This window comes from Lissotriton vulgaris, unplaced genomic scaffold (assembly GCF_964263255.1).
Source record: "Lissotriton vulgaris unplaced genomic scaffold, aLisVul1.2 SCAFFOLD_1619, whole genome shotgun sequence".
NCBI classification, from domain to species: Eukaryota; Metazoa; Chordata; class Amphibia; order Caudata; family Salamandridae; genus Lissotriton; species Lissotriton vulgaris.
The window spans coordinates 323,675-571,201 of NW_028242499.1; the positions used below are offsets into that span (position 1 = coordinate 323,675).

The following is a 247,527-nucleotide window of genomic DNA, read 5'->3' on the forward strand; positions in this document are numbered from 1 at the left end:
CACAGTAGCAGCAATGTTTCCATGTACGTTTCACACACAGTAGCAGCAATGTTGCCATGTGCTTTTTATACACAGTAGCAGCAATGTTTCCATGTGCTTTTCATACACAGTAGCAGCAATGTTTCCATGTGCTTTTCATACACAGTAGCAGCTGCAATTTTTCCATAAGCTTTTTATACACTGTAGCAGCAATGTTGCCATGTGCTTTTTATACACAGTAGCAGCAATGTTTGCAAGTGCTTTTTATACACATTAGCAGCAATGTTGCCATGTGCTTTTCATACACAATAGCAGCAATGTTGCCATGTGCTTTTCATACACAGCAGCAGCTGCAATGTTTCCATGTGCTTTTCATACACAGTAGCAGCAATGTTGCCATATGCTTTTTATACACGGTAGCAGCAATGTTTTCATGTGCTTTTCATACACAGTAGCAGCTGCAATGTTTCCATGTGCTTTTTATACACAGTAGCAGCAATGTTTGCAAGTGCTTTTTATACACAATAGCAGCAATGTTTCCATGTGCTTTTCATACACAGTAGCAGCAATGTTTCCATGTGCTTTTCATACACAGTAGCAGCAATGATTGCAAGTGCTTTTCATACACAGCAGCAGCTGCAATGTTTCCATGTGCTTTTCATACACAGTAGCAGCAATGTTTCCATGTGCTTTTCATACACAGTAGAAGCTGCAATGTTTCCATGTGCTTTTTATACACAGTAGCAGCTGCAATGTTTCCATGTGCTTTTCATACACAGTAGCAGCAATGTTTCCATGTGCTTTTTATGCACAGTAGCAGCAATGTTTCCATGTTCTTTTTATACACAGTAGCAGCAATGTTGCCATGTGATTTTTATACGCAGTAGCAGCAATGTTTCCATGTGCTTTTCATACACAGTAGCAGCAATGTTTCCATTTGCTTTTCATACACAGTAGTAGCTGCAATGTTTCCATGTGCTTTTCATACACAGTAGCAGCAATGTTTCCATGTGCTTTTCATACACAGGTCAGCTGCAATGTTTTCATGTGATTTTCATACACAGTAGCAGCAATGTTTCCATGTGCTTTTCATACACAGTAGCAGCTGCAATGTTTCCATGTGCTTTTCATACACAGTAGCAGCAATGTTTCCATGTGCTTTTCATACACAGTAGCAGCTGCAATGTTTTCATGTGCTTTTCATACACAGTAGCAGCAATGTTTCCATGTGCTTTTCATACACAACAGCAGCTGCAATGTTTCCATGTGCTTTTTATACACAGTAGCAGCAATGTTTCCATGTGCTTTTCATACACAGTAGCAGCAATGTTTCCATGTGCTTTTCATACACAGTAGCAGTAATGTTTCCATGTGCTTTTCATACACAGTAGCAGCAATGTTTGCAAGTGCTTTTCCTACAGAGCAGCAGCTGCAATGTTTCCATGTGCTTTTCATACTCAGTAGCTGCAATGTTTCCATGTGCTTTTCATACACAGTAGCAGCTGCAATGTTTCCATGTGCTTTTTATACACAGTAGCAGCTGCAATGTTTCCATGTGCTTTTGGTACACAGTAGCAGCAATGTTTCCATGTGCTTTTTATACACCGTAGCAGCAATGTTTCCATTTGCTTTTCATACACAGTAGTAGCTGCAATGTTTCCATGTGCTTTTCATACACAGTAGCAGCAATGTTTCCATGTACGTTTCACACACAGTAGCAGCAATGTTGCCATGTGCTTTTTATACACAGTAGCAGCAATGTTTCCATGTGCTTTTCATACACAGTAGCAGCAATGTTTCCATGTGCTTTTCATACACAGTAGCAGCTGCAATGTTTTCATAAGCTTTTTATACACTGTAGCAGCAATGTTGCCATGTGCTTTTTATACACAGTAGCAGCAATGTTTGCAAGTGCTTTTTATACACAGTAGCAGCAATGTTGCCATGTGCTTTTCATACACAATAGCAGCAATGTTGCCATGTGCTTTTCATACACAGCAGCAGCTGCAATGTTTCCATGTGCTTTTCATACACAGTAGCAGCAATGTTGCCATATGCTTTTTATACACGGTAGCAGCAATGTTTTCATGTGCTTTTCATACACAGTAGCAGCTGCAATGTTTCCATGTGCTTTTTATACACAGTAGCAGCAATGTTTGCAAGTGCTTTTTATACACAGTAGCAGCAATGTTTCCATGTGCTTTTCATACACAGTAGCAGCAATGTTTCCATGTGCTTTTCATACACTGTAGCAGCAATGTTTCCATGTACGTTTCACACACAGTAGCAGCAATGTTGCCATGTGCTTTTTATACACAGTAGCAGCAATGTTTCCATGTGCTTTTCATACAGAGTAGCAGCAATGTTTCCATGTGCTTTTCATACACAGTAGCAGCTGCAATGTTTCCATAAGCTTTTTATACACTGTAGCAGCAATGTTGCCATGTGCTTTTTATACACAGTAGCAGCAATGTTTGCAAGTGCTTTTTATACACAGTAGCAGCAATGTTGCCATGTGCTTTTCATACACAATAGCAGCAATGTTGCCATGTGCTTTTCATACACAGCAGCAGCTGCAATGTTTCCATGTGCTTTTCATACACAGTAGCAGCAATGTTGCCATATGCTTTTTATACACAGTAGCAGCAATGTTTCCATGTGCTTTTCATACACAGTAGCAGCTGCAATGTTTCCATGTGCTTTTTATACACAGTAGCAGCAATGTTTGCAAGTGCTTTTTATACACAGTAGTAGAAATGTTTCAGTGTGCTTTTCATACACAGTAGCAGCTGCAATGTTTCCATAGGCTTTTCATACACAGTAGCAGCAATGTTTCCATGCGCTTTTCATACACAGTAGCAGCTGCACTGTTTCCATGTGCTTTTCATACACAGTAGCAGCTGCAATATTTTCATGTGCTTTTCATACACAGTAGCAGCAATGTTTCCATGTGCTTTTCATACACAGTAGCAGCTGCAATGTTTCTGTGTGCTTTTCATACACAGTAGCAGCAATGTTTCCATGTGCTTTTCATACACAGTAGCAGCTGCAATGTTTCCATGTGCTTTTCATACACAGTAGCAGCAATGTTTCCATGTGCTTTTCATACACAGTAGCAGCAATGTTTGCAAGTGCTTTTCATACACAGTAGCAGCTGCAATGTTTCCATGTGCTTTTTATACACAGTAGCAGCAATGTTTGCAAGTGCTTTTTATACACAGTAGTAGAAATGTTTCCGTGTGCTTTTCATACACAGTAGCAGCAATGTTTCCATGTTCTTTTTATACACAGTAGCAGCAATGATGCCATGTGATTTTTATACACAGTAGCAGCAATGTTTTCATTTGCTTTTCATACACAGTAGTAGCTGCAATGTTTCCATGTGCTTTTCATACACAGTAGCAGCAATGTTTCCATGTACGTTTCACACACAGTAGCAGCAATGTTGCCATGTGCTTTTTATACACAGTAGCAGCAATGTTTCCATGTGCTTTTCATACACAGTAGCAGCAATGTTTCCATGTGCTTTTCATACACAGTAGCAGCTGCAATGTTTTCATAAGCTTTTTATACACTGTAGCAGCAATGTTGCCATGTGCTTTTTATACACAGTAGCAGCAATGTTTGCAAGTGCTTTTTATACACAGTAGCAGCAATGTTGCCATGTGCTTTTCATACACAATAGCAGCAATGTTGCCATGTGCTTTTCATACACAGCAGCAGCTGCAATGTTTCCATGTGCTTTTCGTACACAGTAGCAGCAATGTTTCCATGTGCTTTTCATACACAGTAGCAGCTGCAATGTTTCCATAAGCTTTTTATACACAGTAGCAGCAATGATGCCATGTGATTTTTATACACAGTAGCAGCAATGTTTTCATGTGCTTTTTATACACAGTAGCAGCAATGTTTCCATTTGCTTTTCATACACAGTAGTAGCTGCAATGTTTCCATGTGCTTTTCATGCACAGTAGCAGCAATGTTTCCATTTGCTTTTCATACACAGTAGTAGCTGCAATGTTTCCATGTGCTTTTCATACACAGTAGCAGCAATGTTTCCATGTGCTTTTCATACACAGGTCAGCTGCAATGTTTTCATGTGATTTTCATACACAGTAGCAGCAATGTTTCCATGTGCTTTTCATACACAGTAGCAGCTGCAATGTTTCCATGTGCTTTTCATACACAGTAGCAGCAATGTTTCCATGTGCTTTTCATACACAGTAGCAGCTGCAATGTTTTCATGTGCTTTTCATACACAGTAGCAGCAATGTTTCCATGTGCTTTTCATACACAACAGCAGCTGCAATGTTTCCATGTGCTTTTTATACACAGTAGCAGCAATGTTTCCATGTGCTTTTCATACACAGTAGCAGCAATGTTTCCATGTGCATTTCATACACAGTAGCAGTAATGTTTCCATGTGCTTTTCATACACAGTAGCAGCAATGTTTGCAAGTGCTTTTCCTACAGAGCAGCAGCTGCAATGTTTCCATGTGCTTTTCATACTCAGTAGCAGCAATGTTTCCATGTGCTTTTCATACACAGTAGCAGCTGCAATGTTTCCATGTGCTTTTTATACACAGTAGCAGCTGCAATGTTTCCATGTGCTTTTGGTACACAGTAGCAGCAATGTTTCCATGTGCTTTTTATACACCGTAGCAGCAATGTTTCCATTTGCTTTTCATACACAGTAGTAGCTGCAATGTTTCCATGTGCTTTTCATACACAGTAGCAGCAATGTTTCCATGTACGTTTCACACACAGTAGCAGCAATGTTGCCATGTGCTTTTTATACACAGTAGCAGCAATGTTTCCATGTGCTTTTCATACACAGTAGCAGCAATGTTTCCATGTGCTTTTCTTACACAGTAGCAGCTGCAATGTTTTCATAAGCTTTTTATACACTGTAGCAGCAATGTTGCCATGTGCTTTTTATACACAGTAGCAGCAATGTTTGCAAGTGCTTTTTATACACAGTAGCAGCAATGTTGCCATGTGCTTTTCATACACAATAGCAGCAATGTTGCCATGTGCTTTTCATACACAGCAGCAGCTGCAATGTTTCCATGTGCTTTTCATACACAGTAGCAGCAATGTTGCCATATGCTTTTTATACACGGTAGCAGCAATGTTTTCATGTGCTTTTCATACACAGTAGCAGCTGCAATGTTTCCATGTGCTTTTTATACACAGTAGCAGCAATGTTTGCAAGTGCTTTTTATACACAGTAGCAGCAATGTTTCCATGTGCTTTTCATACACAGTAGCAGCAATGTTTCCATGTGCTTTTCATACACTGTAGCAGCAATGTTTCCATGTACGTTTCACACACAGTAGCAGCAATGTTGCCATGTGCTTTTTATACACAGTAGCAGCAATGTTTCCATGTGCTTTTCATACAGAGTAGCAGCAATGTTTCCATGTGCTTTTCATACACAGTAGCAGCTGCAATGTTTCCATAAGCTTTTTATACACTGTAGCAGCAATGTTGCCATGTGCTTTTTATACACAGTAGCAGCAATGTTTGCAAGTGCTTTTTATACACAGTAGCAGCAATGTTGCCATGTGCTTTTCATACACAATAGCAGCAATGTTGCCATGTGCTTTTCATACACAGCAGCAGCTGCAATGTTTCCATGTGCTTTTCATACACAGTAGCAGCAATGTTGCCATATGCTTTTTATACACAGTAGCAGCAATGTTTCCATGTGCTTTTCATACACAGTAGCAGCTGCAATGTTTCCATGTGCTTTTTATACACAGTAGCAGCAATGTTTGCAAGTGCTTTTTATACACAGTAGTAGAAATGTTTCAGTGTGCTTTTCATACACAGTAGCAGCTGCAATGTTTCCATAGGCTTTTCATACACAGTAGCAGCAATGTTTCCATGCGCTTTTCATACACAGTAGCAGCTGCACTGTTTCCATGTGCTTTTCATACACAGTAGCAGCTGCAATATTTTCATGTGCTTTTCATACACAGTAGCAGCAATGATTCCATGTGCTTTTCATACACAGTAGCAGCTGCAATGTTTCTGTGTGCTTTTCATACACAGTAGCAGCAATGTTTCCATGTGCTTTTCATACACAGTAGCAGCTGCAATGTTTCCATGTGCTTTTCATACACAGTAGCAGCAATGTTTCCATGTGCTTTTCATACACAGTAGCAGCAATGTTTGCAAGTGCTTTTCATACACAGTAGCAGCTGCAATGTTTCCATGTGCTTTTTATACACAGTAGCAGCAATGTTTGCAAGTGCTTTTTATACACAGTAGTAGAAATGTTTCCGTGTGCTTTTCATACACAGTAGCAGCAATGTTTCCATGTTCTTTTTATACACAGTAGCAGCAATGATGCCATGTGATTTTTATACACAGTAGCAGCAATGTTTTCATTTGCTTTTCATACACAGTAGTAGCTGCAATGTTTCCATGTGCTTTTCATACACAGTAGCAGCAATGTTTCCATGTACGTTTCACACACAGTAGCAGCAATGTTGCCATGTGCTTTTTATACACAGTAGCAGCAATGTTTCCATGTGCTTTTCATACACAGTAGCAGCAATGTTTCCATGTGCTTTTCATACACAGTAGCAGCTGCAATGTTTTCATAAGCTTTTTATACACTGTAGCAGCAATGTTGCCATGTGCTTTTTATACACAGTAGCAGCAATGTTTGCAAGTGCTTTTTATACACAGTAGCAGCAATGTTGCCATGTGCTTTTCATACACAATAGCAGCAATGTTGCCATGTGCTTTTCATACACAGCAGCAGCTGCAATGTTTCCATGTGCTTTTCGTACACAGTAGCAGCAATGTTTCCATGTGCTTTTCATACACAGTAGCAGCTGCAATGTTTCCATAAGCTTTTTATACACAGTAGCAGCAATGATGCCATGTGATTTTTATACACAGTAGCAGCAATGTTTTCATGTGCTTTTTATACACAGTAGCAGCAATGTTTCCATTTGCTTTTCATACACAGTAGTAGCTGCAATGTTTCCATGTGCTTTTCATGCACAGCAGCAGCAATGTTTCCATGTACGTTTCACACACAGTAGCAGCAATGTTGCCATGTGCTTTTTATACACAGTAGCAGCAATGTTTCCATGTGCTTTTCATACACAGTAGCAGCAATGTTTCCATGTGCTTTTCATACACAGTAGCAGCTGCAATGTTTCCATAAGCTTTTTATACACTGTAGCAGCAATGTTGTCATGTGCTTTTTATACACAGTAGCAGCAATATTTGCAAGTGCTTTTTATACACAGTAGCAGCAATGTTGCCATGTGCTTTTCATACACAATAGCAGCAATGTTGCCATGTGCTTTTCATACACAGCAGCAGCTGCAATGTTTCCATGTGCTTTTCATACACAGTAGCAGCAATGTTGCCATATGCTTTTTATACACGGTAGCAGCAATGTTTCCATGTGCTTTTCATACACAGTAGCAGCTGCAATGTTTCCATGTTCTTTTTATACACAGTAGCAGCAATGTTTGCAAGTGCTTTTTATACACAGTAGCAGCAATGTTTCCATGTGCTTTTCATACACAGTAGCAGCAATGTTTCCATGTGCTTTTCATACACTGTAGCAGCAATGTTTTTATGTACGTTTCACACACAGTAGCAGCAATGTTGCGATGTGCTTTTTATACACAGTAGCAGCAATGTTTCCATGTGCTTTTCATACACAGTAGCAGCAATGTTTCCATGTGCTTTTCATACACAGTAGCAGCTGCAATGTTTCCATAAGCTTTTTAAACACTGTAGCAGCAATGTTGCCATGTGCTTTTTATACACAGTAGCAGCAATGTTTGCCAGTGCTTTTTATACACAGTAGCAGCAATGTTGCCATGTGCTTTTCATACACAATAGCAGAAATGTTGCCATGTGCTTTTCATACACAGCAGCAGCTGCAATGTTTCCATGTGCTTTTCATACACAGTAGCAGCAATGTTGCCATATGCTTTTTATACACAGTAGCAAGCAATGTTTCCATGTGCTTTTCATACACAGTAGCAGCTGCAATGTTTCCATGTGCTTTTTATACACAGTAGCAGCAATGTTTGCAAGTGCTTTTTATACACAGTAGCAGCAATGTTTCCATGTGCTTTTCATTCACAGTAGCAGCCAGGTTTCCATGTGCTTTTCATACACTGTAGCAGCAATGTTTCCATGTGCTTTTTATACACAGTAGCAGTAATGTTGCCATGTGCTTTTTAAACACAGTAGCAGCAATGTTTCCATGTGCTTTTCATACACAGCAGCAGCTGCAATGTTTCCATGTGCTTTTCATACACAGTAGCAGCAATGTTTGCAAGTGCTTTTCATACACAGTAGCAGAAATGTTTCCATGTGCTTTTCATACACAGTAGCAGCTGCAATGTTTCCATGTGCTTTTCATACACAGTAGCAGCAATGTTTCCATGTGCTTTTCATACACAGTAGCAGCTGCACTGTTTCCATGTGCTTTTCATACACAGTAGCAGCTGCAATGTTTTCATGTGCTTTTCATACACTGTAGCAGATATGTTTCCATGTGCTTTTCATACACAGTAGCAGCAATGTTTCCATGTGCTTTTCATACACAGTAGCAGCTGCAATGTTTCCGTGTGCTTTTCATACACAGTAGCAGCAATGTTTCCATGTGCTTTTCATACACAGTAGCAGCTGCAATGTTTCCATGTGCTTTTCATACACAGTAGCAGCAATGTTTCCATGTGCTTTTCATACACAGTAGCAGCAATGTTTCCATGTGCTTTTCATACACAGCAGCAGCTGCAATGTTTCCATGTGCTTTTTATACACAGTAGCAGCAATGCTTCCATGTGCTTTTCATACACAGTAGCAGCAATGTTTCCATGTGCTTTTCATACACAGTCGCAGCGATGTTTCCATGTGCTTTTCATACACAGTAGCAGCAATGTTTCCATGTGCTTTTCATACACAGCAGCAGCTGCAATGTTTCCATGTGCTTTTCATATACAGCAGCAGCTGCAATGTTTCCATGTGCTTTTCATACACAGTAGCAGCAATGTTTCCATGTGCTTTTCATACACAGTAGCAGCTGCAATGTTTCCATGTGCTTTCATACACAGTAGCAGCTGCAATGTTTCCATGTGCTTTTTATACACAGTAGCAGCAATGTTTCCATGTTCTTTTTATACACAGTAGCAGCAATGTTGCCATGTGCTTTTTATACACAATAGCAGCAATGTTTCCATGTGCTTTTTATACACAGTAGCAGCAATGTTTCCATTTGATTTTCATACACAGTAGTAGCTGCAATGTTTCCATGTGCTTTTCATACACAGTAGCAGCAATGTCTCAATGTACGTTTCACACACAGTAGCAGCAATGTTGCCATGTGCTTTTTATACACAGTAGCAGCAATGTTTCCATGTGCTTTTCATACACAGCAGCAGCTGCAATGTTTCCATGTGCTTTTCATACACTGTAGCAGCAATGTTTCCATGTTCTTTTTATACACAGTAGCAGCAATGATGCCATGTGATTTTTATACACAGTAGCAGCAATGTTTTCATTTGCTTTTAATACACAGTAGTAGCTGCAATGTTTCCATGTGCTTTTCATACACAGTAGCAGCAATGTTTCCATGTACGTTTCACACACAGTAGCAGCAATGTTGCCATGTGCTTTTTATACACAGTAGCAGCAATGTTTCCATGTGCTTTTCATACACAGTAGCAGCAATGTTTCCATGTGCTTTTCATACACAGTAGCAGCTGCAATGTTTTCATAAGCTTTTTATACACTGTAGCAGCAATGTTGCCATGTGCTTTTTATACACAGTAGCAGCAATGTTTGCAAGTGCTTTTTATACACAGTAGCAGCAATGTTGCCATGTGCTTTTCATACACAATAGCAGCAATGTTGCCATGTGCTTTTCATACACAGCAGCAGCTGCAATGTTTCCATGTGCTTTTCGTACACAGTAGCAGCAATGTTTCCATGTGCTTTTCATACACAGTAGCAGCTGCAATGTTTCCATAAGCTTTTTATACACAGTAGCAGCAATGATGCCATGTGATTTTTATACACAGTAGCAGCAATGTTTTCATGTGCTTTTTATACACAGTAGCAGCAATGTTTCCATTTGCTTTTCATACACAGTAGTAGCTGCAATGTTTCCATGTGCTTTTCATGCACAGCAGCAGCAATGTTTCCATGTACGTTTCACACACAGTAGCAGCAATGTTGCCATGTGCTTTTTATACACAGTAGCAGCAATGTTTCCATGTGCTTTTCATACACAGTAGCAGCAATGTTTCCATGTGCTTTTCATACACAGTAGCAGCTGCAATGTTTCCATAAGCTTTTTATACACTGTAGCAGCAATGTTGTCATGTGCTTTTTATACACAGTAGCAGCAATGTTTGCAAGTGCTTTTTATACACAGTAGCAGCAATGTTGCCATGTGCTTTTCATACACAATAGCAGCAATGTTGCCATGTGCTTTTCATACACAGCAGCAGCTGCAATGTTTCCATGTGCTTTTCATACACAGTAGCAGCAATGTTGCCATATGCTTTTTATACACGGTAGCAGCAATGTTTCCATGTGCTTTTCATACACAGTAGCAGCTGCAATGTTTCCATGTTCTTTTTATACACAGTAGCAGCAATGTTTGCAAGTGCTTTTTATACACAGTAGCAGCAATGTTTCCATGTGCTTTTCATACACAGTAGCAGCAATGTTTCCATGTGCTTTTCATACACTGTAGCAGCAATGTTTTTATGTACGTTTCACACACAGTAGCAGCAATGTTGCGATGTGCTTTTTATACACAGTAGCAGCAATGTTTCCATGTGCTTTTCATACACAGTAGCAGCAATGTTTCCATGTGCTTTTCATACACAGTAGCAGCTGCAATGTTTCCATAAGCTTTTTAAACACTGTAGCAGCAATGTTGCCATGTGCTTTTTATACACAGTAGCAGCAATGTTTGCCAGTGCTTTTTATACACAGTAGCAGCAATGTTGCCATGTGCTTTTCATACACAATAGCAGAAATGTTGCCATGTGCTTTTCATACACAGCAGCAGCTGCAATGTTTCCATGTGCTTTTCATACACAGTAGCAGCAATGTTGCCATATGCTTTTTATACACAGTAGCAAGCAATGTTTCCATGTGCTTTTCATACACAGTAGCAGCTGCAATGTTTCCATGTGCTTTTTATACACAGTAGCAGCAATGTTTGCAAGTGCTTTTTATACACAGTAGCAGCAATGTTTCCATGTGCTTTTCATACACAGTAGCAGCCAGGTTTCCATGTGCTTTTCATACACTGTAGCAGCAATGTTTCCATGTGCTTTTTATACACAGTAGCAGTAATGTTGCCATGTGCTTTTTAAACACAGTAGCAGCAATGTTTCCATGTGCTTTTCATACACAGCAGCAGCTGCAATGTTTCCATGTGCTTTTCATACACAGTAGCAGCAATGTTTGCAAGTGCTTTTCATACACAGTAGCAGAAATGTTTCCATGTGCTTTTCATACACAGTAGCAGCTGCAATGTTTCCATGTGCTTTTCATACACAGTAGCAGCAATGTTTCCATGTGCTTTTCATACACAGTAGCAGCTGCACTGTTTCCATGTGCTTTTCATACACAGTAGCAGCTGCAATGTTTTCATGTGCTTTTCATACACTGTAGCAGATATGTTTCCATGTGCTTTTCATACACAGTAGCAGCAATGTTTCCATGTGCTTTTCATACACAGTAGCAGCTGCAATGTTTCCGTGTGCTTTTCATACACAGTAGCAGCAATGTTTCCATGTGCTTTTCATACACAGTAGCAGCTGCAATGTTTCCATGTGCTTTTCATACACAGTAGCAGCAATGTTTCCATGTGCTTTTCATACACAGTAGCAGCAATGTTTCCATGTGCTTTTCATACACAGCAGCAGCTGCAATGTTTCCATGTGCTTTTTATACACAGTAGCAGCAATGCTTCCATGTGCTTTTCATACACAGTAGCAGCAATGTTTCCATGTGCTTTTCATACACAGTCGCAGCGATGTTTCCATGTGCTTTTCATACACAGTAGCAGCAATGTTTCCATGTGCTTTTCATACACAGCAGCAGCTGCAATGTTTCCATGTGCTTTCATACACAGTAGCAGCTGCAATGTTTCCATGTGCTTTTTATACACAGTAGCAGCAATGTTTCCATGTTCTTTTTATACACAGTAGCAGCAATGTTGCCATGTGCTTTTTATACACAATAGCAGCAATGTTTCCATGTGCTTTTTATACACAGTAGCAGCAATGTTTCCATTTGATTTTCATACACAGTAGTAGCTGCAATGTTTCCATGTGCTTTTCATACACAGTAGCAGCAATGTCTCAATGTACGTTTCACACACAGTAGCAGCAATGTTGCCATGTGCTTTTTATACACAGTAGCAGCAATGTTTCCATGTGCTTTTCATACACAGCAGCAGCTGCAATGTTTCCATGTGCTTTTCATACACTGTAGCAGCAATGTTTCCATGTGCTTTTCATACACAGTAGCAGCTGCAATGTTTCTGTGTGCTTTTCATACACAGTAGCAGCAATGTTTCCATGTGCTTTTCATACACAGTAGCAGCTGCAATGTTTCCATGTGCTTTTCATACACAGTAGTAGCAATGTTTCCATGTGCTTTTCATACACAGTAGCAGCAATGTTTCCATGTGCGTTTCATACACAGCAGCAGCTGCAATGTTTCCATGTGCTTTTTATACACAGTAGCAGCAATGTTTCCATGTGCTTTTCATACACAGTAGCAGCAATGTTTCCATGTGCTTTTCATACACAGTCGCAGCAATGTTTCCATGTGCTTTTCATACACAGTAGCAGCAATTTTTCCATGTGCTTTTCATACACAGCAGCAGCTGCAATGTTTCCATGTGCTTTTCATACACAGCAGCAGCTGCAATGTTTCCATGTGCTTTTCATACACTGTAGCAGCAATGTTTCCATGTGCTTTTCATACACAGTAGCAGCTGCAATGTTTCCATGTGCTTTTTATACACAGTAGCAGCTGCAATGTTTCCATGTGCTTTTCATACACAGTAGCAGCAATGTTTCCATGTGCTTTTTATACACAGTAGCAGTAATGTTGCCATGTGCTTTTTAAACACAGTAGCAGCAATGTTTCCATGTGCTTTTCATACACAGCAGCAGCTGCAATGTTTCCATGTGCTTTTCATACACAGTAGCAGCAATGTTTGCAAGTGCTTTTCATACACAGTAGCAGAAATGTTTCCATGTGCTTTTCATACACAGTAGCAGCTGCAATGTTTCCATGTGCTTTTCATACACAGTAGCAGCAATGTTTCCATGTGCTTTTCATACACAGTAGCAGCTGCACTGTTTCCATGTGCTTTTCATACACAGTAGCAGCTGCAATGTTTTCATGTGCTTTTCATACACTGTAGCAGCAATGTTTCCATGTGCTTTTCATACACAGTAGCAGCAATGTTTCCATGTGCTTTTCATACACAGTAGCAGCTACAATGTTTCCGTGTTCTTTTCATACACAGTAGCAGTAATGTTTCCATGTGCTTTTCATACACAGTAGCAGCTGCAATGTTTCCATGTGCTTTTCATACACAGTAGCAGCAATGTTTCCATGTGCTTTTCATACACAGTAGCAGCAATGTTTCCATGTGCTTTTCATACACAGCAGCAGCTGCAATGTTTCCATGTGCTTTTTATACACAGTAGCAGCAATGCTTCCATCTGCTTTTCATACACAGTAGCAGCAATGTTTCCATGTGCTTTTCATACACAGTCGCAGCGATGTTTCCATGTGCTTTTCATACACAGTAGCAGCAATGTTTCCATGTGCTTTTCATACACAGCAGCAGCTGCAATGTTTCCATGTGCTTTTCATACACCTTTCCAAGTAAGTGTCCCGCGCAGATGGACGCGCTTTCCGTGTTGTAACTTCATTTCAATCCCGTTCGTGCCAGACGCTTGTCTGTGACTAATTTGAGCCTAAACTCTTCCTGTGACAGGTCCCAGCAGATGCAATTAACCGCTCTTTGGCGTGGATGTCACTTCAGCCATTAATACAGACGTCGCAACATGTGAGCTGTTGCCTTCCTTGTCCGTACGCCGCACTGCGGGCACCACACCCCCAACTTAATCTCCGGGTGAAGCACAGAAACTGTGCCCTGTTGAGAGTTACCGACTACACGGCCATTCCTTTGCCACTGTGCAGAATCACGATCCCCAGTCCCTGTCCTGAAGAGAACCTGTAATCAAGCCGGTTCGAAACGCGTCGACACTTCCACCCTGTGGCAAACACCAAGGGTGCCCCTAGGATAGAACTTTACCAATTCTTTTGGATCCTAGTTGAGCAACCCGGTTATAAAACATTGAACCACAGGACTGGTTGACAGGCAGGCTCTTTATTCCATCATCTCCGCCTGTCCCATGGTCCCATAGTCCGATGGACTGGTCACATTTTCGCTTTAAATCCTAAAGTTTTTTCACTGTAGAGTATCACAATTCACATTGTTCACTGATTTTTGTATTGTTTTGGTGTGTCTCGCCTAATTGTGTTGCTTGATTTATGTTTGTAAATGTTGTAAATTTGTAAAAATTGTATATTTGTAGATACTGTTTCCATGAATCCACTGTCATAACAGTTGTTTTGTTTGTGTTCGTGCTCCTGAATCCTTAATAACTTGAGTTAAAAAAAGAAAATAAATTTGCTTTGGGATTCTTGCCCGGTGTTCACGTGGTATATATTCACTACGTGTCAAAAAGTTGTTTTGCTAAATTTTCCTGTCCAGCCACCTAGTTCTGTTTTTTCCTTTCATACACAGCAGCAGCTGCAATGTTTCCATGTGCTTTTCATACACAGTAGCAGCAATGTTTCCATGTGCTTTTCATACACAGTAGCAGCTGCAATGTTTCCATGTGCTTTTCATACACAGTAGCAGCTGCAATGTTTCCATGTGCTTTTCATACACAGTAGCAGCAATGTTTCCATGTGCTTTTTATACACAGTAGCAGCAATGTTTCTATGTTCTTTTTATACACAGTAGCAGCAATGTTGCCATGTGCTTTTTATACACAATAGCAGCAATGTTTCCATGTGCTTTTTATACACAGTAGCAGCAATGTTTCCATTTGATTTTCATACACAGTAGTAGCTGCAATGTTTCCATGTGCTTTTCATACACAGTAGCAGCAATGTCTTCATGTACGTTTCACACACAGTAGCAGCAATGTTGCCATGTGCTTTTATACACAGTAGCAGCAATGTTTCCATGTGCTTTTCATACACAGCAGCAGCTGCAATGTTTCCATGTGCTTTTCATACACTGTAGCAGCAATGTTTCCATGTGCTTTTCATACACAGTAGCAGCTGCAATGTTTCCGTGTGCTTTTCATACACAGTAGCAGCAATGTTTCCATGTGCTTTTCATACACAGTAGCAGCTGCAATGTTTCCATGTGCTTTTCATACACAGTAGCAGCAATGTTTCCATGTGCTTTTCATACACAGTAGCAGCAATGTTTCCATGTGCTTTTCATACACAGCAGCAGCTGCAATGTTTCCATGTGCTTTTTATACACAGTAGCAGCAATGTTTCCATGTGCGTTTCATACACAGTAGCAGCAATGTTTCCATGTGCTTTTCATACACAGTCGCAGCAATGTTTCCATGTGCTTTTCATACACAGTAGCAACAATGTTTCCATGTGCTTTTCATACACAGAAGCAGATGCAATGTTTACATGTGCTTTTCATACACAGCAGCAGCTGCAATGTTTCCATGTGCTTTTCATACACTGTAGCAGCAATGTTTCCATGTGCTTTTCATACACAGTAGCAGCTGCAATGTTTCCATGTGCTTTTTATACACAGTAGCAGCTGCAATGTTTCCATGTGCTTTTCATACACAGTAGCAGCAATGTTTCCATGTGCTTTTCATACACAGTAGCAGCAATGTTTCCATGTTCTTTTTATACACAGTAGCAGCAATGTTGCCATGTGCTTTTTATACACAGTAGCAGCAATGTTTCCATGTGCTTTTTATACACAGTAGCAGCAATGTTTCCATTTGATTTTCATACACAGTAGTAGCTGCAATGTTTCCATGTGCTTTTCATACACAGTAGCAGCAATGTTTCCATGTACGTTTCACACACAGTAGCAGCAATGTTGCCATGTGCTTTTTATACACAGTAGCAGCAATGTTTCCATGTGCTTTTCATACACAGCAGCAGCTGCAATGTTTCCATGTGCTTTTCATACACTGTAGCAGCAATGTTTCCATGTGCTTTTCATACACAGTAGCAGCTGCAATGTTTCCATGAGCTTTTTATACACAGTAGCAGCAATGTTTCCATGTGCTTTTCATACACAGTAGCAGCTGCAATGTTTCCATAAGCTTTTTATACACTGTAGCAGCAATGTTGCCATGTGCTTTTTATACACAGTAGCAGCAATGTTTGCAAGTGCTTTTTATACACAGTAGCAGCAATGTTGCCATGTGCTTTTCAGACACAATAGCAGCAATGTTGCCATGTGTTTTTCATACACAGCAGCAGCTGCAATGTTTCCATGTGCTTTTCATACACAGTAGCAGCAATGTTGCCATATGCTTTTTATACACAGTAGCAGCAATGTTTCCATGTGCTTTTCATACACAGTAGCAGCTGCAATGTTTCCATGTGCTTTTTATACACAGTAGCAGCAATGTTTGCAAGTGCTTTTTATACACAGTAGCAGCAATGTTTCCACGTGATTTTCATACACAGTAGCAGCCAGGTTTCCATGTGCTTTTCATACACTGTAGCAGCAATGTTTCCATGTGCTTTTTATACACAGTAGCAGTAATGTTGCCATGTGCTTTTTAAACACAGTAGCAGCAATGTTTCCATGTGCTTTTTATACACAGCAGCAGCTGCAATGTTTCCATGTGCTTTTCATACACAGTAGCAGCAATGTTTGCAAGTGCTTTTCATACACAGTAGCAGAAATGTTTCCATGTGCTTTTCATACACAGTAGCAGCTGCAATGTTTCCATGTGCTTTTCATACACAGTAGCAGCAATGTTTCCATGTGCTTTTCATACACAGTAGCAGCTGCACTGTTTTCATGTGCTTTTCATACACAGTAGCAGCTGCAATGTTTTCATGTGCTTTTCATACACTGTAGCAGCAATGTTTCCATGTGCTTTTCATACACAGTAGCAGCAATGTTTCCATGTGCTTTTCATACACAGTAGCAGCTGCAATGTTTCCGTGTGCTTTTCATACACAGTAGCAGCAATGTTTCCATGTGCTTTTCATACACAGTAGCAGCTGCAATGTTTCCATGTGCTTTTCATACACAGTAGCAGCAATGTTTCCATGTGCTTTTCATACACAGTAGCAGCAATGTTTCCATGTGCTTTTCATACACAGCAGCAGCTGCAATGTTTCCATGTGCTTTTTATACACAGTAGCAGCAATGCTTCCATGTGCTTTTCATACACAGTAGCAGCAATGTTTCCATGTGCTTTTCATACACAGTCGCAGCGATGTTTCCATGTGCTTTTCATACACAGTAGCAGCATTGTTTCCATGTGCTTTTCATACACAGCAGCAGCTGCAATGTTTCCATGTGCATTTCATACACAGTAGCATCAATGTTTCCATGTGCTTTTTATACACAGTAGCAGCAATGTTTCCATGTGCTTTTTATACACAGTAGCAGCAATGTTTCCATTTGATTTTCATACACAGTAGTAGCTGCAATGTTTCCATGTGCTTTTCATACACAGTAGCAGCAATGTCTCCATGTACGTTTCACACTCAGTAGCAGCAATGTTGCCATGTGCTTTTAATACACAGTAGCAGCAATGTTTCCATGTGCTTTTCATACACAGCAGCAGCTGCAATGTTTCCATGCGCTTTTCATACACTGTAGCAGCAATGTTTCCATGTGCTTTTCATACACAGTAGCAGCTGCAATGTTTCCGTGTGCTTTTCATACACAGTAGCAGCAATGTTTCCATGTGCTTTTCATACACAGTAGCAGCTGCAATGTTTCCATGTGCTTTTCATACGCAGTAGCAGCAATGTTTCCATGTGCTTTTCATACACAGCAGCAGCTGCAATGTTTCCATGTGCTTTTTATACACAGTAGCAGCAATGTTTCCATGTGCTTTTCATACACAGTAGCAGCAATGTTTCCATGTGCTTTTCATACACAGTCGCAGCAATGTTTCCATGTTCTTTTCATACACAGTAGCAGCAATGTTTCCATGTGCTTTTCATACACAGTAGCAGCAATTCTTCCATGTGCTTTTCATACACAGCAGCAGCTGCAATGTTTCCATGTGCTTTTCATACACTGTAGCAGCAATGTTTCCATGTGCTTTTCATACACAGTAGCAGCTGCAATGTTTCCATGTGCTTTTTATACACAGTAGCAGCTGCAATGTTTCCATGTGCTTTTCATACACAGTAGCAGCAATGTTTCCATGTGGTTTTTATACACAGTAGCAGCAATGTTTCCATGTTCTTTTTATACACAGTAGCAGCAATGTTGCCATGTGCTTTTTATACACAGTAGCAGCAATGTTTCCATGTGCTTTTTATACACAGTAGCAGCAATGTTTCCATTTGATTTTCATACACAGTAGTAGCTGCAATGTTTTCATGTGCTTTTCATACACAGTAGCAGCAATGTTTCCATGTACGTTTCACACACAGTAGCAGCAATGTTGCCATGTGCTTTTTATACACAGTAGCAGCAATGTTTCCATGTGCTTTTCATACACAGCAGCAGCTGCAATGTTTCCATGTGCTTTTCATACACTGTAGCAGCAATGTTTCCATGTGCTTTTCATACACAGTAGCAGCTGCAATGTTTCCATGAGCTTTTTATACACAATAGCAGCAATGTTTCCATGTGCGTTTTATACACAATAGCAGCAATGTTTGCAAGTGCCTTTTATACACAGTAGCAGCTGCAATGTTTCCATGAGCTTTTCATACACAGTAGCAGCAATGTTGCCATGGGCTTTTCATGCACAATAGCAGCAATGTTGCCATGTGCTTTTCATACACAGCAGCAGCTGCAATGTTTCCATGTGCTTTTCATACACAGTAGCAGCAATGTTGCCATGTGCTTTTTATACACAGTAGCAGCAATGTTACCAATGTGCTTTTCATACACATTAGCAGCTGCAATGTTTCCATGTGCTTTTTATACACAGTAGCAGCAATGTTTCCATGTGCTTTTCATACACAGCAGCTGCAATGTTTCCATGTGCTTTTCATACACAGTAGCAGCAATGTTTCCATGTGCTTTTCATACACAGTAGCAGCTGCAATGTTTCCATGTGCTTTTCATACACAGTAGCAGCTGTAATGTTTCCATGTGCTTTTCATACACAGTAGCAGCAATGTTTCCATGTGCTTTTTATACACAGTAGCAGCAATGTTTCCATGTTCTTTTTATACACAGTAGCAGCAATGTTGCCATGTGCTTTTTATACACATTAGCAGCAATGTTTCCATGTGCTTTTTATACACAGTAGCAGCAATGTTTCCATTTAATTTTCATACACAGTAGTAGCTGAAATGTTTCCATGTGCTTTTCATACACAGTAGCAGCAATGTCTCCATGTACGTTTCACACACAGTAGCAGCAATGTTGCCATGTGCTTTTTATACACTGTAGCAGCAATGTTTCCATGTGCTTTTCATACACAGTAGCAGCTGCAATGTTTCCGTGTGCTTTTCATACACAGTAGTAAACAAGGGGGGATGCCAATACTGAGCGTATCTTTAAATGGGTGAAGTAACCATCGAAGCAAAGACCATCCGTCAGAGCTGAGATATGCTATTAAATAGCTTTTTATTGTTTATTTTTATAAGAACGTATATTTGTTTCAGTCATATACTATTAAACTTTTTTTGGAGGACATAACAACTGTTTTGGACAAAAAACAGTGAAACATTAAAAATTAGACACACATACCAGCCTCAATCGTATCTCATTCATACCTTCAAGTCATACACACAATACATACACGTGCATACAATTACTGTACCCCCTTGGGTACGAATAAACAAAAGGGTAGAGTAATAGGTCTGCTGCAATTATATACAATTATATACAAACAATTTATACAGTCAATTCCTATATAACAGTTTCAATCAGTATATTTTTCAAAGTCAAATGACAAAATCAGACAATATACAACAATTATGAATCAATAGTCTGACAGGATCGTCACACTACAAAAGAAACCAGGGAGCAGACACAATACGTGAAAGGGCCTACGCGTTTCGAATCCCAAAAGTAGGTAGGGATTCTCCTCAGGGCCGGGTTTCTCACAATGGAGAGTATCCAAAGAATAAATCACCTTTCTGGCATACGAGCCAGTAGTGTCAAGTTTTAATTGAAAGGGCAGGTACCGCCGGGAGGCAGGAGGGTATGGCGGTGGTCACGTCCAGGAGAAGGGATCGCGTCGTCTTTAAATTATTTCAGGACAAGTAGTGGCCTCGGTCAAGAGGCGGAGTGAATCGGAACACAGTCACCGGCGTCTACACTGTCCTTCTCTGTTCCTGCTCCAGCAGAAGTTAATCATTGCAACTAATGTGCTTGACCCTTCTCGCGCCCTATCTGCCACTCTGCCTAAGGTGTCAGTCAGTCAGTCAAAGTACTTTATTTCGATAATTCAATATCATAAAAAGAAGGTGAAAGCATACAATACATTCAAAATACACATTAAAAACAATTACAATTCATGTATTAAAAATATCCCACAGAATTCATAAAATTGCTAAAAAAGACATTTAACATAAATATGACTAACATATTACGTTGCTCTATTAAAAACCCAATATATACAATACTAAAAATTCAATCAATTACAGTGCCTAAGGTGCACTTGAGATGTACAGAAATTAGTCATAACGTGATTTTATCTCAAATGTTGTACTTGCCGGATCGCCATTCGGGTTCACAGCAAGTCTGTCCCGATCAAACACAGCCAATAACACATGGAATACAGCACACATGCTGCCTGCATGCCGATTATGCCGAAATCAGAGCGGCGCAGCCAAACTCTTCCACAGCCCACCCCCTCAGCTTCCTTTATCCAATCAGGAGGCCTAAAAGTAGCGCGAAGGCAAGGGGTGCGCCAATTGTTGCCACCCACTATTCTGCCCCATTTTAAACCAACCATTTTCCCCTTTCTCTGGCCACTTCCTTCAGGCTGACATCACTGTTCTCGCATGTGCTTCGAGGGCGAGCAATAATACCCGCCCCAGCCAGCACATGCACAGGAAGTCTATGACGTGACCTCATCCCTTCCTAAAAAAAAAAAACTGAATTTGTATTCAACACGAAGCAGTGAGCACTTTATTTGAATGAAATGAAGTGCTCACTGCTTCGTGTTAAATACAAATTCATGTTTTTTTTAGGAAGGTCAGTGCTAGCTGTGCTTTGTGACACAAAGCATCAAAATGTATTGTGTGATTCTCAATTGTCTAATGATATAACTGAGTTACTTCAACACGTTTCCTCTGTTTTGTGGTCTACACACCCTAATGTCATTGGTTGCATTTCCTCCGTAGACCTAGTTAGATGAAAGTGAATCCATTGAAAAAGTTGCCATACATTCCACATTATCCTTTAAGTCCAGAATCTATTGTAGGGATTAAACCTATAATTTGCTGATCTTATAAAACAAGGATTTTTAATGCCTACTGTTAGTGTAAGAATTAGAATATTGTTTAGGGTAAGTACCTGCCCATTTCAAGGAAAAATCAGAACCCTTTCCAGGGTGAAACCTCCTAGTCAATAAATTAACCTTAGCTCAGTCCCTTGGTAGCTATGGTGAAGAGCAGAAAGACTTAACTTAGGGAAATATGTAAAGCATTTATGCAGTACTAAAACAGTAATAAAGTCAAAATACCAAACAATAAACATTCCTAACTGAATTAGAAAAATAGAGTACAATTTAATAAACAAAAAAGACACCAAAAGTACAAAAATCAATTATGGGAACAGGAGATATGAATGTTTTAACTTTTAAATAGAAATAACCCCAAAAACACAAAGCTCCAATGTTAGTCAAGGGTTGTGGTAGACTGGGACCTAGATTCAATTTGAGGCTGACCATGATGAGTGCGGATCAGATACACCAACCAGGTACACCTTGGCCAAAGATTTTACCTTCTGAATTAGGACCTGATTGCAATCTTGGCGTTCGCTGTATTACAATTCCATTGTATCCAATAGGACTTGTAATATGGCGGATGGGATAGCCGTCACATTTGTGACAACGCACCCCATCCACCAAGATCATAATCAGGCCCTTAGTCTTTTTAGTCACAATCCACCACAGGAGTGCATTCCATAAACCTTTAGAATAAGATAGCCACATATTGCACAGAAACCCAATTTACCTCTCTCTAAACCACCAATGTTGTCTGCTTCTTTGAATCTACAACTAGAGTACAATATAATTATAGACTACTGCAACCAATGTATTCCCTGTCTCTACAGTTTCCATTCTCAGGCCCGATTTGCCCTTCCTGAGTGTGGACCAGTGGTTGCAACAAACTGAAGCTGGGTGTGTGTAAAACCCATAAACAGAAGCCTACTCTGCAGTCTCTCTGGAGGGGACCCTTACAGGTCCTACTGATAGTTCAAGTTCAAGTTCAGGAATTTATATAGCGCACTACTCACCCAGAGGGTCTCAAGGCGCTTGGGGAGGGGGTTCATTATTTATCGAATAGCCAGGTTTTAAGTTCTTTTCTGAAGGAGATGTGGTTCTGTGTAAGGCGGAGGTGAGTGGGGAGTGAGTTCCAGGTCTTGGCCGCCAAGTAGGAGAAGGATCGACCTCCCATGGTGGATCTTTGGATACGCGGAACTGCGGCGAGGCCTTGATTGGATGATCTTAGTTGGCGGGAGGGTGTGTAGAAGGATAGTCGTGTGTTGAGGCATTCGGGCCCTTGTTTGTAGAGGGCCTTGTGTGCGTGGGTGAGGACACGGAATGTTATTCTCTTGTTGACGGGAAGCCAGTGGAGGTCTTTCAGGTAGCAGGTAATGTGTTCTTGGCGAGGGATGTCCAAAATGAGTCTCGCTGATGCGTTTTGGATGCGTTGGAGTTTTTTCTGTAATTTGTCAGCGTAGAGGGTGTTTCCGTAATCCAGTCGGCTTGTGACCAGTGCGTGGGTGACCGTCTTTCTTCTTTCGGTGGGGATCCAACTGAAGATTTTTTTTTGAGCATGCGTAGGATGTTGAAGCATGAAGATGAGACGGTGTTGCCTTGTCTGGTCATCGAGAGTGAGGAGTCTAGGATGAAGCCAAGGTTACGTGCGTGGTCAGTGGGTATGGGTGCTGAGCCCAGATCCGAAGGCCACCATGAGTCGTCCCAGGCAGAGGGGGTTGATCCTAGGATGAGCACTTCCGTTTTGTCTGAGTTAAGTTTAAGGCGGCTCTCTTTCATCCATACTGCTACTTCTTTCATGCCTTCGTGAAGATTGGTTTTGGCGGTGTTGGGGTCTTTGGTGAGGGAAAGGATCAGTTGGGTGTCGTCAGCGTAGGAGATGATGTTTCGGTTGTGTTGACGCGCGATGGAAGCGAGTGGACTCATGTAAACGTTGAAGAGGGTGGGGCTGAGTGATGATCCTTGTGGAACACCGCAGATGACTTCGGTGGCCTCTGATTTGAAGGGGGGAAGTCGGACTCTCTGAGTTCTCCCAGCTAGGAACGAGATGATCCAGTCCAAGGCTTTTCCTTTTATGCCGATGTTGCTGAGGCGTTGTATGAGTGTGCTGTGACAAACAGTGTCGAAGGCGGCGGAGAGGTCGAGTAGAATGAGGGCCACTGTTTCTCCATTGTCCAGTAGTGTTCGGATGTCGTCTGTTGCTGGGATGAGGGCGGTTTCAGTGCTGTGTTTGGCTCGAAAGCCGGACTGTGAGGGATCGAGGGAGTTGTTGGATTCGAGGAAGGCGGCGAGTTGGCTATTGACGGCTTTCTCAATGACTTTGGCCGGAAATGGGAGGAGGAATATGGGGCGGTAGTTCTTAAGTTCAGCAGGGTCTGCTGTGGGTTTCTTCAGGAGGGCGCTGACTTCGGCATGTTTCCAGCTTTCTGGGAAGGTGGCAGAGATGAAGGAGCAGTTGATGACATCACGGAGATGGGGTGCAATGATGGAGTCTGCTTTGTTGAAAATGTGGTGGGGACATGGGTCGGTTGGCGAGCCAGAGTGGATGTAATTCATGAGGCGGATGGTGTCTTCAGTGGTGACTGGGTTCCAGGCGCTGAGGTTGTTAGAGGGCGGTTTAGGTTCTGAGGGGGGTGGAGAGGATTGTTTGTTGGAACTGTTTTTGAAGCTGTTATGTATGTCGGCAATTTTATTGTAGAAGAAGGAGGATAACGAATCACAGAGGTCTTGGGAGGGAGTGATGTCGTTTGAGGCTGCAGTGGGGTTGGTGAGTTTCTCGAGAGTGCGGCATAGCTTTTTGGATTTCTTAAGGTCAGCGTTGAACCAGGGGGACTTTTTGCTGTCTTGTTTGGTGTGATGGTTTTTCAAGGGTGCTAATTCGTCAGCGCTGTGAGTGATCCATTGTTTGAGTTTGATGGCAGCTTGGTTTGGGTCCGATGAGAGGGCGGGTGGGTTTTGGTTGAGCGATGTGAGGAGTTGGTCGGTGGTGATTTTGTTCCATTTTCTTCGGGGGATAGGTTGTGGGGGGTTGTGGGTCGAGGTGGTTTTGTAGCTGAAGTGAACACAACTGTGGTCCGTCCAGTGGAGATCTGTGGTGCGATCGAAGGAGATGTGTTTGCTGGAGGTGAAGACTGGGTCGAGCGTATGTCCGGCTACATGGGTGGGGGTGTCAACAAGTTGTTTGAGGCCCAGATTGGCCAGGTTGTCAAGAAGGGTGGTGGTGTTACTGTCGTTTTTATTGTCCAGGTGGAAGTTGAGGTCTCCTAATAGAATGTAGTTCTCGGAGGCGAGGGCATGTGGACTGATAAAGTCAGTGATGTCTTCGCTGAATTGTTTACGGGTTCCTAGAGGCTGTAGATGAGGGTGCCTCTGAGTGTGGTTCTAGGGTCGGTGTGGACCTGGAAGTGGAGGTGTTCAGCGGATGTAAGGTTATCGTCGGAGCTGGTCGTGATTTTGATGTTCTTCTTATGGACGATGGCGATGCCTCCTCCTGTTTGGTTGGTGCGGTCTTTTCGGGTAATCTTGTAATTGTCCGGGATGGCTATGGCGATGTCGGGTGATGATGATGCGTTCATCCATGTTTCAGTAAGGAAGGCGACGTCCGGTGATGTAGTGTAGAGTAGATCCCAGAGTTCGGTGGTGTGTCTGTGGACCGAGCGGGTGTTAAGCAGGATGCACTTCAGGTGGTTAGGGTCGGAGCTGTGTTTGGTGTTAGTGGATGTGGTATGGGTCTTGATGCTGGTAAATTTGCAGGAGTGGCAGGCGAAGGGTCCATGGGTTAGTCCTGGGGCAGCTACGCAGCATAGAGGTGTGCGTCTGGGGTTAAGGGCTAGGAGGGTGGCGGCGTCATATGTTGTGCTGGAGGAGTGCGCTTTGCGGGGGCTAGGGGGTCTGGCGCTGGGCGCGGTCCAGGCGCGGACGGGCGTAGACGGGCTTACCTTTGGCGCACCTTCGGCGCGCATGGGGCGCAACCGCTGCGCGTGAAACGCTGCGCATAGGTCCATCTGACATAAGTGGATAGTGGGAGGGGCGGAGCGAGGGAGGATCAAGCTGGGAGGCGGGAGCGGGGTGGGGATGCTGGCTGCAGGCACAACAAACAAAATGGCAGCGATAGTAGCAGTGAAACTGGGCGAGATTGGGGGCACAGAGGTGGAATACGCTATGGGCAGTGATCCCGGTACAATCTGGCAATATAAATGAAAAGCACATGTTACACAATGCGATCGCAGTGAGGTAGTGAAATCTGGCAATTTAAAGAAAACACACAAGTTACACAATGCAAGCGCAGTGAAGCAGGGAAATAAAGTCAAAGCGCTACGATTTCCTGGCACCAAGCAGGCAATGGGGAGAGCGTTACGATACCCAGATTTTAATCTGATTGCAGGCAGGCTGTGTAAGCAGTGCAGGACGAGCAAGGAGCGACCGCTTCTCACGGAGCAGCGAGAGAGATCACAGCGCTATTTCCGGCGGGGCAGGCCTTTAAAGCCCGTGGGAGGGAGGATCAACCTGGGAGGCCGGAGCGGGGTGGGGAGGCTGGCTGCAGGCACAACAAACAAAATGGCAGCGATAGTAGCAGTGAAACTGGGCGAGATTGGGGGCACAGAGGAGGAATACGCTATGGGCAGTGATCTCGGTACAATCTGGCAATATAAATGAAAAGCGCACGTTACACAATGCGATCGCAGTGAGGTAGTGAAATCTGGCAATTTAAAGAAAACACACAAGTTACACAATGCGAGCGCAGTGAAGCAGGGAAATAAAGTCAAAGCACTATGATTTCCTGGCACCAAGCAAGCAATGGGGAGAGCGTTATGATACCCAGATTTCAATCTGATTGCAGGCAGGCTGTGTAAGCAGTGCAGGACGAGCAAGGAGCGACCGCTTCTCACGGAGCAGCGAGAGAGGTCACAGCGCTATTTCCGGCGGGGCAGGCCTTTAAAGTCCGTGGGAGGGAGGATCAAGCTGGGAGGCGGGAGCGGGGTGGGGAGGCTGGCTGCAGGCACAACAAACAAAATGGCAGCGATAGTAGCAGTGAAACTGGGCGAGATTGGGGGCACAGAGGTGGAATACGCTATGGGCAGTGATCTCGGTACAATCTGGCAATATAAATGAAAAGCACACGTTACACAATGCGATCGCAGTGAGGTAGTGAAATCTGTCAATTTAAAGAAAACACACAAGTTACACAATGCGAGCGCAGTGAAGCAGGGAAATAAAGTCAAAGCACTACGATTTCCTGGCACCAAGCAAGCAATGAAGAGAGCGTTACGATACCCAGATTTTAATCTGATTGCAGGAAGGCTGTGTAAGCAGTGCAGGACGAGCAAGGAGCGACCGCTTCTCACGCTTCTCACACCAACATCATTGTGAAATACTGATGGCGCCCGCCTGGATCCATACCAGTCAATACAAGGTTGCTTCTGCTGTGCATCCTTTATTGTGCACACTCCCTGATTCAGGACCTGCTGCTCTGCATCAGCCTGCTCCAGCGCCTCGAGTGAAGAGCCGCTTGTACCTATTTGACTGCAAGATGCAGACACCCCTTCTCATTGTTATCATTTCTGTCCAAGGTGAAAGACTGGCACCCACTACCAGGTACTTCTGTAGGACTGCCCATCAAGCTTTGCTGCTACCCTCCTGCTTTGGATCTCTGTATGGCACCTTCTCAGATTTAAGAGTGGTATTTGTGTGGTAGAGTACTGTACAATGTCCATTTCCCATCCCAGAATCCACTATCTCTTATATATCAGAAAAAAACACCTATAAACACCTGTTGGAAGATTACCTCGCTTCTACTTTGACTTGCACTCATCTGTCTACAGACTTGCAAGGGGCCAGCCAATGATTCCTCTATCACTTAGGAAAGAAGAAACTTGCATAGATGAGTGATGAGTGCCTTTATTTCCTCAACCATATCCTCAGGGAACACTGTGTTCTCCGAAATCCTGATGAAGACCTCCTGGCCCTACCCATCCACCTTGCTTGCTCTGTCCATGGAATGTTTTCTAAAACATGCATGAAAGCAGACTAGACTATGTTCCCACATTACATTTTAGAGCGCCCATTGGAGTCTTCTACATTCATTATGATACAGATGCAGAACATGGTGTGTACTTTGTGTGTGGTAAGCAGGCAACCCGATGGCTTCTTAGAGACTGACAAGGCACCTGTTGCATTGCTTTTGCGGGTCCTGCAATTCACCACATCTCTGTCAGATTTCTGCTTTGAGAGAGGCCGCCACATACTTTTCTGAAACAAATCATGTCTTCTCTGTCCTCTTTCCCATGTTGGCCAGATAATCCCTGAACTCAAGATAACTGCTTGCATAATATTAACTGCCCAAGTATTGGAACAAACAGCAAATGCATCCACTGGTGCATTGGAATTAGTCTGTGATCAATGACAGGCTCAAAGAACTGTTGTGTTACAAAATAGAATGATCTTGGATGTGGTATTAGTGGCAAAGGGAAGTGCTTGTGGCATGGAAGGATCCAAATGTTGTACCTGTATTCCTAATACTTCTGTTAGCATTTATGACCTGATATACAACATTAGAGACAGTGCCTAAGAGTTGCATAAATATTGCTATTTACTGCAGCTGACTCTCCCTAAAAAGCATGCTTATGTGTTACAGTGGGAGAGGGGTTTGGCTTCGGAGTTATTTGATGACACTTGGGGGCAACCTGGCAGAGAGAGGATCCATCGTCGACCTGTGTTCGTTATAAAGAGAATGCCTATAAGATACTGACTCGTTGTTACCTAACGCATGTTCGTTTGGCCAAGATGTCTGGGGGTTTTGATCTATGTTGGAATTGATGCAGTGACAGGGGAACCTTTTTACAAACTTGGTGGGCATGTCCTGTGATTCAGTCTTTCTGGGAAGAGATACAGGTTACAATGCGGGCCATAACCAATGTCCAACTCCCACTTGAACCCCAGAAGTTTTTATTGTGCAATCCAGGTGTGGATCGCAATTTTCCCTCGATGACCCCTCTGGTCTTATGTCTCAACTACTTCTTGCATCACAACTGTCATTTTCTCCTTTTATAACTATGTGGTGGGGTGAAGGTTTGGGCTCTCTTTGATATGGAGAAGTTGACGTCTTTCATCCGGGATACAGTGGCCAAATTTGATGCAACCTGGTGTCCCTTCACCAACTACATTAAGCGATTACGAAAAACAGGAGGTCTCCAGAAGTCGCTGTCGTGAACATTTTGGGCATCTGACATTCATATTATGTCTTCTTCTGACTCAGATGATGGCCCTATTAAAATGTGAACTTTGTGTGAGGGATTGGGGTGGTAATTGCTTTAGCTAATGCGTCCCTTTGTATATGGTTGTACACAATTTGTGCTACCAATTAGGTGTGAGTCTGATTTATTATATCTGCTGACTCTTGTTGTTTATCTGTTTTCATTTGAAAATAAAAAATCAAATTGTTTACAAAAAAGGAGTTGCATACAATTCACTAAACATTCAGCTAAGATTCTGGAGGAGCATGGTCCTGCAATGCTCGTTCGTTTGGGGGTTATTTATACAGTTACACATATGCATCATTAATAGTTTTGCAGAGAAAGGCCCTGCACCCACTTATCTATTAACAGCTGCTGAAGATTGCTCTAGTGATCTACTCTCTTGTGATTTTGATCTTCGAAGACACCATGAAGCAGAATGTGCTACTGAAATCAACAGAATGATTATATAAGTATGCTTTCTTTTTTACCCAGGGGTTCAAAAGGGTGGGATTGTGTACTTATGTTGTCTTTACAGTGATTTATGCTGTACAATAGTAGACATTTGTAAGCATGCCCATGTTATACTTATTTTTTAAATGTATTTTAATTTCTTTCAAATACAACAAACTGTGGCTCATACAGAATGCTAACTGGATATTGTGCAGTAGGCAAACATCATGAATGTCAAGTATTCAGCCTTGTCATATTGGCACTTCTAAGCTGGGACTAGCTCACCAACTGAAATATGTATATTATATGTATCTTTTCAGGGTCTTCTAAGTCCTCCTCATGACAAAGTTCGGCACCTGCTGAAACTCCGACTCTCTTGAGTTTCTGTTTCGGTCATGTGTGTCTTTTTATAAATAAAAGCAAGTAGATTGAAGGAGGAGTTAGCATTGCATTGCTCAGGAGCCAAAGGACTGTCTCACTGAGTGCTTATTTTTGTACTTTTGCTTCAATAAATAAGTTGTAGGCTTCCGGTAGTCGTGAAGAAATTGGTTTTCTTCTCCAGTATGGTAGACTGAAAATTTAATTATGGTTTCATCACTTACATTTTGACAACAGCACCTTGTGATCTACAGGCAGTTAGAAACATAAGGTCTTTAATACATTGCTAATTCAGACCAATTACTTACATGTGTCGCTTCTCTCTGTGAAGTTCCTCCACAATCTAAAGGCTTCATCTTTACCCTAAACAAAACACTTAGCTTCAAGTTTACCTCAGAGTAAAATATTTTAGCGCAAATAATCATAGGATAAATAATTGATATTGATGTATTTATTATTTGATTGAAAGAATACTAAGAAATATATTTTATCCAATTAGCGACTAATAAATGTATTGCTGGTAACGGCCTCTCCTCGAAAGGTGTCCACTTCCTCTAGACTCCGATTAGTACAGTTAAAGCCTCTGCACATATCCTACTTGTCTGGGACGCTACTTGTCCGAATGGACTATCGTACAGAGGGTGGCTGCCCTAGGCACTGTGGGCAAGAGGGCACCTTCTTCCATACTCTTTGGGAGTGGCCGTCTGTCCAATGTGCAATGATACTGGGCGGCTGTGGTGGGTTGCATGGAAGAAGTGTTGGGGCAGAAGATTGACTGCAATATTAAGCTGTCCTTCCTGAACGCCTGGGGCCCAAGAGACCTGAACTCCAAGGAACGTACCTGGGTAACTTTGGGATTGATGGTGGCTAAGCGGAATATTGTGCGACTCTGGAAGGCAGGGGATCCGCCATGACTTGTTGATTGGGGCAAAGACATGGACTGGTGCATGGTCACTGAAAAGACTGTATATGAAACTAAGGGGTGTCCCACGAAGTGGACACAGATATGGGAGAATTGGAATAATTATAGGGTAGGATTATGCTTGCCCCCGCAAACAAGAGGGGCTGCTGCCTCACGGGGTCTAAAATAATGTTTGATGCCTACCCTGTCATATGAGTATGTTGCTATTATCAATGTATGCTTTTTTTTTTCTTGATTGTCTTAACTTAATTTCAATAAAAAGTTTTTAAAAAAGTATTACTTAAGGGATAAATACTTTCCACATTTTCTACTGGAAAATTAAAGATTACCCAAACATGGATAAGCGTTATAAGTTAAGTAATACACCAATGTACTGTAGTAATAATAATAATAATAATAATAAAGGGATTTATAAAGCGCCTGGTGACGCCATCACGGCGTGTCCCCGCGCTACGGAGAGAGAAAGTTACAGATAGCGGGCAAGGATCCAGTGATCAGCCAGGAGGATTAGTTATTATACAGGTGGGTCTTAAGGAGTTTTTTGAACTTCATTTCAGATCCTTCTAGCCTTAAGCTGATCGGGAGTTTGTTCCAGTTGCTGGCTGCCAGCAGTCTGAAAGAGCGTCCACCCATTTTTGCTTTTTTGACATGGGGAATTTTTAGTAGCCCTGCTCCGACTGAGCGTAATGCTCTGGTAGGTTCAAAGATCTGTACAAGGTCAGAGAGATAGGATGGAGCTTTATGCCAAACAATCCTGTGGCAGATTAAGAGTGCTTTATACAGCACTCTCTTTCTAACTGGAAGCCAGTGTAGCGACGCCAGGGCTGGTTTGGATGCTGCTCTTTTGGGGAGTCTCAACACTAACCGAGCAGCAGTATTCTGGAGGACTTGCATTCGTCTTAGGTTTTTTTCCGTGGTGCCTAAGAGCAGCACATTGCCGTAGTCCATGCGGGATGTCACTAGGGCTTGGGCCATGGTTCGTCGGGCCTCCAGTGGGAGTAAATCCAATGTGCGGTTGAGGGTTTTCAGTATCCCAAAACATTTTCCCACTAAGCGATTCACATGGCCCTCATAGGACAGTTTGGGATCAACCCATATTCCCAAGTTCTTTGCCTCCTTGCTGGGATTGGGCGTGGGGCCCAAGCATGTTGGCCACCAGTCCCCTGTCCATCTGGAGTTGCTACCATCAATCACCTCGACCTCCGTCTTAGGGCCATTGAGCTTTAAACAGTGTGAGTTCATCCAGCCTGCTAAGGCCTGCATACAGGCCTTGAAGTTGGATGCAGCTGTGTCGGGGGCTTGGGACAAAGAGATCAGCAGTTGGGTGTCATCAGCGTAAGAAACTAACTCCACTCCAAAAGCTTGCACCACTTCTGCCAAGGGGGCCATATAAAGATTGAACAAGCTAGGGCTCAAAGCCGAGCCCTGAGGCACCCCTTGTTTAAGTGCAATGGCAGAGGATTTAAAGGAGCCCCTTTGGACCTGAAAACTGCGGTCAGTAAGGAACGCTTTAAGCCAGCTTAGCGTGGCCTCGGTGAACCCTGCTTTGTTTAGACACTGTAGCAGGATGGAGTGGGCCACAGTGTCAAACGCTGCACTGAGATCAAGCATTATCAGTGCCATGGTATGTCCGGAGTCCGCCTTTTGCCACAGGGTCTCCGTTGCTCTCAGTAGGGCCGTCTCAGTTGAGAAGCCCGGTCGGAAGCCTGACTGAGAGGGATGTAGGAGGTTGTTATTCTCCAGGTGAGCCATAAGTTGTATATTGGCCACTTTCTCAGCCACTTTGGCCAAGTAGGGCAGTAGTGAAATGGGTCTCAAGTTTTCAAGCACTTCCAAACTAACGTTTGGTTTCTTTTTGATAGGGAGAACTATCGCTTTCTTCCAGTCAGCAGGGAGAGTACCGGAGGCAAAAGAGACTTGAAGTACCTGCCTGATATAAGGTTCTAGCACCGAGATACTTTCGCCCAACACCCGAGGAGGTGCCGGGTCTCTCGGAGAACCCGATTTGATACTCCGACAGATGTTGGTGAGTATCTCTGTAGGGGGTACCACAAAGGTTCTGAGACAGTCCTCTACCCTGCTTGCTCCTACATTTTCCTCAAAGTCTCGCCCACAGATTATATCGCCTGAGAAGGTGGCGTAGATATCTTGGACTTTTCCAGCGAAATAAGTTGCTATTCTGTTGCATTCCTCGACTGAATCTTTTTCTGAAGTGTTACTATTAGCTACTACAGAGATTTCTTTAAAAATTTTAAATAATTCTCGCGAGGAATTATCTGCCTCCTCAATACGACTTTTATAATGTACAGCCTTAGTTCTTCGAAGTGTGATTTTATATTTTCTCTGTGCCTCCTTGTATGTGTTCTTAATTTGAGGGCAAAAATCAACCCGCCATTTGCGCTCTAATTTTTTGCATTCTGATTTGGCTTTCTGCAACTCAGACGTAAACCAAGGGGCAGACTTTATATCTCGGGTTTTAGTCTTTGATGGACACATCGGGGCTGACTCATCAAGTGCGTCTAAAATACGCTTCTCAAGATTGCTATTTGCACTTTCGCAATTATCACCACCTGGTGGACCTCTTAACTCTAGTAGTTGACTAAAAGTGTCTAGTGAGAATTGCTTTCATTTACGTCTTGGATAGCTGTTTTTTTCTCCCCTGTGAATATCAATACTCGGGCAGTGGATTTTGAAAGGGATTAAGAAGTGGTCCGACTAGGGAACACGCGCGGGCTGATTCACCCTCACACCCTTCCAGCTGCTAAAAATAGGGTCTAATAAGTGTCCATATATATGAGTAGGGGCCTTATTTTTTAGTTCTATTTGTAGGGCCAGCAAGTCTTGCTTTAGGTCAGTAGCTTCACTGTATAGTTCATCTTCCAGGTGGATATTAAAATCGCCTAATATCAAAATTCTACGTTTTCTAATGGCTAGGTGAGCTATAGCCTCCACTAGGTTGGGTTTAAATTCCTTCAGATTCCCGGGGGGTCTATATACCAGGATTCCCGATACAGTAAGCTGGGGTCCCAATTTGAGAGTGAAAAGGCCGGCCTCTGAGTTGTCTATTTGTAGGGGCACCAGAGAGCATTCAAGCGGGGCCTTTACGGCAATGGCGATTCCTCCACCCCTCCCGCCCTTCCTGTCTAGTCTGTTAAGAGAGTAGCCTGGCGGGATGGCTTCAATTATATCAGGGTCTGAATGTTCACTGAGCCATGTTTCCGTCAGGAAGAGAACAACATCCATCCTCTCATCCAGGAGGAGGTCCCATATCTGAGTGTTGTGCTTGCTTAAAGATCTACAATTTAGCAAGCCACCAATGACCCTTCCTCTGTCAGCCTCACTAGCTGGTTCTCTTAGAAATTTAAAGGAGCATGTGGGGCAGTTATGAAGAGTTAGTGCTTCCATCGTGTGCCAGCACATTCCCATATTAGCGGGGCACAAATCAAGCAGTTGTTGTCTTTCATAGCGTATGTGGGAAGGTACGGAATGCACAGGGGTCGTGGCCCCAGGCCCCGGTCGGCCGCGGACGGGCGCAGACGGGCTTGACTTAGGCGAGATTTGGCGCGCCATCGTCGCGCCCGCTGCACGCGTCCGCTGCGCGACCGCTTTCCCATGCACATTTATAGAGAGAGGAGTGTCAGTGTCAGTAGTGAATGTTGTTACCATGAAACTGCACACCCATGATGGACTGCCACTAAAGACAGATGTGTTTTAACTGAAGGAGGGGCTGTGTGTGGGGGAGGGGGGGAGGGGGGCTGAATTGCTCTCCGAAAAGGTGCCAACCTGTGGCCAAAAGAAGCATGTATTATGTCCCTAGGAAGCAGAGACAAACAGCATGCTGAAAACAGTGCTGTGTTTTAGTGAAAGAAGACAGAGTGACAATGAACCTCCCTGTAATAAACCATCATTAATCTGTTTTTCAGTCTCTTGCTGCCTGGGAAGAGGTGTCAATGTGAGTGTGTATATTGATGGGGGCTCCATATAAGGCTGAAAGTCCCTCCCTCAATAAGAGAATCACACAGTAGACACTTTTACATGTTCCAAAAGTCCAGGCTGCAACTAGCATGTTAGCAATCATGTATTTGATTGCATTTGAAAAAGGGGTAAATGCACCTAACTGCAATGTTTGAACTGTAAAAATATTATGGGCTGAAAAGTTAATAAAATAATTGAAAGAAAAGATATAATACATTTGTCTTTAATAAAATAGTTTTACACGGGGAAAGCTTAAAAAATGTTTGAAGAATGTTTGAAGAATGTTTGAAGGGGTGCTCAGCAAACTTACCAGGAGAGCTCGGGTGGGGTGTCTTTGCCCTTCTTGCCGCAAACCTTGCCCTCTTCATTTCCGGAATCGCCGCCTGCCTCCTGCTGCACGGCCCGCTCCCACTAACTGCGGGGGAAGCGCCGGCCCCAGCGTGGAGTGCAGGCAAGGGAACTACAAGTCCCAGCCTGCCCAAAGGGACCCACGTGAACGGACTAGAGCGGCTGGAGGCGCATTTAACCACCTTCAACGCTGCAGAGCGGGGGGTGCTCAGCAAACTTACCAGGAGAGCTCGGGTGGGGTGTCTTTGCCCTTCTTGCCGCAAACCTTGCCCTCTTCATTTCCGGAATCGCCGCCTGCCTCCCGCTGCACGGCCCGCTCCCACTAACTGCGGGGGAAGTGCCGGCCCCAGCGTGGAGTGCAGGCAAGGGAACTACAAGTCCCAGCCTGCCCAAAGGGACCCACGTGATCGGACTAGAGCGGCTGGAGGCGCATTTAACCACCGTCAATGCTGCAGAGCGGGGGGTGCTTAGCAAACTTACCAGGAGAGCTCGGGTGGGGTGTCTTTGCCCTTCTTGCCGCAAACCTTGCCCTCTTCATTTCCGGAATCGCCGCCTGCCTCCCGCTGCACGGCCCCGCTCCCACTAACTGCGGGGGAAGCACTGGCCCCAGCGTGGAGTGCAGGCAAGGGAACTACAAGTCCCAGCCTGCCCAAAGGGACCAACGTGATCGGACTAGAGCGACTGGAGGCGCATTTAACCACTGTCAACGCTGCAGAGCGGGGGGTGCTCAGCAAACTTACCAGGAGAGCTCGGGTGGGGTGTCTTTGCCCTTCTTGCCGCAAACCTTGCCCTCTTCATTTCCAGAATCGCCGCCTGCCTGCCGCTGCATGGCCCCGCTCCTACTAACTGCGGGGGAAGCGCCGGCCCCAGCGTGGAGTGCAGGCAAGGGAACTACAAGTCCCAGCCTGCCCAAAGGGACCCACGTGATCGGACTAGAGCGACTGGAGGCGCATTTAACCACCGTCAACGCTCCCTCGCGGGACGCGAGCGGGACGCCGGGCTAAGCCCGGGTAAAGGGCGGGCCCTCTGTGGCCCTCCGTGAACCGAAGGGGACAGGACAGGCCCCTTCCCTTGACCCTACTGCGAGAGGAGGTAGAGTGTATCCACATACTATTTGACTATTTCTGTAGTTCAATTAATCCAACTCTAAACATGCCATGCAAGGGGGGAAAAAGCTTAGCTACGCAGAGGGGCCCAGGTCAAGGGGTAAAAAAGCATCACATGATTAGCACAAGCACATTGCCCACTGTCCTTGAGACAGACAACAATTCTCCTCGCTACTCTCCAATCAGTACGCAACCTCCCCCACAAACTTCACCAAGAGTGCAAAACCTGTCCTTGTGGGATGAACTAAACACTCTATGCAATACTAAGTACGTTACAGTGGAATCACCTTCTCCTGCTAAAGGCATCAGCACTTCAAGTACTAAAGGCAGTATACGGGATTCTCCCATTTTACCTAAGAAAGACAACACCCAAGACTCAGTCCTCCCTCGGCCATTACCCATTAAAAGAAAGTATGATGAGGACAATACCGAAGGGAATGAATCTAAATTCCATAAACTATCTGTAAGCCCTACATCACCTGCCAATAATCTCCCTATCACCATGGAGACTGCAGACAAACTGGATGTTTCAATACTCTACCCCCAGTTGTCTCTATTGATCCAGATTGAGCAACTTGTTAAAACCATCATTTCCCAACTAGTAGAAAAAATTAATTCCATAGGGGAAAGGCTCTCAGGTCTAGAGAATAGAATCACGGCCATTCTGACACCTATCAACAATTCAGTAACATCGAATTGCTCCCAGCCATTTACTACCTTGGAAACAGCCAAGTCAACTCCCAATCACAAAAACGCCCAAGCCATATCACAATCACCTAAAATCCCAGACTCAACCGCTTCCAAAGCCCACTTCAAATCTGCATTATCAAGGTCCTCAGGGGTTAAAACAGCACGCAAACCACCATACATACACCTTCCCCCAGAAGTCGCGCCATATGTGTCCGTCCTCTCAGGAGTACCAGCACTTGCGATGGGAAAAGCCGAAAGACAGCAGGACCTATTGAATAAGGTCATATTCTGGTTGGGGAAAAACAGACCCCTACCACCGGATCAAGATGGCGGAATCCTGAGCGTGAGAAGGGTGGGCTGGCTGGGCTCGCTACCAAAAAACATTCCTGGGGACTTGGTACTGGTTAAATTCAGGAACCGGAACATCGTCCCGTACCTAAGATCCTGCCCGCTCCAAGAAGGAGATGGCCCAATACGCACTTGGAATTTACTTGACTTTTATCCATACACGCCAAATATCCCCCTGTTAAGACCAACAGTAGAGCACCACCACTCGCTGGGAGGGGGGGTCCACGTATCCAGTGGTATTAGTTTCTCCGTTCCCAATAGATTTGAATCATTGTACAATTGTCGCAACTCTTGAGTGCTCCCACCTAAAGGGACAATTTTATGTATTTCTACAGCTGACAGGGATAAACCGCATGAATAACATGTCACACTATGGAACTTTGAGGTTGGGGATATGTCTTTTTAACCTGAAGTTATGTTGTTATTGAATGTATGTATTTATTTTAAGACTGTTTTTATGTACGCTTTTATGATTTTAAAACAAAAATCGAATAAAGCATTTTCATATCGTATCGTTTGAAGACCATTGTACTCATGAGAAAGAGGCAGAGCATGTGTTGGAGCATGAAATGACGATAAGATCTATTGAAATTAGTAGAAGATTTAAAATTGAGGAACGCCCTACATTCTTGTCCTCATCAGCTTCGCTAATTAAGACAATATTCTTTTTTTTCTAATCGTTGGTCCACCATTTGAGATTTTGGACATTTGTTTAGTGGTTTATCAGGATTCTTTTTTACTACAGGTGTGCTTCACTTTCTACTGTTCACACTGGGTCCCTTTGTCAGACTTGCCCTGAGTAGTAATTATTCTTTTATTTATTTTTCTGGACAAGCCACCTTTTATATTGAATTGGATCGCAATATAATAGACGCCTTATAATCCAAGCCAGCTTGCAGCAGAAGCAAAATGTTTAGAAACTTCAAGAAACATCTTTGTTCCAGCTATACTTTGTGTGTGAAGTTTGTTTGAGGGTATGTTCAGACGTGAGTCCCTTGCTCACTTTGCCACTGGATTCAAGCAAGCCGGGCTGAAGACGGCTGGAATGCCAGAAACCGGTCCTCGGAAGCTTGTTTCCGGGCCAGGGAAGACATGGCTTGGCAGTTCGGGGTGGACTGTTCCCATGAGGCACAGGGTCAGACTGATTTGCATATAGCCATGTCTGAACTGGGGTGGCAGAGTGGGCTAAAGAACGGTGATGGATTAATCCCAGATCTTTTGACTGGGTGTGAGTGTTTGATGGATTCAGATGCTCCGTCCATCACCACCCCCTTTTGTACCGCTTTTGGCTGCCATAAGTGTGGCAGGGTATGCTCAGACGTGAGTCCCTTGCTCACTTTGCCACTGGATTCAAGCAAGCCGGGCTGAAAATGGCTGGAATGCCAGAAACCGGTCCTCAGAAGCTTGTTTCCGGTCCAGGGAAGACATGGCTTGGCAGTTCGGGCTGGACTGTTCCCATGAGGCACAGGGTCAGACTGATTTGCATATAGCCATGTCTGAACTGGGGTGGCAGAGTGGGCTAAAGAACTGTGATGGATTAAACCCAGATCTTTTGACTGGGTGTGAGTGTTTGATTGATTCAGATGCTCCGTCCATCACCACCCCCTTTTGTACCGCTTTTGGCTGCCATAAGTGTGGCAGGGTATGCTCAGACGTGAGTCCCTTGTTCACTTTGCCACTGGATTCAAGCAAGCCGGGCTGAATACGACTGGAATGCCAGAAACCGGTCCTCGGAAGCTTGTTTCTGGTCCAGGGAAGACATGGCTTGGCAGTTCGGGCTGGACTGTTCCCATGAGGCACAGGGTCAGACTGATTTGCATATAGCCATGACTGAACTGGAGTGGCAGAGTGGGCTAAAGAACGGTGATGGATTAAACCCAGATCTTTTGAGTGGGTGTGAGTGTTTGATTGATTCAGATGCTCCCTCCATCACCACCCCCTTTTGTACCGCTTTTGGCTGCCATAAGTGTGGCAGGGTATGCTCAGACGTGAGTCCCTTGCTCACTTTGCCACTGGATTCAAGCAAGCCGGGCTGAAGACGGCTGGAATGCCAGAAACCGGTCCTCGGAAGCTTGTTTCCGGGCCAGGGAAGACATGGCTTGGCAGTTCGGGCTGGACTGTTCCCATGAGGCACAGGGTCAGACTGATTTGCATATAACCATTTCTGAACTGGGGTGGCAGAGTGGGCTAAAGAACGGTGATGGATTAAACCCATATCTTTTGACTGGGTGTGAGTGTTTGATTGATTCAGATGCTCCGTCCATCACCACCCCCTTTTGTACCACAAACATGCATACTGACAGAAAGAAGAACAGCAAACTCAGCCAAGTCATTGTTAAAAGCAAGAGTAAAAAATTGTTCAAAAATACTTTAAGATTGCGGAAACGAATGTCCAAATTAACATTAGAATATGATGGTGCAGCAATATACAGTCTAGAGTAAACTAAACAAAATATTCCTTTACATGAAGTCTAACAAACATATTAATTGGGCACAACATAATATATTTATAAAAATTATACCTGAAATATTATATATAAATATTATACGTGAAAAATATATTTGAAAAATATTTTTTGAAGTATTTTACTTTTTTTTTACATGGAAATACATTTTGGAGATATTTTCTAAATGAAAGCTCATCAGTCGTATAATTGTTGATTGGTCTTCATGAGGTTTGTTATAATATGATTAAGTTTTTTTCCTTTCTAGGTACTCCCCTTTTGTGAATTACATAAGTAGATTATTTAGAGATAAGTGTCAAATATTGAATGCATATCTCAATGAATACGCAATATTCAAGTCAGCTTGAATATATTCATGTATTTAATGTGAATTGAATTCTCTGCCATACATAAATGTTTTTGAGCTCCATGAAAATTGATAATTAGCCTTTGCTTGCTGGGCTTATCAATATGCCTGCCAATTTTTTGCAATACTAGAGGGGGATATCATTACACTCATGGTTTCGATCCAGGAAGGAGCTGAACCGCCCGATTCCTGGAGTGAAGCGACAATGGTGGTTTTATTTTTATTTTTATTTTTTTTAAACCTTTATTGTGCAGTGCCAGCAAACAGTTACGGGCCTACAACCACCTGCTGGCCTCGGCTGTGATATAGAGCACAACAGCAAATGTACGGTTACTCGGTAGCACATCATAAAAATATCAAGCATAGCAAGCAGCACTAGAACCAGAGCAACCACCGAGTGTCAGGAGGAATTAAGGTTCATTTTAAATATTATAGAATATAAAGGATCAAATGCTGCACAGTCTAGCTAAGGAGTACCGAGTGGGCGACGCGTGCAACATAGCAATTGAACAGCTAGCATTTTCAGAGTACCGGTGCTAAAGACTATCAATGGGTGAAGCATAAACCATACAGGCTACATACCAGTCATCGCCCATCCCAGGTACATAAAGCAACCCCAACACCTCCCACAGAACCGCAAGAAGCGGAAAACAGCGAGAGGCACCCAACCGACCCAGCATAACGATCCAAAAGAATAAGAGAAAAGAAAAGGAAAGAAAGAGACACATGAGAAAGGAAGAAAAAAAAAGGGCCCATAGTAACTTAGGGAAAACAAAACAAGAACCCCAACCCCCAACCCCCCACCCTGCACCCCTGCAGAGGCTACGGCCTACCCCCCCCTAGCAGCGTGCCTGTCGCCCTCAAAACGAATACCCGAAATTTAGAGAGAAAAACAGAAACAAGAAAGGCCATAGAGAAAAGAACAGATAAACCCAAGAGCCCCCCCCCTCCTCCAACCACCCCACACGTCAAAGAGGCTATGGCCCACCCCTCAACTAACGTGCCCGACACCCCAGAAATATCCCAATGAAAGGGAAAAAGCGGGAAGAAAGACAATAATTCCAAACCCCCGCCCTCCCCCACTCACATCCAGTAGCTCAGGGCAGCCACAAATAGATCAACAAGTCAACAAACAGTAGTGGCATCGCAGTACAGTTCAAAGAAACGTTCTCATCCAATGATTGACCGGGCATCCGTCCCTCAAAGCAAGGAAGAAGAGCTCACCCCTGGCCCATTTTGACCCTGCCATCAATCCGTGGCCACTGATAGTGAGGAATGCAGTACCACTTCGGGCCATCAAAGTGACCAGTCAGACAAAGTAGAACCAACACCATAAGAGACCCCAGCGACAATGGGCCAAGGAAGCAACATTTCCAGCAGTGTAGGCGCAACAGCAGGGGACCTGGCCAATCTCCTATATCGCAACACGCCAAAGGCAACGTAGCGATGCCCAGGAAACAATCCGCCCGCAGTCCAGTTCCAGGCCCCAATGCCCCACGCACGAAGGCAATCGATTCAGAGTCATATACAACACCAGGCCGGGCCCCCCGCGGAGCCAGCGATAGGCACACAGCAGCTTCATCCGGTGGCAGTGGAGAGCCACTACCAACAGCACACTCTTCCAGCTCTTCGAGGCCATCATCCAGCAATGGAGTGAGGATGGCGTCCAATTTCCGTCCGAGGTCCCTGGCTTCCCTTACCCAGGTAAGGTGGAGAGTGCCCAAGGCAACAATGAGGTCCCGAACCGTGGGTTCCATCGCGCTCGGCCGGCATAAACTCCCTCGCATTCAGAGTAGTTTCCTCCCCAACCGGCCCCAGCAGACCCCACCGTCTTAACTGGACAGAGAGCAGTAAGAATGCCACCAAAAAAGGGGGGGGACCAGCTCCACACTAAACTGTTGCGAGCAATCCGCCATTGCCACTATAGCCTGTGGGCACTCGAGAGAAGGCACGGGTGTGGAAAATAAATACAAACTTGGTGAACATTATCGGCGCCATCTTGCCCCTTTTCAAGCCCATTCGTGCGCGTAAGCGGCAGCCATTTTGAACACCATGGCCTCCCTGCCCCTCGCTGATAGCCAGCGCGTCTCTCTCTCTCTCTTAACCTCGCAAGCATCCCCCCCCGCACATTGGCAACCCCCGCTCTCTCATGCCTTGGGTCATAAACCCCCCCCCCCTTCAGCGCAGCTTCAACACAGAATCCCATCCTGTTCCCAGCGCGACACCTCCCCTCACTCCTTTCATGGCCACAGATCCCTTTGATGCAAACCCCCTTTTCCTGTGTCCCCGTTTGTCTTCCTCGTTCCCAGGCCGCCACCTGGCCCTGCGGATACTGTTTATCACCCCGTACAGTAGGAAGCTTCCCCTCCCCATCAAAAGACCCTCGAACCGATCAAAGCCCCCACCCTATGAGATCCGATCAACCCCATGCATTCCGTGAATCGGCGGAATGCCCTGCTGTGCGGCAACCATCACCTGTTGTGACCGGGGTGGGGAATCCAACTGTAAATGTATGTGGGAACGGGCCTGAAGGGGAGATTCCGAGGATGTTCTTTCAACTATCAACGTGTTGCGAGAATATGTTATGTGCAATAAAGGTCGTAAACCCTAGTATAAGAGGCCAGGCCTCAGAGATGTGGTTAGAGCACCTCGTGACGATACTTGCTGTCTGAATTGATGTGTTCTCCTCCGGAGAGAATAAAATCCTCGTTTCCTGCCTTCCAGTCTCCAGCGCCTGCTTCTTCATTGATTAACATTGGTGGGTCATAGAGGCGATACCGCCGGGCAACAAAAAGGGTCTTTGGTTACTGGTTGTCTTTGGAACCCTTTTTAACAATTGGCGTCCCAAACGTGGGGCCCATCAGCGACTCGTGGATCCAGTGGGAGAGGTCCTGACGACAGAGTGAACGACTGCAACGATCGGAAGGTACCCTGTCCGATAGACCCTCGTCTGACAGCCGATCATCCGAACTTCACTGGTTCCGAACAGACCTCTCTCGAGTGATCTGCGGTCCTGACTGGGAACCATCAGGAGTGCCACGAGAAGTACGAAGAGAAGAGGACGATCGGGCGCTGGATTCGGAAGACAGGAAACTGTCCATGCGGTCCGGGTAAGGTCGTGTAAACACGACGAATTGCGAAAGTGATTGATAATTGAAAGTGATTGATAATTGTTGAGAAAATACTAGTATTACTTTTTGTTAATTTATTTGGAGATTCACTGTCTGCAAACGGAGAAACAACAGGCTCTCCCTTTATAAACAGCGAAGGATAGGTACGCACCCTTCGGACCTATCTTTCTCCCCCACTGAACAATTGCCCCCCCCCCCCATTGATTAACTGTTATAGATTGTTTTCTGGAGATTCTCTGTCTGCAAACAGGGAAGAATAGGTCCCCTCTTTGCAGATAGTGAAAGGGTAGGTGACGCGAACCTTTGCGAGCCTACTTATTCTTCCCATTGACCATATTGATTTTTTATTTTTGACCTAACATTGATTGCTCAAGATTGGTTCATGAGGTATTCACTACGTGCAAACAACGTAGAATAGAAATATTCTGTCTAGTCTTTGCACGCAGCGATAAGATAGGTAGTGCTGACTATTATCCCATTGTGATCCGTCATGCCTGTCTTCTCCCCACTGGTTAGTAGCCTGTTTAGCCCGGACCGCTTATTAGAGATGAACCATCCGGCTCCGCTGGAAGGCACCCCTAATAAGGACATGTTCATGAAGCATGGATTAATCGCTATAGCATATAGTGAGCTGTGGCATAAATATACGAAAAAGGATCGAGAAAGTCAGTGGCCACTGAGAGGATCCTTTGATCTTGACAAAATAGAAACGGTAGAAATAGCCCTTCGTAGGAATGAAACAACACCTATTATGCTCGATAGTCTCGGTATGTGGCGCAAAGAAGCCACACGACGAAGGGAAGGCGACGAATTTAGAAAAGGTGAAGGGACACGACGGACAACCCTCCAAACATCTAGTAGGCAAAGGGAAGGGCCAGCGATGGCACAATCCCGAGGAGTAGACATGAAAGGAGAACGGTGTAAAGGGATGTGCCGACAAGTCAACCCCGGGACACAACGACCCGAAGGTAATCCCCCGACACTGCGCACAGGACGAATAGATTTAAAACAGAACCAATGTGCTTTCTGTAAATGCCTCGGGCACTGGAAAGCCCAATGCCCGACTCTGCAAAGCATAGGTAAGAACGGAGGGTTGACAGAAAGGACAGGCCGACAGAAAGGAAAAAGGCGCGAGATAAAAACCAATCAGACTAGTGCAGACAGAACAGACAGGACCACCCCGTTTGATTATGCTCGATGGCACAGATTTCGTCAGACCAATTTTAACGACATGTTAGAGTTCTGGGACTGATTGCTCTCTGTTGCTCCCCCACTCTGAAAAACAAACACAACTGCAGGCCAGTGTAAACAACCCCCCGTTAGAGAAAAGACTCAAGAAAGCCAAGCGTCTATTATATAACTTAGGATTTAATTACGGTAAAACACACAACCAACAGTAAATAGAATAACTAGTAGAACTCTCTCTAAAACAAACTTTACTAATGGGAAAAATACAAAACATATTATGCTCACTCCGGAAGTCCTCGAAATGTAACAGTTCGATGGTCCCGCCCATCCGAAACACATAGCACGTGTGGGGCAGGGCCTGCCAGCAGCCATGGGCCAAAAGAGATCGCTGGCGAGAAGGTACTGGAGGCTCCACAAAGCAGGCAATGAAATGGTCTTCCCATACTACCCTTCCAGGGATGGCGTCCCCCGGGCCGCGAGTAGGGAGGGGGCGGCTGCAAATGACCCCCTCCCTCGTATCTCCTGGTCCGGCCATCACGAATTCCTCCATCGAACGGATGCAGGGTGGGCAGGGAGGGAGAGGCGACGCGGACGAGCCTCTCCCGCCTCCACAGGTAGGAGGCTCCCCTGCCCTGGTCCGGCGCCGATGTCCTCCAGCCGGGCGACGGCCATATACCTACGCTGCACAGGAAATATAATGCCCGACTGGTATATTTCCGCAACACAGGACATACAATGCCCGACTGGTATATTTGCATAGCACAGGACATACAATGTCCGACGGGCATATTTACGGAGCACCGGATGTACAATGGTCCCCCAAGAGTCGGAATCAGGGGTGTAGGGTGGTCATCATGTGCACCCCTGATTCAAAAGGGACGGTGTAGGATGCGCCGGGAGAGGGAGACGGCACGGGTGAGCCTCCCTCACCTCCCCAGATGAAGGCTTCACTGCTGCACCCTGGCGCCCCGAACCAAAATGTCCTGCTCCAGCAGCATGATGCTCTGTCCTTCGCCATCACAAGAAGTTTCTTCCTCTCCTGATGGATACGACAAAGGGTGGCTGCCGCAGGGTCTCGAAATGGCGTCTGGGCCCTCGAAAGGCGGGTCTAGGCCGCTGGAGTAACTTTGTCCGAGATTGCAACTCGGGCACTTGCCCACCTGGGCGCAAGCCCCCACCATCGACAAACGTCCCCTCGACTTTGAAGATTCTACCAAAGTCCCAAGAGCCCTCAGCCCCTTCAGGCTTCCGGTGAGGAACAGCTGCATTGATCTCAAATGAAATAACCACGGCACAGCAACAAGATGGCGGTGCTCTCGTGCCTGCATCAGCTTCCGTCTGAACCACCCAGGAACATTATGGGCTAACGAACTCGAGTAAGTTCCGGCTGAGCATCAACATGACCCGGTAAGAAAGACTCTACCCCCTCCCTCTCTTGATTGACGGTCCACGCCACCAGCCCCTCTGTTAGCACAGTTTCTTTTTTGAACTGCCGAAAAGGACCCTGGCCCAACCGCCAATCGTCGGGGACATTTTTTTGCCCTGATGCTACTTCCGGACTAAACCGGCCTCGCCCAAAATGGCGCCGGTATCAATGGAAACTAACGGATGCCTCGTGGTATTCCGTAGCTAATGAAACTTGATGTACTAAGATATATATATACGAACCATTGTGCACTCGATGAGAAAAGGAGGAGGGTTCACTTGGCGAACATTTGAGAGGGGTTCCGTAAAAATGTTGATTTCAATGAACGATTTATTTTTTTTGATATTTATTGTAACTGGTACATAACGTCGCTTATGATGCAAACACACGGTTTACATCTAGGAAATGTGATTCCGATGAGCTTGACTGTGTTTCCATTTATGAACTGAAATGCCCCTGATTCCCTCGTCACGCAATGAAATGTTTTCAGTTACTTGCAAATAATTACTTAGGCCCTTTTTACATGTTCTTATGCTACAAAATAACCCCCTACTGTATGTGCTTCCATCGACGACATGTCAGGCCAAAATATGATTGCGCTCTCACATTTTACGTACTGAATAATTATACAAATAAAGGTCTTAAAAACTATGGATAGGCATCGCATGCTTTTGTAAATACGGGTTTCGGTGGGAGGGTTTTTCTGTGCGCAACTGTTCTGCTCCTTTTTTTAAGGTTATCTGAGAAATGGTTGTTCGGCCCTGGATTAATGATCGAATCAAAGGTATGATACGTTGCCTCCAAAATATGCGACTGAGCTCAGGAACTTACGTATGAAGAAGGACCTCGACTTCTGAGAATGGGTAAAGTAAAGCGGTGTGATTGATAAAATGCTATAAAGTTATGGTGGTTGAAGGTACTCAGGTACAGGGTTGAACGAAGAACTGATATGCCTTAGAACATCACTGCTTTAGGGAATGATTCAAGGATCCCGATGGCTGGATACATCTACAAAACCGGGTACCTCACGCTAGGCACCTCTGATCTTTTTAGCGTTTTCCCTACACACGATCCTTAATGCCATCCTCGAACCTCCCCATGAACCACCTATCACATTGCCCGCCCCCTTAACTTCGGAGACCAAGACCCTAAGGATTATATCCCGAAGAGATAAGTACGAGTATGCGGTAAGTAAAAGACTTTCGTGCCCGTACATTTGATGTGTTCGAATGTTGTCCCCCCACCTCCCCCTTTCCCTCCTTTTTCCCTCTGCAGGTTACATTAGAATCCCGATTAGAGTATCGTAAGGGATCTGGAGCCACGTCACGCCCGATGCATGAAAACGGACTAACGCTGCAAGGCGACACAAAAAGACGCCCTACTCAATGCACGACCTTTTTTGTACCTGAATCTAATGCTCTTCTGTCCCAAAACTGCATGCTTTCTACATCCTAACACAGACCCGAAACGACTAACGTTGGGTAACGCACTGAATAGCCCAAACAATACACGGTCATTCTCCATGTCCCACGTGTACTGTTTGGCCTATTGTCTCTCTCTCTCTCTCTCTCTCTCTCTCTCTCTCTTTCTCTCTCTCTCTCTCTCTCTCTCTCACTCTTTCACCCCTCCACACTTTCCCTCTTCTTAGCGACTGGCACCTAATTGACGAACCTGGTGCACCTCCTGATTGGCCCCAAATACCACAAGTATTTGCACAAATTTGTCCTAAATAAAATTGTATCGGTACCATGTTACTACCTCTCCTTTTCTACTAAAATACGGATGAAATTTAAATTGACCGAAAGGAAAAGGACAGGTAAGACAACTAAGGTTCTCCAAATTTGACCCACAACCAGGGAACTATTTGTCAGTGGCTTCTATGATAAAATTCGTCTGTGGTAATGCGACCATCCCCATTGCAAATTGTCCCCATACCCCAAACAGTAAGAAATGATCGAGACACCCCCGTCTTCCCAAAATGCCCCCAGTTTGGTATCAGCTGCCCTGAACGAGAGCCTGAAAACGCCCCCTGCTCCAATTCACTGTGTTCCTAATTGTTTTCCATAAGATCCCACCTTCCCCGAGGATAAGTTCACTAATTATCGCAAACCACCCCCCCGAGTTTTTTTAGTAACCAGGTTGCGAGGATTTATATAGAAAGTTAGAAAGATGTATGCAAAGTTAAAATTAGATCGAAAATCGAAAGAACTTGTTGCAGTAAGCCTTGTTGAAAAATAAGATGTTTTGATGTAATGAAGACTTGTTTAGCCTATGTTCACCCCTCAGAAGGATGCCTATCAGACTGTGGTGAATAGCACGTTGTACTTTTTCGTAAAATACAAGGCCCTGAAGACCAGCCTAACTAGGGAAATGGGTCTCTACCAGAAGAACTGACATCTACTATAATAGGCGTATGCAATAAATGAGTACCAGACCTCGTACCTATTACAAATGAACGTAATAATCATCAAAGCGCCAAAGAATTAGCCAACAAAAGGAGGTTGTAAGGAATCCAGCAAACCCATCATCAATTGTTTATACGTTAGCCGCAAAAATCTCAAATGTAGCGAGTGCTTACCCCAGTTGCTTGGTGTTGGGAGAGAAATAGATTTATGTAATTACCTTCTTCTGCAAAATCTCTAAAGACTGTCTTTTCAACACTCATTTAAGGGTATCACTGTCGGAGGAGAAAGAGACCGGATGTGGGAGCACGCGGCCTGACTGCGGATTGTGGAACATCAGCGACGGAGGCCGAGGCGAGACCACAGCAGTAAGGAGTCGCAGGACGGGGCACTGTTTCAGACAAAGCTAAGGAAAGGGCTGACCTGAAGCCCCTGCTCTATGATCAACGTGTGCCAAAAAGTCCCCGCTCTCTGAACATGGTTACGGACCCGCCTGTCGCAAACTCTCCGTCCCCCTGATCTGTTCCCGACTTGGCCTTGCTCCATCCCCTCCTCCTCCGACCTACCATAAGGACTGTTCACACCCGCACCTTTCCACCGGAACTCCCAAGTTCCTCCAAATCCTACTGAGCTACCCAGAGAAGAGTACTCCCTGCGTCAGAAGGGAGGGAGCTCCGACTAAGTAGACCACGAACTATGTTAATCCCAGAACGGTGACCTAGAACTCCACCAAGGGTCGCCCCCGAAGAAAAGATAAACAAAGTCTGTGGTTCTGCCCGCTACCAAGCACCTTGAAGATGATGGAAACGCCAGATAAGAAGATGATGGAGGCAACAGGAAATACCCATCACAGAGACTCAAGACACAAACAGACCCCACCACTCAAAGACAAATTGCACTTTCTTATCACCATCCTTTCTGCCTCCTACTAACTATGCTCTGGGTTGCGGAAGAAAATGCACCTGCTCCAAAACCATAACGCATTTCTCCACATGAACTTTCCTGTTGACAGAACGAATTGTAATCCAGGTGCTTAACAGTAGCAACAGAAGACGACAAAGACACTGAGAACTCTGAGTTTTTTATTTATTATTATTATTTCTCTCTCAACCGCCATTGGACTGACTATGCTCCCGCCGAGTACAAAAAAGGACTTACTTATATGATAACTTACCAGTTCTTATTCCAAATGACTATAAGTATCTATGATCTGTACCCAACGCCCTCGCTACGTACTTCCAGTCTGATATTACATTACGATGACTTTTTCTGCAACCAACTTAACGATGAACCCGCCTACTAAATGATGAGATTTTTTCAATATGATGTTTATAATGTGATGTTTATGTACAGTTCTTTTGCCTAAGTCCCCTCTCCCTTACTTATGATCGCTGCATATAGGTGTAGACAGGAAATAGGCCAGCAAGATGTCTTGGAAATGTTAAAGGGGGGACTGTGGAAAATAAATACAAACTTGGTGAACATTATCGGCACCATCTTGCCCCTTTTCAAGCCCATTCGTGCGCGTAAGCGGCAGCCATTTTGAACACCATGGCCTCCCTGCCCCTCGCTGATAGCCAGCGCGTCTCTCTCTCTCTCTTAACCTCGCAAGCATCCCCCCCCGCACATTGGCAACCCCCGCTCTCTCATGCCTTGGGTCATAAACCCCCCCCCCCCTTCAGCGCAGCTTCAACACAGAATCCCATCCTGTTCCCAGCGCGACACCTCCCCTCACTCCTTTCATGGCCACAGATCCCTTTGATGCAAACCCCCTTTTCCTGTGTCCCCGTTTGTCTTCCTCGTTCCCAGGCCGCCACCTGGCCCTGCGGATACTGTTTATCACCCCGTACAGTAGGAAGCTTCCCCTCCCCATCAAAAGACCCTCGAACCGATCAAAGCCCCCACCCTATGAGATCCGATCAACCCCATGCATTCCGTGAATCGGCGGAATGCCCTGCTGTGCGGCAACCATCACCTGTTGTGACCGGGGTGGGGAATCCAACTGTAAATGTATGTGGGAACGGGCCTGAAGGGGAGATTCCGAGGATGTTCTTTCAACTATCAACGTGTTGCGAGAATATGTTATGTGCAATAAAGGTCGTAAACCCTAGTATAAGAGGCCAGGCCTCAGAGATGTGGTTAGAGCACCTCGTGACGATACTTGCTGTCTGAATTGATGTGTTCTCCTCCGGAGAGAATAAAATCCTCGTTTCCTGCCTTCCAGTCTCCAGCGCCTGCTTCTTCATTGATTAACATTGGTGGGTCATAGAGGCGATACCGCCGGGCAACAAAAAGGGTCTTTGGTTACTGGTTGTCTTTGGAACCCTTTTTAACACGGGCATCAGTCGCACTATGTTGCTGATATTAATGTTACCAGGGACAGACCCGCCAGCAATATCCAAAATCACCGACCTGCAGAGCACTGGGGTCCGCGGAAGCACAGGTATGTCCCCGTACGCTCGGTGCTTTACACCCGGTCCAAAATGGCGGCCACCCGCCCGTCCAGCCAGCCCAAACAAAGCTGCCCCGAGAACAAAGGAGCAGTCTTACTGGCCGGTGGCGTGGAGTCTTTCAGGCGCGCGGCCGCATCCCGGGCATTGCTCGTCAACCTCGGCCGTCTGAGAGGTTCCGATGCTGCCGCCAGTAGTTCCCAGCCTCGGACGACCTGGCCTGCAAAGCCGCGTCCTCGAGTGTCGTTGGCAGCCGTCACCAACCTCCGGCCCCTCGGCCAGCGGGCGGACTCAGTCGCGGTCCAGGCAGAAGGAGCAAAACGGGAGGGTTGCCGGGCACGTCCAAGCTCCGGAGCAACAGCCGGTCAGGCACCACTTCTTCCGACACCTCAGCAGGTGAGTCCCGAGCTTGTGCAAGCGGGGGAAGGCAGGATGAAATCAGGATTAGTGTCGTGGCGAGCGGAGCTCACAAACTAGGCAGCCATCTCGCCTCGCGCTCGGCCACACCCCCAATGGTGGTTTTCTTAAAAAAGAATAACATTTCCACTGATCCCGGGTCATATAGGCCAATTAGCCTGATGAATAGCGATACAAAGGCCTATTCGAAAATATTAGCTAATGGACAGAGCTCGATAATTGGAAAGGTTGTCTCACCCCGCCAACATGGGTTTATCCCAGGCAGGGGGACAGCCGATCACATTAGAAGAGTTATTACTTTGTTTGATGGAACGACAGCCTCACGAGACCCTATGTCTTTAATATTATTAGACGCAGAAAAAGCTTTTGATAGGGTCTCGTGGGGTTTTCTTTGGACAACAATGTATAAACTCAACTTTGGGCAAAAATATATAGGGGGATTGAAAGTGCTATATAAAAACCAGTCATAAAAGTAAGAGTAGCGGGGGAACAAAGTGAAAATATTAACATCAAGCGAGGAACTAGACAGGGCTGCCCCTGTTAACCGTTGCTCTTTGCCTGTTACATTGGCTCTTTCATAAGACACATAGAAAGAAATATGCTCATTTGTCCTATTGTATTGAATGGCTACGAGACTAAAATTTTGGGTTATGCAGATGACCTATCAATCACATCACCTACCCCAGAAACAGCGCTAGTGGAAATAGAAAAAGAGGCAAAAAAATATGGGGTTTGTTCTGGGTACAAATTGAACCAGACTAAAACACAGATAGTTATTGACCAATTTGTCATAATAGAAGATGCTAGAGTAATAGATTTGGCTGTCTACCTGGGTATAACTATAACATCTAATCTGTCTAAGCTAGTGGAGGAAAACCTTACTCCGGTAATCATAAAGGCTAAACAAGATCTAGATAGGTTGGATAATTTACATCTTACAATAATTGGACACTGCAATGTAATTAAGATGATGTTTCTTCCCAAAATGTTATATTTCTTTCGGACTATTCCTTTAATATTTCATAATAACTGGTTTAAGGATATTGAAAGGGTCTGTAATCGATTTATATGGGCAAAAGGTAAAACTCGCAGGTCCATAAAAAAGATGGCACTATCTAAGGAAAAGGGAGGTTTAGCAGCTCCAGATTTTAAAGGATATTATCTAGCAGCATCTCTACAGTATCTTAGAGGACTTCTTGGGGGGAACACTAACGATAGATGGCGGGACGGACTGGTATACCAGACACATATGATTTATTAGTTAGAGACTCCAATAAAGGATTACTTACATTTAAAGAATTTAACTACTACAAAAGAACAAAGTTTAAGGTATTTGCAGCAGCCAAATCGGTATGGTCTATGGTCCGGAAAAAAATCAGGCTGGGACGGATGAGTTTCTATACACCTTTATATAAAAATGAGCTACTCCCTGAAGTGTTCCATGATCACGTTATGAAAAGATGGGATAGTGCTGGGGTTTGTACTATAAGAGATATTATAGATGATACGGGCATAATTTCATTTGAAAGGGCTTGTCAAATATATGTTAGATCGTAGAGACTTTTTTAAATACCTACAGATTAGATCAGTAATACAAAGGAAACTGCCCAGGGGAGATCATTTTAAAAGAGAGGATTTGATGGAATATATATTCAAAATGAGAAGGGTAGCTCAATCTCACAATTATATGGGGCGTTGAGTGAATGCAAAGAAGACGATAGGACTAAAATCCTTGCTAAATGGAGGATGAAGTTAAACTTAGTGGGAAACGAGGGGGAAAAATCGCTGCAGTTTGCTAATTCTATTGTTAAAGTTGCTAATTTACAAGTAAAATGCTATAAAACCTTCCATGAATTATACTACACGCCACATAAAATAGCACAATGGGGGGGGAACTAGTGGAATATTTTGTCCTAGATGTCAAAGCACACAAGCTGATACTATCCATATGTTTTCAGCATGTCCAAAATTAAATCCTTTCAAAAAGGCGATCAAAATATTTTTTAGGGATGAATTAAGGATATCAATTGGCTTAACAAACGAGATTATGATGTTGGGTGTAGGGAGAGATGGGCAGAATATCCCGCATCAAGAATTTATATATATTGCAATGGCCATATCCCGACTTTGTATAGCAACCCTGTGGAAGGATCCTAATCCCCCGTCATTTAACCAATGGCTTATAAGAATGCTATCAATGTTCACATTGGAGAAATTATTGTATGAAAAAAAAGGCTGTAAAGCGATGCAATTAGGTAAACGGATTTGGGCACCGGCAGAGCATTGGAAATCAAGAATAGAGGGGTAATCTATTCTACAATATTAGTTTATAACATTATAACAATTCTTACTTTTTGTTTCTTATTTTCATGAACTTTAGTTCATTTGTTTAAAGACTTATATGACCTGTGAAATTATTATTAGTTTTTTTTTCTCTCGTTCATAATGATGCATATCTGCTAAAAGAAATGTATATTTGGAATGAAATAATTGATTGTAATCATGTGGAACTGTATTCTCTGATGATGAATAATAAAAAAATTAAAATGAAAAAAAACATGCCTGCCAACCAAGACAAAAATAGCAGATGATGCTATTACATTCAACATTAGCCTCATTGTTTAAAACAGGTTTTCAGGTGTGATCCATCTTTGCAACTCTATTTAACCATTTCTTTGGTGATAAGTTTAGTTTAGTTAGCCAACGAGGCGAGTGTGTAATTGTTAGTATTGACATAAGGAAAACTTTATGCATTACTCAATATGTTGCAATATTTTTTTGATATTTACACTGCTTGTAAACATTGCAGGCCCTATTCTGTTAGTCATTGTTACTATTCACATTGAGTGCACTGGGATTGGATTTTGATTTAAAAATATATCTTTAAAATATATCCATTGTTTCCTAGTGTTCTCAAGTGTGTCTTTGTATTATAAAAGAGAGCTTAGATTCCCCTAATTATCCCTGTGATAGCTCACAGAAACGATTATTACCTGAAACACATCTCACTCAGATACTGCTCAATGCATTGCAGAATGGTTGCAGCCCAACTTTCTTTAAGTCTCAGGTCGGCACTGTAGTGTCTTTAGGGACAATGATGACAGACACTGGATAGATATTCACAAGCCTTTATTTCTTGCTTCTCCTTACGTCCCTGTCCCTACTCTATCTGCCCTGGTTCCTGTCACTGGCTCCTCCCGTTCCTGCTCCTCCCTCTTAACTCCACCCCCCAACCACTAGACTACATCATACAATCCTACATCTCCCCCCTTCTTAGCAAAATGAACTTAATTTCCACAGTGTTCGCAATTCTTCAATCCACCACACGGGTTGGCGGACAGCTTGTTCTTCAAGCATCAGTAGTGTCGAATCCGTGGTGGTCCTGACTTTGATCAATCTTTCCGGTGTCTTAACCAAGACATCCTTGACTACGGGAGTGCACTTTTGAGAATTCAACCCATTGCGTGTGGGCTGCTTATTATCCGGTTCCGCAGTTATCATGGTTCTTTCTTGTTGTGTGACTGCTACTGGCTCAGCTCGGCAGTGGCAGTCTGCTTTCCTTGGTGACTCTTGTTCTATTGACGGTTGATCTCCTTCGGGAGTGGACGATGTTCTGGTCATCTTCCGAGCTCCCACCTGTAAGGTTATTTCTCTTTGTCTTGTCAGGTTGGGAGCAGCACTGTTCTTCTGTTCACCGTCAGGCATGCCAGACGTTAATGTACTATCTGAAATGGGTGTCTTGTCTTGATTCTTGGACTCGTTTGCTGCCTCTGTTTGTCTCTCCCCCTCCCACTCGTGTTTGAGACTGTCAAAACCCTTGACCATCCGGTCATGTACCTGTTTCTCTCTCATTCGGTGACAGTCTATCTCTGTCACCACATTTGGTCCTCCTCGCGGGGTGACAGGATAATCCTTTTCCACTTGGTAGATACTGTCCCATCTCTTTGTTTTCCTGCCGTCAGTTCTTTGAGTCAGCCCCGCTGACCCCATCAGGGGTGACGGTATATTACTCATGTCTTGAAATGGCGATGACTGATATGACATGTTGTCCTTTGGTTCTGTTGTGCGTTCGGGTGATTGATGCCATGGACGTGGTCGGGACCATGATTTTGTTGACCCGAATGATCGGACAGACATGTTTTACGACTCAGAGGAGTCGTTTGCCGATTCCCTTTGAGAACGTTCCTTTGAGGGCATCTTGACTGATAAGTTTATTGAGTTGGTAGTCTGGGATGACATGTTTCTGGAGTCGGAGCTATCTATGGAACATTCCTTTGGGTACGTCTCTTTATGTGTCTTCTGTGTTGTTGCGGTGGAGAGATTGTTTGCTAACCACACGTCTACTTCTTTAGTTTGATCCTGGAGCATTTGGTCTTTACCCTTTTCACAGGACATCAATTGTCCCTTCTCCGTTTTCTCATTGTCACAACTGTCTTGAGTGCGCATGCCCCTCCCTTTTCGGTGTCTGAGTGGCTTACCACTCCTCATGTGGTTAGTTTCTTCTTCTCGCTTGTTGGGTGTGCTGACGTCCGTGCCATTGGGGTGATGTGTCTCACTGCTTGATGCTTCCTCGGTCTCTTCTACAGACTCTGGTGCATAGTGGGAGGATGCCCGGGGATGTTCGTGTGCTGATTTCCGGCATTGACGGGATTGGTCCCGTCTTCTGTAGTTTGTCTTTTTTGCCCTCTTGTTGAGCAGTCTGCCATCTTGTCCATGCATGTGATCTGTCCCACTTGACACTTCATCTGCTTCATAACCATTTTCACCATTGGTTGACTGACTCCTTGAGGTTGAGTAACTCCGTGAGGTTGTATCAGTATCATCATCTGTTGACTGACTCCTTGAGGTTGAATAACTCTGTGAGGTTGTATCAGTGCTGCTATCGCAATCTTGATTCATCCTGGTCTTTTGTGATGTTGACTTGGAGTATTCCATGACGCTTTGTCTCTTGTTTCGTCTTGGCTCTGATTCACCCTCCCTCTTTTCAGTTTTGTTTGTTTCCTGGGCCTTGCCCCCAGACATGAGGGATGTCTCTTTCCGGACATCCATGTGTCTTGCATTCGAGTGCACGTCTTTCGATAAGTCTTTTGCTTTTACCCGCACTCCAACCTCGGCCCCTCTGATGATTCTCTTTAGGGACCACTGCCTCCGAAGAATCTTACCCTTTGTGTCTGCATTTGAACAACCTTCGATTATCCGAAGCCGACCGGCTTCTTCATTTGTAAAGGTATTGAAGTAGCAGCTGGGTACCAATCTTTGCAACCGGGCAATGAATTTTGGCAGTGGTTCTCCTGGTTCCTGCCGAGCTGTGGTGAAGGCGATGCGAGCATGATCCACGTCTACCTGTGCATGGAAATGGGTATGTAGTTTCTTTTGGAGTCTCTCATAGGTCTCTGTATCCTTTTCAAGGAATGTTCTGACCAACCGTCGGCCCTCATGACCTATCAGCTGGAGAAGTAGTGTCAGACATTTTCTATCTCTTCGTTCACCGATCGTGTTGAGGAAATCGTCCAATGACTCTAGCCACCGGTTCCATTTGGGGCCCAAACTCTGACTGTCAGTCTGGGTCACTGGGGGCGGTACTTCAAGGCAGGGATTGGGCCGATGAGTTGCTGTAACCACCGCCATGAGGAAGAAAGGTTTCCGTCTGCTACCGTCGCAGGCTTGTTCACTTTGCTTCCCGTCTTATTTACTGACCTTCTTCTGCTGAGTTCTTGTGTCTGGTCGTTTCCTTTGATTCTGGGAATGTTCGCCACACCTGGGTGACTACTGTATTCTGTCCACCCTTAGTATGGCTGTCTCAGTGAGTTAAGCTTAGATTTCCTGACCATGCGTGACTCAGCAAATCCCCACTTTCTTTTGAGCTGCCTGCTAGCTGCAGGTGATTTGGGGCTCTTTCGCGATGATATGCGACGCCATTGACATCTCGTTCTTGTGTGTCTTTTCGGCCTAACACAGGTTATCCAGTGATTTCAATGATGAGAGAATGCTTCCGTGGTATTCTTTACTCATGCTTGTGGATCATTTGCTTGTGCTTGTCGTGTTTATTGACACTTTTGTTCCTTTCGCTTCATGTTTCTAATACTCGTGCTTGTTTACATTCAGTGTGATCTTCGGTTGTTTCTGGTACTGCCTTTGTCTGGGTCTTCGGCTCTCTTCGGTTTGTGCTCTCTGTTGTCTTTATCCGTCCCTTGCATGGGCTTGTGTTCGGTCTCTTACGCCTCTTGCGTTTGCTTATGTTTGTTGGACGTTTCTGGCATTTATTGGTGTTCGTTTTGTTATTCGTCTTGCGTTAGCTTATGCTTGTTCTGTTGCACTCCCTGCATTGGCCAGTGCTTTTTCGTTACCTTTGCCAATGCTTGCTCCTTTACAATTATCAGTGTTTGGTCGTTCACATTTACTAATGCTTGTTGCTTTACGTATACCAATGCTTGTACTCTCGCATTTGCCAATGCTTGTTGTACTATTTCTCTCCTCGTCTTTGTCAATGATTGTCTTCTTAGACTGCTTCTTGCATTTGCATGTGCTTGTTTGTCGTTGTCTTTTCAGCGCTTTATCATTCTTCACTTGCATTCCCCAATACGTGTTTGCATGTGTCAATCCTTGCTTTGTTACAGTCACCAATGCTTGTTTAATTTGCAGTTGCTAATGTTTACTTCATCCCAGGTGCTACTGCTTGTCTTTGTCAATGTTTATTTCCAATCCCTGCTTGCCTGACTTAAAGATGGCCGCCCCATAACAACCAATGAGTCTGTCCTCAAACCTGCCTGACTCCAAGATGGCCGCCGTTGCTATCGGTGTGCAGGGTTTCCTCTCTGCTCACTCAGCACCCAGGACTCACCAGCAGACGTCTTCAGGGGACAGCAGACCACCAGATTCAGCCCTCTTCATTCACTGCCACCGTCAGGTGAGGTTGGGGTGGGCTCCCGCCTTGCTGCGTCCACTGCCGCAATCACGCGGCGACACGGTGCCAAAACTCACGCATCGGGCGTGAGATTTCCGATGCCGGCGACTCTTCAGGCTTCAGTTTCACCGCGCTCAACAGCGCTTACCGCTAGGCTCCTCGGTGGTCACTCGGGACGATAGTCATACACTTCTTAGGGTGCTGGACAGAGTCCGAGTGGGCTCCCGATCTCTGTTCTCTCAGCACACACACGCCGGATTGCACGCACCCGGCGGGCCACGTTTTGGCACGAACTGGTCTCTCTCTGAACGTTCCAGCGCTTGTTGCTGCGCCACTTTCAAGCGTTTCGGCGCTCGTTGCTGTGGCTCCCTCTTCACTCCCTGGCCACCACGGGAGGTATAGGGTCACCTGCTGCTGGCCTCTCTCTCAGGGGGCAGTTCCACACATCGGCGTTTTCCTCTTCTCGGCGCCGCATGGGACAGGGCACTCTTGTGGGGTTCTGTGGGCTAGGTTCATGCCCATCCCACCCTCGTCGCCAGTTGTAGTGTCTTTGGGGACAATGATGACAGACACTGGATAGATATTCACAAGCCTTTATTTCTTGCTTCTCCTTACGTCCCTGTCCCTACTCTATCTGCCCTGGTTCCTGTCACTGGCTCCTCCCGTTCCTGCTCCTCCCTCTTAACTCCACCCCCCAACCACTAGACTACATCATACAATCCTACAGGCACATTGACAACGTCCTTAGTGCCAGGGTAGGGGGGGGGAGTCTGGAAAGTATACCCCAGGCTATGTTCTGGAATGTTGAGCCAGAAAACATATTAGGCTTTTCTTTTTGGGGGGGGGGGGGGGTGCTGCTTAAGGAGCCCCATGCTCAGCCATCCTCAAAACAGGGTGACCATAGCTTTGAAAATTGGAGGTTGGTGATAGGGTTTAAATACTCATTAAGCAATAGAAAGAGCAAATGCATAAAGTGAGCATTTGCACCCCAGAGCATCATCTGGGGCATCTGTCAAGGTTCATCCCTCAACGCCTCCCTGTTCAACACTTACATGACGCACCTTGCCAATATCGTCGAGACACGGCGTCTCAACATCACATCCTACACAGGAGACACCCATCTCATCCTCTCGCTCTCAGAAGACCCCTCCACCACTAGGATAAACTTCCACATTTGCCTGATAAGTGTCGCCGACTGAATGAAAAACAACTGCCTGAAACCCAACATAGACAAGATAGGGGTGCAGATTTTTTAGAACAGCACCTCCCCATGGAACGACACCTGGTGGCCCTCTGAACTCAGACTCACACCAACAGACGACACTCGCAACCTTGGCATCATCTTGAACAGCAAGCTCACCATGAAATGCCAGGTCAACACAGTCTCCTCTGCCTGCTACCATACCATCCACATACTCAAAAAGATCTTCAGATGTTTCCCTGTCAACAGTCAACAGGCTTTATACAGAATCGAACAAAGATGGGTACATCGCCTACAATTAGACACCCAGGGACTTAATGACTCTGTCCCGTGGAATATGCTGGCCAGATAGTTCATCCTTCTGTGGCCTTCTCTGTGTTCAATGGAGACCACAATTACCATTCGAACCCGACCTTCTTATTAGGTCATCCTGAGGGGCAGTCCTTGATAACATTACTTCATTCCAAGATGGCGCTTTTATGGGACACTCCTAGTGTACAGTCACCCTCGGTGTGCCGCCGGTCTCTAGACATTGGGCTATTGATTGGTTTTGTTTAGCCGTTAATATGACCGCGGGCACTCTTGATCCCAACCCATTCCCGGGGCTATCGAGCACTGATCATGAACGTATATGTCGAAGTGGCAAGTTCTATCCATGACTCCCGGTTTAATGGGGATTAGATTGGATCGACTATTTCACTACAGCACAATAGTCCCTTGATCCATACAGACGGCACTGATTCTTTACAAACTCCGTACACAACCGATCTCCTCAATGTTTACCCCGTTTAAACATGGCGCGCCATTACGGCGCCACGTCATGAAGTTGCTCCCTCCCACACGCATCACCGAGCTGGGTTTGGCCACGTCGCTTAGCAACGAAGCCTCAGACACGCCCACAAACAACGGCCTTGCGCTGACCAGGTAAGGTGTTGTACTGTGTTGTGGGACAAACTATCACGACATGCACAAACCCTCGGACCCTCCAGCGAGGCCGTCTGGGTTTCTATCCCGCCACGCAGGGGTACCGGGAGACTGCCCTCAACCGGGTGAGTGGGGCGGTTGGGACCCGCGTGGAGCCTTTGGGTTACTAGCCACCACGGGGCCTCGCGGGGATCACCTTGATCCAATTTGCCACCCTGCCAACGACTATGGAGGTACCACCACCAGGGGGATGTAGTGCGATACATTCCAGGGGCACACTGTGACTAGGTTGGGGCCCGATAGGCACCCGCGGCGTCTCCTCTTGCGCTGCTGCCTGACTCGAGTGGTATGTCTCACGGGCGCCAACGGGTGGTGGGGTGAGACCACAGACGGGCAGCTGGTCTGTTCCTTACCGCCCGGGTTGCCACCTTGCCCACTATTCTTTTCCTCCATTTACAGGTATATTGCCTGAAGCAAAGGTTCCACAAGAACAGTCTGTGGAGACTAATACTAGGGACTGAGGGTAAGACTTCTCTTATAAACACCCTCTTTTCCCTATTTCCTGTTCTTTGGGCACACTTGGCTCCTCACTTGTTGCACTACCAACCAAACCTGACTGACGAATTTGGAGCAGGTTTTTGGTCGAGCATATAATATAGACACAATTGGTTTCTATACACCCATGAATAGATGTTTGGCAATTTGTGTGTGTCTCTCTCTCTTAGTTTTATCACACGACCCAACTGAAGCGATATTCCACGCTCAGACTTAAGGTCGTTATATACAACATTGACCTGCATAGAAAAGCATGTATGTGTCTGTGGAGAATATTGACTGGGTTATTTTCCTTTTAGGTCTGATTTCCACGCAGGACCCCTTCCTGCCATGGTGACTGACCCCTCAGGTTGTATATTGCACAATTCTCAGCCCACATCGGGCTCCCTGTGAGTTTATGAGCACTATTAGGTCCTGAAGAATTGCCTATAGGGCATGAAACATGTTGACCAGATTATAGGTGAGGGTTGAACGAGGCCAATCTACATTGTTTTTGAGCCCCAGTACCCCTCCCTTCACCCATTTTTTAATAAGGCAGTTAGCTACACTAATAAAGTTTTCTTAGTAGACTAACTTACCTTTTTTAATTAATCACCTTTTCACGCTCACTACTTCACCACTTAGGCCCCTCACACGCACCCAACTAACGGCCAGGAACAAAAGAACTCCACAAAAGTGTAGCATTTTGTGCTACCCGTCAGGCATTGCAGCGCCGGCTTGACGTTGGAGCAGGAAGCCGATGATGAGACGAGACAACCATCTGGCAAGATGACAGCTGTCGTCAAGCTAATTAGTTGTGTGAGGCATCCTAAGTTCCGATAAGGGATTATCTTGTTTCCCTTACAAACCTTTATACATTCACTTAAAGAGAGAGAGATCTCTCCTGCCATACGAACATCACTCCTTGGGGAACTTTGTACAACATTTGTTTATAGGTTCTTAGGACACGTACACTGGACCCCCATAAATATTGTCCTTTTTGGGTCCCCCTCTGTTGTATACTTAGTTTCCCTGTCAACACCAGAAAAAAATTACTCAAGCCCTAGTCACAAGCCGGCTGGACTACGGAAATGTGCTCTACTCATAAATCACCACCCAACTCCTGAAGCCACTCCAGATGATACAGAACTCAGTGGCTAGACTCATCCTTGACCTCCCTAGATGGACTCACATCATACCCCACCTCAAAAACCTGTACTGGCTCCCCATCCAGAAAAGATGGCAATTCAAGCTGCTGATACACGCCTATAAGGCCCTACATGACCAAAGACCAGCATACGTCAACCACCCCTTGAACTTCCACGAACCCTCCAGACACCTGCGCTCCACTTCCCTTGCCCTCGCACACACTCCACGCATCCGCTGAAGCTACTGTGGTGGTTATTCCTTCTCCTACTTTGCCTCCAAGCCCAGAAAAACCTACCATTCCACCTCTGAACATCATCCTCTCTCCCGGAATTCAGAAAGAGACTCAAAACCTGGATGTTCAACTGATCCCAGCAAGATACTAGCGCCTGGACACCCTCGCGTGTGATTCACTGCGCTCTACAAATCTGCACTGTGTAAGTGAGCATGCTGTAGTTGTTCTGTACATTTTTGTCAGCTTTAGAAATATTGTTAAAATGGGGCAAATAGTAAATGTGAATGAATAAATTGTGCCTAAATTGGCTTACAATGTAGAGGATTTGGAAGGGACACTCAAGAAATAATTTGATCCAGACCAAACCTGATCCAGACCAGCTGTGTTTGTGGTTTTCACCGCAAAGAAAAAATACAAAATGATGATAAAAATGGTGTTTAGCAGCAAATCTGCAACAATCATTTGCTAAGAGGCCTTTTAAAATCGTGGGCCTACAATATGGTGAATTCATTTTTAAGATTAATATTGCTTCTTCCTTCTTTCTACATTACATGTCTGATCATGTTTCTATCCTGCCCCTTCCAAACAGATTGCCACTCATCATTTTTGACTGAGAATTTACTTAAAGGTTAAACAGAACGTACAATCTAAGGGTGTGGGCAGCTGAGATAGATTGTAAACACTCGTACAGCAGAGCTACTGCTACCAATTTTAGGTCATAATGTCCTAAAAATCGTATTTAATATACGTGATAAAATGCCTCCTAAATCAAACATGGGGTATCCCTTGCCTGTCTGAAGAAAGTCCTCTCCCACTTGGATGCCCAGTTAATAGTCAATAAAGAAAACGGAGTCCTTTTCTTTTTTTAGTAAGACCCTCACCCACTCTAGTATTGACATGCTTCATCATTGGGTCTCATCCTGACCCCTAAAAGCCAGGATCAGCTCAACCATGTTCCAGAGAGCAGTTTTGTTATTTCCGTTGAATGTTGAAACGTGCATGTAAAATTCATATTTAATGTAACTAGTTTAGATTTTGTTTAATTATAGAATGTGTTTTCTTAACTTATAAAATTTATAAAAAATGCGTGCAGTGGTAGTGTACAGTTTGTATTAACCGAACTTGACATTTTTTAAAAAATTGCACGAGAGCAGTGACAGCTAAATAGAATTATTAGCTTTCAGCTTGCTCGGAAGAAGCTTCATTTGACCTTGCAGATAGCAGTAGAAATGTGCTGTGAAATAGAGATGCTCAGAATAACCTCAGAGCCTTAGTGATATCTTGTTAGTTGCTGGTAGAATGCAGTAGCGGCTGGCATGGAATAACGGTGTAGAGACGGAGTGGTAAGGGGGAGAGAAAATATATATATATATATTTTTTAAATACCAGTTACCTTTTCGCCAGCTGCTGCTTCTCCTCCGTCTTGTTCAGCTTCCTTCTTCCTGCAGGCCCGGCAGCAGGAAGCACCCGGCTCCCGGGCCCCCCTGAGCCAAACAAAATGCTGAGATGCAGCGTTGTGATTGGTCTGAGCGCTGTGGTTTGGTGCTCAGACGGAGACAGGGAGACGAACTAGGCTGTGTAATGCAGCCTGCTGGGGAACATGCAAAGTGGCATTGACTGTTCGGTCGGCCCAAGAGGCCTGGCCAAACAGTCATGCGCACTTAGGGAATGTGCAAACCGCTCCTACCACTGTGCCGTCAGCCTTGCCCTAACTAGCCCCGCAGCTACAAAAAATAAAATAATAATAACGACATTATTATAATTTTTATTTTTGCTGTTCTGCTCTGAGAGCAGTAGGGCGATGCTCCTCTGCCTTAGCAGAGGAGTTGCCCCTGATAGAATTCTATTTTAAACAAAAGCTCTATTCACAAACTGATTTAAAGCCTCATTTATTTACTGTAGAAATATAATGCACACATTTCAAAATGCATTGCCACAATATGTTCTAATGTTTCCTGTTTAAATAATAATTTTCTCTTTCAGCAAATGTAATGTGTTTAGTAAGAATAACACGTTAGGAATTGTAGTCACTTTAAATAAGTTTCACACGTGCTGTGAGGAAAAAGCGATTACTAGTGCCTGATGAATTACGTGTGAACAGAAGGAATGAGAATATGTGCCTTTTGAAGAATGTTGGATTTTTTTGGGAGGAGATGAAGAAGCATGCCATACTTTGTGGAACATTTATAGATTTTTAAACACGCTCCTAGTTTAGGAGATAGAAAACTGACTTGAAGACCTGAGATGGAGAGGAGATGCAGTACAGACTTTGATTTAGACGAGAGCAGGGGAGAAGAGAGATTCAGCTGGAGTGGGGCAGGCAGAGCTGCAGAGCAGAACAAAGGCTGTGTGTCCTTTTGACATGTATTAAAACCCCAAGCTTTATGCTTTGACTACCTGGCTTTATCAAGGCTTATTTGCTTTATGATTTATTTTCTCTATATGAGAAACTTTGCAATTAATAATTCTTGATTAACTAGCTTCATGCTAATCTCGCTCTTGCCTTCATTTTTTAACTCTTCATGGGTTCTGACTGACATAATTTGTGCGTTAATGTTCAGAATAGAGATTCTTTCCTTAATGGAATGCTTTGTATGTTTATTATAATATGATCTGGACTCATTATATTTTTCTGTTATCAATCCTGTAACCCGATGGATTTTTCACTAATGAGTAAGGACTCAGAGAAACCTCTATTTTTAATTATAAAAGAAATCCCTTTTAAACTACTCACAAACTCTCATCATTGACTCAATATAAAGTATTTAATAGTTGAAGATGCATGACCTGTGTGCTCTATTATCGTTAGTGCTCCTTCAGAAAATAGCAGCAAAGGTCCATTGACATGAAGGGAAACTATTATGATTTCCAAAGGACAAAGGAATGTAATCTGCGGTGTTTAGTCTTAAATACTCATTTGGTTAAATCCTCATAGACCTTTCCCGCAGTACTATGGCCTGCTCCGCACTCTATTTGTGGCTTTTTTCCTTTCCTTTGATAGGGCACACAGGTCACTTCACGACACTTTTTTCCCAGATACTGCAGATCAAATTTATGGATAGGGCATCCTATGAAAAGCCATTTAACTCAGCTAAATCTAGGCCTAACCAAAAACAGACCAGGTATTTGGAATCCACATATGTTAGCCAAGTATAAGTGGTGGGGAGAAACTAATTTATTTTGAGCCAGAATAGCTGAGGCCTGAAGGAAAATACCTCCCAATGCACATGTGCAATCAGAGGTCCTACAAAACCAGCCTTCTTAACAAGTCAGGAAGTGATAGATTCAGGAACTTTGCTAGAAGTGCTGATAACCCTGATCTTGAAGGAGGAAGCCCGGTATCACAGGTGCCTGTCAAGCATGGATGCTGTTTAAAGGGAGTCTATGCTAGATGACGATGCAGAACAAATGAGGACCAGCTTTGCATTCACTGTGGTGAGCTCCCTTAATTGCTGTACCCTGCAGGGTCAGCTGCTAGTGACCCCTGGAGCCTAGAGTTCTTTCGGCTCACTTTAAACTCATGCTTCATTGTAACCTGTGTGGTCAAGCCTGGTAGCCTTATCTATTGAGTCTGGATTATGGACAAGAGAAGATGTAAATAAATAATATAATTAAATCATAGTCAGCCTCTACATGCACTTGGGGTATTAAGAGCATGCACGGACACTTCACCAGGATGAAGAATCAATTACAAGCGGCTAAATTGCTGCAATGGAACGGAGGTATAGCAAGAAGAACTGGAGAAGAAGGTGGTTCTTCTAGAGAGACTGGAACGCTGAGGGTGGTGGGGCAGCAAGCGGCACAGCCGTCACCAAGATCAAGGTCAAATCACAGTCTGGAATCTAGAAGCAACCCAAGTCCTGATTGCAGTCCCCTTTAACTTAGAAGAGCAGCATCCGCCTTGGTGGGCAGAAGTAAGATGACAACCAGGCATTGCAAAGGCCATGTTGGGAATGTTGATAGGAGAGACAGAAATGACAGAAATTATGTATATGTTCTGTTTCATGTGAGGAACAATTGAGGGTCTTATAATGGTGGCCATTATGAGGTGGTCAAGATATGAGAAGTTAAAGTCTCATATCCAGAAATTGGCATGCGTTTGCACAGCAGAAATTTAAGATTGCGCAACAAAACACCTACTCAAAGCTGCGAGGTGCAGGACATCTTCTACGTCTCAGCTCCTTAATAATAGGTGTCATGTAAATAAATGCTCCCCATTTGTCTGACGTAGGGCTGATTGTGCCCAGGGAGTCCAGTAAATTGAAGCTTTGTCCTATGGCTTAGCATAGGGCCACATTCCTATCAATTTCATACGTGAATTGAAAAGCACACATTCACCCCTGAGGGCTTCTTGGATCTGAATGACAGGTGTTTATTGCTACTCAATCCTAACGTATTTTATCGACCTCGGAAGGATAAACAGCTAAATAGACCTGCCAAGATTCAAACCTGTGGCTCTGAGATCAAACACACGTTTTGGAATTGGACATATGAGTCCACCGACCCACCAGGCCCGACATACAATGTTTTAGAGCAGGCAGGTGTGAAATTGCCTTTGCATTATTGAACATTTACATGCATTTTAAACGTGCGGCCATCTTGTATTACAACGATGTACATTTAGCCTGGCTGTTCCAGTAAGTGTATAAGAAAAAAACAAGGGAACCCTACTCACAAGGAACCAGGGTAGTAACTGTATGTCAAGAAACAGTGGTTCTTGTGGCAAAAAATCATAAAAGAATAATGATAATTATACTGCGCAATGGCATTCGAACTGGATCATACGGATGTCAGACAGAGAGGAAAACGAATACAGTTTAATTGGATATTTACAATTTATAACAATTATTCAAATAGTTTACACATATATACAACAAAATAGTGCTTTGTGTCCCCAGTGTGTATTGAAACCAAAAATAAAAAAGGAGCGAATTTGTGACAACAGTGACATATACCATTTGGTTTCCTTCATACGAGAAACGACTATTTAAAATAGTAGCTTTTTATCCGAACACTTGGTTCAGTGAACAGTGCTGATGTAGTGATTCGTTTCTCTTTTAAGTCGACGGCGTTTCGACCCCTCTGCGGGTGTGGGGTCCCTTCAGGACCTAATAATGTAAGGACATCTGAAAAATTGAAAGGGAGAGTGGCATCAGCTACCTATCAAGGCGAGCGTGCAAATTTCACGTATCAAGAAATGGAGGGCCAAGACGTTACCGGAAAGAAGAGAAAGAGAGAAATACCAGTGTCTTCGTTTCCTAATCAGACGCGACCGATTGCACAATGTTATTTTAAAAGAAAGCACATGTTGCAATAACAACGGATGAAACCAGAAGACATTAAGTGGCAAGTCGTTGACAAGGCCACAGTGCCGGCTAGAGGTGGAGATATGACCCAAATTTTACAGTGACTAGAGTGTCGTTGAATTCAAAAATTCAACTCAATATCACAAGGCCTGAACACTAGGGAAGAGTGGAGGGACTTTGTAACCACACTTCTGTCTTAAATAGCACATCTGCCATGTATAAATAATACAGTAGGAACGACCACTTTTGAGATAACTTATTGGACAGTAACCGCCCTTTATCATGTTGCCAGAGGGCACGTCGAAACGTTAGAAGTATGCTCCTATAATACCAGAGCCATGTCTTCATGGCGTACGCTCACACCATAAAAGAGAGTACACCATCAACATGCCCATATATTGTGATAGTATATGCTGACACTTGTCCTTGTATACCTATGAGCTGGTTAATTGCTAACGTATGGACAGAGATCAGCTAGCACATTGGGATAATTGGAAAAAACTTTACAACAAATGTAATTCCTTGAGAAAATGTTTAATTTCACAGGTGTGAGTGGTCACATGATACAGTTGGTTCTATAGCTCATGGTTCACGTATACGAAACAATGCTTACAGACTAACTATCTAATATCCTTTATTGTGGTTGGTTTTTACTTTATGTATTTTATTTGCTTTGATTCCTGTGGCAGAAAAAGTGTATCCTCCCACTCGGTCACCACAGCCATTATTGAGCCTTCACCTAGGGTTGCACATTCATGGTTAATATACAAGAATTAATGTTCGCTATTATGCCTAACCACGCGATGTCCGTATGTTCTAATCCTTGATACTTGACCTACCACTCCCCCATGGTTGTAAACAATAGCATACACACATTGCTTGCCCTCACCATATACAGTATAAATGTGAAGAATTTATAGTCCCACTTGTTAAAAATCATCTATTGTTATTGCAACATTTGCTTTAATTTAAAATAACATTGTGCATTTCGTCGCGTCTGATTAGGAAATGAAGACACCAGTCTTTTCTCCCTTTCTCTTCTTTCCGGCACCGGGGAGTGATGCCAAACCAGTTCAAACGAGCCGCGTCACTACTTAACTAAGCCTGGTTCTTTGACTCCCTGTCATTGAACCTTACAGGCGCCTGGTAGAACGCACAAGTAATGGCTGCACGCGTTGGACTCTGCTCATTGTAACAGGTAAGGAGACATGCTCTGATCCTTGCAGTCGGGTACATCATATATAATTCAGCTACTGCGTATGGCGTCTTAATTCCCCCGATACCACTGGATATTTAGCTAACTTCCTCCGCTTTCCTTGCCGCTCGATGCTAACTAATTAATCACTAATTTAAGCTTCATTTTACGGCAGACTGTTTCCTTGCAATTGAATAAAGGCCGTTAGTCTCTCTTATTCCTTGTATATTATAGCATTTTGAACTAGAAACGAAGGTCTAGAAAAGGTGACTAAATGCACGGAGTATATATATATAGACAAGGATAGGGTCACTGATGCATTAGCATACATCCTGTGTGTTATTCATTGGTTGTTCATAGCCACTTGTTGTACCTTTCTGCAGATTCTTTATCGTGGGAAACACGGTTATATCCATTGATATTATAGTGCCACCAGCACTCCAAGGAGTAGCACTGTCAACAGGCAGTGAGGGTCCATGAATTCTGAACCCGTTTTATAAAGGTCATGGTTTCGTTACGAATTTGATAGTAGCGAACCGTAACTAGCGAGTGCGGCATGTACGAGTGATTTCGCCATGCTAGACCGATGGATTCACTATGTATTTAGGGATTTCGTTCTGAACCCTCGGGTTCCATTTTGTGTACGGCAGCCATTTTGTGGTTGCCCTCACATAGGCCGATGACTACGGCCGAACGAGTTTTTCGTACACGTACACGTTAACTGACTCCTAGATGACCTGAGTGAACTGACCTCGTTGCTTGAAGCTAGCCTTGCTAAGCCAGTTCCTTGTCTGGTAGTTGATCGAGAGAGAGATCAAAGAACAGGACATTGTTGAGTTTATTGCACATGCACACACCCCTTATCTTGCTCCTCATCTGTTTCTGTTCCTTCTTTTATGGCTTGTTTATGATATGGGTTGTGGTCTTTTATTATGGGTTTGTCCGGCCTGTCCGAGAAAGAATGTCGGGCTTTTCCGTGTAATTGATGGTGGGCTGGACAACTGAAAAGTGGGTTTGTCATCATGCGATACCTTTTGCAATGTTACCTTTGATTGGACAATTCGTAAATAATGGGTGTTTGTCAGGAATGTGATTTTTAGCATAAAAGACGATGTCTCGCAATACGAAAACTGAGCAGTTTCTGACGAACCTACTTGTGTCGTACTTCGTAGATTTCTGTTCCTGGTTGCAGCCAATAAATTTGATCTTTGACGTCACCGAGAAGTATCCTGTGTCTCTGTATTCTAAGACAGGTGAACCCGAAGACTTTGGGCGTGCCCCTGGCGCCTCTGGGTTCTAAAACCCGGTTCTTCAGTTGGCGCCCAACATGGGGTGACTTCAGTGGTACCGGTCCAAGCCTGAAGATCGTGAGGAGCTTCGTGTGGAAATTCTGGAAGACGGCCCTGGAAGACAGCCCCCACTTCATCGACCCCGGCATGTCGAACGTGGACTGAAGGTTTTTGCTGCGAGGCTTCCCGCTTTCCGACGGCTACGAAGGACTGCTGCCCTGACTGTCGCCCTGTCTTGGACCCTTTGTGACGATTTGTAGAGCGAGACGATAGACGGGTCTTCTGGTGACGTGATCGATACTTCAGTTAAGTATAAGTGGGTCGTTCCCAGTCCTTAGTTTTGGGTCTCCTTCGGGATCTTTGATTTGGAACTTGCAAGTGCCAAAGCTGAGGGACTCGTATATTTGAGAGACTATTGTTTTTTGGTAATCTCTTGATGTTTGAAGCTAGATCAGTGAGCGAAGATGCCTGGTCTTAGCAAACTTGGAAAGATATTTTGTTGTAGTTATAACAGGGATTCCCGATTGGAGGATTCGTGTCCGATACCTCCGGTTGGAACTCCGACTTATGAGCTCTATTTTAAACATGGTGTGGGCCCTATTACGTATAATGCATTATGGGTCCGATACACTAGGAAAGACGGTGTTTTAAAATGGCCCCAATATGGTAGCTATGACACAGAGATTTTAGATAATCTAGAAGTTAAACTATTTAAGAAGAAAGCCCGGCCGGCAATGTTTGACTCTTTCCGCCTGTGGCGTAAGGACGCCAAACAGAGAGAAATTAAACAAGCGAAGAGAAATAAAAGAGAGAAGGGTATATCGATAATGCAAGCTGCTAGGCAGTTTAAAGATAATGAAGAAGATTAGGCGAGTGAAGTGTTGCATAGGCAACGTAAAATGGCCATCGATAAATGTTATCCAGATTTGTCACCTCTTCTACAGGGTGCAACGAAGGACCCTGAAAACATTCCTTTGATGTCACATTTGTTAAGTTCGCCGCCACCTTATGTGCAGAGTGCTACAGCACCTCCGCAAACTTTAGTTGCGCAACCTCCAGCTGTTCAGCCTCTTGTTGTTGCACAGCTGCCAGCTCCTCTTCAGCTGGTTCCTCCTCCTTTGGCGCAGCCTTCTCTAGGGCCGCCGACTTTGCTAACAGTTCCGCCTCAAACTCCTACGACTTTTTCTCCTGTACTTGCTACTTCTTCTGCTACTACTCCTACGTTTGTTTTGTCTCAGCCTGCTTTGCCTCCTTTCCTTATGACAGCTTCTCCTTCTGTTCGACAGAGAATGACTGATACTGTTGCTGGTCTTTTGTCTCCTTTATTTGAGTTATTTAGTGTGACCCCTGTATTTAAGCATAAACAATTGCGTAGCCAGTTTCCTGGTCCCGAAGAGCGGGCAGTGTTGGATCATTTGGCTCGTAAATGGGTTACGAATTCTTCGAGATATGATTTAGAGTCGGTTATGGATGTCTTCCGACACTGGGATGCACCAAAGCAGAGGTATGACTCCGATAACATGTGTACTTTCCTCCGTGAGGAATTGAAAGATGGTGAGTTGGGTCAGACCCCATCAGAGTTGATTAAAGTACAGTCCGAGTTTGCGAAAGGAACGAAAGTGGGTTTCGATGTTGAGAAAGCAGTTGCGACGTTGCTTGTGTTTAGGAGTGAGTGTCCTTCTAGGTCATTGTTTGAGCCTGATCCTTCTTTTAGGAGAAGAGCGAGACAGTACCCTATGAGAGAAGTTCCTCCGGTATGGAAAGAGGCAGTTCAGGCCGATGTTAACAATGGTATTGCAGCTGTAGACGCTCATTTTCAGCGTGTTTGGGTACATGTTCCGTGGAAACGAGCTGAAGTTTTTGCCCTTAAGCAGACTTTACCTGACCCCCGCAAGAATCCTGCAGGGTATTATAAGGAGTTATCACAGACACCTGACACGTGTGTCATGAATCTCGCCGACATAGATATGTTGTTTGGTAATGTGGTTCCTCAGCCTTTGTGGGCGAAGATTCGTCACGAGGATCATGTGCAAGAGTTAGGTGATACATGGGTGAATTTTACTGCTAGTGATGGTCTTCAGGGTGGTGGAGCTAAACCTGAAGCTTTAGTTGCAGAACTTTCTGGTAGGATTATTAATTATAAGAAGACTCTGATGCCTGCTATGCGATTGAATTGGGATAAATTGTCTGCATGCAAGCAGAAGAAAGATGAGAGTGTGTCTGATTTCTTCACTAGGTTCGAAGAGACGTTTATAGATCACAGTGGTCAAGACATGAGTATGGAAGGTGGCCAAAGGTTGTTCGTAGATAAGTTTGTTCATAACTTGCTCCCCGAGTTGTGTAATAAGTTTAAGGATTCAGAGAGTTCATGGGCTGTTTCTTCGTCGGCCCAGATATTGGCTACTGCACAATATTACGAGAATAGGGATAAGGATGAGAAAGATAAAGCAGAGAAAAAGACTAAGGATTTAAAGACGAAGGTTCTTCTGCAACAAGCGTATCCGCCTCGTTATCATCAGCACGATTTTCAGGAACCTCAGCAGTTTCAGAGAGGATCTCAGCAGCGTGTTCCTCCAGGCCCTAATCAGTGTGCGTATTATAAAGAAGAAGGGCATTTCAAGAGTAGTTGTCCGGTTTTGTTGCAGCGTACGAATGGCGCGTCTGGTGTGAGAGGTCGAGGTGTTCAGCAAACTCCTAGAGGTATAGGACGTGGTGTGTTCCCTCAGAATGCACGTTCCTTGCCTCCACAGAATACGATGAATTGTTTTGATCAGCAGAATGTTGCGTCTGGTAGATCAACTCAGTACTATGCTGACGACTACTATGGTGAGAGTGAGAATGCTGACGGTAATGATTGCTAGGACAGCCATAGACAAAGAGAGGGAGTCGTGTCAGTTCCAGTAGATCAGAGTGGACCTTATGTTGAAGTGATTACATCGGGTGTGTCAGAGCCTTTTCTGTTGGATACTGGTGCGGCGAAGAGTTCTATCATGCACTCTAAACTCCCTGGCGCACCTTTGTCTGGCTTGACGGATGTTTCGGTAGGTTTTTCTGGCACCCTAGTTCGTTATCTGGTTTCTAGTCCTTTGTCTCTTTCGGTTGGACCTTGGGAATTGGAAGCACCCCTCATTTTAACGACAGGTTGCGGTGAGAATTTGTTTGGGATTGTACTTGTTGAAGAGATTGTATGCGACATCGCATTGTTCTCCTTCGGGAGTACAGCTTACATTGGGTAAGAGAGTGATCTCTCTGATGTATTTGTCTAAAGATCGGCTTCCATTGGAATTGCGTTCTCTCCCTGATACTTTTTGGGCTACTGGTCCTAATGACGTGGGTCTTTTGGAGATTCCACCATACGTTGTGACGCTGAAAGGGAATGCTAGGTTGCCACGTATTCCCCAATACAGGATCTCTAGTGATGGTAAAAGAGCACTTTTAGCGATTATCTATGATCTGATTGAGAAAGGTGTGATTGAGGAAACGAGAGGTAATGTGTGCAATAGTCTGGTTTTGCCTGTCCTGAAATGACGTAAATAATTAATTTACTCTCTTAATTTCTATGCAGGTAAGTACTTAATCAATAGCAACTCAACCGGAATGAAAAAAGACAGAGTCCGTGGTGTTAGAGTTTCTAAGGGTTTTATTCCTCATAAAGGAATGGTCTAGACCAGGATATCATGTTCTGACCACCACAGGGGTGTCAGAAGGGATAGAGCGCTCTCCTTTATTAACAATACATAGCTTATATACTTGATTTATACCATAAGAAGTAATGTAAGAGGCGTAACAGCTGAGAGAAGACAAGATAACAGTATACACGTGTTACTAGTACGTAATCAAGAGGCGTAAACTAGGCGTGAATCAGAGGTGTGTGCTAGAAACGTCACTGATAGGTGACGCAAGTGGGTGGCACCAAGGGGTGGTGCTAACAGAATTGTTGCAGTGTCAGCAGAAATCGGAAGCTTGGATGCGCGCGCAGCTGCATGACGTGTGATTGACGGGGTGAAGGGGACTTGACATTTACACTGACGGAAAGAGACAGAAGTCTGGCATGTCAGATCAACTTGTACTTCTATCATATCTGATATCTGATGTTTAGGAACTATACTATCTGGGCGGAAAGGTCTCTAGGGCAGAAGCTGTTCTATGCTAACTGTGGATGCGTGTATAAGCGCCTAAGTGTCTACATGAGAAGCGTGGGGGCACGGGGCCTTCCATGGAAGCATGGTAACAGAGGCTATGAATTACTTGCATTGAGACAGGTCGGCCCTTTGGCTCTGCAGCTGGGGAGGATGTTTACTGGAGCTAGTAGGCAGGAATGCATTCTCGAGGAGCGGAACAGATAACTCGAAGGTTATAGTCAGTCTTGGCAGAAAGCAGGCTGAGCTGAGCGCGAGGGGCCGCGCTGAAAGTAAGTCAGAGTTTACGGGTACGGAGGTAGCCTGGGCAGAGGCTGTCAGAGTCAGGAAGCCAAAAGAGGCTTGATGGCAGGAATCAGGGCCTACTCTGCCAGAGCAGGAAAACATGAAAAGTGTACTACAAAAAGACGGTGGCATAGCATACTTAGGAACGGACTATATAATCCATTCAGGGTGGATCTGAAAGAGGACATGTTAACGGTGGACGCAAATGTATTTGCGTCTTCATAGCTGGCACAGGAGGGAAGTTACATGCACTTTAAGCTGGTACATGGAGTCGGTGGGGTACGCGCTAGGGAACATAACATGACCAGAAATTTAATTTTCCTCATTCCCTCCTTGTTCCCTACGGACCCTTCATGATATATCGATCCTCATGAATCGATCAGTTTGTTCGTGTAGCATCATTTGTTCTTCTTTCTTTCGTTTACGTTTTGAGAGAAAACTGGAGTGTTCAATACAAGAGGTGGCACACAGTCCACAAATCGCTGGCCCACACTGCAGGCACAGGCAGCAACTGAATACTAGGACTAGGCCAATGCCTAGGAAGGATAGGATCTTCCATCCCCAAGCTGTTAACGTTGTCCAGAACCAACCGGACCAAGTCCAGGTGCCTGGATTCTGATGTATCTGATTTGCAATTTTATGGAGACGGGTGATAGCTTGATATACAGATGGTGCGTTTTGTGGTATGAAAACACAGCAACTTGACCCGATGACCTTACAGGCTCCACCTCTATCTGCCAAGATGACGTCAATAACAAGACGGTTCTGAAGGACAACAACCCGCATGGCGGACTGCTCTTCTGTTAGGTTACCTAAGGCGGAGGCAGTTTCATTCACTACTGCTTCAAGTGTTCTAGTTAATCTGCGTATTAATTTACTATTCTGGACAGGGCCTAAAAAGAAAAAGAATCCTTTATTAAAGTCGGTGCACTGTTCCCATGCCGTTTCTGTGTAGTCGACAAGTGGGATATCTCTTCTGGGTCTATTCTTTACTAGATTGGTATTTCTATGGTAATCAGGAGGAGCTAGAAAAACAGGTGGCAGAAGAAATGCAATGTAACAGGTACCATCCCAATCTGGAGGTAGACGAATGTATGCGGTATGACCACAAACAAAGTAAGAGTGACTGATAGCTTTAAAGGACGATTTTCCATGATCACTGAATTCGACCACAGTAGTGCATTTACTATGACCTAAGTGTACTGAACCTTTCTTTTTGATACATAATTCACCAGTGACTGGCAATACTGACATAACGGGTAGAACGGGTGTGGCTTCGGATTCGACAGTGAGAATCATAAGGCTAATTGTATAATTACCTAATCCATACACTTCATTTTCTAGGTCAGTTCCTATTCTGGTGGGGAGTCCCTCCTTATCTGGGTAACAGACGTCTACTAGGACCAAGTTCAGATTTCCCCAAACCCAACCCCCATCGAAAACAGCAATATCAGGATCTAAGGAGTTAATTATTTTAAACCATGCTCCGCAAGAGCCATTGTGAGTGAACGGGTACGGAAAGAGGGGCAGGGCTCCCTTGTAATTCTGGTAGGGAGGGAGTCGGCCACATATCCAGCAATTTGTAGCATTGTTAGTTTGATGAGAATGATGTAGCATACTAATGAATGTATTGTTGCGCAGCGCAAGTCTGTAGGAAAGCTCGTGTGGAGGTAACTCACTAAAAGTGTGTTCAGCAGAAACATTGTAAGCAGAATGTTCATGCTTGAAAATAGGATAATAGATAGGCAAAACGATACTGACAACAATAATTAGAATACTAAGAATAAACATGATTAATAGTGTTACTATACAGTGACTACGAAGTGATTTGCAGTATGTACGTTTCTTTGCTTCTCTCTCTCTCTCTCTATCTCGATCTAGGGGATACATGTCAGAAACTATTTAACCGATTCACCTAGGGGAGGACTTAAACAATTAAACTGTCTGACTTGCTAGATCGTAATTTCATGCGATAATTTTCTTGAGGAGTTTTTTCTCGTTCAGATTCTGTAAAGTCTTTTTGTTCGACACAGTCTTTGGTGGGGGTGGACGAGTCTCGGTCAGGTTTCAGTCCAGAGAATTTTTTTATATGACTCGTGTGGACCCACCCCTTTCTTCCTTCGATTTTCACGGCCGTCCTTGTTGTAAGAAGTACAGTCTTCGGAGACTTCCAGCGGGGCTCCAGCGGACTTTTTCTGTCAAAGTTGCGGACGAACACAAGGTCACCAGGACGGACGTCGTGTGGCTTTACATCAGTGTTGTCAGGGAAGGCTGCGGCAACCTGTGAACGACATGATTGGAGTGCAGACATCAAGGAGGCAAGGTAATCTGTCAACATGTCACAATCAACATCAGTAATCTTTTTTGGAATGGGCGTCCCCCACATATTCGGTGGTCTTCCAAAGACCACCTCGTACGGGGATAGCCCTGATCTCGAATGGGCGACCATTCTCATGTAGAATAGTGCCACTGGCAGGGCGACTATCCAGTCGACCCCTTTCTCCTGACATATTTTGGCAAGGCGGATCTTTAGTGTCTGGTTATGCCTCTCAACAAGGCCTGCGGCTTCTGGATGTCAGACACAATGGAACTTCCACTGGTATCCCAGTAATAAAGAAACTTCTTTCATTAATGCAGATGAGAATGGCTGACCGTTATCTGAGTACACGACACGAGGCAGGCCGTATCGTGGGAAGAATTCACGAACCAACTGCTTGGCAGTGGTCGGGGCAGTGTAATCTGGGACTGGGTATGCTTCGGTCCAGCGGGACAGAGCACAGACAACTACGAGAACATATTTAAATCCTCGACAACGGTCCATCTGGATATAATCCATCTGGAGGACTTCAAAAGGGTGATCGGGAGGATGAAATCCACCTTGCTCTACAGGGACGCTTTTACCTGGATTGAACTGACAACAGATCATGCAAGTACGCACTTTCTGTTTTGCTGCTGCTCGTAAGTGTTTATTGTTCCAGAGATTTTGTAAACTGTCTAACATTGCTTTCTCTCCTAGATGTGCAGGACTATGTGCTGTATTTATCATGACTTGAACCATAGAGTCAGGGAGAAACCATGTGGATTTTCCCTTCGTCATCCAACCTTGATCTGTCTGGATCCCTCCTAGTTCAATCCATTTCTTTATTTCTTCTGGAGTAGCATGTGTCTGAATGTCGATAACATCTAGTGTGGGATCCCTGACTGTCATACAGTTTGTCGGATCTGTTGTCTTTGTCGTATCATTTGTCTGAGTGTGAGTCAGTGCTGTATGTTTTGCTGTCTGATCTGCCAGGTCGTTACCCTGGGAAACAGAATCTGTGACTTTAGTATGTGCTTTACACTTCATGACGGATATGGCTGAAGGCAGATGTATTGCTTCTAACAGTGCTTGAATGAGAGGACCGTGTTGGATTTTGGCACCATGAGAGGTCAGAAAACCTCGTTCTTGCCACAGCATGCCGAAGTCGTGTACGACTCCGAACGCATAACGGGAATCAGTGTATATGTTGACATTTCTGTTCTTGGCTATAATACAGGCTCGGGTCAGAGCGATGAGCTCTGCCGCTTGAGCAGACAGTGTATCAATACGATGTGTTTCTTTAACTTCAGTTTCAGTGGTCACGGCATACGCGGCCACTAACTCTCCTGTACTTGTTCTCATGCATGAACCGTCCACATAAAGTGTCAGGTCTGGGTTTGTCAATGGAATATCTGTTAAATCTCGTCGGGGCTTTGTTACTGCATTAATGATCTCTATGCAATCATGCGGAGCTGGATCTGTCATAACTGTAGGTAACAGTGTTGCTGGGTTCAGGATACTGCAGCGTCTGATTTCTATGTGTGGCTGGAATAGTGTCAATTCGTAACCTGTCAGTCGTGCTATAGTCAAGTGTTGAGTCTGGGTTCTGTTTAACAGAACCTCTACAGAATGTGGGACTTGTACTGTTAACTGATGACCTAGAACAATTGAATCGCTTTGTCTGATTGCTAACGCTGTTGCTGCTACTGACTTTAAGCACGCAGGGAGTGCCTGGGCTACTGAATCCAATGTACTTGAAAAATAAGCGCAAGGCTTATGTGAACCTGCTTGATCTTGAGTGAGGACAGATAATGCTGTACCGTCACGTTCTGTAACAAAAAGTGTAAACGGTTTGCTGTAACATGGTGTCGCTAAAACTGGTGCTTGGCATAATGCTTTCTTTAATTCCTCAAAGGCTTGTGTGTGTTCCTGAGTCCAAGGGAGGGCAATGGAAGTTGCTACCTCCTGCGTCGTTAACTGGATAAGTGGTTTAGCTAGAAATGCATATTGAGGAATCCATTGTCTGCAGTACGAGGTGAGGCCTATGAAGGCCCGCACTTCCTTTTGTGTCTGGGGTCGTGGCATATTTACAATTAACTGAATGCGATCGGGAGTGAGCTGTCTCCCCACTTTGGACAGCAAGTGACCCAAGTACACAACTTGCTGAACACAGAATTGTAGCTTCGAAGGAGACACCTTGTGTCCCTTGTCGGCCAGGAAATGCAAAACTGTCAATGATGCTTGTTCACATTCGGGCTCACTTCGTGCGGTGATCAGTAGATCATCGACGTATTGCAGTAAAGCGGTATTAACTGGCATTTGAATACAATCTAGTTGTCTTTTCAGTGCTTGACTATAGATGCTGGGGCTTTCTGTAAATCCTTGAGGTGCGCGGGAAAATTTGAAACTTCGTCCATTTAAACTGAATCCGAAGAGATATTGGCTCTCCGGATCAATAGGTACACTGAAGAAAGCGTTCTTGAGATCAATTACAGTAAAGAACGTTGCTTCTGAATCAATAGCAGTTAACAGGGAGGAGATATCGGGGACCACAGGATACTGTGGTACAATGCATTTGTTCAGCTCTCGAAGATCAATCACCAGCCGATATACTGGCGGTGCATTGGGGTCTGTACGTTTAAGAATTGGAATGATGGGTGAATTACAGATATTGGAGTTGGTCTCTACGACCACCCCCTGGGCAATAAGCTCTTCAATGATTTTCAGTAAAGCCACTACAGCATCGGGTGGTAACTTGTATTGTCTGATTCTGGGTAGAACAACTCCTGTCTTGAGTGTAACACGATATGGAGTGATATGCATACAACCTACATCGGCTGGGCCTTTTGCCCATAAGTGATCTGGTACATTTTTCAATCTGACATCAAAATCTCTTAAAACATAATGACCCTTGAAATCCCGTAGAAAGAGTCTGACTCCCTCCGGGGAACAGCATATTATGGCTCCTAGAGCCTTCAGTGTTTTAATTCCTAACAAATTTTCTGGGCATGATTTAGTGAGTAACAAATCTGTAACTCGGGATAATGGACCCACAGCTAATGGTACTGGTTCCGATACTTCATTTACAATAGGCTGTCCTGAAAAACCAAGGGATACATTCTGTGAGCCTGAGAGGGGTGCCCCTGGGACTTCATTATGACTGATCGTAGTGCGACTTGCCCCTGTGTCAATTAAAAACTTTCTGTCTTTTCCCAATACGTGACTGTGTACATAAGGGCCTTCTTGATCTACAGGAATTTCAATAAGAGGCAAATCACTTTCCCTCTCTAGGCTGTTTCATGTATATCGGGGGTAATCTGGATATGCAGATTGGGCATACTGGTACATCTGTTGTGAAACTTGCTGAGTCGCGGCAATGGGCTGTGGCTGCGGTACTGCTACGGTCTGTGCAGTGTGTGATGGAGCATGCATAGGCTGTGTATTCTGCATTGGCTGTACATTTTGTGAGGTCTGTTGCTGAACCTGATCGTGTCTAGGCGGATGCGGTCTTTCTTTAGTTTTACCTGTTGAGATGTTGTGTTTCAGGACTGGGCATTCATGTACATAGTGACCTGGCTGTTTGCAGTAGTTACATGTCCCTTTAACGGGAGCTGTATTGTGATTGGTCTGGGCCCCACCTTTTCTTTGACCGTCGGCTGGGACCGTCTGAGCTACTAACATTTTCATTTTCGTGTCTTTCATACGTTTCTGTTCCTGATCTTGTTCTTCCCTAATTCTGTTCTGGTGATATTGTAACATTTGTAACATCTGGGATGGCGTATTTGCCTGCCAAGTACTTTCAACTTTGTACACTCTATTTTTAACTAATGGTAGGGAATTCTCTACTAATTTTGATACAAAAAGGTGTGGATATGACTCGCTACTAGGTTGTAGGCCACTATTTATAATGAAACATTTCTCGAATCTGGAATAGAAGTCACTAGTATCTTCATCTTGTTTCTGTTTACAGGACGAGATTGCGTCCCAATCTTCCTTTCTAGTTGTCAATAATCTTGGCAAAACCTGTACTATTAATCCGGGTAATGCTTTAGTCCTTTCCCCAAGGCCTAACCCTGGGATTCGTTTACTTTCTTCGTCTTCTATTTCTGCCCATGCTATCTTTGCCTCCCCCACCTCCCAATCTTTTTCCTTTAATTTCTCGTAAATGCCCGTGGGCAACAGTACTTTTAACATTTTCATAATATCATCATACGTGTAATCCCCCATCAGTAACATGTCTTTAAGCTCTCTGTGAAAACCTGCAGGGTCTTTATCATGACACGGGACTAGTTTCTTCATTTCTAACAGTTCTAACTTGGTCAGTGGTGTGTGAACATACACACGCTTCATGACGTGATCCGTGCCCATAACTGGGTGTACTTCTCGTAAGGGGTTCTGACTTTCAATGCCACTCAGGCATTGCATGTGGTACGTTTTTCTTTCTGGAGGCGGGGCGGGAACATATTCAGAGCTTATGAAGGTGTTATATTTACGTCGTTGTTCTAGAATTATTTGTATTAATTTGGTACTGAAACCTCTCCATCTATCCATGAGTAGTGCTTCTAATGTTTCGTGTAAGGGACCTGGATCGGAATGATGGTTTCTGAACTTGATGAGGAGGTGCTGAATCATGTATACACCTGCTATTTTCTGCTCTTCTGGGGAAAGGTTCAAGAATGTCTGCACTAACGTATCATCATTATATATGTCTGGGTTTTCGGCCCATAACACGGCTGACCGGGCTAATTCCTGTTCATCCATAGAATTGAGTACATGGTACCCCATTCGGTCTCGAAGCCTTTTATCAGTTTCCTGGAACTGATGTTCAGAAGAATTCGGATTTGTTAAAGCAGAGAAAAGAACTCTCTTGCTTTCCGGACGAATACCTTTCCTAAGGTAATTTCCCTTACCTACATACGCTATAGTATCTGTAGACCTTCCTGGTGCTTCATGTTCTTCTTCCTCCTCGGAGGAAGCTTTATCATTCTCTTCCCGGTGTGCAGTTAATACTGCCTTTCTAATTTTCTGGGACATACTGGCTATGCAAGCCCCCCTATCATGTTTTCCTTCGGCTATATTTTGACCCCACTTGTTTAGTCCGTCTAATTCACTTTGATCTGTCTCGGGCCTGTCTCGTTCTCTTATTAGACAATTTATGAAAAATCGTAATATCTGTGCTTGGATGTCAACTTTCTGTTTATGCATGGCATCTTTGACACTGTCAGGGTCTTTCCCTGTCTGTATAAACTCATATAGTCTGTCGAGACGTTCCTTCATTCCTACATAGCATAGCAAGCTATCGGTGGCAGATCTTAATCGTAGTGATGCCAATATCATTAGATCGTTTTTTCCGGGGACTGGATCATATCTGCAAACTGACATGTTTTCCTTTAATGCGTCAAGACGCGACAAGTGGGGAGACTGGAAAGGATTCTGCGTGTCCCTTAAATTGAATCTGTGTGTCAATGGCGGGGTCTGAGGACCCGCAGTCGCACCTCCTGAGGCGGATGCTTGGGCATTATCTCTCCGCGGAGTCTGTATCTGAACTTGAATTTGTCGTTTAGTAGGATCAGGTAGGACTGGTTTCGGTAGGTCAGTCTTGAGTGCGGGAAGTGGCGGAGCTGGCGGAACAGGGGAGGTCTGTTGCGGTACCGGCGGGACATGATCTGGGGGCGTAGTGCCACCCCCATCCCTGTCAGTAGGCAGGGCACGAACAGGCAGATTGGTGTAAGCTGGTGCTACATCCTCTAAATATGAATTTAGGAATATGTCTTTAGTAGTTTTATGCATTACTTTAGTTGGAACTAATGGTGTCGGTAAGTTTTTTGGTATTTCTGATAGGGCTTCAGATGTGCCATCTGCTGCAAGATACATACCGTTTACAAGATTATTTCGGGCGCGGTCTATCTGTTCTGTTTTTACTCGGATTCCTTCGATAACTAATTCGTTTTCTTGAGCCTTTTCTGATTCTTTAAGTCTGTCTTCTCTACGGAGTGCTTTCTCAGCACGCTTATGTGATTCCTTACGCCAAAATTCTATGGCGTCTTTCTGAGATTGTCTAGCTTTCTTTTTCCACAATGCTTCTTCTACCTTCATGATGCACTCGGCATCCCATGTTCCGGTGACAGGCCATCTGTGTCTTTCGTCTAGGTGTTTGGTGTAATCGGCCCATAAATCTAGATATAATATGGCATCTATGCCATGCTTGTTGTACATAAAATTGCCGGGAGTGTCCCTAGGGGGAATAGGAATTTCTTCCTCCAGTATCCCTTTCCTAGTTCCTATCTGCTTTAACTTGTTGAAAAACGGCATTTTGCTTACTTATTACTGAATGCTCAATCCTTATTCCTTAATACTCTTGACAGCTAAGTTATACGAGAAACATAATAATACACATTTAAACAGTCACATTCATACCACAACATTAATCACATAAGAACATTGAAGACATAGATGACTACCCCCCTATACTGGATGTACTGCTAAACAGTACAGATACACTGGTGTAACAGTGCAGAAATTCGGAATACTAGATATACTGCTAAACAGTACAGATACACTGCCTAAAAACAGTGCAGACCGGACTTGCGTACCCAAACCCGTCTAGATACGACCCAGCAATGGTACTCACCGGGAAGCACGGAAACAGAAGGCCTCGGAAAACTCGACTGGACTCGACTCGGTACTTCGGAAAACTTCGGAAAACTTCGGAAAACCTCGGTGGGCCTCTTGACACCTCGGACCTTGCTTCTTTCGGCTAGGCTCTGGTCGGGATCCTCCGCACTCCTCACCGCCTCGTCTGGGCACTGATCGCAGTCTTCGTCACCTCCGTGGGTCAGAGGGAGATGCAGGAAATCCTGCCAGTACGCGTATGTTCCATCTAACTGATGGCAGGGGACAGAGCTTGCAATGCGCCAACCGGCGCGTGAGGTGGGGGAGGGGTCCCTATTCGGGCGCCAAAATGACGTAAATAATTAATTTACTCTCTTAATTTCTATGCAGGTAAGTACTTAATCAATAGCAACTCAACCGGAATGAAAAAAGACAGAGTCCGTGGTGTTAGAGTTTCTAAGGGTTTTATTCCTCATAAAGGAATGGTCTAGACCAGGATATCATATTCTGACCACCACAGGGGTGTCAGAAGGGATAGAGCGCTCTCCTTTATTAACAATACATAGCTTATATACTTGATTTATACCATAAGAAGTAATGTAAGAGGCGTAACAGCTGAGAGAAGACAAGATAACAGTATACACGTGTTACTAGTACGTAATCAAGAGGCGTAAACTAGGCGTGAATCAGAGGTGTGTGCTAGAAACGTCACTGATAGGTGACGCAAGTGGGTGGCACCAAGGGGTGGTGCTAACAGAATTGTTGCAGTGTCAGCAGAAATCGGAAGCTTGGATGCGCGCGCAGCTGCATGACGTGTGATTGACGGGGTGCAGGGGACTTGACATTTACACTGACGGAAAGAGACAGAAGTCTGGCATGTCAGATCAACTTGTACTTCTATCATATCTGATATCTGATGTTTAGGAACTATACTATCTGGGCGGAAAGGTCTCTAGGGCAGAAGCTGTTCTATGCTAACTGTGGATGCGTGTATAAGCGCCTAAGTGTCTACATGAGAAGCGTGGGGGCACGGGGCCTTCCATGGAAGCATGGTAACAGAGGCTATGAATTACTTGCATTGAGACAGGTCGGCCCTTTGGCTCTGCAGCTGGGGAGGATGTTTACTGGAGCTAGTAGGCAGGAATGCATTCTCGAGGAGCGGAACAGATAACTCGAAGGTTATAGTCAGTCTTGGCAGAAAGCAGGCTGAGCTGAGCGCGAGGGGCCGCGCTGAAAGTAAGTCAGAGTTCACGGGTACGGAGGTAGCCTGGGCAGAGGCTGTCAGAGTCAGGAAGCCAAAAGAGGCTCGATGGCAGGAATCAGGGCCTACTCTGCCAGAGCAGGAAAACATGAAAAGTGTACTACAAAAAGACGGTGGCATAGCATACTTAGGAACGGACTATATAATCCATTCAGGGTGGATCTGAAAGAGGACATGTTAACGGTGGACGCAAATGTATTTGTGTCTTCATAGCTGGCACAGGAGGGAAGTTACATGCACTTTAAGCTGGTACATGGAGTCGGTGGGGTACGCGCTAGGGAACATAACATGACCAGAAATTTTATTTTCCTCAGAAACGTACTGATTCTTTTCAACCGCCTGTGTATAGGTTTGTGATCGATCTTCGTGAAGTGAACAAGATTGTTGTGCCACAGTTTCCTGTTGTTCCGGATATTACTGCTTTGCTGACTATGATTCCTGCCTCAGCTACTTGGTTTTCTGTGATTGATCTGAAGAATGCTTTCTTCAGCATCCCGATTGCCGAGTAGAGATATTTTTGGCTTCTCTTTAGGAGGCCGAAGTTTCCGGTTTAAGCGTGCTCCTCAAGGCTATTGTGAAAGTCCGTCCATCTATAGTCAGGCTTTGAAAACACAGCTTGATACGAATGTCTTGCCTGATGGTGCTGCTCTTATTCAGTATGTAGACGATTTGTTAGTTGCTGCTGATGATGAGGAGACTTGTAAAGAAGCTACTCTTTCTTTGTTGCGACATTTGTCTGACCTCCATAATAAAGTGTCACCTTCGAAGTTGCAGTATTGTTTTTTTTTTAAAAAACTTTATTTTTGTTGCAGACAATGATAGCATATAACAGTTGCGCCGACAGCTTCAATAAAGTAACGACTTTACGTCAAATAACATACTTCTGTGCACACAGCCCATCAGCCCACAACCCGAAGGCCGGGCGGCGGTAGGTGGTAGCATGTAAACCAGGCCATGAACCTAGCAATGCAACTGCGCGGCAGGGTATTCTGATCTGCTTTTATTTTTCTTTTATACAGGTTACCCCCCAACTCCCCAATGGAACCCCCCCCAAAACTTCGGCATTAATGACTAAGACATGTGTATACAGTATGTTCACCTCATTATGGCACTCCTAGCGGCAGAGAAGACAGCAATCGTTACTTAGATTAGGAATGAAACCTTCAGATACCAAAACACAATTCCTCCCAATTGTATCCTACACGTGCGTGTACGGCCAGGCACTCCCCCAACTCGCTGCCCTCCCTTTCCCTCCCCTCCACCCTCATCCTCAGACCCTGTATCCCCAGGGGTGAACAACTCCGCACTCGTGCCATCCAAATCCTCGGCCGCCTCTCCCACCACTCGCATCATTCTCCACGCAAGCAGGTCGTCCTGTAGCTTTACATCTCTACGCGCGGTTTGCATGAAGGTTTCCTCCGCCAGGGACCATTCCCCCACATCCCTAAGCCACTGCGACATCTCTGAGGCCCTCTTTCCCATCCATGTGATTGCTACCCTCCTCCTTGCCAGTACTAAAAGTAGTTGTAACATTTTGTAGGACAAATTACACTTCTTGGGCCTGGGGACCAACGCTAATAAACAATGAAGGGGGGTCAGCTCCATCCGGAGTTCAGTAACCGTGCGAATGTGCGCCACCACCGACTGCCAGAAGGCGTTAACTAACGGGCAGTCCCACGCCAGATGAAGGAAGGAGGCACCCGGCGCGCCACATCTAGGGCAGTCATCGCGCTTGTCCAGGGCGATACGTCTCAAGGCAACCGGAGTCACATATGTTCGGTGTAGAAAGTTAAAGTGTATCAGTTTGAACCGTGCATTGCACGACACCTTTCGGGTGAGGGTACCTATGCGTTTGCGCTGTGTCGGGTCCAAAACAATCCCCAGGTCAGCCTCCCAGGCCGCCCACGCCGGTGGGACCGGTGGGGTGGAGTCCTGTCGCATGGCTGAGTACAATAGGGTTATCAGCCTCTTGCCCCTACCACAGGAAAGGTTAATATTGAGGGTATGGGACACAGGGGGCACGTCAGGGAATTGCGGCCAAGTATCCCGCGCCATTGCATGGAGGCCCCTGTAGTGTAGGAACTGTCCCTCACCGAGTCCGAACGTTTCCGTCGCCCGTTCGATAGATAGAAACATGTCATCCGGGTAGAGATCCGCTAATAACTCGCACCCACCCGCTCTCCAGTCATGGAATGGCATGTGTACCTCCATGTCCACCACTGGGGCCATGATCCATATCGGCAGCTCTCTGTGAAAGGGGGCCCTCCGTAGGACTTTTTCCACAACACGCTGCCAAATGGCTGCGGTGTGGCGCACTATGTACGGCAGAGCCGCATCTGCACCCCTGCCGCGCAATCGGGCCATCTGTACCGTTCTCTCATCCGCACTCCCCGCCAGGAGCTGTAGTTCCCAGGTGTCCGCGTCTGCGAACCACCTGGCAGCTGGCAACAGCTGAGCTGCATAGTAGTAAAGGTCAAACCTCGGCGCCTCCAACCCCCCTTCCTCCCAGCTCCGGACAATCGTGTGCAAGGCAACTCTACTACGCCTGCCCGCCCAAAGTAAGGACGTAAGAAGTGTATTAAGAGTGCGGAATATCCACGAGGGAAGTGGGCACAGTGAATTCTGCAACACATATAGCACTCTCGGCAGCATCACCATTTTCGCCACCGCTAGACGTCCCATCAGGGAGAGAGGCAATGTGTTCCAGAATGACACCGATTGTTGTAAGGAGCGCACTACCCTATCCACATTGCGGGTCAGTAATTGTATCCCCAGGTAGCGGAAGGCTTCCAGTTCCCACCGCAGTCCCAGGTGTGGCAAGTCCCCTCGCGCGTCCACATTACATCCCGCTAGAGGGAAGATCAGGGACTTCCCTGCATTGATACGCAGGCCCGAGGCTGCACCAAAACGGTCCAGTAGCCGCAGCAAAACCGGTAGCGCTTCCCGCGGAGATGTTAAATAAAACAGAGCATCATCTGCATACAAGGACACCGTGTGTACATTACTCCCCACCTTGATTCCCCATTGAGACATCGTGGTACGGACTTCCACCGCTAATGGCTCAATTGCCAGGGCGAACAGGAGCGGCGAGAGGGGGCATCCCTGACGGGTGCCTCTCTCCAACGCCCAGTCTTCAGAGCGTGCAGCCCCAAGTTTGACTCTAGCTCGAGGCGCCGGTACAATATCTGGATCCACTTGCGAAACACGGGCCCCAATCCCACCTGTTGAAGCACCTCTGACAGGTACCCCCAGCTAACCGTATCAAAGGCCTTGGCCAAGTCTATCGAGACCAGGACCTGGGGATCCTCCCTACCGCGCACCTCATGCATGACATGGGTTAATCGCCGCAGATTCATCGCGGTGTTACGTCCGGGGATAAACCCGCACTGGTCCTGGTGAACCAACTGGGCCATGTACGGTGCCAAGCGAGCGGCTAAGAGTTTGGTCAGGATCTTGACATCCGTGTTAGTCATTGTTATAGGGCCGTATGCCGCGGGGTCGTAACCATCACCACCCGGCTTTAGAAGCATGCAGATCTCTCCCTGGTACATTGTGGGCGGAAGGGCTCCATCCTCCAGCGCCTTAAGGAAGACCTGGAGGAGGAGGGGGCCGAGGACGTCTCCGAACGTGTGGTAAAACTCGGAAGGAAACCCGTCTCCTCCTGGGGATTTCGCCTTCGGTAGGCCGGCCATAGCCACCCGCACTTCATGGAGGGTCAAAGCCCCATCTAATTCATCTGCTTCTTCTCTAGAAAGGGCCGGAAGAGTCACTCCTCGGAGGTAAGGCTGATAGGATGCTTCCGTGACCAGTGGATCCGCCGTATACACCTGCTGCAGGTGGGTTCTGAGAACACGCAGTATACCAGACTCCGAATGCACCATGACCCCATCAGGGCCCCTCAGGGCAACTATCCGAACCGGGGCCGTTTCTTTCTTCAAAATCCAGGCCAATAATCGGCCGGATTTGTCCCCCTCCTTGTGGAGACGCTGTCTAAATTGACCTAGCGTGAATCTGTCGAGGCGCGTAAGTATATCGTGTACTTGTTCCTGGGCTTCCCGCTCCAAGGCCAGTTCTGGTTCCCCAGGATTTGATGAGGCCTGGCGAGTCCGCAGGGTGTCCTCAGCTTCCCGCAGCTCGCGAGTCAGCTGTTGGCGGACCCCATAAGTAAGAGCCATGCATTCACCTCGCACCACTGCTTTCAGTGCGTCCCATTTCGCCGACAGGGGCACGTCGTCCCCTTCCCAGTTCAGGTCGACATAATTAGTGAGTGTTGTCTGCACATGGTCTCTACCCAGTGGGTCCTGCAGTAGGTCCGCAGGCATCCGCCAGGTGCGGGGGCGGCAAGGCTGGTCGACTTCTTGTGTAGCGCACAACACCGGGGAATGGTCAGACAGGAAGCGGGCCAGATGGGTGACCTTTAAGGAATACGACGCATCCATATTTGCAGCGAGGACCCTATCCAGCCTGCTATGGGTGTCGTGTGTAGGAGTGTAACAGGTGTACAGTTTCTGTGACGGGTGACCCTGACGCCACACATCTACTGCCCCCAAGTTCGCCATGACCTCGCGCAGTCTCGCCGTCATGCGAGGTTTCGTCCCTACTCGGGGAGGATGCCTATCTCGGACGGGGTCCAAGATACAGTTAAAATCCCCGAACCACAGGAGAGGGCTGTCCACGTCCGACACTAAGACTTCCTGCCTTTGTGGAGAGAAGGTCACGTCGTCTACATTAGGCGCATATGTATTAAGTAGTGTAAGGTCCCTGCCATTCAACTTCACCCTCAGCAGCAGGTACCTGCCCTCAATGTCCGCCTCCGCATACTGTACCGCGAGGGGGACCCCGGGCACTACCCAGATCAAAACCCCACGCGCATATGTCGAAAAGGAAGAGTGAAAGACCTGACCTCGCCATTTTTTAGCCAGCTTTTGCGCCCCCTCCTCATTCAGATGCGTTTCTTACAAACATGCAATAGAAATGCCATGCCTCCGAAGGAAGGACAGGACCCTATGTCTTTTGGTACATGTGCCTAACCCACTCACGTTCCACGTTAAGAATTTGTATCCCATGTTTCCTGTAAGCGCCTAGCCGGGCCATGCAGTCTGCTGCCAAAATACCGCCTCCTAGGGGCCTGAACAGTGATACACATGATGCCTACACCAACTTTCTTAAACATTTCCCCCCCTACCCCCCCCCCCCAAAACTGCAACATTTGCATAATACTCCCCCCCTCCCCCACCCACGAGCAGGATAACAACAACAACCCAACCTGTCAACCCGCCCTTCCCCTGCTGGTGCCAGGACGTACACAGCCACCCCACACACCCCTCACAACACATCACACACCCACACAACTATGAACTGCATACAGCCCCCCCCCCCGGCTCCCCGCATGACCCAACGCTCACCTTGAGTACGCCCGGCTCCGGTCAACTGTAGTCGACCATGCAGGACCAGATCCAATATTTGCACACCCACCTCCCGATTATCTTCCAGCTCTCACAGTGCAAAACAAAAGGCCCCTGTCTCCACCCCACAATGCAAAGTCTGGTGGTTCCGGGTACAAAGTCAATCCAGTGTTCACCCATATCCCTCTCCACCCCGGGAGTCACAGCAGCCAACCAGAGACAAAGGACATACAGCTCCCATATTACCTCAGGGCGGGCCATTCACATCCGGGGCCCCGGCTCCACCAGTCTCCGGGATCACCAGGTCCGATGGCGCCGTGTCACGTACCGCGGCTGGTATCGTGTCCGGGACCAGGATTTCCGCAGGTTCCAGCGGGTTTTGAGACCCCGACCCGGCCCCCTGCAGCAAGGGTTCCAGGAGCATTCCGCCATCTGCCCCAACCGTGATTCTAGGTTCCTCAGTGTCCTCCGACGTAGGGCGGCGTCTCCGTCTGCCCCGGGGCCTCCGCTGCCGCTGGGGACGGCTCCCCCATGTCTCCTTGGACCCACCACGGGCTCCTGGTGGAACCCCGTCTCCTCTAACTTCCAGCCATTCCCATACCTCCTCTGGGGATTCAGAGAAGTGTGCCTTGCCCTGAGCAAGCACCTTGATTTTGGCGGGATACAGCAACATGTATTGTAATTGCATTGCTCGGAGCTTCTGCTTAACCCCCAGAAAGGATTTCCTCATCTCTTGAACTTGATGGGTATAGTCAGGGTATATTGAAATCCGGTTATTTTCAATGGCCAGGTCCGGTGTTTCCCTTGCCGCTCGCAGGATGCAGTCTCGATCCCGATAGTTCAATATTTTGGCAATCAGAGCTCGCGGAGGGGCCCCCGGCCGCGGTGGAGGAACCAGGGCTCGATGAGCTCTCTCGATGACAAACACTTCTGAGAGACCCTGCGGACACAGCTTCGCTCTAATTCATGTTTCCAGAAAGCGTTCAGGGTCTCCAGCCTCCAGTCGCTCCGGGACCCCTAGGACTCTAATGTTGCTGCGACGCGCCCTCCCTTCTGCGTCCTCAGCTCTCTGCTCCAAGGCACCTGTTGTCGCCGTAAGGTGTGTGACCGTCTTTTTGAGAGAGGCCACCTCCCCCTGTAGCTGCACGATATTGGCCTCCGCATCCGTGACTTTGTCCGCCACCTTACAGAGGTCCGTCCGCAGGAGGTTGACGTCGATGGAGACGGTCTCGATTTGCCTCTCCAGCGCTGAGTGGGAGCCCTGAATTGACTTTAGGAGTTCCGCACGGGAGGGTTCACCGGGGTCCCCCGGTTCTTCATCCTGGCCCGATTGGCGTGTAATCCTTTGGGGCGGCAGCCTTTGTGTGGTGTACTGGGTGATCGTATTGGCTTGTGACGAGCGGGACGTTCTGTCTTTACGCATCATCGGTATATTCCCAATGCGGGGATGGCTGCCTATAGAGCAGCAGCAAGCTCTATTCCGCTTCTACCTAGTCGGTGGAGAGTTCTGTGAGGAGTCGCGCTCGAACACTCACCCTTGCACAGTCATTCGGGCGTCCCTGCTCCACCAATACTCCCGTCGTAGGCAAGTCCCAGGCACCTCAGGCACCGTCAGGAAGCGTCGTGCACCGGCAAGGAGAAACCCGGTAACCACACCTCACCAGCCGGATGGCGCAATCTCGTTGAGGGTCCCCCGGGCACCCAGGCTCGCCAGAGACCCCTGCGGACTCCAGTGGGTGCGGTGCTCTGTCCCTTCGTCCAGCCGGGCCCCACAGGTAGTAGGTCACTCTTCGCTCCGCACCTGGCTTGTATGGCCGGAGTAGCTCGTATGCCCCGACCTCCCGTTCAGCAGCCAGGTAGGGGGGGGCTCAAGGCACTTCTCCCCGTCACCGCAATCAGGAGCCTAATCTCTGCCCCTCAACCAACACTTCTTCCAGAGGCCCAGGGCCTTTCCGAGAGTCAATGGGGGAATCTTGCGCCCCTCCCCCCGTGCTCCAGGAGGCAGGTAGGCCCGGGAGACCAGGGCCGGCCCCGCGCAATCCGTCAGGGGCTTAGTGTCTATGCTTGCGCCGTCTGCGTTGCTCGTCTGCGCTCCTCCGGGCCCCCAGCCCGCTCTCACCGCAAGTCCACGTCAGTTTCCACCGGCTCCCAGGCCTGCAGGCGCCGCCGGTCAATCCCGGTCCCCACGGCCCGAAGGCCGACTTCAATATGGCGGCCCGGTGGGGGAGGGGCACACTCCGGTCCTCGGTGCTCCAGCCGCCCCCCCCGCTCTAGTACAGTAGTCTCTCCCCCGGGCAGGCAGCGGTACAGTTGGGCAAGCGCTCGCCGGGTCTATCTTCCAGGGCGCCCACACGGACCCGGGGCCCCCTTTCTGCCTACCGGTCTCCTCGGTCCGGTGCCGTCCACAACGCCTCAGCTCACGGCGTCATCCCCCGGGTCAGGGTCCAGACCCGGGACGAGCTCCTCGATCCTCCCGCGGTCTCACAGGGGCACCCCAGGATACGGCCGCTCCCGGCCGGCCAGGCCCAGACCACGGACTCGCGTAGGCGTGGTGGCCGTTCCCGGATCACCGGGGCTGCTCCGCGTCCACTCCGCCGCTCCCGCCAGCTGAAATTCGGCAAGGAGGGTCCCCGCTGCCTCAGCTATGCCTCCGGTCGATCAGTGTTGCTCACCAGAGCCTGGGCAGGATCAAATGCAGGATTTTCGGGTCCGCAGGACGGGAGCTGGCAGAGCTCACGTCCTGTCGGCCATGCTGCTTGGCCACACCCCCGAAGTTGCAGTATTGTTGACAAGAAGTGACCTACTTAGGTCATCTCTTATCGAAGGAGGGAAGAAGGTTGACCTCAGAACGAATTCAAGCGATTGTAAAAATGAATGTGCCAACTACACAGAGAGATGTGCGTGCTTTCTTGGGTATTACTACGTACTGTAGACAATGGATTCCAAATTTTTCATTGCTTGCGAAACCGTTGTTAGCACTTACGCTTAAGGATACTCCGAATCCTCTTCCTTGGTCTGACGAATGTCAGAAAAGTTTTTCTGAATTGCGTGATGCATTGTATTCGGCTCCTGTGTTGGGTACTCCCAACTACAGTAAGCCTTTTACACTGTACGTCCATGAGAGAGAGGGATGTGCATTGTCAGTCCTGACTCAGCAGTTCGGCAATAAACAGCGTCCATGTGCGTATTTCTCGTCGACTTTGGATCCGGTAGCTAGAGCGTTGCCGAGTTTTTTGAGAGCTACAGCGGCAGCAGCTGTTTCTATTCGACAGTCTGCTGGTTTGGTAATGGATAATACGTTGATTGTGATGGTTCCAAATGCAGTGGATACTTTATTAAACAGGACGAAAACCCAGCACTCACTTAACTAGTGCTCGATTGCCAGGTTATGAGTTGACACTTTTGGCGAGTCATGTTCATATAAAGCGATGCAACACATTAAATCCAGCTACGTTGTTACCGATTTCTGTAGAGACGGATGTTCAGGAACAGCATGATTGCTTTCTTAGGACAGAGGAAGAAGCGAAGGGTAGAATTGATTTGAAAGACACTCCTCTTGTGAAATCTGATGATACTTTATGGGTAGATGGTTCACACTTTAAGCTTCCGAATGGTGATACGACTGCAGCATATGCGGTTACGACTTTGCATATTTTGGTTGAAGCTGCACGTGTCATACAAAATTCAGCTCAAGCGGCAGAGTTGATTGCACTGACGAGAGCGTGTGTGTTGTCGAAAGGAAAGCAAGTGACTGTGTATACCGATAGCCAGTATGCGTTTGGTGTTGCTCATAGTTTCGGTTGCTTGTGGAAAGAACGTGGATTCTTAACTTCCCATGGTACGAAAATTCAGCATGGTCAGTTGGTTAATGAACTTCTTGAGTCACTTACGTGACCGATGCAAGTTGCGATCGTGAAATGCAGTGCACATAAGAAGGTTACTGATGACGTTGGTCGTGGTAATGCGTTTGCGGATGAAGTTGCGAAAGAGACAGCGAAAGATGTGATGAGTCGAATGTACGTTGCGGGTCCAGCAAGATGGGTTTTGGTTGAAGAATGTGTGAGGATACGATAGAGAGTGTGAAGTCAATTAAGGCTGAAGCTACTGAGAAAGAACTGAGTGCATGGAGAGAGAGAGTATGGGAAAATTGGATTCGACTGGTTGTTGGATTGAGTTGTCAGAACATCAGCGATGGTTGTTACCTGATGCGTATGTGCTTGCAGTGGTTACGATGGCGCATGGAATGGCTCACATTAGTGCGAAAGGGATTTGTAAGTTGTTGGCTCCAGTATGGCAGAATGCTGGAATTCCTAAGTGTGCGGAGAATCTGGTTAAGAGTTGCATGGTTTGTCTGATGTATAATCCTGGCAAGGGAACTCCAACTCCGGCTGTCCATTTTGCGCCTCCAACGTATCCGTTCGAGGTTTTGAAATTGGATTTTATACACATGGAAAGATGTAACAACTTGAAATACGTCCTTGTGGTTGTTTGTGCCTTTTCGAGATTGGTAGAAGCATACCCCCTGAAAGATAATACTGCCTTGTCCACAGCTAAAGCCCTACTCAAGGAATTTTTCCCTAGGTATGGTTTGCCAAGGATGGTGTGGAGTGATAACGGAAGTGAATTTGTGGGTCAAGTCATGAAGAGAGTGTGTGAAGGTTTGGGCATTAAGCAGACATTTCATGCTGCAAATCACCCCCAATCAGCTGGTTTAGTCGAATGCTACAATGGCACTTTGAAACTGAAGATAGCCAAGATTCAGGCGAGCTCTGGTCTCCAATGGCCCGATGCTTTGCCATTGGCACTTTTGTCAACTAGAACTACAGTGCATTCTCGAGTGGGACTTAGTCCATACGAGATCATATTTGGTTGCCCGGCTAACATATGGGGAGTGCCGAGGCCGACAAAGTTTAGCGAGATTGAACATCCTGTGCTGATTGATTATTTGTATGATTTGACGGCTAAATTGCGTGTTTTACACCAACAGGTTCACAATACCCTCCCACAAGCATCTGAAGATCCAGGACACGCCATTGATCCTGGCTCGTGGATTCTGGTGCGAAATTTTCAGCGGACAAATAACGATCAGCCCCGCTGGACTGGCCCCTATCAGGTCCTTTTGGTGACGCGTAACGCAGTGAGAGTTCACGGCAAGAAGAACTGGATCCACGGCGTACATTGTAAGAGGGTTTCTTTGCCTCTGCTGTACGACCAGTGGGTCCAGGAGGGTGTTGGTGATTCAGAGACTGAGACTGTGCCACGTTTCATTCCATTCAGTGATGCACGTTTGGTTGGGACAAGCTCTGAGCGTGAGGACAACGATATTTTGCAAGAAGCTGTGTCCCCTTCTTTGAGCCTAGACACTACTGAGCCTGAGTTGTTGTTTCGTGATCAGACATTGCCTGGTAAAGGCCGCTATAATTTACGACCAAGAGTCGATGGACAAATAAAGTAATTTCCTTTTTGCTTTTGAAACTGCGCTCTCTCATCCGAAAAGCTGCTTTGATCTATTTTTTTTTTTTCGAACCGCCTTCCGGGTTCAGCTGTAGGGTTGCGATATAAAGCCTTAGAGTGTACAGCCGGTAGACACAAGGTCGACGGTTCTGGTTTGTTCTAGGGCGTTCCCTGGACTTACAGACGTACATCTAAGCCGAAAAGAACCAACTGCCGCGAACAGCACGGTTAGAGGATGGAGTTTTTTGAGATTGAGAGAGCTGTTGAAGAAATGAACTTTAAGACGAGACTGTGTAAATTAATGAGCAGCAAATGTTTTTTGATAACGTGTCTTTTAATGCTACTTAGCATGATGATGTTTTTGGTGGGATATGTAATTTTCTCTTTTCAAGTGACATTTGCACAACACCACACAACCTATGTCTTTTCCTACTACTATTTCTTCACATTCTTTTCATCCTTTGCCTGAACATGAATCAATTAGAAGATTGGAATTCCTTTGTTCAACTTCTGCATCAGCATCAGTTAGTAGTGAACACCACTAATTTTTGGGTGGTGGGCTTATGCTTCATACTACGGATAAAGGTATCCCTTATTTGGTTCAGCCATTCAGCTATAATGGATCTGTGTGGGCATATAGGACGATGTTTATTTACGCCCATGAAGTCTATCCCCTGCGTTCCATGAAAGATAATCCGAGCAATAGTGCTCTTGTGAAGGGAATAGTAGTTACGATTAGAGGAATTAATTCCTATGATACTATTCCTGGAGATGAGACACAAGCATATATTGGATGGAACGTGACTGGATATGGTATTAATCTGAGTGAAAAGCAGCGAAGGAAAGGGTCATCTCCGATTTGGATCGTACCCCATTGTGGTCATTTTTGTCTGCAAGGTAATGGCAAGAATCCAAGAGCTCAGTTAGGGAAGAGTGTTTGCACTGAGACATATGTTTTTGCGTCCCAGACTTCCCCATCGTTTTTAGCAGATAAGGGTACGTATTTTGTCTGCTATGATAGAGCATATACATGGTTGCCCCCTGATTTTTCGGGAACATGTTATGTTTTGTTTCTGTTGCCCCCTACGTATTCTGCAGCCGCAGATTATCACAGAATGAGAGTTGCTAGAGGTGTCTTCAGTAAGGAAGATACTGCAGGACAAGAATTGGGAGACTTTCTTAAGGGTTTCCTGATGTTTTGGGGACCTATGGTTAACAGTAGGAACATACGGCAATTGACAAGAGTGGTTGAGTCCACCGTAGTTGAGACTGCCGGTGCCCTTAGTAACTTGACTGCTGAGCTCCAATCGGATCATCGTATGACGTTGCAGAATCGAGTTGCGTTAGATGTCATACTTGCATATAGAGGAGGGGTATGTAAATTGATTCAATCGAGCTGCTTCGTTTTCATTCCAGACAATGCTCCAACAGTATACCAGGCCATTTCCAAGCTACATAAAATCTCTGAGTCTGTACATGTGGACGAAGGAGATTGGTCGTTGATGGGATGGTTTTGGGGATTGTTATCCACTTGGGGATGGAAGATTCTGATGATCATTGGGATGGTTTTAGCGATTCTTTTCCTGTTCTGTCTTTGTGTACAGTGTGCTCCTGCTATATGTGGCCTCTGTGCTACTATGTGTGCACGGAGACCTGTCTCTAGAGAGTTACTAAGTACTAGGATTATGCTCCAGCAACATCTTGATGATCTGATGAATATAGACCTGGATTCAGATTGACGTGAGCTTAGGTTATTGCCTATGTAAGGGCAAAAAGAGGGTCTGAGGTTCTGTGAATCCTGAACCCGTTTTATAAAGGTCATGGTTTCGTTACGAATTTGATAGTAGCGAACCGTAACTAGCGAGTGCGGCATGTACGAGTGATTTCGCCATGCTAGACCGATGGATTCACTATGTATTTAGGGATTTCGTTCTGAACCCTCGGGTTCCATTTTGTGTACGGCAGCCATTTTGTGGTTGCCCTCACATAGGCCGATGACTACGGCTGAACGAGTTTTTGGTACACGTACACGTTAACTGACTCCTAGATGACCTGAGCGAACTGACCTCGTTGCCTGAAGCTAGCCTTGCTAAGCCAGTTCCTTGTCCGGTAGTTGATCGATATAGAGATCAAAGAACAGGACATTGTTGAGTTTATTGCACATGCACACACCCCTTATCTTGCTTCTCATCTGTTTCTGTTCCTTCTTTTATGGCTTGCTTAAGACATGGGTTGTGGTCTTTTATTAAGGGTTTGTCCGGCCTGTCCGAGAAAGAATGCTGGGCTTTCCTGTGTAATTGATGGTGGGCTGGACAACTGAAAAGTGGGTTTGTCGTCATGCAATACCTTTTGCAATGTTACCTTTGATTGGACAATTCGTAAATAATGGGTGTTTGTCAGGAATGTGATTTTTAGCATAAAAGACAATGTCTCGCAATACGAAAATTGAGCAGTTTCTGACGAACCTACTTGTGTCGTACTTCGTAGATTTCTGTTCCTGGTTGCAGCCAATAAATTTGATCTTTGACGTCACCGAGAAGTATCCCGTGTCTCTGTATTCTAAGACAGGTGAACGCGAAGACTTTGGGCATGCCCCTGGCGCCGCTGGGTTCTAAAGCCCGGTTCTTCAGCAGAGGCATCCACCGTGCCTTGTCACTGGTTGCCAGCCCTTCCTTTCCCTTCCTCTCCCGCCTCACACTGAGGTAAGCAACATCAGACACATCCCCCAATAACCAGTGCCGCTATTAGTGCTACCACCTCTCTAAGTATTTCCTTATTTCTTCTCACACATGTACCACCCAGCTGGGTCCAGTGTGAGTATTGTATCTACTTTATTTCCACACCAGTGTTCTTCACTAAATGCACGTGGCTGCGCATATTGCTCCTTAATCGTTCAGGTAACGTCTTGGCCCTCCATTTCTTGATACATGAAATACGCACGCTCGCCTTGATAGGTAGCTGATGCCACTCTCCCTTTCAAATTTTCAGATGTCCTTACATTATTAGGTCCTGAAGAGACCCCACACCCGCAGAGGGGTCGAAACTCTGTCGACTTAAAAGAGAAACGAATCACTACATCAGCACTGTTTAATGAACACAGTGTTTGGATAAATAGCTACTATTTTAAATAGTCGTTTCTCGTATGAAGGAAACCAAATTGTATATGTCACTGTTGTCACAAATTCGCTCTTTTTTGATTTTTGGTTCCAATACACACTGGGGACACAAAGCACTATTTTGTTGTATATATGTGTAAACTATGTGAATAATTGTTATAAATTGTAAATGTCCAATTAAACTGTATTCGTTTTCCTCTCTGTCTGACATCCGTATGGTCCAGTTCGAATGCCATCGCGCAGTATAATTATCATTATTCTTTTAGGATTTTTTGCCACAAGAACCACTGTTTCTTGACATACAGTTCCAGTAAGTATAGCCTCGTTTTGAAGTTGACCTAACTAGCGAACACTCCAGGATTAGTGACGTCAGCGTTCTACTGCCTTTCACTGTAACAAGTCTTCAAGGCCTTCTCATATTCTTTCCCAAGAGGAGCCAGGCATCTGCTCGTTCGCTGCTGTCGAGAGCTTTGCATAACATCACGTGACCTAGACTCTGCTTTCTGCATTATAGAAAATGTATAAAAGATGTGCAATTTTATTTATGTGAATTAAGCATTATATGCTCCAACGGCTCGGACAGCGAAGCGCTGGTCAATTGCTTTGGGCATTCGCACTTAGAATAGTTTTACTGCTTGGTAGATTTTTGCCATTAAATATGTATTAGGCTTCAGCCGGCCTCTCAAAGTGTTATTTTTTCTCCTACACGAGTAATAGAAAAATGTGACACTACGAGTCTCAGATTGCAAAGTGCTACTGTCAAAAAAGCACAGACTGGAGGAAGGTGTCTCATATGTAAGGTAAGCAGATGTAAAAGCAAAATCCAGGAATGGAAAGGGGGTGTGCTGCTGGCTTGGAGCCATCTGACCCCCCTGCACACATGCCATTTTGGTAGCAATGTGCAAATGTGCTTTTTCACCGCAAAACCTAACCTTTGGTATTTTTGAATAGTTTTATTTTTAGCACTGCCTATAAGAAAAAAAATCACTGCAGTAATTACATATCGAACAATTGTGGTAACCACATGGGATGGGACATAATTTTGAACAAATGGAGATTAAAATCCATTACGGGTTTTCAAACGAACACGTCCGTGCACTATGGTAAATGATTGTCACTCAGGACGCTTTTGAACTGGAGGTAACTTTTTTATGTGAGCTTGCTGGCAAGGGCAATGTAGTTAAAAACTTACGTAGTGAAACGAAAAAAAATGCTGAACAGTAAAAAGATATCGAATTTCCCAGGTGACGAATTTCCCAGTGTAACGAGTGAGTGTATGACCCACTCCAGGATTTTTATCTGCCCAATGGGACTTAAGCTAAAAACCCAAGGATTAAAAAAAAAAACTGGAATGGCTGACCCGTTCACGATTCGACCTGGAAACACTTGGGCTCTGACGTATCTCAAGTTGTTACCACAGAGAAAAGATAGGTTTAAGAGTGAAAATCCGAATTCGACACACCATATGTATATTTATTTATCAGTTGGTAAAAGACTGCTAGTGGGCGGAATTGTGAGCGGGACAACAGCGCCGCCTGCTGGAGCAGACCGCAAGGGCAGTGCTTGAGCAAGCTCTCATATCAGGTGCTGAGTAGGCAAGGCCAACTCTATGTTCATAAGTGACTTGCACTCTCGTGGTCGGTTTAGTACGTCGGGTTCCCTGTCGGCATCTCTCAGTCCCTCGCCATGCCGCCCAAGACTAGAAGAAATGGAAGCCGGGCCCAGGGAAGTAGCAATTCGGGACAGGCCAGCTCGGATAAGTTTAGCGTTTCACAAGAGCAGAAACGCGACAAAATAGAGTTTTTCATGCGAGAATTTATTAAGCAAGGTGAGCATGTTCGCCAAAGGCTTGTTGGTTTGTGGGCGTTGCAAAGGCTTGGGGTTAGTTGCAAAACGCTTGGCGGGCCAGTGGATAGCTGTATTTCAAAGAGTGAGGGAAAGACATAAGGGGCTAAGTGCATACCCAACCCCTTTGATGACACCCAACTATCTAGATCAAAATAAATACATCGGGGCATTTTATTTCAGAAATCTCAAATTTTCCAGGCGCAAGTACCTCGTTTAGTCCAGGTTTTTCCTTTGCATTCTGGGACTTGTTATGGGATCAAATGGACTACAAATCCCAGGATGCATAGGAACACCCTATTGGCTGCGCTACTCGCACATGAAACTGGGGAATTTGAGTTTTGTTCAATTTCTCTGTTCTCTTGGATTGGTGAGGTGGAAGTTGCAGCTAGAAAAGAACATAAAATGGTGTCATTTGTAACTTTAAATCGATTGTGAGTCACTTGCCTAAATTGGGAGGAGCTTTGGCCTGTGTTCATGTCTTCTGACCCATTCAGCCAGTTCTGTTTTTTATTTTATTATTTAACACCATGCTGTGTACTGGGACGTGTAGATAAGGTTTTACATTTTTAAATGTAGGGTAAAAACTTGCAAACTGTTGGATAAAAAAATCAAATATCACGAGGGCCACTTGGCTGTCATATGGTGTGAGTAAAAGTTTCAAAGTGTGTGGAGAAGACCCAGTGAGTGAAAATTTTGCATAGTGTGTGGGCGGTCCTGAAGGGGATGCTTTTCTTAAACATGTGGGCAGACTATGGGCTGGCCCCCTCCCTCTGTATCACCACAGCCACTGTTTCTGTCCTTGGATTTTAACCCATGAATCACTGTCTTTTTTTAGGTTTGTTAGTTCAATGGAAGTAAGCCAAGACTGCAATATGTGAAATGTGGTGAGTTATCACCCCAAAGACAGGACTTGAAACAGTGGCTGTGATGAGTGTGGCTCGCAAAGTGTGGGGCAGGCTTGGTGGAGCAGTTGTTGCAAAGATTGTGTGTGCTCCAGACTTGGAGTATCAGTTGAAAAGAGTGAGGGCCAGGCTTATGTGAGCTGAGAGTTGGGGGGGGAGGCTTGGAGAACTGTTGTTGCCTAAAAAAGAGGTGGGCTTACAGCATGTTGTGGAAAAAGTCCTCTGCTTCAAAAAAGAAAAGATGTTCTCCCCCACCTCTTTAGATTTATATATGTATACAAAGTGCCGTGGGCATCAATTAGTCTTAATTAGCGCGTCTCGCAATAAATGTGATTATTGAAACAATATAGAGAAATATTTCTTAGTTCAAAACTACTAACAAACAAAAAGTCTGACAAGGGTTTTGTTGATAGTGTATATTCTCCAAATTCTCTGCAATCATCAGTATAACATTATATACAAAGTGCAAATGACACAGTGCTCTAGTGAGTGTGAAAGTATATAAAACATGGATATAAGACACTGTACACCCCTGGTTCAACAAGCAGTCTTGAATGAGATCCGATAGCGTGTCAATCCATATATATATAACAATCACATTGGATATAGGAACCAAGAGGAAGATATCGATGTTTTGACCAAAGCTGAATGAGCGGGTCTCGTCGGACTAAGTCGTTTGGCTTAGAATGTGCAGGATATGGAGCCTGAAACCCAAAAGACACAGGTGTCAGTACTGGATATTTCCACCCACAAATTACGTAGGCAACAAGTCTCAACGTTAAACACTACTCGCCGTTGAGAGTGTGAACCGCCTAGTGTGCCACTTCATGCAATTGTCAAGAAAACTGGCAACAAGTCTGGTCTGGATAGGACCTAGGGAAGTCAGCCCTGCGAAGGGTTCATCACTGCGATCCTCCTTAAATGTCCCAACTTAAGTGACCCAAAGGTTGTTCAAACCTAACAAACCGGCAACAAAAGAGGGGAACTATGTAAATTTAAAACTAGGAGGTTCCTAGTGTCTACCTCACGCATAGTTGTGGTGGAGCTCAAGGGTGCAAGATTAGTGCTGTAACCCTTTGTAAGCTCAATAAGCTGTGTCTAGTGACAGTCCTGTATGAGTGAATTGATGTGAAAAGGTAGAACAGGTCAGTGGAAGCACGTACAAGCGTATATGCTCATGCCATCAGTGGGGCGCACACCATGTGCCGTTCTCAAGTAACTCACCAACCATACTCAATGATGAGATCAATAGCACCTTGTGATCGCGCTGAAACAAGGGGAAGCGCGTTACTGCCCACAATGAGAAGAGTGAGAGGCTACTCTATATAGTGTGTCTGTTTCTGGTCTCCAAACAACCACTGTTAAAGAGATTACAACTCACATTGACCCACGTGCAGCTGCTGCATGATTGTGCTCCTCTTGGTACACTTGCCAGTATCAATGAAGTAACACGAATCCATTGTAATCTACCCACCTCATTAGATTGTCCTGCCCTTTGTTTTTCAGCCAGTCAAAAAGAACATTTTAGTTCTATCCGTGGTTTCATAGCAGATACTGTGTGTGTCATATTGACATAAAAAAATCCTATTGCTCTCTACAACACCTGACCATCATGCCGAGGGGTGCAATTTGATACAAACGCCACAAAAAAAATGTAAGTAAACTTTCCACTTTTTTAGTTAAAATACTCCAAAGGTGGTCTGTTGCCTTTCTGGAATTGCAACATGTTAACCACCACCAACCGGTCTGTCAGTAGTGCCATACGCTTTCATCCAAAGGAGTTGTTTCATGTGATCGATTTGCTGAGCTTGTGTAGTTTGTGGATAGCCGAAGTATCAAGCTGCTAAGCAATGTGAACTGTTTTTGGGGTCACCGCTGTCCTCCTGGAGGTGCAAAATGTTCTTGGTGTCACTATAGGCAGTAATTATTCCCACCAAAAGGACTAAGTGGGTCTATAATAAGGTTAGTGGCTCACTCAAGAAGTTCTCAGCCGTTGATCAAGGCAGAATTAATGTCCTTTGCTTGTAAGAGGCAAACAGATCTATTCAAAGGGCATCAATCTGCCCATAATGTGTTGTCAATGGCTGCGAATGGCTTCAAAAGAATTGGTGCATCACTGTGAACTGTATCGCACAGTATCAGACATTGGTTTCTGATATCGTGTAGGCACTAGTTTGGTCCCTCTCTGGTCCTGACACAAGACCATGTTGGAGAACAAGAGATCTTTGAGTGGAGGGCATATGTGTGTTGGGTGCACACACTTAACTGTAACTGAGTAACTGAGTGACGGTTGATGCCAAGTTGAGCACCATGTAAATGGCTGTTAGGGTTGTGGTTCTCCTGCAGTCAGCCTCCATTCAGGAAGGATACAATGACCTGTGCTTGAAAGCATAGTGAATCATATCCTTTGCTTGATCTAATTTGCTTGGAACTTTTCCCTTTAAAAAAATGTTTTTCTGTTTGAAGATTTTTACCTCTTTTCCTTTATAGGGTAAGTTTCTTCTGCCATGATGAAACTCTCCCTGTGGTCAGTCACCTCACATCAGGGGCCTTCTTTTTTGGGCTCCCAAGGAGGCAAATCCTGATTGACACCTGAACAGTCCAAGCGGGCCTAAATTTGGACTCCTTGCTCGAACAGCCTGTTTGATTGAGAAGTGGCAGACAAAGGTGTGCTTCTCTTGCTTAGAAGAACTTTAATTTTAAGTAAAATCAGTTCTAACTTGATTTAATATAGTGCTTCATACTACATGCCTGCAATTTCTGAGATTTTAGAAATAATAGAAGTAAAGGTGTTTTGGCTTGCTCAGATTTCTTGTCTTGGCCACTGTAGTTGCCTATACTGCCTTCCATGAACCAGTAGTTGCACACTGGATGAACATCAAGGAGATGCTCTACATTTGTGTTGGAACAATGAACTACTAGGAGCAGCCCTTGGGCAATGCAATACATGGAAGACTAGGAGCTAGAGTTTAATGAGTAACGGAGGCCACCTAAAAGCTATGAGATCCCTTCAGCTGGACTGGATGGCAGGTAAAGCAGATTGGACCAGCATTACCTGTGTCATGGAGCAACAGAGACTTAACTTAATCACTGGTGAGGTTGCACCCCCTTGTCTTCTATACTTCTAATCACCTTACTGGCAGTTCCCAGTCTGAGGCACTTGGGCCACTCCTCTTCAGAACCTTGGTTTAGTAATGGGTCTCATTCGCTGGAGCTGGTTGTCCTTATTATGGGACTAATCAATACCTCTTTCAGGCAATGCAGATATCAGAGAAATACCTGTGAAAGTCCCCATGACTCCAGTTGGAACAGTGAACCCTTGTGATCCAGTGAGTGCCTCTAACCCCTTGGGGGCCACCGCCAGCAAGGAAAAAATAACTGAGCTGGCTGTTTAGAGGTGTGGGTGCCTAACGTTGGGTACCCCAGAGGAACTGGCAAGTTCTGATCGCTTGTACATCCGCCCCTCAATGAAGACAAAAAAGAACGGTGTGGTTTTTAACATATCTCTGAAGCCAAGCTGTGAACTTTGTACAGCGGTTACTGAAGTCCAATAGCTACTTTATTAAATATACTCTTGGCACCCTAGGGAGTGAATTTGGAATTTGCTGGGGTAGGACTTTCACTGTTTTGGTGATTGGGATTTTCAACATTTCAAACTGGAAATTCAGCAGCTGGTCTTCAAACTACTGTGTATAGCATTCAGGAAATCATTGCAAAAGAGTGCAGACATATTGTTGCAAAGGTGGTGCATTTGTGTTACTACTTTTTTTTTTCTTTGTGTCTGGCACCTGTTCCATTGACCAAGACCATTCCAAATTATTAGACAGCTTTGGGACTCTTCAAGTGTCCGAGCATGGCCCCCATGGCATAACATTGGGTATCTGAATGTTGCTCAAATATTCCTGTGTGGGGGTCATTCTATTTTAAGTTCTGTTCACATTTATAGTAAGTACTTTTTCAAGAGCTTGTGGGAAAATTGGTTCACACCCATGTTCACTTTCTATCCTCTGGTAGTTTGACCTCAGCTGTGTGGTGAGTCACTCTAAACGTGTCACACACTGTAAGCTAGTTAAATTGACCTAGGATTTGCATCTTATAGCACCTGCATTTTTTAATATAAGATCAGATGCTTGTGAACTGCTGGGGTAAGGGGCTCATGGATGCTTGTAGGAGAAATGTATGGAGAGTGTGTATCAGCTGTACATGCTGCATGTGTGGGTTATGGGACGAATGGAGTGACTGTATTTTTTTTATTGTGTGGGGAAAGGAATCCATTTTGGATCTTGTGTGTGTGTGTGTGTGTGTGTGTGTGTGTGTGTATACGGTAGAAAGCTGGAGATCAGTGTCTGCTAGACCGATGTAGACTGTAGGACAATTTTTGAGTTCATATGAAGAGAGCTAGGCTTCTTCTAAAGCAAAGAAATGGACAGATGCCCATTAGAGCTATAGGGACCATTCCTCCCACCTTTCTGCCTCATTTGTTCCCATTGAGACATTACCGCCAACAAATTGAAAAGCAGCTGAGGGCGGAGGCCTCCTCTTCTTTTGTTCTTTTGTTTTGGTTCTCTCAATCACTCCACTCTTTCCTGCTGACAGTACAGAATAAAGACGGTGGCTTGACCTGTTTGGTAGAGATGCTCCAATTGTTAGGAACACTCTGAAAGCAGTCCAAGATGTTGATCAGTGGAATACACATGGTTTCCAAAAGGTAGATTATAGTGAGAAACTAAGATCAGTGTGCCAGTATTCTCATGGTCCAATGACCAGACACACTCAGCAGGGTAGGTGGGAATTACTTGAGGGCACAGCTATTATTTCTAATTTCTGGCTTCCTATCTGGTATGGACAACGTGGACAAGACTGGTTCTAGGACAGGTGTTGATTACCTCAAGGAAAGGAGGAAATTCCTGCCGGAGAAAGGGACTAGCTGAACTGGATCCTCTGAGGAGAAACCTGCCTCGTGGAGTAGTCGGCTGTTTACGACATTGCTGTGCAAGGTACTTAGATCTTAATCCTGCCGAAGAAACTGCAACTACCTTGATTGAAGAGGCCAATTTGCTATATAAAAAACCCCTGAAAAAACAGGGCGGCCAGAATGTGTGAAGGAGGACACCGCCTAGAGAAGGGGTGCGCAGCTGTCCAGATATAAGATCAACCAGTGTGTGCCAGAAGCCCCCTAGAAGGTAATTCTGGAGCCTGCCACCAGGAAAGGAGCACAGGATCCAGAGTGGTTTTTCAGAGATGCCTGCTGGGGTCTTACTTTGGTAAAGGCTCTGGCTCAACATGGCAGAGGTTACATGGTCTTGAGTCTTTCTAGGCACCCACGTAAACCAAGGTATGGGTAGTAAAGAGCCTATAACAAAATTGAGCCCGACTCAAGGTTTGCTTAACCGTGGGGGAGAACCCATTATTAATATCACATTTTCTGAGGTCTGGACACATTTGTTCCTCTCTCAGGCGAGGTACAGGTTAAAGTTAAAATGCATTGAATCTACCGAAAGGTTGTGTTTTGTCTGTTTAGATAGAGGCCTTGGGTTAATGTTTCAATCTTGTTAAACCCTTTCTGTCTGGTTTGACAAACCTGAATGCATTGTCAAAGGCAGTAGGCCTTTTATATTGATACTGATTATTGTGACAGTCTGGAGACGTGTGAAGCATTTTTTTTTCATTTATTGCAATCTGCCTAGTTAGGGATTTCATGTTTCCCATGTTGGAGCCTGCAGGCATGCAATTTGTGTCTAGGTTCCTTGCAGATAATGTTGTCAGGCTAGGTTAATCCTTTAAGTTTCCCCCTGTAATAAATGTTTAGAGTAGATCAGTGGTTTCCAAACATTTTAGAACCACAACCCACTTTTAACAACAACACATTTTCCTGACCCACCTACCTTTAATGGATGTGAGGAGCGATTTTTGGATGCAACGAAAGCATGTGTGGTAGTGCGTCGTTTATAGAAAGCACCCTTTCCATTGAAATGGCCACTTACTTTGGAAAGCCATACAGTTTTACTGATATTACATAGCAGATAGCATTCAAACGATAATATGTGGAAATTGTGTTTCTGTGAATATTTGTCACTTGTGAATTTATTTATTTATGTGCTTATATAGCGCAGGACTCGACCTCCTGAGGGGTATCTCCGCGCATATGTTATTCCAGGGTGTCTAAGCCAGAAACATGAGATGCGCAAATTTTAGGGTGTCAAGAACAGGTGTGTCTTTAGAGATTTCCTAAAAGCCTGGAGGTTGGTGTCTTGATTTGCTTTGATCCTATTTAAATCTGTTTGCAACACTTCAGACTTACAAGAAAGTGCTTAATTTGTGCTTTCTTAACCCCTTTACTCCTAAGGCATTATTCCTGCCCTCATTTAATTTCCATTGAAATCAATGGAAAGTCCATGACGAGTTACCCTTGTCATTAGCGGCGAAGAGGTTAACTGATGAATGCATTTACATGAATTTACATGTAGTTGTGTATGACAAAAAAGAAGGCCACCCTGCCTTTTTTTCTTTTATTATCCAGGTATTACAACCAGGTTGTCGCATAATTCGCTTTAAAAACTCCTTTCCCTTTGCTGTCTGACAGAGGAAAGTAAACACCAATTCAGTGTCAAATAAGCAGCAATGTGTCAGAAGACCTAGCCTGACATTTGACCTCTGCTTTCGAAGCAATGGCAAATGTGACAAGATAAACAACAAATTTACAGGCATCTGTAAAGATTGCTTGGACCTTTTCTGACCCACCTAAAATCGTCTTTTGACCTACAGCCTGGGAAATGCTGGAGTAGATGATTTGTACCCTGGTTATCTGCAAGTCCCTTTAGGAAAGGATTCTAATTGTTAATCTGCCACAATCATTTGTACTATCTGCTATTTGTTAGCTGAATATTCTGTGTGTGTCTATATGAAATGCAAAAGAGAGCAGGGAATCCTAGGTGGTTCCCAAGCTTTAGGCAGAGAGCAGTTGGTTTATTTGGAGCACTCTACAACACCATCAACACTTCAAATCTGCTGACCTCAAATGGCCTATTTTTCTAGGAGTTTTTTAGCATAGGATTAGCACCTTGCCATCCATGATGAGCTGCAGTGACAAATCTTGCCATTTTTACAGCAAAGTCTTTAAGCATAGGAGAAGCAAGTGCCATCCAAGCCGAGCTGAAATATGACACAAGCTTTATACCATTTCAGGAATAGTATTACACCTTGGGATTGGTAGAATACCATCCAAGCTGACCTGGAATGAATAAAAGCATTGTTTTGACCTGTACTAGTTACAGCCTTGTGTCTGGCCAAAGTTATAACTCTGTCGAGCTCTAATAAGTGTGAAACACGTGTCCGGGGTTGGTTTTATTTCTTGTGTGTGTGTGTGTGTGTGTGTGTGTGTGTGTGTTTTTATTTTCACTGAAAAAACAAAGGTTAAAGTATCTTTATAGTTAGATGGAATATTCAGCAACAACCTAACATTCTAAACTTGAAAAATCGAAGACATTCACCAGTCATAGCTATTTCAAGTAAATGTAACTCGTGCCGTAAGGTAACTATAACTCCTAACCCTGCCAGTTTTCTCATCAAAAATGTAATTGCAAATGTTGCACTAATACTATCAATGATGGCATAGATGATGTCCTGATTGATGAAATATGTGGGATATTTAGCAGTTTAGGGTGAGGGTGCGAGTTAGTCACCTTAGGGCAAGAGTTATAGTTACTTGAGATAACTATAGCAGGTGAATTTGTGGTTTTAAAGTTTGAAATGTTAGATTGTTACTGAAATATAATCCTAAAGTTACTTTAACCTTTATTTTTTCCAGCGAATTTCTATAAAAAAATATATAAAGTAATATTTTGTTCCCGTTTAGAAAGTCAACCCCCTGCTGCGCATGGCCTTTGTCCAAGTTCTGCTTATCACCCCTCGCAGCCAGGCCATGTGGCACCCACACCCTGCAGGCAGCCAACCCTATGCTACACATGTGGCCACCCTCCCACTGCAGGCTGCCAACCCTATGCTGCACACCACCTTCGGGGTCCCCCTCCCCAAGTCATTAGGCCCAGGGGGACCCCATTTCCCAGGGCTACATTCAATTTAAAAAAGGGGAGGAAGAAGCCAATCCCACTCCACTAGCCTCATTGGGCCCCAGGAACCCCATCCCCTGGAGCCACATTCAATTAAGAATTCCCCTGGGCTGCATATTATTAAAAAGAGTAGGGGGCCATGCATACCCCCTCTTGAGCCTTCAGAGGCTCCGGGGACCCCATTCCCTGGGGTTGCATCTTATTTAAAAGGGGGACCACGTGGCCCCTTTCCCTCTGCCGCCTTGGCCCCTGGGGACTCCATCCATCAATCCTCTGTTTATTATAGGTGGGTTCCCTGGTACTCACCCAGGGCACCCACCAAGCAGCATGTTGGGGGCTGAGGGGGGAGCCCCAGGACCCCTTCAACCCCAGCCAGCTCCCCTCATAATGTGAGAGCCGGTATTGCTCTCACCTGGTGGGACCAACTATTTATGCTTGTTCCCTCTGGTTAGAGCAATATCTGTTCTGTTTTCCTGCTGCAGGAATGTGGGCAGAGAAACCGAACAGAAGTATGCTTCCAGACAGGGAAAACACTTTTAAATCTTCTGCTGGGTGGAAGCAGATTTGCACGTTTGCTCCCGACTGGCTGGAGATTTAAAAATGCTCCCACCAAACAGGAGTAAACATATGGTTCCTTGCTCACGCTCAGGATACAGTAACTGAGCTGACCCGGGAGATGGGGCTCCTGGGACCTTTAAAGGCTCGGGGGGGGGGGGGGGCTGCACACACACCCCTCTTTTTTTTATTTTTTATTAAACAGTTGCTTCAGACACCATTCCACATAATACGGAGACAGGGTACAATTTGGCAACAGTGATCAGAGGCAACAGTACAGTCCATACAAAAAAGACTTGCAGTTTCTGATCCCTATAACACTAGGTCCCCTCTCCCTCCTGGTCCCACCCACTCCAACTCTATATTGTTAAGTCCTGTACTGTGTCCATGGGGCCCAGATCTTTTCCCATTCTTTTGGGCATCCTCTGCTTTGGTAGATGACTTTCTCCACCTGTTGGCACCAGTTTAATTAATTTTTCCAATCCTCAATCCTTGGAATATCAGCAGCCCGCCTGTTAATTTTTGCTACTCCTAATGCAAGCCTGAGCCATGTTCTTGCATTCTTTGGCCAGTTTACCTCTGCTGTCACTACTATGTCCCACCGTGCTTCTACAGGAACCTGGAAACCCACAACAGCGGCCATCACTCGGGCTCTACCAGCTCAGTAGCGCTGAATCTTGGGACAGGCCCAGAGAATGTGAAAGAAGGTAGCCACCTCCCTGGCACACTGGTCTGTGTGACATCGGCCCATGCGGTGTTGAAGTGTTCTTGGGATATATGATCTGTAAAGTAACCGGAGTTGGATCAATCTGAAACTGGCTCGCATGGCAATCTCCCTATGACTTTGTATGACCTCCACCCAGTTGTTGTCCTCCAGTAGCCCTACCGCTGTCTACCATGCCTCTCTCAGGGGGGCCATAGGGTCTGGGTAGTTCATAATCTTTCTATGTGTGGGAGACAGCCTTGTCAATCATTGGGGTGATCAATAATCTGTCCTCTAGTGGGGAGTATTCAAGGGGTAATTACTTTATTTGTTGATTAATAAAAATCATTATAATCAGGAATAAAGCACAATAGGTTATTTTTTGCTGGAAAAACATAGTTTTATACTGAAAAGTTAGCAGCAATAATAGAGATCAGCAATGAAGGGGTGCATTTGTGCTAATGGCTGGAAGACGATTCCAAATTAAAAAATGAAATAATTTTCTTCTTGGCAGGCCTACAAAGTACAGGTAAAAAAAGAGGAATTTTTAAAAACCATTTATCGTAAATCTCAAATTTGTTTCCTATCTGTTGGACTTGGCCCTTTTGGCAGGGTCATCCCTGAACTTTTTGCCTTCCTCCAATATTCTCTCTGACCTGTTTTTGTTGGTTTAATGACTCTGGGCACTTTACCACTGCTGACCAGTGCTAAAGTGCATATGCTCTCTCTATATAAAGTGTAACTGTGATTGATACTCCTGATTGGTTCATTGGATTTACTGTCAGTCCCCAGTAAAGTGCACCAGGAGTGCCAGGGCTTGTAAATGCCAATACTGCTAGTGGGCCTGCAGCGCTGGTTGCGCCACCCACAGAAGCAGCCTTTTAAAATGTGTCTAGGGTCTGCCATTGCAGGACCTGCGTGCAGTCTGGTACTGTCATACTTGATGGGCAAGTGCACACACTTGCCAGCCCCTAAACCTTCCCTTGACTTCATATTGGTCATCCCTATGGTAGGCCCAAGGGCAGGGTGCAATGTAAGTGTAAGGTAGGACATGCCCTGATGCGTGTGGCATGTCCTAATAGTGAATTACAGCCAAATTCGTTTTTCACTATTGTAAGGCTACCTGTTCCCTTTAGGCCAGATGGGCTGCTGGAATTATTACACTCTATAAACCCAGCAGGCTCAGGGAACATGGTAGAGAGTCATGTTTAGCATGCCTGAACTCGGAATAATAAAAGACATCTTTTAGTAAAGTTTATTTTAATATCCTGTGTTTGCAAATGCTTCTTTTAGAAAGTTAGCATTTGCTTGCCTAACCATTTCAGCCCGCCTCTGCTTGGATGTGTATCTGACTGTCTGGGTTGTATGCATGACAGGGCTGGGGGACGACAGGTGGTGAATGCAAGATTACACCTTAGTGGGAGGTAGGAGTGCCCCTGGACTCTTAATCAGGCTGTGCTCTGCCACCACAATGCTGGCTCCGCCCCCTGGGGAGCGACTGATGACTCAGCCGGCACCAGGTCCAGGAATAGCGAAGCACTGTCATCAAGATACTCCTGGCTGCCCCTGTCCACACAATGCTGGCTCCACCTCCTGTGGAGCGTCTGATGTGCCTGCCCCTCACACTGAAGGCAGAAGCCAGAGAACACCAAACAAGGTACTCTGAGACTGAATGAAGCTATGCAAAGGCCCCTCTGACCTGAAAAGACAAAAGAAATGCTGTATAAAAGTAGGAGCCCTGCTCCTTGTAAATCAGAATCCTGTTTCCCAGAAAGAACCTCTGCCCGACTAGAAGGAGAAGAAGACGCTGGAAGGAATAGCCTGCTGCTTGCCTTGCTGAGGAAGGAGAGGAGAAGACTTTTGAAAAGACTTTGCAGACTTGTGCTTTGAAACTTTCTCCAAGGGCTTGATTGAGCTTGCCCCCTGAACTGAACCCCAGGACCAGTGGGTTCTCCTGTGCTTTTGCTCGTCCCCTGCCTGAGGCCGAGTATTTCTTCCCGCCGGAGGTGAAGTCTGCCCCTTCATAGGGCCGTGGTACCCGGGAGCCAGCCTGCCCTCTTGCCCTTGAGATCCTCGCTCCACTCGGAGTCGCTCTCTGCCCCAGGGCTAGGGCCGGCCGCTCCCCTACCCCTGCCTGTCTCACGGAGCGCCTGAGTGCAATTTAAGCCCCTCCCACCGGAATCCCGGGGACGTGAGCTATCTGTAGCCTGGACGGCCGCCCGTGCATTTCCTTTGCACCCGGCCGCCCCGCTTTGCTCTGCCCCCCAGGAGAGGCCGCGCCGCACTGAGAAGGGAGCCCCCTCGCTGTACCGTCGGTACTGAGGGCCCTCGTGCTGCGTGTCACCCCCCGGATAACCTCCCCTTTTCGAAGGGATCCTAAAGTGCTAACCGGACCGAGTCGTGCTGCCGTGCCCAACTCGGCCCACCCCCATCAAGAAAGAAGTCTCAGTGAGTCATCTACTCATCATCGGGCTCGGGGCCCGCAACTTGTTCTTTCCCCGTTAATCTGGAGCTGCTCCTTGCCTTGGAGCCTAAGGAGGAAGTCTGCGCGCCCCCCGGAGTCCCCACGGGTGAGTGAGAGCTGAGCGCTCCTTCCACACTCCCTGTTTGGGACCCCTAGCCCCCCCTGACTTCCGTGCTGTCCACGGAGCCCTCTCGCACCGCCGAGCCGGCTCGCGTCTGACTCTGTCCCCGAGCCGCGGGGAAGAGCCATACACGGCGCAGGCGTGCTCACGCCTGATGCGTGAGCTGCAGTAGGGTCGAGGTCAATTTCCTCGCAGAGAGCGAGGGAGGCACTACGAGGCACGCCGGAGCCCCGGGGTTGTTCCAAAACCCACCGAACTTGGGAAGAGACTTGAGTTAGAGAGAACTGGGACAAGGAGACTCGATTTGGAGATAATTGGAACCAAGAGAACTGTTATTGGCGCATTCAACAAGGAACTCCCTATTTGAACCCTAAACAGAAGAAAAGCTTGCCTATTTACAACCTGTGGGCATACAAAAACGTTATTAGTCTTGTGATAAGTCATACCTGAGTATATATAGATATATATTTTTACATAAAGAGATCGTATTTTTACATATACTTACAGCCTGGTGTCCATTTGTGGAGGGTTTGGTACATATTACTGTGTGTGTTATTACAAATGCTCAACTAACGAACGCCTGAAGAATAGCCTTGGCTGCTCACGCCACGCACCTAGAGGGTGAGCAAGGGTAATTCTAAGGGGTCATCCTTTGCCCTGACTTAGAGGAGAGGGTCCCTGCTTGTCACAAGTGAAAACTTGCGCCAACCAGAGACCCCCAATTCTAACACTATCACTGTAACAATTTAAAACCTTTTGAAACTTCATTTCGAAGTTGTGTACAGAACTTTTAGAAGCAGATTATCATTTCAGCATTAAAATCTTTAACACGTTTATGTCTTAACATTCATTATCAGTCTTGGTTAATAGTTTTTTTTCGGCAATATAAATAAACTTTACAAATTGTGGGATTGAGCGGGGCATATGCCCAGTGAGACAGATAATAATGGAGTGTTGACACGTTCTCACCCCAAGTTCATTAAAAATGGGTCTCAACAGAGTCTTATGCTCTTCTAACAGTTCCGGGCACGTAGTTACTATATGTGTTAAAGATACGTCATGGAAGCCACATAGCCTAGAGGGGCGTGGCTAAGCACGCAATGGCGGAGGACGCACTAGGGTAGAGCTCCGAGCTAAGCTCCCCTTCCCTGAGCCGTTTCTCCGCCACATTTAACCTTAGCCGCCCAAAACTGCTGGCGGACCTTCCCGGAGCTCTTCTCGGCAATCTGGCCGACTTTCGATTCGGGGCTCCGACGGGGCTGACCCCGACCTATCCTGTAGCCCACCCGCGGGATTTGCTGACACCTGACCGGCGGGGCAACTACGGGAGACCGAGGCTTGGGCCCAGCACACAGGCCCCAACTGGCAGGCCACACCACACTGTCTGTGGCCCCCTGGCCGACTGCCGCCACACTGGGAACGACCTCCGGTGGCCCGGCGAACGCCTCACCTCGCTGCAGGACTCAAGCGGAAGGCCCGGACCGAGCGGAGAGCGGGCCCCCAGCCGCCACATTGCGGCCGTCGCGCGACTGCTGCCCTGTGAGTTGAGCGGGCTCACTGGTCTTCCTTACGGCACACCCGGGGCAGGCAAGGCGCGGAGATCGACCCCGGAGAGGCGCCGGTGAAGTGGCGGCCCGACCAGCGGGGGCTCCTCCCCGAGACACTGTGCTGACATCGGAGCCACCCGGTGAGTCCCTCCCGCGCCCACCAGCATAGAGGAGCCCGCGCGGAGCGACAGCCCAGGCCCTGCATTGCGGCCCCCAAGACCCGCAGAGGGGCAGACCGGCCCCCCTGCCTGATCGCCGCACCACTGCCGGAGGCGGACTGACCGCCCCCCCCTGAGACGGAGACGCGCGGCGGTGCACTCCATGCCGGGCCCGCCTGCGGGCCCCCCCCACGGGGATAACAGCTGCCTGAGGGACAGTGAGGCACGTGAGGCTGTGACCCGGACCGGAACTGGTGACCAGACCCGTTCACGACGCCTGGACCCTTTGGACCCACACACCGTGCTGGCCCCCCCCGGCCCCCACTACAACTGGGGCGAAGTGGCAGGGCCGTGACCTGCTAGTGGTCCGGAGGACCCCCAGCACGGCCACAGACCGCCAGGGACGAGCCCGGGCGACGGGGAGAGCGGGACCCCCCCATCCGAGCCGTGGCCCCCACACAAGACCTGTCCAGACCAAAGAGAGGCACTGCGGGGCGGAGGTCGACCTGGAAAGGACACAGGCGACGGCGGTTGCCCCGACGACGGACTGACCCCCCCCCCCCCCCCCCGAGGGACCTCACAGCAGCCGGCGCCACCCGGTGCGCCCACCACGCTGAAGCGGACACCGAGGGGCCGGTAGGAGGCAGCGGCCCCCGAGCCAGGCGCTGAAGGCCTGGAACTCTGACCGGGGGGCAGCGCGCCACCGGAGATAGGATAGCCGCCCCCCCCACACCCTGCATTGTAGACACGCGGAGGGGCGCTCCTGCGGACCCCCCCTTGCATGGAGGTGAGAGCGGCCGGAGAGAAAATGGGGCATGAGTAAGGAAAGGACCAGGCCCCGACCGACCTACCCAGAACTCACGAGCACCTCGGCCAAAACAACAACCGAGCCGGTGAGGCGCAGCCGTGGGACGGCAGGGCGAAACACCCGCTGGAGGACCCCCTCCCCCCCCCCCCCCCCCTAAGGGACAACAACAACGGCCTAACCTGAGGGACCGGCTAGCACTCGCGGAGCCCCAACCCAGGAGCGCAGCACTACAGGGGACACCATCACTGGAGTAGCGCCGGGGGCCGACCCTGCAAGACAGGCGCCACCCGCACATGTCCGGGGGAGTGGGGACCCGCACTGGGACTGGTGGGGCCCCGCCGAAGGGGAAGACGGGCAGACAGATACACAAAATGGCCGCCGAGCAACTGGCGGCGAGGCTCGACAGCGTGCTGGCAGCGGTGGAACGGATGGAGCAGTCCCTCCAGCAAACTAGAACCTCCCTGGAGTCCAAAATTGATGGGGTCGCAGTGGACCTGACCCTCCTGCGTGATGACCACAGGAAATTGTCCGACAGAACCAAGACCCTGGAAGGCGCAGTGAAGGAGATCGAGCCCAAGGTCACTCAGACAGGCAAGTGCAGGACCTCCTGAACAGAGTGGAGTACCTGGAGGACAGGGCTGAGGACGCGGAAGGGAGGGCGAGGCGCAACAACATTAGACTTGTGGGGGTTCCTGAAAAATGGGAAGGGGCCCGCCCGGCCGAACATGTGGAAGACTGGCTGCGGACACTTTTGCCCGAAGGCTCGCTGTCACCGCACTTCGTCGTGGAGCGCGCACATCGGGTGCCAACGAGGCCCTATACCACCGGCGCCAACCCGAAGCCGTTGCTCTTCAGGATACTGAACTATAGGGACAGAGACACGGTGCTGCGAGAGGCACGGCGATTGGGCAAGGTACGCATAGACAACGCGTCGATCATGTTCTTCCCCGACTACACCGTCCAGGTACAGCGCCAGAGGCACGACTTCATGGAAGTGAAGAGGAGACTACGCACTGCGGGCCTCAAGTACTCCCTACTGTTCCCTGCCAAGCTGAGAGTGGTGGCGGGAGACAGCACTTACTTCTTCAGCACACCCGAGGAGGCCAACGAGTGGCTGGACGGGGGCACGGACACGGCACCGAAACACTCTCGCGGAGGCGAGACGAGGACCAGGCCACGAGGACCGCGTCGACGCCGCAGGCACAGGACCCAACAGTCCCAGCGCGCGGAGGAGGGGGCGGGACTCTCCCCCACACTGGACCAGATGCTCCGAGAACAACGCGATGCATTGCAGAAGGTTTCCCAAATAAGCAACTCACCCTCCCATGAGACAGCCCAGGAGGACGGCCGACAGCCGGTACCCAGCGACGACGACGAGGCCATATACGGGATCCCAAACTCACAGATCTCGGTGGAACTGCCCATCGTCACGCCGCAAACCTCAGACCTGATCCACTGATCCTACAGGAGATGTCTGTACTGGCCTTGCCACAACGAGGGAGGGCTGGCAGTGGTCGACTGGACGACGATGCGCACTTGGCGCCCGCCACTGATGGGGCCACCTCCCCCCCCCCCCCCGCCCCCCCCTGCCAGCTGACCGAACTGTGGACTCCTGGAACAGTGAGTAATGCCCTTATGGCACTAGTGGTAAGCAGGGAGGGCACTGAAGGGGTGGTCTTTTAGCACGTATCTGCGCCTGGCCGCACACAGGATGGGTCGCTTGGAACATTGGACCGCAGTGGGTGGCCACTAACGTCCTGTATTGAATGGCTCAGGGAAGCGACCTGCTTCCACTAACTGACCATATACCCGTCTTACCGAACTTGTGCTTAGCACGCACTGCCCCTTAAACAAGTAAGAATGTTCCTCTCCCTTGAGAGTATGGACGGTGGCCCGTTCCGCCACTGCCCTTTTGGCATTTTAGTGAGGATAGCCCGCTGTTGGTTGTTCTTTATTGTTTTTTTTCCCTGTCCTAATATTTTCCCAAACTTTGCTGAGTGTACTGTGGGGGGTGGGAACGGAAGAGCTGGGAGAGCCACTGCTGGGGCCTCTGGTGGTGCCGCCACTATTGGGAAGGTCAGGGAGGACTGTATATTGCTAAAATGTCTGCCATAAAAATATGCACATGGAACATTAGAGGTATGCACACACCCGCGCGCAGGTATCAAATCTACTCCTACTTGAAGAGGCAGAACGTGCAGGTCGCGCTCTTGCAGGAAACACACCTGAGTGGGGCGGAGGTGGCAGCGCTGAGGCGGAGATGGAGGGGACAATTGTATGCCACTGAATACTCCTCGTACGCCCGCGGGGCACTGCTGTGGGTAAATCCGGGAACCCCCTTCGTGATGTCAGAAGTTCACATAGATGCGGAGGGGAGGTATGTCCTGGTGAAGGGTCGCATAGACAGGCAACCAGTGGTCCTGGCGTCCATTTACGCTCCGAACACGGATCAGGGCACCTTCCTGGCGCGTATCTCAGAGAACTTGGCGCCCTGGCACGGCGTCCCATGGATCCTGGGAGGCGACTATAACACGGTACTAGACCCAGTGCTGGACCGCTCGGTCCCGCCAAGGCCAGAGGCGACATCCCAGGGGGCCACGAGGGCACTTACACAGTGGGCGACACAGTGGGGTCTGAAAGATGCATGGCGTGCGCACAATCCGGACACTAGGGTGTACTCATATTTCTCGGGAGCACATGCGTTACATGTTCGCCTCGACAGATACATGGTATCAACGGAAATGTTGCCCCATATCACTGACTCTCAATACCTGGGTAGGACTCATTCGGACCACAACCCCCATACACTACACATGGCTTGGGAACGCCCGTGCCCACCAATCCCCACGTGGCGATTGCAACCTGCATTACTACTAGATGGCCCCTTTAGAGACTCCCTGCAGGCCTGCGTAGCGCAATACTTCGATGACAATTCAGATACAGCATCCTCCCCGAGAGTAGAGTGGGACGCATTCAAGGTGGTACGGGGACATTGCTTGAGCACACAGGGGAGCATACGGTGGAAGCTGGAGGAGGACTTGCGCAGGGTGGAAGCGGACCTACTCGGCGTGGAGCAGGAGGCGGTGGGAGGTGCAGGTGACCGGCTGCAGGCGGCCCGGGCGGCTACTCTGTGCTTGGGGCGCGCTGCGACACGTCAACTTTGCGGCCCATTCGGCGCGAGTGCACCAGCACGGTGACAAGCCCGGTAGGCTTTTGGCCTGGTTAGTCAGGCAGGAGGAACGCACGGAGCCGGTCTCCGTCATCCGCACGACTGAGGGAGAACTAGTGTATACCCAAACCAGGATACACCACGCGTTTGTGGGACACTATCAGGCCCTATACAAATCGCAACTGAGAGTATCCGCGGCCTACATAGCAGAATACCTGGCGGACATCCCGCTGCCCTCCCTTCTAGGTTCGCAGCAAGACGCCCTGGGGGCGCCATTCTCCGCGGAAGAAATACGCGAGGCCATTTTCGCACTGTCCAACGGCAAATCACCTGGCCCGGACGGCCTGCCCGCCGAATTCTTTAAGGCGTGTTCAGACACGCTGGTTCCGGAGTTGCTCAAATTGTACAATACTGCGATGGAAGAATCAGCACTCCCAGACTCGCTTAACGAGGCAAACCTGGTCTCGCTGCTGAAGCCGGGCAGAGATGGCACACTCATGGGGTCCTATAGGCCGTTGGCCATGCTGAATACTGATTATAAAATCTTCACCTCCCTCCTGGCCCGCCGCCTGGCCCTGGAGGCACCAACTCTGGTACATGCCGATCAAAACGGCTTCATGCCGGCGCGGAGCACGTCTCGTAACCTACGCCGCCTCTTCCGGATTCAGGAAGCGGCTCTGACGCATTGGCCTAGATCGGGGTGCCTGGTCTTGGACCTGGAGAAGGCCTTCGATTCAGTAGAATGGCCATACCTGGGAGCAGTGCTGGACAGATTAGAGGTGGGAGATGCATTTGCTGACATGGTCGGACTGCTCTACCAGAGACCCAGTGTCCGAGTGAGGACGGGCGGGCTGCTGTCGGAGAAGATCGGAGTGCGTAGAGGCACCAGACAAGGCTGCCCCCTGTCGCCCCTCCTCTTCTCCTTAGCCATTGAACCACTGGCGGCTCTGCTACGGGACAGAGGAGCGGAATGGGGGATCCCATTGGCTGACGGAACGCACATAGTCTCACTCTACGCAGACGACCTGCTGCTTTATGTGCGGGACCTCACCGCGGTGCCAGCCGAGCTATCGGACATCTTCCAGACCTTCGCAGAGGTCTCGGGCCTCAGGGTCAACTGGGCCAAGTCCGGGGCATACTCGTTTAGCCGCGATCAGGAGGAATGCGATGTGCATCTTGGAGGGGCCAGGCTCGCTTGGTACCCGACCACGTTTAAATACCTAGGACTACACATCTATAGAGACCCACAGGACTTACTGGAGGGCAACCTGGTGCGCGCCTTTTCCTCTCTGCGAGCTCAGATGTCCTTCTGGAAAACCCTGCCGCTGAACGTGCCCAGCCGAATAGCTCTTACTAAAATGATAGCGCTCCCTAGGCTGCTGTATCACTTCGCGAATATCCCCACATATGTCCCCACGCGGATATTCCGCGACCTGGAATTAATGCTTCGCGGCTTGATTTGGAATGCGGGACGACCTCGAGTGGCGCTGGCTAAACTGTACTCCCCGACCGCGGAGGGAGGATTGGCTGTCCCCAACATGGAGCTGTATTACCTGGCCGCACAGCTCCAATGGGTGACGTACTGGCTCAGCGATACACATCTGGACGATACGGCCACTGCGGACTACCAATGGACACACCCCCAGATCTGCGCCCTGTTTCACCCATTGACCAAGGGTCCCCGTCCTATGCCCCTGCATATGGCCGTGGCCCGCAAATGTTTTCTCCGCAGCCTGAAGCTGACGCAAACTACCAGACCATATGCTCCTGCCCTCCCCCTGCTGGGCACCCCCAGGAGGAGCGGGATGGTTACGCCGCGCAATCTGGACCACTGGATCACAGCTGGGGTAGAGACCATGGGCGACCTGTATGCTGACGGGGCCCTGCTCCCGTTTGCGGAATTCTGACACCACGGGACTCCCGGCCGGGCAGTTCCTACTCCATGCGTCGGTACTGCGGGCATACACTGACTCCTGGGGTGACATCCAGGATGAGCCGCCAATGCACCACCTGATCCAATATCTACACGTAATGGGCAGAGGCTCGCACATTACGCATTGGTTAGCACAGGCGCTTCTCATCCACACGCAAAAACCCACACAGCAGATTAGGGCTAAATGGGCGGCGCACCGAGGGAGGGATTGGACGGATAAGGAGTGGAACCTAGTACTAGCTAGCCCTGTGAACGTCCCCCGCAATTCCCGCTTCCGTATCATCCAACTGTACATATTGCACCAGGCATACCTAACGCCAGCTAGAATAAACAGATACTTCGTGATCGACACTGCCGTTTGTCCCAGATGTGACCTGTTGGGCGCAGATATCCTGCACATGCTTTGGCACTGCCCAACCCTGACCGCGTACTGGGGGGAGGGGACCTCACTCCTGAATCACAGCACGGGCCCGGGCCTGCCGGACACGTGGGAGGCGTGCATTCTCGGACTCTATAAAAGAACCAAGCTGAACAAAACACAGGCACGATTCTGGGATCTGGGCCTCATCACGGCCAAACGGCTGCTTACACGACACTGGAAACGGCGGGAACCGCCTACCCCAAAAAACTGGTTCGCATCCTTTACAAACTGGGCCAGGGCGGAAGGCACGGCGCTCCACCGGGAAGAAATAGCGGGCCTGCGGCAGTTCCCGATAGCACAGCTCTGGGATGGCATCCTGGGGTCCCTGCAGGGGGAGGGCACTGTCAGAGGGCTCACGTAGAATAAGTGACACCGGAGGTGGGTTACAGAGGCTAATGCTCTATCGCGGGAACCACCGCATGCGGCGCCCCCCCCCCCGACACAGACCAGAATCAACCAGCGCGTAGACCTCAGACACGACCCGACGCCCACACGGGCGCCCACCAGCAGCCATTGCACAGCAGCGCGCCCCAAGCACAGAGTTGCCGCCATCGCCCCCGCAAGCACACTCCACCCCCCCCCACCCACTTTCACACATATGTTTACATGTTTGCAGTATCGGACCCCTGCTCACAGACGGTGGCCTCCCCGACCCCCCATGTTGAAGTGGGTAGAAGCCGTTGGTGGCACTCCAGACTGCGACTGCAGGCGTAAACGCCGATTGCTACACTGACAGCGAGGCTACTCCACCTGACTGCCACATGCTCCGCTAACAAGGCCGGCGACCGGCGAACCACCACGGCCCACAGGGGCTGTCCCACTCTAAATTCGAGCACGCTTGCGCACACACACCTCTGACCTCCTGTTGCACTGTAATAGCATCGGCAAACAACACACCGATCAGAGGTGGCTCCTACTAACACCGTGCAAGTGGGACAGACTTCAAGTGGTGAAGTCGCGATAGGAACATTGGGACATACCGATATGAACTGTTTTGTTTAGTTTGCCGATTTCATGGCTCAGTTCTAGAAAAAAGTGAAAAATAAGACGTCATTTATGGACTTTTCCTTTCTTGAACTTAAGATAATGTGACTATCTTATCTATGTCCTAGTACACCGGGGACACAAGGGGCGCAATGACACACCCTCTTATGCTGACCTACATCCTTACGATTCACCGTTCATTTGCAGCCGGCCCGCAGGGTTGTAGGCTTTGCTATATGTACTGCACCTTTGAACATTAATAAACGTCTTTAAAAAAAAAAAAAAAAAAAAAATGGAAGCCACATAGCCTACAAATTTTTGTGGACCAGTTTTTTTCCTATTTGGGTAGTCCGTCCTTTGTCGGGTATCTCCCAAAATTCAATAACATTAATTTGTCCCTTAAAAATGGTTTTAAGTGAGTCATCAGGTATGATTGAGGTTCTAATTTAATAAATGAGTTGATAACTGACCTATAGTGAGTCTTTTTTTTTTTTTTTTTTTTTTTTTTTTTTTTTTTTAGCACATCCTAGTCTAGAAGACTCGATAAGAGTAACTGAACGATTTATTGTTTGTTTAAAAACTGATTTGCTCCTAACTTTTCTTCAAAGGATGGACACTTAAAATTGTGTAAACTCTCTCTTAAATAGGCTCTCCAACTCCTAGCATGCTCATACCTCAATATCTCCTGACAGCATTGGTTTACAAGGGTACCCAGTTCTTAGCAAAACAGAGAATATAGTATTTTTAGAAAGGCAGATTGCCGTACTAGAGTTTGCCTTTTCAGACCAAATTCTAATCTGACATTAGCTTGTCCTATATGCTTGGGGATCCCAAAGACTAATTTAAAGACTTTTATTTGTAGTTCATCAAGAATTTTAGCGTCTTTACCATGAAAAATTATTGAGCCGTAAGCCAAAGAGGGAATCCGCTTTGCTTTCATGACCTTCAATAAATGTTCATGGTGTGGACATGACAATTAGTCCCTCAACTTTCTAAAAGCAAAGGCAAGGCTATTGCCTTTGCTTTGAGGTTATTGAAATGCTGTCTAAAGGACATATATTATCGTCGAATGTTACTCCTAGGTATGTATATTATTTGACGGTTTCGATTTGTAACCCGTTGATATTCCATTCTTTCTTATCTTTTATTGTACCACCTATTGTCATTATTTTTGTCTTTTTGGTATTAATTTGCAAACCATTAAGGGAAATATAATGATTAAAAGAATGTGTCATCAGCGTAGTCTAAGTATTTGATGTCTTTGCCTAAAAAGGTAGGTGAGTGGGCAATAACTTCTTTAAAATGTATTGGTATGTCGGCCATAAAAAGATTAAAAGGGTATTGAGCCAGAACACAACCTTGTTTCAGATCAGTCTTAGTTTCTAAATGGCGGGTTGTACTTCTGCTATCTCCGACTTTGATCTGAACCCATGTATCCGTATATAATAATTTAATCAGGTTAAGCAGTTGGTTTGGGATACCCCATTCCAAACGTTTGGCCCAAAGTAGATTTAGGAACCGAATTAAAAGCGGCTTTAAGATCGACATAACAGATATATAACTTTTGCTTCCTATCTTTTGCCCTTTCGCCCAATAAAGTCAGTAAGGTCAAGTTTGTGATAGTTGATTCGCCTCTTCTAAAGCTGCAATTAGATCTTTTTTGTGGCCCATTCTTCCAAGTCCTCAAGCAAGCAGCTCGCAAAGATTTTTGCCTCCAAGTCTGTTAGGACAATTGGCTAATAATTTACAGGATTGTCTTGTGGACCACTTTTGTATATCGGCTGAATTATGCTTCCTTGCCATGACCCAGGGACTGATTCAGATTTAATAATATCATTAAATAAAATCGTTAAAACCTCTGTCCAATGCTCAAGACTTGCTTTAAAAATTAAATTTGGAATTCCATTTGGGCCTGGTGCTCCATTTGATCTAATCCTGCTTATTGCCTTTTTAACTTGCTCTACAGACCAACACTCTTTAACTTCTTGCTCAGCTTGGACAATCTGCTAGACGTTACCATATTATTCGCCTTCTTCTCTGTTTGACTTGTGTTTGTCTTTTGGCAAACAGTATTGATGTCGAGCTGTGGGTCCAAGGGTGCACCGTAAAGCTTATAGGTGAACGATGCCCAGAAAGATTTGGTGATATTAGCACTATTCCCTCTTTTGCTACCATTTTCAAGATTGTTTATTGTGCCACAGAATAGTTTTGGATATTGAGTTTTACATGAGAAATGTATCTTGGACCATATACCCTCATAATAGGATTGTTTGGCTTTCCATATTTCATTTTATACTGTTTTCTGAGCCTTTTTAATTTATGAAGCTCCAACGTTTTAAATACTCCATTCAGCTTTCTGGAGGTCGCCCTTGTGGCTCTATTAAGTTCTCTTTTTAGGCGGAGCAACCAATCGGTGTGCCATCTTGATATTTTTTGTGATCATGATGGAGCATTTTGATGTCATAGAAGGGGGGAAATGATCTAAAAGGGAAACGCACAAACCAGGCCAAATATCAACCATGGACTTCCCTTAATTTTTCTCAATCAGTACTTTGGCGATTGTGAGTTCTAGGAAATCCAGTATTTCCTTTTTGTTTCTTGTGTTCCACACTAGTCTTTTAAGGCAGAAGTCTATTGAAACAATTTTCATGGATCTTGCTTCTGGCAGAGGAGCAAATGATAAAGCCAGGGGGATTGATTGTGGTCGCTTTCTATCCTGGGTATTACTTGATACTTGTAGAGAGAGGATGCCAGCCCCAATGAGATGATAGAATAATCAGTGATGGAGAATTGGCCTGTTTTTTTAATGTGGGTATTTGGCCGTCATCCTTTAGTAACACAAGATAATATTTATTAAGCTGGGAACAGCACATCTGTGTCAGTGCTTTGTTTGTTTTATTAACGCAGTTTCGATTAAGGAGGTGCATATTAAAATCTCCTGATCCCATAGAGCAGTAAATTGAGAAGACTTATCAGAATTTTTTGAGCTTAGGTAAACGTTTTGGAGTATTATGGGTTGTTAAAAACGAGTTTGATACACAAAAGCCATGCAAATTGAAAGTCAATTTCATAATGTTTGACCTTCAAACTCAAACGTAGATAGATAGGCCTCCACTTGTGCGACCAAAGACTTATAGCGGGATCCCTTGAGGTTGGACTGTTAATTGATAACGTCGGAATCAGAGGTGTAGGATATTGACTTTCACTGATTTTCATATTTTGATACCCCATTTCCCAAATTGTGTTTTATTTGCAATTTTTTTTTATTGTCTTTGCAATGCCAAATAATAAGAGTCATCTTTGTTGGAATTGTTATGATCTTGTCTGAAATCAACTGATCAAAGTCTTCCGATGTTAGGTCTTTAAGGTCGGGGATTGCGTTTAACAGTTTCTAAATATTACCGCAATTCAGAATATTGTGTGGACCTCTTGAAGTATACCATTGACAAAATGATAATTTCGTAGCTGTATCTGAGAATTCATTATTCTTTAATTTTTCTTTAATTATATTACCAATGCTCTCAGATGTCAGCTGCGTGTCTTGAATGACCCCATTGCCTAGCCAAGTATCATCCACAATTGTTAGTTCGGAGGATACTGTATGCTTGATGTTGGTTGAGATGATTTCTGAAAAGGCAACATTGTTCACGCTCTACTGTTTACCAACATTTTGCTCCTCAAATCGTTGATCGATTCCTTTTTGAGCCTTATCTTGAACCCTCACTTGTAGATTGGATGTTGCAGTAATTTGCGACCTTATGCAGTCATCGAACACTTCAGAGGGAGGTCGTGTTGGAGCCGGCCCAATTGGGCCGGTCATAGTTTTTCTCCGACGAGATTCCAAGGGTTTGAAAATTGGACAGACTTCTCAGTTGGGAAGTCTGTGATTTGTAGACTTTTAATTTTTTTATTGTGAGATTTCCTTAGTCTTTTTCCGTTTATATTAATGGATAGTGCCTGGTTTGAAATAATTTGTGGGACGTTAACTTCATCTGCCGATGTTAAATCAATGGATTAATTTCCTTCATCAAGACCTGGGAATTCTGTGGCAAGTTTGATGGAGTCTCTTCCTTTAGAGATGGATTTTCCCTTACTGCAACATTCCTTGTTGATGGAGCTACATTATGTTGCGGAGCTTTACTAATATTAGAGCTATTTTTAGTTTTTGTTGATTTTCTTCTTATCGCGTTTTTTGCCTGTATACTCCCAGTTTCATCTGATGGTCCCACAGTTGTGGCTTTAGTATCCAGTTGAGAACCAGGATTATGTTTGTTCAAGACTGTTTCGTTTTATACAATTCTGTCTGACATCGCCTTGACCTCTTGTATCATGGAACTCATAATAGTCTGTAACTCTGAGATTTTAACAATTATTCGTGCACAAGTGCATGTTAACAGTTGATACATTTTGTCTGATTGGGCTTTGGCTACCCGGTTTGATAAGTGAAGCCATTTAGCATCTATCCCAGTTACAAAGAGGGCCAATGTGTTTAATAAATCAACTGGAATGTTCCGTTTATCTGAATGAAAATTGAGAGCGTTGGTGATGTTATCCATCGTGTTAAGTAAACTGCCCAATATTCCGCTTTCCGGGCTTTTTAGTTTATTTTCTAAATCACAGGTTCCATCCCGAAAATTTTCATCATATTTGGCTAGCAATGATAGGTGACCTGAACTAGGTGGATTAATCAAAGAATCACCTTGCCCAAGCTTGCTTTGGCCATTTAAAGAAGGTACATTCTCTACTGTAGCTTTGCGTGGGATAAAGGTTGACTTATTGTCATTGTTAATGATACCAGTTTGCAAAATTATGCTTGGTGGGTCCATATTAAATGAATTTTTACTGCCATTTGGGCTGGAGGATGCCTCTGGTATCATGATATGGCAAACCCTGGTGGTTTCAGACTTCGACAAAGCAAGAGAAGGTATCTGAACCAGGGGGGACATAAAGACCTAGTCGCATGACTTTTGGTCCGGGCCAGACGATATATTGATCACAGATTTGGTCTCGCTGTGACTAGAAGCTTGTGGTATTTGCATAATTGCACCTTTACGCCCTTCAGCTATTGCCGTAGAAGCCGTGGATGCCATAGAAGCATGAATTTGGGCTTTTACCAGAAGCAGACATATAGTTTGTTGGGTTGTTGATGAGATGGTCACAGTAGCTGCTGTAGAACAGATCCCAGTGTTATTGACTGCTAATTGTTAATCACTGCTGGCTTTTTTTGTCTCTGAGCAAGGTAGGACATTATCAAACTTTCACCCTGAATCGGGGCCCGAGCCATGCGAGAACGCTATGTTGATCTCCGATATGATCAGATATTTGATCGCCATTAGCACCTATGGCTGCTGATGCAGTTCCGTAATCCTTATCCTTGTGTACAGATTGTTGCTGCTTGAAAAATCTTGTGAACAGTGGTTGACTGGTCCTGCTACTGGGCCTGTTACGGGCTCCAGAGTATCGAGCGTCTGCAGGAGAAGTTATATCTGAGGAAAGTACTGCTAAATTGGCTAGTTCTCAAGCTTTATCTCCTATAGGATTGCTCAGACTGCTATGCAAAAGATCATCCCCAGTCTCTGGACTCTCCTCATTCTTTCGCCGCCGCTTTAATTGGGGTCGTGGCATTGTCTCACGCAGCCGACCCGATCTCCTTATATGGTGTGGCGTGTCACTGGATACTAGGTACTGGATACTGGGTGCTGAGAAAAGCGGGGAGCAGGGTGCAGGGCACAGTTGGAGAGGAGCGCCACACACCTCTGCTTCCTTCCTTGTCACTAAGTGTTCAGCTGTCACTAGAAGCTGGGGGGAGCAGAACTCAGACTCTCACCGCTCACCACCGCAACCCTCTTTATCTCCGCTCACTTCTACGGTTACTACTTGATGTTAGGTGCTTGGTGGTGGTTGGTGAAAAAAAAAAAACAAGGGGCAGTTGTTTTTAGAGCACTTCTGGTTCCCCTCCTGCTTGGGAGCAGGAGTGGACTCCGGGACAAGCTCTCTCTCCCGTTCACCTCTGCTCTCCTCTCCTCCGTGCTCACCTCTGCTTCCTCTGTGCCAGTACCTGGGGGCGCTCAAAAGATCAGGAGGAGCTCAAACTCTGACTTCACTGTCCGCACGCCACAAACTTCCGCACCGCCTTGCCGCTGCCAGTATACCGCCGCTGCTACCACTGTCTGCAATCCACTGTCTGCAATCCATGGCCACGCCAACTGCTAATGGAAGTGGGGGTCGAACCAAAGTGGCAGGAACATGACCGGCAGCCAGCGGGGGCGGCAGCTGGAGCAAGGGAGAGTAGGAAGGGTCCAGGAGAGCAGGGGCTGGCCGGCGTCTTCCTCATCTTTCAACAGCTACTGCTGCTGCTGCCGTCACATGCTTCCGGTCACTGCAAAACCATGGACTGAATTCCGATCTGAGTGCAGTGATAATCTTTGGGAAGAGTGTTCAGGTATTAGTTCTGCCTCTGGCACATGACAACGCAGGGCATGTGTCCACTGTAGGTAGTGGAACCGCTCATCAGCCATCTGATATTGTGGTTTCGTACCCATTGGCCATGCTTGTACCACCATCTGCGTATGCACGGGAGAAGTTTGTTTCCTGTTATAAAGCGCTCCGCCACCAACCTGGTTGGTGGCATGGTTGGTGGCATGCTTCATCATCTGGCCCACCCGATGACACAATGTGTCCCAGGGGTGCTTCAACGCCTGTGTTACAAGGGAGCAGGTGTGTTGCTGAGTGTGCAGTGTTGGTGACGTGAAAGGCTAAGAACTGTGTAGTGGTCCCATTATCAAAGGTTTTCCTTAAGGTTTGGGCCTCTGGCTGTGATAAAAACAAGGCGTTGGAAGTAGGTGGAGTAGTATTAGGGTACTCCTGCATCCAATTGGTGGTCTACATGTTTCAGCCAGGCCTTATTCTATAAATTGGCTTTCCTCAGGACCTATGTGATATGTGAAGGTGTGATCTATTCTACTAGTCGTGCCACAGGTCAGAAAAATTAGGAGTTCCGCAGCAGCAGCAACAGGTTGAAAGGAGGGTCCTGAGCTCGCACGCAAGCCAGGACCCCTGCCGGAAACTCATGGGGCATTCGCAGCAGGGAAGCCCCTCTTACATATATTGCCCCTCAGCGCGTGCAACACATTTTTCTGACCTGTGACACGGCTAGTAGCACAGATCACACCTTCACATATCGCATAGGTTCTGAGGAAAGCCAATTTATAGAATAAGGCCTGGCTGAAACATGTAGACCGCCCACTGGATGCAGGAGTACCCTAATACTACTCCACCTACATCCAGCACCTTGCTTTTATCACTGCCAGAGACCCAAACATTAAAGAAAACCTTTGGGTAATGGGACCACTGGACAGTTCTTAACCTTTCACCTTTCACATCACCAACACTGCACACTCAGCAACACACCTGCTCCACTGTAACACAGGCGTTTAAGCACACCCGGGACACATTCGGTGTCATCGGGTGGGCCCGATGATGAAGCATGCCATCAACTTGGTTGGTGGGTGAGGGCTTTATAACAGGAAACAAAGTGTTTCTTTCAACATACATCATCAAACGTATACCCTTGTGGCCCCCAGCACGTCCTGTTGGAATATTCTTTCTTGATTAGGTGTATAATAATAGTTCCTGACATCAGGGACTGCCCATCCATCTTCGAAGACCCCACGTTGCAGCTTACGCATTGCTATGCATGGGCTGTCACCCCCCAACAGGTTGCGCTGCTCTGCCTAGATCATCCGGAAGAACACCCCTGGAATCTGATATAGGGTGTTCTGGAGTGCATATAGCCGGTGAGAAAGAGCCATCATCTTGAATGAATGAATGAGAAATTTGTATAGCACAAACTAAGCCCAAGGGCGTCAAGGCATCTTGAACAAGACTGCTCTACCTATAAGGGAGATCAAGAGGCACTGCCAGTAGGCCCCATTCCCTCGCAATCTCTCCAGTTGGGAGTGTATATGCTGAGCCATGAAGTCTTCTACTGACTTAGTGATCCAAATATCTGAAAACTTGAACTGGTTTTGCTGGACCAAGGCCGCACAGGGGTGGGATCTCGATGGCTAAGGGGAAAAGCAAGGACCTATCCCAGTTTAGCTGGTAGCCTGAATAGTTGCCAAAAAGTTGGAATATGTGGAATGTCTGATGGGCTTTTATGTGTAAAGCAGATTGCTGTCTGCGTATTAAGAGATGTGCTCCTCCCATCTGCCTCATACATCAATACCACGAACGAGAGGGTACCTACAAACTCACACCGCAAGTGCTTCGAGTGCCAGTGCAAAGATCATGGGGGAGAGTGGACACCCCTGTCGCGGATCCCTGTGCAGTGAGAATGACCTAGAAATCGTCCCGTTCACACGGACCCTCACCAGTGGGTGACTGTGTAGGAGGCAGACCCAGGCACAGAACTCTGGCCTGAAGCTTAGTCTGGATAGGACCCCAAACAGGTATGGCCATTCATTACTATTAAATGCCATTCGCAAGTCCAGTGACGGCACTGCTGTGGCCTCATCCGGTCAGGTCGCCTCCTTTTGAAATACTATCACAGCCCTGGGGATCTCCGGTCCCTTTATAAGGCTTCCCTTTAATTTACACTTTGTCTCCAGTTAAGAGGTCCCCAGGGCCTAATGAGGCTACGGGTACCAATCCCTTCATTTATGCACTCTGCCCCAGGGTATAGAGGCACCAGTGCCTTTTTAGGCTCGGGGGCCGCATGGCCACTTTCCCTTTTTAATCCATTTCATTCTTGCGGGTTGGGCTTACTGGGCCTAATTAGGCTATGGGAGGGGGCCATGTGGCCCCTCCCTTCTTTTTTTTACTTCTGAGGTTGGTAATGCGCCTACCACATCAAAATAATTGAAGCGTCACCCTTGGCACATCGCGAGGGGAGGGTGGGTGGCCGCGGGAGGGGGGATCCTTCTCTACAAATTTGTGCCAAAAAAAGATTAAAAAAACATTTTTTAATACCAGGCATAGTGGTTCAGCGTATCCTTACCCAGCCCTTATGTCTTTTTTGTGTTTTTCTTTTAGGACTAGGTACCGAGTCTGTGTGCTGAGAGGGTTTCAACCACTTACTGATTCATATAGTGCCAGTCAATCAGATTTCTGCAGGAGATCTGTCAGCTCTACGAATCCTCTGTGGCATGAAATATTCAATATTGTTGACCATCAATAGCTCAAACACTAAACAGATTTACACCAAATCACAAAATGCGCCTTTTTTAGACCAAGATGTAGCTGTCTGAAAAATCCATTCAGTGGTTTTAGATGTAGCTTTATCTAAAGTTCCTATGTTGAAATTATTGGACAAAATGTGTTTTGGGTGCCCTCCATTTCTTGATCCCTGCTTGATGGATCACCCAGAAACGTTCCATGTACAAACTAGCCAAACAATAGCACTTTTCTGGAACGTTTCATGGAGATTTGTCAAATGGCACCAAAGTTATTAACGACACAATAAGGCATTTCCTATGGAAATATGATCCTAACTATAACTACACAGTTTTATGCACCACTGGATGTTCTTTATAGTGTGTAACTGTATGCATGGAAATGATTTATTGAGTTAGTAGCATTACTGAGGTCTGAACTTCGAAGCCACATCGCCTCCTTGAGGGAGCCTTGGACAGCTCTGTGGTCGTAGTTTGCTTAGTTTCAATTTGGAATAGCCATAGTATGGGAAGCCCTGGCTGCCAGAGATAAAGTACCACATTTGAGACCCAGTAACACCTGGGTGCCCTGGCCCCTCTTGAAAGAAGTCCAACACATAAATGGAGCATGCGTGCTAAATACAGGTCATTGAATAGAATCATTGACTTGAGCACCAGTTTTCTACCAAACCACACCCCTGGCTAGGTAAACTCTATTAGGGGTCCAGAGAAGGTCAGCAAGAGGTTAGAAAAGTGAGAGAAAGTGTAGCAAAGAAAAAGTCTGCCCCCATGTCAGACTCTGTTTTGTACTTGCAACTACACTTGAGCACATTGCTACATTGGCAGGTTCATTACACTTACAGGGTCTGTACAGTACTACCAATGAACGTATGACTGACAACAACTGAGAATGTATACAGATCTACTCCATAAACTGATTAAAACTGTAGTGAATGCTCACAAGTGCTTCTTTTTCACTGTGGACCCAACTGCATGTAGAGTTCACTCTAGAGAAGGTGGGTATAAGCATGTACACTTGTGCCTTTTCTCAACCCCCACACCTATGCATATGAACAGGTACACTCATGCTGCAATATGGCATAACCAGTCTAAGCCATGTTTACTCGACATTAACATACTAACTAAATAGATAACACTGCATTTCAGCTTTTTGATTCATCCATGCACTAGCATCTAATGCTCATGTTTGTGATCTCCCTTTCATTTCTCCTGTAAATTCACTCCAGATGCAGTGACAAAACATGAGAGAACTTCTGGTGGCCATGCACTGCATCAAACCAGTAGTACCATGGACCACATGGCGGGCACACTCTTTCACCCAAAGCAACCCCATGGAGTAGTTTGTTACCCTCCCATAAATTAATTTTGTCAGAGGTATGGAGTGGTGTTTGTAAACACATCTAAAACACAATGTCTCTTCTGTGTCATCTTCTGGCTGCATTTGAGTGTTTATTGCTTATTTTGATGGAAAGAGCCTTGGTTTTGGACAGTAAAATGTTTATTTTACGAGCTTAATGTTTTTGTTTACTGTTTTTATCAGGGAAGGAAAGTATTGCGGAAATAAAGCGGGAAGAAGAGGTATTAATCGCATGTGCAGAGAAGATCTGTACCCTGACCATACTACAGAGGCCCATGGCCATAAGGAAGATGAAAGTGGGTGACGTCCTTGGTATGTTTTCTTCAGTTCTTTATGGTTCTTTGCTTGTTGCTTGCACAGGTTGTGTCAAGCATGTATTTCAGGGGTTGCTCATGACTACTTTAGATTGGCAAGCATTTGATGCCCAATAGTGAACCTTGATGGAATAAATATCTCCTGCCTTATAGGCATGAATGCTGAGCCCAGAAAAAAAGGATTTTGCATCACCAGGCAGTTCAATATTTTGCTATCCACTCTTAGCCCCACTCTGCCAATGCGGTCTCATTTGTTGCTTTTTGAGTCCCACTCAAAACCTGTGTTCTATGTGACCTTTCTATTGTCTTGCACCGCTACTTGCCTACTTGTATCGTACCACACTCGCCACCTTATGATCTTTAACAACCACTTTTTTTTGCATTCTTTTTATTGTGCTTGATTTCATGCAGATTTGTCAATAACGACCACTTTAATATCTCTTCTATATTCCGGTCTTAATCCCGGATTAGATTAAGAGATGGTTGCCTTCTGCCCCATGCAATCTGTGGCACATAATGATGGCAGGGGTTATGTTGAATATCGCCAGATTGCAAATGCAACCCATATGGTCAACAGTGTGGCCATGACTCATTGCTTTTATCTACCTATTTATTTTTGTCACTAGTTTTAATTCTACTTACGACTGTCATTTATTTACTTCTGCAATTTCATCTTGGGCAAACACAGAATTATACCCCCTTTACGGCGTCACTAGGGTTAAAAGGTTTTGCTTTGTATTTCCCTGCAACACTTTAACTGGATCAGGAATGGAGCAGTAGAATAAGGGACACCAGGGCTGGAGGGGATGTCCTGCGAATTGAATGCATTGGTGCTTCGGTTAAGAGGTAGGAAGTGTTTTATATATCATTCTGTTCAAGAGGTTTATTTACTTTCCTGGAGCTTATGCTATCTCAAGCCATACAAATCAGTATCTATAATATATACACAATCAAAAAAGTTATTAAAAAACCCCTCAGAGTGGTATTGCATTTTCACAGCAGAATGTAAAAGTCTCCGACTTGAAATTGTCCATGGTTTGCAACACAAACCGTAACTCGTGCCCTGCCATGCAGTGCTGATGACTGACTACCAAGCGTTCCTTGAGGCCTATTTGGTGCTCGGAGTCTGAAACTTCTATCATCATCATGATTGTTTGTTGGGGGGCGTGGCTTAGCAAGCCACGATGGCGGCTGTGTCCTGCTGAGGCTCCGCGATCGGGCTAGCATCCAGCCCAGTACCCGAGATCGCCGGGAGCCTCAGCCCACTGATAAGGCACCTGGGACCCCCCGTGCGCTGGGGCGCCGCTTGGACGACCTCCGGCGGCGGCGGACGAACAACACGGACCGACTTTCGCAAATCCGGAGCCGAGCGCCTCGGTCCAAGATGGCGGGCGCGACCCTGTCCGGCGGGCACTCACGCCGCCGGGAGCTGACCCAGTGATCAGAGGCCCCAAGAGACAGAGCTGACGGACGCCTACGAGGGGCCCCAGAGCAACAACAAGACCGGCCCCCCCGGAGTGCGCGCCGGACGGCGCCTTCCCGCGATCCAACGTCCCGGCGCGCAAGATGGCGGCCGCCGGACCGGGGCTCCACTACATCGGCACTGTGGCCTCACCGAGAGCCTGATCGTCCCCCCGGCATCGGCCGACCCACCAGGCGCGGAAGGTCGACGGACGCGTTGTAGACGTGGTGGTGTGCCATCCAGTGGCCAACAACGCACGAGCGAGGGCGGTGAGTGCCCGTCCCTCCCCCCCTCCCTCAGAGTTCTCGGCGCCTGTGGCCCCCCCCCTACAACCTCGGGGGCTCCGTGAGGCAACGAGGCACACGCCGCTGGCTGACCAGAGGACCCAGAGCGCCTCCACTACCCCGCGCCGATCGCCAGATCTAGGTGCCTGACCCTAAGATGGCGCCCACAGCGTCCTAGACTCCAGGAGCAGCGCGAGCCTCACCACGGGAGCAGGGGTGGCCCCTCCCAAACTCGAGACACTACCAGCGGCCGCCCATTACTCCGGAGCCCCTTTGAACTCCCACCACCTGACCTCTGGCCCTCCCGGCTGCCACTGACACTGCGCCACACACCAGGGGGGGCCCACGGGGCCTTTTTGACACCGGAACCACCGGCCCCGATGGCCTCGGACCGCCTCTGACGCCCTGAACCAGAAGACGCTCCCTGAGACGAGGAGGGGCCGTCCCGGAGCCTGGGGAGACAGGAGTGACCGGCTGCCATTGAACTTGCCCGTGGCCCAGCTGCGTCGGCCTGCTGTGCCCAGAGTGCACGGCGGCCCGGTGGCCCACTTACCGGCACCTATGGGGAAGACAAAAGCCTCGCAGATGACGGCTGTCCCTGAAACGGCCGTCGAAAAGATGCCGCACACAAGGACGTGGACGCAAGCCAATGCGTCGCAAACAGACCCTACGCTAACGGCGAAACTGGACCAGGTGTTGGCGGCGATCGAAATGTCTCGCCTCTCCATGGAAGAAAGATTGGGCGCCCTGACGACGGACATTGGCTTGATCCGCGACGATCATCGTAAGCTGGCGGACAGGGTGAAGGAAGGAGAACGAGCTGTGACCGAGTTGCAACCCGTGGTGAAGATGCAGGAGGAAGACATGAGAGAGGTCCTACGCCGAGTGGAAGCCCTGGAAGAACGCACGGTGGACTTGGAAGGACGTTCGAGAAGATGTAATATCCGCGTTCTGGGCCTGCCGGAAGGGATTGAAAATTCGGATCCTCTGACCTATATGGAATCCTGGACTAGATCGTTCACCCCAGAGAGCGAGCGATCACCGTACTTCTCCATCGAAAGGGCCCACAGAGTCCCAGCCCGGGCACCCAAACCCGGCCTCCCCCCACGACCCATGCTGGCTAAATTCTTGCACTTCCGTGACCGAGATGCGGTGCTCCGTGCGGCCCGGACAGCGGGTCCCCTGCAGGTGGAGGATCAACATGTTATGGTGTTCCCAGACTACGCCCGGGAAGTCCAGCAGCGGCGATCCACCTTTCTGGAAATCAAACGGCGCCTTCGTGCCAACGATCTACAGTACTCCCTGCTGTTCCCAGCCCGCCTAAAAGTGCTACACAACGGGAAAGCCCTTTTCTTCACCACGACGGCGGAAGCACAAGATTGGACTGAATTCCACTGCCCACTGCTTCCTAAGCCCGGACCCCAGAAGACCCGCAACAACGACTCCAGGAGATCTAGACGACGGGGCGTGAGACGTGCCCGATCTGGCCGCCCCAAAAGCCAGGGGTCCTCCCCCACGGGGTCACCCGACCTCACGCAAATCATGCAAGAACGACGGGACGCCCTACGAGCGGTGACCGAACTGCACAAGTCACCCCCAGCATCAGACCTGGAAAGTCAACCACACCTGTTCACTCCAGAGAAAGACCGAGACAGCGATGGAACGATGTCCGGATTTGGCCCAATCTCTTCCCCCTTCCTGGCGGCACCTGCACTGGACGCTACCCTGGCCAGCCAACCTAACACCTCGTCATGAACATTGAACTATTGATTGCCGTATCCTTCCAATGGTTGCCCGCTGTATTGCGCGACGTCTAGGAGCCTAGACTGCTTTGTCTGATTATTGTATGCGCTACCGAGCGATAGACTCTTCTCCTACAAGAGCCCGACCCGCGCACAGGCCCAGCAGCGACACATGCTGCCACCCCCGCATTTACCTGTTGTATTTCTCCCCTAGTGGGACACTAGTTTGGATATGCCACCTCCGGTGATATATCCTCAGTATTGGGACTGTTGCCCACCCAAGGTTTTATCTGTTGTTTTTCCCCTTAGTCCCTCCCCTACGATTGTGGAAGCTTGGCGCGCAGGAACACACATGACACAGACATGCTGGCGACTTTCGGGTATTCTAGGGGGGCCCTCACCCTTACCGCGACACCCCAAGAATGGCAGTCCCACGCTCAGACGTTAACGTCCTCACATTGAACGTGCGGGGCCTACACACACCCAGCAAACGTTACTCCGTTTACGCCTACATTAGACGCATGTCAGCCAATATCGCACTACTACAAGAGACACATATAAACGCTACTGAACTCACTCGCCTACAGTCTAAATGGCGAGGGACCTTCTGTGCCACACAATATTCGGCGTTTGCACGCGGCGCGTTAATCTGGGTCAGGCCGGGCACTCCCTTCCGGGTGCTTCGACGGGTGGTGGACAAAGAAGGCAGATATGCGCTACTAGAGGGAATTCTGGACGGGCAGGGAATACTCCTTGGCAGCATTTACGCCCCTAACGTGGACCAGGATAAATTCTGGGACCACCTCACGGGCGTCCTGGCCCAATTCACTTCGGTCCCATGGGTACTAGGAGGCGACTTTAACTGCACGCTGGACCCCACCCTAGACCGCTCCCATCCCCCTCCCGCACATTCCCCGGCCCCCCGGCAGGCAGAACTCTTTAGGACATGGGTCACACACTGGGCGCTCACTGACGCATGGCGACACCTACACCCACTGGCTCGCATATACTCCTTCCACTCGATCCCACACAACCTCCGGGTCCGCCTAGACCGCTTCCTCTGTTCTACACCAATTCTCCCTAAGATCACATCTACAGAATACCTAGGCCGGATCCTCTCGGACCATGACGCCCACATTATACGCCTAACCTGGCGCCCCCCCCACCCACCGGTCCCCACCTGGCGCCTCCCTAAGGATTGCCTGACCGACCCAGTCTTCAGAGACACACACAAAACCAGCATACAGGACTACTTCACACATAATGCGAACACGGCGTCGTCGGTACTAGTGGAGTGGGACGCGTTTAAGGTGGTGGCCAGGGGAGAATGCATCAAACAGGTGGTTGGGGTACGCCGCACCTTGGAGCGGACACTCCTAACCTCGGAGCAGGCTCTGGCCGCGCTCACTAAGCGACCTGACGACTCGGAGGAACACGCTGTACTCACGGCCGAGGCTAAGACGGAATACCAGGCCGCCTGCGCTGACCTCCGGAAGTACAATTTTAGGGCTTACGCCTCCAGAGTGCATAAGGACAGGGACAAAGCAGGGGCGCTGCTAGCCTGGATGGCTAGACAGGACACCGAAATCAAGCCCATCACGGATATTATCAACCCGGACGGTGTGCTGGTGCGCTCACAGGCCGAGATCCTTCTGGCGTTCCAACGTCATTAAGCACAGGTGTACGAGGCCCCAACCCAGCCCTCCCAGCCCTCCGTAGACAATTTTCTGGACCCCCTGACTTTACCCACAATATCGGACATCGACAAGCGCTCCCTCGACGCCAAGATTGTCCCGTCCGACATCACCCAGGCGATACGGGCCATGTCCCGCAATAAAGCGCCGGGGTTGGACGGCTTCCCACTAGAATACTACTAGTCCTTTTCCCCCCTGTTGGTCCCCCGCCTCTCACGGGTGTTCGGGGCATCTCTTTATCTTGGTAGGCTACCCCAGTCAATGCGAGAATCCGTGATCGTCACCTTCCCCAAACCCCACAGAGATCCACTTCACATGGGGTCGTATCGCCCCATCACGCTCCTGTCGGCCGACTGTAAACTCCTGGGGAAAATCCTTGCGGATCGATACGCGCAGATCATTCGCCCCTTGGTCCACCCCGACCAATGCGGCTTTGTGCCGGGAAGGAACACCTCCCAGAACCTCCGCCGCGTTTTCCATGTTCAGGATCAGGTGCGTGACCGATTTCCTCGCGCCGCCTGTCTCATCATGGACCTGGAGAAGGCGTTCGACACCCTCACCTGGCCCTATCTCTTTTCTGTCCTGCGCCGACTCAATATCGGCCCGACACTCATGGCGTACACGCGCCTCCTATACACCGATCTTACCTCTCGGGTTCGTATCGGGAAACGCATATCACCGGCATTCGGAGTCTGGCGGGGCACAAGGCAGGGGTGCCCCCTGTCGCCTCTCTTATTCGCGCTGGCGGTCGAACCGCTGGCGGTTCGGCTGCGCCTGGAGGGTGCGGAATGGGGTATTCCTCTCGCGGATGACACACATTGCGTGTCCATGTACGCGGATGATCTCCTCATATATGTCCGAGACATCGAAATGGACCTGGCCCCCATAGGGGCGACGCTGGCGGACTTTGCAGATGCCTCGGGTCTCCGAGTGAACTGGGACAAGTCCACAGTCTACCCTCTACACCCGAGCCTACCCCCCCGAGAAGTCGAGCTCGGTCCGCACACGCTCTCTTGGTCCGCGGAGGCTCCCCGGTACCTCGGGGTCCGCTTGTACCATTCTCCAGCAGCCATGTTTGAGGGCAACCACCGCGTAGTACTTGCTAGTCTGCGCCCTACGGTCGCCTTCTGGAATAAACTCCCGCTGGCCCCGATAGGACGGATAGCCCTGGCTAAAATGGTGATGCTCCCCCGACTCCTTTACCATTTCACAAACTTGCCGGTTATACCACCCAGGTCCTTCTTCCGCGATGTCGACTCCCTCCTAGGGACCCTTATCTGGGGCGAGGGTCGTCACAGGGTTGCCTTAAACCCTCCAACTTCCCACAACACAGGGAGGGTTCGGAGCTCCATCCTTCGAGGCATACTTCCTCGCGGCACAGCTCCAATGGCTATCTTACTGGACGGCGGATCGCTACCCTCAGGAGACGGTCATTCCGACCGGCAGAATCGCGACCCCAGAACTCACTCGTCTTCTCCTCCCGGGCACCAAGCCACGGCGCACATACCCCCTTCAAGTGGCGATAGCGCGCCGGTGCATGATGCGGATCCACCGGTTGTCCCCCGGTAGACCTCCGTACTCCCCGCTGCTACCACTGATAGGCAGCCCTAGACAGGACTCCTACTTCACCGCTCCGCTGTTCGCTGAGTGGTCCCTCTGTGGCATCACGGATCTGGAATCGCTCTTCGAGGAAGGCCAGCTAAAATCGCTTGACCGCCTGATCGCTGAATACGGACTCTCCCCAGGCCAATTCCTTAGATATAGACAGCTACTCGATGGATACCGGCCCCACTTTAATCTCAGCATTGGCGAGCCAGACACGCATCCAGTAATACATACAATCCTACATATGGGGGTGGGACGCCATTTAATCACCTGGTTATATAAATCCATCCGGGAACTCTCACTCGCTCCTCTTACGACTCTGCGGGCTACTTGGGAGGAGGACATAGGCCGCGCACTGCACGACTCTGAATGGACGAAAGCACTTGAAGCCCCAAAACGCGTCTCTAGAAACGCCCGCTTCAAGAACATCCAATACTATATCCTACACAGGGCATACCTCACCCCAGCGCGATTGCAGAAGTTCTATCCCTTCACACCATTTCTCTGCCCCAGGTGCTGCTCCCCTGCGGCAGATTTCCGACACATGTTCTGGAGTTGCCCCAACCTTCACCCCTTTTGGCGGGCGGTGCACGACACTCTGACGGGATTAACGGGCCTCACTACCCTAGCCACCTGGGAGTCCAGCGCACTAGGCATCTTTCATGGTCCTAAGCGAGACCCGGTACACAGGCGCTTCGTGTCCCTAGCACTCCTGTTGGCCAACCGATGTATAACCATGCGCTGGCGTTCCCCGGAGGGTCCCTCTGTAGCGGCATGGAAGGGCGCGATTGGTAAATGGGCGGCGGCAGAGGAAGATGCCCTTAGAGAGGAAGAAGCCAGGGGTGCGCGTAAAATTCCCATATCCATGGAATGGGCCATGCTCCTCCACAGCTTCCGGCAGTCCACACATGTAGAAGAACCACCTACTCCTCCCCCCCCCCCCCCCCACCCCTGAGAACCAGTAGCCTCTACCTGGTATCTACCCTCCTGGAACCGTCCCCCGGTACCTCCTACTTCTTGATCAAACTCTCATATTACATGTCACCCACCTCGATGCCCGCATATACGTGGGGTGTTCACCCCCCGGCCCCACTCCTTCCCCCCACCCCCTCCCTCGGAGTGTAGACCGACTGGCTCCGTGAAAATCCCCCCCCCCCCCCCCCCGACGCCCGTCGCCAGTAACCCCCTGCTTGGACCCTGCTAGCGCCCACACGCTTCTCTCCCACAGTTTTGTCCCCCTTGTTCTTAGGTGCCTCCACTGTGTGAACAGTACAGACCTCGATCCTACGCTTTCGAGGCGGGACCCTACATACCTGCAGTTACCCATTGCCCCATTAGGAGTGCAGACTCGCTGCTTCCCGACCTGCGAACAAGTGTGTACGATTTACACTGATTACCCATGGAAATTGTAATTTTGCACCAGTTGTATAAAAACAAGAAAACGTTGCGCGCTTGGCTGTTCGTGGCTGAATGTTGAGGCCACGTCAGTAGATCATTTACACTGTACTTGTATACTTTAATGCAACAATAAAACAAATGTCAACAAAAAAAAAATGATTGTTTGTTAATCCAGCCGTTGGAAGGGTGAATATGGGGCACAGTCTATACATGCGGTGTAAACATTTTTTTTGCTAGTCAACCACATATGGAATTATTTTGAGTTTAAAGGGGTCTCAAAATTCTCCATTATGTAATTGAAATTTAAAATACTGAGGAGAATCCATCTGCTGAATTTCATCCATCATAGAGGTAGTTTGTTGAAAGAAACTCCAGAGGGTAGGTTTTATTCTATATTTGCCACTTCCTCAATATATTGGAGTACCCGCTCCCCAGTATGCTAGTGGAGGTGTTAAATCTATATATATATATATATATATATATATATATATATATATATATATATATATATATATATATATATATATATATATATATATATACTTTCGTGATTCCACACGTTCCTCTCCGTATGAAAAGACACGAGCCACGAGCTCGTGAACAAGGGAGAATTCCCGAAACGCGTTGAGTTTCTCTTTTGTCATTTTGCTAAAATAAACACTTTTGGATGCAATTGGGCTCGTGTCTTTTCATACGGAGAGGAACGTGTGGAATCACGAAAGTATTGCAGGGCTCGCCACCCAGCACGAGCCCACATCGAAAGAGGTCGTGTCAAGGCGGCGTTTTTCAGCGCTAGTGGAAAACCAAATTGACTTAATATATATATATATATATATATATCTCCTACTGGCAGCACCAGTAGGTAGTTATAGTTAGGACCTAGTTTCTATAGGAAATCGGCAACATTCTATTGGGAATAACTTTGGCGCCGGTTGATGAATCTTTGCGACTTTCTCAAAGAAGATGGTCCGCTCTGCTCCGCTCCTTCCCCGGGGGATTTGTCAAGTGGGGGCTGAGAAAAAAGGGGGGTCCCAAAACATGTTTTCCCCATGTTATTTTCCATAGGTCGATTAGACACGGCTACAGCCCGAACTGCTGAACGGAATTACAAGAAATTTGGCAAAATGGTAGTCTGATTCGCAGATCACGCATTTGCTTAAATGGTGTAAATCCCTCCAGTAGTTCCTGAGAAAATCAAAAGAAAAAATATATATATCTAGGAGCGTGCACCGTGCGTGCACCCTGCGGTTTTCGGGTGTGCGCAAGCGGAATTCTGATTTGCTGTTAGACGTCTGTCAACATTCGGTCGAAACCAGGAAGTGTTGGCTGCTATTTTGTTTCTCTGAGGCAGAAGAGAGCCAAAAACAAAAGTGGAGAACGTAAAAAGGGGACAGGGTAGAGACTCCTTGACCCCCTAGGCCTTCACAAGGGGTCCCTGAAGGACCCCGAAGGCCAAAATAATTTTTTTTTTAAATCGCTGGGCACGGTGCGCGTACGTTGGCAAACAAAAGACAGAAAATACAGTTAAATAACAAGTTTGAGTGTTTAGATGTTGGTTGGTTTTAAAAAGAGCCGTTGTGTTCATTGAGTGTTTTTTTCTACCTACAAGTAAGTACCGATGCAGAGTCTAAAGTTCAAGAGGAAGACTCTGTTCCCCTCATCTGTGAAATGTACACCGTCTCCTCTATAAATGCCTTGCATGTTGTAACGCAAGTTGTGGTATATAGAACCAATACCATAGTCTCTGAGGAAATGTTTGCTTGCATCACCTCTAGAAAGGTTGGTTTCACATATTTTGCAAGTTATCTTAGAGGCATTAACCTTCTTCTGCCCCTCTGCATATGTAAAAAACTTCCAAATGAAAGATTCCTTGGTTTTCTTTGGAGGTGGCTGTTCAGGAACAAACTCCACATCTGAATCAGAGGAAGAGTGCTGTGGCTGCTGCTGTTCTGCCATTTTCAGAAGGTGCAACGCACAAACAATTCCTTGTAGATCTTTCTCCCTGGAAAGTGAAACGGCTTGTGAGGGAAGTGGGTGGGGTTTTTGAAGATTTGGAAAAGAAACTACTATGAACCAATCAAAAGTGTTGTTTTCAAGTCACATGACTTTACGCACGCACGGAGTGAAGACGGAGCTCACACGCAGCGTGACCGGGGCGCGCACGAGTCTCGTATGAATGACGTTTTACCCGATTTTTGTAAATGCTTTTAAAGCTAATATACGGTTCTTAAAAGTCAAAAATACTATTTTTATAGTTATGTCACAGATGGTCTTGGGTTATTATGTGCATTACATTTACAGAAATGACTTTTTGGAATGAACACATTCGCGCATGCGTGCAAACACAGTGCGCGCACCTTTAAAAAACACCAAAAAAGGCCAGAATTATTTAAAAAATCTAAAATTAGTAAATAATACATAAATCAAATTTAAATATTGTAAAAATATAGAACATTTCTATAATAACAAATAAATATAATAATTGATACATTTTAAAATTATCATTTAAAAAACCTTTGAAATTCACTTAAAAAACCAGAGGTTTCACACATGTTATAGTTAGGAATTAGCATTTAAAAAACCTTTGAAATTCACTGAAAAAACCATAGGTTTCACACCAGTTACAGTTAGCTGGACATTTTACTCATACAAAACTATTGAAATTTCCCCGTTATAGTTAGTTGTACTCACTATAACTCGCGCGCCCACAATCCACTGCTGATGATGTCACATATTACATCATTCATGACATGGTCAGTGACACCACGGATGACATCACTGATATATATACACATATATATATATATATATATATTAATATATTACCTACTGGCTATCGCCAGTAGGTATATATAGTTAGGATTTTTTCCCTATGGGATTTTTGAAAATTCTATGTCTAATAACTTTGGCGTTTGTGGACGGAATCGGCTGAAATTTTCAGGAAAATGGCACATTTTGTTTCTGAGTAGCCCTTAAAAATTTGGGGGGGGTTTTGTCGAGGGGGGGCCGAGAAAAAAGGGGGGTCCCAAAACACGTTTTTCCCATGTTAATTTCCATAGGGCGGTTGGACTCACTTTTAGCTCGAACGGCTGAATGGATTTGCACGAAACTTGGCAAAATTGTAGGGACTGTTAGCCCGATGTGCCTTTGCTAGGTCTCAATATATGTGCTCCAGTAGTTTTTGAGAAATTAACGTTTAAAACAAGATATATATCTGTAACAGCGCTCCGGGCAGCGATCCGGTCCGCTTACTTTTCGCGAAACGGAACTTTGCGCGCAGAAAGCTGATTGGCTCTCCGGTGTCTGTCAACATTCTAAACAGTCCGGAGCGGCCGCCATCTTATCTCTCGGTAGGATCGAGAGAGAAAAAGAGGTGAAAAACGAAGGGGGAATTTATTGAAAGGGGGCAAGGTATACCCCTCTTGACCCCCTAGGAATGTTGTTGGGGTTATTAAAGGGTCCCGTGGGGAAAATAAATAAAAAATGATTTTTCACGGTAGAAGCGCTTCACGGGCCGCGAACTGGGCCGCAAACTGGTAGCGAAACGGGAATTTGCCATTTTGTGCTTCGTTTTAATTGTTTAGAGACAAAAATTATCGCCGCACATCGGCCACAATGCATGAATATCGCTGAAAAGTCAGCGATATTCATGCATTATCCAGCAAATGCTCTTAGCCATGTTATCCACCTTCCATTGGATAACATGGCTAAAAACTGCTCTGTGCGTGAGCTTTTTTTTTTTTTTTTTTTGCTGCGTGACGTTTGTTAACGTTCGATTCGATGGAAATCAGGAAGTGTTGACCACCATTTTGTCACTGCGAGTAAATATTTTGTTATAAATGAATCCTTATTGATAAACATTGTCTGCGCCATCTTGCGTTTTTGTCCAATGCCACAATTTTGTCGTGCACGGCAGCCATTTTAGATGCCTTGACCAGGGCCACTCTCTGCACGCCGCCGGCCCTCAGCATGGCTCCCCACCCTCGCAAGCATCTCCCCCACGCACTGGTCACATATTACATCATTCATGACATGGTCAGTGACACCACGGATGACATCACTGATATATATACACATATATATATATATATATATATTAATATATTACCTACTGGCTATCGCCAGTAGGTATATATAGTTAGGATTTTTTCCCTATGGGATTTTTGAAAATTCTATGTCTAATAACTTTGGCGTTTGTGGACGGAATCGGCTGAAATTTTCAGGAAAATGGCACATTTTGTTTCTGAGTAGCCCTTAAAAATTTGGGGGGGGTTTTGTCGAGGGGGGGCCGAGAAAAAAGGGGGGTCCCAAAACACGTTTTTCCCATGTTAATTTCCATAGGGCGGTTGGACTCACTTTTAGCTCGAACGGCTGAATGGATTTGCACGAAACTTGGCAAAATTGTAGGGACTGTTAGCCCGATGTGCCTTTGCTAGGTCTCAATATATGTGCTCCAGTAGTTTTTGAGAAATTAACGTTTAAAACAAGATATATATCTGTAACAGCGCTCCGGGCAGCGATCCGGTCCGCTTACTTTTCGCGAAACGGAACTTTGCGCGCAGAAAGCTGATTGGCTCTCCGGTGTCTGTCAACATTCTAAACAGTCCGGAGCGGCCGCCATCTTATCTCTCGGTAGGATCGAGAGAGAAAAAGAGGTGAAAAACGAAGGGGGAATTTATTGAAAGGGGGCAAGGTATACCCCTCTTGACCCCCTAGGAATGTTGTTGGGGTTATTAAAGGGTCCAGTGGGGAAAATAAATAAAAAATGATTTTTCACGGTAGAAGCGCTTCACGGGCCGCGAACTGGGCCGCAAACTGGTAGCGAAACGGGAATTCGCCATTTTGTGCTTCGTTTTAATTGTTTAGAGACAAAAATTATCGCCGCACATCGGCCACAATGCATGAATATCGCTGAAAAGTCAGCGATATTCATGCATTATCCAGCAAATGCTCTTAGCCATGTTATCCACCTTCCATTGGATAACATGGCTAAAAACTGCTCTGTGCGTGAGCTTTTTTTTTTTTTTTTTTTGCTGCGTGACGTTTGTTAACGTTCGATTCGATGGAAATCAGGAAGTGTTGACCACCATTTTGTCACTGCGAGTAAATATTTTGTTATAAATGAATCCTTATTGATAAACATTGTCTGCGCCATCTTGCGTTTTAGTCCAATGCCACAATTTTGTCGTGCACGGCAGCCATTTTAGATGCCTTGACCAGGGCCACTCTCTGCACGCCGCCGGCCCTCAGCATGGCTCCCCACCCTCGCAAGCATCTCCCCCACGCACTGGTCACCCCCGCTCTCTCTCTCATGCATGGGCCATATACTTCCCCCCCATCTGCGCTGCTCTTCTCTGAGAATCACACCCTGTGCCCGCCCGACACCTCCCTTTCACCCTATTCACTACCGCACCCTCGGACACTCCTATTCCTCTGTGTCCGATTGTCCAGGCCGGACCTAGGCTATCACCTAGCCCTGCGGATGTAGTTTATGGCCCCAGCTGTAGAGTATCCAGACATGCCAACCCTCCCGATTCAGGCGTGAGACTACTGATTTCAGTGCTAGTCTTTCGCTTCCCGATTTCTGCAAGGAAAAACCCGGGGGCATATTACCAACAACTAGCGATAATTTTTCTCTCTAACTTGTTTAGAGACAAAAATTATCGCCGCACATCGGCGAATTTTATCGCACATAAACCTTGCTATTAGCAAGGTTTATCGCAAATGCGATAAACAGCCGCAATGCATGAATATCGTTGAAAAGTCAGCGATATTCATGCATGATCCAGCAAATGCTTTTAGCCATGTTATCCACTTCCCATTGGATAACATGGCTAAAACTGCTCAGGGCAGGTGTTAGGTTTTGGAGATATTCGCGCTTAGCGCGAATATCTCCAAAAGTTGGTAATAGGAGATAGCGATGGTTAGGGACTGTTTCCAGTCGCTAAAATCTTGGCACGCCCACTTTGCATGTCGTTAGTGATAAATATCACTGATATGCAAAGCGGGGCCCAAGATGGTCGCTATCTCCTTTTAGCTGTCACTAACTGGTGTTAGCGACAGCTTGGTAATAGGGAGATAATTTTATCTCTTTTTTTTTGGCTTTCAAAGCCAAAAAAGCGGAAATAAACCCCCTTGATAATATGCCCCATGATTTCTCGGGGGTTTCAGCTGACAGGGCTTGGTATTGTGTTACGTGCTAATTCTTCCAGGAAACGTCAGAGGGTCGATGCAGGGGTTCTAGAAGGGGTGATAAACCATTTAAGCCTCATGAACAAGCGCATGGTCTTTTAAAGATTTGTGAAGTACTCGGGGCGGCGGTGTGTGTGTGCCCTCTTTCAGGAGCGGGCGGGGGGGGGCACTGCCAGCAACTTGCCAGGCCAGGCAGTGTTCAACACGTGCATCACCCTTTCTCTGCCTGCTATTGCGCTCCATGCTTCGGAAAGGTAAGAAAAAGAACGTGCATTTGAGTTTGAAATGTCCGATCTTGTAGCAGTACACTTGCAAAGCCCACACATGACAATAACCCGATTCAAGGCCCCATTCACCCGATTTTTTAAACATATATAGCACTCCAACAAAGTTAGATTTTAAAACTTTATTAACTTTTAACTATAATGAACGGAACAAAAACTGTAAAAACATTTAAACATTTTTCACCCAAAAAAGCAACAATGGTCAGAAGCTGTCTTTTGTGCGAATAGTCCCAAGGCAGCACAACGTGCAGAGTTCTGGACGGCACCCAGGTGATGTCGCCTGGGTGCCGCACTGGTTTTGGGATCCTACAATGCTGCTCCGAAAATTGGCGTGGGGCGTCCCGGGTGGTGCGGGGGGAGGCCTCGTCAGTAGCGGTCTGTTGTGCGAATAGTCCCAAGGCAGCAGTACGCGCTGAGATGTTGATGGCACCCAGGTGATGTACAGTAAACTGCCGCACTGGTTTTGGTATCCTACAATGCTGCTCCGAAAATTGGCGTGCGGCGGCCTGGGGGGCGGGGGGGGGCGTGGGGGAGGCGGCGTGAACGGGCTTCCCCAGGTGGCGGCCATCCAGCTGAGTTGCGCCCGCTCTTGCGGCTACAGCGTCTCGCTCACCATGTTGTTGAGTTGCTCCCACTCTTGCAGTGCAGCGATAGGCGGCTGCCACATGACTCTTAAAATGGCGGACGGCTCTTCGGTTTTGGGCCTGGTCCACTGAAATGGCCCTGGGACACCTTGGAACTCGGACGCTTGCCTGCTAGGGCTTGGGCTCCATTCTCGAAAAGCGTCCCCTCAGCCGTGAAGGTTCTACAAAAGTCTTGGGGGCCCCCGACTCCCGCAGGCTTCCGGTGGGGAGCGGCTGCCATGATTGCTCGCGGAATGACCACGACGGAGCCACGAGATGGTGGTGCTCTCATGCTGACGCCAGCTTATGTCTGAATGATCCAGAAACAAGATGGGGCTTTCATTGTTTGGGAAAAAAAAATGTTCTAAACCAATGAAAAGTGTTATTTTTAGGTCATATGACCAAGCCTTCCATCTTTAGGAAACCAAAAGTAAAATGAACCAATGAAAAGTTTTATAAACAAGTCACATGACCTGTTATGCGGCATAGGGCTACAAAAAGCGTAGAAAAACCGTTGGCACGTGAGGCGGCGTCAGTAGCGGACCGATGTGCGAATAGGCCGAAGGCAGCACAACGCGCCGAGATCCGGATGGCACCAAGGTGGTGTCCAGCAAATTGCCGCACTGGTGTGACCATCCTACAATGCTGCGCCGAAAGACGGCGTGTCCAGCTGAGTTGCGGTACAGTGACTCGAACTCGCCGAGATCCGGATGGCACCGAGGTGGTGCCCAGCAAATTGCCGCACTGGTGTGGCCATCCTACAATGCTGCGCCGAAAGACGGCGTGTCCAGCTGAGTTGCGGTCACTCTTGCGGTACAGTGACTCGAACTCGCCGAGATCCGGATGGCACCGAGGTGGTGCCCAGCAAATTGCCGCACTGGTGTGGCCGTCCTACAATGCTGTGCCGAAAGTCGGAGTGGGGTGCCCCGTTGGCTTATGAGGTGATGTCAGTAGTGGACCGATGTGTGAATAGGTCGGAACCAGCACAAGGCGCCAAGATCCGAATGGCAAGTCCTGGATGTTGAGTGCCTCAGTTGAGAGTTCTGAGCAGTGCTTGTAAGACTGTCTGAAGCTTATTTGCACCTGCTGCAGCTTCACTATTGCCCTGGTGTGGCCAAAGGTCGCACATGACATAGGCGGCCGGCTCCCGAGGTCCGGCGGAACTTTTTTCCTTTTCCTTTCTGCTTCTTTTCCTACAATCCGTTTCATCTGAAGACACGACCAGGTCCCTGAATGTGTGCAGGGGGACGCTATTGATTGAATGAAAATGGCGGCTTGACACAAAGCTGACTCAAGCGTTGCTGTTGATGCTATACAGACAAAAATTGGTTTTCAGTTTGTACATTCTTCAGGATTTTTTTTCCCATCCAAGTCTGATTGAGAGTTTGTAGAAAAATGGCTTCAGATTTTCCACACACTACTCTTCAACATTCTTCCTAAATGTAACAATGTGAAACTCACTAGGAGAACGGCTGTTTCTGTTTCCTTTCAAAATGCTGCCAACAATATTTTCTGAATGGAAGACACCATCTTGTAGCATAAAGGGCCGAAAGGGGTTCTGGTCTGGCTGATGGTTGGTGGAGACATTTTGACTATATCTTGGACCTGCCCGGCCTCACCCAAAATGGCGCCGGTATAAATGGGACTCGTAACTCCTTGCCCGCAAATGTATATCTAGAAAATGTTATTGTAAGTGGCCCTGTCGTATTTTAATTACAAAATGTACGTCCACCGATTCCGCAACTGTTAGACACCTTTGTTCTTGCAACCTAATGGCCCGCTCGTTACGTTCCTCTACAGTGTAAATGTCTCCTCATCATATACGATTTCAGTTTGCTCCGTGGCCGGCCCACGTGGTTATAGGCCCGTATTTGTATACTGACATTTTCACAATAAAGGTTTTTAAAACAAAACACGGTAGTAGTATTTACATTGGTAAAGTTTTTACTTTTAGTCACTGTTTTCGAATCAGTAAAAGGCAAGTGAAATAAAGCAGTCCAATTACATGACGGATAAAAGGTATAATATGTAGGAACGCAGTAAAGATAAATGGTCAAGGGCAGTTGTGTTTTTCATTTCTGCAACATAAAGTGATCGATAAGAATCTGATAATCAGGCGTATCGGCGACTAAGACAGCAGGCCGAATCTCTTTTACTCAACGGCTCCGTCATGGAAGGAAGAAACGCCCTTTTTCTCGAAAAAGGAATATATTTTACTTGCAGGACAGTTGTAAATTTTCCGGGAAAGTACATTAGCCTGGAATATTATAACATATGTTTAAAAAAAAATAATGTTCGAAAACAATAAAAAGCGTAATTTTTAGGTCATATGACCAAGCTTTTCATCATTAAAATAACAAAAGTAAAATGAACCAATGAAAAGTTTTATTAACAAGTCACATGACCTGTTATGCTTACGTTACGCGCTGCGCCTCGGATCACTTCCGGGTGCGCTAACGCGGCGTGTCATATAACGCATTACGCGACAACGTAGGTCAAGAATATAGTCAAAATGTCTCCACCAACCAGTGTTCGGAAAACAACCCCTTTCAGCAGTCCAAAAAGTTCTGTTAAATGACAACAGAGGGGACAGGCAACAAGAACCATCAGTCAAAGAGGGGAGGGCAAGTTCTTCTCTTCCGGGTCATGTTGGGGCGCTACCGGAACTGATCGAATTGGTAGTCTACAGTGTTTCTGGATGTTTCAGACTAAAGCTGGCGTCAGCATGAGAGCACTACCATCTCGTAGCTCCGTCGTGGCCATTCCACGAGCAATCCTGGCAGCCGCTCCCCACCAGAAGCCTGCGGGAGTCGGAGGCCCCCAAGACTTTTGTAGAATCTTCACGGCTGAGGGGACGCTTTCGAGAATGGGACCCAAGCCCTATCAGGGAAGCGTCCGAGTTCAAAGGTGTCCCAGGGCCATTTTAGTGGACCAGGCCCAAAACCGAAGAGCCGGCCGCCATTTTGAGAGTCCTGTGGCAGCCGCCTATCGCTGCACCGCAAGAGCAGGAGCAACTCAACTACATGATGAGCGAGACGCTGTAGTCGCAAGAGCGGGCGGTAAACAGCTGAATGGCGGAAGAGGCACAGTGTAGCAAAAGCGGGCGGAATGGCAACTGAAACGGTAAAGGGGCGCCCCACTACAGCGTGTGTTCAGGTCAAACGGATTGTGGGACAAGGTCCAGAATTGAAGAGTCATCAAAAGGCAAAAAGTTCCGCCGGACCCCGGGAGCCGGCCGCCTATGTCGGGGGCGATCTCAGGCTACACCAGTGCTATAAGACTTGGGGAGGGTGTCGGAGCCAAGCGTCTTCTCCGAGTCCATGGCCATCACACCGCCCCCCAGGGGCCTCCGTCAAGCTGTTTAGGAAGGTAACACATCACATTGTTTTCAAATGCAGTCAGGTCCACAAACGACACTCACTTACTTTGAGAATAGTGAAGCTGCAGTAGGTGGAAATAAGCTTCAGACAGTGTTACAAGCACTGCTCAGAACTCTTAACTATGGCACCCAACATCCAGAATTTATGCCATTTGAGAATGGCAGTGACATTGAAGCAACTCAGGGACCAAAACCATTAACGTACTTTCACGTATGAAAATCTTACTTGGGGAGGGGGCAGGAGCGAAGCGCCCCCTCCCAGTCCGCGCCACCACACCGTATGTTGAGAATCTGAAGCCATCGTTCTACAAAGTCAACCAACCTTGGATTGAAAAATCTAGAAAAATGTACAAACTGAAAACCAGTTTTGGTCTGCATAGCATCAGCAGCAACGCTTGCTATCAGAGTGCATGAGTTTCATGCTCGATCGATTGAGCTAGCCGGATCGGGCAATAAAAAGTATAAAATAGTTATGTAAATAGTTATTTAATAAAATGTTTTACCCTGTTTCTTTGCTGGTGTGTTGTCTATATTTTTAATATTTGCATAGGGTTTGTCGTTATTTTGGGCGGGTGGGTGACGGAGTCGAGCTGTCTTGCAGCCCTCATGGTGTGGAGCTCAGTTCATCTCACTATTTTCGTATTTCTCATGAAGGGTTGTTCCTAATATTTCTATTTTAGCGAGGTCAAAAAGAGATCCAATTAGTGGCCTACTGATTTTGCTTGATTACTTTTTATTTTTTTACACGATTTTTCACTATCTGCAAAGACTAAACAGAGTATTGCGACTTTGTGCTTGTTTGTAAATAGAGAATGATCCAAAGAGAACCAATTCTAAAACAGTAAATGCTTGGATAACAATCAATCAAATGGAGAGACAAGCAGGCACGACGGATTACAACGGGGGCAAAGGCCTGCGTTAACTACCGTTCACTATCTGCAAAGAGAGAGTACTACTAAGAGAAAAGAGGGGAGGGGGGGGGCAGCGTTCAAAGCACATCAGCGTGCATAAATACGAAAATGTTTTTATCTATCACGTACTTGACATTTTAAAGCTTTTCATATTTGCTATTAAAAAACCAATGAAATTCACAGAAAAAACCATAGGTTATAGTGGATATATAGTTAGGAATTTGCATTTACAAAACCTTGAAAATTCAATGAAAAAACCATTGGTTTTAGGCCATATATAGTTAGGGATTTGCATTTACAAAACCTTATTTTACTCGCATAAAACCATTGAAATTCCATATATAGTTATAAGCGCTAACTATATATCGCGCACCCGCAATCCACTGCTGATGATGTCACATATTACATCATTCATGACATGGTTAGTGACATCACTGATGACATCACTGATTACAACATCCAGTGACTGTATGTTTCTGTAAAGTTAAAATATGTTTTACATATTGAAGAATGAGTGGATATATAAGTGTCTGGATGAAGGATTTACTAGGTGCATGACTGACTGATTGAGTGAGTGATTAAATGTGTCTCACTGAGTGCATGGGTTAGTGACTAAACTGTTTTAATTTGTGCATCATTATATCTGTTGTTCTACAAACTGCTGCATATGTTGATCAGTAGCTATATGAGTAACTGTATGGGTTATTGATTGGTTGTCCAAGTATTTGTATGGGAAACTGAGTGTGTGTGTATGGGTGGCTGGGAGGTGTGTGACTCTGTACATAGATGTGTGAGTAGTTGATTCACTATATGTATAGATTCAAAAGTGCATGTGCAAACAGCTGTATGGGCGGTTGACTGTGCATGAGTGTATTAGTGAGTGAATGGATATCTCAGTGCTACATGTCAAATTAAGTACATATGTAAAACACAGTACATGTGAGAGTTGACATCTATAAATAACTGTGCATAAGAGCCAGTGAATGTGTGAGTGGCTGTATGGATCATTGTGAACATGTATCAGAGATTGTATAAGAGAGTAAAGTAAATATGTGTTAGTATATGTTTGAATAAGTAAGGTGTGTATAACTGTATAGTTGAGAAAATGGAGGTGTGATTGATTTTTGGCATAACTGACTAGGTGTGTGAGTAACTCCATGGATGAGTGACAGTCTGTGACTGTCTGTTTACACTGATTGTATCTAAGGTTATATTAGAATCTGAAGAGGTTCATGGTATTATCACATGAATGATATCATCAGTGATGTTATCAGTCATGTCAAATGAGATGTTTTCAGTGATGTCATCAGTGATGTCATTTGAGATGTCATCAGTGATGTCACTGACCATGTCATGAATGATGTAATATGTGACATCATCAGCAGTGGATTGCGGGTGCGCGATATATAGTTAGCGCTTATCTATATATGGAATTTCAATGGTTTTATGCGAGTAAAATAAGGTTTTGTAAATGCAAATCCCTAACTATATATGGCCTAAAACCAATGGTTTTTTCATTGAATTTTCAAGGTTTTGTAAATGCAAATTCCTAACTATATATCCACTATAACCTATGGTTTTTTCTGTGAATATATATATATATATATATATATATATATATATATATATATATATATATACTAATGATATCCTTGATTATGTCATTGCTGATGTTATGCAATTTTGTCAGTAATGGTGGTGGTGGTGTTTGAGATATCCTGTACAGTACTATACTTGGCAGATGATAACTGCCGAATTTCAGCTTTCACTTTGGAACCATAAACACACTGTTGCTGTTTATTTTAAGTGAATTTCTGGGCGTTTATTCTTTCTTTAAAAGAATCATTAGCAGCTAGATGCAAGGGTCATGTGCATAGCCACAGACCAGATGCTAGCCCACAAAGCCTGTGTGCCCTAGCAGTTGGATACTAGGCCTGGGAGGTTGTCATGTCCTTCTCCAAACATCTTGTACATCCTAGAAATTGGACGCAGGTCTTGGCCTGTGGGCAGGCCTTGCACTCACCTATCCAAGTTGTTGGATGAAGGACATGGCTTGCACACAGTCCCCCAATCAGCCTCTGCCACACTCGACCTGTTACAGTGTGCTGCCGGATGTTGACCAGGAAAAGCGCTCAATCCCTGGTCAATTGTGCTGCTATGCCCTGGAGACCAATAAGAGAGAGCGCAAGGAAGTCACAAATGCTGTAATAGACTGATTTTGCTTCCTACAGGGCCTTCACCCATCCACTGATCTGATGGCTTAATATCCCTTTTTAAAAAGGTTTTGCCAATTCACAAATTTCCTGAAAGCGTTGTTTATTTAGCTTGCAACCTATATTAGTGTGCTCCATGAAACATTAAAAAAAATTCTATCTTGATTATCCGTTCCTTTCAGCATCCACTGACTGTCAATCTTTCATACTTGTAAAGGAGGACATCATCCACATATAGCGCAATTCTATACACTAACCACCTTCGACCCGATCAATACCCCTTGCCTTTACATCTTGTCTTTTCCACTGATCAGGGGTTCCACCATCAGGGCCAAGAGTAATAGGGAGACGGAGTGGCCTGCCAGGTGCCTCTAGGAAAGGGGCGTTCTGATAACACAAACTCTGGCCCTGGCCTTGGAATACAAGAGATGTAGGTATTCATGAAACCTCGGTCCAAAGTTCATATGTTGTATGACTTGTTGGAAGCATGTCCATAATACAGAATGTTTCGAAATGGAGGTCTCTAGTTGGTAGTGGTACGCCCCCTGTCAAAGTAGGGACCCTTCCTTCTAGTCCGGGTAAGGGGATCACACAGCTAAAATAATCCCTGATCACCCCCTTGTTGGCTTGGCACAAGGAGGCAATGTGTAAAGCATTTGTACATGAACACACAGTAACACAATGAAAACACTATAAATGGACACCACACCAGTTTAGAAAAATAACCAATCTTTATCTAAAACAAACCATACCAAAACGACAAAAATCCAACATTTAGGAATCAAGATATCATTTTTAAAACTATGGCTGTGTCACTTTGAGCACATAGTACCTGGGATGTACAAAATCACAAGGCTAACACAGGCACAGGCAAGGTGAGGCGCGGAACACAAAGTAATGGTATGTTCCTTACAAGCAGGGAAAATGATGCATCGGTTCCTTGCTCCCAGGGGTAGTGATGCGTCTGTTTTTTATTGTGCCGAGAGGTGATGCATTGTTTCTCTGTACATGCGGCCTTGTTCACTTACTGAAGCCCAGTGTCGATGAAGACTTGTCGCACAGGTGCAATGCGTTGAAAATCTAGATGCTCTGGTGTCAATGCAGCAGAACAGACGCTGAGTCAGTTTTCCCAGACTCGAGCAGGTGATGCATCAATTCCTTCAGCCTCACAACAGAGCTTGCATCGGAGTCAGAGCAGGGGTCTCGAACATTGGAGACATGGGTCTTTGGACTCAGCCTGCGATGGTGATTCTGGCCGCAAACAGGCGCTGTGTCAACATTATTCTGGCACAACCCGGCACTGTAAGCTTGCAGCACGAAAAATGGTGCTGAATGGTGATGTATGTATTTTCTGCTCTTATTGCAGGAGAAGCCACCTCCAAGCGCCCAGAACTAGGATTGGCACCACTTGGTAGGTCAGAAATCCCAGCAGGAGTTCAGGGGCTGCAGATTAAGTCTTTGATGGCCCCGAGACCTCTTAACAGGAGGCAATCTAACACAAATCCTTGGAGAATCTTCTCCAGCAGGATACCAAAGCAAAATCCAGTCCGAAGTCTCTCCAAGACAGAAGCAGCAACTGCACACCAACCAAGCCAAGCAAACACAGCAAATGGGCAGTACTCCTCCTGCCAGCTTTCAGACTCTTCCTCCAGGCAGAGTCTCCTCTTGATCCAGAAGTGTTCTAAAAGTCCGGGATTATAAATCCAATACTTGTACAACTTTTGGCCTTTGAAGTAAGCATACTTCAAAGGATAGTCTTTGTTGTGCACATATCCTGCCTTGCCCTGTCTTGACTCCAGGCAAACTACAGGGGTGGGGCTGGGGGGGGGGGGGGGGGGAGGGTCAGGAGACAGCATCGTGAACTGCCAGGCACAGCCCTATTCAGGTGTCAGTGACAACTCCTCCCACACACTTGACCAGGAAGGCCCATCAGCTTGGTGATGAACAATCAGGATATGCAGGGCACAAATTTAGCTCCCTATGTGTGACTGTCTAGAGTGAATGCACAAACAACCCAGCTGTCAGTCTACCAGATGTTGATTCCACAGGCAGGCAGAGGCACCACATGGTAAAGCAAGAAAATACCCACTTTCTAGAAGTGGCATATTCAAACACCCAATTTAAAAACTGCCTTCACTAAAAGATGTATTTTTAAATTCTCAGCTCATGGAAACCAAACTCCAATTCTCTATCTCTAGTCAATTGATTGTTACACTTGTAATATTTCACAAGGCAGCTTCAATGATAACCTATGGGAGAGCTAGTCCGTGCCATAGTAAAAAACAAAATTGGCAGTATTTCACTACCCGGACATGTAAAACACACCGGTGCATGTCCTGCCTTTCACATACACTGAGCCCTGCCCATGGGGCTACCTTACATGTTGTTAAAGGGGAGGTTTGGGCCTGGCAAGTGGGTGCACTTGCCAGGCCGACATGGCACTTTAAAACTGCCCACACAGACACTGCAGTGGCAGGCCTGAGACCTTTTTAAGAGCTACTCATGCAGGTGGTGCAATCAGTGCCGCAGACCCAATAGTAGCATTTTAATTACATGCCCTGGGCACACACAGTGCACTTTACTAGAGTCTTTACCGGTAAATCAAATATGCCAGTCATGGATAACCAAATACAATCATAATTTACACTGGGAGCACTTGCACTCTTTAGCATTGATCAGTAGTGGTAAAGTGCCCAGAGCTCTAAAACCAGCCAAAATGAAATTTAGCACAGAGTCCGAAACAGAAGGTCAGAAGCAAAAGATAGTGGAAAAACACACCAAATATGCCAGGTCTAACCAGAATCAAAAGATTTTTCCAAGTCCAAGAGGGCCAGGGCCAATGGTTCTGATAGTTTGTCTACATTGGCAAGAACGAGATGAAGTCGCCCAATGCAGTGTTTGATTCCTCTATGCAGAAGGAATCGGTTTTGATCACCTCCTATCATTAGGCTACCCCTAACACCCTGACTGCCAGGACTCTGGCCAGCATTGTAGCTTCAGTATTATTCAACGTTATGGGCCTAGAGGAGGCACAGTCAGTGGTGGATTTCCCTGGTTTCGGGATGACATCTATGGTGGTTTCACAGAAATTCTCTGGCCAATCTTTTGACCGGAGTGCCTCCTCATGCATGTCATTCAGTGGACCCACTAGTTTACTCCTTTTTCTTTCAAAGAATTTATTGGGGGAGCAGTTAGTGCCTTTGAACAATAAAAAATATTGAACAACTGTTAGATGGGTGGAACCCCAAATTCATCACGTGGTGGGGTCATGTTGAGACAATCAAGATGATGATAACCCCAATTTTGAATTACCTTAGAAGTATGTGTCCTCTTGTACGATCTGGTGACTTCCTGTGAAAACCTGACCTGTTTCTAACAACATTCCTATGGCAGAGTAAGCACCCCAGAATCTCCATGAAAAAACTCTCTCCCACCACAAGCCTAGGAGGGTTGAATCTTGCTGACATTAGAATCTACCAAACTGCATTCTTACCCAGACAGGATTCTTTATGGTTTTCAGAACCTCTAGACTATATCCCCACTTGGCTAACTGTTGAGAAAGAAATTATGGGTGATCTTCACCCTGTAGCGCTTTCAGCTGTTAAAATCAAACCATCCCTCGAAGCCAAATGCATTTTTAATAATACAAAAAGGACTTTGCTGGGGATTGACAAACTTTTAAAGACCCTAGTGGCCTGGTCTAATCTGACCTCACTCTGGCATAACTCTTAAATCAAATTCCGGGGTGAGCCCACTTTCTAGCAACCATGGCCATCTAAGGACATTTATTTTTGAAACAACTAGGTACCCAACAGTCTCCCCTCTGGTGAATTACAACACCAATATAATCTTTTAGATCTAGACTTTTATGACTTATGCAAGTTCAAGGCAGGTTATCTAAAGTTAAATGCCTCAAAAAGGAATTCTCACTTCTTATGACAATTTCCTTATTCACAAAATCCGATCACCACTCCTCCAACTTTTACTCCCTCTCAAGACCAAAAAACACGTTGAATGAACTCTCGATCACAACATGCAACAATTGTGAGAGCCGTGTGTCAAGAAAAGAAAATGGCAGTTTGGCAAGAAAAGCAAATCGCTCCACAGTAAACCTCAGAATCAAAATACAAAGTAAAGTACCCCACAGAAGTCCTGTAACCTGTAATAAGAAGCTTCCAGGTGAAATATTTGTTATATTATGCATGTCGAAACCAAAGTGCGAAGAAGCAAACCACAAGCACCACCATCACACCTGGCACTCTTAAATTCCACATGTGTAACATGTATATGTACCGTACATATAAAGCAATGAACAGTTGGCGCTGGAGAGTTCGTAGTGTCTAATTAGTGACAATGCGTGGTATTGGTTTGAAAGGCATGCAGAAACCTATCTGTTACAGCAAGAGCAATAACATCGTAAAAGAACACAGGGGCTCATGACAATAACGTGGAAGAATAATAGAGTTTAAAATCGCTTTCAAAAACTGTTGAGAAATCTCATGATTTAGACGCAGAGGGTTGATGAGTGTCCATTAGAAGATTCCCTCTGTCATCTAGGAAGTTCTGTAGATCCCTGTACTCTTTGAAGATGTGATGTTTTCCATCATCAAGGAAATTACATTTTGCAGGACCAACGAAGGAGAACTGGAGATTCGCATCCTTGAGTCTAGGCCAGAGGGCAAAGAACCCTTTCCTAGTTTCCACAGTGGACTTGGAATAGCCTTGCAAAATAAATATTTTGTGACTGGGCCACAAAATATGGTTGCTTTTACACATGTGGGTAAGGATTGGCTCGTTATGCTGATATCTAAGTGGGTGACAGACAATCTGACATGAAACATTCTTATTAAAGGGCTTGAATGATGGGACACAAAGGGCCCTTTCTAGTTCAAAGTCTTTATGGAAATGTAGGCATGTGACCTGAGGTATCCATTTCTCCAAGAAATTTAAGCAAAGCGATCAAGGAGTCCGCTGACCCTTCCGCCACTCCAAAGATAAAGATTCCCCATACGATTTCGGTTCTCCAATTCTTAGTTGTGGTTTGTAGTTGTTGGACATCCTTGTTTGTAAATAAACACCACTGGGTATGGGCTCCCAAGCAGCATAGCCAAGCCACAGCCTTACGTAATACAAAATAGAAAGACGCCAATGCTGCCATTAACTAATCACCACACATTTACCATCTCACAGTTGACTGAAACATAAAGTGAGGGATATAAATCTCTTGAATAAATCTTTAGTTTTATTTCCTTTTTTCTTTCATTTAGATTTTTTGATCATTTTTAAACAAAATTTTCAGTTCAAAAAAACATATGACATACAATATATGTAAAACATTCTATACATTGAAACACTCCCCTTCCAACACTCACACATACACTCACTTGTGAATCAGTCAAACACTCTCATGCACACTCTATATTACACCATTAATATTTACAATTGTTCAAAACCCACAGTTTCACATATAATGCCATAGATTATAATTCACGCCTATTTGTATTTTTCACGAAAAACTCATTTATTAGTTGACGTTCTTATGGCATGGAAATCACAAGGTCTACGCGTTTCGAACTCTTCTCATTATCGAGTTCTCATCAGGACCACACTCTGTGAAATGAAAAAGGGGGGAGACCTAGGTTAGGTGTGTATTCTGAACCATATTAGAAATGACCATGTGGCTCAACAGCCGCCTCTTCGCCTCTTACCTCAAATTTTGTACAACAAGTCAATTTGTAGAAGTCCTCAAGCCCACGGCGCGGGACAACCTAGACAACATTAAAACACAAAGCTCAGCCGAGCTATACAAAAATGCTCTATGCATTATGTGTGTATTTGAACTCACAAAATTTCACTCACCGGTGTGTCTTGGTATTCACACCAACTCCCTGTAATCGAATAATGAGATCTGCGTTAGATCAAATTATTATCTATACTTGGGGTGACCATTGAATGAAAACATCCCTTCAACACCATAGGATAATAAGAAATAAAATAGGTAAGAACGAAGTTAAAAAGCGGGCATCAAGGTTGGTCACCCCAAGTATAGATAATAATTTGATCTAACACAGATCTCATTATTCGATTACAGGGAGCACAAATCGGGGGCAAGAGATAGAAGGGTAGCATGGTGTGATCCAGGGGTAATATTATGCACCTTTCCAAACTTTTAATAGGAGAGTCTCCATAGAGAAAAAATCCCAAGAGATTGAAATCGATGGTGCTCGGAAAGCCTTATGGTGAGGCGCCATCTTAGAGTCAGGCAAAGCAAGAGGAAGTGCAAAGCTGGCATAAAGCATCGTAATGTCTCCTAAAATGTCCCGCTTATACCGTTGGAGATTAGACTCTGTAGCGATTACAGTGGGAGCTGAATCACCATAGGAAAAATGGCATATTTGTTATTTGGATCAGAGCTTGTCCTTAGCTCCTTGGCCGACTTAGATTAGGTCTGTCGTCTATTTAGTTGAGAGGCACGAGGTCGCAGCAGAGAGACTGGTGAATCAGGGGGAGAAATGCCAGTAAACTCCTCGAAACCTAGCAGCAGGCAAGTTCTTAAGGTGCGCTGCTGTTTCCCAAACCAGCTCCTTCTTTTTATGTGCTATAGGGAAGGTTTGCTGACCTCATTAACTGCAGTTAGCAAGTCACAGAAGCGACGAGATCAAGTTGCCATTGATCACGCTCCCCAAGACATGCCCTCTTGATGTCTCATTTAGAATGTGATATATTTTGTGTAGCTTTAAGAAAAAATAAGAAAAGAAAAAGGTTGGTGTTCATACTTCTAACAGGCCAATAATAATAAGCCAACCTACCAAAAGAGTCCTATTTATATAACTAGGAGAGACTGCTCTTTTGTGTGGAGAACAAGGATCAATGATGTAACCAAATGTTCATAACTATAAGATGGATTCAAAAGTTTTCAAAAAAGTGAAATGAGCAACAATCTGATTTGTGGACTCTCTAAAGAATTGAAAAGATCAACAATGCATGATTGTCAAGAGAACATTGCACTTCGGAAATCAGTATTTAACATCACACACACCACATGAAAATGTCAGTTATCATTGAAATTGGTTGTACAATGAACGCAAAAAAAAAACGAATTAACAATAGAATGAACAGATATCACAGCAGGGCCAGCTTTAGCGTGGTTGGCGCCCAGTGCGACAATCATTTTTGGTGGATCGCCCCCCCCCCCATGACCTCCTCCTCGGATTCCCTCATGACCCCGGGCAAAAGTGCCCCCTCATCCCTTCAACATTCCTCTCTCTCATACATTTAATTTGTTTTAAAGCACATGGCTGACATGTTATGACATTTTTTTTTTTAATGAACATTTATTACGCGCACAGCTGCTCTAGCGAAGGAGCCTCCCGGCGCCTGACAAGGGAACAACATAACACAAGCTCAAAAGAGTGGACTGATGAGAAAGATAAATCTAGGGAAACAAAAAAGTCTTGACAGCCCTGCGAAATGAGAGCAAATCAGCAAGGGTACGTATTTCCAATGGGAGGGCATTCCACAGTACTGCAGCACGTACATGAAATGAACGCCCACCAGCCCGGCTACGCTTGAACCGTGGAACTACTGCCAATTCAAGGTCCGATGAGCGTAGTGAGCGGCTTGGAACGTAGGGAGACAGAAGATTCTGAAGAATCTGAGCAGGGGAACCCTTAAAGATCTTGTGGGACATACAAAGCACTTTGAATTGGATCCTCTGCTTAATCGGTAGCCAATGAAGAGAGCGCAAGGTATTGGAGACAGAACAGAACCTGGGTAAGCCTACGACTGCTCTGGTGGCCGCATTTTGCACGCATTGGAAGGCGCGTGAGTTTGACCTGATTTATCCCTACCAAGAGGGAGCTGGCGTAATCAAGCCGAGAAATCACCGTCGCCTGTACTACGAGCTGCCTAGTCAAGGCGTCAAAAAATTTAAGCACAGGTCTCATGCTGCGCAGGATGCCAAAGCAGCAGGCAGCAGTACGTTTAGTGTGGCAGACAAAGCTAAGGGTAGGATCTAACCACACCCCTAGGTTTTTTATCTCCGAAACCGGAGTAGGATTGGGACCTAGCTCTGAGGGCCACCACACATCGCCCCAGAGTTCCGCTCGTTTGCCGAAGACCATAATTTCCGTCTTTTTTGCGTTCAACTGGAGACAGTGGAGGTCATCCAGCTGGCAACCGCTCTGTAGTCCATCCTGGAATCTTGGGGCCTCCAACCCTGAATCCCCGCTGATCGTGACCGCCAGCTGAGTGTCGTCAGCGTATGACACCATGGTCATACCCCACTGCTTGACGACCTCAGCCAGCGGCCTCACGTAAAGATTGAACAACGTGGGACTCAGCGAGGATCCTTGAGGGACCCCAAGGTCCAGCGGATGAGATTTGGACTGATGGGGCGGAACGGCCACGCAGAAAGATCGGTCAGCAAGAAAAAAGCAGAACCACTGAAGAGCGGAGCCGACCACGCCCGCTTCCTCCAGGCGCTGCAGAAGAATCCCGTGCGAGACGGTGTCAAAGTCAGATTTAATAAGACAAGCGCCGCCGTTTGACCCGCATCAAGCACAGCACGCAGATGCTCCACCATGAATAGGAGGGCTGTCTCCGTGCTGTGCCCTGCTCGGAATCCATTCTGCTTGGCATCCAGGATGTTAGTGCGCGTAAGATGGTCTGTGAGGGCAATGTTGACATGCGCCTCCGCGACTTTAGCCGGCCAAGGAAGGAGCGATATCGGGCGATAATTCTCCGGTTTGCTGGTGTCCGAAGACGGCTTCTTCACTGCCTGTTTCCACTTAAGGGGTACCAAACCAGATGTAAGCGAGATGTTAATCAGAGAGCAGACTGGCAAAAGGTTGGAAGATGCCGAGTCTCTAACGGGTCTGCCGGAGACCCCGACTTAACTTGATGGGCCAGTATCTTAAAACTTTCCTGTGTAAGGCAGGGAAAAGAGTCTAGAACATCCTGCCTTGGAGGGCTATAAGACCCTTCACCAGAGGGCATGGCCGTAGGAAAGGCTCTATAGATGGTTGGGACCAAAGATCCATCGTACCAAGGACTAGGATCCCGTAGTCCACAGTTACTCGAGGTCATCGGGATAAGAGAATCAAGGGCTCTGTTAACCCATTCGCAGAAACGGTCGTAACCAGATTCCACATTATCCACCGGGCCCAACGGGTCCTCAGATAGAAGACGATGGAAATCCTCCAGTTTTAATTTATTCCAATGACGTCTGAGGACAACGCGCGTTGTGGACTTAAAAGGAGACTCAAACAATGAACACTGGATCGTCACCAAGAAGTGATCCGTCCAGGCCAAGGGAGAAGGGGAAGAGACCCTTACCTCCGCTAGATTTGAAAAGAAGGGGTCCAGAATGTGTCCACCTACATGGGTGGGATGCGAGACCAATTGGAACAGTTGAAGAGCCTCAAGATCAGCCACTGTACTACTCACAGCAGGCAGAGTCAGAGTGTCAAAATGGAGATTCAGATCCCCTAAAATAGAATAATTGGCACATCCTACAGCCAGCGAGCTAATGGCATCAGGGAGTGCCTCCCTAAATGCCTCATCGCTGCCCGGGGGGCGATATATTAGCAAACCTGAGAAGGTAAAATGGGGGGTGATGGAGATCTTAAACAAGGCACTTTCGCAGCCAGCAATTTTTTGACCTCTCCAATCGCAGGAGTAACAGGATTTGACAGCAAGCGCTATACCCCCTCCTCTAGAGGAGCGATTAAGCGTATAGACCGAATACCAAGACGGGAAGGCCAGATTAAGAATAGCCGTGTCTGTTTCCTGAAGCCAGGTCTCCGTCAGACAAAAAATATCAGGTAGCTCCTTTCCAATGAGGTCAGCTATATCCTGGTGATGTTTTACCAACGACCTCACATTCAGGTTCCAAATGATAAGGTCCTGCAGGGAACGTTTACTGCCAGGAACAGAGACCTCACCAAAACAGCGCAGGAGGGCGGGGGCATCAAGCGACCACCTGCCACAGGCACACTGGTGGGGGCCACTCATCGGACTCACCGAGACATTTCGCATGTTGGCAAACGCCGGCCGATGGACACAAGAGTGTCCCTTGAATAGCCGGGCATCGTATACAGTGCAGATCCACCGGACAGAGTCCTACCCGGTCCAATATGACCGTACGCGGACGGGCGCAGACGGGCAGGACTCTGGCACGACTCAAGCTAAGCGAAGGCGCGCCCGCTGCGCGATACCGCTGCGCTAGGCAGGGAGCATTAAGTAGGCGTCCCACAGTAGCTTCTGCGCACTAGAGCGCTCGCTAATGATGGCGCCCAAACAACTACCCCACTCAAAGATGGCGGCTACAAAGTGAGCCCACCCCGGGAAACGGACCCGCTCAAGCAGCGGTGAGTTCCGATTATAATGCAGGTGAGAGGGCAATTTTAAAAACCAGGAATAATAACAGAAAAGAAAAGCAAATAGTAAACAGGTTGTTTTTAAAAAAAATAGCAATTCAGCAGGATGAGCGCGAAGCGCTAAGCAGCGATGTAATGCTTTGTCAGCATTACGAATAAGAATGTATATCTACCCAAACAAACCGTTTTCAGCAATATTAGGAATAGGTAATGAAAGACTGGTGGGAAAAAAGACAAGCATTTACAATGCAATGGTCTCGGCAATATTTTAGGTAGAGCTATTGGCATTGCTTATTATTATTATTTTTTTTTATCCATAAGTAAATGTTATTGTAATTTCTATTGTCAATAGTTCAAGTGTTTGCATATGTGTTACATATTGTATTAGACCTATTGCATTAGCAGAGAGCGAGTGAGGTAGCGAGATAGAAAGAGGTATTGAAATAGTGAGTGATGTAGTGAGAGAGTGAGGTAGATAGAGAGTGAGGTAGTGATGGAGAGTGATGTTGTGAGGTAGTGAGATAGAGAAAGATTGATGTATTGAAAGAGCGAGTGAAGTAAGTGTTAGTGATGTTGTGAGGTATTAAGATAGAAACAGAGTGATGTAGTGAGGTAGTGAAAGAGAGTGTAAGTGACTTAGTGTATTTGAGAGTGAGGTAGTGAGAGAGTGAATTAGTAATTTAGAAATAGTGAAGTTGTGAGGTAGTGAGAGTGATGTAGTTATTTTTTGAGAGTGTGTGGTGATATAGTGAGGGAGTGAGAGAAATAGATAGAGTGATGTAGTGCTAGAGAGGTAGTGAGAGATGTAGTGCTAGAGAGGTAGTGAGATAGAGAGAGTGAATTTTGAGTAGTGTGTTACAGTGAGATAGTTACTGTTGGAGTGATATTGTGTTGCTGTGAGAAAGAGAGAGTTGAGTAGTGAGTTAGAGAGTTAGTGAGAGAGTTAGTGAGAGAGTGTAGTATAGTGAGGTAGTGAGGTAGTGAGAGATAGTGAGGTAGTGAGAGATAGTGAGGTAGTGAGAGATAGTGAGGTAGTGAGGTAGTGTGAGATAGTGAGGTAGTGAGAGATAGTGAGGTAGTGAGAGATAGTGAGGTAGTGAGAGATAGTGAGGTAGTGAGAGTGTTAGTGAGGTAGTGAGAGATAGTGAGGTAGTGAGAGTGTTAGTGAGGTAGTGAGAGATAGTGAGGTAGTGAGAGATAGTGAGGTAGTGAGAGATAGTGAGGTAGTGAGAGTGTTAGTGAGAGAGTTAGGGAGAGAGAGAGTGGTGTGGGGGAAGAGAGTGGTGTGGGGAAGAGAGAAAGCAACACAGAAAGCAAACACAAAAAGAGAGAATCTAAGCAAAAAAATACAAAATTGCTTACCTGCTGGTCCTTGCACCACGAAGAAAGCCGGACAGCCACAACTGCAAACAGAGCTCACAGGACACGGGCACACCGGGAAAAGAGGTCCATACACGAGGGGATAAACAGCTCACAGGGAAACATAGAAAGCAAACACAAAAAGAGAGAATATAAGCAAAAATTACAAAAAAAAAGCCGGACAGCCACAACTGCAAACAGAGCTCACAGGACACGGGCACACCGGGAAAAGGGGTCCATACACGACGGGATGGTGACGCTAACAAATCGGACGGGACAAACAGCTCACAGGACACCTGGAAACATAGAAAGCAAACACAAAAAGATAGAATATAAGCAAAAATTTCAAAATGGCTTACCTGCCGGTCCTTGCATCATGGAGAAAACGGGAAAGCCACTACTGCAAACGGAGCGCCCAGGATACGGACACACCGGGAAGACAAATAAGACGGGACAACAGCTCACAGGACACATATGACGGGACAAACAGCTCACAGGATACATGGAAACATAAAAAGCAAACACAAAGAGAGAATGTAAGCAAAAATTACAAAATGGCATACCTGCCGGTCCTTCCATCACGGAGAAAGCGGGACAGCCACTACTGCAAACGGAGCGCACAGGACACGGACACACCGGAAAAAGGGGTCCATACACGACAGGATGGTGACGCTGACAAATCGGACGGGACAAACAGCACACAGGACACATCGGACGGGACAAACAGCTCACAGGGAAACATAGAAAGCAAACACAAAAAGAGAAAATGTAAGCAAAAAATACAAAATGGCTTGCCTGCCGGTCCTTGCATCATGGAGAAAGCGGGACGGCCACTACTGCAAACGGAGCTCACAGGACACGGGCTCACCGGGAAAAGGGGTCCATACACTATCTTATGAACCGCGATGACAAAAGGATATCAGTGACAAAAGCAGTAATCCACTCATCTATCCACATAATACAGATCTGATCTGCACAGTACGAGTTCTTAGCAGCAGGTATATTAACCCTTTGCACTGCTTTATAGCAAGTTTAAACCACCACTAGACAAAACTCTGATCTCTCTCTCTAGCAGGAACATTAATCACAAGAATTATCTTGACCTTTTTAATGCCGCCTGAAAACTGGACGCACAAGGAACTATTCCGCAGATGTTTTTAAATCCTAAATTATTGCTAGATACAATGCCTCTACGGCGGTCAGCGCCCAGTGCGGCCGCACCAGTCGCACTGCCTTAAAGCCAGCCATTCATCACAGTCACAGGAAAGTTAGAATAAACAATTATTTAGTAAGATTTACAATGCTGGTGGGTTAGGCTCTTGTAAATCCGAGAGAGAAAATATTGTCGAGCAGTGCCACCAGTTAAGACACGTTTTGGCTTTATTAGTACATGCTAGATTATATATTTGGCTAATTACCCTCAAAAGGACACTAGGAGGGCAGATGCGACAAAATGAAGCAGCGCATAACATGTAATTACTGTTCAAATTTATTGGGAGCCATGAAATCTCACAATTTCCTTCTACTGCATCAGTTCCATAAAAATGTATAGGGCAACTTCCAACCCTCCAGTGACGTCTAATCTAAGTATCATTAGAGCAGCCTTTCTTTCACTCGGGTAGAATTATGTGCACAGAAAGTTGTCTACAGATATCTCCAACACATCAGCCCTGATTAATATTTCACCTATGGCTATCTCCCTTTGGCAATGTTTTGGAAGTGTGGGTGTAATAGTACAGGGGGTGGAGGAAGGGTTCACGTTCTCAGCCACTCTGAGGTTAAGTTGACCTGAGCCCTATCCACTTAGAGCTCAGTGGAGGGTAAGGTTTTTGCAAATACACCAAAGTCCATGTAAAACAGCATAATATTAACTTCATAAATCTAATGCATAAATCCACTCATTAAAAAGAAAATATAAGCTCTTACGAAAGCAATGTTGAAATACTCAAATATCCGTGGCCTCACATAGATCAACACTCTCAGACATGTGGCCATGCTCCCTGGGACATAATGGGGCTGTAAAGGGAACTTGGTGCAACCTGGGGCTCAAACAGTCTCATGTCCAGCAATTACAAGTGGAAGAGGCCGTAAATGACAGCCTCCAAATTAAGTTGCCATGAAGAATCCACATATGGTACTTAAGAGAAGGGGGCCTTACTGACCAAGTTGAATATCCCCAAAACCCATCAGGGAACAAGATTCTAGAGAGACATGGCCTGATTGGGGGTCCCAGTTCTTCCTTTGGACATCAACATTCTAAGAGCACTAGTGTGCAGAACCTCATTTGGCAGTCTACCCAACACAGGCAGCGTCAGCTGGTGAGAATCAGAGACCTATCAACTCCTGATGATGGATCAAGATGAGCTGATACAAACATTATTAGTAGCCATGGGCAAAGATATAACCCGGGGCACCAAAGGAAAATAGATAAATGCGAAAACCCTCTGTGATGAAAATATAGCAACAGGATCCCACTCTGCCCTCGAAGACACAAACCTATGAGCAAATCTTCCCCCAAAATGTTCCTACAGGACATTTAAACTTCCCATTAGAAGATGGGAGGTGTGGGGGGGGGGGTCGGATTTTCACTAATTCTTAAAGATGTTCGAAATCTAGCACAGCACACCAAAGGAGCAGAACCTAGAATGTTAGCAGCTGAAAAGGAGCTCTCATCGATGACCCCCCCGAGGCGCAGGTAACTACTCCATGTTCAACAAGTGACCCAACACACCTATGGCCAAACAAATTGCTCCAGCCAGGAGAACACACAGCCGGCGCCTACTCTAACAGCAGCATTAAGTACCACAGTGGTTCCTTTTTTAGCATCAGGCCCACGAGGCAGTGACGAACCAGGACGGGCAAGGGGGGACATGAGGATAGATCCAGTCACAACCAAGCGTATAACCAGGAGTCCAAGGATATAAGCCCAAAGAACTTGGTTGTTAGCATCTCTTCAGTCAACTTAAGTCCACTAGAACTAAGTGTCCAATAAAATGGAACTTCATTCATGCCAACTTATAAATCAAATGCGCTGGAGGCAAAAATAAGCATATTTAGATTTATGCGAACACTAAGAGTAAGACATTTTTTTGAGAACGTTGTGACAGCCATCCAAAATGGAAGACTCCCTCAAAGGGCTAAAACCCAAAAGCTCATGCATGGCTCCCATCAGCCATAAGACCTTGGACACTTTTGAAACCCTTGTCAAAAAAGACGTACAAGACCTCTTTAAAACCAAGAGGTCCAAACAATCCAACCTGACTATCTAGGAAAGAAGCGTCATACAACGCTTGGCTAACAATCCTGACATTATTTGTACTTAAGCAGATAAAGGTGGCGATTTAGTCATTATGGACACATCTTACTACTATCACAGAATCAAAGAGCATGTGGAGGATCAAACAACATATATGGAAACTGGTTACAACCCGACCAAGGCTTTTCGAGAAGAGCTGAAATGACTGATTAACAATGCAGTAGCTTCAGGCACTATCACTGACACAGATCGCAAATACTTGATACAGGATTTTCCGAAGAGCCCGACATTACACATTACCGATGATTCACAATTATCTGGGGAAGCCACCAATGATATCAATTGTATCCACACTGGGTTCAATACATAAACCAATTGGCAAGTATCTCGACAGACAGCTACAGGGATTTGTACAAAGCATGTTAACATACAACGACACTACAGAATTCCTGGTGAAAATCAGAGACCTTTAATTTGATTGGAACAAAGTTATTTTTATGTACCATCAACGTGGCAGCTTTGTCTACTTCCATTCCCCACGATCTGGGCATTGAAGCCATTGAATTTTTCCCACTACACTCTGACATTAAGCAAGTTTTAAAAATATTTTTTATGGAGTTGTTTCAATTCACCCTATACCATATTTACTTTGTTCAGAACAATGTGTTTTTCTTGCAACTCATGGGAACATCCATGGGAAATTGCGCAGATACCAGCTATGCCAACCTCTTCATGCACAAGTTCGAATTGGACAATGTCTTGAAAAATGAAGCATGGCAGGAATATTCGGTGACTTTTTTAAGTTACATACTCAACATTTTTGTCATGTGGCAAGGGCCAAAAAACGAATTTAACTTCAGCTATTGAAGCTTTGAACCAAGTAAATGATCGCATCATGTTCACTTACATCAATGAATCAAAAATCAATTTCTTGGATGTCATTATCTCCAAAAACCCAAAAGTAGTAATTGAAATAATAAAACAAGAAAAGAAAGGAGTCCAAGGGACATAGAGTACGGAGGTCCTGGTGTGTGTATAAATATCCTTCTGGCATTATCCCTGAGGGGTGAAGCCCGCTCACTCCAACAAAAAACTGGAAATTGAACAACATGTTTACATAAAAAGTTTGTACTGAAGAAGGTGATGTCAATCAACTGTACTCCACCGAAACGCCACGTCAACAACTTGTTTTTATTATTTTGAAAATGATTATATGAAATTGAATGTTTTTTGTATGCCTTGGAGCTTCATTTCAGTGCTAGGACCTTAACATTGCCAATTCTTATATTTAGCATAAAAAACCAAGGTTCTATGTGGTTCCCAATTTGTGATCTAAAGTAAAGAGAATGAACAGTACTAACTCTGGGAAATAGGAAGGATTCCTCTAGGGCGCAAAGAGAACTCAATCCAAAAAGTTTTTGTGTGAATTTTCCTGAGGCATATTTTATGAATTGTTAAGAGTTTTATGTATTTGCAATATCTTTAATATAAGAGGAGATATCATTTTTACAAAACAGGCTTTTTAGTTTTGTATGTATACAATGTGTGGTATGTTAGTAGTAGGCAAAACAGAGTTACAAGGGGGACAATATTTTGTTGCCACTCACTACTATGCTGCCATCAAGGGCCTGCAGGTGGCTCCTATACGGAGTCTCGTTCACTCACCGGATACCAGAGGCCACTCCCTGTGGCCGTGCACTTTTCTTGATGTATTTATTCCCCCAGCGGGCACTGATCAGGGGCTCTGATCTCTTCCCTGTGCATCCCTCTCCAACTCCACCGCCTCCCTCATGTCTGCCTGGCTCTCTGCTTCTCAAGTCCGCACAGGCTGTGGACTTTTTTTAGTCCGGCACTTCCCACGCTGTCCACTGTCTTACGCCAATAACTTCTCCAGAGCAGAAACATTCTTTAAAGGTACTCCACAACTTCTCACAAGTGCCCTGACATAGATGCTATGCTGCTTTCATTAGATTAGGCAGCGGATGGCAGGATTTTAGGCAGATTGATGCCAGCCAGCAGAGCAATACTACAGTGTGGCCATCTTGCTGTAGGCTCTCTAGTGCCCCCACCTCATCTCCAGTGGCGAACATCTTTAGCATGTTACCAGCTTTTATTCTGTTAATATTGATGGTTAGAACTGGTACCTTGGCGTGGGTCTCCCTTCCATTTTTTGCTGTTGCCTCGTGTTTTTTTGCTTGTTATAGATGCTTTGGGCACTGTGCCACTGCAGTCCAGTGCCACAGTGCAAGTGCTCCCTATGGTAAATTGATGTGTTGATTAGTGACTCCATGATTGGCCGGTTTGGTGTACTTGTCAGACAATAGTACAGTGCACTGAGTGTGCCCAGGGCTAGTAAACCAAATGCTGCTGGTGGGTTTGCAGCACTGGTTGTGCCACCCACAGTAGCAGCCTGTCAAAGTGTGTCTCAGGTCCGCCATTGCAGAGCCGGAGTGCAGTCTGGGACTGCCATGTTGACTGGGCAAGTGCACCCACTTGCCAGTCCCTTCACCTTCCCTTTTCTGCTTATAAGTCACCCCTATGGTAGGCCCAAGGGCAGGGTGCATTGTAGGTAAAAGGTAGGACGAGCTCTGATGTATGTGGCATGTCCTAATAATGAATTGCACCCATTTTAGTTTTTGACTACTGCAAGTCTACCTGTTTCCCATTGGCCAAAATGGGCAGTTTGATTATTACATTTTATAATCCTAACTGACTGGGAACTAGGTAGAAATTCAAGTTTAGTATGCCTGAACTCAGAATGTTAAAATACATTGTTTAGTGAAGCTGGTTTTAACATTCTGTGTTTGAAAATACCACTTTTAGAAAGTAGGTATTTTCTTGTCTAACCATCCCCTCCTACCTCTGCTAGGTTGTGTATTCCTTGTCTGGAGTTTGAGTGACAGGAGCTGGGGGATTCCAGAAATCAGGGAGAGTCAGCACAGTGCTAAACGGAGAGATCTACATGCGGATGGGTGGGAGGAGTTGCACCTAGAATAGGGCTGTGCCTTCCCTCCACACTGCTGGCTCCACCTCATGTGATGTCCTTGCCCTGCACTGTGAAAGGAAAGGAGGAGTCATGTAAAAGGACTGACCAGGACTGGTTTGGACTAGGCAAAGGCCTCTCTGCCTTCAGAGAACAAAGAGAAACTTTGTATAAAAATGGGGACCCAGACCCCAGAATTTTAGACCACTTTAGGGAAGCAAGAAGAAACCTTAGCTGAAGAGAGGAACCAGAGAGACTGAGGAGAGACTAATTCTAAGCCGAAGTGCTGCTTGGGGGATTGGCCTGCAGTGGTTGCCTAACTGCCAAAGAGAGGAGACACTTTCATCAACGTGTGAAGTATCTCCAAGGGCTTGAGAAAGAGCTTGCCTCCTGCTGAAGTCTCGGGGACGACAGACTTCACCAACCAGCTCCCCAAGTGTTCTTTGGAAGTGCCTGCTGTTGTGTTGGGCTTTTCTGAGGGACAAGGAGCTGGAAGCGCGGCTCACGAAGAAGCGTGTTACAGCAGCTGTTGTCGTTTCGGCGGAGAAGAGGCTTGACATCGCATCAGACGCCACCGCATCAACGGAGAAGCGTCTCGCCGCCGCTGCAGCTGTCGCATCATCACAGAAGCACCTCGCATCGCCGGAGAAGAGGATTGACGTCACACCAGATGCCGCTGCATCACCGGGAAGCGTGTTGCAGGGCCTGTCGCGGCTCAAAAGAATAGTTGAGTCAGTGCCTTGCCTTCGGGCATGCATGCATCGTGTTGCATCCAAGAGAAGACAGCATTTTTGTTCATTGCACCAGATCTTCATTGCATCATTACGCTGGTGGTGGAATCGCCACGGAAGCACAGTAAGAAACAGATGCATCGCCTCCCCTCGCAGAGAAGAACTGATGCATCCCCCACGCATCAGAAGGGACCCGTCGCATCACCGTTCTTGTGTGTAAGGAACTGACTCATCACCTTCCCCGCAACACTTTCATTGTATAGCGTTACGCATTCTAAGGTACATTGAACTCAGTGTCTCATTGTACATCTTAAGAGAACTAAGCTAACTCTACCATTTTAAGTACAGTATTGTGGATTTTTGTTCTTTGTGGTCTTGTTAAGTCTATGTAAATAATACTTATTTTGAATATACAACTGGTGTGGTGTCCATCTGTAGTGTTGTCACTGGGTTACTGTGTGTGTTCACAAATGCTTTACACACTGCCTCTGAGATAAGAGAACACAAAAAAGAAATCTCTATAAGCACCTGCAGCCATAAATTGGAAGCGTTATTCGGCAAGGTGTGAGCGCAGTGAGAGATAAATCTGCATATGTTGAAGAACAGTTATACAACAATCCAGGGAAAAAGTGGTGCCGCGTGCAATAGTAACCTTTGCAAAAAAGACACTGCCAATGAGTTCCAAGAACGTAAAAAAATGTCTAATAAGAGGAATTAGCTCGTCTGCAACCAAAAGAAACGTTGCCACATCATTCCGTTAACAGCATGAGGAGTAAGGCGTAGTGAATCTCTGTAGCATAGCAGGTGGGAACAGCATTGTAAGGGACGTAGTGTGTAGCAAATTGTGGGTGCAATGGACAGTAAATCAGAAATGTGAATAGTCATACATGCGCCAACCCAGGAACAAGATAACTCGGCGTACAATCACATCACCAATAAAATAGAAACTGTTGAGGAGCACAGTCATAAATACGCCTTGTTATGAAGAAATAGCACATCCGCTGCCATTAAAAATAAAGAAAAGCCAAAAAGAAAAACATTAACAGTATAGTCCGTTTACCATAGGGCAAGCATTACTTAATGAAACCCCGTTTGTGAGGAGAACAAATATTTGCACTGTCTTAAAGCTATAAAATGGCGTCCGCGAGAGAAATGCTGAGGTGTCTGAGCAGCAAAATTGAGGAGAACACACCTGTCCTCAAGATCCTGTCGTAGAAAAACACACCAAAATGACCCAGGCTGATTCCGACATCAGTATCTGCATCCAAAAGCGGGAACTGAATAGATTAGCGGTTCCTTCGTAGAGAGAGGAGTGCCGATTCTGCGGAGACCTCTCAAGTTGCGGCCATCTTGCCGCCGCCACCGCACACGCTCCTATTTGAAGCTTTCTAAGCTTCCATTATTCTTCAAGATCTTGCCATACTTGGTGTATGGACTACCTACCACACATTGCTCCTATAACCATCTTCTGTACCTTCTCCACTCAGGCTTTGTGTCCTTCACTCAACTATTATTCAGCTTTTTGATCTGAATGGAATTGTTTATTACTGTTTTCCCAGTGTGGCATGAGGTTCTAATAATGAGAAAAGTAAAAAAAAAATGGCCTACACTGATTCCACTACTGCTAATTTATTCCTATACTTAATTTCATTCACTTATTGGGATTGGCTTAGTGACCTGCTTTTTGATTTACATATTGATATTCATTCTCTCTATTGGACAAACACTTGACTTTGCTACAAGAACGCTAATTAGACTCCCACCACATCTTTTGACACAAAGTTGGGTAGCTCAGGGCACAAAAACCCCATAAAAAAACGGCCTTTAGATTTGTGACGCTAGTTTTCAAAGTCATGCTTGGCATATCTTCCTTTTTACATGCTTGACATCTTACCTCACAATACTACTTCCAGTTTTGGTTACACCACTATTCTCCAGTGCTGCTTCCAGGTTCCAAACCCTATATATGCTCTCTACCCACCACTGGAACTTGCTGCTTTTAGATATGAATACGTGCAACTCCTGCACCTCAAAGGTCCTCCTCCTGCAATTAAGAGTACCTTATGAAGCTCATTGTTCTAACTGGTAAATATGTCTGAAGCACAACACCACTATGTATCTTCTTACTGTTGTGTTAGCTGCGTATGATGCGAAACTGTCCCATTGTGGTATAACCTAATTGCTTATCTGTAGAGTCCGTATGCAATGGGAAAAGGACCTATCAGTCAAAATATGTGACAAATATCTGGTAATACTGGAAGCCAGATCTGATGACGCACCATCCTAAATATGTGGAATGGATGAGGTTGATGACCTTTCATTATTATGCTTGGGGGCAGTTGCAATGTGGGTGGGCATTGCCTTTTTAGGGGCATGTGAGATTGTATATGAAGGGCTGGGGCTTGTGCCTAGAGCATGTTGTCTGTAATGTGGATCAGGATGTTGCCGGAAACATGCTGCGGTGGTGAAGTTCTGCAAATGTACGTTGAGTGGGGTAGATTGGTGGAAGTGTTGCTCTGGTTCCCTGTGCATGTTACATAGGATGTAATCATTAAACCGGTTGATGTTCAATATTAGTTTCCTGGTCCAGAACTGTGTTGAATACATGTCATAAATATCTTATAATCTTGAATGCTACTGATATGTACAGACTGATATATTACTTTTGTGTGTAAGTAGTATTTAATGGTCTGCAGTAGAACATTAAAATGAGAAATACTGAGAAAAAAACTAAATTGTTTATCCGCCAAATCTACTTATTATGCTACGTCACACTACATGTTGTTTTTTCTGATGTGAATATTAATGTCACTTAAAGAATTCTATTATTTAGAAATCACTGTGAAAGCAGTTAATGGGATGTGGGTGTACAGGCTGGTAATAGAATAGGTAGGTTCAAAAGGTGGAAATATCATGGCAATCAGGTGTGGATGGCACCTCTAACTTCATTATTTGCTGTTCCTGAAAACATTTAATTTATGAAGGATCTTACTACATCACAATTAAAAGAAAAATAATAATAAACTGAAGCAATTCGTGTATTCCCCAATAGCAATTGAAACACACCTCAAAGTAACTTCATCCATAATCAATAACTTTGCACCTAGTGTTGTGTGTTTCGTGCATGGCCCATTGTAGTTTTGCCTACTTTAGCCTAATTGTGAACATTGTGGCAGCATTTTCCTTTGCACACATTACTATATAAGCACCTTTGCTTTTGTGCCACATTGTATTTTCCCACAGAAACTGCGTATATTGTTGTGTTTCGTTCCTTTCCTGGAAGTTAGTCTGAACATCGTAGACCAGGTCAAACTACAATGCCCCTTGTTGTTCTCTAAGGTCAGACACTAGCTCCTAAAAACACAAGAATGCAGCTGCTGTTTATCAGCATACGTGTCTTGTCATCTAACTGAGCACAGGAGTTCAAAACGCACACACTGAGCAAAGGTCCTGAGGCAAAATTACCACGTCAGCTGAGATGTAGAACGTCCATCGATGTATGCTAAGGTATACAGTCCAACACTAATCCTGGAGATCTTTGATATATAATCATTAGTTTCAGTAGAGTTGGTGTTTAGGCTAATCTGTTTTATAACATGACTGGGCTTTTTATGGTATATTGTATGTTAACCATGCAATCAAAATTTTTGCTGTCCATTTGTTTTCTAATTGTGGTGTAAATTCTGCATCTTGGAGCACAATAGTTTAAATATTCTAAACTTCCTTTGTGTCTCTTTATCTTATTGCGGACAAGTGCGAGTGAGAGGGGTAAAGGGTGTGTCCTGTTACGGCAATCCCTGTGTAGTACGAGAGTACCACTGGCACGACTACAGCTCCGTTGGGAGGAGGACTTTGGACGAGCCCTCCATGATAGAGAGTGGCTCATAGCCCCAGAACACCACAAAAAAGTGTCCCGCAATCCAAGATTAAAAAATGTCCAGTTTAATGTCCTGCACCGTGCTTATCTCACACCGGCACGGCTGAAACGCTTTTACCAGACATCCCGCTTTCACTGTCCCCAATGCCGCACTCCGGACGCCCCATTAATCCACATGTATTGGACATGTCCCACGATACAACCCTTTAGGGCAACGGTACACACTACACTACAAACCGTCACAGGTCTGTCAAATTTCCGCACGTGGGAAGCATGCACCCTGGGCATCTTTAAGCACAAGAAGCGAAAGAAGGTAGAAACCAAATTTGCCATGTTGGCCATACTTCTAGCAAAACGAAGTATATCAATGCACCGGTGCTCACCGGGTGGCCCCCCAATTGCAGCATGGTGGGGGGCAGTAAAGAAATGGGGTACGGAGAAGAAAATCTCATCCAGCAGGAGGAGGCTTGCGGCATGCAACGACAACCTATTTCATTAAAATGGGCGATGCTCCTTCATGACTTCAAGCAAGCACACACCACTAGTGAAGAACCGCCGCAAGATACCCAGATGGAACCAGGGCCCAGCGCGCATTGACCCTTCCAAAATTTCCCCTCCTTCACACTAGCTCACCTCCCAGGCCACCCTCCGAGGATCGCACAGTTAGTAATGGTGAAATTCATTGTCCACAGGTAGCGTTAGAACATGGAGCTGCATCAAACCTACCCCCGCCCCATATGCCCCCGATCCATCACTTTCCGAGTTACGAATCCCCAGTTCAGTTCAGAACCTGGATTACCATTTAGCATTACCCTATGCAGGGAACAAAGGACTAGTCATATGGGTATGGGTGACACAGTAACCTTACCAACGGCATCTTCAACTGTATTTCCCGGCATCCCCATTAGAGGCGGAGAGGCACTCCCTGCCCCCCCCCCACTTCCGGCTCACCCCCCCCCCCGTTACTAGACTCTCTGCTATGTAACACAGACATGCTGACCTCAATTGTAATGCCGCAACAGATGAGTCTAAATGTTGTATGACATGTATTATTCTAAAACCCAGTAAAAAGGTTTTGCAAAAATAGCTAGTCTGACTCTGATTTATAGATGCTGAGGTAGTATGGTGAGTCGGTTCCTACATGCTGGAGTTCCATGGTTCCATACCTAGTTCTGTTCCCGAGCAGTAACCCTGCAGCACGAGCAACTCTCCCATCTGTACTGCGAGTCACAAGGGGAAGAGTATGTCGGGTGGATTAATTAGCAATCATTGCCAAGAATAATGTGATAGTTCGTATCATAAAGTCTGTTTTAGCAGCGGACTGGAAAAACTATGTGCGAAAATGTCCACATTACTGTCATGTTGGAATTTGATCTCCTGTCCTCCGAAATCTGCTACAGATGCTATAGAAGTCTTTTTTGATATATTATCTGCACAATACTGGATGGTTCTCATGCTCTGTTGAGGGCTGACACGAACCCTCATTACAATGGCTCCTCTCACCTTACCTTGTACTTTTAATATTTCCACTTTTTCATCTAGCTTTTTGACATATTTTGTCCTCCCAAATTAAAGCTCAAACCCTTCATATATAATCTACTTCAACCTCCAATTTGCTTTTTCTGCACCAATGCACTCACTATACACATCTGAAAATTAATGCAGTACCTCCAAGATTTGTTTAAAGGTAATACATCCCCTTTTGATTTCTTTCAGTTAAGCCTCCAAATTAGTTTAGTTGGGAAATAGCCCTGTTAAAGCTTTAGGATGCACACTGAATCGTCTTTTACCAGGCGCAACCCTCTCCCTTCTTCAGTGTTGGATGGCGCATGTTAATGAAAGTGCTAGATTCCACACTGCTTAACCCCTTCCATGCTGATGACGAACCCCAGCCGTCATGCACTATGGTGCTCGTGTGCTGATGACGGCTGGGGTTCGTCACGGCCAGCCCCTGTTCGTGTTGTTTACAGCACACCAGGGGAATCGCGGCCGCATGGAAGGGGTTGATAGATTTGAACATAAACATACATTCAGATGTCTATTTCATTTGAATGATTGCAGTTTCATCATTTTTGAATTGTAAGTACTGTTAATCTGCAACATTTTATGTACTTGCCAAATTTCAAGCACTAGTTAGACCTCCCTCAGTAAGCTCAATAGTTGCTGGTATAGGGAATCTGATAGAAAATGTGTACAAATTTACATCTTTCTGTATTGTGCTTTTTTGGTGTGTGCGGTAAGTGTCAAAAAGAAAGTCAATGTTTGAAGTCTGTTGTCACAGTTGCCCATTACTGCTACTCTTACTAGCACTGCAGGGAAGATTAAAACCTACAGTGAAGAGCAGACAATGGAAGTCAAGATCTCACTATAATCTGTTGTACTTCTCAATGCTCTCAATCAGCTCCTATCAATTTTCCATGGGGCAGCCATTACATGGGCCATTGAAAGCACTACAGCCTCTCTTCCGGAGGCGCAGCCCATTAAAAACCAGGGATGTTGATGGATGGTCATCTAGGATTCCCTTGCATCGACCAACCGTCTGCATTATTCTCCTATCTATCATGACCCATTTCTCGTTTATTAGTAAAAAAGTAAGTGTCTTGTATTTGCATCTTCACTTCAAGCTGCTACTGATGTTAACTGGTGTCTTTGGTTCTTCGCAGGTACATTTGGAGACGAGGCGGCTGCTGCGGCATGTGCGGTAGGTAACAATTGGAAAGGCATCCTTTGCATGAGTCAAAAGCCTGAGTTTGGTGCTAAGATGCGTCGTTAAAGCTGCATTCTTCTATTGATAGCTCTTGGGATTGGGTGCTTTCTGTTTGTGATAAGTAATTTTTGTCTTTTGTTACCCATACAGCGTTTGCTTAATGTGCTTGGTTTAGTTCATGTCATGTTGAGGCAGACCTCTTGCTTCTTGTCTACTACATTTTCAGTATTCTGTAGGAACTCGCCAGAAAATTTGGTAGATTCATGATAATGTACAATGCTTGAGCATTAATCTGTGTCCAATTTCTTTTTTCCCTTTCTTTATTTCTGGGCTACCTTCCTTCCTCCTTGCATCATTTTGATTGTGTCTGTATTGCCGAATGTTTAATACATTCTCATTGTAGGTACAAGGCACAAATACCTGGTGGCACAGCCCTTGCTCTATAAAACTATTAAAGAAACGAAATATTCTCTGCTGGCTTCTTTATCTGCCATGTGGAACTAATACAAATATATGTAGTAGGACAATTGTCCTTCAGTGCTATTTGATGCTTTGTTAAATTATATTCAAACCGATTATTCGGGCTTCCATCAAGGAGTAATGCACCATTTTTTATTTTCACAAGATGCAGCCTTTTACTCCCAGGCAGATCTTCCAGGGTACCACTTACCAGACCCATGTTCCCTCTACTCCAGATAATCCCAAACTGTGGGTCGTGTAAATCCAAGCAATAAAGATACCTTTACATTTTGAACTCCTCACATTTGCTGTGCTTCAAAGACAGAGGGCAAATGTCGGGCTATGCCTTTTGACAAATTGGTGTTGCTGTTTTTTATCATGGGGCTTGGTGTTTACAAACGCCTCTTACTTTACAGTCAGAGAAAGTAAAGCAAATTATGTGGCATTCTTGCTGGCGTGCGGGGAGTGTGAATGGAACGGCTGTAGTATGCAATGTTTTTATAATACACAAAAAATGTAATCCCTATAAATGAACTGTACACATTCAGCAGTTAGGAAAGCAAAAATGAAGCACTTTTTTTGTAATTCTGAAGTATGATAGAAACAAAGATTTTAACAAGATCAAAACAAACCAAGACATTTAACTTGGTGATGAACAAATGATAATTCTTCACTGAAACCCGTTTTCCACACTACATCAACTATGTGTAGTATAGCTCATTTTTTGATACCGTTCACCTGGCTTTTTAACTCTTGTCCCCCTCCTGAAGCCTCTATAAAGTACATGGGCAGGAAATGGTCCTTACTTCCCCTAACAGATTGGACAACGGCCCTTACTCAAGACCCCCCGAGAAAGGCCTTGAACCCTGCCTCAGCTTCTAGCAACTTTGATCACTGGATCTCCAGCACTTTAGATCAAGTTCTTCCCAAACGCCCTTGTAATCTCATCAGAAGACCTAAAGTTGCACCCTGGTACACTCCTGCTCTGAGGTTATTAAAGCTTGACTGCTGCAAACTAGAGAGAGCGTGGAGGAAGGACCATTCTCAGTCTAGGAAAGACGAATACAGGTCCGCAATGAGGCTCTATAAATCCGAGATTAAAATGGCGCAAACCTCCTTCTATGAAGGTAAAATTAGTGCTGCAGCAAATGCGCCTAGAGAAATCTTTAGGATAGCTAAGTCCCTCATTTCAGCTCCGGCTGAGCGTCCTTCTGTTGAAGGGGCACAAGACCGCTGTAATGAGCTAGCTGCTTTTTTTTCCAAGAAAATCTCGACCATATATTCATCTTTTAGTAATCCTACAGTCAATACCCCCTCTGTCCCTCCTAGGCCAGCTGACTCCTCGGTTCCCTGCAAACTGGACACAATTCCGCTTCTTGATGCCGCCAGCCTGGATAGATTAATCTCCAAAGTTTCTTCTGGCTCCCCCAATGACCCGGCACCCCCCTGGATCCTTGTCAAGGCACTGGACGTGATTCGTCCTGTGATCCTGGAAGCTTTAAACACCTCCATTGTGTCCAGGTCGGTCCCACTCGCTTGGAAGTGTGCCATGGTGAGGGCGCTTCTCAAGAAACCCTCCCTGGACCAGAACAACCTGTCCAACTACCGCCCCATTTCGTAGCTTCCCTGGTTGAGTAAACTGCTGGAGAGGCACACCAACAATATCTTAACAGACTATCTGGAGTCCAACTGTATGTTGCGTGCCTCCCAGACAGGTTTTGGCCCTCAACATGGCACAGAAACTACCATGTTGGCGGTCACAGAGGAAGCAAGAACGACTTTGGATCGGGGAGGAAAGGTGGCCTTTATCCTGTTAGACCTTAGTGCCGCGTTCGACACGGTGAACCATGCCACGCTAGTATACCGACTGGCGGGCATGGGCGTGTCGGGCGCAGCTCTGGACTGGCTCACCCCCTTTTTGAGTGAGCGCTTTTTCCGGGTCTTTGAGGGTGAGGCAGTCTCTCCTAAACATCCTCTCAGGTGTGGGGTCCCTCAGGGCTCCTCCCTGAGCCCGACCCTCTTTAACGCCTACATGGAACCTCTGGACAGGATAGTCCATCCCTTTGGTGTGCGTATAGTCACCTACGCGGATGATACGCAGCTGGTGGTCTCGTTAGACCACGCAGATGGATCATCCAACACCTTAGGCCCCTGTCTAGAGGCTGTTGCCAGTTGGATGCAAGCTTCCTGTCTCAAGCTTAACGGGGAGAAAACAGACATCATTCTCCTTGGAAATCCCTCCCCGTCTGCTCTTGCACCCGTCTGGCCACCATGTCTTGGCGCTCCTCCTGCGCCCAAGTCCCAGATAAAGAGCCTATGGATCTGGCTTGACACTGCCCTTGATTTCTCTGTCCAGGCTACTAAGACTGCTGCTACTTTCTTCGGACTAATGAGGATGCTCCGGCGGGTGCTCCCTTTGCTCCCTTTCCAGGCGAGGAGGATCATGGTCCAGGCCCTCATTCTCTCTCGCCCTCTACCTGGGAGCACCGGCTTCGGTCCTTCAGAGGCTCCAGGTCACACAAAACAGTGCGGCCCGCCTATTGTTCAATCTGTCCCGTCGGCGGTCGGTGAGGAAGGCCCTGAAGGACCTTCATTGGCTCCCAATGGCTGCCAGAGTGCAGTTCAAAGCTCTGTGCATTATGCACAAATCCTTCCACCGTGTAGGCCCAGCGATTCTGCACCCGCTGGTTATGCCTTATGTTCCAACACGCCCCCTTCGGTCTGGTACCCTGCAGCTGGCCACCTCCTCTAAAATTAACAAAGCCCGTTGGGGTGGCCGCTCTTTTTCTCATTCGGCGACCAGACTCTGGAATGCCCTCCCCTTTGCCATCCGGGGTAACAGCAACCTCCTCTCGTTCAGAAAGGCCCTAAAAACGCATTTGTTTGCTAAATCTCTCTGATCTGCCCCGAGCCTGCGCTAAAACCATTTTATCTTCAAGCGCTGCGAGGCCCCAGGGCGGTTATGCGCTATACAAATGCAACTTCATTTCATTTCATCTATAAAACTGTATGCCTGTCCAAATTTAGTGGCCATTCCAGTGGAAAAATTTGCTCTCTGTAAATGACCATGAGCTACTACACAATGCATTAGTTACATAAAAAAATTGCCAGCCTCATGTCCATTAAAGGTCGGTGGAACGCAAAGGTTTTTTGTTCTGAAAATGTGCTGTGGTTCTAAAAAGTTTGGGAACCTCTGCCCAACTTAATCTTATTTCCTGTCCCTTAGACTTCCCACAAGTACAACTGCTGTTGGATTTCAATGTTGTACTAAACTCTAAATGTATTACCATTAGTGCCTGTGGCTATGGCTTTTCTATCTTTATCACTAGTCTCCTCTGTTTTCCCATTGTACCTTCCTTCTCCTCCCCGCTGCTAAGAAGGATACCTGGCTCACTTTAGCGTGATAGCTTTCTATTGATGTCCTTCCATTTAGACGTTTTTATGTCCCACGCTTTGTGTTTTTTTTTCCCTGATGTAGTTGCACTCAGCATCCTACTTTACTGCCTTTCTTTGTTTGATGGCAGAATAGGAAATGAACAGGTTATAAAATCCTTTAGTCATTCAAAGGAAACTTGCAAGAGCGAGGGATGGCATATTTACAAGCGATTAACGTGCAACTCAGTGCTTTATTGTTTTCATTGCCGTATAAATTGAAATCTTACAACCAATAGTATATTGCCTCCATATTCTCATTTTTTTTTTCTAATCGACAGCTATTATTGAACCGGATTTGTGAACGAAGCAAGATGTAAAATCTGGTTATAAACTGCACGGTTTGCAAACTTAACACATAAACCATCCCAAATGCGAACAAAGACACCTGGATCTTAGAAAAAGATCTACTTTAGAGCAAGATGTACCATGAAAGTGCAACTTATTTTGAGAGGTCGGCCGAAGTCTCAACATATCACACATTTCTTTTCTATTTTTTTCATCTCTGGCTTTTGTGTTAAACTGAAAACTTTAAAATGAAAATGCCTCCTGCCTGTCCTCGTCATAAGCCGTCTGTGCTCAGCATTTCACGCTGCCATGGGCCAATGAGGGTGACTGACCTAGATCACTTTTTCTCTTGGCTGAAATTTGTTGTAGGTTTCTAGGTTTCCTATTATCTTACCCTCCTCTCTACTGTGCTCATGGCTAAAGTTGAGGGCAATGGCAGAAGTTTTCTAGTTGTTGGAAGATGCATGGTGTGGGCTGCAGGAAGCAGGAGAGCGATCCGCACTGCTGATCACAAAGCGGACTGCAGGTCTAGTGGCTTGGGTCATGTGATTCTGCTACTTGCCTGTAATATGGCATTATAGGTGAATTGTAATCATTTTCTTATTATCAGGGAGTTTCCAGAAAACATCTATAAACCGAAAATAAATGAGATTATACTGTCTGGGATTTTAGCTTATTCTAGACTGCTGATTAACCAGAAAAAGGGAATGTGTATTTATTTGGCTAAGCCCATGAACAAGGACCAACTAATCTCAGGAGGCAGGAGTGGCAAGCTAGCCATTGTTGTACTTCATATCTTCATTTGTAACTAAAGTTACCTGACCGAAGCATCCTCCCCTTGCCAAAAAAACAAACTGACGATCAGCCTCACAAAAGTGTGGTTTCACTTTGTGCAAGTTGGTTGAGTTTAATCTGGGATTTCTTTTTTTTTTTTTCTTCTTCAAGGTCTGGTGAGACTTAAACCCCCTCACATTCAATTCTACCTCTGGCTTCTAATCACATTGTCAACGGAAAATCCAACTAAAACATTTATGAGGAGTCCTCCAGTCCATCTTCAATTGAATTGATCAGACTTGAATTGTCAGCTCTGAACTTTTAATCTAAATGACCTACTGTAACCTTTCCTACCTTTTACCAAAAACAGTCGGCAGTTGCAACGTGGTTGTATAACCTACAAATAGATGTGGAACTCAGCCAGCGGTATCCACAAGTCGATTAAGGAAGGAGCAGTCTTAGCACCGAGTACTATACTGCTTTGAGCCTCTGGTTGCTAGGACATTGGACCATATCATCTATAAATGTAAAAGAGCTATTTCTTCTACAGGAGCAGCCAAAGAGTTTCACTTCAGTACAGTCAATCTAATGTACTAAAGTGAAACTATTCTGCTGCCCACATTAAAAAACATAAATTTCTAACTTTGTTTGTAGAAGAAGAAACAAGCTTGGTCATGTAAGGATGTTTCTTGAGGCCTCAGGCTGGTTCCTGGGCAGAGTAGTGTACCTGGTTTCAGAGAACCATAAAACGAGGACAGACCTGGAATCCGAGTATAGTAGTAAAGGTAAATGATGTTCTGCCAGAGGTAGGTGCATAGTTTTCCCCCAAACCTATCTCATAGGGATACTCTCTCTGTACGGATAGATCCTAATCGAGAGAGGTTTTCCAGAGGGGGTTTGGTTTTACTCCTCCATTAGTACAAATGGCAGAGCCAGGGGGTGATCCAAGACCGAGTGATAGGGTATGTGCAGGACGTGAGTCAGGACAAGCATCTAACACACTGATCTGTGCTTCCTTGTTTGATATAGAACTGGGCCCACTTAACTCCTTTTGCAGTTATCTGAAATTGATGACTTGGGATTAGTAATTGGTAGCGATATTGAGTGGGTACTTTTAGACCCCCGAAGTGGACTCCCGAAATCCAGAGTAAATTTTAGTTCTGGAATATTTGCAATGTTAGCTTGGGCCAATGTCGATCATTTCAGGAAACATGGGATTGATGTTTTCCCGTTTGAGGAACCAGTTTATTCTGAGATCTCGGTAGTAGTTTTTCTGGGAAAAGAGTGATTAATATTGCCGGATTTGAGGACCAAAGGGTCACTAAACCCAGAGGGGAGGTGGAGGTGGAGGTGGAGGTGGCCCAGTGGAGTTTGGTAGCTGGTTCACTGAATGCTTCCAAAGAAAATATAAAACTCCCTATGCTGCAGAGGTAGCACTTTGGGAAAAGATTTGTCCTGGGACTTAGCAGGTGTAGGAGAACCCATCTCTAAGCGAACTTTCCTAGTGACATATGATCCAAATATAATTTGCCTGCAGGAGACCTGGAGTTGTGTAGATTTTAATTTTGAGAATTTTTGAGCAGCAAAACCTTTAGTAAAATGTCATGCAAGTGGAGACCTATCTATCTTACTCCACTGCAGTATAAATTGGAATTCTCTTGTTTTTATACATCCATCAAATCTTAGTATGGGCATTAAACTCACACTGGGTAATGGGATATAAGGTCAATACTCATCCCTTTTACTGCGTCTGACTCTCTGATTGAATCTATTTTTTCTTTTGTGCATAAAATTTGTATCTCAAGAGTGCACATCGACATTGGTGGGAGATTTTAACGCCAAAAATTCTAACTTTTCTTTCCTGGCCTTTTGTAACGACGAGTTGGAAGATGTATGGACCATCTCTGAAACATTGTTGCTTGGCCATATTAGAGCAGATAGGCGAGGGTTGAGTTTTTGCATTGTATGGGAACTAATGATCTTGATATTTTAAATGGGAGATTTCCGGAGGACTACTCGGCCTCCCTTACTTTTCATCACTGATTACTCTATTGTGGTATCCTATCAGCTCTTTGGAGCATGTACTCCGTTTAAGGTACTGAGGACAAACTTGAGTGATCACAATATTTTATTAGTGGATGTCAACTTGGAACTCTAGACACTGGAGCTCTGGAATCCCAGAGACAATAGTATTGTGTATAATAAAATAAATGGGTGCCCCTTTAGGTCCAATAGAAATCTGAAATTTTTTAGGGAGGCTTGTTAAAAAAGCGAGCTCTGGTCCTATACAGGAAAACCCCATCACCTGGTTTGAGATGAATATGGCCTTATTAGATCATGTAGAAGGAAGAAACACGCATGTGGCATTAACCAACCAGTTGTTGCATCAGGAGCTAAATGCCCTAGTAAGGGATCAATTTAAGCAGTCTTCCTTGACTAGGCAAAGGGAAATCAACAGCTTGAAGTGGGTAAGAAAACAAATAAAGGCATCCAAACGTGGGAATTCAATTGGATTAAACTGAGAGAGCACATTCCCGTGACTCACGTAAATATTGGGCTCTAATAACTGAATGCTGTGATGGTAGAATTAAGGCAAAAGCCATTTTAATAGTGGACCCAATATAGCTCAGTTATGTGCATTAAGCTCTGAGCGGGCTTAATTTAGAGCTAACCACAGTCTCCCCTGGGGAATTCTTATGGCACCCCCTTCCTTTAAGGAAATAGTGAGGTTCATTAAAGGGGCAAGGTGCTCGGGTGCGCTGGGCCCAGACGATCTTCTGATAGCTATAACAAACAAAATAGTTCCGCATAGGCTTATTTCCTTTGTTTGGTATTCTCCTACTGCTATGCACATGGGATTATTCCGTCCTCTTGTAGAGCAAACATTGTGATTACATTATTTAAAAGGGTCCCAAAAACGTCCCCTGTCAGTTTTAGGCAGATCGTGTTACTGAATGCGAGCAGAAAACAGTTTGCCAAGAGCCTTCTTCTCCATCTCCAGGACTAGGAGGACTGGGCTGCTGTTAATGACCTCGTCCCCGCAGAGCAAGCGGGGTTCCTGAAGCATAGCAGCACTTTAGATATTACTGCCCTGCAAACCTTGATCAAAAAATATCCAATAGGAAAGGGAATGGCACTGTACACTTCCTTTATAGACTTCTCCACGTCCTTTGATCGGGTTGACCGGGGTACATTGTGGAGGAAATTGCTGCAATAAGGATTCCTGTGCATTTGCTCAGATTGATCAACTTCCTCAACTTGGACTCAGGTTTTAATGTGAGGCAATCCTGTCGGGTAAAGTGGAGATCCATATTGGGTTGAAGCAAGGGTGCTTATTAGCTCCTTTCCTTTTCTCTCTTTATATTACAGACTTTCCGGAGGGAAAAAGCTCTGTCTTCAGGAATTATGAGAAAGCCACAGACTTATTTGAAATTGGGCATAGTGGCGTAAGCTCTCTACCAAAACAAGTTTTGAAAATTTTAATAAAAAAAATAGTTTACGAAGTCTGCCATAAAAAAGAAACTGTATTGTTTTCATGGCCTTCCAGTAATGATCTAATAGTGGGGACTAGTATTTATAAACAGACTGAACCGTATGGTGTATGGAACCTTTGCCATTGAGTGCGTAGGACTATCCTGTTGATAAGGTTACATTTTCTCCTCTTGCGAATTAAAACAGGGGCATGGGAGTAATTAGCCAGGCAGGACAGACTTTTTCACCTGTGTGGAAACTGGGTGCAGGATCTAAATCCTATTTAATTTGTCTGTCCCCTACTACAGCCATTACGTCATTTTTTAAGACAACTGTTTTTAAAGCACAACATCCCTACAGCAGAGGAGGCCCGGAACTGTCTTTTGGACCTTCCTCCAAACCACTGTGCATTAAAAATTGTATTTTCTTTTAAACAATATATTTTAGAGAAGGACTATTGTGTTTAGCTCTGGTATGTTGAACATGGTCCCCTTTCGGCAACATACATTGTATATTATAAATAGCATTTTAGGTACTTTGAATTGTACAGTTGAAGTTGTTCGAGTATTTATTGGTATAAACCCATTTGCACTGACTTGGTTAGCATTGTATTCTAAAGTTTTTGTGTAATTAGTTTTATATTTGCACACTAGCACTTTATACATCACATACTTTTATTGTATGTGGAGTGTCTAATGCTGTTATGAATTTTGTAATGTACAATGAAATCTGGAACTTTTTGGACCTTGTATGTATTGTATCTTGGTATTAAGCTATGAATGATTTGGTGTATTGGAATTAGTTGTGTATATTTTTATGTGGAACTCTTTGGAGTTCCAAGTCATAAAAAATTGAGTTGGTGCTCCCTGAGGTCAAAATTTAAAAATACATCTTTTAGTGAAGTTGATTTTAAATTGTGTGTTTGAAAATGGCACTTTTAGAAATTGGGCATTTTCTTAGTTTATCATCCTGTGCCTGTGTCTGCCTGTGGAATTCACATCTGGTTTAGACTTACAGGGACATGTTTGTGCATTTACTCTAGACTCACACAAAGAGTTGAGGTGTGCCCTGCATATCCTGAAGGACCATCCTCACCAGGCTGATGGGTGTTCCTGAGCTAGAGTGGTGGGAGGAGTTGTCACTGACACCTGAATAGCTCTGTGCCTGGACTCTCACAACGCTGACTCCACCCCCTGGAGTGTGTCTGGAGCCAAAACTGGGCAAGGCAGAAGTTGTACACTACAAAGACTGTCCTTTGAAGGATACCTACTACAAATGAGAAGAGGGGTATAGGTATTGGGCCGAAAACCCCAGACTTTTAGAACACTTCTAGACTGAGGACCCTGCCAAGAAGAAGAGCTGTCAGGATTTGCACTGCCTCTTTGCTGTGTGTTGCTATGCTGAGTTGGCCTGCAGGTGCTGCTTCTGTCTGTGGGCAGTGAAAGGACTGGAATTTGCTTTCTGTATCATCCTTTCCAAGGTTCTTCAATGGCTTGTGTGTTTGCCTCCTGTTCAAGAAGCCTCTGGGAGACAAAAGACTTCCTGCAACTCTGCTGGTGCTCCTGGACTCTGCCATCTGTGAAATCCTACCCTTGCCTGAGGTGTCTCCCTCCAATCAAAGGGCCTTAGAAATGGATTCTGCAGCTAATCTCTGTAAGACTGGAGCGAAGCAATGAAAAGCCTTTGAAAGCCTTGCTATGCAGACTCTCGGAACTGATGCTGGACAATGCGAAGCCTCACCAAGTCCTGCCGCACAGCTGACCAGTCTTTGGAACCGACGCCGGATGATGCGAAGCCTCATTGTGCAGCCTCCCAGAAGGGACAACGGAAAGCATTGCAAAGTGACTCATCGCCTCCGGTGAGCTACGCATCACCTGTCTGCGGCTGTGGGAATCGATGCATTGCCTGTTTCGGCGCTGCCTTGACCCGCAGTGCCTGTATTTTTTCATGCATCGTTCCTGTGCACCATGTTTCCAATGCCTCGCCCCACAGAAAGGAGTCCATTGTGGAAATAGAGGCAGCGCTTCTCCTCGCTGCTTGGACGCAGCTGCATGCATCCGTTCTGCTGCACCTGTTCTGCTGCACACTGGAGAAGTGTTGCACTTCTCCTGCGTGCAGCAGAACTGACTCATCCGTTCCTATGGATTCAAAAACCAATGCATTGCTATGTTTTTTGACGCTTTCCTTCTTTGTGGCTGTTTTTCGTCATTTATTTTGACACATCAATGGTACTTTGTGATAAAATGAACGAATCCATAGAATTCTATGGACCGATTTGCTGAAACCTTTTAAAAGTGATATTTTGAGTTATGTATGTTGGAATTGTTTTGGTCTTGTTCTGTTTAGATAAAGATTGTTTATTTTTCTAAATTGGTGTGGTGTCTATTTGTTGTGTTTTCACTGTTACTGTGTATGTTCTGTAAAAATACTTTCCACATTTTCTCTGAGATAGGCCTGACTGCTTGCACCAAGCAACAAAGGGGGTGTGCTGGGGTTATCTTATGTGTGTAACTCTCTTACCCTGACAAGAAAGAAGGGTCCCTACTTGGACAGGGTCAAGTCACTGCCAACTAGAAACACCCATGAATATTAGATACACTTTTTCCCCTTGAATTTGCTCTTTGTTTTAGATGTAATTGATTGAGAAGGAGCAACTCCCAGTGCCCCCCCCCCTCTATTTCCTCACTTCAGGGCATTAGTTATATATGAATTCATTGCATCCCCTGTACTTCCTTCACCTACCACTAGGGCTGGAACTGGTGAGATGAGTATGCAAGCAGAAGATGTGATGTTTCCTGGCCCTAAAGTTCCATGATTTCTAGTTGAGCAGACCTTGTGCCAATATATTATATTGTTGAATGATATCTATGATATTTCCTAATCACTATTCTTGAATGTTTTCTAGAATGCTCTTGCTCTTGATGATACGCTAGAGCCGAAAATTGTCCGAAAGAATAGCAAAAAAGGTAAGGTAAGGTTCAGGAAGGAAGAATAATGGTAGAGGTGAAGCAAACATTCATGCTCATGTTTTTTTTGTTTTTTTTTTACTGTTCTTCAGGTAAAGGGAACCCACTTGCTGAAATTCAAGAAACTGAACGGAAAACCCGAGCTACATCGAGTATTGCTAAGAACAAGACTGTCCAAAAGGTAAGGCATTGATGGAATAGTTTTATTGAAGTACTGAGGATTTACATTTTAAAACATTTTTAATTAAAGTTTGCCAACTTATATTACAGTACAGTGAGAAACAGTTTATGTATCACAGAATCCTGTCAGGGCTTTGTGTTGTACATTTCCAATCAATAACATTGCATTAGGGCATTTATGCATCATCACAGTACAGGTGTTCTCATATTTCACATTGGTTCTCTCATATTTCACATCTTTAACTTTCTGGCGCGTTAGATAGTAAGTATGTTGTGAAAGGGCCCCATATGTCCTTTGGTCTGAAGGGCAGTGGCAGCTACTCTGCATACAATTTAAGTTGTTCTTGATAATACTTCACATCTTTTAACCACTGTAGGAATAGACCTCTTCCCCCAGCGTATTGCTACCTTCCTTTTTGCCAACAGAAGTGCAACTGCTGCTAGTTTATGATTTTCCCGGCAGAAGGAGCTTCACACACCCAAGAAGACCTATTCTAGGAGTACTCTCCACAGGTTCCAGAAGCATATCTGTTAGTCGCTGGTACCCAAAAGGAGTGTACTATAACACACCACAATGCCATGTGAATAGAATCTGCTTCATTTGTCCCACATCATGTACATATAGGGTTCTCCCTCAACTCCTATCTGAGCAGCCTTACATGGGTATAATACATTTGTTGCAGGTATTTAAAGTGAATTGTGCTCAGATTGCAGTTTTGTGTGAGCATGCCTGTGAGTGCGCAACAAAAGGTCCAATCATCCGGGCTCAATGGTGGGTCTAGTACATCATTCTATCTCTCCAAGGCCAGCCGCAATATTCCTTAATTTTTCGCAATGGGATGTCGTGTATAGACATGTGTTAATCACATTTGACACTACACTCTCATGCAAGGTCCAGATAGGTCAAGTCTCCTCAACTTGTTTTTGGAAAATGAGGTCCCTGCGAAGATTCCTTCAATTTCTACCTATGGACTGCAGGAAGACTGTAGTTATGCATTGATCACGTCTCAGCTGGTCTATGATAACAGCCTGTATTTGGGTCTCCCAGTCTACCTGATAAGAAAATGACAAACAATCCAGAATGCAGCAGCCAGGCCCATCAGAAATGTGCCACTCTGCCACCACATTTCCCCCCACCTCTGCAGCCTGCACTGGCTGCCTGCCAAAAGGAGGATTGCATTTACGGCACTGGTTCTCGCCTATAGAGCAGCAAAGGACTACCTCAGGAAGAGACTCCAAAAATATCACCAGACGAGGGTCTTGAGGTCAAATCACTGAGAATTCTTAGTTATACCACGCTTTGCAAAAGCTAGGCTTGGCGGACGCTCTTTCTATGTCAGAACTACCTCTCTGGAACTCCATACCTGAGCACATTCGGAAAGCAAAGTCAGACACTGAATTTAGGAAGAATCTGAAGACGTGGCTGTTTGGCCTCCCTTAGCTCTAGATGACCAGCCCTCTCCCTGTCACACGCTGCCAGCGCTAGGTCACCTCCGTCGGAGGTAGCCATGCGCTCTACTACAAGCTTTAATAATAATAATAATAATAATTTTCCTGTGTGTCTCTAATAACTATAGTCTGTAATGTGTTAGAGGTTCTGCAGGGAATTGCGAATACAGTTTTTCATGGCAGACCACAACCTATGATAAGTAAACAAACAAGTGGGCCAACCCCTAGGTCCCTATCAAATCTTCTAATTTCATGAATGTCCTCATTGCATATTGGTCCTCAAATGTCTGCAATCCATATTTTCTTAATAAGGCCAATGCCTAAGTTCATGTGCAACAGATATTTGTGGATGATATGCCAGTGTAAGCTTGCCCGCTCAGGCTCCCAGGGACCTCTACGCTTCTGTGTTTAAATTTATGGTATTTATATATTCTCACTATGTCTCACCTGTCTTCCACATTGGATGATGTTAGGTAGGATGAGCATCATCACTTTCAATTTTTAGGTGTGTGTGTGTGTGTGTATGTATGTGCTTCCTAATGTGGCTGGGACTAGTATGCAACAATCCATCATGCCAGTACTGGATGAAAGTCTACTAACCACATTACTTGATGTGCAAATGGGATCGACGTCCCAACAACATGACCAGGGCCGGGGTCATGTACAATCATTAACGCCTACCAAGTTTAAACCTAAATCCAAATTTTGTCCATTAATGATCAAGGACAATCTGGACCAATTTCATGACCAGGTGTCCTATGAACTGAGAGAACTATTTCTTAAGCACAATGATTTCTCCAAGAAATACAAATATCCAGATTTTGCATATCGCCAATGTGTTAAGAAATTGAAGAACAACACAAAGGTGGTAATAAGACAGTCTGACAAAGGCGGAAATGTTGTATTGTGGCCTCTTCAGATGTACATGGATGAGGCAATGGGCCAATTGAACGACCGCATTTGCTATTGCAGGGCAGACACGAACGAGGTTACTCTGGCCAAAAACCAAATATATTCCAAACTCATGGCATGGAGGAGGGCCGGAGTGATAACGATGGACGAATTTAGGTTCATGAAAAATGACAATCCTATCACTCCGGTCATTTATTTCATCCCTAAGATTCACAAAAACAATCAAGTACCTCCGGGACGCCCAATCATTTCCGCATATAACAGCATTCTGGAAAACACCAGTAAATATGTAGATTTTTTCCTTCAAGACTTTGTAAAATCATTACCATCCTTTGTGTTAGACACGAGTGATTTTCTAAAAAAAAGTGTATGATGTAAAATGGAAGACAAGTTACCTGTTAATAGCTTTGGATGTGTCTGCATTGTACACCAGCATACACCACAGGGACGGTCTGAGATCGGTGCAACATTACCTCAATTCTAGACCTGAGGGATGTAGGGAACACACACGCATGATCATCAACATGATCACTCTATGTCTGGAGAACTATTTCTTTCTATTTGGGAGACAATATTTCCAACAAATAAGAGGAGTAGCGGTGGGGGCCTGCTTCTCTCCCAGTTATGCCTGTTTGCCTATGGGATACTGGGAGGAGCAGGTCCTGTCGGCTAACTTCGCGGACACAATGGCCACCAAGGTCATTCTATGGTTAAGGTACATAGATAACCTTTTCATGATTTGGGACGGTTCCACACAAGAAGCCGAAGAGTTCATTAACAGTCTTAATGACAACTGTATGAATCTCGAATTCACTAGTCAGATCAGTGATACTTCAATATGCTTCCTAGATGTGGAAATCTTTGTGAGTGGAGGGAAACTGGAAACTAAGCTATTCAGAAAAGCAACAGCAGGTAACAGTATCCTCCACTCTGGTAGCCATCACCCTGCCCACCTAATTAGGAGCATACCCTACGGCGAAATGCTCCGCATTAGACGGATTTGCAGCACTAATGCAGGTTGCTTAGCGGCGCAGCTAGAATGTGGTGTGAGATTCAGCCAGAGAGGTTACAGTAAGGCTGTGATAGAGAGGGCCATGAATCGTGCAAATGCACAAGCAAGATTCTCACTATTAGCAATAACATCTAGCGATCTCACAGAATCTACGGGAACTACAACAAGTGTAGTGCAGTCAACTGACCGCAAAGAGGAAAATACAACTCGTTTGATTTTCACCTACAGTAACCAGCACCGTACCATAAGGAACATCATTAAAAGCAACTGGGCACTCATTACGAGCGACCCAGTATTAGGCAATCAGTTTAAGGGGGCTCCCATGATTGCCTATAAGCGAGCAAGAACACTTGGTAACTGTCTGGTATCCAGTAGTTCAGAAACAGGTGTAGAGACTCCATGGTTAGACCAGAGTAAGGGGTTTCTGCGCTGTAAAACTTGCAACCACTGCAAGAATGGAGTTAGTAGGTCTGGACCTCCAAAAGGCCCTCACAATGCAGCGAATATACAACCAAGAAACAGTCACTCCTCATGTGAGTTGCAGGAAGACTGTTTATTCATATATATTCGGCATAGAAACATCATGCAGCAGCAAAACAGACGAGGCAAACCCAATGCATGCTGCTGCTTGATGTTTCTATGCCGAATATATATGAATAAACAGTCTTCCTGCAACTCACATGAGGAGTGACTGTTTCTTGGTTGTATATTCGCTGCATTGTGAGGGCCTTTTGGAGGTCCAGACCTATTGGGTTCCGCCGATCATAGACGGAACAAGGAAAATATATCTATATCTATATCTATATATCCTACTGGCGGTCGCCAGTAGGAAGTTATAGTTAGAATTTTGAGATTTAACATTGAAAAAAATCCTATTTGGAATAACTTTGGCGCCGGTTGATGAATCTGCCTGAAAATTTCCTCAAAATGGCCTCGTCGAGCTCCGGTCCTTCCCTGAAATTTGGGGGGGATTCGTCAAGCGGGGGCCGAGATAAAAGGGGGGTCCCAAAACGTGTTTTCCCCCATGTTAATTTCCATAGGGCGGTCGACCTCACTTTTAGCCCGAACGGCTGAATGGATTTCCACCAAATTTGGCAAAATTGTAGGGAATGGTAGCCCGATGTGCCTTTGCTGTGTCTCAAGATATGTGCTCCAGTGGATTTTGAGTAATTTAGGTTCAAAAAAATATATATATCTATAGGCGCGCCCCGGTACGCGCACCGGGGAGCGCTCCGGGCGCGCCACGCGACTTGCACACGGAAAGCTGATTGGCTCACGGGTGTCTGTGAACATTCAAAACAGTCCGGAGCGGCTGCCATCTTGTGTCTCGATAGGATTGAGACACAAGAGGTGGCAACAATAAAAAGGGGGAAATGAGCAAAAGGCGGCAGGGTACACCCCCCCCCGACCCCTTAGGTTTGATGTGGGGGCAAAAAAAGGGGAGCGTACCATGGAGAAAAAAGAATGATTTTTTTTTTTTTTTAAATAGTATTTTTTTATAAATTGGAGGTAGTTCTGAAAAGAACTTTTTTTTTAGTTTTTGTTGTTTTTTTTATACTTTTTAGAACGATTTTATATTTTTTTGGATTTTTTTCAGGGGAAAAACAAAAACAGGGATTCAAAAACTGCTCAACAGGAGCAAAAAAAATTGAAAATTTAGGGACTGGGAGAGCAGCGGTGTTCCTGTCTCTTTATAGCAATGAGTTCAACGCTCTGCTCCCCATAACAGAGCAGTTAGTCACAGTCCACGCATAGAAATGTAATGCCTGCATAGACCTGCTGCACGTTTGGGACCATTCTTTCACGCGTTGTTCCTGAAGGTGTTGCTCCACCAGTGGAGGTGCTGTCGCCATCTCTTGGTAAATTCCGTGCCAGCTCCCTGACACTCTCCCTGGAATAATTATTTGGGTGTCTTCTTTTGACATGCCTAATTAAATTGGCATTTCCAAAGCTATATTTTTTTGAGGATTGCCTCTGGATAAAATACTGCCACATATTTTGCAGGTTACTTTACTAGCATTAACTTTTTTTTGTCCTTCAGGGATGTCATAAAATTTCCAGCGGAAGTGGTTCTTTTTTTTCTGGAGAGGAGGGTCCTCAGGCAAAAAACCATCTGAATCACTGCTGGATGACTCCCTTGCAGCCATTGCTGTAGATCAGGAAAATTATGAGCAGAAAATACACAGAACACTTCTTGCTCTCTCCAAGTACAAATCAATAGTGAGAGAAATGGGTGGGTTTCTCAAAATGTAGAAAAAAAAAATTCTGAACCAATGAAAAGTGTTATTTTAAAGTCACATGGCTTGATGCGCTTACGCTACGCGCCCTTGGGTACGTCCCAGGGTGCGTAGCGTAAGCACGTTGGGCCGCTTACGTTGCGTGATCGTATACACCCGGGCGCTTACGCGGTGCGTCATAAGACACATCTCGCGGCTACGCGATACGTGTCTTATGACGCAAGGAGTGGCGGCTACGCGATACGTCACAATGTGGTTTTCGTTCGCGGCAATAGCGCTATCCGGACGCTCACCAGTACGCGCCGTAACATTGCGCTTACCGGTGCGTTCACCGGTACGCGCCCCGGGGTCAAAATTTTTTAAAAATTAACATTTATACAATATAAAATTCGTTATAAAATTTTACACTTTTTATACCTATAAATATTTGCTATTAAAAAACCATTGAAATTCACTGAAAAAACCATAGGTTTCACACCAGTTATAGTTACCTGGAAATTTTACTGACATAAAACCATTGAAATTACACGTTATAGTTAGTTGGACTCACTATAACTTGCGCGTGCAATGCACTGCTGATGACGTCACATATTACATCACTCATGACATGGTCAGTGACATCACTCATGACATCACTGAGGTTCACATCAAAGCGGTCTGCAATTGTAGCCGTATGGCAGAGCGCGTTCGTGTGATTTCCCATTGCTGCAGGGCACTTTGGTATACAATATTCGGTCACCGCGGCCCGTCCATGGGGAGAAGCACCATTGCAGGCTGGGAAAGAAGGAATACCCAGTTTGCAAGGCTACGGTCTGAAACATTTCAAGACTTCGAGGCACGGAGCTCTATTGCCAAACAAGACCGCTTTGGTGAACACTGCCTACTAAGGATATAAAGAAGCTCTCAATTCAAAACAGCCATTTGAACTTACTATAAGAAAACGGTAATGCCCACATTGGGGACTCCATCTCCCATAAGGCCTTGAACAATGATAGCGAGGAAACGCCCATGGGGGCTAGGCTTAAATTAAATAAAACCAAGTGAATCATACAATGTGAGCCTCAAATGATGTTTTGTAGCTGCACATGAAGGGGACAAGCACCCCGAAATGCGTTGGCAAATGAAGAAATTAAAGGAACATCAAAGCGATCTGCAATTGTAGCCGCATGGCAGAGCGCGGTTGTGTGATCTATCTCCCGTTGCTGCAGGGCACTTTGGTATTATATATATATATATATATATATATATATATATATATATATATATATATATATATATATATATCCAATAGTATGCAAAGTGTGCTTAGGCACAGAAATAGAAAAGGTACAAATCAGGGGCTTCAAACCCTCCCTGTTCTTAAGGGTGGGTTAGTGTGTTATATGTAATTCTAGTTTGTGTCCCTTCCCAGACTAAGGTGATCATGTGTGATCTAAGAGTTTTAAAAAACTGTTTGGGTAAATTTAATTGGTACGTAGGTAAATAGATACAAAAATGTAGGGAGGACAACCATTTTCAGTAAGGACTCTCTGTCTGCCAGTGATAGGGGTGGTCGTCTCCATCTCACCACCTGGTCTTCAGGCTTCGAGATAGCTGTCCCGTAGTTATGCCTTATCACTACTTCTGGATCCCAATGCAACTATACCTCCAGATATTTAACCAATTTTGTGCTCCACTCCAATGGAAAATCCTGCTGTTATGGTGATGTGATATGAGTAAGGGGGAATATAGTGGATTTTGCCCAATTAATTCTAAAGTCTGAGTAATGATCAGATCCAATGTATTCCCTTAATATTGACGCTAAGTGGATATGTGGATCATGAACATATAGCATCATATTGTCCACTTAGAGCGATATAGCTAATGGGCGTTGTCAGAAACCCAGTGATGCCGGAGTGTGCTGTTGTCTAATTACACACACCAATGGCTCTCAAGTCAGTGCAAATTGAATTGGGGAAAGTGGTCACCCCTGTCTCGTGCCTCTAGGGACATTGAGTAGGTCAGACGTAACTCCATTAATTCTCAGTCGGACTGGGGTCCTTTGTATAATAGTTGTAACCAGCCAAAGCACATTCCAGGGATTCCTATGTGTGGTAGGACTACAAACCTATATGTCCATTCTATAGAGGTCATGTCAGCATCTAGCAATACCATCGCAGCATGCATAGAGGCATCCAATTGGTGGAGCAACGCAAAAATAGTACACCAATTGTGAACTGTCAATCTGGTGAGAATAAAGTCTGCCTGGTCTGGCAATACCATATTAGTTCATAAGGGCTGAAGCCGATTGGCCAATATAGGTTTTTGGCATCTACATTGATTAATGAGAGAGGTCTGTATGAGTCGCAATTCACAGGTGGTTTATCTGGCTTAAGTAGGTTAATAATGAAGGCCTCTCGGAGGGAGGATGATAGCCTCTGTTTTTGGTGTATGCCTCTTCGTAGACATTAAATAAATGTGGAGCCAGTATGTCCGCAAATTCCTTATAAAACTTGCCTCTAAGGACATCCATGTCGTGTGCTTTGCCATTGGGCAATGTACTGATAGCCTTCTACACCTCATCCACTGTTAGAGGCTGCACCAGGTATTCCTGCTGTCCATGCGAGAGCCAAACCAGCTTTATACCCTCTAAGTATTAAGCGGTCTCTGCTGCAGAAGCCGAGCTACGCTGTTTATATGATGTAGTGTAAAAGTTTTTGAATGTATCTAATATGGCAGGAGCGTCATGTACGTATAATCCTTCCGATGTGGTTACATGTTTAATGTGCAACTGCACCCAGGGCTCTATGATTTTGTTCCCCAGTTTTCTACCGGGTCTTCCACCCTCCCCATTAGATCTTGCTACATGTCTCTTGGAAAGATGGCTCACTTCTTGCACTGCTATATCATTGTATGTAGTGAGTTGGTCACATTTTGCAGCTAGAATGTGCGGAGCAGGTGCGGTCTCATATTGGGCTTCCAAGGTCCGGATACCTTGCTCTATTTTCTGCAATTGAGTGTGCAAGGCCCTACCCATAGAACAACAGCCTCCTCCACCATGCCCACATTATTCTCAAAATATTCTAGGATAGCAGCTCAGTCGGTCCCTGAATGCAGTCATGAAGGGTCTCTGGTTGAAATCAACAGGTAAACTGAGTAGGGATATGTTTCGGTACCTCCAACACTAATCTTACTGGTGCATGATCAGACTATGTTCTTCGCATATGGTTTATTGTAGTTGGCCATGTACTTACCTCTCTGGTCTCTAGTCAATAATCCGGTTTAGACACATTCTCATGAACAGAGAAGGTAAATGTACCTTCACTGCCCTCTGGATTCTGCAGTTGCCATAAATCTATCAGTTCTCTATCTTCCATTCCCTCCTGCAGTACTCGAGCTGCTTGTTTGCCCTGCCATTCTCCACTTGCAGATCTTTATTTCATGGGGTTTAGGTATAAATATTCAAATCGTCCCCCAAATGATAGCAATAGCTTGTATCCTGTGTAGTCTATGCCATAATTGATCATAGCAGTCCAGGTCACCTATATTCGGGCCATAGGTGGCTATCAGGGTAACCATAGTGCCATGGAGTCTGCCCTGTAGAAGTACAAAGCATCCCAGATCATCCATTTCAGAGTGAGTAGGGGTAAAATTAACCCCTTTGTTTATAATAAGTACTCCTCCAGTATGTCCAGTAAGGTGTGTTTACTGGAGTAGGGCAATCTGCACATGGTGCCGATCAAGATTTGACCGTACCTGCCTCGTCTTTCTAGGGTTATTTAGCCCCTGCACATTCCAAGTTAAAGTACCACTTGCCCTCTACTAGGAGGCATTACAAATCCAATACAATCTCATTGCTATTTTTTACTGTTATCACAGCGCCATAACATATGTGCATGTGATCAACATCCGCACTGTAATAAAAAAACACAAACCAATCCAAACATCCCTCCCACCCACTTTAGCAACCCAAAACTGCTAAAGACATCAGCGTACCTAGAAAATAATAAGACTTAAATGAAGAATGACAACCTTACAAAAAATTGCTGTCCTCCTCTTACAAATTTATCTGAGGTATACACCTGCTATGAGGATTCTAGACACTCCAACATCCACCAGGTAGTTGGAGTGGACAGGACTGTAGTATATTGGCTGAGTAAAATTGCATTATAGGGGAACAGACGTGAGCTATAATACAATGGCCCTAATACACCCCAGATATAGGTATGGCAGCTTCATCGGATTGGCAAATAAACTCATAGTCCCTATAAAAATAAAGTTTGTCACTTCTGTCAGTCAGTCGCCATATGTTGCCTATCTCACCTTTCAATTATGTCAATGGTGATATTTCAGATCCCTATGCAGTAATACATTCAAGATATCCTTTAAAAGTTAGTCGGCCTTTTCTTCCAGATACAATGCAGCCCTGTCACTGGGCGGGGAGTGGAGAGTTTTTACATATGCTAGGGCTGCTTTAGGGGAGATCAGTAGCTGTTGTGATCCACGGTGATCCATGCATAATCCGACATAATATAACATATCATAGTTCATCCCAAGCTGTTGCAATCTCTTTTTAACTGGGGCAAACTCCCATGCGCCGCTGCAGTGAAATCCGGAAACCACGCCACCTTATTACCTTGATATTGTAGCTGACTTTTCTCACTCTCCATGCTGAGTACCATTTCTAGATCTTGATAATCGAGGAGTCTGGTGATGATGGGGCAAGATGTAGCCCCCAGGGGAGGTCAGGCCATCGGTGATCTGTGGGCGCACTAGACCACCAGCATTGGTAATACATTTTCTGCCCCAAATGAATCTTTTAGCATATCTTCCAGAATGCACTCCATCGGTCCTTTGTTGGTGGATTCCAGAGTCCCCTTAATCCTTAAGTTATTGTGGTGGGACTGCAACTTGAGTTCTTCATTCTTGGCTTCTATCACTGCCTGCACTTTTTCCATGTTAAGGCACTTTGAGGTGACAGATTGTAGTTCATCTTCTGCATTGGAAATAGCATTCCGCAGCTGTTTTGTGTGGTTTGCTTATCCAACTTGGATGCCATATGGTCCATACAGATATTAAGCGAGTCAACTTTTCCATTAACTTATTGGAGACTTTGCTGCATTGCAAGTAGTGTGCTCTCCAGAGTTGTGGCGCTAGAGCCCTGCGGCTCACCATCTGGTCACATGTGGTATCAGACTGAGATTTAGTGAGTCTCCGAGATTCAAAGGGTAAGTGAGACTCAGTCTTATCTGGTTTTTCCATAGTGCATGCAAGCCTACAATCCACAGTCGGCAGACTGATCACAGCCACCCGGGGAATAACTTTTTTTGTGTGCCTTAACCTACTTTATGAGCTACTTCTTAGGTTTGTCTAACAGCACTTAATGTTATTACCCCAAACTCCACTCACCCATCAGTTGGGAGGAGCGATTGTAGCCTCGGATCTGCATTTTCAGGGCAGAGTAAATCCCCGCTGCTTGCCCTCACAGTAGGTGTCATCAAATTCTGAAGCAACATTGACTCTGCCGGTCCATCATCCTTCACAGAGCCTCACAGCCTCCCGATCACATACCCACTCTGAAGACACGCAGCCCCTATATGCACACTTGAAGAGGGCTTGTCACACACTCTCATACCCATGGGCTCTATGATAGACCTCCACATCAGTGTGCTCCCTGTTCATGCATCCGCCTGCTTCCCTTCAGCCGACTCGACTGGCCTAGATTATAGAATCAGGGGTCCTCTAGTCTAGCACACCTGGACCCCTCTGATCAATGTCCACTTCCCATAACTGCAGTGCAGGTCGGATGTATTGGGGGAATAAGCAGCAGTTCCGACGGAAACTTTAGGCCCCAGCCCTCGTGGCAGATGCTGGCTGATCTTCTCTTTGCTGCCATGGCCGCGCCCACAGAGGCCCCCCCCCCCCCCTCACGGCTACTGATAATTTTCAGTGTGCGGCCATAGTATGTCTCTCTGATTAGTATTACATTGTGTTCGGGGGAATCCGGTCGCCATGTCCTTTTGCATGCCTAGCCCACTATTTAGAGGACTGATAGCTATCAATTTGTCGGATTACGTACAGATGAAGATTCCCAGCCGGCAGAGCTACACTAGAGTGCCATCATCTTGCCTTGGGCTCTCTGGCACCCCCTCCCACTTTCTCCCCCCACTCCCAACTACTGAGGTTAATATGAAATTATCCCATTCCAAAATGGTTCCATTCCCCTAAAGTATTAGGAAATCTGCCACAAAACCCATCTCTAGGAGTTAGATTCAACTAAATGTTATTGGCCGATTTGTTGGACTCTGTGGGCTGTTCAGCTTAACAGCTGCTCTTAACTCCGCACGCTATCAATTTACAAGTCTTACTGTGCCCTTACTTCGAGTCATCCAACTCTTCCTCTACCTGTTAATATTTGTAAGCGATCTTCAATTAATAAGTCTCTTCCATCTTGGTGTATAGCGGTTTCATGGATATATATATATATATATATAGATATAGATAGATTACCTACTGGCGGTCGTCAGTAGGTATATATAGTTAGGATTTTTTCCCTATGGGATTTCTGAAAATTCTATGCCTAATAACTTTTGCGTTTGTGGACGGAATTGGCTGAAATTTTCAGGAAAATGGCACATTTTGTTTCTGAGCAGCCCCTGAAAATTTGGTGGGGTTTCGTCAAGGGGGGGCTGAGAAAAAAGGGGGGTCCCAAAACGCGTTTTTTGCATTGAGTTTTCCATAGGGTGGTTGGACTCACTTTTAGCCCGAACGGCTGAATGGATTTTCACGAAACTTGGCAAAAATGTAGGGACTGTTAGCCCGATGTGCCTTTGCTAGGTCTCAATATATGTGCTTCAGTGGATTTTGAGAAATTAACGTTTAAATCAAGATATATATCTGTAACAGCGCTCCGGGCAGCGATCCGGTTAGCGAACCTTTCGCGTATCGGAACTTTGCGATGCGAAGCTGATTGGCCCTCCGGTGTCTGTCAACATTCTAAACAGTCCGGAGCGGCCGCCATCTTGTCTCTCGGTAGGATCGAGAGACAAGAGGAGGCCAAAACAAAGGGGGAAATTACCATAAGGGGGCATAGTAGATCCTCGTTGACCCCCTAGGTTTTATGTGGAGGTTTTAAAAGGGCCTAGGAGGGTCCAAAAAAAAAAATAAAAACATTTTTTTTTGCGTGGTAAGCGCCAAGTTCGCGAACCGGAAAGCGTTCTGGGCAGCGAACTTTATGGATAAAAGAATGAAAGACTTTTCTAATACTGTATGTTAATTATTTGTTGGTTTTGTTGATTATTTTTTAATTTTTTTATTTTTTAAGCGATTTTTTATTGTTGTGATTGTGTTTCAAAATTTAATAACATTTCTAACATTTAACTAGTTTATGAATTACATATAAAAATGATTAAAGACTCAAACAATTTTTTAATATTACATACAATTTTATTTTTCGGATTGTTTTTCGAAATTTAATACAACGTCTAGCATTTCACTGTCTGATATGTGTTCTTGTTCAGTGAACATAAGTTCAAACATTTGACCGTCATCATAATGAAGTAAATGATCCACTGATTCTACACATTGAACTAATTCATGGTCCCGTGATTCATCCATGAAATCTGAGTCCTCATTGTCCGCAATAACTTTTTCTGTGTTGGTCTCCAGAACAATTTCGAAGGAAACATTCTGCTCACCTTCCATTTTATTGCTGTAATTTGCATAAAAAATAAATATATCAGTAGAGATAGGGCACTGTTGGGTTTAAGTTCAGACAGGCACTTGTGAGTTTATAACAGAGAAGTAATCTATGGGCACTGTATGGTTTCAGGCGTGAAGTAGTACTATTAAAAAGTGCCTGTGAAGAAGCCTAAGTAAATTCATAATTATACCACAGAAACCTAAATCAGTCCATAATTATAATAAAGAAGCCTTTCTCAATGTCTAACTCTTACAGAGGGATAGTATATAACTATCTGAAAAAGTTTACCATATTTACTTATAGTGCACAATATACTTCAGTTTTAAAAATAACAACTTACCTTTAGAAACAAGTTGATGTTATTAGTGATATTCTAAATGATATATACAACAACAAGTAGTAGTCAAAATGGCTGTGTTTCCTTCTCTCCCTTTATATATATACAGGTATATAACCAATCAAATGTCAGGTAATAAAAGTAGAAAATGAAAGTAACATTTTCATTGGTTGTCAATTCCAACAATTCAGATGTGTTTTGTGAAGTAATTTACCTCACGGTATTTGGAGAGGTCTACAGGCTAAATGGCTAAATGGAATTTCAATGAAATTTGTGAGAATGGAAGGGATTGTTATGTAGTATGAGCTAATCTATATTTGGTGAGAGTGTCTCTAGTCGTTTTTCTGTAAATTACTTTCCCGCCTTTTTTTAGGACCGCTTTCCGGGAAGCGGCCCGGTTAGCGAACCTTAAGCGTCACGGGAGTCCACCATTTTGTGTTTCGGTCGCATTAAGATACAAGATGGAGGGCAAATAATGTTTAGAATGGGTAGAAGGGGTCATGGTAGACTTATCTTGACCCCCTAGGTTTTCTGAGCGTGGCTGAGGAGGCTTATATGTGCGGAAAAAAAAACTTTTTTTAAAAAAATTCCGCGAGGTTAGCTTTCGGTTAGCGAACCGGGTAGCGCTCCGGGGAGCGAATTTTGTGGAAAATTAGTGAAAAAAGTTAGAGAAAAATAATAATTGTGAGTGATCAGATGTAGGGTAGCTCTGAGAAGAGCTTTTGGGTTTATGGTACATTTAGGTACTTATAAGTAGGTACCAATGCACAGTCTTAAATTCAGAATGAAAATTCTGTTGCCCTCATCTGAGAAGTGAACTCCATCTCCTCTGTAGATATCTTGCATGTAGTAACGCAAGTTATTGTTGTACAGAGAGCCCATTCCATGGTCTCTCATGTAAGCTGAAACAGATTTGTTTACATGCTTCCTCGCTTTCTCAATTTGTGGACAAAATTGGTTGGACCACCTCCATTTCTGTCTTTGGCATATATTGGAATATACCAAGGCAGTTTGAGGAAAAAGTGCCATTAATTGCTCAAAGGTGTCCTTTAAAAGCATTTCCAGACCTACCCCTGTCAAAGTGCCCAAATCATTACCTCCACAGTGCACTATTAACAGGTCAGGTTTTGGCAAATGCATAAAGGTTTTCACCAATGGTATCAATTGGTGACATTTTAATCCTCTTTGGCCCAACCACTTAATTTCCACATCTTGTAAATTGAGGTTAGGTAAATTTCTGTTCTCAGCATACCTTTGAGCCCAGTGGATGTAACTATGTCCAACAATCCAGACCTTAAACATGGTGGGAGAAGGTTGTTCTGCAGTCAGATGAAGTGTGGTAATGAAAGGGCAGTTGAAACAGTAGGAGTTTCTAAAGAAAAAAAACTGTGGATTTACAATGCTAATGATTCATTAGCAGTGATTGGTGCATTTCCATTTCTGAAAACAGAAAGTTAGGGTGCATGGATGTGTTCTTTGAAAGATGTAATTTGAATGGTCAAGGAAGAAACATTTAATGAAAGATTGCACTGGATACGCAGGTGCACTGAGAGTTCAGAGTTCAATTGAAACATTGTTGTGTGAATTTGCAAACATGAGAGGTCTTCCAGGAGGTGGTTGCTATGGAAACAAGGCAGACAGGGCAGAGGGGGGAAGGGTTTTGATTTGAAAAAAGTGAGGGAAGAGGTATGATTGGCTAATATGAGAGATATGTGAAAAGAATATCTGTATTTCTGTGCTTTCAATAGCTGCAGCCTTTGGAGTGCATCCTTTTTCTTCTGCTGAAGACAATTTGGTGTATTTCTTAGACTGTTTTCAAAACTCAAAAAATATTTGCTAAGGTGAGAAAAGATTTATTTAATTTAGATAGAGAATAGTATGATTTAAGGAGAAAATGATGAAGAAAGCTGTGTTTTTAAAATGTGGTTTTGTCTCTAGTGATATACTAATAGAATTAGTTTCATAGAGAAATTGTAATTGCATATTTGGTGTAACATTCTGGCATGCAGTAACACAAGTTATTGTGGTACATGGAGCCCATTTTATGGTCTGTTATGTAAGCTGAAACAGAGATGTTGCTTTTAAAAACGATTTAAGAAATCAATTTCATTTCTGGATATGTACTGCTAGAGCTTCATAGGTTGTTTTGAGCCATATTTATAAGGTATTTGAGTGGCTAAGATGTTATGTTTTCCTTTTAAAATGTAAAGTGTTCCTCATGGGGCAAGTGTCTTGTAAATACGCTCCCACTTGTGCTTGGCAAATTTAGATTTTGATTATGGGAGTTACCTAGCCATGTTAATAGTGTCCCAAAAATGGTGCTAGGGAATTGCAGAAAACACTTTCATGTGTCTCAAGGACATTTTTAGTCATTTCTTCATGAATGCAGGTATACAATTGATTTATATGCTGTGTTTAAAAACGAATTTTGAAATCAATTATATTTCAGGATATGTACTGTTAGAGCTTCATAGGTTGTTTGGGGTCATATTTAGAAGGCATTTTAGTGTCTTTGATGTTATTTTTCCCTTTTTAAATGGAAAGCGTTCCTCATGGGGCCCTGAGCAGTTCTTAGCCATGTTATTTAATAGGAAGTGGATAACATGGCTAAGAGCATTTGCTGGAAAGTGCATGAATATTGCTGACTTTTCTGCGATGTTATTTTTCCCTTTTTAAATGGAAAGTGTTCCTCTTGGGGCAAGTGTCTTGTAAATACGCTCCCACTTGCGCTTGGCAAATTTAGATTTTGATTATGGGAGTTACGTAGCCATGTTAATAGTGTCCCAAAAATGGTACTAGGGCATTCCAGAAAACACTTTCATGTGTCTCAAGGACATTTTTAGTCATTTCTCCATGAATGCAGGTATACAATTGATTTATATGCTGTGTTTAAAAACGAATTTTGAAATCAATTACATTTCAGGATATGTACTGTTAGAGCTTCATAGGTTGTTTGGGGTCATATTTAGAAGGCATTTTAGTGTCTTTGATGTTATTTTTCCCTTTTTAAATGGAAAGCGTTCCTCATGGGGCCCTGAGCAGTTCTTAGCCATGTTATTTAATAGGAAGTGGATAACATGGCTAAGAGCATTTGCTGGAAAGTGCATGAATATCGCTGACTTTTCTGCGATATTCATGCATTGCGGCCGTTTTTTTTCACATTTGCGAGCAGTTCTTAGCCATGTTATCCAATGGGAGGTGGATAACATGGCTAAGAGCATTTGCTGGATAATGCATGAATATCGTTGACTTTTCAGCGATATTCATGCATTGCGGCTGTTTTTAATCGCATTTGTGATAAACAATTACATTTCTTGATATGTACTTTTAGAGCTTCATAGGTTGTTTGGGGCTATATTTAGAAGGCATTTTCGTGTCTTTGATGTTATGTTTACCTTTCTAAATGGAAAGCGTTCCTCTTGGGGCAAGTGTCTTGTAAATACGCTCCCACTTGCGCTTGGCAAATTTAAATTTTGATTATGGGAGTTACCTAGCCATGTTAATAGTGTCTCAAAAATGGTGCTAGGGCATTCCAGAAAACACAATCATGTGTCTCAAGGACATTTTTAGTCATTTCTTCATGAATGCAGGTATACAATTGATTTATATGCTGTGTTTAAAAACGAATTTTGAAATCAATTAAATTTCAGGATATGTACTGTTAGAGCTTCATAGGTTGTTTGGGGTCATATTTAGAAGGCATTTTAGTGTTTTTGATGTTATTTTTCCCTTTTTAAATGGAAAGCGTTCCTCATGAGGCCCAGAGCAGTTCTTAGCCATGTTATTTAATAGGAAGTGGATAACATGGCTAAGAGCATTTGCTGGAAAATGTATGAATATCGCTGATTTTTCTGCGATATTCATGCATTGCGGCCGTTTTTTTTCACATTTGCAAGCACTTCTTAGCCATGTTATCCAATGGGAGGTGGATAACATGGCTAAGAGCATTTGCTTCAAAGGTTGTTTGGGGTTATACACCATTTTTGGGAAATTAGTAACATGCCTATCTAACTCCCATAATCAAAATCTAAATTTGCCAACCGCAGGTGGGAGCATATTTACAATAAATTTGCACCAGGAAGAACGTAAAATAGCATACTAGATACTCAAATGCCTTATAAATATGACCCAAAACATCTTATGAAGCACTAGTAGTGCATATTTCCAGAAATGTATTGGTTTTCATTTAATGATTTACTTCATTGGTAGGCCTTCACATGTTTTTTTATTTTGATATTTTTCAGTGAAAATCTTATCTGCAACCATGTGTTGGCCTCACCTCAAATAAACAAAACAGGTGATGGACTGAATGTGGATCAATGACACACATTTACCCCAGTCTAAAGATCAGGGCCTAAACAAATCTTTAGATAGGCTACATCTTATCGTCATCCTGAATTAATGATTTAAAATATTAGGGAGTGATTTATGAGTGTTGTATGCCTTTTTTGTACCATTGAGTGTCATTTTTGTGATGCAGTGCTGGTGGAAAACATTTGCTATGTTAAATAATTAGTACGGCATTAAGTTTTAGATGACTGTTATTTATTTACTGTTTGGTAATAGTGGTTAATAACATTTTATATTATATTTTTCCACAGATTCAACTGCAGATTCTTTCATAGTTTGGAAAATGCCTTCCAAAAGTCGAATACGAAAGGCTAGAAAACGTCAAAGACAGCAGGATGATGTTTTATTGCAGCAGTCCTCTTCCCCAAATACTTGTCAAAACACCAAGAAAGGTCCGGGTAAGAGCACGAAATCATTCTTAAGAAATATTTGTAGTAAAAAAAGTTTTGCTCAAAAAAATGTTTCAGTTCACAAAAAGAAAAGTAATTTAAATGGAAAGGAGAGACCCATCACAAATGTTACTGGTAGAGGAAGAGATAACTCTGTGCATGATAGTAGAAGGAAACAACAGTTTAGGGACATTCGAAATCGAATGTTCCGTAATAGGATATTAGTTAATTTATTGAAAAGTATTAAAAAGAAAGGCCAACAGAAAGCGGCATTTTATAAGAAGAAGAAAAATGTAGAGAAAATTATTGATCATGCTTTTGAAATTAAGCGAAAGTTGTTTATTTTGGTAATCAATAGAATTAGGAAACTAAGCAAGGTAATTTCTGATTTCAAAACAAAAAGTAGATGGAAGAGAGTAGTAAATCGTACTAACTTTTGTGAAGTTTTTTCCGGAGAATGGATGCATAGTTCAAGTTCTGAGGCATTTTTTAATGAGGAGACTTATTTTCAGGATAATGATTTGGTGCATGCAGTTGACATCAGTGGTCGAGCTTATGAAGTGAAGGATGGTTGTCCAGTTGAAAAAGAACAACTTGTGACAACAGAGACAGAAGAGGCGCTAAGTGATGAGGTTTTAGGAAGACGTCCTAAGGGTCCTGTGTACATTTGGAAGTGTAGTTCTATTTGCAGTGTGCGACAGGTTTCCATCAATTTGCTTTGTGATTTTATACGGACATTTAATAAGAAAAGTTTGAAGCAGAAAATGAAGTTGTTGCAAGATTTAGATCCTTGCAGAGTGAGACAAATGACAGGTTTGCGTGGTCATTCACTGGCTTGTCTTTCCAGGAGAGTATGCCAGAGTGTTTTTCATCATTTCAGGATGCTAGCAGTGCATCATAATAAAGTGAGAAAATTAGTGAGAATGTTGTATTATGCTAAGAGTCCAGCAATTATGCTTAAACAATTATGTGCTGCTCTTTTGCATGGTTCTGAAATAGATGTGAAAAATATTTGTGAAGAAATTGAGTTTTGTTACTTTGGTAGTAAAGATGAGAATGTTCAAATTGACCCTGAAGTAGAGGGTAATGTGGAAGATAATGTACAGGTTTCCAGTACAGATAATTTTCAGAAGGAAATTGCCACGTTTCAGATGAAATCAAGTGAGAGGCCTAATTTCACTTGTGTATGTTGTCGACGCACTTATTATAAGAATCAGACTAAGGTAGTGGATTTATATGCAAAAAGTGAAAGGGAAAATAATAGTGAATGGAAGGATTTTGCCACATACTTGATGGTAGAAAATTATTTTGATTTGGGATCGGATCAACGTGTGTGTACTTATTGTTGTAATAAATTAAACCAAAACCAGATGCCTGCTAGGGCAGTTCAAAATAATCTGGAATTGGTTGAGATTCCTTCTGAATTGAAGGATTTAAATACTTATGAATCTATTTTGATTCAAAGTATCCATCCCTTTCAGGCTATTGTAAGAATGGAGCCAAAGACAGGGAAGTTGCCTCCAGCAGATTTACAGAGAGGATTAAAGGGAAGAGTTGTTTATTTGCCTCTAGATTTGAAGAAAAACATTAACACAATTGGAATAGAAAAAGTGGAAGAGGAACCTCTGGTTATCTTGGTTAATGGGGTTCCGACAAAGAATAAGAAAATATGGCAAGATTTAGTGGATGTTAGGAAAGTCAAAAAGGCAACAGTGTATTTGAAGAAAAATAATAAGTACTATAAGAATGTATATGTTGCAGAAGAGGAAGTAAGTGATGAAGAGGATAGCGATTTGTGTGCTGGCCAAATTGAGAAAGTAGAGGCCTCTAAAAGTGAAGAAATATATGAACATTATAGTGTTCATCCTTTGCATTCCAAGGAAGTCATGGGGAATGCTATTGAGTTGTTTCAAATGAAACAAGCCAAAGGGAGTCCCATTAGTGTTTGGGAGGAAAGTTTGGAAGCTCGGTGTTTCCCACAGCTATTTCCCACAGGTCAAGGAGGAAGATATGATGAGCGACCTCATCAAATTCCTGCGTCTGAATACCGGACTTTACGATTGTATGCAGAAGATCCTAGGTTTCGGCAATGCATTCCCTATTTGTTTCATCTCCTGTTTGAAAGCGATCTGTCTGGACTGTCATATGCAGTGAACCACATCTTAAAAAGTGGTATACAGATGCGAAACATCTCGGCAAGTGACTTTATGCATAAAGTCAATGTCCAAGACAGTATTTTGGATTCTCACTTAATTAATCTCATGGCGTGTCAGCGTGGTACTAATGAGTACTGGTACCGTCGTCATGGTGATTTAAAATGTATGCTGAGGAACTTAGGAACTCCAACATGGTTCCTCACTCTGAGCTGTGCCGAGTATGGCTGGGAAGACTTACTTGAATTTCTACGAGAGGCAAATGGAAATATTGAAAACATTGAATTCAAGACACCTGGAGAACTGTGTTCTTTGGATCCAGTGAATGTATGCAGGTACTTCAATCATAGATTTGAAGCTATGATGTCTTTCATCACAAATAAAAAGAATCCACCTCTTGGAGAGGTGTTGGATTTCTTCTGGAGAAAGGAGTACCAAGCAAGAGGTGCCCCTCATATACATATGTTGTTGTGGATCAAGGATGCACCTAAATTTGGAACAGATCCGGATGACTTAGTGATGAATTTCATAGAACAGTATTCTACGTGTGCTGTTCCAAACGCAACGGAGAAGAAAAGTCTAAGAACAAGTTCTACGTTTCCAAAGCCATCGTTGTGGAAAGTACTGTCGTCGTAAATTCAGAAACAAGAACAAGTTCTACACCAAATGTCGTTTCAACTTTCCACGACCGGTGATTTCTAAAGGAAGAGTGAACAGTTTGATGTCTTCGCTGCAACATAATGTGACGAGGAAATCACCCAAGAATACATACAATTTGAAAAGGAATGAAGAGTCCAAGTACATCAATGACTACAACCCAGTGATTTTGTCCATGTGGAATGCCAACATGGATATACAGTTTGTGGCTGACAACTGTATGGCTGTGGCTCGGTATGTGACATCTTACATCACCAAAAAAGAAAAGACCGAACTGAAGGATATGTGGGAGGACATTTCCCATGAAAAGAGCCTCCGCAAGAAGTTGTACAGTTTCAGTCTGAAGATGTTGTCGCATCGAGAAATCGGAGCTTACGAATGTTCTGATCGATTGTCTTCAGCAAGTCTCTATGCCAAATCCAGGAGTCTCGTTTGGGCGAGTCTTGGTCTTGCTGCAACGCGAAATCGAGTTCTAAAACCTGTCTGGGAAATTGAGTATTTGGCAGAAAAGGAACCAAACAGTACCGACATTTTGAAGACCAACATGTTGGATACATATTATCCAAATCGAAGCAGTCACCTTGAGAATGTTTGTTTATATGAGGTTCTCCAAAATTATATATTCAAGAGGAACATCAAAGAAGATATTGAGGAAGGAGTGTATGCTGTAATTGGAAGTGAAGGATGCCTGGTCAAGCAAAGAAAATGCCAATTAGTAAACCATCGAAAATTGAGTGGTGAATCTCCAGAAAAAAAGGAGTTTTTCTATTTAGCACTTTTGCAACTTTTCAAGCCTTGGCGTGCAGAAGAGGAACTGCTTGGAGATTTCCTCTGTTACGAAGACTCTTTCAATGCAGCCAAGGAGTCCATAGAATGTCCTGCTTTTTCTAAATATCAAGAAATGCTAACTTTGGAAATTGAGCAGGAAGCAACGATTGCAGCCGAGATTGCCAGAGACAGTTCTCAGGACAGTCAGAGTTCTGTTTCATTGAGTCAAGATCCACTTGGAGGACCTATTATCGAAAATGAAGCTGCCACTGCTATGAATGAAGTAGAAAGAGCCATGGCATATGCTCAGGAGGATTCAGTTAACTTAGAAGACTTGGAAAAACAACTCAACGTTGAGCAGAGGAAAATATATGATGAAGTTACCAAGGAAATTGAGCACGGATTAAGTCATGAGAAGAACAAGTGCTCATGTACATCGTTGAAGCCTGTCCGACTGTACGTGAGTGGAGAAGCGGGAACTGGAAAAAGTTTCCTCATTAAAGCAATCTCTTGTTATTTGCAGGAAAGGACTGAGTCATCGCTGTCTTGTGTTGTCACCGCTCCTACTGGACTGGCAGCACATAACATTAAAGGTATTACTTTGCATCGTCTACTGATGCTGCCGGTGGAGCATGACAACAAATTACAATACAACAAGTTATCTGGAGATGCATGCTGTGAAGTTTCAAGAGTCTTGAGGAAAATGAAACTACTTATCATTGACGAAGTAAGCATGGTTTCAAATGTCATGCTTGCCTTTGTGCATTTGAGAATGCAAGAAGTACTTAAAACTGAATATGATGTGTTATTTGGTGGGAAACACATCATTGTTTTCGGAGATCTTCTGCAGCTGACACCAGTAAAAGATCAACCTGTGTTCAAAATACTCACGCATGAAGATACCAGGAAGTGCCTAGGGAGCATTGGCAACGTCAATATATGGTTAAACTTCAATTATGCTGAACTGCATCAAAATATGCGTCAGGCAAAGGATGAAGATTACAAGAATATTCTACAAGATATTAGAATTGGAAAAGTGACCGAGTATGGGAAAGAAGCTTTAAATGCACGATTACTGTCAAATTTATATCCCAAACAAGAGATTGAGCCTGAGAATATTTTTCAGAAAATTACTGAGAAGAAATCTGGGATATGTCTCATGCCAACTCTTGCAGAATGTGCCATCTTCAACAACAAAATGTTGAATTTAGAAAAGCAAGAGATTGTGAAACTTGAAGCTATCGACAAATTAGAGCATATGGGATCAACAATTATTTTGTCAGACAATTTGAAATCAAAATTGGATTCATTAGAGAAGACTATATCTAAGACAGCGGGTTTTGAAAAGACTTTGAATGTGTGTTTAAATTGCCGAATCATTTTGAGAAGGAATTTACATGTAGAAAGAGGTCTGGTAAATGGATCAATGGGTAATGTTGTTGATTTTGAGAAATACAAAAATAGAGATGGAATAGAATTTTTAAGAATTAAATTTGATGGCATTGAGGAAGTACAGCAAATTGGTCGTTGTTCTGCTAGGTTTTTGCTTGTTAAAGACTTATATGTTCGCCGTAAACAGTTTCCTGTTTGCTTGGCATATGCGGTGACAATCCATAAATCGCAAGGTTTAAGTGTAGACTGTGCATTGGTGAATATTGGCAGTTCTGTGTTCAAGGAGGGTATGGCATATGTGGCATTGTCACGAGTTAGAACTTTATCGGGATTGTACTTGATTGACTGTGATGTCACAAACATTTGTGCGGATCTAGATTGTGTTAAGGAATACAATAGGTTAAGAACAGAGTATGCGCCACATTTGCCTCAATATCCTTTGTTTGAGAAACGTGTGGTAGGCCAGAAACGTAGAAATATCAGTAACAGTAGGGAGGTTGTTGCAAAAAGACTAAAAGTCAATGAACCGAAAGTTGTTAGCAGAAAGAAAGTGGATTCTGTTGAAGATATTGTTGGTTTTCAATTTGAAAACAGTTCTGGTGTCAACTGCTATGCAAATGTAGTTGTTAATGTTCTCTTTTCACTAGAGAGTTTAAAAGAACAGATTGTGTTCAATTCAGAACAAAGTTTATGCTGCTTGTTGAATTCTGTGTTAGAGAAATGTAGCACTGATCGAACAAAAGTAGAAAGTGTGTCTGAAGTTCGTTATCTGTTAGATGAATGTTCAGGTCAAACAGACTTCTCTGAAAATAATCAGCAAGATTGTCAGGAGTTTTTAATGTATATGCTTGATGTATTGCAAGATGAGGGTGTAGATGTAGATCACCTGTTTGGGCTTTCTTATCAATGGCAGCATGACTGCGAGAACTGTATGGTATCAAGTACTACTAGTGTAGACTCAGAAAGATTTATATATTTAACTTTGCCAGACAGTAAATCAGTGTCCTTTAATAAGCTAGTAAATGCAGCGGATCACAACATGGAGTGTAGCCAATGTAAATGTGATATGATGTCAACATTATTTATACGTAGATATGGCCAGTATGTCATTTTAATGATCCAACGTTGTAGGCCTGATGGATCAAAATTGTCAACTTTAATAAAAAATTTTGTGGCTTCTCAGCTGTCAATATCAGGGAGGACTTTTGTTACTGTAGCAATTATCTATCACGATGGTCCATCAACAACATCAGGACATTATACAGCTTACTTAAAGTCTGGAAACGGCTGGTCATTCTGTAATGATTCCGTTGTAACGTTCAAAAAAAAATTGCCGTTTGACCTTAAAAATTCTTACCTGGTGTTTTTAAAACCAAAATTTTAAGTAGAGGGAATGTAAGTCTGCAATGCTGTCTAGATTAAAAATCCAACTATATAAACCTGATGCAAGTAAGTCTGCTTCATAGTAAGCAGTATCAGTGTCATAGGAAAAGGAGAACATGAGTGACAAAGAAGAGTAAGTTATTAGTAGTCCAGGATTGTGAAAATAATCTCAAATATTTTATTTTTGAAAGTTGCGAAAATAGAAAATGTCGGGATTTGATTGGAAGCATAACAAGACTTGCGAATCGCGGCAACATGATTTGGCCTAGTGGAAACATGTGATATAATGAGAGAAGTCTTTTTTTCTATGTAACATATTTTACGTATCGATGCTGTTCATAGGAGATCGTTCGACGTCATTGAAAGTAAGTTAATTTTAAGGAGTTTTGAAATCAGATTTCTTAGGTTGTATGGGTTTTTTAAACACAGTCATTTTGATTGTGTTTTTTTTTCCCCGCTGTTACATGATGAATACCTTCAAGTCACTGATTTAAGTGAAATTTGATACATTCTGAGAACAGCAAAAAGAAACCATTTAACATGTATAATTAATGTTATGCTTTTTGTCCTTATGATATACATTTAGAAATGTGAGGTACATATGGGTAAGCTGAGTTCTGTAAATATCAATTTTAATGCTTTCAGTGCTGTACTTCTGGGTAGTGTTTTTTTAAAAAAAAGAAAATAGGCCTCACCTCAAAGAAAGCTCTTGAAAGCACACATCTTATTTGCATCCTAAATCAAGCATTTACAATGTTAGACACAATTTTATGATGGCTTTACATCTTTTTTGCGCTGCTATTGCATCACTATTGTGAGACATTAGCAGTGCAAGAAAAACATCATGTTCCAAAATAGGCCTCAGTTCATCAACATCAAGATACAGTTTCTTTAGAATATATATCTTTAGGATTGTGTAGGGGACGTAGAGAAGCAGAGACTTCTGTAAATGTCAAAGTTGTTGAAAAACTGTTTGTTTTTGAACCTTTTCCCTTGTCTTTTCTAATTTTTAAATACATGTTTTAATATTTTTGGAAATGTTTGTTCTTTGTTTTACAGATTGAAAGTATGAAAAAATATTTAAAAAAGGTAACAAGAATTATAAGGTAAATGTTTTCTACTCTTTTTACCCGCAATGCACTGCTGATGATGTCATTGACAGTATCTCTCATTTACTCTCTATAGCTGTCTTTCTTTTTACATTATTCTCTGTTTACTTCCCTTATACTAACTCTTCTTTTTTTAAAAAAAATATTTTTTTAGTTCGCTTAAAGTTCGCGAACCGGTCAGCGAACTTGAAGCGAACCAAAAGAAATAGAGCTTGCCAGAGTGATAAACATTCTAGCAATTTTGTTTGAAAGGGGAGGTAGTTCTGAAAAGAACTGTTTTTTTTTGTTTTTGTTGTTTTATTTATTTTTTTTTTTTTGAACATTTTTTGATTTTTTTGTATTTTTAGAACTGTTTTATGTTTTTTTTGTGTTTTTTATGGAGGGGAGACAACAAAAAACAGGCATTGAAAACGGCTCAACTGGAGCAAAAAAAAAAATTACTTCTTGGGTGCATTAGGGCATTTATGATTTTCGAACGCCATGTTCATCAGGTTGACGCTCATGTTGCCATACGACAGCATACCACCACAGTATATACAAGTTAACTTCATATGCTGGAAGTTGGGTTGAATGTTTGGCACAGTTTCTTGTGCCTCTCTTCCCGTCAAAGACATTGTGGAGGTAGATCTGGCCACAGGAGTTGTCGTGGGATTGTCTTGAAGATCCCTTAACTCAGCCCGGCTGTAGTTTAAGGGATGCCACCTGCTCATGTGTCGATGCATCGTATAGTTGCCCATACTGTATTTCTTCTCTGTGCCTCTCGACAATCTGTAATCACAGATGAGGCAGGTGGCATATTTAGCATTCACCTTCTTTGATCCAGGAGGGATGGAGAAAAACTGCCAGATGAAACTTGTTTTTCGCTTTGAAACCCGGGGCAACTCTTGGACAAATTGTTGTTCCTCTCTGTCCTCTTCTTCTTCTTCCTCCTCTTCCTCCTCTCTGTTAGTGATAAATTGACTAGGTGGTCCTCTCTTCTTATGAGGAGGTGGAGGTGGTGGTGGGGTTCCACCAGCTGCAGCAAGTACAGAAGCCATTGTTCAATTCTAGCTAAATGGTCTTTCTCTCACCAAGATGAAAGTCAGAGTGAGGAAATAAGGAGGGGTTTACATGATTTGGGGAAAGCAAAAGTTCTGAACCAATGAAAAGTGTTATTTTTAGGTCACATGACCTAGTCATACATCATTTGGAAACCAAAAGTGAAATGAACCAATGAAAAGTTTGATAAACAAGTCACATGACCTGTTCCGCTTACGTTACGCGGCGCGCGCCGCGTCCCAGATCGCTTCCGGTTCGCGGTCCGGAGCACTTCCGGGAGCGCTAACGCGGCGCGTCATTAGACGCATTACGCGATAACGTGATACGTCGCGCTTCCGCGACGCGTCACAGTTCCGCTAACGTAACGTTGACCGGTTCGCGGACTAGATCGCGGCATCAAGATGAGCTAACGGAAAGCTTCCCGGTTCGCGAACTAGAAGCGAAGAAAAAAAATATTAAAAAAAAAATTATCAATAAACATCTAAATATATTTTGGGATTTAAAGAAGAATACATTTTACAGCTACAGATGTTAGCTTTTAAAAAACCAATGAAATTCACAGAAAAAACCATAGGTTATAGACCATATATAGTTAGAAATTTGCATTTAAAAAACCATTGAAATTCAATGAAAAAACCATAGGTTATAGACCATATATAGTTAGGGATTTGCATTTACAAAACCTTATTTTACTCGCATAAAACCATTGAAATTCCATATATAGTTAGTTGCGCTAACTATATATCGCGCACCCGCAATCCACTGCTGATGATGTCACATATTACATCATTCATGACATGGTCAGTGACATCACTGATGACAACTCAAATGACATCCCTGACAACATCACAGATGACATCATTCATGTGTTAATACGATGAACCTCTACAGACTCTGATATAACCTTAGATACACTCAGTGAAAACAGACACTCACAGATTGTCACTCATCCATGGAGTTACTCATACACCTAGACAGTCATGCAAAGAATCAATCACACCTCCAATTCCTCAACTATACAGTTATACACACCTTACTTATTCAAACATATACTAACACATATTTACTCTCTTATACAATCCCTGATACAAGTTCACAATGATCCATACAGCCACTCACACATTCACTGGCTCTTATGCACAGTTATTTATATATGTCAACTCTCACATGTACTGTGTTTTAAATATGTACTTACTTTGACATGTAGCACTGAGATATCCATTCACTCACCAATACACTCATGCACACAGTCAACCGCCCATACAGCTGTTTCCACATGCACTTTTGAACCCATACATCTAGTGTATCAACTGCTCACACATCTATGCACAGAGTCATACACCTCCCAGCCACCCACACACACACTCAGTCTCCCATACAAATACTTGGGCAACCAATCAATAATCCATATAGTTACTCATATAGCTACTGATCAACACATGCAGCAGTTTACAGAACAACAGACATAATGATGCACAAATTAAGACAGTTTAGTCACTAACCCATGCACTCAGTGAGACACATTTAATCACTCACTCATACAGTCAGTCATGCACCTACTAAATCCTTCATCCAGACACTTATACATCCACTCATTCTTCAATATGTAAGACATATTTTAACTTCACAGAAACATACAGTCACTGGATGTTGTCATCAGTGATGTCATCAGTGATGTCACTGACCATGTCATGAATGATGTAATATGTGACATCATCAGCAGTGGATTGCGGGTGCGCGATATATAGTTAGCGCAACTAACTATATATGGAATTTCAATGGTTTTATGCGAGTAAAATAAGGTTTTGTAAATGCAAATCCCTAACTATATATGGTCTATAACCTATGGTTTTTTCATTGAATATAGATATAGATATAGATATATAGATATATATCTATCTCCGATAACCACTCTCTACGCGATATATATCCATGCCCAAGGAAGACGAGAGAGACGGACTCTTGAATTTAACAGCAACCGCTGTAGCTTTATTTATTTTTTCATTCTTTTAAGTGCATTGCTGTGCCCTTCACCAAACTCGTTTCGGCGATCCCGGTCGCCTTGCTCGCTGGTCAGTTAGTGCTCACACCCCCTCTGTTTTAAACTTGGTATAACCACTCCCCGGCCGCCATCCATTTAATAGACATTGTCAACAGACTACAGCAAGCATACATACTTGGAGTACACAGTATGAAAGACAGACTCTCTTATTTGCAACTTGTCTAAACGGAAATCGCATATTATACTGACCTGATTGGAAAAACACATCTTATAAAATATGTATATACATAATAAAATATAAATACATATAAATCAGTGTTTTAAACAAAATGACAATATCAAATAACTTATATAATTGATATTGAAAATACTTTTCTATGCATTCAACTCCATCATGCAAAATCGACATTAACTGTGACAGTGTGTCCTTTCTAGAAGTGCACCGCTCGCTGCTTATTTGCAAATTCATGGTTGGCTACCCTATTGATGTGCAAAAAACATCTAATTGTGCCTGAATTAAGTGCTATGTGCAAAACATTTTGTAAAAACTCCCAGCCGGGAGTTTTAAAATTTTTTTAAGTTTTGTTTAAAAACATAAACTCTTAACCAGGGGGACAGGGGTACTAGGGCAGACTTAATATGATTATCAATCATTTTTCAAACCTGTACAAATACAAACTTATTCTTTGGTGAATCTCCAACATTCCATACTTTGAATATTGCACTACTCCTACAGCCACCTATAAATATAATTGCTCTTAATACTTCCTTCATAGTGTCCTTTCGAACTATTTCATGCAAAAAAACATAGCTTCTCTATAGTTACCATAAAGTGACTCCCACTGGCCCTTTTAGACTTGTGTCAGTGCTGGTTATAAACCCATCCATTTCAACCCAACTCTAAGCCACACTGACTGAGCTGCATCTTGAAATAAATATATCTAAAATCATACTGTAACTAAGAGAAAAAATATCATGAATATCTGAAACCAGTCAATTTTCAAATTCATATATCTACACACCTCAAATCAATCAAATAGGTCCAATATTTTATAAATAGTGGTACAGATCTTCACAAATATTAAGACCACGTGGGCTTTTCGTTTCCAGCTCTACTATATATTTGGTCTCTAGTTAACGTAACTGTTTTTCTCGATCTCCACCCCTCTTACTCATAGGAACGCTGTAAATTACAAAATATTGCAACACATTAAGGTTATTACCATGTTCTGTTTTTACATGCCTAGCCACCGGATATGTAGGGTCAGAGTTGACCGTGGCTGGCAAATGTTGCAATATTCTCGCTTGCACTGGTAATTTCGTGCTGCCGACGTACTGAGCCCACAACCGCATTTCAACACGTACACGGCAAAATCAGTCTTGCACGTGTAGTGTCCCTTGATCTTTATAGGGATATCTGAAAAAGCAGTTGTGTATGACGAGATGTTAGTGCCAAATTTACAGGCTCGGCAGGAGCTGCACTTAAACAACCCATTTCTAGAGGAGGGCCAGTTGCCATTTGCATACATCTCTGGACTGGTTTTCACTAGATCTGACCTCATCGAGTAGGCTTTACGAAATGTAAAGTTGGGTTTGTGTGGATACACTGTATTTAATACCGTGCCAGTCATAACTATCGGCCATTCCTTGCTCAAAATCTTTTTGATGACCTGAGATTGTCTACTGTAAGTAGAAATGAACCTGCATGTTCTCTCCATGCTACCTCTCTGACCTGTAGCCCCTTGGGGTTGTCCCTCTCCATGATCTTCAGTTTGTTTCTTTTGTAGGAGGGTACCTCTGTCAATTTGGTTAGCTTTATGTAATGCCCTATTCAGGTTTTTCTCCTTGTAACCTCTCTAGTAGCCTTTTCTTAGTCTTTTCCTGAGCTTCTGTGCGTGCCATTTCCGTACTGCACGCCCTATTCACCCTGAGAAACTCACCATAAGGTAGGCTAGCTATAGTGTGGTGGGGGTGAAAGCTACTTGCATGGAGCAGAGTATTTCCTGCCGAGGGTTTCTGGAAAAGGCTAGTTTCTATTTTTCCTTCCTTTATACTAACCAGAATATCCAAAAAACCAATGGAGGAAGAGTCAATATGATATGTAAAACTTAGGTTCAGGGTATTGATGTTAATAGGGTCCACAAAATGTATGGCCTCACTTACTGTTCCCTTCCAAACGATAAAAACATTGTCAATGTACCTCCATAGTTGTACTATGTTTTTCACACAGCTCTCCATGCTCCCCTCTGAGGACATGCTCCTCCCACCAGCCCATATGTAAACATGCGTAGCTAGGGGAGAAACATGCCCTCATAGCCACACCCTGTATCTGCCTGTACACCCTACCAGTATATATATATTACTCCACAGCAATTTTCTTCAAAGAAAGTACTCGCGCTCAGGATATGCCACAGTTTATTAAGCAAAGCTGTGGCATATCCTGAGCGCGAGTACTTTCTTTGAAGAAAATTGCTGTGGAGTAATTAACCGCCGAGAGACCTGCTCGGCTTTCTCTCGCCATCTGTCCACGGGCCGCTGACTTCGTGCAAACGGGTCACTTTGGTATATATCTCTATACCTGTATATCTCTATTGCCCAGATGCATCAACCGTTTTAGGAAGTGCAAACGGTGCGATTCGCATAAATCGGCCTTTTGCACTTCCTAAATTGGTTACTGGGATGCATCAAGCATTTTTTGGAATTCGCTTTTTTTGCGAGTTCCAAAAAAATGCGATTGCTGTTAAGGAATCGCACATTTGCGATTCCTTAACAGCAATGCATCATCCCCAAAACATTTGCGATTTCCAAAATTGCAAATGCAAATTACCACAAAGTTGAACTTCGTGGTAATTTGGAAAAATGTTTAAAAACGCATGAAAATGCATTTTTTAAACGTGTACGTTACAGGCACACATGTCCTTAGGACATGTGTGTATGTAACTCACATGTAAAAGTGCATTTCATGGGTGCAGGGGGGGGTCCTTGGGACCCCCCTCTCCACCCTTGAAAGGCTTCGATGCATTCCAAATTGAAATTGCGAATTCGCAATTCCCATTCATTCCTATGGGCATTTCAGCCCATAGGAATGAATGGGAATGTCGGATTCGCTTTTTGGAAATCGCGATTTTATTGGAATTCGGTAAAAAATGCGATTTTTACCGAATCCCAAAAAAATTGCGAAATTAATGATGCATTGCCATTTGCGAATCCTTAATTGCGATTCCTTATTTTTCGCAATTAAGGAATCGCAAATGACAATGTTGATGCATCTAGGGGTATATCTCTAAATCTCTATATCTATCCTCCTCTGCAACACTTTTTTTCAAATTAAACCTTTCTTCTAAATTATTTCAGGATGTGTCCAAGCAAATGAATGTTGGTAGTTAACTTAAGAAAAAGTAACACTCCAGCCAGCATTCGCTCTTTCTCTTTAGGACTGCATACATTGATCCCAAATAACACAGCTACACCTGATGCATAAATCAGTAACTCTACTTGAGACTTTCATTCGGATACCCAAGGATTTTACCTTTCTTTATTTGGTTCTTTGTATGGTGATTTGAGGAACCTGGGCACAGGGTGACGGTATTACAACTGGGCACTGTGACATAGTTAGCACAAATGGAATAAACTAGTTTACAGTTTTTGGTGGGATTACAATTTTAGCAGTCCAGATGAAAGAAGCCTCCTGTAACAAGGAAAACATTTAACTTTTCAATTTTTTTGTTAGTGATAAATGCAGTTTATATAATATAGCTAAACGTGATGTTTGTGGTCCCTCTTAAAAGCGGAGGTTGACATCTAGCAGAAGAAAATTCCTTATCTGTGACACAGTTGGAGAAGGATTGTTTGAGGGTGGAGGTCTTTCTAAATTTGTTTTGGACATGACCCTACTTCCTAAGGATCATTTTGTACTGGAGATCTGAAATTTGAGACCTTGCTGCACTTTCTGGTGGATTGCTTTGTAATTGATGCATGCAGTTTTGTATTTAGACTGATATTCCAGTGGAAGTCTTCCTAGGGATGGATGGACAATTGTGATAACCATAAATTAGCTTTGGGATGTCTTCTGATCTCCAGTGTTTTAGAGAATACGCGTGTTTGACACTGCTCGATGTGGCAGTCTTTCTCCGCCATTGTGACCTGATTGCCTGACATGTTGTGTAAGATAGCCAGCTTTGTTCATGGATTTCCTTATTTTGGACCAATAGGTGACCAGGTTTGGGCAGAATGATGAGACTAATGGGTTACAGTTTAGCAAACCACATTTCCAGCACAGCGAGCTAGGACATAGACATACAGAATATAGCTACTCTGGGTTTGTTTCTCACTTACACAAAAACAGAATATCAAACTGTCCTCCTTGGCCTTTGTCACACTTCAGTGTAGTTCAGACCAATCCTCCGTTAATCTAGATTGGAACAAGGACTTGCCAGCTGAGGCTTAAACCTTTTTTCATTCTGTACAGAAAAACGAATTATTTCAGACTTGTGCCAAGCCACACCTGCAGAAAGAGAACCAATGGTGATCAAGACTGCACAGTGTGCAAGAGGTGCTGTGATGTCTGAGTGTTTCCCAGTCAAACTTCGTGTATCTCTAGGAGGGTAAAATATATATTTCCACATGTAGGAAGTGGCCAGATTGTTCCTTGAAGCCCTGAGGGGGTGTGGAATGTTGCTGTTTCTTTGGGGGGTTGGGAGAGTTGCTGTTTCTGGGCCAAACCCTATTCTATAGACTATTGCTGTTAGGTGTGATGATTGTCCTTTGTCTCTACACTGTATCTTTTCTTCCTCTCTGTAGCCTGAGCCCTGCTTCATAGTTTATCTTTCTACACAATACTTGCAGTTGTTTCTCTTTTAAAGAAATCTCCTTTGTAAGCACATTTGTATGTGGGGGACATAGGGTAGTAGGTGGGCTGTTGGTGTCTTGATGATTGCGTTACTATATGTTGATGGTTTTATAAGTAAACAAGTTTTAACATTTAAAGAATAGGTGCTCGGTGTTTTTTCTGAAAGTTCTAGCTGCTGAATGGATATTATTGCTAAATAACAAGGTGTCTATTCTTGTTTCATTCTCAAGCCTATGTATTCCATTACCTGACACTTGCTTTATAATATCGGTCATGCAGGATCCTTTCCTTTCCATTTCTGATTTCTGCCTTAATCACGGTCTTCCTACCTTTCTCTGCTTCCTTCATTCACCCTTTCTGCCTTATTTTCTCTTTCCATGGGTCACTTTCTTTGGATGAAAAGTAAGGCCCAGGTACTCAAAAGGCGTGATATGTTCCAATGTTACCAGGTAGGGGGCACCAATTAAGCACGGTTTCCAAAATTGTGGAGAGAAAGGAGAGGTCTGTGATGGACCTATAGTTGTCCATCACATTTGAGATTAACAATTTCTTGAAAAGAGGGTTACCATGTCCTGTCTCAAGCAAATCTAGGAGAGGTGCCTGGTTCAGGGAGGATTTTATGATTTGGAGCCTTAGAAGACTGCATTGAATGGAAATGAATGTTTAAGAGATGTGTAGGCTTATGAGAAATTTAGTGGTTTGGTATCTTCGGAGATACCCTTAACCGCCAGCAAATCCTATAGTTCTTGTTTTTAAGTAATCACACTCTAAATACATAGAACTAAACCTTAAACATTTACTAAATCATTTATAGTATTTTGATATTTGCCATTTCATAAATTAAAACTACTGATCATTCAGTAGATGCAAGTGAGTTGTAGGTCCTATAGGTAAAAAAGTTTTACATAAATTGTTAAAGCCCTCATGGTTTGGTACCATATGGTCCATTATTCAATTGTAAGAGCTATTAGATGGAAATGAGTTCCCCTTGGAATATTTATCTTGATAAGTAAACAGTTGTCACATTTGATTCAGTATTATTACATCACTGCATGTTAAATTAAAGCCTTCAATGGTACGGTTTTTATTAAATTAATAACTCCATGTATTTTATCTATTTACAGATGACCTACAATGTGCAATTCTTAAACATTGACCAAATCTAGTAAATTGAGTTTTAAAAGTGAAGTTTTTTGTGTTTCCAATCCGTTTTCCGTATAACTAGCAACCTGAACCCATTACATGGTTCTGCGTTCTAGTGAGGAGAAATGAGTGAGAGATCTTGCTGAGTGAGTCTGCCTGAGAATTGTCCACAACTAGAATATGAAATAAATAGCGGTGCTGAAAGAACAATTTAGTTTCCCTTTCACTGAACTGGCCAAAACACCAGATTTAGTCTTATGCTAGAGCTTTATGTAAGCTTTTATAGTGATATTATCTGCTCAAATAAAAATTGAGGCACCCCTGCCAAATGGGTCAGGTCATGCAGCGTCTTTCTAGTTGGATTTCATTTCTTCAAATGACTATGTAGACCATGGGTTAGACAAGACTCAAAGATTGGTCCTCTGGCAGTTACTGTAACCTCCATGGAGGAGGCAGGACTGGTGCTTCTTGTCAGATAGAATGGCACTATTCACCAGCCTTTTCCTTCTCTCTAGAACTATGTTGATACAGGCCTACAGATCAATAATGAAGGGGACCAGAAATTGAAAGCATGCATGACGCAAACTGGTGGAGAAACTGAACTCATGGCAAAAACAAAATTGCTTTTGACCTAGCGGTTATGATTGTGCTGGCGCTGCCCCTATTCTTTTGCTAGATGAGACCTGCACTTCTGAGACCTGTATTCTAGTGCCAAAACGGAGTTGATATCGAATGAGGCACAGTTATTTTGAAGTTCCCAAGATGGTGTAATTTGGGAGTTCCTTTACTTTCAGTTTGGGTTTAGGTTTACTGCCCTGCTTGTGCTGTGTCTGAATACTTTCGAGTGGACAGCCCATCGATTAAGATTTGTGGTGATGACTGTAGCACCATAAACTGATACCAGTGTCCATTCGCAGTTACCTACAGAAACCTTTGGTACAGTAGAAATAGGCATGTGAACCTGAATATGCAGTGACATTTGTTTTGGTCTACTATTCATTTCACTGACTGCTTTAGCAAACTGTTCATTATTCTTTTGTGACCATTGTGGGGAATCAACAACTAGGACTGTAGAAATCTAGCCTCTGTAAATAGGTTTCTACCAGTGAGAATTTAGATTGGGAAACAATGTGCTTCCTGTCTATCTTTCTGTATATTATTTTCATGCCAGAATGATCTCTATGGATTGCATTTTTACATCAAGAAGCTTCTTGTCGTACAGAGGTATGGTTCTTTTGTTTCACGTTTGCAGGACCTGATAATTCTTCCTGACTCATTTTGTGAATATGGCTAAATGAGGAGCTTCCTTAAACTACACATCTCATTATGTCACGTTATTTCTAAAAATATGCTTCCTGAAAATATGGTACCCTTTGGGTGGAAATTCTCCTTCTAGAATTTCTTTGATGCTAACAAATGAGTGGTCATAGAGGAGCGATCCATTTTCTCATTTCACCAATGTGCTTCTAGCTTTGTTTGAATAGACCTACTTTCTTAGACTCATTTATACAATTTGCTGCTATCCCAGAGAAAAACCAAAAAGGAAAACTGTCATGCTTGTGGTTTCTATACCAGTGGTAAAATGTAGACTTTCTACAACACTTCACTTCAAGAATAGCATTTTTTTTGGCAGAGAAGTAAGCTACTTACCAGTATAGTATTATTAGTAATAGGATTTACTTTGATGAAATTTATCTCGTATTGAAATTTAGAAGCAAATGGCAGAATAAGTGCATACACTGTCATTGGAAGTATAAATGGAATCTCTTGTGTGTAGGGGCAGCAGAACGTCCTACTCAATTACCAGTATATCCATAGCTGACTTGAACAGTTTCAAATGTAGCCCCTTTATACTCTACTCGAGGCATGTCTAGTAGTTGGATTAGAAAGAAGATTGTAGTTAGCTGTGACGCTGCTGCATACAGGATGTAATCAAAAGTGGTCTGACCTATGGTGTGGCACGGGAGAGTATGTCCTTCCCAAGAGTGGATGCAGATTGCATATCCTCATGTGTTGTCCCCAGTATGTAACCTTCACACAGTGCTGCCTTCGTTAATTTTGGCAGCTACAAATTGTACACCCAGCCACCTTCCTCTTGCATTAATGCACCCACCTTCCTTTGTGTGCAGACCTCTTTGTAGTGTTTGCATGCCCTTTATGGTGATAATTGATTTAGGAGACCTATGGTGTTGGGCGTAAAAATAAGAGTCTAAAATTATGGCCTACTCCGACGGTTCAGAGCTGGTCTGTTTCTATGTGAATATCCATTTAGGGTCTAATCTCATATTGGCCCTTCAGATTCCTTTGTACGTACAGAAGAGAGTAGAATAATGAGTTGAGGGTGACACCTGAATTATCTTCTATTGCTCATGCTGGGATCCCTAGGATGCCCTAAATCAGGGGTCTCCAAACCGGTCCTGGAGGGCCGGATCCATGCCAGATTTTTAAAATAACTACATGTATCTCAATGGGGATATCCAAAAAATCTGGCATGGATCCCGCCCTCCAGGACCGGTTTGGAGACGCCTGCCCTAAATGCTGGTCCCATGGAATTATACAGGTTGAATCCACTCACTAAATTAAGTTCAATCGAGGAAACAGTTGGAGAGGAGCAGTGGCGCCGCAGTATCTATAGTAAAGGGGCAGAACCTGTGAGCGTGAAGCCCTAGGAGGGATAGCACAGTGGTACCATCCACATGAAATTCAGTCTTTCCTAATTCTAATCCTATGCTTCCATGTATGAGACACCTGTGGATTACTATGTATCTGTGGGTGCCTGTATGAGCTAACCAGAGTCCCTAGCTCAGTGAATGGTAAATAATTTATATTCCACATGTGGGGGGGCGGAGCTAGCCGGCGTCCATGTAAGACGCGCGAGCGCGGAGCTCCTTGCCGATATCCCGCAAAACTCCTGCAAACGCATCCTGAATCGGCCCTGCCGGCATTAAAACCTGTGGGGGACCCTCGTACGAGCCCTCGGTGAGACGGCGGCCCCTTTGTCCGGCGGAAAACAGACGCGGTGCGACTTGGTGCTGCAGTGCACGGAGCGTCGAAGACCCAGGCCGCGATCCCCAGCCTGACCTAGAGGGCTGCCCGGGTTACGTCGCAGTGCGTGCGGCGTGTATGCCCGAGGCGGTCCCGACCATCCACAGAGACACCTGGTCGGCGGTCACGCTCGCGCCCAGCGCTGAGAAGCAGCGGAAAGGACTGTCCCCTGTCTGGTGGCGACGAGCGGAGGGGGCTGCCAGAGGGTGCACTGAGCCCAGATTGCCTGTGGGGAGGCCCTGAGGAGAATTCCTACGCAGAGGGCGAGATGCACTGTTCGCCGACTCCCAGCGCCTAACACCACGCAGAGGGAGGCCCTCGGAGGAGCGGTGAGTGCCCTGTTCCCAGACACTGAAGCACTTTGACCACCCACTGGGCTAACAGACAACGTGGGGTACTGCCCAAAGACACGTTCTGCGGATCGATTGAATCGGCATTCTGGTGCGGGAGGCTGCCATCTTGGGCAACGGTCCCGCGACGTGCCGCCCTTGACGAGGGAGACCTACAAACCTGCGCCCACCGCTAAGCCGGACCGCAAATCACAGGTGGTGATTTCCACACCTCTGTCCCTGTCGGCTGTATGTCCACTAGAACTGCCATGGGGAAAGGGGACAGGTCGCAACCCAAGCTATCTTTCGACCAGAGGAAGACGAAGGGGGCCGAGGGGGCAACTCAAACTTCCCCTCCACGCCCTACGACGTCCGAGACCTCCCTATGTTCTGAAATACGGGACATGCTGGGGACGATGGAAAAAGGTCTACAAGTCAGCATGACAGAGATTAGCACCAAAATCGACGCGCTGACGTACCGGATGGACCGCATGTCCGAGAGGGTGGACAAACATGCGGAGAGGCTGGACATGGCAGAGAGACGGCTCACAGAGGCGGAAGAGGCTCAAACGGAGTGGGATAAGGACCGCAGACAGTTTAGTCGACTGCTCCAGGTCATCCAGGATAAGACGGAGGATTTGGAGGCACGCTCAAGGCGCTCCAACCTACGCATTACGGGTGTGGCGGAATCCACTAGCACCGGTAAAATGGAGCTGTTTGTGGAGAAACTCCTTCGGACCCTGTTGGGGGAAGATGTCTTCTCCCCTATGTTTATTGTTGAACGGGCCCACCGCACTCTGGGGCCGAAACCACAACCTGGCCTCCCGCCACGACCGATCATAGCAAAGCTGCTTAATTATCGGGACAGAGACTTGGCACTGCGACTAGCCAGAGAAAAGGGGAAACTACAGTTCGAGGGCATGAACATCTCCCTATTCCCGGACTTCACGGCGAGAGTACAGGAGGAGAGGAAGCGCTTTGCCCCCTACAAGAAACAGCTGAAAGACCTGGGGCTCGACTACGCCATGCTGTATCCTGCGAGGCTTCGCATCAACAGGCAAGGTCACTCACACTTTTTTACCGACCCAGCAGAACTTAAGAAATCCTTAAAGGAATGGGAGAAGGACAACCGCAACAATCAGGGAAGTAGGCGAGAGGACCTAGACGCCTCCTCCCACTTGAGTGACCAGGAGTAGCCGGACGCATGAGGGACGCTGCTGAACGGTTGGCGCTGGGCGGCGCAAAGACTTACACACGGTCAGCGTGGACCCACCGAGTCATGTCTTTTGAGTGAGATCTACCTGTTAACTCCCGGATTGGTTGGTTAGCACCGTGGAATGGGTGGGGGGCCGCTCCACTTGCCGGGGGGGGTCGAGGGGTAGGCCCCTCTGCATAAGGGACTGGTATTGTGGACCTGTGAAGACTAGAGCCGGCAGGGCTCACTACTTCTGGGCGGGGGGCGGGACGGGAGCACGCGAGAGGTTACTAGCTCTGGTTTCCCAGCTGTGCCGTTTGCTGGCTAGATCCCTCTGCCCCTGCGCTTTTGGCTTCTGGCTCCCTCGGGAGCTATTTGGGGTTCTGTAAAGTTCATAGTTGAGTATGGGGGGGATGCTGGGTGGTGATGATTCCTGTCTGACCGGGTTGGGGATGGTCGGCTGTGGGTGGGGGGGAGGCAGTTCTTTGATGGTTTGTGTATTATTGCTGTCATGCTGTTTGGGGTTCGGGGTTTGCCGGGTGGGGGGTTTGTTTTTGCCGACTACCGCACTGTGTCTGTCACACTGTCTGCTCTGCGACATTTTACTTTCTGATCTGCTATGTCGACTGCTGACTCACTGAGTGCGGAGAGCTCTCTGGGCTCTTTGCGATTTGCTGTCCTGGAACGTAAGGGGGCTTAACGATTTCCGCAAACTCAGGAAGGTCTTGGCCTATTTGCAACGCCATCACATTGACATTGCTTTATTACAGGAGACACACTTACCGCTTTCCAGCCCTATGTTGCAGGTGAGGGGCCTTGGCCCTGCTTGTGTCGCTGCGGGGTTCACAACGCATGCTAGAGGGGTGCTCATATGGGCTAATCCCAAGTCCCGACTGTCGTTGACCCGGGTGGCAGTGGACCCAGAGGGGAGGTTTGTGGTTGCACGTTGTGTTGGAAAAGATCATGATCTCCTGCTGGTGAATGTGTATGGCCCCAACTACGACTCCCCGGAGTTTTACTCTTCGCTTGCTGACAGCTGCAGGCAGTTTATGGGCTCTAGAATGTTGTGGGGGGGGATTTTAATTTGGTGCTGAACCCGGCCCTTGACAGATCTGCGGGCCCACCTAGGTCCCCTGCAGCCTCCGCGTCCCTCCTTTTGTCGGAATGTGTGAAACTTGATTTACTGGATGTATGGCGGCATAGACACTCGGGGCGGGGTGGGTTCACTCACTACTCGGCCTACCACAACATCCACACACGCATAGATTATTGGTTTGTTTCCCGCGTTTTGTTAGATATGGTTAAGGGTTGCACGGTTCTCCCGCGCACGCTGTCTGATCACTCGCCCTTGCTCCTGTTGCTGGTGGCTCCTCCCAGGAGGATTCCCCCCTTCACGTGGAGGTTCCCCCCGTACTCCCTCTTAGATGAAGTCTTCAGAGGGGAACTCGCCGAAGACATAGAGGCCTATTTCACAACCAATGTGGGCTCAGTGGACAGCGTTCAGGTCCTCTGGGACGCATTTAAGGTTTACATCAGGGGGATGACTATGGCGAAGCACTCAGGGGTGCTTAAAGCTATTAGGCGACGCCTACAGTTGCTCGAGACGCAGCTAGGGGGCCTGGAAGGTCGGGCGGTGGACTCGGGGGACACAGCTGATGCGGTCGCGCTCAAATCCTTGCTGGATGAATTTCAGGAGGAAGCGGACAGGGAAATTAAACATATGGGCAAATACGCGACGGCGCGTGCGTATGGGGAACGGGAGCGGCCTGGTGCACTCCTAGCTAAACTTATGCGCAACAGTAGGCCCCCATTGGTTATCGAGGAGTTGGTGACGGCTACTGGGGCGGTGGTTACGGAGGAGCAAGATATCTTGGCGGAATTTCATGCCTACTACACTGCCCTCTACTCCTCGAGGGACGCACATCTCGAGGAAGAAATCGACGATTATTTGAGCTATCTTCAGATGCCCTTCCTGGCCGACTGGCAGAGGGAGTTTCTTATGGCCCCCATCCAGAAGGAGGAGATAACGGAAGCCCTGGAGGGCATGAAGTCCGGTAGCGCTCCTGGTGCGGATGGTCTCACGGTTTCCTTCTACAAAGCCTTTCAGGCGCAACTGGTCCCATACCTGATGCTCTTGTTCGATGATATTTGCCAGCAGGGCAGCATGTCGAAATCCATGAGAGAGGCGCTCCTTATCACCATCCCTAAACCTGGCAAACCCCTTAATCACTGTGGCTCCTACCGGCCGCTATCGCTGATAAATGTTGACGCGAAACTGTATGCTAAAGTTCTTGCGACTCGTCTGTCGCTGCTGGTCCCGGACCTGGTTGCCCCGGAGCAGTCTGGATTTGTTCCCGCACGCAATCTCACCTATAATATCCGCACGGTCCTAGGCACGATCCAGCATGTCAAACACGAAAACAAAGCTGTGGCCATCTTCTTAGATATGGAGAAGGCCTTCGATTCTGTTGAGTGGTCGTTCATGCTGAGGGTCCTTCGTAAATTTGGCCTCGGGGAGCCGTTTTTGCAAATGTTGGGAGCCCTATACTACAAACCTACTGCGAGACTGAAGATAGGTAACCTAGTCACTGCTCCCATCGAAATTGGGAGGGGCACGCGTCAAGGTTGCCCCCTCTCTCCGTTGCTGTATGCCATGGTAGCGGAGCCTCTCGCCTGCGCTATACGAGAGTATCATCGGTTTGAAGGGATCAACTTTCCGACGTACCAAATCGGTATCTCCACATATGCGGATGACACTCTGCTATATGTCCGGGACCCGGAGATTAACCTCTCTGCGGTGCTGCGGGAGGTGGTGAGGTTCGGGGCTCTTTCGGGCCTCCGCGTCAACTGGACTAAATCAGTAGCTTTGCCCCTGACACCGGTGACGCTCCCTTTTGACTCGGAGTACCCCTTGCAATGGACCACGGACTCTATTCGCTACTTAGGGATACGCATTCATACAGACCCGGAAGTCCTGATCCGCGAGAATTATGGAGTGGCCTACTCCAAACTGATGGATGATGTCGAGGTGTGGTCTAGGCTCCCGCTTTCACTCATGGGCAGGATTGCGCTCATGAAGATGGTGGTGCTCCCCAGGTTCCTTTTTCTATTCGTGAATATACCGGTAGTCCTTTCCAAAGCCTTTTTCCGACAACTTACCCAGACCCTTGTCCGCCTGGCGTGGGGGGGCAAACAACCGCGGTGCAGTGGCAAACGCTCACCCTTCCGTACGAACAGGGAGGCCTTGGGGCTCCAGATCTGGAGCGATACTATAGGCTTGCTCAGGGTGCCCACCTCCATACGTGGATTCATGGGGATCCAGGCATCCCTCATGTGAAATTGGAGCGGCTCTTTGCGGACCCCGTCCCGCTTCCGGCGACTGTATGTTATCCGCCCGATAGAAGGGTCGGCAATCTGGACTCCATAGCTGCCACGAATCATGCTTGGCACGCTCTGATCGGCTCCCGTGAGTGCACGCTGCTGTATTCACCTTTGCTCCGTGTAGAATGGGCGGCCTGGTTGGCTCCGCTAACGGAGAGGGGCGTCCTGAAGGCGCTACGTGACCTAGGCATTGTTACCGTGGGAGACCTCTTTTCAAAGGGCACTCTGAAAACGCTGCAGCACGTCCTTCAATCCTGTCCCGGGGCAACGCTGCTTCATAGTTTTCAATATCACAGGGTCCGTAGGGCGGCTCTTGCCGTTCTAGGCCCGGACCTTGCTGAACCGCCGGAAGTGCCGGAACTCACCTATGTCATCAAAACCCCCTCAGCTCGCACACTGATCACGGCTCTTAGGTCACTGGGTGATAGTCAACGGCAATATCCCCCCTCCAAGGCCCGTTTGGCCTGGCAGGATGATCTCCACTCTCCCATCTCAGATGACATGTGGCGTTATTGTGCTACTAATACTAGGAAAATCTCGCTCAACGGTAGGCACCGTCTGGTGCATTTTAAGTTCCTGCAGCGCGTCTACTACACGCCTGAGAGGTTGCACAGGTATGGCCTTAGAGACTCAGCGGAGTGTGAGCGTTGCCACTTTCACACAGCAGACTTTCTCCATATGGCCTGGTCTTGTCCTGCCATACATAAATACTGGACGGAGGTCTTTGCGGAGCTCAGCACTATCCTCGGTGAGGTGATCCTGCCCGACCCGGCGCTCGCCTTACTTGGTTTCTCAAAACCCCTTCCTGTTGCTCTGCGACGACTTGCAGACATGGCATTACTTACGGCGAAGCGGCTGTTGGCAGTGTGTTGGATGCGGGGGCCAGTCCCTACTAAAAAACGATGGGAAACAGACCTGCTTTACTGTTGCACGCAGTCGGAGGTGTATAGTGAACTCCTGCCGCCAAAGAGTAGACCCAAAAACTTTTGGGGTATGTTTCGAGCGTTTCAGAGTGCGAAAGAGGATGGTGAGTCGGATCCGGAGAGTGTGGAGCTTGATGTGCTACAGGTAGAGGGGGCTGCATCAGCTGTGGATGAGGAGAGTGTCAGTTGAAGGCCTTCATGTTGTATCAGTATGGTGTTTCTCGTCTGACTTTTTGAGTTGTTTTGCGTTAGGGGTGGCTTGTGACGGCTGTTCTGGTTTGTGGCGTCCGCTGTCCCCTTCCCAGAGCGTTATCCCGCCTTAGTGGGCGTTTGATTATCTCCCTTAGCTTAGCTGAGGGGTTCATGGTGGTGGTGCAGGGTGGGAGGTGGGTGGTGGACACGGGTTTTGGTAGTCTGGCTTGTTCTTCTTTGGGGGTGGGTGGGTTTGTTGTGGTCGGGGTCTGAGTTTCTGCGCAGTCCTTCCCGGATGGCTATTTCGATCCTGCCAATCTGGCACGCCATGTTGCACCTGGGTCTGTTTCTGTGGGCGTAGCGGGGCGTGCATCCTGCTTATATGTTCTGGTTCTCCAACGGTAGCTACTATGATCTATTGCCCCTGCACGCTGGTCCCATACCTGCAGTCTCGCCACCAGGCCCTCGGGCTGTTGGACTTTACGGCTGTGTACCTTACTTTTACCCAGGGGTTGGAGGGTGTTTTTTCTTTCTGATGCCGCCGGCCTCCGGGTTGTAGGCGATGTTGGCTGTGTATGTGACATGTGGTTGCAATAAAGTATAAATTTAATAAAAAAAAAAATTTATATTCCACATGTATGAGCGCCTCAATCTGGTGTTCTGCTTCGAGCATGAGTGTCCAGGTTCTGTTTTGGATTTGCGAGCCTGCGCATACAGAATATACTACAACTATCTTATGTATCTCTGCAGTTGTCCTGATAATGGCTGGCAGGTGTTCGTATCATGTCCGAGTTTTCTGTAGCTGCGGCATCATCGGTCTCTGATTTGGATCTTCTTGTGTATCCTACATGGTTCACGTAGTGGTGCTGTCTCTGAGGCAGACTTGTATTGGGACCTAGTAGTGCTCGGGTCTTCAGTCCTGCTCTCAAGTGTGCTGTATATCTTTCATGTGATAGTTGGAGTCACAGCGTGCAGTGATGAGGAGGAACGCAAATGCACTTAATGGCCCAACATAATCATCCAATGAGTTTGTGTTCCCATCACCAAAGAGCTTCAGCGGATTGGGTCATACACCCAAGCTAGTTTCATGAAATGTCCTTTCTGTATTGGGGAGGAATTTGACTTTGTTTGTGGCTTCATCTTCCTGACCGAAGTAGACCTTTTTGTTTCCTTGTTTTTTCTGCAGGCTGGTTAGCTGTCCTTGCTGCTGCCTTACTTACTCTTTCTCATGACTTGTGCAGCAGGTCTGACAAAAAGAATGAACAACAGTTTTATCAGCTTTTTCAGTCCCAAGAAACACATCATAGAAAATAGTCAACTCTTTTACGAGTTTCACATGGAACACTATAACATTCTTAAATCACTTGAAACAAAACACAAGTGGCAGCTTACTGAGGCCAACTCTTAGACAAATTAACATCCTCATTTACAATCTGCTAATCTTTTTCAAGAGTACACCAAGTTTAAGGGACATTCTGTGTCCTTCAGAAGTTAAAGACCTATGAAGTAGCCCACTGGCTTATTTCAGCAATCCGAAGGTATTTTACTCCTACAATATTTTCTCTGGGTATCAACTAGGTGTGAGCAAAACTATGAAATTCACCTGCTGAGTCCAAATATTACAAGGTCAACAAATGTGATATTTTATTCGTGATTTGTAAAGCGCACGGGCGCCCAGAGGTTTCATGGCGTTAGAGAAGAGAAAAGATGGTAAACCGTATCCTAACTGTGTGCTTGTTTGAACAACCAGGTCTTCAGTGCACCCCTGAATTCCATTAGATTAGTGCAACTCCGGAGTGATAAGGGGAACAAATTCCAGATCTTTGGGGCCAAATAAGCAAATCGGCATCCGCCGAGGCGTTTCTTTTTAAAGAGGGGCAAGGTGAGGAGGGACAGGTGGGCAGAACAGAGATTACGAGTCGGTTCGTGTTTGTTTATGAGATGGTTTATAAACTTGGGGCTTTTTCCATGAAGAGCCTTAAAGACCAGGCAGCCTACTTTGAAGGTTACCCGTTGGGCTATAGGTAGCCAATGAAGAGTGGCCAGCAGTGGTTTCGCCGAGCTCCTGCCATTGCATTTAAATATTAGTCTGGTCGCTTGATTTTGCACAATCTGCAAGCGATTGGAGAGAGCCAAGGGGATGCCTAGATAAATGGAGTTGGAGAAATCTAAGCGGGAGAGGACCAAGGAAATTACCACCTGGATGAGGGCGGAGTGTGTGAGCAGATGAGCAATTTTCTTAATCTTCCGTAGCTGGAAGAAGCATGAAGAGATCACAGTTCCCACCTGACTTTTTAATGAGAGATCGGTGTTAAGGGTGATCCCGAGACTTTTTACCGATGGGGAGGGAGACTGGGGAGATCCCATTGAGGGCGGCCAAAAATGAGGGCCCCAGCTGGTTGCACTTTTACCCGGGAGTACCAGCTCGGTCTTTCCGGGGTTGAGTTTTAGATGGTTCATCTCCATCCACCCTTGAATGTGCAACTTAGTGGCCTGAAGTTTCTCAACTGAGTCTGTGGAGTTTAGTGGGAATATAAGCTGCAGGTCGTCCGCATAGTTGTATATTGTGACCTTAGTACAACAGCGGTTTGAGGTACAGATTGAACAGGAGGGGGACAATGATGAGCCCTGCGGAACGCCGCAGGTGGTGGAGAGTTTGGGCGCCGTAAAGTTCTCAAGCTTGACAGCCTGGTCTCGGTCATTCAGAAAGGACTTGACCTATCCGAGAGCCGTGCCTCGCAGGCCGGCCTGTTCGACACGGTGTAATAAGATAGTATGATCCACAGTGTCGAACGCTGCAGACAAGTCCAGAAGCACCAAGGCCTGATGTATGCCCTTATCGGCATTAGACCTCATTGTGTGTAGGACTGCTAGGATCACCGTCTCAGTAGAGTGCGCCTGGCGAAAGCCGGCTTGATTGGGCTCTAGAAAGTCGGATGTCAAATGGCTGAAGTTGTCTACCTGATAATGTTCCATTACAAATTAACCATCATTGGACATGCCATTCATCCACTTAAGATAATGATCCTATTTAATTACCACAATATTCATAAATCCAATTGTAAGTTTCCTTTAGTGAAGGGTTCTCCAAAGTCGACCCTGGAGGGTCGATCCAGTCCAGATTTTTAAGATCACTACATTTATCTAAATGGGGGTATTCTAAAAATCTGGCATGCATCCTGCCCGCCAGGACTGACTTTGGTGAACTCCGCTTTAGTGGAACACTTCACCAGGAATCATGAAAATCCAAAACAGTTCAACGCTTCGCTATTGACAAAATTCATAAAAACTTCAAGCAGGGCCCTCTAGCTTCAAATACATCCATGCAATAGTGAATTGATAATCCAACTGGACGCACAGACACTGCATCAACAAATATACTGAAATGCACTACTGACCAAGGCGGAATACGTCCCATGTAGAGGATATATTTTTTAAATGTTTTCCTATGCATGATAAATTTGCCCCAACTGGCGATTCTACAATGTCAGTAGAAATGATTACAAGAATAGTAATATACCAATCATGTTTACATCAATGATCTGTCACCTACTGTGTACTTCTATTTGACTGCTGTAGGGCAACATCCACAATTCAACAAATAACACATCCATGGCCCAGCATGACATTTTAATATACTCCAATACTTTGTCATTTCTAATGTTTATTTTATTTTTCACTATTCATTTATGAGCGGATAGCTGTTCCATTGTATATTCAAAGCATGCTTTCACCTACTGTGAGAAAATAAGGACTGATAGCACACCCAGTATGGTGTACCTCTTGTACAATATACCACTGGCCTAACCACTGTACACCGGTTTCCCTCGTAGACTTTACACATGCACATGATGAGGAGTGGAGAAATATTTGAACCTTCAAGGACTCCTGCATTGATGTTGTATGGCGCGTAAGTGAATGGAGGTGCCGAGGGAATGTTTGATCTTCTCTCAAGGTAGAAGGAGATCCAGTTAAGAATGCTTCCTCCAAACCCTTTTCCTTTTAATCTATTTTATAGGGAATGCTTGTGCACAGTATTGAAAGCTGCAGATGGGTCCGGAAGAAGTAGTGTTGCCACCTCATTTCTTTCTATAGTAGGTTTTAGCTCCTCACAGTGGGAGATCAGGGCAGCTTTAATTCCTGGAGAACTTTCTAAAGGCAGCTCTTTTCTGGTTTTCCAAGAAACACTCTTTGGTATGTAATCATCTGGGTCAGCTGGACCCAGGTTATTTTTCTTAATGATTGGTATACTGGAAATTTGCTGGTTTAACGAATTGTTGAATGGATTCATTGCAGGTATTGCCACTATTGTCAATAGTGAGGTATTATTGTAAGTTTGTTGTGGGCATGGATCTTGTGATGAGCTTGCCATACCGCTGCCCTTCGTCAGGTCCTAGAACTCCGAAAGGGACAGTTGCATTAAGTGAGATAGTGTGGGTGGATTTTTCTATGGACAGATTCCTCTTGCCTTTGTGTTTTTTGTAAAATAAAGTCCCAGTGTGCTAGCTTTGGTAATAAAGTGGTGTGCCTTTTAAGTAACAGAAATCATGCGGTTGAGGCGTCTTCATTGAGATGCATTCCTGATTGTGAAACTGAGTATTTTGTGGGGTTCGTTGGTGGGAGTCTTGACATCAGAAATTCTGCTTTATTAGAGACCTTTTTCTTTAAAACTTTTTTATGGTAGATTTATAAATTCTTTTGAGTCTTTGTAGGGAGATTTTGTTTGTCTTGATTTGTACCACTAATGTTTTGAAGTGTGAATATTCAGGTTTTTTTCTTCGGCTTATAAATGATGCATGCACCCATATTCCAGACAGGACATAATGTCCGTGTTTGTGCTACGCAGCACCTTTAAAGAATTGCACCAGGAGCAAATGGGGATGGTGTCTCTATTATGTTCCTGCCGTGACTTCGCCGGTGAGAAGCCTACCCGTGCCGACAACCCGAATCGCATGCTGATTTAACACTGTTCCTCAAAATTCTTGCTTGATTAATCTAAGTGGCAAAAGAATATTTCTGGTGAAAAAAAACGAGCTTAGACGCTGACTAGTGTCTCTGAAACTCATCCAGAAAATTTGGACCGACATCAAAACGCTTCGCTTAATTCTGAGTTGGAAATCCTTTTTCTTTTTTTAAGGGGTCATCGCTAGATGCTAATTTAAACTGTCCTGAGGAAGGTCTTGTGAGGTAAAACGAAAAGACCAAAACATCGACATCTCAGTCCAATTCTGCATCTAAGATTGTTGCTACAAGTGACTTACTTTTAGTAGATTTGAAGTCATTGTATTTTACATTTCAGTTTGGACTTTATTCTGATGTATTATAGGAGAAATTGCTGGATTCCTTTTTCATCTGAATTGCATTTTTTGATCAATGGTTATGATCGATATGTACCCTTATAAATTTTGTACAACAAGTAAATAATAACTTTTTGATAAAGACTTCCTGTGTTGCTGTTCTCTTTCCTACGTTAGTGTGGTAACATTACTCTCTATTTCAGAGGTACAATAATTGTAAATTACTATCAGACACTAATTCAATTGGTTCGAAGTTTGAAGTCAAAACAAAAACTAGAATTGCTGCAATTTTCCTCAAAGTAAATTCCCTTGTCGGCATTTTCCTTATTCACCTTATAGAGTAAGGCACAGCTTCATCCCCAAGTTATGTGATGAAAAGCCGGTCCGATTTTGCGTTGCTTATTAGTTGAAGGATATTGGGCCTGATTCACAAAGGGCCTCTGCACTTGAGGCAGAGGCTCCGCAGTCGAAGGGTGGGGGGGGGGTGGTTCTCTGCACTCGGGCGGCATCTACGCTATGAGAATTCTCATTGCGGATACTCAGCCCAGTGCAGAGACCCCGCCCCCCACCACTGCAGGGCCTCCGCCACAAGGTCAGAGGCCCTTTGTGAATCAGGTCCATTGTGTCTATTCTTGCTTCGGGAGTGTGTTCACCAGCAAACAATTTCTGTGAGAAGGTGGCATGGGAAAAAGAGGGCAAGGCATGTGAGGAGAGGGGGTGTTTCTGGTACTGATGTTGTTTGTGATGTGGGAGGTATGTTCGCTTGGGCCGTGTGGGAATGGCTGGAGAGTGAGGAGGAAGGGCTTGTAGTGAAACCTCTGGTGTCACTTTACTGCACAAAAAGAATGAGAAGGAATTTCATAGGCTTGGTTTGGTGGGAAAATTGAGGGATCCTGATTCTAATGCGTGAGAGTTTGACAGTTTTAGTACTAAGTGAGGGGTAGGGATTTACAAAGATACCAGAGATGCTAAATGCTCTATTCACTGCATCAAGGCAGGTACATTTCTGATTGCAGAGACAAGGTGAGCCCTTACTTTTCCAGTTCCATGACCATACCAACATTTATATTCTGCAGGCTGCTTCAGCTTAAAAATTCAGTGCTTCAAGGTATTCTCATTCTTGGCTGACCAGACTCTATGATGACAGACCCAATGTTCCTATGCCTAAACCAGCTGGTATCTATACTTTAAATGTGCTTCATGCTGTCTCTCTAGAATGTTCTATTATAAACCACTAGAAAAAGTACAACTTTGTGCACGCTGTATTGTAAATACAATGGTCTCAATAGATTTCTTTTTCACAGGTGTGAGTAATTGGTGGACAGTGCTAACTGCCTGTTTGGCCTTCTGCAATGACACATCTGGTTTCCACTACGGAGTGGTACACTGGTGCCTTATGTGAACTCCAGTCATGCTGATGAGTATATCAGATCTCTCGTTTGCAGCATTTTTTCTTTTAGGTTTGAGACAGCAATAGACTTAATAGCCAGAAAAAGTGGAATATGTTTGTGGTTTCACCTTCGTTCAACATCCTCATGTCCTCTTAACTCTGAGACCGAGGATGGTAGGAAATAAATATATGTATTTAAAAATTAACAGGTCTCCTGACCTTTGACTGCAGCTACCCAATGAAGAATAAGGATACAGAACATGGATCTTTGTATTCATGATCACTGGTGACTTCTGCTTCATACATTTATTCTACCAGATTGTCACCAGCATACCAAAGCCAAACCCAGGGGATGGATGCACACCCAGCACCCCTGTATAAACTGGCCCCGCTAATATTACACTAGGTAATAGTGAAGGGCTCCGCCGCTAAAAAGGTCTCAGTCTTCAATCACCAGCTAATGTAGCTTCTCTAGCTCCCCTTAGGGAAGGCTAGTAATACGCTATTAATGGCATTCTTACACAGATCTACTTTATTACTCTCCACAAGTGTCCCTGTTGTTGCCTTTGCGGAGTCTATGCTTATGGTGGCAGGTGAGGTTTGTGGTGGATGAAACCATCTTTCAAGGACTATCACCGGACAATGTTTTGCTTCCTTTACATATTAACGTAATGCTTAGAGAGCGTATCAAGTCCTCTGGCGAAGCCAAGAATTCAAAATATGGTACTTGTTCACTTACTGTCATTGTTGTCACATTCATTTGGATTTCAGTGACCTCTTCTCTGCGTGTTGAGTAGAGTCATTCTCAGAAATAGATGTTTGTGGGGGTATTCTAGGCACCCTGGAAATTTCACATCTCAGCGACTCGATTTGGTTTTCTTCTGATGGGCAAGTATTTGCTCTTGGCTTTGTGTCTGTGTTTTTTGGTGAAGCCTTACTGATGCCTGTGTTGTGTGGGGATGCTGTTGTACTTTAGGCAAGCAGTGCCGTTACGTCCTGTAATTATTTTAGAACTGTTTGGAACCTGGCAGCCAAAGTGCCTTTAATGTGTAGACTACTGTGTCTTGTTCTCCAAATTGTTCATAGGTTTCCTTTAATCTCGAATTTAAGGAAGCAAATCCGGTTTCTCGTGCCACCAATGAGTAAGTTAACGATGTGGTGATGTGTGGCAGTTTCAAAATTTTTTGAAACAGAGGACCCACACTCAGTTCCTGTGGGTTGGACGGTTCACCATGTGTAACTGACCCTCAGCACTGGTCGGTTACTCTAACTTTGGTAATCTTAATTTCCTTCCGGTAAAACCTTGCATTTAAAGCTGGGGAGGGACAGAATTGCAGTCTTGTTCTGTGTTCAATTCTTCCTGATTCAAAAGTATGTGCCTTCTGGCAGCTTATGTAAAGGTTTTTATGTGAAGAGGCATCACAGAACTACATTTTTCTTTTCCTTATAGTCATCTAAAACAAAGAACATGGCTTCCGCGGTGAAGGACATGAATCCGATGAACGAGATGAATTTGTTAACAAGGTAAGACTCTAAAATATGCTTAAAGTTAATTACAACAAATAGCATCCTAGCATGGAACAAGGTGAGCTTGGAGGTCTTTCTTCCTTTTGTAATACGTGGTGAAAGTGGAAGCTAGAATCTAGTTAGGCCAGCAGCGGCCCGTGCAGGTAAGAACGGTTGGGCTGGGTGGGGAGAGGGATTTTGACAGACGACGACGAGGGAAAATTTTGTTTTCCCTTGTGGTAGTCTTTGAAATCCCCCCCCCCCCTTCCAAACAGGCCAACCCCTCTTACCTGCACGGGCCACTCATGAGTTAGGTGTTTCTGCATCATGGCATTCCTTAACCATTTAATAGGACCCGTTTAAGAATCACCAGTGCATTAAAGATTGAGCCTCCACCACATGTGGCTACTCTTGGACACTATTGAGGTAGGCGATCACTGCTGTGTCCAGTGGAAGTGGACCCTGCATCCAGGAAGTGTCTGATCAAAGGCCACAATGAAGGAATCAGTAGCTTTCTCCTACTGCACTTGCTCTGCACTTTGACTAACGCCAAGACTCCGAGTATTACGTTGCGCTTTACAAGTTTTTTTACATAACGTATCAAACTGCAAAGCGAAAGTACTTCTGTTTGTTCACTTTTTTTTTTACTCCTCTGTGAGTCTTACATCTGGTTGTTTGTGCCCCATCCCCCCCCCCCCCCCCCCCCCCCCTCCCCACGTTCAGTGCTTGTGATCCATCATCCAGGGCACTTTTTTAATTCCTTTGGTGATTTCCAGAGGGGGTCCTGAGTAATTGGTGCAGCCGTGGGGGAGGCAGGAGGAGGGCGGAGCAGCGTCTTCATGCTTGAAAGTCCTTTAGTTCTGCATTTCCCGAATTTCAGATTTTCAACTGTTTTAATGAGTATGCATTCTGCTTGTTTTTTCCACTTGAAAATCAGTTCTGCTCAAAATTTATTTACATTTGGGAACTGCATTTGTATTGTTTTTAACTGATCAAAAGGTTTGTTTCCAGCCCTTGGGTGTTGGGAGCTGGGCTCATTTGTTGCCTAATAGCCAGAGGGGGCTCCTGCTTCCGAATTTTAGAAATGTTCTACTTACCATTTCAGTAAAAAAACAAAAACACAACTTTGTTTCAACTTAAAAACTGATTGATACTGGCCTCGTATAAACATCTGGTGCGACTATCCAACTCCAAGGTAATTCACTATGGGAAGGAAGAAAGTGAGCTGGTCCTGCTATGCTTCAAAGCTGTCCACTGCAGCTACCCTACCATCTCTGCAGCAGGAGCTGAGATCCAGGAGGCCTAAACCTGACTTTATACTCATCAGGGTGAGTGCATCCTGCAACCTTATTGGTTTATTTTAGGCTGGTTTAAAAGAGGGCATACTGCCCTTTCTTTCATCAGACCCGCAGGGCTTTTTAACCCATATTTTATGAAGCGCCTTATGTTAGCAATCCGCCATTACAATGGCACCTTTGTAATGCATCTAAACTGTGATTGCCCCGAGGTGGCTGTGGTTGTCAGTACTGAAATAGCTGGTGGCAGGGAGAGCTATCTCAGCACTGTGAATGTCCGTCTCTGGCATAGAGTAGGTTTGCAGGTTAAAATAAAGGTGTGTTGAGAGTTGTGTAATTAGCGGTCCCTGGGATAGATGTGTATTGTACAGATTTGGACAACGGTGCACAGTGGATGCACCTGTGATCCAGTGGGACACCACCCTACAGATAAGTAACATTAAATCACACATTCGGGCCCATTAACCACATTCACTTACAGTATCCAGTTGATGAAAACACCATCAGGAATCAATTTAGAGCTTCTATATATGTCCGTCTGCCTAAAGAATTTAAACCTATTTATTTACTAAGCCCTTCCTTACTCATGGATCTATTCGTTGAGTTAGAGTTGGTAATTGAATACATTAAAGCATTTACCTAATTTACTCATTAAATAACCAGACTCTGTTTTTAGTTTTATCTGAAAGTATTTAGTGAATCAAATACAAAATACAGTGTTAACTCCATCATTCTGAGAAGGTATAGTTCAGTTTTCCTAAATTAGTCTATAAATTTATTGACAAATACCTCCGGAAGAGAGGACAGAGAAAAGGCACATTGGCACAATACGTTTTATATTTACCTAGGATGGTGTGAGATCAGCCCCTCTGGCCAAGAGTTTGGACCCCACGAATTACCAGGTAACCGCTCAGGACAGGAATAGGAGCGGACAGATCACCTCTTCTGGATTTAGCGTCCGGGTTACACCCCTCCCAGATTCTAGTTCCCTCCTCGACAATCTTCCGCACCTCGTTCCTAGTCCCTCGCCTCCTCGGTCCTCTTCCGCACTCTCGTTCCTAATTTTTATTTGGAAAATTGTAAGTCTGTTTCAGGTAACCAATCCGTAATCAGACAGCAAGTCTATCTCTCAGCGTTCTGGCAGCGATCAGCTAATTTCAATTTGCTAACTATCCCAATTATACCTTCTGGTGGCATGTTCCTCCCCCAAATGTTTTAAACTTGTGTAAATTGTGTATTCTGATTGGACAATCCAAGGGGATGATCGTCACACCATACTAAATGTAATACTTTTCTAAAGAGCATTGTCTTAGGTACCCGCCCATTTAATTTGATTCTCCCAAGCTTTATTCCCAACCGTTTTCTCATATTAAATTAAAATATTGTATTACATTTAAACATTTGTTCATCGAGTCTTCAGGATGTTCTGTCACTTTCTCCCTATGAGAAAAGATAATCCTTGACCATGTTCCAAAGCTTGAGGTCACGACTCCAGGGTTGGTTTTTATTGAGACTGCGCATATTACCCACGTGGGTTTAAGCCTAGTCTCTCAATTTAGGCCCAATAGCGAACTAACAGAGAAGTCAAAAAGACAATATGTTAGACTCAAATAAAATGGTTTCACTGTATACCATTTATGTCTACTCTAATCCCATTTGATAAAAATATTTCTTTATGCATTAGCACTTAGTATAAAACACAGTTTTGTTTTAAGCAGAGCAGATGCTTAGCATGTGAGTTCTGAAGCGGCCACCTTGCAAATGAGTGCACAGAAGCACAGCTTTCCCTCCAAGTGTTTTGACATCATGCAGTTGGCGCATGCGTAATTCGTTTCCCGTGTTTATTAGCAGCCATTTTAGTCTTATTCGGTTACTTGTTAGTAGACACATAGGCAAGCTTCCCCTGCCTCTACATAGTGTACGACATTCGTGTAAATTAATATAACACATTTATGAATACTTTATTATGATTATATGAGAGGATTCATCTAGCAAGTTGCTTATATACAAATCCTTGGTCAATCAATCCCCTCTGATGGCATTTATGCCATCAACAACTACCCATACCCAAATCAAATGCCAACTTTAGCACATATCCATTCCCTTCTCTAATTTGTCCATTTCTGTTTCTTCGTTTCCTTCCCCGTTCTTCATTTTCTAGTATAATTCACCTTTTATTTCTTCAAGTCTTATTTCTTCATATTTTCTTTTCTTTCCCTGTTTATTTATATCATAAATTCTTCTTCTTGTGATGCATTTGCACCAAATCATTAATATAAGATATATCCATGTTATTCCAAGTATAGGTAGTATTACTTGAGCTATTACTCCTTTACCAAAACTAGTAAACCAAGACCATATTGAAGTTAAACTATTTGTTAGTCTTTTCCATACATCATCAACTTCCAGTGGTTTTAAATATTCTTCTAAATTAGTAATATTCTTAATATATTTCCCAATTACTATACTTTTGTCAGGAATGTAAGTGCAAAACCATAAATCTGATCGCAACCATTTCGGTATTGATCATTAGAAACCCTCCAGCAGTGTCAGTCGATAAATGATCAACCACTGTAGATACCTCAATCTCTAGACATATCTGGGCCAATTATCACCTTTTCTTACTTTTTTGGGTTGCACTGTATTTTCACTTTCTTCGTCACTTTCGAG

The 247,527-nt window shown here is 45.2% G+C and overlaps 1 protein-coding gene across 1 annotated transcript; it reads left to right on the forward strand.

Annotated features, from left to right (window-relative positions):
- Positions 1-99,592: 99,592 nt before the first annotated feature.
- On the forward strand, positions 99,593-243,584 carry LOC147668945 (borealin-2-like). Its single transcript, XM_086948328.1, has 6 exons — positions 99,593-100,096; positions 132,664-132,792; positions 179,830-179,867; positions 191,203-191,263; positions 191,356-191,444; positions 243,507-243,584. Exons 1-6 carry the CDS (start codon positions 99,955-99,957, stop codon positions 243,582-243,584), a joined length of 537 nt encoding a protein of 178 aa, XP_086804454.1. The 5' UTR covers positions 99,593-99,954.
- Positions 243,585-247,527: the final 3,943 nt, after the last annotated feature.

Excerpts from the sequence above, each read along its gene's own strand:
- LOC147668945 (XM_086948328.1), top strand. The coding sequence starts at position 99,955 with ATGCCGCCCAAGACTAGAAGAAATGGAAGCCGGGCCCAGGGAAGTAGC. Across the intron at positions 191,264-191,355 it reads CCGAAAGAATAGCAAAAAAG|GTAAAGGGAACCCACTTGCT; the intron begins GTAAGGTAAGGT and ends ACTGTTCTTCAG. Across the intron at positions 191,445-243,506 it reads AGAACAAGACTGTCCAAAAG|TCATCTAAAACAAAGAACAT; the intron begins GTAAGGCATTGA and ends TTTTCCTTATAG.